General features: G+C 37.2%; 4 protein-coding genes across 4 annotated transcripts; 2 read left to right on the top strand and 2 right to left on the bottom strand.

Annotated features, from left to right (window-relative positions):
- Window positions 1-7,941: 7,941 nt before the first annotated feature.
- LOC140159344 (G kinase-anchoring protein 1-A-like) lies at window positions 7,942-28,121 on the bottom strand. Its single transcript, XM_072182792.1, has 8 exons — window positions 27,853-28,121; window positions 21,175-21,396; window positions 19,614-19,691; window positions 17,055-17,444; window positions 15,751-15,963; window positions 14,277-14,340; window positions 12,036-12,106; window positions 7,942-9,731 (listed from the first exon to the last, which is right to left on the bottom strand). The coding sequence occupies exons 1-8, from the start codon at window positions 28,063-28,065 to the stop codon at window positions 9,639-9,641; spliced, it is 1,344 nt and encodes a 447-aa protein (XP_072038893.1). The 5' UTR covers window positions 28,066-28,121; the 3' UTR covers window positions 7,942-9,638.
- Window positions 28,122-36,050: 7,929 nt separating this feature from the next.
- Window positions 36,051-50,378, bottom strand: LOC140159343 (uncharacterized). The gene is made up of 6 exons (XM_072182791.1): window positions 50,203-50,378; window positions 45,429-45,510; window positions 41,715-41,885; window positions 40,776-40,869; window positions 39,218-39,824; window positions 36,051-37,745 (listed from the first exon to the last, which is right to left on the bottom strand). The coding sequence occupies exons 1-6, from the start codon at window positions 50,264-50,266 to the stop codon at window positions 36,991-36,993; spliced, it is 1,773 nt and encodes a 590-aa protein (XP_072038892.1). The 5' UTR covers window positions 50,267-50,378; the 3' UTR covers window positions 36,051-36,990.
- Window positions 50,379-53,683: 3,305 nt separating this feature from the next.
- Window positions 53,684-117,213, top strand: LOC140159342 (WASH complex subunit 4-like). The gene is made up of 37 exons (XM_072182789.1): window positions 53,684-53,771; window positions 56,085-56,224; window positions 59,161-59,214; window positions 62,460-62,525; window positions 63,920-63,965; window positions 65,461-65,528; window positions 67,612-67,694; window positions 68,578-68,620; window positions 70,017-70,120; window positions 71,924-72,044; window positions 73,816-73,933; window positions 74,936-75,063; window positions 76,556-76,719; window positions 79,676-79,793; window positions 81,435-81,560; window positions 83,069-83,176; window positions 83,984-84,025; window positions 84,448-84,496; window positions 86,192-86,247; window positions 87,219-87,298; window positions 88,402-88,507; window positions 89,804-89,920; window positions 91,012-91,180; window positions 93,861-94,015; window positions 94,566-94,640; window positions 96,891-97,085; window positions 97,791-97,944; window positions 98,874-98,940; window positions 99,832-99,918; window positions 101,233-101,296; window positions 101,995-102,078; window positions 103,341-103,437; window positions 105,247-105,341; window positions 109,158-109,244; window positions 110,506-110,602; window positions 112,731-112,823; window positions 113,354-117,213. The coding sequence occupies exons 1-37, from the start codon at window positions 53,711-53,713 to the stop codon at window positions 113,407-113,409; spliced, it is 3,573 nt and encodes a 1,190-aa protein (XP_072038890.1). The 5' UTR covers window positions 53,684-53,710; the 3' UTR covers window positions 113,410-117,213.
- Window positions 117,214-125,536: 8,323 nt separating this feature from the next.
- LOC140159657 (laminin subunit alpha-1-like) lies at window positions 125,537-286,174 on the top strand. Its single transcript, XM_072183152.1, has 53 exons — window positions 125,537-125,839; window positions 131,793-131,999; window positions 139,584-139,814; window positions 143,251-143,364; window positions 148,686-148,899; window positions 165,253-165,384; window positions 167,812-167,993; window positions 169,733-169,838; window positions 170,805-171,066; window positions 171,725-171,863; window positions 173,322-173,606; window positions 174,798-174,907; window positions 177,608-177,828; window positions 179,249-179,385; window positions 181,020-181,235; window positions 183,241-183,381; window positions 184,448-184,720; window positions 185,669-185,874; window positions 186,514-186,634; window positions 187,482-187,546; window positions 188,172-188,298; window positions 189,731-189,872; window positions 190,867-191,044; window positions 193,067-193,260; window positions 197,486-197,770; window positions 199,736-199,888; window positions 202,711-202,967; window positions 204,080-204,202; window positions 209,269-209,589; window positions 210,978-211,127; window positions 211,426-211,612; window positions 221,568-221,712; window positions 225,297-225,541; window positions 225,839-225,964; window positions 228,789-228,977; window positions 231,085-231,520; window positions 232,435-232,588; window positions 242,686-242,877; window positions 243,867-244,085; window positions 255,750-255,803; window positions 256,959-257,158; window positions 259,864-260,011; window positions 260,661-260,810; window positions 262,895-263,043; window positions 263,747-263,944; window positions 265,757-266,014; window positions 268,558-268,756; window positions 274,251-274,412; window positions 275,370-275,452; window positions 276,868-276,962; window positions 281,188-281,321; window positions 284,494-284,713; window positions 285,617-286,174. Exons 1-53 carry the CDS (start codon window positions 125,612-125,614, stop codon window positions 285,763-285,765), a joined length of 9,612 nt encoding a protein of 3,203 aa, XP_072039253.1. The 5' UTR covers window positions 125,537-125,611; the 3' UTR covers window positions 285,766-286,174.
- The last annotated feature ends 2,184 nt before the right edge of the window (window positions 286,175-288,358 follow it).

Here is a 288,358-nt window from a genome sequence, read left to right as displayed (position 1 = left end):
CGTAAAACCCACTTTTATAAGCGCAAAATAAGTCTCGTCATTTGAGACGTGAACACGATATAATGTGTTATCATTTTAAAATCTGTTTTGTTTCATTTGGCTGTGTTTGTTTGATTGTTTGTTTGTTTGTTTTCAATGCGTAATCTTCATTTTCTGTTTTATCTGGGTTTTATATGGAAACTACTTAAGATCTTTTCTGAGGATTCGATGAACAGTTGTACGCGATACGTTGTTCTCCATTGAAAGTCGACGTACTGATCGCCTTGGGCTTTTCGCCACCGCTCTTCGTATGACATCAATGTTTGTAGCCGATCTTCCTGTTCTTCCATGCCCTGCCCGAAGTAGATCATGAACAGATCCAGTTGATAGGAATTTCAGCACTAGTTGCTGGATTGTATTTCGGCTGGGTAGTGCATAATTTACATTAAACTGTTCCTTAAACATTGCTTCAGTGAGTTTGTCCGAGACTTTGTCTCGCAAAGAACCATCGACCTGAATCCGTTGATCTATAGGAAATTCATCTTCACTTCAACTGTTTTAAAGTAAAGTTTAATATTGTCAATATATCCTAATTATAATCTAAAACAGCAGTCACGCTTACGCTAAGCCATGTAATCCATGAATGTTCATACCTAAATGTAGCTAGCGTGCGCAGTGAGTGAACCAACTCTATTGTTCAGGGAAGCACATCATTCATGATCTTGAACAAAGAACACCTGGGCTTGCTTTTGTGGGTTTGATACACACATATGTACAGTCGCACAGTAAGGTCAAAGGGTCATCAATAATTCTTTTTGGTATCAGAATAATTCTAAAAGATCAATCTATATGAATATGTTCTCCATTTTGGTACGAAGTAGGAAATATTTGAGATATGGCCAATTCACAATGTTAAGTTACTTTTGGGACACGCTGTACAATCATAGGCATATATAATACAATTTTGATAACAAAATTGAGGCAATCAAACATGTGAATAAGGTTGATGGTAGGAATGTGGCTGTTCTCGGATTGTGTCCTGTACGCTATTTTTAGTTTGTCAAGCTGCCATTCACGACAGAGGAGTCAGTTAATTAAAGTAACCATATTGTGGTTCAGGCATGGCCTCCAGTTAGTGAACCCTATTTTAGAATTTTAAAGGAGGATTTCGTGATCCTAGCATCCTCTATTTATGACATTTTTCAGTAGATATCCACGAAAAAAGCTTATTTCCAAAATTTCAGTTGATTCCGATTTTGCGTTATGCGAGTTATGCATGATTATGTGTATTACACTGCTCCATAGAAAATGTGTGTTGTAATATTTCGTTCTGGTGCACCAGAACGAAATTCAAATTTGGCGATATTTTTGCTAAACGAATTAATCTGCAAGAAATATTTGGTACATAAACATTATGTAGCCAGAGGTATCCAGTGGTGTAAAAATCTCAACTTTTTTGGGAAAAGTGGGGGATGAGGCTGTGGATCACGAAATGCCCCTTTAAGTCATACCTTCATAATATCAGGTTTGCTGGTGATCAATGCTGGTGAGCCTTCACTGAAGAGTGGCTCAAGGAGCTATCGGAAGACTTCCATTTTTTTGACATAGGTTTCAAGAAAAATTGCGATGGGTACATTAAAGGAGTATTTCGTGATCCTAGCATCCTCTATTTATGTCATTTTTCATTAGATATCCACGAAAAAAACCTATTCCCAAAATTTCAGTTGCTTCCGATTTTGCGTTCGCGAGTTATGCATGAATCAGCATGATTATGTGTATTACACTGCTCCATAGACAATGCGTTGTAATTTCGTTCTGGTGCACCAGAACGAAATTCAAATTTCACGATATCTTTGCTAAACGAATTAATCTGCAAGAAATATTTTGTACAGAACATTATGTAGCCAGAGGTTTCCAGTGATATAAAAATCTCAACTTTTTTTTTTTTTTTTTGGGGGGATGAGGCTGTGGATCACGAAATGCCCCTTTAAGGTATGTAGTGACCATGCTCAAGAGAGAGATAGAAAGAATTTGGCTAGTACTCTTTCAAGTACCTAGACTATGCCATAGTCGATTTTTGATAAATGAAAATATGTTATTAATCATGATGAACGCATTCAGTTGAACTCGAAATTATACTTATATCTATGACATCAAAATACTAATAAATGGTTATGAAGAAGTTTATTATAATTATATTAGTGCAATAACAGTAAACAATACGTAGGAATATATTATTAAATGCAGCATATTATAATGGCATAATTATAATGGCACTTCAATACTGAACAATTCTAATTTTAGAATCTACCAGGTTATTCGAGCCGGAGTTAAAAATCGACTATGGACATTGCCTTTTTAACAGGACTTTGACCGGGACTTAGTCCCTAACACACACTGTCAATCATACTTGTTTATCAATCCAATTTAACCGCATAAGCATAAAGCTGTATGTACAAGACGCAGCTCATGCACCTAGTACACAAAGCGCCGCATAGTTGTGTATGATGTTGTTATCAATGGTAATGGCACGTGCTCTGGGGATTTAAATCATAACGAGATCTGGGCGACCAATCACAAGCCAGATCCATTTAAAGATGCATTACATCATGGCCAATTTTAGTAGGCCAGAAATCCGACATTCTCATCCATAGACAACCGTGTTAAACATGTTAACCGCAATCCAAAGTCAGTAGTCCACTTGGAAAGCCAACAAACAGAGGGAGTACGGTGACTAAAAAAATCAGATGTGAAAATCTATCAATTGTGCACAAATTAATTAATTCAGAGTTTTAAGCTTTTATTCAATAGCCAGAGTATGCACAATGAGTAAGTGGACTACGGAGAAGTCTATCAAGTACCTTGTTCTACGAACTTATTGACCGCCCCTCGTAGCTACCTACTGCTGATATTGATGTTGATGAATAAGGTTTCAATTGTTCAGTGGCTCTAATGTAGCCATCTACTGCGGATATTGGTCTTGAAGAAGTAGCTTCATATTGCCGATTGCTGCTGGGTTAGCTATCTACTGCTGATATTGGTGTTGATGAAGTAGCTTCCAATTGCTGAGTGTTGTAGCTTTCAGCCTTATTGTTCATTGGCTCTAAGCTAGCTATCTACTGCTGATATTGGTGTTGATATTGCCGATTGTTGCTAATGTAGCTATCCAGTATTGATATTGGTGTTGATGAAGAGCTTCCAATTGCTGATTGTTGCTAAGCTAGCTTTCAACTGCTGATATCTGTGTTGATGAAGACCTATTGCTGATTCGTGCTGGGTTAGCCATCTATCATTGCCTACTGGTGTCAATGGCATTTATGAAGTAGCTCCCTATTGTTGACTACTGCCTATTGGTAGGTTTGAAAGAGATGAAGTTTTTACGACAGATATGACACGTATGGGATGGTAATGTTCTTCAGCGCAACAGGGGAGGCGGCCTGCGTCACAATTTGGCGGGGGCCTACAATTCCGTTATCAAGAACATTCCAAAGAAGTTTGGCTCTAAATCTACCGCTTCTGGCAGTGGCAACACCATCTCGCCACTGGTCAGTGAGCAATTGCCCACAGACCAACAGAAGGCCTGAAGATGCACCTATTGTAAAATCCTATAAGGGGTTAAAGGATCTTTATTTCACCTACACGAATTTGGCAAGTTGCCACATACGTGTCCCAACCTGTTAACCATTAAAAGTATTACGAGTAGAACCCCCGGTGTTTTTTTTTTAATTGTATTTCTTTCTTTTTTTCTCTTTCATTTGACACCACTCGAGGGTTATAGCTTTGTGGCATTTCGAGATATGCCCATTTAAGACCAAATGGTTAGTCAGTTAGTAAGCTAGTAACATTCACTAAATATAGGGTGTTCCCGCTATGCAGTCCACCAAAAATTGGAATTGAGACTGATCTGTTGTATCTTTTAAACAAATTTTATTCACTTATCGCTGGCTTCAGAAACAGGTAAGTTTAAGGTTTTAAAAAAGAAATCTCTATTTACATATACTACAACATTTAAAAAACAAAATCATGGAATGAAAGGAAAGGTTAAAAAAAAAGTTGTACTCATGGTCTAGGTGGCCGTATTTACTTCCTAGTCAACATTTGCATTGGGACCACATAATCAAGAGGGAAAAAAGTTCATTCTTGATTGCAGATTAGGCCAAAAAAAAAAAGGTTTGTCTCAAAGCTCACAAGAAATTTAAAAACAAATGCGAAATGCGATTTAAAAAAAAAAATTTTTATTCCTGACTTTTTTTCATGGTATTTTGAGAAAAAAGTCTGATTTTCGCCAATTTTTTCTGGAAAAAACTATAAAAACAACAACTTTTGAAATAAAAAAAATATCCGCATTTGTTTTTGTCAAATCGTGGGATTTTACAAACGCGCGCGCAAGCTTTGAGACGTTTTTTGGTTTTTTTTGCCTTATATAGAGGTATACTGTGTATGCACTTTATTCTGTATTCAATAAGTATATGATGAATAACCAACTTGTGTAGCATAGTGGTACATAATCTGCACTGTTTAGGAGTAGATATTGGGCTCAATTCTTAATTCTGTAATTACTCAAATTTGAAAAAAAGAGAATTAATCCCCATGGGTACTACCACCTTTCTAACAGAGACCCTGATTGGTTGATTACATGATTTAATCATCAGAGTAACCCAATCAAAATAGAGCTTTTAGATCTCTCTGTAATTTTAAGCTTACTCCCCTACTAACTATTCTTACCATAGCTCTGATTGACTCAATACATGATATACCGCTATTTGTAACTTATCAAAATGGTTGTTGGGAGGCCGGCTGGTAGTGCCCATGGAGTTAATAGCGACAAAATTAACATTATTGACACCCTGGGTTGACAGACACCGTGGCATCTAGCTTCATGTGTGATGATACAAATGTTGACAAGGAAACAAATACTGCATCCAGACGATGTGTTGACGATTGTCCAATCCCAATCATAACAAAGTAATAGTTAACATAATGTTCAGTTAAATGGGCTATGCCAGTTGAAATCCATACACCACCCTATGGAAGACAATGACCTTAATCTCCCACACAGGGAGGGTGAATTTCAAATGGGGTTATCTGAATGGATGGCTGCATTTGAAATCTACACCCTCTGTAGGGGGCGTATGGATTTTAACTGGAATAGCCCAATTGTAATTTCTCACCTGTTCCCATAAAACCTGGAACATGTCAACAAACCTAATAAGGCCTTCATTCCTCAATAGACTTTGTGCAACTGTACCCCATGAGAACTACCTGCCGATTGGCCAAAAAGAAGTTTTCATTATCAATTGGCCCAATCAGCAACATTGTTAGAATAATTTCACCACACAAACAAATTGGGGTGAATTATTTGCAAAGCTCCATTCTGATTGGTGATTAAAGTGAAAATATCATGTAATTGACCAATCAGAGGCAGTGTTAGATCAGGAGGTTAAAAGAATATTGGTTGTCACCCCATCTAATCCTAACCCTAAACTTAACACTAACTCTAATCTTAACACTAAATCTAACCCAAATCCTACTCCTAATATCTTGGGATAGCGGCAGTTATTCTTAAGCTCACCAAAATCCAAACTATAAAATAAAAATTGTCAAATTAAATTTTGACTGTTTTTATGTGTTAATACTTTGACTTATAATAATTGGCCAAAATTATTAGGTTTTTGCTACTGCATGCATCAATAGAGTCCCAACTTAGGTACAACATCTTTGTTGGTCCTATAGTGCTATCGGTGACCGAAGAGGTACCAATGGCACTTTTTATGGTACCCTGTACAGTACATTCGTTTTTTATTTAGATGAAAAACTATAACACTATGCAACTGTTAATTATTATGCTTGCTACAATGTATTACATCGCCAGGGAGTGATGTTAAGAGTAATCGGTACCTAACCAGGCACCGATAGTTCTATAGGACCAAATTGGATGTGGTGCCTTACGCTTGTGTAAATCGACTTAAGCACCATTCACACGTTACGCAACACTCAACTAGAATAAAGCTGTGCCTAACTGTGCAATACACACCATTCTAATGATTCTATATCAATGCATGATGTTTATAAGTCTGTCAAACAAAGTATAGGGGTGGTAGTTGTGGTACCTGTACTTCAAATGAAAGTATTTCAGAACAAAAAATAAATAAATAAAGATTAACCAACAACTGCCTCCTGGATTTTGTTTTCCCAGTATTGTTTACATCCAAAGAACTTTGGTTAATTATATCACATCTTTTAAGATTAATATTAAAACTTTAATTTTACAAAAACAAACTTGGATATTGTTTAAATCTTATTTACTAAATGTATTTAAAATCATTATCAGCCAAGGTGGAATACTCAGTACACTTGTAGCTCCACGATAAACACAGTTCAAAAGATGGCATGTACATGCTTTATACTGCATGCACACTTACATGGACACAGGTTTGTCAAAAACTACTTAAAATATCTGTAATCTTTACAGTTATGTCAAAATATCAAAAAGCCATGTTCCTGGTTTTGTGGGATTGGGTCACATCAGACAAGATATCCTACACTTCCCATAATGCATTTCTTCCCTGTACATGAGTTGATTAAAAAATACCCCAATTGCAAGATCTGGATGAGCTCTAATAATCGGAGTATTTTTGTCACTATCAACCCATGTTGCACTGAATAGCTAATAAGTACAGGTATGCATTGTAGGAAGTGTATCTTCTCTGCAGTCACATTTGTGCATCACTGATAAATACAAACATGGGACAGCTAATAAAACTGCAATACCATTGGTGGATATAATGAAATTTAACAAAACAAAACATGATGTCATTTGGCAATTTTTGAAAATAAAACTGAAGGAATAAAAATATTTCATCATTAAAACGTGTGAACTAAAACCTTTCATTTGACCCAAATAAACCAGTGTGCGATATTCCAACGTCAGTTGTATGAAATCGACTATAAACAACAGTTAACAATAAAGTTTTTTCAAAACTTTATTCAGAATCAGACTTTTGAAAAGAATGTAATTTCAAGCATGAGCATATTATCAAAATTGGGCAATTTCTTTCATTTTGCAAAATAACATGTTTGCCTATAGTTTTTAAAAAACTTAGTTTAAAAGCAAAATAATGATGTTGGATATTAATTTATTCCATTAAAAAGATATCAAATGGCTTCATCAGAAATTGTAAGTATTCAATTCATTCTGTTAACAACAAGATTCCTGAAAGGAGCAAAGAACTTCTTTTCTTCTAACTTCATTTACAATAAATTATCTTATTTGGAAAGAATTGTTTTAAGGGCTGTGCAATAATGGGTACCCCCCCCCCCCTCTTTTTGACCTGCCAAAAAAGTTTTGCCTCTCCGCTATAATTTCCACCTGGGGTGCACATAATTATTGCACCACCCCTAAACAATCAACATCAGATTAAGACACACCTTCTGTTGAAAAGCAGAGCTGGGGAAAAAGTTTTATATTCAGGATGATGTTAAATTTCACTCCAGAATAGCAACATTTTCCAAAATTTCTCATTTATTTCTTACATAGGGCAACAAAATTTCTCTCTAAATTCCAAAATGTTCATTTCCAAATTCAAAAATTTTTGTTCCAAATTCCAAAAAATGCCCTCCAAATTTCCAATATGTATCTCCCAATTTCTCTCCAAATTCAAACAAACAAAAAACCCTCCAAATGCCCTGCTTGGGAATTATTAGCTTCCTGAATTCCATAATTGTTTCCAGGCTGGCTGGACACTCAGGCTCTCAGCATTCTTCACAATGTTGTAATTGACCTTTTCGGTAAATCCCATAAGCCTTTGCGAGTACACCTAAGAACTTCGTCATTCTGCGTCACACGCTCCGCGCCGAACATCGAACATCGTTACTGCGCATTGCAAGTCGGCGTGACGTCAAATGACGAGTTCTCAGGTGTACTCGCAAAGGGTTATGGGATTTACCGAAAAGGTGAATTATAATCTACTGGACTTCACAAAGTTCTTTGAAGGCTAAACATTTCAGATATTACCAATACTTTTTATAACATCCTAAAATCAAACATTTACCACATACTTTAAGTCACAGGGCTGTGGCTGCCGATTTTAGGTCATTTCACTTCCACAGGGCTTCTCTTCACTGCCGTATAATGTCAACACAACGTTTCTCCAATTACTGTGCAATCTGCCAAACATATATCTTTAGAATACCATACTCCCACAATTTCTTACTGGCCCTTACCAACTGAAAGTTACCTTATAATTTCTCCTTTGTTTGCACCACCTGGTTGTGCATGCTGTTTTATAACGCTATCATTTCATTAAAATATTCCCCCATACTGCATACGCTGTTATTTTTTAGTGCAGAATTTTTTCGTGATTTTAAGATTTTTTGGAAATTGTTAGAGTTGTTTATTTTGCTGAATTTCTGTAAGTTTAAGGGGGTTCTACACCCCTGCAAAATTTTGTGCCTATTTTTGCATTTTTCACAAAAGTTATAGCGCATTGGTGACAAGTAAGGTATGTATAGTATAGGGGCAAGGACTACAACTACTGCACTGGAAATTTTATTTCAGCACAGACAACAGTTGCGGAGTTACAGTCAAAAATGAGGGAAAACCAATATTTGATCAATAAATCAATAACTACTTCCCTTGAGTTGCTGAATTTTCAGTGCAGTAGTTGTAGTCCTTGCCCCTATAATATAAATATCTTACTTGTCACCAATGCGCTATAATTTTTGAGAAAAATGCAAAATTAGGCACAAAACTGGCCATGGGTGTAGTACCCCCTTAAAGAAACATTGTGTCAAAATTGTAACTTAGCATGTTGTTATTTTCACAAAAATAAAACCCTCGCAAAAATAACAGCATTTACAGTACGAGGCAAGCCAGGGAGTTGAGTTACACAATGTCTGATATCAAAACCGGAATAATTAATTATGTCGGAGAGGATTTTGGAAGTTACAAAAACCACTCAAGCTTTGTTCGTCTGCAACTGTGTTTCTTCTCCGTTTATTCATATAGATTGTGCATGTGCACATACACACAATTTAAGTTCATACACACAATCTAATGCTGGTTTCATACTTTCCTACCATGGCAACTCTGACAACAATTTTGCTTCACTGCGCAGTCGCACCAGAAACGATAGCATTGGCCAGCGATAAGCCGATATATCGATCATTCCACCGCTTTGCTCAATAGATCGCTAGGAGTTGAATTCAAGTCAACTCAAGTCAACAGGAAACCGAAAGTGGCAACATTGGCTTTCATAGTCATGTTGCTGCCGCTCAATGGCGTCACATTGGCGTGCCGCTCTGCTTCACGCCACTCAAGCAGCAGAAAGTATGAAACCAGCATAAGTTGGCGACTTAGCAATAAGACTTTTCTTTGCAGAAAATTATGAACAAACCTTGAATGATTCTGGACTACCTGTCTTCAGCCATACTTAGACGTCAGTCAAGAGTTGATAAATACTATATCATGTCAGTCTGCTGCAAACATTACGTGGCAGATAAAAAATACTGCTCTTTTTTATGCCTCCACATTACAAATTTGTTTCCAAGTTTGAGATTATACACAAGTCACATGTTAATATTTTGGATGGTGAGAAACATTAACTAGAAGAAGCAACACACAGGCCTGCTCTAACAAACCCTGTGATGACAACAAAGCATCATTTCTTGCGATCTTGTAGTTTCTGTAGCTCGGATTTTAATGAATGGACTTTTGACCTTTCTTGTTCTAGTGATCCATGTAGTTCTGCAACCTGAAGAGAGAAAAACACAAGGAATGTAATAAAAAAACATAGTTTGACTATATACAATGGGCTGTACCAGTTGAAATCCACACTACCCCTGTGGAAGATTTTGGAAATATCTTCCACAGAGGGAGTATGTTTTTCAAATGTAATTGGTCAGGGTTAATCATTATGAAACCCATACTCCCCCTGTATTATGGCTTTACCTACCGTATTGTTTGTAATAAACGCTCCCCCTCTAATAAACGCCCCCTCCAATTTTTCTGTGAAAAGTTGACAAAAATGCAAACATTTCCATGCCATATCGTGTAGGTAAGCTTAAAACTTGCATCAGTCATGTCAGTCACGATCGCTATATTGAATGGACAAAACATATTATGACTCAACTCCCATCCATTTCATTGCCTAATTATGGTAGAATTTCACTAATTCCATGCATTTACAGGAGTAATTTTGTTGTATTTCCCACGAAAATAAGCTACAGAAGAATCATATATTGTCCTTTTTATATATTTATTTGTAACTCAGAAAGGCAGCATCTTGAAGCTGTAATAAGTGGTTTGGAAGTGCCGTAGCACCGCCATACAATAAAGTAGTGCAAGGACTACGCATAATAAAGTAGTACAATAATATCACATCCCCCTTTTTCTAATAAAAGGATTTAGAGACACATGCATGAAACACTTGCAATTGTGTTGGCAGCACCTATTACTTTTGATAATCCAAAATAGAATTGTTTTCCAAAAACCACAAGAGAGAACTATGAGCAGGGCACTATTTTAAAAAGTAGCAGGCAATTGCTTCACTTTTCCACTGCAGCACAAAAAGAGAAATCACAAGCACAGCTTGTGTTTTGACAATAACTTCAACAGGAATAGTAGTGAATCCCTCCTTTTAATAGGAGCACCATCGGGAAATTGAACCCAATTTTTAAGCTTTTTCACTGACAATTCACTTCCAATAAACGCCCCCCTTTTGGAAAAATGCAACGCCCCCAGGGCGTTTATTACAAACAATACGGTATATCTTCCACAACTGGAGTGAGTATTTCTAATGGAAGTTACCCAACAGTCTATTCTATTTGAAACTCATACTCCCTCTGTGGAAGACTTTAGCTAAATCATCCACAGGGTAGTGTGGATATCAAATGGAATAGCCCAATATGAACAGTCATCAGCTGGGGCAAGTTTCTGCAATTGGTTGACAAAGATGTGCGGTTGCATTTTCAATCCCTTTCACCCAATGAGCCCATTTCAGTTTAACTGTTGCCCAATGACCACCTTTTAAAAATATTTCTGAATAACCAGATAGTATGTGGTGCCATGGTTTGGGATTCTACTTTCCTACATTAGTGGACCCAATATTTTTTGGCATCCTTAAACCTGAAATGATAAACATTTGATTGGTTCCATTTTTCCTATGCCTTTGTGGTTCCCGCCATGAGGGGTCGACGGTCATGAGCCAAAACTTAAAAAAGTATTCCCATCATGTTGTAATGTATCTCAAATTGTTCCTCTCATCAGAAGGAATAAAAAAGTCAAGTGTCACATTTTTTCTATAGTGCTTTAATAGTTCAGGACTTATATAGGTCGATTGTCGAAAATTCCTACATAGAGGTCAATTTAAAAATGGTCCGATTTCATCAAAACTGGTCTCAAATTACTCCCTTAAACATAATTAAGAAATCTCAAACATATACTTAATTTACAATTTTACTGCATTTTTGTATTGGCATAGCCCCCTTCAAGGTTCATGCAGCCAAAGTCCAATAGAAATATGTACAAGCATAACATTTGACCTTTGATTTCATCAATGAACAGATCCAGGGGGTGCTTTGGTGGCTGTATACAAATATTGACTGCTATGAGGGGCATGGTTAAAACTATAGGCCCAAGGTGATCTCAAAACCATGCTATGACCTGAGGCGCAGCTGCGGGTCATAGCATGGTTTTGAGATCACCGCGGGCCTATAATTTTAACCATGTCCTGAATATACAGCAGTCAATATTTGTTTTATACCGATGGATGTACGTGGATGTTGCGATTGCATAGTGTGATCGGGACGCACATGACATGTCACTAGTTTGTTTCATGACCGGTCAATAGTTCATTTTGATGAAATTCTCTCAAATACAGGGCATAGTTAAAACAATGCCTGCACTTAAAACCAATCAGTTGACAGGATTCTACATATGAGGTATATAATGTTTGCTACAACAAACACAACCCAAGTGCAGTTTTTGGATCCGATCCAACAAACTTTGTTTACTGTGTTAATGATGTTGTTTTTGTTAGTAGTATTTGACGACATACCTCTATAGTGAGTTCATCTTTGACAGATGTCAGATCTTCAACTTGTTTTAAAACATCAGCTTTATCTTTCACTGTAAACATCAAACAAAAATACAACAATGAATCTCTGGTTTTTATTACCAGGGCATAGAAAATAGGTCGTCTGAAGATAGGGGTGGTGAACACCATGCATAGTAAATATTCATGTGACCTTTAACCACAGAATGTGAACTTCAACACTACCATAACATGAAAGCTCCCATAATGCAGCTTTGGCTCAAGTTTGATATAAAATTGGATGGTTTTAATCCAATACTACAAATTTATTGGTATGAGTTGTAAAATATAGGACGAGATGTAAAAACTCACAGCGAGACCAATAATTGGGTAAAAAAATCTAATTTTATCATTATTATGTTTTCAGAATCTGATATAAATTTTTGAATTTTCTTTTCTTTTTTAATTTTTTTTTTTTTTTTTTTTTTTTTGAAATCAATTTTTTAGTCAAAATCAAGTATCTTACGAGTACAGTGAACAAAAAAATTAGGGCCTACGTTTCCGGAACGGATTTTATTTTTGCCCCATTTCCAGAATTGCAGAAATTTCCGTAACATTGATCAGAATTGTAACAACTCTATTCGAATGTCATTTACATCCAGGGGTTCGTTCATTCACCAATATTTACGACACTTCGTAGCTCTTCATATCCATCGTAACATTCGCTGCATTAATTGTCACATACATTTAGTAAAGTAAAATGATTTACGATCGCTAGGTCTGCCTTCACAACTTTTAAGTTAAAACCAGGACCCTCTGTAAAGTTATGACTAAATGTACCCCGGATATAAAACCAACTAAAGTGCAGACTTCAACATGTTCAACTTTCAAGTAAAAGGGTTCCTGATAATAATAATTTGGACCAACCATATCACCATGTCAAGACCATGTCCATGACATGCTGTAACCATGTCAAGAATGTAAGCTTACAATATCTTCCATTATACACCTATAATTTGGTTCATCTCAAGTTTGGTGGTGACGTATGTGCGTATTTCCCGTGCTGCAGTATCAAATCGCAGGAGTAAATTTAAACGCCCTTGTGTACACGCACGCGTACATGGGCGTTTTGTTGGCACGATTGCGAAGCTGCGAAGAAGCATTGACGTGACGTCTAAACTTGAGGTGAACCAAATTATATGTCCAAGCCCTACATGCCAATGTAAAAGCAACAGCCTAGCTGATGAATGATTTTATATTCAAGAATTGCTCCGCACACATAGTCATAGACCTGGCAGTCACAGCCATAGGCTTTGATGCCATAGACTAGCAGGTATAGCAAGCACCAGCAGAGATGGCTGATGAAGGCCTAGCTAGGCTAAGCCTTGAGGCTGAGGCTGAGGCTAAGCTTTGTGATTTGTTTTGAAAGAAATAGAATAAACCTACCTTTCTAGCTACACAAAATGCAAATTGCAAACACATGAGCAGAAAATTTGTTAAGTTTTGAAGCTAGGAAAGGAAAGATTCAACCCCTGAGGAACCAAGCACACCATCGGTAACCGCTATCCACAGGTGTTCCTCTGGCCTGGCCAACATAATCGCATATGACCTAGTGATTACATCATCGCATCACCTGGGATACATGCATGCATGCTTACAAGATTTTACTGCATTAGGGTTAATTTATTCGTTCATTTTTTTTTCAAACATAACTATAAGGTCCATCACATCAAAAAACATGCCATATGTACATCCAATGAAATGAACTTCCAGATTTCTGAAACAAGATTTCTTTGACCCCTTACATGTTGCTAAGATGTAAAATAATAACAAATATAGTACACATTCCATATTCTTATATTTTTCATTTACACAGGCCTGAGAGTGTGTCTTTGAAAAAATATCTGGAAACAGATAAATATCTGGTCTCTCACACCCCTGTTTACATATTTTTGATTAAGGCCACCAAATATATTACAAATGATGTGTCTCAGTCATATCGAGGGTTGAGAGCCAGAAAGCCTGAACTCATGAAGCACCTGTTCCCACAAAGTGAGCATAAAGTCGCCAGGACACTATAGAACTACAGTCCATTAATCATGACAAAATTCAATAGAAAACAAGAAGACATTGTGAAGGAAATATTGATTTTTGAAAACCAAAGCAAGGAGCCAACTTTATGCTCATTTTGTGAGAGCTGATCACAGGGAGTTACGGCTTTCTGGTTCTGAACCCTCGATATGGTTTATCTTGGATTTCACTTACTTTCTCCTTGAGCTAGAATGAAGCATAGTTGTTTATTTCTTTTCTTAACTTGAGCTAGTTCTTTCTGTGTGTGAGGAAAAGAAGAGAAAAAATGGAACAATGATGTCAATCTATATATCATGATATGTAACATGATCTGATCCACTCACGACCAAAGTCCCTGGTATGCTTGGTTGCACAAGTTACCAACGCTCTGCCCATTTGCCCCTTATTTTTGCCTATGTCTGAATTCCAACATATTGCTAACAGAGTATTCTTGTGATGAGTTTATAAGAATCGCTCTAGGAACTTTAGAGTTTAACTGATACTATGAGGTTTATTTACATATTTCCATGCTATTATTCAGTACTTAACTGCAAACTGAAACTTTATAAACCTCTACCTGTTTAAGTATGTCTGTGTAATGAAATACATCCGATCGCATGCCGAGGCGTAAAAGGCAGGACAGATAAAATCTGAAGATATGACCAAATTGATGGCTGAAGGCGGAAAAATCCGGCAAAAGGCGGAAGATGCCATATGCATGCATGTGTGCATTGTACTGGCATACACCCTAGAAAACTTCAAAAATTCTCAACAAAACCCTGGAAATACAAAATGTCATCATCATATTGGCATTTGATGAAAATTTTATCAAAATAGCTCTGCGGAAATTGCTTGAATCTATTCAAATATCAACCCATTTATTTTCTACAATACAGTATGACTGTATTCTTGGGAATATGTGATGTGAGTCGGATGTCGGTAATATTGATTTTGAGATATAGCCATAGTATTCAACTTCCTTTGTATTTTATTGTTCGGAGGAACACTAAAATAGCCATATCTCTGGAACTGCAAGTCTAATTTTGATGGGGTTTTCAGCAAAATAAAGCTTTACAAATGGCTCATGTAATGAAATTAAAAACCGAATTCTGATTTTGATCAACTTCAGACTCATTTAGCTTGATCGCATCACATATGAGAGTTGCGAAATGATCTTCTACGTGCCGGTTTTTGTTTTGAAATTAGTGGTACGGATAGTTTTTCATAGTTCAGTTGCTCGGGGTGTTTCGGAAACGCCTCAAACATATCCGTATATCAAGAGATGCCGCTATTTTTTGGATAGGGAAATATCGCTTAATCCCCTGAGCACTACCTGCCAATCTTACATTGCCTCTGATTGGTCAATTACGTGATATCTCCACTTTAATCACCAATCAGAATGGCGCTTTGCAAACAAATTCACCCCAATTTTTTTGGGTGGTGAAATTATTCTAACAATGTTGCTGATTGGTCCAATTGATAATGAAAAACTTCTTTTTGACCAATCGGCAGGTAGTTCTCATGGCATTAAGTAGGAAGGATCCTGTGTCATGACTTACAGTAAAGAGTCTGTACATCACACAACCATGTTTGAAATACATGTAAGATGGAGCAATATACTAATAACACATCAGCTGAACATGTTGTCTACCTTTGTTTACGGTCTTACCTTCACTTTTTCTATGACTTCTTTAAGCCCTGATATAACTTTGTCTTTTTGCTCTAGTTGGTCTTCGTATTGCACCCGTCTGGCATGCTCGGCTACAAACTTTTCATTTTGTTTGCGAGCCTTCTTGATTTGGTCTTTGCTCAGGATGCTGGCTACATCTTGGTCTATTTTGTCAAAGAAGTGCTTGTCTTCCTCGGAACCGCTTGGCGATTTCTAAATGAACAACAACAACAAAAGTTGATTGTGAAAAACTTGAAAAACCTGATTTTTGGCATATTTGTAGTAATGTTTAGTTGTTTAATACTTGTTTACTCATGTCCCAACTTACACTTTTAAAATTAGAATCGGCCAAATTCAGCTAACAGAAAATTTTGAATTTAATTAAAAGGCATTAAATCCCCCATAGAACACCACAATTAAGAGGCCAAGATATTGGAATAGCCACCCGATACCCCATTCTCTGTACTACCAGAGAAGATGTAACAAAAGGAGCGAGAACAAAATTATATCCTTCAAATAATTCCATAGGTTATCCTGTCGCCTCTATTCATAGTCCTTTATTCTGTAGTAGTTAGACATTTATTTGAAATATCCTGTGATGTTATGTGTGTGACTGTCGGCCGCCCACGGTTAACCGATTTCCACTCCAGAATTGGAAATATAAACATTTTAAATATATAAATTGGAAATTTCCAATGTTTCTATACAGAATTTGTAGAAAAGTATGAAATGCATGTGTCAAGGATCTGCTGCTTGGATGGCATACCACAAGTGGATAATACAAGAAAGTGTTGTAAACTTTCCCTCAAAATCCGCCCTTTTTGGAATTTCTCAAGAAGAAATTTTAAAGATTTTTTAGAAGTGATGATTGTTGATCGATCATTTCTGTTTTATTTTTTATGTATTTTCCTTTCATTTCCTGAGACCTAATAAAGATATTCTGATAACTGAAAATCTTCTCTATCATAAATAATAGAGGCTGAAAGTGACAACAAGTGGCAAAAATTGTAATTTGCCATGGAACTTCAGTCATATTTTATCTGAAATCTGACTGGATGACAGGGCCTGCATGTATGGTATGCATGGCATAATAAAATACAAGCACTGATCTATCTCTAAAAGTAGTTATCTGTAACTTGTGTATCACACACGTCCCGGGTTCAAACCCCATTGTGGTATATTCTATTGTTAAGCAGCTAAATAGGGTGATTCATCATTAACTTCAACTGGGCGGTCTCACACATATTTTTTTAGGATACCTGGGTCAACGTCCTCTTTGTTACATATTCTCTGGTACTACTCACCTTAGGTAGATTAACTGAATCACCACCCGATACCCCATTCTCTGCACTACTCCCCGCAGTCTGAAACTCTTGTAGTGACATGGCGTGCTGTTTACTCTTGCCCTGTTTCTTCTTCTCCTTCTTGCTTCCAGTAGCAGCACCAGGTGGACTTTCGACCGAAGACGGCGATGGTTCGGGTTCTACATGTAGGGTGTCAAAGTCTTCCAGCTGGTCCATTCTCTGGTATAACGACTTGGGTTTGTGACCTGGTTGGAGTTGCGAGTGTGGTGGGAGTAGCGGTTGCTGGGGCTGTAACAAGGGAGGCTGTTTGTGTGGACTCGATGGCTCCTGCGGTGATACATGTAGTGTCTCGGGTTTAATACTACTACCTTGCCTAATTTCGTCGTAGAACTGAAAGCAAAAGAACAGTTAACTAATTATCTGGGTTTTTTTTTCATTTTATGTTGAATTGAAGTTCAAAATTAAAAGGGCACATGTGATAGTGAAAACTAATATTGTGTGATAAAAAATATGAAGACAAATACAGGGTGTCCCAGAAAAAATTACCGAGCGAATAAAATTAAATGTAAGTCGAGAAATAGACATCAGAATCAAAAAATTTAAAATGTAGCGCATAGCTTATTTTGTTGTGCATCACATACGAAAATTTTATTTAATTTGTTTGACTGGTTGCGAAGAAATGAACGATAACATAATGCGTGCATCAATGCAGTTCATTCCAAGTTTGATCAAAAGGCGCTTTTGTCATACTCGCTCACCGCTTCCTAAAGTTTGTCCACATTATCTATTTTATAATTCGACGGTGTTATGTCATTCATGCTTTTACTGAAGATGAATAACAGTTTGTCCAAGAAAACTTTGATTTCTGCAATTGGAAGCTTTCCAACTTAAATTCTTTATGTTGTGCAAATATGTTGTATTTCAACTTTCCAAAGAACATTTGAGCCAAGAATGACAATGATCAAGTGCTTACAGCTTTACGTGTGATTTTTGATACCATGCAACAATAATGTTGAAGTTTTAAAAGATTTAAACTTTGCATTACAATTTCTTGGAAATATTCCAAAAACATTAAGGGCTGGGGTATCGAGCGTTTGGACAGTATTTATTTTGGGACATCAGAGCACATCAGACATATCGAATTGCATTCTGAATCGAAGAATGTCATTCTGATATCAAATAATTTTGATTTTTGAAATTCGCAATTTAATACACATTTTATGGCAAATCATTAAAATTGATATTTTTGATATTTAACAGTACTTGAAGTAAACTTTATAAATCTGATGATTTATACTTAAAGTGTATGTAGGTGGGATGAAAAGCCGACGATCAATTGAAAATTTTGACCTTTTCATTATTGAAGATATGGATTTTTCCCCAAAACACCAAAAAAATTAGGTCTTTTTGGGAAAAAAATCCATATCTTCAATATGAAAGGACAAAATTTTCAATTGACCGTCAGCTTTTCCTCCCTGCTACATACACTTTAAGAATATATCATTAGATTTATATAATTTACTTCGAGGACTGTTATATATCAAAAATTTGAAAAATATCAAATTTTTATAATTTGTCATAAAATTTGTATTATATTGTGATTTTCAAAAAATGAAAATTATTTGATATCAGAAAGACATGCTTCGTATTCAGAATGCAATTCGATAGGTCCGAGGTGCTCTCATGTCCCACAAAAAATACTGTCGAAACGCAATAAACGCCATTTTAGATCCCTTAATGTGTGTGAGAAATTTTTTAAGCCAGCTGGAATTCTTTATACAATAATTCTTTATGCAACATTTATATCAACATTAACGAAAAAATATATTTACAAGTACCGAGCATCATCTTATGTATGCAAGCTTTCATTTTCAATATCGTGCAGGTTTTCAAATTTGAACAAAACCTAATTAAAGGTTTTGGAAGAAACAGATTGTTTAAAAAGAATGAAAAGGATTTCACAGAACAAAATATGAAGCCCATTGACAGTTAACCACTAGTGCGCATTGTGTTGAATGATCTTTCTTTCAAACTTGGAACGAAGTGAATTGACGCATGCGTTATGTAATCGCTCATTTCTTCACAATTATTCAACCGATTCAAGTAAATTTGTCATATATATATAAGATGCAAAATAAAATGAGCTACACACTGATGTTTAGTTTGTTGGATTCTTTTTCTGGGACACCCTGTATACAAAAATCTGGCAATAATGCTGTTACGTATATGATATGAAGAAACGGATAAACAGTACATTTGCTCAATCTTCTGTATACAAATAAAACGTGTTGGAATTAGCAATTTTTTATGCATAGCAAAATTTGCTTTCATTACTTTTCTCTTGGTACATTCACCAGTGTGTAAGTCTATGGCATAAAAATGCTACTCAACTCCAAAATTGTGTAGCAAATTGATAAAATTGTGTAGCATTTTGCTACGCGATACCGGCTATTTCCAACGCTGATACAAAATGTATTACATGTTATTCCATATACTTCTGTTTAATACCTGGGTGAAGCATGTACATCCTCACCAAGACCAAAGTACTACAAAACTTACCAACTTCTGTTGTTCAAACTCCAGTTTGCTTTGTAGAATGGCTTTTTGTAGATCCGTTTCGTACTGATTCTCAACGTACTATTACAATAAAATAGACAAGTCAACATATAATTATTACATAGAGATAAGAATTTAGATTTACAGTTCCACAGATTCACTTGCAGATTCACTGCACAGCAGACAACTCACAACAACAAAGAATAGTTAACCTTCTTCTAGGCTGTTGTCGAGCAGAATTTTCATTGTCGACAATTGTCAAATCTCAAGATCCGATGTCGGCAAGTTGTTGACAAAGCAATACATCACCAAAGTCCAAATATTATTAGGTTCAGAGACTACATTATGAGTTGTTTATTTAGATCAAAATATTACTGTCAATTACACGTAATTATATCTGTAACTTACAATGAAGTGATTAATCCACCATATCACTGCCATCTTGTGCTCAATTATTACTTCTTTTTATTTCAAGGTAAGCAGTTGTGATCTTTTAAAAGCTTATCTCTATTATTTTTAATGACTACATGTAGTCTTTGTCGACAATTAGTCCATGCTTGTCGAAAATCAGGAAAATTGCTTTGTCGACAATATTGCGACAAAACAGCCCTGCTTTCTTCAAATTAATCTTTCTCAGCTTTTCCTCCGTGTATTATTTTAAAATCTTATAAGCTAACTAATAAAAGACGGAAATGAAAAACTAGATCGCGCCTAACGATTCTGTCAATCAAAACTCCAGCACAGCCCGTTATTGGTTAGTATCGCAAAACTAGGGCGATACCTTACCTATTTTTGCCATGCTATTAACTAATCACGGGTCATGGTGAGTTTGATTGACAGGCTAGGATTGCCAACTATCTTTAAATGAAGGTTACCATTTTTGTCCACCATGTGTGACAACTCAATATGGAATTACACATGGGTCTACACAGATTGTCACTTTCAAAACTATGAAATTGCTATTCAATATTTTGCAACATTATGCCCAGGTAACAAGTATATGCTACTTGCATGAATTTGCGAACTGTAGACATCATCTTGTTGGCTTTCCTCAACAAAAACTTGTAAACTAGGGTTTATTGACTTTATTTTCATAGGTGACTGTACACCCAGCAATCTTTGTGTACTCATCTCCTTCAATCCACTCAAACTGTTGTCCAATGTTATTATCTACTTCAGATACTTGATTGAAGTATCAAGTGACGTATCATCCCGTAAATATGGCGGACTACTCAAATGCATTCAACAAAAGCATGATTGCAATCTACCGTGACAGTTCGTCCCACACACATAACCCTGCACTACGATCAAATAGGTTTATTACAACATTTGATTGAATGGACTGCACTCCGCCATAACTACGGTGATGGACACTGGTATAAATCCTTTGTTTGGAGCCAATCGATAATTTGATGCAGGGCCTCTATAACACTCAACCGTTGCTCAACGGTTTCCCTCATTTGGAGCCATTTGAGGGATTCTATTCTACACATTTGCATTGGCTCAGGCCTACATGTATGATGGTAATACTCAAAAAACAGTTCTTGGAACCCTTTTAGCTTACCCCTTGATCTTGAACCTTCCACTGCTCCCATTGCTCTGGTGGCTTGTTGTATTTCCTAATGTTAGCGCCCCCTACTTCTGTCGGTTTAGGAGGAGAAGGAGCCATTCGTTGCTCGTCGGGTGAGATGTTAGACAAACCACCGACACTACCCCCTTCAGAACTATTACTCTGTGTCCGAGCCCTTGGTACTGTGGCAATCTTGGAAAATGCCATGTTGCGCAACTGCGAATAAAGAAAAATAACAAATGTTAAGGGGGTACTACATCCATTGCAATTTTTTGTGTGTTTTTTTGCATTTTGTGAAGAAATGAAAAAAAAAAATTGGACAAAGTGGTATGCAAAATGAAGGGGCAAATCTTCTTGTTCTATTGGTGGCATCGGTATCAATGTAGCTTACATGCTTTTAAAGGTAAAAGCCAAAAAGTGGTATATCTACAATGTACCACTTTTTGGCTTCTACTTTTTTGGCCTACCAGGGTTCCAATAACTTGGGGCCCCAAAATTGCCCTGTGCATGTTAATTTTTAGCCCCATAAAACACCATGTTTTGAACCAAGATATATGGTAAAATTGCAAAATTTTGCACGCTTCGCGCGCACTGGCTCTTTACATCTAGCAAAATTTACAGGCATTTGAGCTAAAATTGTCTGAAATATAAAAATTTACAGGCATTTAAGCATTGAAATAGCAACTTTATCAATTTTTTGTGCGTTTTTCCTGGTAAAGGAATTCTAGGGACAGCTTGAAAAAACTTGGGTTACAGTTGTGGGGAGGGGTGTCTTCTATCCGAATGTCAGACGACTCGAACTCCGGACTACCGGTACTCGACTTCTGACAACTCGACCTCCGTGACAGCTCGACCACGGACAAGTCGACGTTCCTGAAAACTCGAGCTTTATATTCACCATGCATTCATCGCCAATGGATGACTTGCTGATCGTGCATTTCATTTTACATCATGTGACCATGGTTTTATTTCCTATGGTTTTATTGTCAATTATTTTAGTGATACTAGTATTATATCCAAACTGCACAGTGTAGAACTTTATTAGTTTCTTTGCTTATTTTCATCTTTCTTGCTGTTATTTATGTATTTTTTATGCATTACATGTAGGCCTATGTATTTATTATGCCATGTTTTACTATTATTATGTTTGTTTATTTAGTATTGCAATTTTATTTATTTATTTCGTTTATTTGATTAGCAATTAATTAATTTTTATTATTATTTACTTAGTGGTTTATCTAACATTTAGTATATTTCAACATTGCGTGAGGAATTATTTATGGCATATTGACGATAGGTTATAATAATAAAATACGCGGTCTGATCATGATTTTGTATCCGATTTTTCTAGTGATATTTACTCTCCACGAAAACTACTAGTTTCCTTTTATCTGACTCTTTATTAAGGTTTTACCGTCATCACCCGATTCGACTTGACTATTATAGCCTGTTTTCAACGCTATATGCGTACTCGCGTTATGTTGCAGACATCGCAGAGAACGATGCGTGTTAATGCGTGTCAATGCTATTTTTACGCACCGGCGATAACTAGGGCCACAAAATAAAGAAAACAATGTTTGCTGAGCGCAAAAAAAAGTGGCCGCTTCTAATATATTAAATGTACACACAAATGCCAGCGTGCTTCCACTGATCATGCTGATAACGGACCTGGACCCCATCCCCAAAGTAGGCCTACGACAGTAGGGTCCAATAGATGGTATGACGTTATAGACTACCCACACAGAATCAGGGTATTTTGTTTTTAACATTAGGCCTAAACAAGTGTTGGTTAAATTGGTTAATTCGTTTTAATAATATTTTGGCCTAAATGTTGGGTAAGCACTATATTATAGGCCTATTAAATGTTACGTTTGAAGAACGTTTCATAATGAAACACACCACAACTAAATTAAAAACATGTTGTGAAAATGTTATTGCAGACATATATTATTTTGGCAACATTGTCCCAAATTAGAATATGTTTTGCAGCATGTGTTCAATGTTTTTGATTGTTATTTTAAAAATGTTTTAAGCATTTTGTGTTATTGGGTCAAGACCTACCACGTGCACTGAATTCATAATGCATGCGATATAGACAACACCATCAAAACTATTCCGTTTAAAAAAAGGGTCATACATTAAATTATGATATCATAATTAGCCAAACGTTTTTCTACACCAAAAAAGTTTTCCTCTCGGTAAACGGTTCTAAGCATGCTAAGTAGGCCTATGCCTATAATAATTGTAGGCCTATTATAGTCAAACACTTCCGCCATGGTGTCAAACGCTTCGCTTTAACATGTTTAATAAAATAATCCTCTTTTTGGTCATTCGAGTCAGGAGAACATAAAGCTGAAAATTCCTCAATTTGTGTAACTTAATAACATCTTTGCAGGATGGCTGTCTTTCTTACACCTGTTTGTGACCAAAATACACCAAATTAGAATTAGGCTAAGAATGTTAAGGCTTGATTTATAAGTCTTTTAGTCGACATCATCATATTGTTCCTATATATTTAATATGGACACTTCTTAGCCTAAGAAGTATCTTAGGTAACTTTTTTTACAGTGAAAACTTTCCTGCGTAAACAGACAATTCCTTTTTTGTGGCCATATGCGTAAACTAACGCTGATCCGCATCAGATCGCGCTTGTATACCAACGCTTGGTACGCACCAAAATATCCATGTACGCAATTAACTACGCATGGTGTCGCTGAAAAAATGCTTTTTGACCTATTTTGGTCAATTTACGCTGAAAACAAGGTCCGGTACCCCAATTTTTTTTGGCGCGATTTTAAAGAGCTTTTTGTTTTTCAGAACATATATAAAATTAAAAAAATTTTGTCTCGACAATTTTTTTATACAACGCAAAATGTGGTATATTTTGGGCAAATTGCTGATTTTGCCATTGAAGTGTACAGAGATTTTTGGAAATGTACACCTCTTTTAAAACGGCTGTAGCTCAAAAGTGAGGTCCGCACCCCTGTTTTTTTCCTGATTTATTATCTACACATATTAATGTACAAAATATGTCAATTTAAAAAAATTTGGTCGATAGGTTTAGTAACGACGGTAAAACCTTAAATGATAGATTCCATTGATCATGTTCATTGATAACAAATACCTGACAGTCATTGATTTTATATAATACCAAAGAATTTAACCTACTGCGCCATTCTGCTATTGTAGGTAAGTGACAATGCGCTAATCACCTTATCAAGTGGTCAATACAAAAATATTGCCATATGCAGAGTTCTTTATGATCTTGATAATCATGTCTTGTTATATGAATATTAATTCATATTACGATATTATTTCACACAAAACATTTAAATGTAGGCCTCCTAATTATGTTAGCTACTCAACAAAGTACTAATGATAAATAACAACAACAACAACTTTGTGCATCATGCATTTATCACTATTGGTGATGAATGCACCAAGTGCACGGCGATTCTGGAGGTCGACTTGTCAGGGAGGTCGACTTGTCAGGGAGGTCGAGTTGTCCGTGGTCGAGTAGTCTGTGGTCGAGTAGTCCGGAGATCGAGTCGTCCTGATACCTTCTAATCCGATGAGCCAGGGGTGGCAATCATATTGCCGTGCACACTGCACAGCAAAAGGTAAACCAAGCCATACCAGCAAAATTTATTTCTCGACACCCCCGTGAGAAAATGGTCTGTTTGTACCAGGCATTTTTCGACACAGAGACTTCTACAAATTCGTCCAAAGGTAAAGAAAAGGGTTGGGGATCACATTTTTAACTATCGCTAAAATATTTCGGGAGTTGAGCTAAAAGTAGGCCCTACCCCAACCCTAAACTCCGTAAATGAGGACTGGCCTCAAGTCTAGCTAGTTGCACCCTATTCAGTAATTGTACCGAAAACTGACTACATCCCCTGGTGAATTATAGCGACGCTGTTGTAGATAGCCGTTCCAGGAAGAACGGCTGTACAATTATAAGTACTGAAGTAGACATATTAACCCGGCCCGGTTGGAAATTAGTAATAATCTTTTGGATTTCTATTTGATTTCATCCCTTTTTTAATTATGAAGTTGTGCAGCTCTATCTTAAATATTAAGGGGGTACTACACCCTTGGCCAAATTTGTGCCTATTTTTGCATTTTTCTCAAAAATTATAGCGCATTGGTGACAGGTAAGATATATATTATAGGGGCAAAGACTACAACTACTGCACTGAAAATTCAGCAACTCAAGGCAAGTAGTTATTGATTTATTGATCAAATATTGGTTTTCCCTGATTTTTGACTGTAATTCCACAACAGTTGTCTGTGCTGAAATAAAATTTCCAGTGCAGTAGTTGTAGTCCTTGCCCCTATAATAGAATACCCTATAATATACATATCTTACTTGTCACTGGTCAATGAGCTATAATTTTTGAGAAAAATGCAAAAATAGGCACAAAATTGGGCAAGGTGTAGTACCCCCTTAAACAAATGAGAGCAATTCTTTATATCCGTAGTTTTTGCATTAGATGGGTCGTATGCTTGTGTGTGCAGAAAATTTTTGATAGAGAAGAACTGCACTTGTTTACATTTTGAGAGCGTGCAGAGCATAAACACAGAAGTGGGGTTCTGATTGGCTGAATGAATCGTCTGACAATCAAATCAACAGACCCATAATCTGATTGGCCGATTGTGCGTCAAATCGTCGGGCGGCGCAGATCGGCGCCCTTGAAGTGAACACCAAGTTCCCCATATATTGCTCATTAACAGGGCCCTCACGTCAATTTGAGCAAGGGACTGCCTTTCTTCTATGAAACCCAGTGTAGAAAACGGGGCGATGTACGCGGTGTGTGGACGCCCTATCGACTACAGCTGTCATGCCACTCGGGCCTGGCTGTTGAAACTGATGATAGCCATGTTCATTCAATTAGGTTCCCTTCCCAGGAGGGCCACTCATATATAAAAGTTGTAAGCATGCGTGTGAATGCACTTCAGAAAAGCACCCTTAACAAGGACAACCATTGTCTTCAAAATGACCCTTAACAAGGATAATGGTTTGTTAACCATACCCTTAACAAGGACAAAGTTACAAGTGGATTAAATACCCTTAGCAAGGATGCATGATCAATTTTTAAGAAAAAAGTAAAAGACATCAACTTTCAAGGTTTCTTATTTCTTTTATTATTATACTCTAATTGGATACTTCCTAACTGGATTTGGTAGGCTTAGCCTTAGGCCTACTCAGTTATCATTATTCAACATAATTATCGCCTGCATTATTAGGGCAGTATATTTTATTATGACGATTGCAGGGGTATAGGAATGTGATTAGATTTAACTACCCTTAGCACGGATACATGGTGTCAAAAAATGACACCCTTATTTGCTATAATCAATGATTTTAAGATTTAACACGGGCCCGTCAAGGGCCCGTGTTGCAGTAGAAAAAAAACACCCATATTCCGCATTTTTGTTCACACGCATGCTTACAACTTTTTTATATGAGTGGCCCCCCTGGGGTTCCCTTCAGTAGTACATGTAAAATATTCTAATCTACAATCTACATTTTAAAAGGGCAGTTCGTGATCCACAGCCTCATCCCCCCACTTTTTTTTACCAGGCAATGGAAACCTCTGGCTACATAATGTTTATGTACCAAATATTTCTTGCAGATTAATTCGTTTAGCCAAAATATCGCCAAATTTGAATTTCATTCCAGATGGTATACCAGAACGAAATTACAACAGGGGTGAACAGTGGCCTTTATATACCTCATATATAGATTCCTCTCATCCGATTGGTTAAAAGTGGAGTCATTAAAATAGCTGTGCCCCCTTTTTCTATCAAGATGACGTCATACCACAACTGTGCCCCCGGCACAGTTGATTCTATGCCCGGAAAATAATTGGATATTCGCAACCCGAATACACAGATCGCTCAGTATACATTGCGCACCCACTATACGGCCGGCGTTGATTACGAGTGTTGAGACTATCGCGGTCACAGTTCGCAATGAATTTGACCTCTCCTTGACGACGATCTTTCACCAGCCGCCGTGAGTGCAGTGATTGTTTACATTCTGTTACATGTCAAGGATTTATACCTGCCAAATGTCACTTTTTAGACAAATTACTACGACCTGGAGACTCGGCATTGTGTGATGTTAGCACAGAAACGGTAGGGTTGTTTTAGATATGAAATCGGTAGATATCGGTCCAAATTCTGCACCCCTTGCTCTTGCATGCATGTGCATTTAAGCCTAAGGCCTATGCAGTTACAAAGCTTGTAGGCCTCTCAGTCAGGAAATCTTTTAACCAATCAAATGAGAAGAATCTATATTATTCGGTATATAAAACAAATATTGACTGCTTAATATTCGGCGCACAGTTTAAAATTATAGGCCCTCGGTGATGTCAAAACCATGACTATGCCCTCAGCTTCGCTTCGGGCATAGTCATGATTTGGGCCTATAATTTTAACTGTGCCCCTCATAGCAGTCAATATTTGTATAATGGAGCAGTGTAAAACACATAAATCATGCATAACTCGCAAATGCAAAATCGGAATTAACTGAAATTTTGGGAATAATCTTTTTTCGTGACGGTGGACATCTACTGAAAAATGTCATAAAAAGACGAGGCTAGGATCACGAAATCCTCCTTTAAACTAATAACTATATAATATATAAAACAGCAATGCAATGCAAACCTCAGCACTTTCTTGTTGTTGTTTTGCCTTCTTCTTCTTGGCCCTCTTCTTGGCGCTGGCACTTTGCCCACTGCCGGATTTTTCACCTTTCTGTTTTGGTTGAGGCTTTTTATTAGCTTCATCTCCGGAGCCCCCTGAGTCAAGTTCATCAACGAACCCAAGGATATCAAAACGACCAAAAGTTTGAACGTTTGGGACGGTTTTATTCGACATGATTGCAGTGTCAACTGGTACTTTTTGCAGGCAAAACGAAATGTTGTTTTTCTGGAAACGCATGTAAGCAAAGTTCAAAGGTCACATTGCGTGTTTTGGTGTTTCCAAAAAATTATTTGAGAAAAACATTTTATTCTGATTTGACAACAGAAATCCAGTTTTCTACATCAATACAAATTAGGTACTTTTAAACTTTTTCAATAGAAAAATATTTCTTTCTTAGAGATGTTCTGATCAGCTAATGATATTAAATATTTAAAGCCAATTTCTTTAATAAACACCATAAAGTGCATTGTACTCTTTAAACTTATTAGCATAAAATACACAGAAGTTTTCCTCTTGGTTCTCTATACTCGGGTCCACTTTACACCCGGGACTTTACAGAACTGATGATGAAGATACCAGGTGATTATGATATGTTCATCATGATGATGGGGTAGGGGTGGAAGAGGCAAGCGATTTTTGGCAAGCCGTTTGGAAATTTTACCCCCCGGTGTCCCCCGAAGGGAGAACTCATAATATTACACACCCCCACCCTTTAGGGGGGTTGGCATGTCAAAAGAGGTGCAAAGGTTTTTGGCACTGATTGCTGCTCAACTTGGAGCAACTTGGTGGGGGAGGGCAAGCAATTATTGGTAGACAATTTTGAGAATACACCACCCGGCGGTAGACCTACACACAAATATTGCACAGCCCCTAAAATAACGCTGGCAAAGGGCTCATGATTTTCGGCCTATAGACGCTATTTATTTGGGATCCCCAAAGAAAATGACAGCCCTAAGGGGCTGTGCAATAAATAAAATTTCCAAACAGCCCGCCAAATATCGCTCCCCCTCTCGGCCTGCCAAAAATCGCTTCCCAACTCTCAACCCACCAAAAATCTTTCCCCCCTTTACACTTGCCAAATTTTTGGGATCCTAATTTGCAATAAATGGTCCTGATATATGTTGCGAGCGCAGCGAGTTTCAGGAAAATTTGCATATTAAAGCGTTTCCTTTGGCCTGTTTAGAGCCTAAGACGCCCCATGAATGTGTGCCAAAAATCAGTTTTTTATTTTTTTGAAATTTGACCAACTTCACAAAAAATATTTGAAATTTGGGCAAAAATCAGGTTTTTAAATGATTTTTTTGAAAATTGAACATTTTTTGACCATTTTTGGTGCCAATTTCTCAAAGTTGATCAAAATTTTAAAAAATTAAAAAAAAAAAAAACAGTTCCTAGATATTTTATCTAGTTTTTGAAAATTGATCAAAAAAATAATTTTTTTGTTACCTTGAATGAAAAAGAAGTGGGCCAAAAAACCTGTTTTGGGATTTGGGGCCAAAATGAGCATTTTGGCCTAAATTTGACCTCACAGATGAATTTATCAAGTCTTTGCCATTCTAAATAATTATGTATACTTTTATATACTTTAGACCAACAATTTAGCAGTTATGAGGCTCAAAAGTTTCCATAATTCCAGGGCGTTGCTTTAATTGTTTCCCCAGCATAATACAAGTAAAGTCGGTAATGGGGTTATAATTGTTGTCTTGTTTTTAAAATTATAATTTTTTGTCTTGTTTAATTGTAACACTTGGTAAACTGTTCTTTCTTTCTTATTAATTATTTCCTCTCGTAGCGAACAATCATACTCCATTGCGTTTATTTGTTCTTGTGCAGGATGCGTAACCCATTACCTACTTTACTCACCCAACTATAGAGGCCCTGCATGAAATTATCGATTGGCTCCGGACAAAGGATTTGAACCGGTGTCCTTCACCGTAGTTATAGCGGAGTGCAGTCCATTCAATCAAATGTTGTCATCAACCTATTTGATCGTAGTGCAGGGTTATGTGTGTGAGACGAACTATCACGGTAGATTGCAATCATGCTTTTATTGAATGCATTTGAGTAGTCCGCCATATTTACGGGATGATACGTCACATGCAAGGCCTCTATGCTGCATAAGAAGCAGGCTTTTATTAAAATTCAAAAACAATTATGTGCCAATAATTTTAATACATCATGCACATCATAATACCAGAAATAAACACATTAAAATTTCATGTAGTTCTTGCAATCATTTTTATTCAACCACAACAAATTAAAAATACAATTAACATAGATTATAATTACATAAATAACAACAGCTCTTGGAATCCAAAATTCATTTGACACAATTTACCAGATTTTTGCTTTGTAGAGTAATATACCCTATGCTAAATCTTGGCTGATCTACTCATGGTAAAGCAATACTAGAATGTGTTGTTCATAAAATATGGTTGAATTAAAGTATACAACTCTAATTTGAATTTTTCTATAACTTTCAGACCGTCAATGAGGTAATGAAAGATCATAATTCTGCAAAATATCTAAATCCAAATAAGTCAAATTATATCTATACAATTAAAATTTCAAAAAAATGGAAAAAAAAGAGAAAATATTCAATATATTCTAACAGAATTTTGTTTAAACCTAGATCTATTATCTCACTGCACACAATATTATGTGATTGTACACCTCATATTCACTTATTTCATTGAGTAAAAAATTGTGTTTTACACTAAATGTGTGCCATCACTAGATTAAGTGGCTCAAGGTAGTCTACTCAGCTCACAATATTTTTACTTTTGTTATTACAAAATATTTATTGTATCAGTCAGTGACCATTTGAAAATCTTCAGTAACAATTTGTTTCTTTTTTGTTTTTCTATAATTTATGAAAAATTCAAATCGACTCAAAGAGACTACAGCAGGAGAGTTCTTATTCTGTATAGCCCTGTGTGAAATGCAATAAGAATATCAGCCATATTGAATAGTCATACATGGGGGACAAAAAAATCAAAATACCTTTCTTCCAGGATTTTTTATATGAAGGCCTGAAATCCACAGAATTTACCAGTATGAAAGTATCTTTGATTTCAAGGATGTAGGCATTCATAAAACAGGGATGCAAGTAGGACTGAAGAAAAATTCCTACAAATCTGGAAAAAAATCCTGAAAAGTGTGTGAATTTGGGATAAAAAGCCCCGAAACGGGCTGATAATAAATAAAAGTGTGGAAATTTGGACACACAAAAATCCTACATTCAGGATTAATCCTACAAACTTACATCCCTGATAAAAGTGTTGCATGTGTTATATTTAGGGCACTTAATTGGGACATTGCAATATGCAGATTTAGGGTTTATCTACCAGAAATCAATTTGTGCCAAAATTCCTTCCAACAATGCGATAGGTGTATTGCATAAAACGGAGATGGATTAACCCCGAGCACTACCTATCGATCTAACATTGCCTCTGATTGGTCAATTACATGATATCTTCACTTTAATCACTAATCAGAATGGAGCTTTGTAAATAATTCACCCCAATTTTTTTGCATGGTGAAATTATTCTAACAATGTTCCTAATTGGTCCAATTGATAATGAAAACTTCTTTTTGGCCAAGCGGCAAGTAGTTCTCAAGGGGTTAACCATTGTAACCTTCAAACTGTCTATTGTTATGTAATACACCTATCGCATTGTCGGAAGAAATTTTGGCATAAATTGACTTCTGGTAGAAAAAGCCTTAATCTGTGCATACGTGCATGTCATGAGCATGCATGCACTTCAAATTATTAATTTAAATTGTGAAAGTCTGGCAGGTATGTCAAATAGTTCCCTCTCCAAGAGTGACAAGTAAATATGGTGCAGTGTATGCTCTCCTCCTCTAGCCTCTTTTGAGTACAGCTTATCTGATATAAAATACTAATCTAGCATCTACCTGCAGCAGGGTTGGAACTAGATTTTATCTCCTTATAAAAATTGAACAATACATCACATGTAGCAACAAATTACAATTCAATATCACTGGGCGGGAAAAACCTTGTATGTACTTTTGACCCTTGAACATGGATAAAGCCTTGCAGGTGTAGACTTTATATTGGAGAGGTTGCTTCATCCATGTTCAATGGCTAAAAGTACATGCAGGAAACACCTCATATTTACTTTTGGCCCTTGAAAATGGATAAAGCCTTGTAGGTGTAGACTTTATATTGAATGATTTGCTTCATGCATGTTCAATGGCAAAAAGTACACGGGGGTTTTTCCCGCCCAGTGACGATATTCAGGTTGGCAAGTGGCTGAAAGAGTGAATGCATTCGAAATGGAATAATGTATACAGTCCCCTGAATACAGTCACTTTTACCCTGCCATGATGTGACAAAGCATAAAAATCTGGATGAGTGAATAGTATGTAGTTCTACATCAAATGGGCCATTCCATTTAGAATACAAACTACCCCTGTGGAAGATTGAGGAAATGTCTTCTACAGGGGGAGTATGAATTTCAAATGGAATGAACCCATTAGGCAGCTCCATTTGAATTTCATACACCCTCTGAGAAAGATTCAACATGAATCTTCCACAGAGGGAGGGTGAGTTTCATATTGAGCTATCTGATGTGTTCATTCCATTTAACATTCATACTCCCCATGAAGAAGGTATTTCCAAAATCTTCCACAGGGGTAGTGTGGATTTTAAATGGAATAGCTCAGATCAGAGCAGATATCTTCCCACAATGCATTTCATGCACCTCAATTATAATTCGAGACTGAATTAAAAAGACTAGTTTGCATCTCACGTCACTGTCAATCAAACTCCCCACGACCCTTGATTGGTTAGTAGCGCTTAACAGGAATGTTGATTCATCTGGTGCCTTCTGCGGAGGAAATGAGTAGCAGAAAATGGCAAATAATTACAGTACTTTTACAAGGCTAGAAGCAACTTTTCTAGGCATTGTTGCCATGGTGCCTTCAGAAAGAAAGTTTCCTATTACTAAGACCTAACTTTTGAGATGGTTTGTATGTTTTAAGGTGCAAAATTAACCATAAAGAACACTTGTTTTACCGCTGCATTCAGAAACTCAAGCATCACAACAACTCGTAAATAAATCATTTCTGACTCCAATTATAACAAAGCTCATTTGTCACTATCGACCCATGTTACACTGAATAGCAAATCAGTACGGGGAAGAAATGCATTATGGGAAGTGTAAGATACATGTATCTTCACTACGATGATTTCAAATTTAAGGGAAGTTGTGTCAGCATTCTCAAAAATAACTGTGGCCTTTAGCTGAAAATAAACAAGGATTTATTAGCAATATAATTTTGTTTGAGAATTCTGAAGTTCAAAGCAGTTCTGCATTTTGTTCTATTGATTTCAAAGACAGAGATTATGCCCTATGGTTTGTATGCACAAAAGAGTTAGACCGAGTCTAAAGTTGGACCTGGTCTAAGTGAATTTAATCCCAGGAGAAGGGACATTTTCCTATACATTAAGTTATTTTGTATTATTTTTAACATTGCATTTTAATCTTTGCCAGCTGGAACTAAATTCCACTTAGACCAGGTCTAACTTTAGACCAGGTCTAACTTTAGACCCGGTCTAACTCTTTTGTGCATACGTTCCTATGGGTTCAAAATAAACTCCTCAACAAAAGTTCTTTAATCCACTGATGCATAAAAGGATACAAAATGGTCTGAAATAAAAGAATATTAAATAGAATGTCAGCTATGTTAAGTGTCAAGTCGGCAAACTCAATGGGAATGTTTGATAAATTTGTAGCATGACTTGTGTGCAGAATAATGCAGCCATTTGCAAATCGAAAATGTTCAAATGCTTGAGAATGTGTTAAGTCACTTCTATTTATGATACATATACGGTGCGCATTTTCAACTTAAAAATGGGCAAACAACATTCATCAAACCCCCTGAGCACTACCTGCCGATCTAACATTGCCTCTGATTGGCCAATTACATGATATATTCACTTTTATCACCAATCAGAATGGAGCTTTGCAAATAATTCACCCCATTTTTTTTGTGTGGTGAAATTATTCTAACAATGTTGCTGATTGGTCCAATTGATAGTGAAAACTTCCTTTTGGCCAATCGGCAGGTAGTTCTCATAGGGTTAATCAACAATAACACAAGAGTGTGTGCTGGTAAATTTTGAAAACAATCCTGATTCTCAATTAATTGCATGAATCAAACAATTATAGCTACAATCTTGTTTGAGAAAAATTTTTGAGCTACAAAAATAAAATTCCAGCACAAATGAAGGGTCATTCATACATATTTTCTTTGTCGTCTTTAGAGTAATACCGGTGTGCCAACAATGGAACAATGCATAATGAACTAGAAAGCATGATTCTTTAACAAAAGTTACATACATGTACTTTGGCGCTTAATTATCAAGTGCTGCCGATTCGCTGCTTACACAATCTGCCTGCAGTTGTTAACATTATTAAGGGGGTACTACACCCCTGGTCAATTTTGTGCCTTATTTTTGCATTTTTCTCAAAAATTATAGCGCATTGGTGACAGGTAAGATATGTATATTATTTAGGGGCAAAGACTACAACTACTGCACTGAAAATTCAGCAACTCAAGGCAAGTAGTTATTGAATTATTGATCAAATATTGGTTTTCCCTCATTTTTGACTGTAACTCCACAACTGTTGTCTGTGCTGAAATAAATTTTCCAGTACAGTAGTTGTAGTCCTTGCCCCTATAATATACATCTTACTTGTCACCAATGCGCTATAATTTTTGAGAAAAATGCAAAAATAGGCACAAAATTGGGCAAGAGGAATCCTGGTTCCTTCAAAAATTTTGGACAGGGATGTACCACAGACTTTCGGATGCTGACTTTCTCTTTGCCTACATTTTGCTAACCATCAATATACAAATTTTTCACAAAAACACCCATAAAGCACCCAAATTAGCCCTAATTGGTGCTTTTAGGGGCACTTTTGACGAAATGTGGGTCTCCAATGAACCCACCCATTAATATACCGACATCTAGCTGAAAGGGTACCCGAAACTATGGCACATCCCTGTATACCTTCAACTAGGAAGACCCCCTCCCCTGGAATCCTGCTGCATAGTTTAACATCATGATAAATGTTATTTATCAGCTATGCTTAAAATGACATGGTGATGATACACTGGGGAAGACACTCTAGGTAACCATTACACTGTTGCAACTCTCTAGTACTAACGCTGAGACATGTACCATATTTCCTCGAATAGTCGCCCCCCCTCAAATAAACGCCCCCCACCACTTTTTTCAACCAAGATTTTTCAAAAATGCTGATATTTCCATGCTGTCTTGTGTAGTAAGCTTACCAAGTTGCCCACATGGTCGATAATAGTGTCAATAACTGGCTAAAATCTGGATCGGAAACCCGGAAGTGAACCAGAAGTCAGTGTTTCTACATGTAGTTCATACTTCGTCATTTTAGCTTCGTCATTTTAAGCTTACCTAATAATTTTAACAGGAATTATCGTTCTATAAATGACCTTAAATGATCTTAACGCCCCGTTTGGAAAATGCAACGCCCCGGGGTGTTTATTTGAGGAAATACAGTATGTATCCTCGAAGGTTGCTACACTGCTGTAATAATAATAGTCATTTACAAACTTTCTCTTCAGTTTAATTCGATGCTCTACTCGCTTCATCTAGTTTGTCTGCCGGTTGGTATACAAATGATGCACAAATGTTGACATGTATAAAGATAATGGTTGAATAATATTAAAATTCCAACACAAAACAAATGTAGTACACATTTGTTTTTAAGCCTAATGCTACACATGGAGCAACTGTTAGTCACATAACATCATGATCATAAAGTTCAAAAACCCTACTACCCGAGTTGCATAATTTGAAGAAAGATTCTGCGAAAAAAAATTTTTTTCAGCCTCATTTCTCAGTGATCGTAGCATTTCTGTTGAGTGAAATTACCATGTATGTATTTTACTGCCCCTCCATGAAAAAGGGCATACATAACTGACACTTTCAATAACATTGAGATATTACCAGATGGGTATATGATTAGGCCAAAAAAATATATTGTTGTGTTGCCCTCAATTGGAAAAATGGGAAATTTGGGTAGGACGGTCGGATTTTTTTTTTTCCTTTTAAACCTTCAGTTTTAAAAATCCCCACAAATATTAAATAATGCTTGTTCAATTAGGGGAACATTTGTCAATTTTTAATTCTGGATACCTGTTAGACAACAATTAAAGACTAGTCTTACAATAAAATATTAATTTTAAGTGAAAAACATTGAGTTTTTGAACAAATCTGTAAAAATCATCATTCAAAAAAAAAAAAAAAATTGCGACCCTGATTTTTCAGGATTTAGGGTAGGACGGTTGAGGGCAACACAACAATATTTTTTTTTTGGCCTTATAAAAGTTAGTGATACAGAAACTAGTTTCTTTGAGGGACGGAAGGGAAGGCCTAAGGTATATTGCTGATCGAGATCGATGAGCAAACATGATGCATGCTGGGAATGAAAAGGGCTCCAAAGCTAAAAGATTTGTCACCCGAGATCACAAATTTGAGCCCTTCTCCTTCCCAGCATGCATCACTTTTGCCTATCGATCTCGATCAGCAATATACCTTATGCCTTCCCTCCCCTCCCTCAAAGAAATATGACCCATCTATACCAGTACTGTCAGATGATGTCAGATGGAAATAAGTTCCTTTATCATTAACTTTTATAATAGACAGGCAACTCTAAATCATAGCAAAATCCTTGTTTACTTTCCGTGGGTATATAGCCCAATCATGATTCTTTATCGCAGCAATAATTACATTACACAACTATCAGTTTTTAAATCAGTTAAAACTCTATGGTCATGATGTTACAAAACTAAAATACAATTTGAAAATATTAAACACATGGTGTACCATCTGAAACACTGTTGAGTGTTTAAACTACCTATGTCCAGCTTACATTTGACATGCTAATCTTTCATTGGAAGGAGGGTACTGCATGAATTATATAATGGAACATTCCGCTACAACAAAAAATAAACATAGGAATCATTCAATCAGGAAGGTAATTTGTCAGATTTAACAAACTCAAGTAATTCAGCCCAGCCAATTGCAAATTAATTTTGATCCATGGCCTCTTCTGTGCTACTCGCATTTTCCGTCTCCTTACTTGAATGCTCGTCCACAGTTGGCACTACATTTTGAACTTCTGATGTATTTTGTGATTCTTCTTCCTTAGCACTCTGGTCATCTTTGGCTTGCTGTTGCGGCTGCGATGACGACGACGACGATGACACACTATTTACTTCCATTTCGTCCGTTTCTTTCACCTTGCCATCGCTTGGCTGCATACTCGACTCTGAATCAGCCTCCGAGGTTTGCTTGGCTGAATTCTCACTCGTTGCAGTAGTATTAAGCTGTGCATCACCACTCTCAGTTACTGATGTTGTCTTTTGTGTGTCTGAGGATTCTTCCGCATCATCTTCCCCTTGTGATGAGTCCACTTTCTCTGCTATTGTCTGTTCTAGTGAAGTTTCTGAGCTCACCGCTTGTGTCTCCTGCTTCTGATTAACTTCACCTGATTCTGAAGTGGGTTCTTTCTGCTCAGATGGAGCAGACGACTCTGCGGATTCTTGTTGAGCACCTACAGTCTGTTCATCATTGCATGTCTTTGGCGGCGCTGACGAATCCTTGTCGGAATTGTCATCACTGTGACTGGTGTTCTCTGCATCCGATATAGTTCCGTTGGAGGTATCTTGTGATTGTGATGATTCTTCAACTGCATTATCTTCTGAATTTGACTTTACGGAGGTGGTTTCTGACTGGGAAAGTACAGAGTCACTACCTGAACTGTTGGTGTCTTCGGGCGCATCTGGAAATGTAAACAGAATTTTTTGAAAAAAAAAGCTACATTAATTTGAAAAAAAAATTAAAAATGTTACATATACTTGTAGGCAACACTATACCTGACATGTGCAAAAGAAAGGATTATTAACAGGGTTGCAGCTACGATGGGCGGCAAGGGACAAACTCTGGCCGCATGACACACACACAAAAAAAAAAAATTCATTTTTTTTTAAATAAATGAATTTTTCCATCATAAGAAGAGCAAAAACAATATTCTTTTTGGGGGGGGGGGGAATGATCAATGATGTATTTTTTAAACCACTGAATATGCAAGAAATTAAAGGTTAATTATCTAAACACAGCCAAATTAAAAAGTCTCCACTAGTTCCATCCCCATTTAATCAGAGTCTGATGAGTTTATGGTGAAATATTTATATAATAATTTTCTGTACACTTTCCTTCGAAGGTTGATACCAAATTTGATATCAAAAGTTTATTCATCGTGAGCATAGGAGCCGTTGTTTGGAAATTTGTGCAATTTTAAAAATGACAAATTACGAATTGACCACGCAAAAGCCAATACATGGTATCAGCTTATTATGTGGCCTGAAGCAACCCGTACAGGAATCATTGTACACTTGCCTGCGCACAATTGAAAGAGCGGGGTATTTGATTTGCATTTTGACATGCATGGGTAAACCTTTAAACTGCCGGCCTATTCACTTCTCAACCTTGCAAACCCAATACATTTTTGAGTGCTAAATATTTTAGGATCCTGGCTTCCGACAGACTGACTAAAATAGAGCCAAACAAAAACATTTTTAGCTTCTAATATATGTTCTTTTGATAGAATTTTTCTAGTTCCATTAATATATGACATATATGAGCTGCAGGACACTATATTAACTCCCAGTTTTTTTTAATGTAACTTATTTTTCATAGAATGCTTATTCATTACAATTGATGGGCATTGTGTGTGTGTTTGATCCTTAGATACATGTCCCTTTACTAATGTAAGTAAATAATTAGCCAACCGTGAACCGACTGACTGTTCCTTGCAGAACGTGTTACCAGAAACACACAACACATTTTTGTTCAGCCTTGGTCAAGTCACAACTCTCATTAAAATTTCCAGGTGGTTTTGACACATCTTGAATGGAAGTAAAAATAGTTATAATTAGCCAACCGACCGACTGTCCCTGGAAGAACGTGTTACCGGAAACGCATAAACAATTTTGTTCAGCCTTGGTTGAGTCACAACTTTCATCAAAATTGGAATTTTGCCAGAATACATTTTAAAGGAACACATACGATTTCCAGGTGGTTTGGACACATCTTGAATGGAAGTAAAAATAGTTATAATTAGCCAACCAACTGACTGTTCCTTGAAGAATGTGCTACCAGAAACACACAACACATTTTTGTTCAGCCTTGGTCAAGTCACAACTTTCATCAAAATCGGAATTTTGCCAGAACACATTTTAAAGGAACACTTACGATTTCCAGGTGGTGGTTTTGACACATCTTGAATACTTGAACTGCCATCCGCCTCCTCTGAAACCAGGCTTTCAGTCTTATTTTCAACAGGAGGTCTTTGCTCCCCTAAATGCACACCTTCTGCATCGGTACTACTAGTCACAGACTCGTCCTTTGTTTCACTAGTTCTTTCATTGTCTGTAACAATACTTTCGTGCTTCACGGACGAGTCTAATGTTTCTGATGAATCGGACACAATATTCTCTGTCCTACTCTCACTTTTCGCGCCATCTTCCGTTTTACTATCTGCTGCAATGTCATCACCCGATACTGGCAATTTTGAAACATCTTTCTTGTCAGTTTGTTCTACACCTTTATTTCCCTCTGAAGGGTCTGTGTCCATTGCCTCTATGTCTGATGAGGCAGCACTGTGTGCAGGGATGGTAGGGTGGTGTTCCTCCTTATTAACGGTGGCAATGTTGTCAAACTTGTCTTCGTCGTCGTGGTGACCGTTGCTGTCCGTCATGATGCCGTTGACCATAGCACTGGATGCGCTTGTCTGCATATGGGAAACGCTGGTATAAATCCTCTTGCCTCCGGATGTAACGGTGCTTACTACCTGGACATTCTGTGGAGTAAATGGAATGGTTTTAAAAACGACTTTGATACAGTTGAAGCACACATGCAGAGCAAGCTAATTTCATTCCCCTTCTGCAAAATACTGTGGGCAATGTATACATAATGGGGGGGGGGGGACTTTCTAAACTTTATTTTCTGCATCTCAAAAGCACCTGGCAAGACCTGGTAAATGATTACAATTTTTTGAGTCAAAAAGTTATAACTTCAATACATCCATTGTCCACTATGAACACATGATATAAGTACTGTTATACTGCAAATTTCTTCAAACAATACTTTTTACATCTGAGTTATGAAAGGTCAACCACTCACACATGGACTGCTGCACCAGTACTGTGATAAGCAACAACATACTATAGAAAAATTATTGAATTTGTGCACATTGTGGACCATTCAACGACGCTTGTTACTCCGCGACTATCCATGCTAATACATGCGTGTGCAACGCTACTCTACGCGTCCATATTAGCGAGGCTATCTGCGTACAAATGTTTACTACGCACAGCCACGCAAAGAATATGTTCCACAATGTACACAAATTAATAAATTTTATAGTAGAAATACTATTTCAAAATAAAAAAAACTTTTAGCAACCGCCCGACCCATCTATGCAAAGTGTTCTACGGAGAAGCAAACAATTTTTTTTTTGGGGGGGGGGCTTAATTATTCTATGTAATTCAAAATTGAATCAAGACTTTCAACTTTTGAAGTTAACTCCCTGAGCACTACCTGCCAATCTGACATTGCCTCTGATTGGTCAATTACGTTGATATCTTCACTTTAATCACCAATCAGAATGGAGCTATGCAAATAATTCACCCCAATTTTTTTGCATCAAGGGGAAATTATTCTAACAATGTTGTTGATTGGTCCAATTGATAATGAAAACTTCTTTTTGACCAATAGGCAGGTAGTTCTCATGACGTTAAGAGATACTTACCTTCTCAATGCCTCGCATGAATTTATCACTTCGCTGGTAGTACCTTCTTGGCTCTGTGAGTAATTCGCACAGCCTTTGAATTGTAAAAGGAGCACTGGGAATCAAAATAAGTCAAATATTATGTCAGCATCAAGGTATATTACATAATGATAATATAATTTGCTTCTTGAACCACGAGTCTTGTCTGGTTTTATTTCAGACATATTTTTCTTCATTTTCAGCCTTTGATCTCAGTGTGTGACCTTGAACACCACCAGGGCTTGATTTCTGGGAGACCACCAAGGCCTGCCCTTTTCAAGTTTTGGGCTTGGTGCCCCAGATCTTTGTCAACTTCAAGACATTCTTCATCACTTGTTGGCCTTGGTGCCCTTTTTTGTCTTTGCCCAATGTCTTTGAAAATGTGTGCCCCCCAAAAAGTAAAATTCAAGGCCTGAACACCACCATTACATAAAAGTTACCATAGTGCAGCTATGACCCAAGCTTGGTTGCAATTGGATTTGAACTGTTCACAGGAGACCAGATTGTTCATTTTCAGCCTATTTAACAAGTTGACCTCAAATGACCTTTGACCTCAATGTGTGACCTTTAACAACACCATTACACTAGAGTTCCCATAGTGCAGCTACATGTATGGCCCAAGTTTGGTGGCAATAGGTTTAGAACTGTTCATATGAGACCACATTTTTTCATTTCCAGCCAACTTTACAGGTTGACCTCAAATGACCTTTGACCTCCATATGTGACCTTTGATACCGCTAGTACATGAATGTACCCATAGTTATGACCCAAGTTTGGTTGCAATAGCATTTGAACTGTTCACTTGAGAGCATTTAATCAAATCTTTAACCAAAACATTAACAGAATTCATCACATACATATACAGCCACACATACAGCAACTACAGATTTGAAACAAGCCCCTTTATAATTATATTCTTACTTTGTAAAAGCATTTATGGCTTGTAGTAATCTCTCCCTCATGTCCTTAAATTCAACATTTTCCACGTTGGGTAGAATTTCCATTGTCTCGTCCGGATTAGTCTCCACGTAGTCCTGAATAACATTCTCGAGTTTACAAATCACCAGTGGCTTTAATTTGTTCCAAGAAAACCTGCAATTACAAAACACAACAGATCAGAACCAGCACTAGCCTGTGAAACTTGAGGGAGTCCAGGCCAAAAATTCTGGAATAGACTGACCTTCAACCCTCTCCGCACAGGTGTCGACTGCAGACGACAAGCTTCAAATTTTTTATTCAAACATTTCAGAACTTTACATTTTATGACCAAATTTGGAATCAGCATGAAAAATGCATCAAAATGAGTACAAACAAGCCTAGTACTGGTTCAGCAGTTTTTGAGATAACTCTTGATATTTTAAGGGGGTACTACACCCCTGCCCAATTTTATGCCTATTTTTGCATTTTTCTGAAAAATTATAGTGCATTGGTGACAAGTAAGATATGTATATTATAGGGGCAGGGACTACAACTACATGTACTGCACTGGAAATTTTATTTCAGCACATAAAACAGTTGTGGAGTTACAGTCAAAAATGAGGGAAAACCAATATTTGATCAATAAATCAATAACTACTTGCCTTGAGTAGCTGAAATTTCAGTGCAGTAGTTGTAGTCCTTGCCCTTATAATATACATATCTTACTTGTCACCAATGCGCTATAATCTTTGAGAAAAATGCCAAAATAGGCTCAAAATTGGCCAGGGGTGTAGTACCCCCTTAAGAAAATATCTCTTTTTATGTTGAAGCCTATGGCTAGCATGCAGAGCATTAATTGACAAAATACTAACTGAAATATTCCAGATTTAAATATGACGTAAAACCATACCAAAATATGTTACTGTTATTCACTTCCTTCACGCAGTCAAAGCTCAATCGATAAGACGTTTGACTACCATACTGGGCAGCAGGGTTCCCGTTAAGGATTTAAAAATGTGCGTCATGTGTGACGCAAGTTTGCTGACAAGGTTGAAAAAACTTGCGTCCAGACATATTTTTGTGCGTCCATCTGAAATTCACAATCAATCATACTGGGAAACGCCATGGCGAATTTCATGGTCAGAACGGCAGCCCTTGTTGCTAAAACACGCCCTGTACTCGGGTCTACACTTCATCAAATGTTGATTGTTAAAATAAAATAAAAGTGCATTTTGCCATGATATTCCATCTCCAGTCGCTATGATAATTTTTCTCATTTCTGTGTCAGTTTTGGTCGGAAGCGTGGTCAGAAACAGCTGCAAAAACATTCGCAAATTTTCGTACTTTTACTTCCGGGTTTCTTTAATTTTAAAACGTGTTGTTGATGATATAAAAGCTAAAACACACGCTACCACAAATAATACAAAAAAAGATTATCATTTGGATTTTGTCTTTAAAATTGCTTTTATTCATCGTAACAATAATACTAATAAAGGAAACATAGATTATTTATGAGAAAATAAACTTAAAACATTAAAAACTGAATATTGTCAGCTTGTGATAAATAATTAAATAAACAGCAACTGCACGGTAGCCACATGTCATCACTCCAGCAAGCTTTGTAAACAAAGCATCAATGGGGAGTGGGGACTTTCCCATCAAACAACGATCGTACGGAAAGCTTGCAAAAAGTGCACGATTTCCTGACGTTGCATTTACAAATATTGCAGAATTTACTACAATTCTAAGCAGGTGGGTCAAAATTTTGGGGCTTTTATTTATCTTAAAAATATAAAAGAATAAAAATGTCTTATTTTTATCATCAATTAATGATTAAATTTGAAGTTTTGTCTCGTCCACATGGACGCAAAATACTGATTAGCCATGTGAATTTGCGTCCAAATTTGTAAAATACGCGTCTGGACGCAATGACGCACACTAACGGGAAGCCTGCTGGGCAGTGGGGTTTGACTCCCATCCTTTTTATTTTACCCCCACCCTTTTTATTGAGGCACCCTTTATACTGAAAATTCCTGACCCCCACACTTTTTACTGAGGCACCCTTTATACTGAAAATTCTTGACCCCCACCACTTTTTGCTTTTTCCGCTATTTGTAAACATTGACGAAGTCACACACGTAAATCAAGTACGCCGAATTCTGCACCTACATGTATTTCACATGTGCGAGTCTGATGTTTTTCTCTCCATTAAGTTGATACATTACGTGAACAATGTAAATTGTATGTGAAAAACTACTAACTGTACTGTATAATAAGCATTTTAATGAATAACTGTACTTTTATGGCGTTCAAATGTTGTTCTTGTCATGAACCCTGACGTTCGCTGTGTTCAGCCAACTTCAGCGACTATATCCTACTTCTTCCGTGCTGCTTCACTCAATCAATTATGCATGATTAATGACGTCACACATATATACGATCAATGTAAAGAAAAATAACACATCATGGAAAATCGGACATTTGCATATATGACGTATGTGTTTTGGCAGGGCTTCCGGGGAGGATATAGTGTACGTTGCGCTGGACACTCGTACTGCATCAAATGGAATTTTATCTTGCGACATGGTGTGCGAGTTTTGGTGATTTTTCTTGGAACTATGATTATTTTATCATTCAATAAAAATATACTGTAAGTTGGAAGAAGCCCCACGCTTTTTATTTTAATCCCACGCTTTATATCATTCCACGCTTTTTACCCAAAAAGTTTAAACCCCCACGCTTTCACCAATTTTCAGAATTTCGAACCGGCACACATTAAAAAGCGTGGACTGCCGAGTGTGACTACATGGTGCAACATGTTGTGTGTTCGAACCCTGGCAGTGGTTTGTGCCACCTTGTTCTGGGGCGGACATTTTAAAAATGAATTTAGAAGAGCAGCAACAACATCACTTGCATTACATTCCAGATGTTAAATCTACATCATATGCAAAATTTGAGGACATTCGCACGAGTCCATTTTATTTTAGGGCCATTTGTCTATAACTGGTCTTGACATGTAGCCCTATGGAGAGAGTGCCCGTTGAGGGCGCTATAACCCCCATTTTAGGAACAAAAATGTGATTTTCAGAGTATGTAGTACACATGTAATAGAAATATAATCAAGTAGTTGCCCTACCTGCTCTTCTACGAAAAAATAAAAAGTCCTATACCTCAATGATAATGAAACCTAGGTGATGCTCTCGTGGAAAAATTGAGTTAGCTTGAAATTCCCCTGGACAAGGAACTTACTGCCAATTGTCTCGTTGTAACCCTTATGAAACTCGGGTAACTGATCCTGGCTGCGAAGGTCAATTGTGGAAAGCCTAGGGTGTGCGCTTCTATAATTTGGTTCACCTCAAGTTCGGTAGTGACGTCAATGCTTTTTTTCGCAATTACTCCGCAAGGGTGCCGACAAACTGCCCCTGTATGCGTGCGTGTACACACAGCGCGTTGAACATTTTACTTGCGCGATTCGATACTGCGGCGAGCGAAATAAACATGTACATCAATACCGAACTTGAGGTGAACCAAATTATAAGCAGCAAAGTCTCTGAGCTGTTGTTACATGGCTTATGGTATGATGTGGGACCATATTGGTCAGCGATAACTTGTAAAGTGTGCCGAGGCTTGTGGATCAACGTCTATGCGTTGGTGCCAATTTAGATGAAAATGACGGACACTTGTGAAATCCTGGGCTGATAAGACCCTGATACTTACAATGGTTCCCCAGTCTGTGCAATTTGACAAAGCAGCTTTTCTAACTCTTCTGGAATTTCTTTTCCTTGCTTTCTTTGAAAATCTGTAAAAAAATTATAGAAAAATATTTTTGGGTTAGCATTCTGTCATGTGGTAATGTTATCAATGCGCGATTAATTGCAATATGCGCTCAAACTAGTACGCGGCGTGGCGCGCTATGTCCGCAGATTTGCGTAGCGCCATGATTGCGAATGTATTTTATTATTGTAATTCACTTTTGAATGTAATGTCCGACCGTGATGTCGTAAAACTATGGAATTGGAAAAAAAGAGGAGGGAGGAATAAAAGGACTCTAACTAGTCTAAGAATTATGGTAAAACTTCGCCTGATGGTGTGATTTCATAGTTTTATTAAGAAGATAAGCCGGCAGTGAATGTAACATGGTGGCAGCGGATAAGCCGACAAGCACGTAACATGGTGGCAGCGGAAAAAGTAAATCTACAGGTACGCCATTTCCAAGAAATAGCCTAAGAAAGACTCAAAGAAATCACCAAGAAAACATCAACGAAGTTTTAGAAGAAAGAAACTGGAAAATTACCAAAGAAAACATCAACAAAGTTTTCAAGAACGATACTTGAAAATCGACAAAAGAAGGTATCAAAGTCGATAAAGAAGCTTAAAGACTAGTTCAGCTTTGAAGAAGAAACCTTCAGTGAGCTAGCCATAAGAAGAAAGAAGAGGACGCAGAACTGATTAACTGTTGTATTGGAAGCCATGGATTGGAAGAAAGAAGAGAGCGTCACAGATAGCTTCGCTACAGAAGAAAGAAGAGAAGAAAACAGAGTAGCTTCGTGACTGTATCATCATCAATTCCGTTCAAATACCAGAACTGTGAGATTTGAATTTTGATGAACATTAATACATTTTCATCGTTGGAATATATTGCTGATTTGTGTTCTTCTGGAAAAAGACAGGTGAATCGTGTTTTCATCAGTGGCAGTGTCGTCTACATGATCTACGCATCGGTGTGGCAGAGTGATGTGGAAAATGGATTACGAGAGGCTGTCTTCAGGTTCTAGCCTGCTTGGATTCCTTGCTAAATGACCAGACATTTGGTATGATATTTTGACTGTTGGCCTTTTTACTTGAAGACAATCAAGAGATGTTCATATTTTCACAGATGAAAATGATCAGTAATATATTATAAAATTTAAATGAGGATTGTGCGATAGTGAAGCAAGTATTATAAATATTGCAAATGTACGTGCACAAATGAAAGGTATGCATACAACGAAATGTGTATGCACATATCAAAATTAAATGTTGTATACATCATGTTTAGTAGAGATGTAGGCCTAAGCTTACATAATGCACGCAATCTTTGTGGCATTCAAAAATGTTTTGTTGTGTAAAGCATAATTGCGTTTAAAAACAAAGATAAACAGCAATGAAACATTATATTGTTTTAATTTAGTATTATCATGCACATGGACAAATGTGTGCATTGTTTCACATGCAAAAAACTTCGAGCCAGAGTACAAAAATGTGTGTAAGATTTTTTATTGGATTGTTGTAATAAGCGATTTAGCGTTTGGGATTGCAGCAGTAGTGCATAAGTCAATCGAGTCGACATTTCTTTAAAAATTGAAATGAAGGGATAAAGTAATATAATATGGTCGTCAAAAACCTGTTGTGTTTAAAATAAGATTTTATCACAAAATGTGCGTATTGATCAGGATTTCATGATGAATTTAAATTTCTGGACAAGCGTTTGGTATTGCAGCTATAGTGCTTAATTAGTCAAGCGACATTTCCATATAAACATGGACATGTATAACTTAATTCATTATGTTCTGGAGAAATGGAAACTAGTGTGAGATTATCATTGGAGAAGAAATTTATCACATAAATTTTATTTGTATTTATGGCAAATATATACGTTTGGAGAATATTTTATAAAATGAATTAAAACGTGCATTAAAAACAAATGTATGCATGAAATTATATTTATGCACACAAAAAGATGTAAATTTAACGCGATTTAAATGTGCATTTTTGAGATGATTGACACAATCATATAGGAGTTCGGGGAGTGTCATGTGGTAATGTTATCAATGCGAGATTAATTGCAATATGCGCTCAAACTAGTACGCGGCGTGGCGCCGCTATGTCCGCAGATTTGCGTGGCGCCATGATTGCGAATGTATTTCAGTATTGTAATTCACTTTTGAATGTAATGTCCGACCGCGATGTCGTAAAACTATGGAATTGGAAAAACAGAGGAGGGAGGAATAAAAGGACTCTAACTAGTCTAAGAATTATGGTAAAACTTCGCCTGATGGTGTGATTTCATAGTTTTATTAAGAAGATAAGCCGGCAGTGAACGTAACACATTCTTAGCAAGATCACTATGCTCAATATTTCTTCAAATACTTTCATGGACAGGGGTCGCATTTAAGGAGTTTGCACGTCCAGGGACTCCTTATTTTTTTATTTTTCCCATTTTAGACTCCTTAAATCTCAAGTTGAAAGTGACCAAAGGGTCTGATAAAAACTGTATGGACTCCTTAATTTCACGATGCACGGAGGCATAAATCATCAATTAAAAATAAAAAAATAAAAAGATCAGTAAATCTTTTGAATCACCTCAGGCCAACAACACTAATAATTTCACTGGAATATTTGAGTTTAGAATTTCGGACAGGTGGACTCCTTAAATTCTCATCGGACCCCTTAAATGTTGGTTTTGCAGGTACCAAAGGGTCCAGAAAAATTAAATTGGACCCCTTGATTTTTTTGTGCTCGCGCTACCCCTGTTCATGATTGCAGCTAGACTCAGTTCTCAGACCTATCATATTTACTCTATTAGTCGCTCCCCTTCTATTAAAAGCCCCCAGCATTTTTTTTAACAAAGATGTATAAACTAGAATTATACAGTTCGTAATTAAGATGTGTAAATAACAAAGCCTTTCAAGGTTTGTAAATGGCCGTGAGTCATAAATTGGGGGCCAAACATGTTCAAAATTAGAAAAACAATCACGCTTTCACACAAAAATGATTGAAATTCATCTCATGTTTGTCAGAAACCTACAATTTTTATATCATCATAAAGCTGGTAAGTGTAAGGAAGTTGCCACAAATACCATATAGGGTGGAAAAGTTATATTTTGGTTCAAAAAGTATTAATTTTTGTTTATTTTTATATCTTACTTACTATGATAAATACCTGTTCTGCTAAAACCTATTTAGATGTGCTAATAACATTGTAGGCTCTCAAAAAAAAAAAGAAGCAAACTTGTAATGGTGAGTTATGTTGCCTAACTGAGATACAGGGTGTTCGAATGTCGTATTTAAAACCAATGACATATTTGAATTCCTCATCAAATTTCCTTCAAAAAATGGGTAACTTCTTCAAGAAATATGACATTTGGAACATTTCGGAACATAACGTGTACAGGAAAATCCTAGAAAATGGTTGACCCCTCATTTTTTAAGTTAAATAATCACCTTTTTAAACAAAATAATTTCCATGTGAAAAAACCTACTTGAAAATTTTGTGAATGTGCTTGGGGGTTCATTCATATTTTCATGATTAAACGGTTGTTTATGCCTGAGGCCAGGGGCTGCTTGCAGCACGAGGGCGGAGGGCATATAAACAACCGTTTAGTCATGAAAATATATGAATGAACCCCGTTCATACATACCAGAACATTTTGTGATTCTTACATCAAAATAATTACAAAAAATTACATGAAGTAACATTATCAAAAAACATGATTTTCGTTCATTTTCCCTACCCGGCGATCTCACATCCGGGACACCAGGCATAAACGCTGTTTATGCCCGGCTCTCGACCAATCATGCGCATCGTTACATAGCGTGTATGTATAAACTACGACTACAAGTATGCAATATTATACAAATAAGCTCAAAATAATACGGAGTCCGTTTTCTTCTTATCGACTACTAAGTATGTACCGTATCATCGTATGTGAATGCACATTTAATTTAAACACATACACAGCACTTGGAACTCCCGGTCGGTGCCGGGAGTTTCATTATTGGAACTGAGCTCGGGTGGTCTAATTAAACTAAAAAGCAAAAGGAAAAGAAAAAAGATAGAGAGCGGTTACAATTGAATTCTGTCGGTCGGACATCCGGGCTATCTCTAGTCTCGGGCCCAAACTGCATGTGGCTCACGGTTTGTTGTGAACGACAGAAACCGGCTGTGAAGGAGGCTACATAGCGATGTTGCTGGAGTGGCATTCAATTTCGGAAAAAAACAAAACTCGACCATGGAATTTAATTTTAAGTTTGTCAGTATATAAACGGTAAATCAAGTAAGTTTCTTTCACTCTGAAGACTTAGAAACGGTTGTTTGATTCCACTGACTATTTGCGATCGAAATTTACATAACACCAATGACAGAAATCATCAACAAAAATCAAATTCGGGACTTGTTTTCACTCGAACATCATCAACCGGAAGTGACGTGACACGGACCGACAGAATAGTCAATACATATTTTAATTTTTCATGTTTTTTGTAAATTGTATTGAGATCAAGACAAAAGTTTAAATCTTTCTACATACTAGCTAATAAGTAATATATTCACCTTGCAATCATCTCCAACTCTCGACAAATATTGTTAACTTAAAATATACATGTCAGCATACAAATAATAGGAACAAAATTCGACACCCTTGCATTGCATAATAAGACTCGCAAAATCATTGAATTGAAAGCATCGCCATCGCGATCGCGAACACACCACATAAGCTTGAGAAGATCTTACCATTTAAAGCGTCCAAATAATCCTCGTTATTTTCTGCCATCGCAGTAGATGTTTGAACAACCATCACACCACACAACTACAATATCTGTCACACTATTTAGACACTGTTTCTCGGGAAATTTATCGTCAAAATATTGGACTCATTATCCAGATCTGTACACAATATGGTGCGTCGAAGCCGATTTTGTTGTACGCTAAATTGGAGACGTTAAGGGTGATTGATTGCACACCACCAGTTGTATAAAGTTGTTCTAGTTCGTAGCGTAATTTGCACCGGGAATTTGCAATGGACTACATTTGGGCCCCGGCTTGGGCGTAATATAGTCTAGCTGATTTCAAGGAATTGTTTTGGCAAACTCATTAGATGGTGTGAATTGATAGTTGATTGATTGCTGTAGACTTGTTCAAAACTGCGGGACAGTTCTCCCAAAGGGTTTTCATGATCCGGGAGTATGATTGGTTTTAGGCCCGGGCTTAGGGGTAGTGCAATAATTTATTATGTGCAGCGTTCGAAATAGGGCCGGTCAGCCGGCCATTGGCCTGTAACTTTTTGGCCTGGCCGGTAACTTTTCTGACTGGCATCTAGTTGCCGGCCCGGCTGGCCGGTAATTTTTTAAGGTCAAGCGCGGCTGGCCTGTAACTTTTTGAGGAATATTTCGAACACTGATTAATATGTGCACCCCCCGGGGTGGTGAATTATAAGGGGGGGGCAAAGATTTTTTGCCATTAGGTTGAATCCACCGCCACGCATGGCCATTTTTGTTCCGACCTGTTTAATAGTTTTGAGACGCATAATGGGCGAAGGACATCTGACAAAGGCTAGTGACAATTGCCCGGTGACTGACCTCGCTGTGTATGAGTCGAGCATGGTACGCCATAAGCTGCCATAGGTCATATGCTTTTAGACTACCCACGATTAGCCTATACACTGCGCTATATAATTCGGCACATACGGTATAAAATCAGAATTATTGTCAGTTTTTGAGTTCAAGACGCAAGCTTCTCTCTCAAGACGCAAGATAACGACTATCATATCTGTTCAACACATATATTGAAGTGCAAGGAAGTTTGAAGGAACCACATCTGGTTTCTTTAGACAAAATCATTTACGGGAGATCATCATTTTCTACCTCGGTATCCAAAGATTTTCGTCTGAATATCAAAATCGTGCATAGCACATCCACGTGTATCGATCCCGGGTATTGATCTCTGGTGGTGTACCAAGTAATTATTTTTGGTACAGATATTTTTGGGCACGATTCTATATTACGACCTAAAAAGGTAGTCCTTCGAGAAAGACCTCGGCTATGTGGGGGGGGGGGGCTCGGCAAAGCCGAGCATGTTCGGCGAAGCCGAACAACGAGGCCGAAGGCCGAGAAGCGAGTTCGCCTCGCTATTAATAGATTTTAACCTAAGCCGATAGTCATTCTTGAAGGACTAGGTGTCATTGGGTGAGAACATGACCTTTTTTTTTAATGAAACCTTTGGGTGAGAGCCGAAACAGCGCCATACAGAAACCTCAATCATTGAATTTCTAGTTCTAAATGGCTTCAAATTTCTTTGTTTTTTCAAAATCAGTGATAAATGAAATTTGCTGTTCAAATTGAAAAATCATATAGGCCTAGGCCTAAAGGGTCTTTGGGTGACAGATCAAATGGAAAAATAAGGGGTCTTCGACACTTTCGACAGAGCATCATTTGAAAAAAAAAATATGGGGTTTTGGGTGACAGCGAAGCTGAAAAAGGGGGTCTTAACAGCCCTACATACGCGTCACCTGGGAGTGCCCCCCCCCCCGGTTTCCAACACGGTGCTCGACGAGGAAAAGGAGCAAGGACAGGATGCTGCACATTTGTAAAAGTCTAGGAAATCATACTATACAATCATACTATAACGTCTCCAAATAAGTAAAGAGTGTCTTACAACTTTTGCTGGAATACTAAAATTTTTATGAATGAACATTCAGTAGGAAGAACCATTGTCAATCGGGATCCTACGGAAAATAAAATAAGACATGTAAAGCGGGTCACAGACACAACTTTATTAAAAGGTTTAACAGCTTGCATGCTTGTGCACACCCCGGGTGCATACACATTTTTCTTGCAATTTTTTCGCAGTTTGCGTATGAGAAGCACTTTGAAACAAATTGCATTGATTTAATAAAAAAAACAAAAAACAAAAAAAACAACGCAGTGATTTATAGACCTAGGCCTACTAGTGCGCTACGCACAGGCACAACGCCTAGACGTTGATCCACAAGCCTCAGCACACTTTACAGGTTGTCACTGACCACTACGTCCCCACATCATTCCATAAACCATTTAACAACAAATCAACAGCAATGTTAGGGAATATGGGCCAAAAAACATTCAATTTATGCATGTTTTCTTCCAATTGTAGTTACAAAATTCTAAAATTTTGAGTATAGGCTAAGAGTTAGCTCGTAATTTAAGGCCTAGTGTTGTGTTATTTTTGATTATTGGTAATGAAAAAGGTTACCCGGTATGTTTTCTAAAAATAGTTAGAATGCTTAACCTGATTAGTCTTAGTCTTTGGGCTTGATTGCATACGAATAACACCCTAAAACGCATGTTTTTGGCCCTTAGGCCCTATTTCCAAAAATTGGCCAAATATGAAAAATTGACTTTTATTGCCAGTTAGAACCCTATGTTCTTCGTTTGGTATGGTCGTTACTTTTTCTTCACTTTCACTTTTTTGCATTTTGCCTGTTGACATCACAATGTGCACTATCCTATACTCCCATAGGCCTATAGAATAAAAAAATATGATCTTGTTTTGCCAAATGAAACATAGCTAAATCCTAATCATTTAGTTAGTCCTAACTGGCAATAAAAGTTAAAATTCACTATTTGGCCAAATTTTTTAATTAAGGGCCATTTTAGTTTTTTTTTCACGCGCTGTGACCATGGAGGTATATAAATAATTTATTTGTATACCTCCATGCTGTGACAATCAAGTCTAAAGACTTGTACTAAGTCTAATTTCAATTTACGTATTCTAATAGGCCCTAATTATTTGGAAAAGACATGTTTCATTCTTATAACCAATCATTTAATTACAAAAGTGACAATTTGAGCAAAATTTTATCTTATAGGCCTACTCAAGATTTTGAATGCGTAGACTTGTTCTAAGTCTTTTACTTTTGTGTCAGAAAACATGCCGAAAATGCATGTCAGAAGTTGATATAAATAATTCAATGGGGGTTTCTTCAAAATGTAACTTTCCAAATGCTTGGTACCGTACATTACAAGTAGAAAAATTGAAATTCAATGTGCTCGACTTAAGATTGAGTTTGCTTGATCACACCACATAATGTGAAGTTTCCAAAGTTGAAGTATTAAAATTTTCAAACTTCATTTCGCAATAACTGACTCCGAGGTCTCTACTCGGTACACCATGAAAGACTATCAGGAGTTTTGCTGTGTAGAGTTCACGTGACAGGAAGTGAATTGACTCCCAAGTTCACAGTGAATGTACCAAACCTGGAAAAATGGCAGGGGCCGGGGAGAAAATTGGCTGGGAATTTGACAAATTTGACGATGGGTCCCTCAGTAAGTACCGTTTAATTCAGATCAATGTGTTTAACATCATAACCAAGTGTATAGTGTGTAGCTGTTATAAATTACCAGATACAGATGCAGAAATCTGCAGGTGTCGTGGGAGTTCAGTGAGTAAGCTTACATGTTACATGTATGTACTTGTAGGCTAGCTCAGTTGCAGTTCCAATAATTGAAACTCCCGGCTCCGACCGGGAGTTCCAACAGGTACTGTGTATGTGTTTGAGGACTTGTTCTCAAGTTGTAGCAAGTGCAATAGGGAGGGTGTCTCCAGTGTTAATTGTTTTCATTATGCAAAATATTAATTGACAACAATTATCATGATTATTAACAACCTGTTTGTAAAAAAAGGAATAGCAAAAGTAGAAAAGGAATAGCAGAAAATGGCGAAAAATTACGTACTTTTACAAGGCAAAAAGCAACTTTTCTCTGCATTGTTGACATCAAGGTGCCTTCGCGAAAGAAAGTTTCCTACTAAAGCACTAACTTTTGAGATGGTTTGTATGTTTGAAGGTGCAAAATTAACAATAAGGCACCAGGTTATACCGCTGCGTTCAACAAGTCATCATCACGACACTTGTAAACAAACATGCTCGAGTTTGATTGACAGATGACGTCAGACGCGATAAATTCTTTTTATCTCTATCTTTCATTGTAGCCAATGTGAATTAGGGGTTCATTCATATATTTTCATGACTAAACGGTTGTTTATGCCCGAACATTTTGTGATTCTTATTTCATCGAAATAATAACAAAATATTATAAGTAACATTATTAAAAAACATGATTTTTGACTCACATCCAGGACACCGGGCATAAACGCTGTTTATGCCCGGCTCTCGACCAATCACGCGCGCTGTTACATAGCGTGTATGTATTTGTATGAACATGGGGTCATCGGCAGAAATATATTCATATCATACTGGACAAAGACTTTAGGTATGGTATTTCACAATATAACAGTATAAATGGAAAGGAAAGTGCAAACGTTCGTTCGTCGAATGTTTGACGAAGTGACCAGCTCTAATGATGTCACTATGTTACAAACAATGTTGAGGTATTAATAATTAATTAGGTAATACCAAATATGGAGGTATCCAAAAGTATGCTAATTAGAAGTTCAACAAATCAGAATACGATCTTGGTATCCAATTCTATGCAAATAATTTGAAGGCGGTTATGTGAACATGTTCAGTACGGTACTTCCTGTCTAGCTTATAAAGGAACTCTGTGAACTAAACTTAGGTCATCTACATGTATTGGTGGTGTTCAAGGTCATATACTGAGGTCAAAGGTCATTTGAGGTCAACTTGTTAAATACTGTTGTTTAAGACTTGGTTAAAAATTTGAACAGTTTAAATCCAAATGCAACCAAACTTGTTACATATGGGTACCTTAAAATATTGGTGGTATCCAAGTTCACATGGAGGTCAAAGGTCATTTGAGGTTTAAAATATTTGTTAGTTTACCACTCATATAGTTTGACATTTAGCTGATAATACCTGGTTGTCTTTCCAAATTTAAATCACTCCATGGTGGAGGCATCCTAATCGACACAAACCACATCATTTCTAGTTGTGAAATTGATTGTGGTATGTTGTATGAGGGTTGAGGTTCAATGTTGAATAGAATTGAGGGCATGAATTTTGTGTCTGACATACATATGTGCATTTTTTGTACAAGCAGCTATTATCGACTGTATGAAAACTTCCATCGCTTTACACACGATAATATTAAAATAAAACCTCTGAGCTCTTTTTAGCCGTACTTGATGTATTCTCTGCCTCTATGCGTGTGCATGCATGAACTGTTCTAAAATACACCGGTTTAACAATTTATCACAGGTTTTTAAGCCCAAACAAAAACCTCTGTGATTCAGAATTATAAACTTCACCCAATTGATATGAATTTTTACCCCCCTGGCTTTAGACATGAATGTAAGGGTGTATACACAATGTAGCTACATGTATGTTCCATTTTGGTTAGGTTTGTGTTTTTTCCTGACAGTTTTCTCGCACATTTATGGGTCCTATAGAAACTTGGTATAACTTAAGTTAACATTATGTACCATACAATTTGAAGGTAATTTCAAGGTCATCAGAGTAATCTGAGGTAAAATTAGTAAAGGTCAAGGGTCATTAGCTGGAATAGAGAACACAAAAGCAGGAGACACTTGTAATCCAAGGATTTTTTTGTTTTTACATGAATGCTTGTTAGGGATGAAATTTGATGTACAATATATATATGTAATAATTTTAAGACAATTCATCCTAAATGTTGTACTTTTGTACTTTTTTGATTCTATAGAAATTGTTGGTGAAGTGCAGCTGCGGAGGTACGGCAAATTTCTGGAGGAATACGCAACTCAGTTGAAAGGAATAGAAGATGCATTGGGCGACTCTATTGGCGATGTGTGGGACTTCACCCTGGATCCTATCACCCTACAGGTAAGACTCTATTGGCGATGTGTGGGACTTCACCCTGGATCCTATCACCCTACAGGTAAGACTCTATTGGCGTGTGTGGACTTCACCCTGGATCCTATCACCCTACAGGTTAGACTCTATTGGCGATGTGTGGGACTTCACCCTGGATCCTATCACCCTACAGGTAAGACTCTATTGGCGATGTGTGGGACTTCACCCTGGATCCTATCACCCTACAGGTAAGACTCTATTGGCGATGTGTGGGACTTCACCCTGGATCCTATCACCCTACAGGTAAGACTCTATTAGCGATGTATGGGACTTCACCCTGGATCCTATCACCCTACAGGTAAGACTCTATTGGCGTGTATGGGACTTCACCCTGGATCCTATCACCCTACAGGTAAGACTCTATTAGCGATGTGTGGGACTTCACCCTGGATCCTATCACCCTACAGGTAAGACTCTATTAGCGATGTATCATGGGACTTCACCCTGGATCCTATCACCCTACAGGTAAGACTCTATTGGCGATGTGTGGGACTTCACCCTGGATCCTATCACCCTACAGGTAAGACTCTATTGGCGATGTGTGGGACTTCACCCTGGATCCTATCACTCTACAGGTAAGACTCTATTGGCGATGTGTGGGACTTTATCCTGGATCCTATCACCCTACAGGTAAGACTCTATTGGCGACGTATGGGACGTTGCGGGGAGGAGATAAGTTTAAGTGACTGCTTATAGGTTCGAATTTCAACCAGCCTAATCACGAAGCACCCATTGTTAAGGCATAGGTCTTGTAAACCTGAGGTCCGGGGTTCGATTCCCAGGCGGGAACACTTTTTCTGCTTATCTCCTTTATTATTTGCGACGGCAAACCAAGTGAAAAATTATTTTTAATTCCCGTCGATCTTGCCAATGTTTTTCAATCTTTATGATTGGTTTAGTCTATAAAATACAATCTTTTACATACTATTACTAAACTACCTGTTTACATATCGAACAAAAAAAGTTTGTTTCCTGTAGCGCGCATTATGTTTTTTTTGGCGGCTTATTTTATGCATTAGATTTTTTTTCACTTACAAAGAAAAAACCCACAAAAACAGGGAAAAATCGCAAAAAATAATATAAAACACTACTTGAGTAAACATGTATACATCACACAACAAACGAACGTAGTGAAAAACTACTGAAGAAAATATCACACATTTTTTTAATTACCTTTTGTAATCTGCAGGTTGAAAGGGGATCATAAATATTCTTGAATATGAAGAAATATGATTTTTTTTGTGTGTTGGAGAGACCCACTGTAAATTTCCATTCCAATTTGCAGCAAAAAAGGTTTTCGTTTTTTTTTTCATTTGAAGACATGGATTATAAAAAAATAAATAAAAAATAAAAAACTGCATTTCGCATTTGACTTAAAATTGACCTGCTACAGGAAACAAACATGTTTTTTTTAGCCTTATGTAACTCATATTTTATCTGGAATTTTTTATTCCATTAAACTTCAGGGTCACACTGTACAATGAGTTAAAATGTGTATAGTTAACTTGTTTATGTCTTCAGCTTTCAAAAATTGTATGCTAGTTTAGGGTTGATAATTGTGGAGATATTGTAATTTGAAACTCGATTGGTGTAAAAGTTCACTATATTAAAACTGAAAATACTATTGTAAAAATGTATGTCTTTTAAAAAACAATAAGATTCTTTTAAGATTTTGACCCCCAAATTTCAGACTCAGAAGGGGGTACCATCCTGTCTGGCTTCCCCTGGAATGGCCAATAGATTACATTTGCAGGATCTGGAAAACATTTGAATGATTAGCTGGCCATATTCCTTAACGATGAGATCCTAGTGAAACATGATTGACTGCAGGTTTAAATTTAACCTTACAATGTACTAGTAAAATGTCGGATTAGGCTATGAAATGAAATGATTAGTTTCCATTATTTACCACATCCTCTACCCCTACAACTAAGAAAAACTGCTGATTATGATCAGCAGGGGATGTCAGACATTTTGAGAGCTTCAATTTGATTATTTCTATCTCAATCTTCAGATACGGTAATTAACTTTTTATGAAAATAATGAAAGTTTTGGTCAGATTGAAAAGGTGATGCGGGCGGGTGACAGGAAACTAATAATTTCATTACATAGGCCTTATGATGTGTACAAATGTAGTATTTCTTAACGTTGGTCTAACCCTGGAATTATAGAAACTTTTGGGCCTTATAACTGCTAGATTGTTGGTCTAAAGTATAAAAATGTATTTAGAATAGTACTAATGAACCCATCTCTGAGGTCATATATGGGCAAAAATGCTCTGTTTTCAAAAAATCCCCAAAACCTTTTTTTTGACCCAAATTTTTTGGGCAACATAACAATTTTTTTCTTCTTTTTAGTATGTTTAAAAATGAGATATAAATATCTAGGACCGTTTAAAAAAATATTTGTTTGCATTTTGACCAGCTTTGAGAAATTTTCACCAAAAATGTTTGAAAATCCTCAATTTTGCAAAAAAATGAAAATTAAAAAAAAAAACCACATGATTTTTGCCCAAATTTCAAAGTTTATCAATATTTTTTTAAATTTAAAGATGGTCCTAGATGTTTATATGTAGTTTTAGAATTTAATAAGAATTTTTTTTTACTGAAGAATTTTTTGTTATGTTGCCCCAAAAAAATTTGGGTTAATTTAATTTTCTCCAAAACTGAGCATTTTTGCCCCAATTTGACCCCGCATATGGATTTGTCAAGGCTTTGCCATTCTAAATATGTATACTTTTACACACTTTAGACAACAATTTATGAGGCCCAAAAGTTGCTATAATTCCAGGGTTAAGACCAACCTTAAGTCATAATTGAATCATTCTTAATCATTATTATATGCTATAGTTTTTCTTTATATTTCTGTTATATGACATACTAATTGTCACCACTTTTTCCCTACAGTATTTACCATATGAACAGACAACTCTTCTGGAGCTTATCAAGACAGATAACAAGGTAACCATGGTAACAATTAAAAATAGTTGACTTGCCCTTTAGTTCCCAACACCTGGGTCAGTCGGTCGATATATATTTAAATTTTTTTTTTGTAATTTAAGCAAATACGATGTGACGCTTAATACTTTGCATAGAGAATTTTAGAGAAATAGAGAAAGTATGTGCTTTACAAATTATGACCACATCTTCAGGTGCGTAAAATACTAAGGAAAATGTGATTCGAATCAATGCAGGAAATGCAACTGAACACAATTTTTCAGATTTTTGGGTCGGTCGATAAGGGCAAGTCAACATTTTTTTAAAGCCTAATAGTGATTAGAACCCGGGGGAGGCACTCCCTATCTGAAATGGCAGGGATGTGCCTCGGCCATGTTAAAAGTAGGGGGCATTCAGGTTACAAAAATATGGGGTCATTCAGTACACAACCTGAATAAAAATGGGGTCATTCGGTAATGAAACTTTGAAAAAAGGATGGTCATTGGGGTAACAAAAAGTAAAATGGGAGTAATTGAGTACAGGATTGCCAAAAGAGTATCATTAAGTACACATAAATAAGTGCCAAACTGCGTAAAAACAACTTGGCCACCTTGGAAATGTGAAAAATCTCATTATTTCTGGAGGAGAACACAAATACCACCTAAATTTGGGAATTAAAAGGGGGGTCATTGGGTATAGCAGGAAATAGAAAAAGGGGTCATTGAGTACATGAATTTTTAAAGGGGTCATTGGGTAATAGGTAGGACCATAACACAAAAAAGGGGGTCATTGGGTACAAGCCGGTTTGAAAAAGGGGGTCTATCCCGAGGCACATATGATGCATATGGTCATGTTTTTTATACTGGGACCCTAAAAAAGGTGGTGCTGTCACATTTTGCTAAATCATTTTGTCTACTTATTCCTATATTTTTGATAAAATTCATCATGAACAAATGGTTTTGGTCTTATTTTGAAGATAAATTATTAATCTAATGAATTAATAACAAATACAATTAAACAAATGTATTAATTAATTACAACAGCTTAATTAAGTTAATTAGTCAGGGGTGGTGCGGAAGTGGAGGAGCCGGAAGCGGAGGAGCTCTGTGTAATTCCAATGGGAAGTTGATGTTCATTAATAAAATTTATGCACTTTGTTGCCTAGTAGAAGTAAAAATGCATTTTGCATAATGTTAATCTTATTTTTAACTTTCTATAACTATAATTGCCTAGTTAATCTTAATGAACTTAGTAATTAAGGATTTAACAAGCTTTTAATTAATGCAGTGGAATGTGGGTCATACAATACAATGGGCTGTAATTTTGCATGCATGCATATGAAATAAATTTCAATATTGTTTTATCTTTGAAATATGAAATAAATCTTCTAAAAGGAGATTATTACAGTCAAAGGATTTAATCTGATGACATATTGATCTCTGGTTATTGTTAAATAGTTTATTGATGTAGGCTAATTGTACATGTATTGTACATGTACCTTTGTACCTTTGTTACTAATTATTCACTGAATATTGATTTTTGGAACACCCTATATAGGAATTGGATATTTAAATTTGATATTATAGCAATTCTGTAAACTATTTTGAATATCTGAATTTAATGGCACCAAATTTAATGGCACTTAGGGAAATTTTACATAAATTAAAAAAATTAATTAACTTTTTCACACCCTGTATAACACAATGGGCTTAACAAATATAGTGCAAACTATACATTTAATGAAAGGACTAACTGTGTACATTCCAAATATCAAGTTCATTTTCCAATTTAATATACAATGTAGAAATATTGGGGCGGTAAAGAAATTTAATTTTTTCGGTATTTTTCAATGGAATCACCCTGTATATTTTTTGGTACACCCTGTATATCCATTCAAACTTTACAGATTTGCAATCATGACAATATATGCTTTCTAAAAATGTATACTTTTACTAGTTTGGGTGAAAACTTTTTGAAATATAATCAGAAATACAAAAAAGGAGTTGATTTTTGACAAATTTCAAGATGTGACACAATTGGGTCCCACCTCAAAAAACATGACCATATCTGTCATGGAAGTGCCCCCGGGATTAGAACCTAGCCAGCGTTGAAATAGCTGGTATCGCGTAACAAAATGCTACACAATTTTATCAATTTGCTACACAATTTTGGGGTTGAGTAGCATTTTTAAGCCATAGACTTACACACTGGTGAATGTACCAAGAGAAAAGTAATGAAAGCAAATTTTGCTACGCATAAAAAAATGCTTAATTCCAACACTGATTTTACCTAGCAATATGATATTATACAGGGAAGCAAGTTTACCCAGTACAGTCAAAGGTCATTCTGTCAAGTACAGTTTATATTGGGTTATATAACTGTGTAGTAACAGATGAGGATGCTTGAGATATGGACCTGTTTGAATCTGGCATCACTATGGACTACAATGGCCTTATCCCAATAGCATAGTTCAATAACCTCAATTAAACACTCAGTCATACATTGTAGTGCAAAATTTGACCTCAAGTTGCAGAGTATGAGTTTTTGTACCCAAATTTTCTAAGGTCATTCAATGAATGTACAAATGTATTGGGGTTAAAGAACTGTGCCCTGATAGATGAACATGTTGTGGATCCTAGTGTGTGTGTATCTCCTTTCTGGATGAATTCCCCTCCTGGGGGATATTATGGCGTAAGTAGCATGTTGTAAGCGTAGTGCGTAGTAAGCAACGCACTACAAGCAACTGAGTTAAAAAAAAGGTTCATTTTAGAATAAGGGGAGTTTTCATGACCATAAGTTTTGGTAAGTTATTTTTCCTAAATAAAACTAGTTTTACCTATATCAAAATAATAATTACCTGACTAAGAATGAGAATAAGTGATAGGAATTTTTGTTTTTACTGTCCTCTACCATGTGATAGATGACAGGCAGGTCCAATATTTTTATCGTAGTCTATCGGTTATTCTCTAATTATGACATACCTGATAAATCTGATCAAAAAAATTGAGGCCCAATCAAACATAGAAATGTGTATATAAATATAAGGCATTTAAAAAAAAAGTTTCATGTGGTTCCCTTGCATCTCATTTTGGAAGCAAATTTTACTCCCATTTTTATTTTATTTTGATAAATTAATACTGAAAATATGATGATAATCCAATGATTTGTTTTTACAAACTCTTTGCATAGAGAATGTTTACAAATATCAAACAAGATGAAATCAAGCAAGCTTTTGATTTTAAGTGCATTTATTTTCTTCCTCATTCCAGATTTTTAATAAAGTCATCACTGTATTTGCATCATTGTGCTGTGAAATGGACTCACTGCAATATGAGGTATGTTCATACATGTACTTGTATATGGCCAATTCCACCGTTACGGACGTTACAGATACATGCAACTTTTAAGTGAATAGCACACATGTTTGCTGTTAGGATAACACTTTATTTCTTAGTATGCTACTAGTGCACACTCTAATGTTCATTATAATGAAGCAATTTTGTTTTGGCTTTCTTAGTTAATTAGCTACAGAAATTAGAAACGAGCGTTCACGGACGTTCGCGAAAGTGCCTGCCTTTTGACAGATGGTACATATATCCTTAAATCTCCATTCAGTTCTGTGTTTAATTTTTTTCTGTTAACTATATTGAGCAAGCCCTGACTCCATTCTATGTAAACATGAAAAGCAAGTTTGAAATTAATACTCCTGTATCGTCCTACACTGTTGATTTAGTGTTACGGACGTTACATTTGATCTCAAATGTAACGTCCGTAGCGTTTTTCATGATGAAAAAAACTGTCAAGGTGCTTCCTTAGATTTTTTCTTTACTATCTTGAAGTAGGTGTGACATTAATCTATGGAGGCATGATTAGCAAGTTATGTTCCAAAATTTTGTTACGGACATTACAAAGGCACTTTTGGCATGGAATTGGCCATATGTAGACAATAGGTTGTCTAGATAGATGGCGCGTTATAAATGCATTATTATTATATTATTATTGTAAACTAAAGCCATAATTTTTTCACAGACTGAGAAAAATAAAGAAGGGGAGCAAAGGAAATTTGGCGGAAGCTGGATTCAAACTGGTAACCTCTGAGACCAGTGCTCTATCATATGAGATATTCAGCTCTGTGTTGGATGGTGATCGCAATTATCAACATCTTTGCTCGGACGCTGGTCTCACGACATGAAACCATGCCGTGTGGCCGGGGATCTTACCCACATTACGATACAACCTGGGCAGCGACAATAGAGGGGATCATCAAAGATGCAGCTTTTAAATACTTATAGTAAACAATAAACATAGAGAAACTGAACAGGCAATAATACAAGTGCTCTACTATCTGATCAATTGAAGTTGTTTTGAATATTGTGTGCATGATATGCTCTGATCCCTTTTACTGCCATGTGTCACTACTGTCTTTCTTATAGTGCCCCTGATTGGCTAATTACAGGACACAATAATCTGAGTAACCAATCCAAATAGAGCTTTTAGATCTCTTAGCAATTTAAGCTTAATCTACTTCAGCCCAACTGCCTATTCTTACCATATTTCTGATTGGCTCAAAACATGATATAGCCCTCTTTGTAACCAATCAAAATAGTCCTTAGACGCTGATAATTTAGCCAGGAATGCCCATGGGTTAAACAACCTCATCACTTACTATTACACATTTTGCAATGCGTTCGACTAAATTGAAGTAATAATCTTTTATCTTACTTGATAGGCTGAACAAAAGTTCTACCCAGGACTCATGTACTATGGCGAAGGAGGTAGGTTTGTTGTTATTGTTGGCCCCTACTGTACAGCGGGATATTTTAAGCAGGGTTGTCAAAAATTTCAGCCCGAATCGTGGGTCAAATAATTGAAAAGTTGCCCTTATTTTTCTCTTAACCATTGGTTTCTATGGGACAGGAAACTATCAGAAGTTGCAGGAGCCAATGTTGAAAAGTCACCCATTTTTTTTTGTTTAATCTGTTTAAAACATGCTTAGAGCACTTCTATGCTTCCAATACCAAGTTGTTCATTTTACACAAACTTTTATAAGGCCTCAGATAGCTACGTTTGCACAGGACCAGATAGCTCATCAGACACACCAAATTGCATTCTGTATTCAAGGAATATCCTTCTGATATCAAATTATTTTGAAATTTGCGATATAATATAAATTTTATGACAAATTATTAAAAAATTATATTTTTGACATTGGAAGTAAACTTTATAAACCTAATCATATGTACTTAAGGGATCTAAAATGAGCGTTTATTATGCGTTTTAGACAGTATTTTTGTGGCACATGAGAGAGCACCTCAGACCTATCGAATTGCATTCTGAATACGAAGCATGTCTTTCTGATATCAAATAATTTTCATTTTTGAAAATCACAATATAATACACATTTTATGACAAATTATAAAAATTTGATATTTTTCAATTTTTGATATATCACAGTCCTCGAAGTAAATTATATAAATCTAATGATATATTCTTAAAGTATATGTAGCAGGGAGGAAAAGCCGATGATCAATTGAAAATGTTGACCTTTCATATTGAAGATATGGATTTTTTCCCAAAAACACCTAATTTTTTTGGTGTTTTGGGAAAAAAATCCATATCTTCAATACTGAAAGGTCAAAATTTTCAATTGATCGTCGGCTTTTAACCCACCTACATACACTTTAAGTATAAATCATCAGATTTATAAAGTTTACTTCAAGTACTGTTAAATATCAAAAATATCAATTTTTAATGATTTCCCATAAAATGTGTATTAAATTGCGAATTTCAAAAATTCAAAATTATTTGATATCAGAATGACATTCTTCGTATTCAGAATGCAATCGATATGTCTGATGTGCTCTAATGTCCCAAAATAAATACTGTCCAAACGTTCATACCCCAGCCCTTAAAGGTATTCATCTGGGATGATTTGATATTAGAAGGACATTTCTCGTATTCAGAATGCAATTTGGCGTGTCTGATGTGCTCTCAAGCTCCACAAAAAATATTGTGCAAAGGTGGGTGACGGATCCCATACAGGAAATTAGCTATAAATTTATCTCGTTAAGGACCAGTTATGGACAGCCTAGCCATTTTTTCAGGCTGTCCAAGTTCATGATTGCCAATCCAAAATAAGGGTGGACAGGTCACCGACTAAGCACCTGAACTGATTTTGGCCTGACATACTTACTCATTCTGTTGGGTTTTTTTTGGGTTTTTTTTAATGGGAACCATGTTTAAATTATTGTGTGTACGTGCATATTTCAGAACCAGAAGCAGGACTGGAAGAAGGAGAAGCTCAAGTACAAATGGGGCGTATGATGCCTTTCATGCAGGTATGTGACTAAAACGCCTTGGGCTAAAAATAAAAATTATTATGTCTCAAAGGCCATGCACGGCTTTTTGCGCGTGTTTGTTTTTTCTTAGCACGTCCATGTCTGCTGAAATGGCATACTCATTTTTTATTTCCTCTTTTTTTTTAGTTTTCTCATGAAATTCTGAGACAAATTTGGAAGAAAAGTTACTTGATTCGATACTTGCATTGTTTAGGTATGAACAATTGATACTTGTACTTCAGTTGTGTAAATCAACCACAATTTTGTACTTCAGTTGTGTAAATCAACCACAATTTTATCCTGTGTTCTTTTTAACACTAAAAAATTACATCTTAATTCAAAATTTAGTTTTAAAAAAATCTTTAAAAAAAATAAAAATCTTAAAAAAAATCCCTCATTCTGCATTGGTTTTTTAAACTGCCATGGGCTCCTGAGACAACAGTGTTTTTAGCCTTATTAAAAGTATTAAAGGTGGATGCCTGATTTCATCACATGCTAAACCTCTCAAAAAAAGTAATTACCCCCTTTAAATAATGGCCATTATTCAAAAACAGGCTATTGAATTACAAATCTGTCAAATGCGTTGGAAGCAGAATTTATATCTGCACATTTTGACACCTCATTTGTAGCAATTGCCTAAATATTGACGTCACAGCGTACATTAAATCAGTGTAACACAAGTGCAGTCAATTCTATTGATTTGTATTCAGTATATTGGAAGGAAATCGTGTGTAATGATATCTGAGTGTTTTTGTATTGTTGTAATAGCAACTTTCAAATCTGGACCTCAAAAGGGGGGTAATTACTTTTTTTGAGATGTTTATATCCATCATGGTCGAATGACCTCTACTCTTCACCTGTGAAGTCTCATGCCAGTATTCCAATTCATTGTCATACCAGAGCCAAAAATTGTGAATTTAGAGAAAGACACATTTAAGCTTCAAAACATCTTTCAGCCCTAATATTTCATAGGGTCTCTTAGAAAATTATGCCCTGTGTACTGGTTCTAAAACTTTCAGTTTTGATACAGTAAAATTGAGGATGAAGCTGTTGATCGGACCATTAAATTATATCTTTTTAATAAAAATATGCACAATTTCAACCATTTATGCAGGTTACAATGTTCCCAATATCATTTCACAAAATGTGATGATTTCTATTCTAGTCAATAATAATAGCAAGCTTCTCCAATGTGGATCATTTTTTGTCAGTTAAACTGTCTCAGAAAACATGAACTGCTGTTGGGATGTTCTAGACTAATTGAATCATTTCCCCTTGCTTGCTGTGTTTCAATGTTTCATCACCAAATCAATCCAAAAGTGTTTCTTTCCCTTCCTTTTTGCTAGTTGCCTTTTAACCCCATGAGAACTACCTGCCGATTGGCCAAAAAGAAATTTTCTTTATCAATTGGACCAATCAGCAACATTGATAGAATAATTTCACCACACAAAAAAATGGGGTGAATTATTTGCAAAGCTCCATTCTGATTGGTGATTAAAATGAAAATATCATGTAATTGACCAATCAGAGATAATGTTAGATCGGCAGGTATGAGGTAGTACTCAGGGGGTTAATCAGGGTTTAGTTGATCTGATGTCATTCTGATGTCATATTATGTAGCTGTATGGTTTGTGTTACAAAGATTAGTCTCTGAGTTTGTATTGCTGTTGTTTACAAAATGGCTGACCATTTTAAAAGGACTTCTTAACTGAAGGAATCAAACCCAAGTGATATGATGGACCAGTTTGGACTATTCCATTTCAAATCCACATTCCCCCATGGAAGATTTTGAAAATGTCTTCCATAAGGGGAGTATGGATTTCAAAAGGAATGAACACATTAGTCTGCTTTATTTGCATATCATACTTTGAAAAAGATTCAACCTGAATTTTCCACAGAGGGAGGTTGAGTTTCAAACAGAGTTGTTAATATGCTAATTCCATTTACAATCCATACTCCTTCTGTGGAAGATATATCCAAAATGTGCCACAGGATTATTAATGGATTAATGTATAGTTGTATTCCTTTTCAGGTGTAAGATGCATGTTAACCAATTGTTTTGTTTCTTTTATTCATTTGTCAGGAATTGTCCTGTTTTGTTTCGAGATGTTATGAGGTAGTGAGGAATGTGATTCAACAGCTTTCATCTCTCTACAACAATGTCAAGTAAGAAGTTCAAAATTATTTTATCACGATTTCTAAGATGCAATCTGAGGTAGAATTATCTAAAAGTCCTGCTTTACCTATAAATTTTACTAACTTTTAAATAATACTGAGAGCAAAGCTAAAGAAGACTTCTGTACTAAAGTTTGTTCTGCTTATAAAAGTTATATGGGTGTGCTGTAGGCATCAATTAAGTCGCAACTTACACTCGTGTAAATTTGTATAAAGCAGTCACATATTACGCAACTAGCATAAGTGCTGCTCCCAACTGCGTGCGCACAATTCTACGAGGGTCGGTCAAAAAGTTCTACTTCCATCATCGCATCTCTGTTATCTAACGTGCTAGGATATGAAATTACCCATGCTTATTCTCTTATATCGAAGCTACAAAATAAAAGTTATTTGATGAAAATGTGATTTTTGGTTCTTTAGATATGTCGGTTAACGCAAATATGGATTTAGTATGTTGGAAACTGAAGCCAGCAGTTTAGTAAGCATCATGCTGTAGCTTTGGATAAGCTACATAAAATTGTTTTTAAGATGTAGTTGTCCTTCCTGCTTACTCAGGAAGCTCCCTGACATGCTTTGGGACTTAAAAATAAAATAAAACATGCTTTAGATGAAAAGAAATCATCGAAGGGTTCAACAGACACACAAATGTTAGTGACATTTGCCACATTTCGACTAAACCATGTATAAGAGTACCTAATTAGTAATTATGTCCTTATTTTAAACATTTGAACCATAACCTTTGAACCCTAGTCCCATACCTCCAACCCTGGTTACTAGAGGGGATCAAGAATCAAGCATTCATTCATTATAAAGACATTTTACAATTGGCGATAGATATTGACTTTGCATAAATTTCTTTTTGTTTTTCTTTCAGAGGATCTCCGAAAATCATTGATGTTACCCATGTACATTTCCAGGTAGGCCATGTTGCAGCCCTGGGTAGAAAAAAAATTAATTGATGACTTTAGCAGAGCATTATTTCAGAATTAATATTTATTTAAGGTGGTACTACACCCCCTTATAAATTTTGTGACTAATTTTGCATTTTTCTCAAAAATAGCTACACACTGGTAACAAAAGTTATGTATATTATAGGGGCAAGGAATCCAATTACTTCACTGAAATTTCAGAGATTCAAGACAAGTAGTTCATTATATAATTATGTTAAGAAATGAGGTACATTCTAGGGGTACCTCTTTTCTTATCATAAATAACGTACCGCTTGTCTTGAGTCACTGAAATTCCAGTGTAGTATTTGGATTCCTTGCACCTATAATATACATAACTTTTGTTACCAGTTTGTTATTATTTTTTGAGAAGAATGCAAAAATAGTCACAAATTTATCAAGGGGTGTAGTACCACCTTAAAGCCATGGCTATTTTTTTTTCAAACCCAATTTTTTGGCATATTTGTAACGTTTCAACATATCCTAACTTACATCTTATTGGAATCATTTAATGCTTGTAGGACAACAGAACAAATTTGAATTAATGTCTTAACCCCATGAGAACTACCTGCCGATTGGCCAAAAAGAAGTTTTCATTATCAATCGGACCAATCAGCAACATTGTTAGAAAAAAATCACAACACAAAAAAATGGGGTGAATTATTTGCAAAACTCCATTCTGATTGGTGATTAAAGTGAAGATATCACATAATTGACCAATCAGAGGCAATGTTAGATCAGCAGGTAGTGCTCAGGGGGTTAATAAGACATTAAATCCTCCATACAACACAACAGTTAAGCAACCAAGATGATGAATGGGGTGTCTCATTATTGTTTGACCAGAAAAGCTTCAAGTAAAGGTGAGGTGACAGATGACGAAACTACTCCACACACTTGTGGACTCTCAGAAAAAACTTTAGTAAGATGTGACCCATTTGGCAGCTAATTTTATCACATATTTTGCTAATTAAGACTTTTGAAATCTGTGTATCCACCCAAAAAAGTTTGATGTAGAAGATGTGAAACTGAGACTGTTGAACCCCCTGAGCACTACCTGCTGATCTAACATTGCCTCTGATTGGTCAATTACATAATATTTTCACTTTAATCACCAATCAGAATGGAGCTTTGCAAATAATTCACCCCAACTTTTTTGCGTGGTGAAATTATTCTAACAATGTTTCGGCCAATTCATAATGAAAACTTCTTTTTGGCCAATCGGCAGGTAGTTCTTAGGGGTTAATAACAGTTACTCATTTTGGATACATGAGTAATTTCATTATTATTGTTTCAATTAATTAGCCATCACAGTTTTATACTAGATTCTCATAATGCATTTTCGTGCTTTGTCCATTATTTTGTGCAGTCTGTTTACGAACATTTAGGTGATACATTACGTGTGCTGATTACTCTGGATGAGATTGTGGCCAATCAAGCTACTCTCAGGGACCACTGGACTCTCTATAAAAGGTAAATACAATAGGTTAATATCAGTATCATAATTACTTACAAAGGTCCGGTATGTGCTTAGTCTTGATTCAAGCCCGTATCCACCGGGGCCACATACTGTATGTTACACGTGTAAGTAACAGCCAACGACGGTGATCGATTCTCTAGCGATGGGTGCTCAAATATACGGTCTTGATCAACTTGTATTAAATCTCAGAGATTCCAGATTTTATGTAGACTACTAAATATAGAAAATAATGAGATGCAGCTGAATATTCATGAATTTAGCCATCCAATCATGTACCGAGATCTTGTTTGTCATTTATTGTTTGAAACATAAACACTCGCGCGCGTGGTGCATGCACGTAAATGTGCAGCACAGCTGTTTAAACCGCAAGATTGACAACAAATGGGCGGTCTGGTCATCGTACAACCACCACTAAAAACAGCGTATTTCGTCAGTGCATTGGGTCATTTACATATAAACATTAATAAACTGAACAAGTTGTACAAGACGGTTGATCGCGGTTAGTAAAATCATGAAGATAAAACTGACAGCGTGATCGCTTCGCTTGCCAATATAAATGATCAGTGCAGAAATTTAGTTGATTTTATTGGCCGTATAAAGCAGCCGGTGCTTGAGGAAATTAGCTGGCCATAGTATATTGAGGAGACCATCTTGAACAAGACTAGTACGTGCTGTGATCACAAATGTGCATCGAGTGTGGTGTACATGAGCACCACAGCCATACATGATTCATACAAACTACTTTTGTACATGCAAAAGGTCAGAAGGTGACGTACGATCACACACTTGCATGCTACGCTCCATGCACAGGAAATTACTCTGTACAATTATGATAATAATTCAAAATAATTGCTTCTGAAGTAAAAACAGACACACATCCCAACCCTCCTATAGTTTGATCAGCTCGTAATCGGAGGGCCTTATGCATCGCGGATTAATATCAATACTGTCTCACCAGGAACTGTCTCACCAGAAGCATTACAAATTATTAATTCAAGTCCTATATTTTGTCTACTTTCTTTAACATGCACAATATAGACCAGGCAGGTCAACTATATCACTCTTTCCATGGGTCTACTTTTCGGCGTAGTGTTAAAAGCCTAACAATTCCCACCAATTACGAGCTGATCAAACTATACTCATTTTCGCCCACAACCGAGGACCCCTGTTTCTGCAAAGTGAGGACATACATATTGTGACATTTCAATGTTGAAAGCTTTGACTTGTATACAAAATCTGACAATTAATTGCCATACTGTGGACCTGACATTACACCTGTATAGGAGGGGGGGGCAATAGATTGGCTGAATCATTTTGAGGCTGTTTGGCACCCTATGGTTCTTACAACTGTGGACATCCACAGTTTCTCTGTTTCTGCCTTGTATGATTGTAAATTCATGTGAAGGGCCATAAATTGTTAAAGAATATTGGTGAAAGTAGATGCATACATCCCCCACACACATATACTCCCAGAAAAAACTTTAAAAAGATGTGTGCCATTTGTCAGCTAATAATATCACATATGTGACATGATCAAGGGGAATTAGTCACATATCGGCAATTTTCAATTAGAAGTTTTTAACATCATTTTCTGGCAGTTTACAAATGCTACATTTTGATGTAAACCCCACCAAAATCGGACATCTGGTTACCAAGTTATGAGCAGTTTATCAATGGCTGAAAACAGTATAAAACAAAAGAATGTGAATACTGTTTTTGCCAATATCTCAAAAACAATATTAGTGACATCCGACTCATTGCCCTTGATCATGTCACATATTTCATTGCTATTTCAGAATGCTGAAATCTGTGCATCACAACCCAACAAGGTTTGGTGTAGAAGATGTGAAGCTGAGGCCATTTGAGAAACTCTTAATGGGTCTCCAAGGACAACTGCTCGACGGCATGATCTTTCAGGTTTGTGAAGCATCAACTTTCTGTTAAAAATTGTAGTTTCAGATTACTTGTTGCTCAGGGAATTTTACAAATCACAGTGGTGTGAAATCTCTGTGTTAACGTGGAAATCTGCGTTTTTAATAGTCCCAAATCCACGTATATCTTTTTTCCGATTTCTCAAATCCGCGATTTTGGCAATTGCTTGCCGTATTCCTTTTTATAGGAATTCTTTTTCTCAACATCCTCAACTCCAGTAAAGAAAGAAACCCATTGCTCTATGTATAACACACTATACAAACACGTATTATGACGCTAGAGATGAGAGTAGGAAACATGTGGTACATATCCCACATATTGTTGCGAAGTTCAATTATTCTTTGAATCCTTGTGCTTGAACTGTGCCAATCGGAATGATATTAAAATGGCGGCGACCAGTTTCCCTGTGTAGCGAATTGAGCTGAAACTAAACTGATATTTTTAATCCAATCCATCCATCTAGTGTGACGACATGTTTACTAAAAATCACAGGGAATTAAGAGAGGATATATCATGGCTACCAGGATTATAATTTTGTCGCACAATACTCACATTTGTGCAATGAAATATTCTTTTAATATTTGTGATGAAATACACAGAAATACGCAGGGGTTTTTTCCGCGTTTTTTGGAAAGCTCCACTCACACCCCTGAAATCAGTGCACTTGTTAATATCTGTCCAACATGTATTAGCATTATGTGCATTGATTGTCATCAATTTCCTTCTCGTACACATTTTTAACTAGTCAGTTGTGTACTTTTGTTGTGGTAAGGCAGCATAGAGCAGAGTGACTCAACAGTCCTAAGACTTCGACTCCTTATTACGAGGTATACGGGTTGTAGGTTCAAATCCCAGCACCATTAATGTGTTGTGCACTTAGGCAAGGCTCTTCACCCCTATCGCCTCTCCCCACCCAGGTGTACAAATGGCTGCCGGCTTTATTCAGTTAACAGACTTGCTGTGGAGGAGCGATCCCCCAGCAACATTACCAACATTACAAGGAGCAGCCTCTCCCACTTCGAAAGAGAGAAATGGGCAATGGGCATTCGGCCTGTTAACAGGTTCATTCCCATTTTAGGGCTGCATAGACCACAGGTATAATTTTCATCGGAATCAGGGCCGGATTAACCTTTATGGGGGCCCTGGGCCAGGCCAAACTTTGGAGGCCCCAAACTCACTCAAGTGCCCAGTTTTGGTTTAGGTATAAGATCGATAGTGGCGGCGGGGAGATGAGCATAGGTTTTACTTGGAAATTTGTGTGCGAAAATGATTTAATTCAGACAAATATAGCCCCATATGAAGGTGAATTTTGGTAGGCCTACGCAAAGGGCAAGTGCGCGCAAATTTGCAATTTTACCCTATTTTGGCCAAAAACAGGGTGTTTTCGGGCTAAAAAGGAATATGCTCAAGGCCATTTTGGGGGCCCTGAGCCCGGGCCCATCTGGCCCAATGGTAAATCTGGCCCTGATCGGAATACTTAATTTCTAGACTTGAAACAATAAAACAGGTGACAGTATACAGTGACTGCCTTAAATCACTCTCCTTAAATCTGATATAGGAGAGTGATTTTTAGCTCTCCTTAGTTGACCAATCTCTCCTTTTATTCTATTGTAAGTGCTCTAAACAGCTCTCCTTGAAGGCTCCAGAAGAGCCATTTAATGCTCTCCTGCAAATTCCAAAAGACAATCCCTGAGTATACAGATCATCCTCACCGCCTAAATAAAATTGAATGTTTCCATCTCTTTGCTCCAAACAGAATTGCGTCGAGCAAGCATTTGATGAAGGCAGCATGGGAGTGTCCAAGAATTCTTATTTCAATGAAGAATTTGCTTTCAACATCAGAACAGTATTTGCACAGACTGAACCAAGGATAGGTAAGTTTATCGACTCTTAAAAACATTTTTGCTCCGTACAGGTCATAATTTTCGGTGAGATGCATGCACTCATGTAAGTTCTTAGAACTTGGGGTGCACTTCATCAAAATTCCATGCACTGTTTTGAATGATCATGGAAATGATGTTTATTGTATTATATGAAGAGCTTTGTTTCAAAACCCCTTACATCAACTTGCCCATTTTTGAGAACACATCAAAAAATCTTCAAAAAAATCACTGATATATGGGGTTTGCAACAAAAGCAGTTTTTGACGAGATGCTTGGGTAGGATGAGCATCCTGCCAAAAACCGCTTTTGTTGAAAAACACCTTGGTGATTATTTGATGATTTGTTGATGTGTTCTCAAAATTGGGCAAGTGGATGTACATGTAAGGGGTTTTGAAACAAAGCTCTTCATATATGGATAAGCAGGGTCTACAACAAAGGTTTCCCCTCCCCATCTTCCCAACAATCAATGTTTGGAAAATGGCTGAAGACATTGCTATTCCTCAACAGTGCACAGGGGAGAGAGGGTACCAGGTGCATAGTGGGTAAAATATTGGAAATTTTTATACTTTTTTTACCAGTTGTTGGGTCTGAGTGTTTTGATTTTTCTTCTTTTTTGATTGCCTTACTGTATCCTGTGTCACGTCTGATATTTTTACCCATAATGCACTCATTATCGAAATTGTTTATTACATGTATGTGCAAACTGTCATTTGATGTCATACTGTATAAGTGATAATTTTCGCGTACAGTTATTTTCGCGATTTGGAGTTACAGAGACATTTTTGCAATTGTTATTTTCGCAATTTCCTAGTCTTGCCCTATTATTGTAATACATTATTACATATATTCGCGAGGTGTTAATTTCGCGGATGGACCTCCATTTGCGAAACCCGCGAAAATAAAATATAAAGCCTCGCGAAAGTTACCACCTGTACAGTAGTTGATTAAATCTATCAATGTGTTTTGCTTGTTTGCTTCCTCTCTTGTATTCAGGTGAAGTGAATGAGACTAATCAGAGACTAACCTATGTTGGTATATGTGGCATGTATGTGCTTCAGTACCAGATATTTAGAGTCATAGACAAGAAAGTTTTCAGAGCCCTATGGGACGTATACAAGAAGGTAGGAGCTACTTTGCCAAAAGTTTGTCATGCTAAAAACTTCTCCGTTAGGATATTCCAGTTGAAATCCATACACCTCATATGGAATACACAACCTTAAATCTTACACACAGGGAGTGTAAGTTTCAAATGGCATCACCCACTCAGGTAACCCCATTTGAAATTTGCGCTCTCTATGTGGAAGATTCAACTGAATAGCCTGATTCAAATGAAAACTTGCCCTCCATACATGGCGCAGATCAAAAGCATTAGATGTGCTTTTGCGGTTCTTGGACACCATATAGGCCTATGTTATAGACATTCCGATAAAAGCATGAAAGTACCTCTTCAGCATCATGTACATTGCAAAGTTCCAATGTGTAATAGGCATCATAACCTACGATGAACTTTTGACGGTCAATTATGGATGAGAGAGGTACTTTTGCCAAAGATACGCAATGTGCAATCAAGCGTGTGGTGGTATGTCTTGTGAAGAGACTGACTTGTGGAAGAGGTGATGCATCAAAACAAACGTTCTGAAAAAAAAATTACGAACATTTGATCATTTCTTTCCATTAGTATCTTATTGTGAAAAATCAAGTAGCTGATGTGTTAGCTCAATATGCTAGGAAAATATTTAATCCGATGACCCCATGATCATATTGGCTTAATAAGCTGTATTTTCGTGCAAAAGGGTACCATATTTCATGACATTTCTTCTCCCAAAGGTTTGAGTACAATTTGACCCCCTAGCTTACTGAATAAATAGCACAGTTTTCCGAACTTTTCCGATCTTGATATGAAATGGTCTATTACTTTTTAAGTTATGTTGGACCAGGGTAGTATTGAGACTTGCAAAGTAAGGAGTATTTGGTGAGAAAAAATTTTTAACAAATGTAGCATTTAGCAAAAGATGGACTTTTGAATCTATATTTTATGAGGTAATTGGTTGAGAACATAATTTGTACAACAAACAGGTTCTTGGGTGAACTGTCACAACAAAAAACCAGACCACAGAGCCTCAAAGGTGAGAACATACCCATTTTTGGTGAGAAATGGTGAGGCTAGGAGAGAAAGAGCGAGGAAAGGCGAGGTAGCCTATTATAAAAGGCGAGAAATGGTGAGGCTGAGATAACTAATTTAAGTCTCAGATCCTGGGCAAGTTTGGCGAGGAAAGGCAAGGAATGGCGAGGAAAGGCGAGGTACATCCAGCACATCCAGACCTGCCACAGACATTTTGTCTGGAATATAAGTAGCACCCAATTAACACCAATTCTTATCATGTTGACTCAATTGGTCATAACCTTCCTGGGCTCTCTGGCTGAGTGTACTAAAATTGGTTATGACGTAACTGGCATAGCCCATGACTTTGTTCTTTAAGAAGGGAGTAAAAAGGCGATGACAATGATACTGAAATGGAAGCCTTAACAATAACAGCAATTTCTGCTATCCACTTTCAGAGGTCATCGGTTAATATCTTTGAACAATCCATTTCACCTTTGTATCTTCTTCAGATTCCGGCCATCACCCTTACAGGCAATATAGTGTGGTCAGCCAATCAGTTTTTACTCAAGAGTCTCTCTCCTCACATCTCCCGTCTGCTGGACAAGAAATCACAGCAAGCAGTGGTGCATACATCGCAGATGTACTTGCAGATGAAGAGCCAAAATCTTATCAAGTGAGTAACATGTTAGTAACCAAAGTTTGTAGTATCTGATTCAAGTAAATGCACTTACTGTGTACGTTTCAGCAATCACTGTTGCCTTTGTCAACACTTGATGAGGAGTGACTGCAAATTACTGACAACCAACGCTAGAGGGATTTCCAGCGTGAAATCCATCTAGCGTGAAATGTCCCCTTTATTTTTGAACTGAACAATTGAGGTTATGAACATTGTGTACGCGCTTGATTAATATTTCCATTGTAATAAACGACGGTTCCTGCACTTTATTCAAAATCTCGGATTTTTACAAAACTACAGCACCTAAAGTCTTGATTTTTGCAGGGTATGTTAGTTTAATACAGTACATTACAATTGTGTAAAAACAGAATTTTGAAAAATGTTGAGGGCATTATCCTCAGCAAATGTTACAATATGGCTTTAAGGGAAGGGGTATGAACGTTTGGACAGTATTTATTGTGGGACATTCATTCATTCATTTCATTTCATTCGGCTGCGAAGCAGGCGACTACAAAGTTTCTCCATGTACTACGATCTGAAGCCAAAGTGGCAATGGCATCTGGTAGTAGAAAGTTGTCGAAATCCCCCCCCAACAGTTTTTGCACATAAGACAAGTAGGATGTTCTTTGCCTTCCAGGTCTTCTTTTACCATGTAATGGGGTGTAGAGAGCATATCTTCTGCATGGTTCATCTTCCTGCATCCTCAGGATATGTCCCAGGAATCGTAGTTGTCGTGATCTGACAGAGTTGATAAGAGGCACAGTGTTGGTGATGGCATAGACCCTTTCATTTCTAACATGGTCGGTGCGCTTGATGTTCAGCATTATCCTGTAACATGATGTACCAAAAGCGTTGATCTTATTTGCCATATCAGTAGATATCACCCAGGACTCACAGCCATAGAGCAATACTGTAACACAAGTGGTGTTAAACAGCTTGACTTTTGTTGCAACAGTGATTGTTGGACTTCTCCACAGATGCTCCAGTTTCCAAAATGCATACCAAGCAAGCGCCTTCCGTCCGGAGAGGTCACTGGTGCTAGAGCCCATCATGGAACCAAGATATTTAAAATCAGTGACATACTTGATGGGTTCTCCGTATACTTGGAGTGGTGGCTGAGGATTGCAGTTGATGGTCATGTACTCAGTTTTGGGAACACTGATGATGAGACCCAGGCTTTCTGCTGCAGCCGCTGTTCTGGTCAGCTGTGCCTGTGCCCAAGCCCGGATGGAAGATTCAAGCAAGGCAATATCATCAGCGAAATCCAAGTCGTTCAAAACCTTGGCAGGATAACGCATGGAGCGACGCGGGTGTGTTTCAACACCGCTGTTATTCCCCTCGGTAGCCATCGTCATCAAATAATCGATGAGAACAATGAATAGGAACATTAGGACATTAGAGCACATCAGACATATCGAATTGCATTCTGAATACGAAGAATGTCCTTCTGATATCAAATAATTTTGATTGTTTGAAATTACAATGTAATACACATTTTATGGCAAATCATTAAAATTGATATTTTTGATATTTAACAGTACTTGAAGTAAACTTTATAAATCTGATGATTTATACTTAAAGTGTATGTAGGTGGGATGAAAAGCAGACGATCAATTGAAAATTTTGACCTTTCGTATTGAAGATATGAATTTTTTTCCCAAAAAAAAAAAAAAAAAGGTCTTTTTGGGAAAAAATCCATGTCTTCAATATAAAAGGTCAAAATTTCAATTGATCTTCCGCCTTTCCTCCCAGCTACATACACTTTAAGAATATATCATTAGATTTATAAAATTTATTTCGAGGACTGTTATATATCAAAAATTTGAAAAATATCAAATTTTAATAATTTGTCATAAGATTTGTATTATATCGTGAATTTCAAGAAATGAAAATTATTTGATATCAGGAAGACATGTTTCGTATTCAGAATGCAATTTGATACGTCTGAGGTGCTCTTATGTCCCACAAAAAATACTGTTGAAACACCATTAACGCTCATTCTAGATCCCTTAAGCAAAGTACTTGATATTGTACTTTTTTTCTTTGTCACCCATACAAGAACTCTGGGAGCTGAATCTGACTGTGATGGCATATTGTAGTATATGTTGTCTCTAGGTGGGAAAAACCTCATATGTTCTTTTTGCCCTTGAACATGGATGAAGCAAACCATTCAATATAAAGTCCACACCTACAAGGCTTTATCCATTTTCAAGGGCCAAAAGTAAATATGAGGTGTTTCCTGCATGTACTTTTAACCCTTGAACATGGATGAAGCAACCTTGTCAATATAAAGTCTACACCTACAAGGCTTTATCCATGTTCAAGGGCCAAAAGTACATACAAAGTTTTTCCCGCCCAGTGACGATGTATGGAATGTGTGCTTCTTTAGCTGTTGCTAAATGGATTATATGGTGTGTTTGGGGTCACAGTGGTCTGCAAATTCATGTCAAGTGCGCTGAGGCTTGTGTTTTTATGACCATGCATAACACACTATAAATCACTTTGCTGTTTTTTATGCATGTCTAAATATGTTCATATTATTGGGCTATTCCATGTGAAATCCACACTACCCCTGTGGAAGATTTTGGAAATATCTTCCACAGGGGGAGTATGTTTTTCAAATGGAATTGGTCAGGGTTATTCATTTTGAAACCCATACTCCCCATGTGTTATGACCATGTGTACTCCCCATGTGTTATGACCATGTGTACCTATATCTTCCACAACTGGAGTGAGTATTTCAAATAGAAGTTACCCAATTATCTGTTGTATTCTAAACTCATACTCCCTCTGTGGAAGACTTTAGCTAAATCTTCCACAGGGGTAGTGTGAATTTTAAATGGAATAGCCCATTGTATCTCATGACCCTTGAATCCAATTACAATAATCCGAACCCTACACATTAATATGATTTTCTTTTAAATCAATTAATGTGTGTTGCTGTTTTTTACAGGGACGTTCAAGTATATTACATGCAGGTGTCGTCGTGGATGATACGAATGGAATCTAGCCTGACCCAAGCTAACACAGTTATAGAAGACTTAACCGCCAAGTGCACTCTGTTTATACATGTGAGTTAACTGGACTGGGATCGATTAATGCAATTAAAGGGCATTTTGGAAGTTTCTATAAATAATCTGAATTCAAATTGGTGAAAATTGTTCTATCTTTAGTCCATTGAAAAAAAAGAAAAGAAAACACTAGGTATATACTGTATTTATTCCATTAATTGCCCGTGTCACTTTAAGCGCTTACCCAGTGCCTTTACTAGGCAGGCTCACATCACACACTATTGGTGGCGCAATTCGTCCATAGGGAAGTGGAATGTGCATGTACGGTCCAAAAATTGCTTTTACTGCGGGACTTTAATGGGAAAAATCCACTAAAAATTAATTTTGACAACCAAAACCTAAGTGATGTTGACTTTTTTGGTACTGGCATAATTCTGGATTCATAAACTATCACATAGTGCAATCTATGTTCCACCAAGTCGACACTCTTTAAAGCGCAAACGTAATTTGTGCGTAAATCAAGACCATCCAAAACAGATTTCTTACAGTAAAGAATAGGAGGTCATCTGGGGTCACATACAGTATAGTGTACATTGTACATGTGCCTGCTGTCACAACTTCACACACAGAATTTTGGCCAATTTGGTGACAACTTCAAAAGTGTGTGCACTAGACCCATGAATGACCCCTTTTTGTTTAGATAATTTGATTCTCTTTCAAATGAAAGAACTTTCAGCTAAAAATATTAAACTTCAAAATTTTATGAACATCCCTACTTCAAACAAACTGTGATATTAGTTAATTAATTGTCCATGCAAATCTGAATCATGGTCTGAAACACATGACACACTGATGATGATAGATGAATATTTGGGCCTTTTTTACGTATTGTTGGCCTAAATGTAAAAAATAAGTGCACACCCAAATTGACTGTTAAGCGCCCTAGGTGGTTAATGGAACGAATACTGTACATCTTTTTTTTATCATTATATAAGGCTGTTATCCACAACTTTGTTGATTGTACACTTTTCATGCCTTGTCCACATGACCCTTGATGGCAAAAGTTTAATAATGAACTATTTTTGCTGATACTCAACTGCAACTTACAAAATGTTATGGACAGAAAATTTGAAGTTTGAATTATTTTCACTTTTATGCTTAACCCCTGAGCACTACCTGCTGAGCTAACATTGCCTCTGATTGGTCAATTCGTCGGTCGCAACACATAGTGGCGTAGAGTGATTTTTCAAGCTTTCCGTTTCACATAGTGGCGTACAGGTTTAGAGCTAGCTATTATCCTATAATAGTTATTTATTGTTTACTATTAACGATACAGTGTTATAGTTTGAACCTTAAACTTTAATTTCTATGGAATCGGGCCACTGAGAGATAACAGTGGATGAGTATCGACTCAGTTACTAGTAGCATATCCTGCAAAAACGTTTTGCTCGGAGACGTATTTTGTCCTTCACGTACGCCACTATATGTTGCGACCAACGAATTACATGATATCTTCACTTTAATCACCAATCAGAATGGAGCTTTGTAAATAATTCACCCAAATTTTTTGTGTGGTGAAATTATTCTAACATTGTTGCTGATTGGGCTAATTGATAATGAAAACGTCTTTTTGACCAATCGGCATGTAGTTCTCATGGGGTTAGCTATTCACATGATTGACATGTTGTGTTTTTTCTGTAGGGGCTAATCTTCGCCTACAACATCAGCAATTTAATACGGACTATCATGAATCTCCATGCTCATATGAACAAGCCTATGACCAAAACAGCTGTGCTAGCTCTCTGTAGACTAATAGAAATGTTAAAGGTAAAACAACTAATCCATGTAAAGTCCACACTCCCCCCATTGAAGATTTTGGAAATATCTTCCACAAAGGGGAGTATGAATTTCAAATGGAATGAACACATTAGACAGCTCTATTTGAAACTCACCTTTCTTCTGTGGAAGATTTCAGATTGAATCTTTCTCAGAGGGTGTATGTAATTCAAGTGGAATGGGTTATTCCATTTAAAGTCCAAACTACCCTGTGGAAGATTTAGCTAAAGTCTTCCACGGAGGGAGTTTGAGTTTTGAATAGAATAGACAATTTGGGTAACTTCTATTTGCAATACTCACTCCAGGTGTGGAAGATATAGGTAAAGCCATGATACAGGGGGCGTATGAGTTTCAAAATGATTAACTCTGAAATTACATTTGATAAACATACTCCCCCTATGGAACATATTTCCAAAATCTTCCACAGGGGTAGTGTGGATTTCACCTGAATAGCCCAATGTGTTGAGGTTTTTGCCCTTTTTCTCCAAAAAGTTGCCAAAACATCAAATTGTTTATTGCCACTTAGATCCAACTGAGATCTTAGATCCATTTGTCAAAACAGGATAATATCTTTTAATCGAAAATAATTAGTGCTGTTTTTTCCTGGAATCGGAAGTAGTCCACACTGTATAGCCAATGAATTTATTTTGACATGTAATGAAATTGGATATAACCATTATAGTCATTACATAGATCAATATTACACCAGCATAAAACAACTACTCCCCATTCCAGAAAAATACAGCACTCATTTTTTGTGATTAAAAAATTATTATCAAGTTCTGCCAAATGAAACATAGCTCAATCCTAATCATTCATTTAGTCCTAACTGGAGATAAAGAAAAGGTTCACTATTTTACTAATTTCTTGAAAAAAGAACCAAAACATGCATTTTCAGCATGTTTTCTGACAATCTAGTCACAAAAATCACAGACTTGTGTTACTTTAATAAATAATTGGTTATAAGAATGAAACATGTCTTTTCCAAAAATTAGAATGCATGAACTGAAATTAGTCTTAGTACAAGTCTTTGGGCTTGATTGTCACAGCATACAAAAAACACCCTAAAAATGCATGTTTTTGGCCCATATTTCCAAAAATTGAAATTTGACTTTTATCGCTAGTTAGGACTAACTAAAGGATTAGGATTTAGCTATGTTTCATGTGGCAAAACAAGATTTTTTTTAATTCAAAAAATGAATTCTATATTTTTCTGGAATAAGGAATAGTTGAAATTATATATACAAAAACAATTTTAAAAGTGTACAATGGTGAATGAAGCCTCTGGAAGATTCAAGCTCCCCAAATATCTAGGAGTAGTTTCCAAAATGACCTTGCAATTTGGGCTTAAAATTGTTAATATAATAACCATTCAGGAGGTAATTGATTCCACCTTTTGGGGGCAATTTTGTGAATATTTCTTGCTTAAAGCAAGATGAAGAAGAGAAGATCTTGGAATTGAAGATAATCATGTTTCTATATGATATTATGTGTAACAGTCTATAGAGCATACATTCCATCGTCGGACCATGCTGATAGCAGAGTCCATCACTCACATCATCCAGCATCTGCAATTCATGGCCTTAGCATCAGTCAACACAGCAAAGGTAAGAAAACAAAAGGTTTTAACCCCCTGAGCACTACCTGCTGATCTAACATTGCCTCTGATTGGTCAATTACATGATATTTTCACTTTAATCACCAATCAGAATGGAGCTTTGCAAATAATTCACCCCAATTTTTTTGCGTGGTGAAATTATTCTATCAGTGTTGCTGATTGGTCCAATTGATAATGAAAACTTCTTTTTGCATATCGGCAGGTAGTTCTCATGGAGTTAATTTATGTTGAAGGTTCAGGGATTAGTTATATGATTAGGGTTAGGATTTGTGGTCGAGGCACTATTCCAATGATGTTACAAAGATGGCTACATTATAATACCAACTATTGTGCCTGAACAGCCTATTTTTTAAATGCTTATGCACTGTTTACTTGTACAGAAAATTCCTTTCATGCCAAGTTTGTTTGTAAAGTTACAAAAGATATTGAAATGAACTCCATGTATTCAGGCTTATTAGGGGCCTATCATTTTCTTCGAGGGGGGGGTCCCAAATATACAGGGGTTGGGGGGGTTAAAAATTTTGGAAAGAAAAACAGGGGGTCATAAAATTTTTGATTGACTGATTTCAATACTATTTTAGCCTGTTTAGTGGGTAAGGTGTATGTGTGTGTGTGGGGGGGGTGGTGGTTCATAAAGTAGGCCAACCCATTATCCTGGGCAAGGTTCATGGTTCAATTTGTTTGACTTGTCTTAATTTTTAGTAGTACTGGAAAATGTCAAGCCTAAATTAAAAAATTCATGGTAGTGAAGTAATAATGTCACATTTTACCATTACTCTTAATTTCTTATCCACAGAAAAGAATCATATCTGACAAGAAGTACAGTGAGAAACGACTAGTAAGTCTTCTATTTCTTATTACTATTTGAATGGTTTTCGGGTATATACGAGTACTAAAAGACGATATTAGACATTGATATTAGACAGCGCACGCGTCATCACAGAACATGCTTATGTTGAGATTTGATGGTCATAGCGTGTTGTATACATCTGGGTCCGTAATACGTATACATGCAATGCATGCATGCAAGCGAAAATTCTAAACAAGTTTGTGATGGCTTCATTCATTTAAGATTGTAATGCTAACTTATTTTTTTTCTTGAACAATGCTACTACTGTATGCCATAATTTGCAGGATTTAAGAGGTGAGCCAAATCAAACCTTATTTTTAAACTAATTGTTGAAGGTTAAAGATAATAATATTCTACAACTTTGTGCAAAGTGTTCATTATGTAATTACAACTTTTTTCCTTCATTTCAGGATGCGTTATCGGCATTGGTACTGGTTGAAAATGCCCTCAATGGTCCATGTAAGTCCCAATTTGAATATTTCTAAGATTATGAAGGACGATATAACATTATGTTTATATTAAATAAATTGCAGCAAAGTCATATTTGCAATACTACCTTTTGTAACTAACACAGTATTGCATTACATTGTTTATAACAGTTTCTATTGCTGAGGCTTTTATAGGTAGTAAATCTGAACAAAGAGTCCAGACTCTGTCATGTTGCCCATTGAAGGGAAAATATTGGGCTATTCGAGTTGAAATCTATTCGAGTTGAAATCTATTCGAGTTGAAATCTATTCGAGTTGAAATCTATTCGAGTTGAAATCTATTCGAGTTGAAATCTATTCGAGTTGAAATCTATTCGAGTTGAAATCTATTCGAGTTGAAATCTATTCACCTTAATCTCCCACGTAGGGAGTGTGAATTATAAAATGTTACCTAAATATATATGTGACTCTATTTGTGACACGATCTGGTCCATGGGGGCCAAAGGAGGCATTTTTGACAATTGAGTTACTATAACTTGTACCAACATTAAGCTATCATATCGTCACCCCCATAACAAAACTGCCTAAGTCATTATTACATGCAAATTTCCCGCCGCATTCTTCATTAACTTGTGGAATACATCTCTTTTTATGCATTCCACAAGTTAATGAAGAATGCCGTTGGAAATTTGATTGATTACACTGCCCAACACAGTTTTTGGTGACTTTGGTTTGAGAGTTGTTTTTAGGTAATTTTGGGTCGCCGATTTCAAATATAGCATTAGTTTTTGCATATCACGTCAAATTTTCACTCTATGACTATAAATCATGTAGAAATATACAAGATTCCATGTGTTTCAGAGCTCCATTATGTGGTGCAAAGCATCATGGGAAGGTATGATTGTCTGCTATTTTAAAAGCTTAAAAGCTGTATTTATCAGTCATCATGTATCATGTACAATATTTTAAGACAAACATGGCAAAGGCAAAAAGTATAACTCATCCTGTCCTTGCTTATTAAACATATGTGTTCTAAATAGTAATTCATGAAATTTCACCATTTGTCATAGAAAAAACTTGACCTGATAGGGAAAAACTGATGCCATATTTGAAATCAGCGACCCCAAATTAGTTAAAAACAACTCTTAAATCCAAGTCACCAGAAAAAAAGTTAAATTTTGTTGGCCAGTGTTATTGGTTTATTACTCAGAAAATCAAAATTGCAAATGAGAAACATGTAATAATTACTCCACTATGTGTTGCGACCAACAAGATGATTTGCTTCATTAAAGGGGCATTTCGTGATCCACAGCCTCATCCCCCCAAAAAAAAAAAAAAAAAGTTGAGATTTTTACACCACTGGATACCTCTGGCTACATAATGTTTATGTACTAAATATTTCTTGCAGATTAATTCGTTTAGCAAAAATATCGCCAATTTGAATTTCGTTCTGGTGCACCAGAACGAAATTACAACACATTGTCTATGGAGCAGTGTAATACACATAATCATGCATAACTCGCAAACGCAAAAATCGGAATCAACTGAAATTTTGGAAATAAGCTTTTTCGTGGATATCTACTGAAAAATGCCATAAAAAGAGGATGCTAGGATCACGAAATCCTCCTTTAAGATTAAGTACACCATACCAATGCCATTTCAAGCTGTGACTTGATCAGCATACATTAAAGAAGTTTTTTTTATTATTATTATTATTTTGATACAGCCACAAAAGAAAGACGACTAGTGGCAAGCTTGGCTCTTTCTGTTGGCACCCAAATGGTAAGTGCGATAGTATCACTAGTAATCCCACCCAAGGTGCCTGCCTGCCATTATCATGTCAGGGGCATCAGTAGCCAGATTTTTTGGTCTGGGGGCAAAGCCAAAAAATACCCGGTTGCATCATTTTGTTTTGACTTGGTATTATTTGTGGGATATATACTTATACCAAGTTTTTTTAGAGAGACTTTTAGCTTCCAAAAAAGGACTTTATTGGGACAATATTCATGTGTATTGTGCAAAAGTTTGGTATTTTACACTATATTGGCCCATGATTGTGGTGAACTTAGGTGGTGAACAGGCTTCTTGCCCCGTTTCTTTTCCTTTGCCTTCCTAATTTTCTCTTTCAGTTTTCTCTGCTCCCACTGGCTACCAGGCTTTGAGTTTAAAAAGCCTGGTAGCCAGGTAGTATAATTGAGGAGTGTGATAAATAGCACTCCTCAAACTTGTGAGTGAGTGCTATTTTGTGAATGAGGAGTGTGATTATGCTTAAATGTGATGTACGCTTAAAGATCAAGGAGTGTGATAAATCACACTCCTTATGATCATTTAAGGAGTGCAGAGGAGTGTGATCGCACTCCTCAAAACTGAAAGTCTGGGCTACGCAACTGCATTATGTGGAATTCAGTCAATTCTTCAATAAAAAATAGCTCATCTCTTGTCACATCAAGTCGAATCTACACATTAGTTCACCTCAAGTTCAGAAGCGACGGCAATCCTTTTTTGCGATTACGCCTCAAGCATGCTGACAAATGGCCCTTAATTTCAATTATGTGCGCAGTATGTGAAACGGCGTCCACATTTGGAGGCGATTACACATGGGAGTGTGTATGTATGCATTAATGGGGACCAACAGAGAAACATCTCTGACTTCATTAACCTTTGTGCATCCACACCATTTCCAAATATTTGACCACTTAGAAATGACTGGCTCATAATCTTTATTTCCATCCTAATTATTTATTCTCATACAGAAAGCTTTCAAGGATGACGAGTTACTCTCCTTCAAAGCAGTGATGAACAAACTCACTCTTATTAGTGACCTTAGAGAACAGTAAGTGATTAGGGTATCAGGGGAATAAAAGACAAATTGGCTATGAAGTTGGGTATTAAAAAATGCCATAAGGCGACAAAAAACACACCACTCTGTTGTACGAGCGGATGGACTTGCCAAGTTGGTCAGGATTTTTTTAAAGTGAGCCCAGGTATGTGAATACTACCGGAATATTGCATGATGGGATACAGGGAAAAGGTCTATAATTATATGAATTGGAGGATATTGTTATTTGACTTTGAGGGTGGCAGAAAAGACAGGGCAAAAGAGAGAATGTACAAACACTCTGGGCCACAATGGCCTCATCCCTATGGCATAGTTCAATAACCTCAATTAAACAATCATAGTGCAAAATTTGACCTCAAGTTGGAAATAGTACCCACATTTTCAAAGGTCATTCAATGAATGTACAAATGTATTGCGGTTACAGAACTGTGCCCCTGATAGATAAGCATGTTGTGAATCCTAGTGAAACAGTAATATGAAGAGCAATGCAGGCATAGAGAAAGATGGGGAGATGAAGACAAACAAAGAATGAAGGAGCTACGGAAGATGGATGTAGTTATGAGTTTACCTTATTAAAGCCATAATGTGTGATTTGCTTCACAGCGACGCCCTCAATTTTACTCGGATTTCTACTTTTTGCATAATTATAATGCCCAGTGGTGTACTAAAATACCACGTAAAAGACTAAGCCTGAATGAAGTGCTTTAATAACAGAAAAATTTAACTCTTTATATTATAACCAGGGAGACCCGGTTTTATTCAGAGTTCACCGATCGAATGCTTGCTAACATGTCCCATGGATGTCAGCTTATGTGTACACATGTCGAGCGCGATGCTCAGTGCAGTATTACATATAATAATACAATCGGCGAGCGTAGTACACACATTGTAGGTGCTGGAATGAAATCGCAATTTTCTTTGTAATACTAATACCTCATTTGTTTGGCTCGAAATTAAAATGGGATAAAGTGATCAGTGAAAACAAACATTTGAATAGGAATCTATTCTTTATGCAAATCACACATTATTGCTAGTGACCATGAAGTGTAGACCATCAATGAATAAATGGTACACTTTTGTTTTTCCATTTCATACAGATTACGTGCAGCATGCAACTGTAGCTTCTTGTACTGGCATCGTGTTGTATTCCCACTCTACTTAGCTGATAGGTTTGAAAATGCTGTGGATGCACACAGGCTTCATGTAAGTATCCCATACACACAGGCTGCCTGTAAGTATCCCATGCACACAGGCTGCCTGTAAGTGTAAGTGACACAGGTATGTAGGAGTGTATGGATTTCGTTTGGAATAGCCCTATGTATAATCTTGCAAGGGCGTATTTTAAGCGTACATTGGCACAATGCACATTTACTTGTCTCTGATTAGCTGCGGAGGCGATCCACTTGGTGCTGCAAATCAAAACAGTTCTGTAAGGTGTTCTGTCAATTACTGCAAAGAAAGCATTTTGACTAAATATCTCATACTTTTTAATCTAGTGGCATTTTTCAAATTGTTTACTTTATTTTGATACACCCTGTAGTGTGGTAAGTGTCTGTTTATAGGCAATGGAGCCACATACGTCTGTTAAATGTGATAACCCTTCATTATGATTTTACCATTTATTTGGAGTTATTAGTTGATAGTTCATCAATAACAAGTATACGCTGGCGAAGTTACGTAATTAATCGGATTAACTACCATAGCAATAGGTACAAACAATTTTGAATATACCGCGCTGCACTACAAGCAGGTTGCACTCATCACCTGTCGTCAATCATATAATAGATTGAATACAATACCGCTCTTTTCAAAGAGACTAATCTTACAGGTGTAAGTGATTAGCATTTCTTTGACATCTATGGTTCAATGCAGAGGTACCGTAACGTAGTAGTGCAGCGCGATATAATCAAAAAATGTTTGTACCTATTGCTATGGTAGTTAATCCGATTATTACGTAACTTCGCCAGCGTATTGAAGCAACATCAATGGTCGATGCAGATGGAACAAATTATTGGTGTGGTGCCTTACAGAACTTAGGCCAAAAAATTGTTTGCTTGCCCTCGAATGAATTTTAAAAATTGGGTTGGTCAGGATTTCTTCTTTTTTTTTAATTTCTAGCTAACTCTACTGTTTGTATTAATTAAGGCTCAAAATATGTAAAATCAGGCAATTTTGGTGTCAAAATGAATAACCAACATTACAAAACATTGAATAACTGACATTACAAAACAACTTAAATGTTGAACACAAGCTCTAAAATACATTTTTTTTACATCTTCAGAATGCAAAAATTTGAAAAGAAAAAAAAGCTTTTTCAGAAATTTCCAAAAATTGGGTCGGTATTCTTTTGTACGTAAATAGAGAAAAAAAACTTGTTTCTGATTTCCAAAATTAGGGTTGGTCGGTTGATGGCAAGCAAACATTTTTTTTTAGGCCTTACCTTGATTCTTAAGGATTGTACTGTTATTATTATGTATAGTAATTTTGGTATTTTTGTAGTATATGTTTGGGGCCCTCGCTGACTGCGCCATGCCAATCAAAATGAGTCAACACATGGATTCCCCAGCAGACGTCCTGCAAGCATTTGATAAGGAAATCAATCAACAATTCAAAGAGGTGAGTGAGTTGCCATGGAAACGGGTCATTATTATCAACTAGTGTATGGGGTTTTATGTCCCTATGTTATAATCTGGACTGTTCATTGTCTGGAAGGCAGCATCTCAGGCCTCATCAATTTGTAATAATTTCAGTGACCCAGGGGTTCTCAAAATTTGATTTAAAAAAAGTATAAAAAATAAGTAAAAAATCATAATAATAAGCCTAATGTTTGCAAATATGGAACAGAAAGATCAGGTCTTACTGAAACATGTTGAATTTTTATATTGATTGGTTGCACCATGTGTTAAAGTTATTGGAGTTTTAAACTTTTTGGTGGATTTCAGAAGGTTGTGCGTCCTGTAAATATCATTTCTTATGGCTTCCTTATTCAATCTAAATGTTGTTAAAAGCCCAGAACTTCATCCCCTAGACCCCACACATTATTTTGATTTGATTGACCCCCAAAATTATCAATGTTTTCAGATTTGGCCCTAGTAAAAATATTGAGAACCGCCACACCAGCCCAGTTCATAAACCTTCAATTCAATTATAATACCTCATAATTTGACCTCAAGTTAAGGAGTATGAGTATGTTTAACCCCATGAGAACTACCTGCCTAATGTTCAAAAAGAAGTTTTCATTATTAGTTGGACCAATCAGCAACATTGTTAGAATAATTTCACCTCACAAACAAATTGGGGTGAATTATTTGCAAAGCTCCATTCTGATTGGTGATTAAAGTGAAGGTATCACGTAATTGACCAATCACAGGCAGTGTTAGATCGGCAGGTAGTGCTCAGGGGGTTAATGAATGTACAAGCATATTGTGGTTGATGAACTGCCCTGACAGATGAGTCCACATGGCATCTAATGGGATGACATTTTACTAGCACTCAGTTTCAATTTTCAAATGCCCCTACGACATAACACCACTGTTAGCCCTACTCATGTTATGTAACTAATTGGTGTCGTAAATCTACTAACCCATTAGGCTGTCATGTCAGTGTTTTTCTTAGTGTGAATAGTTAAACTCTGCATATGTGAATGATATATATATTTCTGTGCACTGACATCCATATGACATGTATTTTTTTAATGTTCACCACAGCATCTATTGGACCCACTTTGCAGAGGAGTAGAAACGGATCTGCGTCTTTCCATCCACACCCATCTCAAGCTGGACGAGCGTAATCCGTTCAAAGTCCCTCTACAGGACATCTCCCATTTCCTGAAGATGAAACCCATCCGCTTCTTTAGCTATTTCCTCGATATTAAAGGTAACTTCAGTTTTCTTTATAAATCGTATATGTGACCCATTCTGTCAAAACCAGGAACAAGTCGCATTTTTGACATTTCATGATTTGAATAGAAATATAAGCACTAGCCAATAAGCGTTAAAATGATACCAAAATTATGTAAATAGCATCAATACTTTTCAAGATATGGATAATTTTGTAAATGGTACCTTGATATTTTTCCAATGGGCCAATTAGTTTTCTGCCTTATACAGGACTGAATAGGGATTATCGAAGTTCTAATGTTATTTATTGATAAATAAACCTCTTTTTAATAAGTACTTTAAAGGATTGGAAAGTCCCACTTAGTCCCACAGTCAAATACCATGAAATTAAGAATTCCAAACATTTTTTTATTGGATTATGGGAATGTAATCTTTAAAGGCCTATAACTCAAAAACATGTCTGGCGACTTGTTCCAGGTCACATATTTCTCTGAGAGTTGTAGGCCATACTATGTCCACACTTATTTACACATAATCAGCAGAATAAATAAGTTAGCAGTTCATAAATCATAACCTTATACAGTCCAACCTCTGTTATCCGAACTGCTTTTATACGGATCTCTCTCCGAAAAATGTTTTTGAATGCTTTGAGAGATTGATTTCCTGCACTTAAAGAACTATGGCATAAAGCACTCATATACCAGCTTTCAGTGTTATTACCTCATTTTGAGTAACATTTTGCTGTCTCAATGTTAGCAGTTCAGACAATCAATGCAAAATTAATGCAAAATTACATTTAAATTAACCCCATGAGAACTACCTGCCGATTGGTCAAAATGAATAGTGTGTCCAATTTTGAACCAATCAAGGAGGGTATTAGTAAGGTCATCTGCAAATGCAAGTTTGACCATAAATAGTTTAAAGCCTAGTTATAATTGGCTCATTAATTGAAATGAGCATTTCAAATTATCAACCAATCAGAAAGACTGTTAGATGACCAGTAGTGTCCAGGGGATTAACTTACCCGGATTTTTCACTTATCCAGCCAATACTACAATCAACGAAAAAATTCTTGGAACGCTTGCGTGTAAATAACAGAAAACTGTCACCCCTCTCCCCCATGCAATGTTAAGAAATACCAAAGTCTTCAGCGGTTTCCCAATGTGTTCCAACATTGATTGATGGGGAGAGGGGAAAGGTATAACATTGTTGACAGTCATGCTTGTTCCTAGGCAAAATATACATCATTTCCATGATCATATGAAATTCTGCACGGAATTTTGACAGAGTGTACCAAGCGTTCCAAGGACTTTTTTCGTAGATTGTAGGTCTCATCATGGCCGGATAAAATAGGTTGGACTGTAGTCCAAAGTTAGGGTTGATTTGGAAAATGAAGGTGACTATAATAACCACAAGGTTGTTTCCTTTATGGATATTCCGTAACAAACCTGTTTAGTCTGTTGATAAATATGACATATGGAATAGACCTACCATGATTAATAAGGCTAATTTTAACACATTAAGGTGGTACTACACCCCTGATAAATTTTGTGACTAAATTTGCATTTTTCTCAAAAAATAACTACATACTGGTAACAAAAGTTATGTATATTTTTGGGTCAAGGAATCCAATTACTTCGCTGAAATTTCAGTGATTCAACACAAGTGGTTCATTATATATGTTAAGAAATGAGGTACATTCTAGCGGTACCTCTTTTCTTATCATAAATAATGTACCACTTGTCTTGAGTCACTGAAATTCCAGTGTAGTAACTGGATTCCTTGTCCCTATAATATACATAACTTTTGTTACCAGTGTGTTATTATTTTTTGAGAAAAATGCAAAAATAGTCACAAACTTATCAATTGTAGATAATCTAAAAACTGTTTATAATAATTCATGGTTAAATTTTATTAAAAAAAACATCAGACTAAACTTTGAACTTACTGTCAATTCAAATTATGTTACATATTAAAATGTGAGCATAGATCTACTTTTTGTAAATTAAGAATTATTGTCATAAATTAAGGATTGAAATGGATAGATATGTTTGACCAAAATTGCCTACAGAACGGATAATCTGCCAATATTGTGATCTCAATGAAATTGAGGACAAATTTCACTTCACTATGAAATGTTCCTTATATAACGATATCCGTAATAGATTTGTGACCATCCACCACAACTGAGCCCAGATGTCACCAGTGCCACTATTGAGATATGCTCCATTAAACTTAACAATAAACAATAGGAAGGAAACAAAGGATTTATTGACTATTTTATTGATTTTTCACTACTTAAATGTCAAGTACTATAGACATGATATACATCATTTTAAAGCTAATTTCAAGCAGAATAATTTGGTTGAATATCTCAAAAATGATGATTGGCGACTTCAGGGCTCAGTTGTGCTGGATGGTCACATTTATGACGTTAATAGATGATATTTTTGATACAAACAATTCAAATAATGTGTGCCAATGATTTTGACACCACCAATGCAGTTGCCAATTTCATATATACTGATAATAGGCCTATGCCTAGTTATTATATTCTTTATAGTTGTAAATTTTTATTGTTCTTGTACTTTGTTTGTATACTTATTTTTATCCGTTGTTTGACCATATCTTGTTGTAAGATGAATGTCAATGAAATCTGAATCTAATCTAATCTGTTGACAGCATATCAAATTGTACTGTTTTTTCCCCCAACACAGAGTATGTAACTCATTATCTAGACAAGACCTTCTACAACTTGAACACAGTAGCCCTTCACGATTGGAAGACGTATGCAGAGATGAGGAACTTAGCCGCACAGAAATATGGACTCCAGATGACCGAAGCTCATCTTCCTACTCAAACGCTAGAGCAGGTATTGGGTTATTCTATTTGAAATCCATGCTACATCTGTTTGGAAGATATCTTCCACAGAGGGAGTATGAATTTCAAATGGAATTAACACATTAGACAGGTCCCTTTGGATTTCATACACCCTCCAGAGATGCCGATTTTTTACAAATTTGGGGGAAAAATCGGCAAAAAAATTTTGTATTTAAAAGGACCCTGGCTGCGGGCGCTGCGCTCCCAGTCGCTATGCTTTCTATGGCTTGCAATTGTCTGTATTATTTTCAGAATTGGCAAGTCATTTGCATCTCTGACCCTCTTAGAAAAATTCAACCTAAATCATCCACAGAGGGAAAGCAAGTTAAATGGAATAACCCAATATGCACAAACCAGGTTAGCTCAGCCATAAAAAGCTGCATTGGTTTAATCCGGTTTGTTCAGTGGTTACACCCGCCCACATCTTGTATTTTGAAACATGATCATGGTAGGATTGTGGACAGCTGTTGGTTGCTATGTTCATTCCAATGAAATTTTTACAATATGAGTCAATGATGAATGTCCTTAATGCTTAATTTCAGGGTCTGGACGTACTTGAGATCATGCGCAATATTCACATCTTCGTATCCAAGTATCTCTACAACCTCAACAATCAGGTATGATAAACTCTCTATTTCATATTCTCTACTTGTATAATAAATTCTTTTACTTTGTTTCATATACAGGTCATAAGCAAGATTAGACCTACCAATTGCATTGTGTACCCACCACTGATCTTTTAATTGGTAGAATTCAGTCTAAACTATTATTAACATCATTCTAATTGTTTCTTTTTATGAATAAGGTATTAAGGTATATATTTCAGCCAAAAAAACCAAAATAAAGTTCTTAATTAACTGCTTATTTAGCACTTAATTTCTTAACGAGGCATTTATATTGGCCTGTAATGCGTAACAATCGAGCTCATGTAGCCTCACTTATTTTTAATTTTCTAAGAGAATTTGAAAATAATTCCTAACAAATAGGGTATCATATAAAAGCTAAGATTCTCAGCAATATCCCTGAGGCAAAGATTAAGTTGTGTAAGGATCTATTTTTTGTGAATGAAGTTTTTGATATTGAGTAATGTTATGTAATGGTTTCCTAAGAAAGTGAATGAAAGTTTGTTAAACTCACCCCTGGATGTGAAAAGTGTAAAAAATTCGGCCAAAACTCTATGATATGAAATGAACAAATGATATAGTTCAAAATAATCATCTTTAGGATGACAAAAAAATGCACAAGGAGCTCAAAGGAGATGATTTCCATGATCATTCCACTTTTTAAGATTGACTTTAACAGTGATTACAAGCTTGGGTTCTGCTTAAATTAACCCCTGTAGTAGCAGTATTTTTCTAATGTTGTTCTTCAAACTTTTACATACTAATGAACTTGTGATTGGCAGTAAGTACTGAAAAAACAAAGTAGATAGCTCTTTCCAATAATTTTTGACACCATTTTTACAAAGATCAGTCCATTTTTAAAGATGCTTGTTCAGAGATATTTAACAATGGACCAATTGACAAAGCATGTAATATGCCCTTTGATTTCTAAAGTCAACATGGTTAACATGTAGTATTGTAGGCCTACATTATATTTCATTATATTTCTTAGGTTAAATGCTGTCATTATGATTTTTTTAAATGACATTTAAACTTCAATATCAATTCTAGGGTTTCATGTTAGCAAAAACATAGATTTCTTCATATAGATAGTGGTGGAAAAGCTAAAATTGCAGTGTGTATCTGCATACAAGGTCACGCTTGCACAATCACAATAGGCATATACAAAAGAATTTGACCATTTCTTTTGTGCTTACCTACACACAAGCAGTGTGTGCAATTTCTTCTTACTGCTGGTTGTTACACATTTGGTAGGTCTGATCTTGCTTATGACCTACAGGGAGAGGTCTTTTTTGATGTATTATATAAAAGAATTTTGACTTTTTTTAATGAAAAGAAATAAAAAGAATTTTGTACTGAGTTGTTTAATTACAAGTCATAAAAAAAAGAAATTCTCAAAATTTATTTTTACGTCGCCTAAAGAATTCAGGGAAGCACTAACCAGGGAAGCATGCCATACACATTTTTATTGTTTTGCATTTTTGTTTTGTTTTGGGCGCATGGGAAGTTCAGAGATCCTGTGCACCCAACACAGACTTTAGGACTGTAATTAATTAGTATTTATGAGTACTAATTGATTGGGCACAAAATAAGTTACAATCATTTCAGAGAAGATGTCAAAAATAAATAGTTAGGTCAAAAACCTCAATTCCGTGACCATTGTCTGGCTAGTAAGGTTTGACGATTGATTTGACTTCTATGGACTATTTAGAAAAAAAATTAGCCCCCATGTCCCACGCAAAAATCCCGGCATTTTTCGCTAAAGGCCAAAATTCAAAATGGCCGCCGCCGTCATTTTGAAAAATTAAGTTGTGAACCAGAGCACCTATAATCATGTACAAAGACACTTTTTCGGGTATGTCGAGCACAAGGATTCCGATTCTGACATTGGTTTAACATTACGGCATCATTTTCACCCAGAAATCCAAGATGGCCGCCGGCGCCATCTTGAAAAAAAATTGTTTTGAACCAGAGCACCTAAAATTGTGTACAAAGACACTTTTTCGGATAAGTCAACCACAAGGATTTCAAATCTGACTGTTAAACTATTAAGAGGAATTAAAATAAAATTAATTTTATCCTAAGATGAATCATATGTCTGGACTTAAGATGAATTGTATAGGAATCCTTCTTAAATAAGTTAAGATGAATACTTAAAATTAATCTTAAATAGAAGCTTTATGAAATAGGACCCAGGTTATATTAAAATTTCATACATTGTAGTGTATTGGTTTCCGCTTTCAGATTTTTGTTGAGAGTGCCAGTAACAACAAGCATCTGAACACCATCAATATCCGTCACATTTCCAACTCCATCCGTACGCACGGCACCGGTATCATGAATACCACTGTGAACTTCACCTACCAGTTTCTCAGGAAAAAATTCTTCATCTTCTCACAGTTTATGTATGATGAACACATCAAGTCCAGGCTTATTAAGGTATGTAGGATGCAGTCAATAGTGTCTTAAAGTGGGAATTTATTCTACGAATAAAAAAATATGCACTTTGTGCATAACCCCCTGAGCACTACCTGCCGATCTAACATTGCCTCTTATTGGTCAGTTACATGATATCTTCATTTTAATAACCAATCAGAATGGAGCTTTGCAAATAATTCACCCAAATTTGTTTGCGTGGTGAAATTATTCTAACAATATTGCTGATTGGTCCAATTGATAATGAAAACTTCTTTTTGGCCAATCGGCAGGTAGTTCTCATGGGGTTAAAGTGATTTGTAGGGTGCCCACTCCGATGTTGTTATCTACTTGCTGAGCACTACCTGCCGATGTAACATTGCCTCTGATTGGTCAGTTACATGATATCTTCATTTTAATCACCAATCAGAATGGAGCTTTGCAAATAATCCACCCCAATTTTTTTCTTGGTGAAATTATTCTAACAATATTGCTGATTGGTCCAATTGATAATGAAAACTTCTTTTTGGTTAAAGGGATTTGTAGGGTGCCCACTCCGATGTTGTTATCTACTTGCTGGAGATCATCAACTTTATCTTTGCAGTAGCGTATACTGTCAATGAGAAACGGACATTCCGAATGAGTTGTCAGTCATGACAGGAACGCACACACCAACCTTCGCAAAATATAAATTTTAAACAAATCTGCCATTTTTACTCCCTCCCGTAGGACATAAGGTATTTCAAGGACAACAAGCAAGACATCAATCAGATGTATCCATTTGAGAGAGCAGACAAATTCAACAAAGGCATCCGTAAACTGGGACTCACTCCGGATGGAGACAGCTACCTAGACCAGTTCCGTAATCTCATCAGTCAAATCGGTACGTTGATTTGACTAAACAGACTGGGTTTTGTTGTTGTTGTTGTTGTTGTTGTTGTTGTTGTTGTTGTTGTTGTTGTTGTTGTTGTTGTTGTTGTTGTTGTACATTGTTTCATATGTTTCCTTCTTCCCTTGGTTTCCTTAGGATTCTTGCTTGATATTATCAAATGTAATGAAATGAAATATCATAATTGTTTTTGAAGCCAGAACATCTTCATCAATCAAGGAAGAGTAAATTATCTGAAAAAAAAATTAGAACCTTGTGAAAAGTACTTTTCCTAACTGTAGAACACCTGCTAATTAGGTAAATAATATATTGAATAAGGCTAAAGGAAAGAAATGAATGACACCTTGTCAAGCCCACCCGTACTCAAAAAGGCATGATGGATGGAATTTTGAATAGTTTAGTTTTGAATGAAGGAGGAGAGCAAAGAAAATTTGACTGAAGTGGGATTTGCTACCTGCACTATCCACCCCCCCCCTTTTTTTTTCTACCAACCTGCTCATAGCAACTTAGTTTTCTTGTCAGTCATTTTTTAATATTGTTTCAAGTCCAGTCAAGTCTAATTCTTAATGTTTTAAATAATATATGTTTCTCACTTAATGCAATTTTTAATCAGGGGTGTGAGAGTTCCTCTTTTCAGCTGATTTCCTCTTTTTTGTTGCCAAAATTTACGCATTTTTTAACATTTTCAGCTCATATTTGGCTTTTTTACCCCAATTTTACACCGTTTTTTCAGCTTCTTTTAGTAATTTTCCTCGTTTTTGGTCTGTGGCCTCTCACACCCCTGTTTAATGTAAATGGCATGCAATTCAGATGTTGACTGCTATTTGATTTTTAATCAATATACGACATATAGTGATGCATTGTGATCCCAATTATGCCCAGGCACTAGTAATTAACCATTTGCCTGTGGATATCTTTTGCAGGTAATGCCATGGGCTACATCAGGATGATCAGGTCAGGAGGACTCCGATGTTGCAGTAATGCTATCAGGTAAACTACTTAATACTTTCTGCAATGGGCTATTCCATTTAAAATCCACACTACCCCTGTGGAAGATTTTGGAAATATCTTCCATAGGGGGAGTATGAATTTCAAATGGAATGAACACATTAGGCATCTCCATTTGAATTTCATTCACCCTCTGAGAAAGATTCAACCTGAATCTTCCACTGAGGGAGGATGTGTTTCAAATTAAGCTGCTAATGTGTTCATTCCATTTGGAATTCATACTCCCCTGTGACAGATATTTCTAAAATCTTCCACAGGGGTAGTGTGGATTGTACATGGAATAGCCCAATTCTTATAAAGATGAAAGGTAAAGGTTAAAAGGTTAACGCCTTGTTAACACACTTAAGGAGCTCATCTCTCTTTCAAAATGTTAGGACCAGATAAATTATCAGTTCATTATGCTGTTGGATTTTGCCATTCCACCATTATAGTGAGTCTGTGTACCTTCTCAGTACTCTTGCACCTGCTTGGAGAGACATGAACATAAATTACCACTTTGCATATTAAAAACACAAACAACTTATTTTTTGTAAGTCAACCATGAATTATCCTAGCATTTAGCTCTAGGTCCAGGGACACTCCAAAACCTTAAAAATAATTAACTTAAAAAAAAATAATTCGAGTATAGTCTCACTGAGTTTAGTCCCCTCTAAACAAACAACCCCCTAATGTTTAGAATCAAGGGTTCCAAAAGCCAGGAAATTTGGTATTTTCACTGTCAAAATTACAAAACTTTTCTGCAGGGGCCGCTGCGCACCCTGGACCCCTGCAGAACTCCTCACACTCGGCACTTGCGCAAGCCCTCGGACTTGCATCCCTGGATTTTTTTTCAAATCCCCAATGACATCCCTGTTTGAACCTTTTTACCTACAGATTTGTACCTGATTTGGAGGATATAGTGAATTTTGAGGAGCTAGTAACAGAGGAAACATTATCTGATGAAGCAAAGGAAGCAGCCAAGTGAGTTGAAATCATATTGGGCTATTCCATACACCCCTATGCATGTATGCAACACATGACTTTAATAATAAAACAAAATTACCACAAAAAAACTTTGATCCACCCAATTGGGGAGTCACAACACCAGTTTGGTGCAAATGGGACCCAGTAATGGCAGAATGATCAAATTCTGACCTTCACTTGGCTCGATTGATTCATCTATAATATATGTTTACTTCTACACAGTATTTCCAGTTATATATTTTTTTAAGGGAACTGGAATGAGTGTTTTGAGCGTTTCGACAGCATTTTTTGTGGGAAATGAGAACACATCAGACCTATCGAATTGCATTCTGAATACGAAGAATGTCTTTCTGAAATCAAATAATTTTCATTTTATGAAATTCATGATACAATACAAATTTTATGACAAATTATTGAAATTTGATATTTTTCACATTTTGGAGATATAACAGTCCTCGAAGTAAATTTTATAAATGTAATGATAATAGTCTTAAAGTGTATGTAGCTGGGAGGGAAAGTCGACGATCAATTGAAAATTTTGACCTTTCATATTGAAGATATGGATTTTTTTCCCAAAAAGACCTAATTTTTTTGGGTGTTTTGGGAAAAAAATCCATATCTTCAATACTGAAAGGTCAAAATTTTCAATTGATCGTCGGGCTTTTCATCCCACCTACATACACTTTAGGTAGAAATCATCAGATTTATAAAGTTTACTTGAGTACTGTTAAATATCAAAAATATCAATTTTAATGATTTGCCATAAAATGTGTATTACATTGCAAATTTCAAAAAATCAAAATTATTTGATATCAGAAGGCCATTCTTCGTATTCAGAATGCAATTCGATATGTCTGATGTGCTCTAATGTCCCACAATAAATACTGTCCAAACGTTCATACCCCTTCCCTTAATATTATTTAGGCATTTTTTGTTATGCAGTACCAGTTTTCAGATTTCCCAAATTAAAAACATGAAATGCAGCAAAATTGCTCCCCAGAACAGTAAATAAATTTGTGTTTGTTGTGGGAATTGTAGATGTGCCTTGGGCTATTCCTGTTGAAATCCATACACCCCCTATCAAAGACATGGTCTTAATATTCCACACAGGGAGTGTGAATCTCAAATGCGGTTACCTGAATGGGAGACTCCATTTTTTATCTACACTCCCTTTGTGGGAGATTGAGGTCATATCTTCCATAGAGGGTGTATGGATTTCAACTGAAATCTAGCCCGTCACAGTATGGTGTTATTCGTTATGATTATAGTTTTTCTAGTGGTTCTATAAACTTGTCATTTTGTTTACTTTAGGAATCTTGATAGTGTGATCGGTAATCTAACAAAGAACTTTGCTGAAGGAACAGAATATTTCAAGGTAAAGTACCGTAATCACCCGATTATAGCCTCAAGTCTATAATACTACAGGTATCAAAAAGTACCGTAATCACCCAATTATAGTCCCATGTCCATAAAGTTTTGGATGTTTTGTTACATGGTTAACATCACAAAATAGGTCAAGCGCTCAATAGAATTTGATCTTCTTTACCACGGTAACAAACCACCTGAGATATGGCAAACTATTCTTTTTTTTTTGATGTTTCTGCAAGCAGAGCAATATGAAATCAGAGCATTTTTCAATTTGTTTCCCCCTGTGGAATCCAAATTTTGTATATTTGACCTTTTCCCCCATAACTAAAAAAATGTATATCGGAGATAGGTCAAACTATACTTTTTCTGCATCCTTATGACGGAAGGAATACGTATGGGTTTTAACAACAATTGACCAAATTTGAAATTTCTCCCCTGCATAAGTGGCCATTTTGGATTTATGAAAATTAGGCACTGTTCCACTACTTGGACTTTTGGGGACTTTTGACATGTTCTTTAATATACTTTTCTGACATGAATGGTGATTAAATGGTTTCTGTTACAATAAGTGGTAGGTGATGTTTTAATTTGATTGGCTTATCACTTGACAAATGGTTTTTTGAACATGAAAGTCCCCCATTCCCCAGAAAAATATTCTAGAATTGATCACCACAAGATAAATTTGTTTCTTTTGTTTCCATCTAGATGTTAGTTGATGTGTTCTCCCCGGAATTCCGCAACCAAAAGAATTTGCATCTCCGCAATTTCTATGTTATTCTCCCACCATTGGTGAGTAATATACTGTCCATATGCACACAGAAAGTGATTTATTCATTTATTCATTAAGTACCTAATTTGCATAATTTATGCGTAACAAGCAAAATACCTTGTGAACAGATTATCTGGAGATCCTTATGGGGTACAGTGACGTAACTTGGTGGGGAGTAGCGAGGGAATTTTATGTCATATCGCGATAAAATTTTCAACAAATTGTAGTATAAGCTTAAAATTATGCTGTATAATCTTAAACAACGTTTCAATTACATCATTTTCAATCTTCTTTCCCTCCTCATTCCCCTCTATTCACTTGAATTGTACGGATATGTCAGATATCTTTGCGATTACACCATCATTATGCTTCATTATATTTTGAAAGGTGACTACAAACTTGGAATATTATTGCCAAATTGGCTACTTTATTCAGCTTTTGTTTGGGAGTTGTTGAGTCTATAGTTTATCGTATGGTCATTGATGAAGCAGTGAGAATTAGCACATCATGATAATTAATATTTTCTCACTAAATTGTCACCTAGCGTGATATTGCACACCCTTATCCCCTTATAAATTCTGAATGGCACATACTTGGCCAAACTGAAATAGAGTACCCCCTGGATTCAGACAAAAGGAGGCAATGTTGAAAAGTAATATCATCATGACCTGCTTAACTAAATAGGCTATTGATCAAATCCCAACATTTCTAGCATAAGTATGAGCTACATGAGGTGAATTTTTCGTATGTATTTTATTGTTATTTGCACTCGATGTTGGCCTGCCTTTATCTCAATTTCACAATGGACCCTTCCAGTTCAATTCCTTACACCCCCTATCGAAGATGTGACCTATAATCTTCCACATAGGGAGTGTGAATTTCAAATTGGATTACCTGCATTGGTGATCCATTTGAAATCTTCATCCCCTGTGTGGGAGATTAAGTTTATGTCTATTATATGCCTATAATCGGGGGTGTATGGATTTCAACTGGAATAACCCACTTGTAGTCTTTGGTCTGATTCAATCAGATTTCATTAGTCGTCGTTGGGCAGGAAAAACCTCCTATGTGCTTGTGGCCCTTGAACATGTTTAAAACTGAACTGCCAACAGGTTAAATAGGAAGTTTTGCTTTAAACATGTTCAGGGGCCAATGACACATAGGAGGTTTTTCCTGCGCAATGACGTAGTTCTTATGGTACTGAACTTGAAAGTGGGCCAGAGTTATATATCTTGTAAGCCTTTTATTATCTTACCAACATCGGATTTATCCTTTGTTTCAGACGCTGAATTTTGTTGAGCATTCCATCAATGCCAAAGACAAACTAAGCAAGAAAAACAAAGTAGGAGCCTCATTCACTGATGATGGCTTTGCAATGGGTAAGTTATATATGTGACATGATTAAAGCCATATTATAACATTTGCTGAGGAGAACGCCCTCAAAAAAATTTTAAATTCTGGTTTTACACGATTGTAATGTACTTTAGTCAATAAAGATACTCTGCAAAAATCAAGACTTTAGGTGCTGTAGTTTTGTCAAAATCCGAGATTTTGAATAAAACGATGGAACCGGCGTTTTATTATTACGATGGAAATATTAGTCGAACACATATGCACAGTACGTATTACGGCGTATGGGATACATATATACCCCCCGAGGATTGTACCGCATTACAACCGCAGGAGTAACATGCAAGGGCGCCAGTAGTAAATTCCAATTTTCTATGTTTTACCTCATTTGTTCGGCTCAAAATTAAAAGGGACATATCTGACAGTAAAAGCTAACATTTTATGGAAAATAAATACTAATCTATTTTACAGAAATGTTATAATATGGCTTTAAGGAAATTAGTCGGATGTCGCTAATACAGTGATTTTGAGATATTGGCAAAAAAGTGTTAAAATTCTTTTGTTTTATATTGTTTTCAGCGAATGGTAAATTGACGTAACTTCACAAAGAAAAGCCGTATCAACATGGGGTTTTCTGTTTCTGAAAGCTCTGAATGTCATCTTTAGAAAAATATGTAAAATTCATTTTCGATCAGGGTCGACATGTGACTCATTCCCCTTGATCATGTCACATATGTGACACGATCAAGCGGAATGAGTCGCATGTTGGCAATTTTCAATTAGAAGTTTTTTACATCATTTTCTGGCAGTTTACGAATGCTATATTTTGATGCAAAGCCCATCAAAATCAGACATCTATTTACCGAGTTATGAGCAATTTATCAATGGCTAAAAACAATGTAAAACAAAAGAATTTGAACACTTGTTTTTGCCAATATCTCAAAAACAAAATTAGCGACATCCGACTCATTCCCCTTGATCATGTCACATATGTGTTATACCTACCGTGGATGTTAAACTTGAGTCTTGTATGTTGCTGGGGAGTCAAACTTGTACATATGCAAAAGTTGATTCTGAAAAAAGAGTATATAGGGTTCATCCTGTTATCAATTAATTGGCTCATAACCATAAAAAGTATAGTTGATTTCTATATCTAAAAAGTAAACCACTAATTGCCTTATTATCGATAATTGCCCATTGGTCCCAGCAGGGAAGACCGTTATCCAAACTCATATGAAACTGTCAACAGTGCTTTTATAATGCTTATATCATGAATTACCATGTGGGTGGGTATCAGTAGGTTTGGAGAGAAAACGCAATCTCGCTTTTCACACGGTGAATATCACTTTTTAGTGCTTTTCTCCCTTTTAAAAGATTCATTTCTGTCACACAAAAAATGTTTCTGTACTGGATGTATGCAGAATTCAACAACCATTACAACTGAATAATAAGCTTTAATTTGACTTGATTTTCCAGCCTGAGTTTGCAAAAGCAGTCCATTTTCAAGTGATGTACTTTATTTACTACACAAATCATTCAGTATAGAGACCATCAGCCTTTTCCGCGGGATCCGCCATCTTGTGGCTACTGCCATTTTGCGTGTTAGAGTGTTAGACATTACGCCCCTGATTACAACGAAGTCGCAGCGTGTGACGCACCTCTTCAGTCAAGCGTCAACGCGGTGATCTTAGCAACAAGGCACTCCGTACCACAAGATGGTGGCGTTGACGTCACAATGACTACCTCTATTGACCTGTAAACTTCCTATTGGCCAATCGGCAGGTAGCTCTCATAGGGTAATGTAAAGTCTCATTCAATTTGATGTGTTCTCATGACAGGTGTTGCATACATCTTGAAGCTACTGGACCAGTACCAGGAGTTTGACTCCCTCCATTGGTTTCATTCTGTACGCTACAAATACAAGACGGAAAAGGTCAGTAATACTTTCACCCAAATACTGTATAGTTTTTGCCATAAAATTTGTATTATATCGCAAATTTAAAAAAAAAAAAATATGATATCAGAAGGACATTCTTCGTATTCAGAATGCAATTCGATATGTCTCATGTGCCCTCATGTCCCACAAAAAATACTGTGTAAAGGTTGGTGACCTATTTTATAAATCTCAAGGGTTCACAAGTTCCATATCCCCCTAAGACCTTTTAATATAACTTGGAAAAGTTTTTTATGAAATTAAAAAATGATAAAACTAATTGATAGCACGTTCTGTTTTACATTACTGGTCCAACTTACAATATATAAAAATGGGGAAAATCTGTTGCAACTGACCAGCATGAGAACCAGAGGATGGATCCAGAAGAATACAACAATTGGGCGAAGTTTTGACAATTTCCTGTCCCATAGAAACCAATGGTTGAGAACAAATTTGGGCGACTTTTCAATATTGGCTCCCGCGACTTCCGATAGTTTCCTGCCCCATAGATACCAATGGTAAAGAGAAAAATTGGGTGACTTTTCGATTATTTGACTTGCGATTTGGGCTGAAATCTTTTGGCAACCCTGAGTATTCAGGAGGCCTCGTACAAACTGGATGTGCTCTTTTTCATGTGAGACATGTCTTGGTTTATGAAGCCTAACAGTACTGTGACTACATAGTCTGGTTTGCTGTACATACCAAATGGTAATACAATGTACAGGATACTTCATATTGTAGCTACAACTTTAAACAGATTGACATTTTTAAATGGATTAACTATAAAATTATTAATGTGATTCATGCCCACTTTCTACGATTATTTTCATCAAGTTCAACGCTATAGAAGTCACATCCGTGCATGAATTTGGGAATCCATTGAGTCTTGCACACACAAAAGCAAAATGCAGTTCATTACACACCCAGACGTTATTGTCTTGTAGAAAATGGACAAGAACCAACAAAATTATAGGAAATGCAAGAAATGTTTAAGAATTTGCAACGTGAGAAAGAAAGAAGACAAAAACTGTTTATGTGTGAGTGTAAAAACTTAGTATATATATGACAATTTTAGCACAAATTAGTTTTTACAGATTGTAAGAAAGATAGTCATTAAGCATTTTAAGTTTATTTTGAAGTGTATAAACTTGATTCATACACTCTTAGATAGCGAGAACCAATCAGAGTAAGCATTAGAAAAATCCAAACCATGCATTGATTGTGTATATATGCACGGGCGTGTACTCTGCGCAGTGCTTTCGGACCAGTTCATTTTTTTGCGGGTTGATGCATTTATATTTGCTTGTATTTTCCAACACTTTTACTGACAATTTTGTTATAAAAATAGCAAAAGTCATGGAATTTTTTTCACAGGTTAATAAATGCGTATCACAAACTCAAGAAATTGTACAAAGTAATGCACTTGTACTGAGATGTTGATGCATCTAATGCACTCCCCCTTCGGGGCGATTGCATTAAACGTATCAACATCTCAGTACGCGTGCATTATTTTGTACAATTTCACTACCAACAAGTGATGCACATTTATTAACCTATAAGTAATTACTTTTAAAGTAAGTAAAATAGATGGAAATTATAAGTGCAGGTTCTTGTAAAGGTTCTTGTGAACCAGAAGTCAAGTTTTTGTAGGCGCAAGAACTTCCTATGCACACATAGGGTACTATTGCAAAACTAGGTTTATCACCACATGCACACACAATATTTTGTTTTTCATTTTATTTGACTATAAATTAATTTTGGCACTGGAATTACAGTTTTGGACAATTATTACAGCCTTAAGTTAAATTTCTTATGCAATGTGCAAATTAATCATGGTACTTGTTTTTGTCTAAAATGCTCATGGGATATTCTTGTGTAAATCACAAAATGTTTTTACAAGAATATCTTATGTGGTACTTAAGGCAGCTGTGACTCAAGACATTGTTTCTTTCGCAAAATTGAGTTTTTTTGATATGTTTGTACTTTGTTATGTTTTTTATAAATACAAGGAATGAAAATCCAGATTTGTAAACTCCAACTGCAATATTTTAAGGATTTTATTTCACTATTCCACTCGTGTTTGAAATTGAAAAGAAAAGAAAATCTTTGTTGTACCAGCAGCGTACACGCGCGCAACAACGCGTTACATATCGCGCAATTTGTTAACGCACAAATACGCTACACATACGCGACGCTTATCTGCATGCGCGGCGCATCTTATGGAAACACCGCGGAAGCACAAAAATCTAGTGGTCAAATGGCTCCGTTTTAGCTGATAAAATGTGGGTTTTTTCAAATTCTTTCCCCCATTTTAAATATCAAGTTATGAATGGATTTCGCTCAAACTTCTCAAGGGGCCGTGGATTTACCCGATGTTTATGTAATGTAAGGTACAAAAATAAAAACTGCCGCATTCTCCTGCGAGATTCGATGAAAGTGCAAAATGTGACACTTTAAACTTCAACGCCATTAATTCAATGTTCTTTTTCTCGGTAAAATGACGATTTAGGTACACGATAACTCAATAAATACTATAGGTCTAGCAAATATGATCATCGTAAAAAGCATAATCGACTCAAAAAACAGTTTTCTCATTTTTTTTATATTTTGGTCTATTTCCGATTTTAGGCATCATTTTGTGCAAATAGGCGTTTGTGAATTTTAATTTGATGCCTTATATGGTCAATATCTCAAAAAATAAGGCCAATATCAAAAAAATTAAAAAAACGTTTTTGGAATGGAGCCTCAAGATTGAGCTAAAAACAAAATAAAATATTTTGGAAAGAGTGTTTTTTGTTATGATGTACCTAACAAATATTGCCAAAAACTCACTTTTTTGTGATTTTCTTCATAATTGTTGTTTTTACCCCAAATCTGTATTTATTTTAAGATTTATTGATGTCTTGCCTTCATAAAAATGTATACTTTTATATGTCTTGCACGAATAATTACAAAGTTATTGCACTTTTACTACATGCATGTCTGAGAGTACACAGCCTCCTTAAGGCGACTGATGATGACTTAGAGTATTTCAACACCAGTACCATAAATATATACTGAGCTCAAAAAGAAACTTATAATATTTCACAAGGTCATATCTTGAAATCCTGTCCATCAAATTGAACCAAAATTACACACAGATTTGCTTCAATACTCTACTCTTAACACATGTCAGTAACCAAGCAGTTATCCAACTGACACAACAGCAAAATGCACTGACATGGGACAGCTTCCTGGACCACATTCACAGCCCAGCCCTGTTTCATGAAAAAGTGTATGAAAAGCAGAAAGCAGCACCGTTTTATCATCTGTGCAAGGATCTTGTGTGCATTCTCACAGATTTTTTGTCCTGGGTGCCAAATGTTGGGCTGTGAAAGTGAAGGAAGTCCAGGAAGCTGTCCCATGACAGTGCATTTTGCTGTTGTGTCAGTTGGACAACTACTTGGTTACTGACATGTGTTTTGAGTAGAGTATTAAGGTAATCCTGTGTGTAATTTTGGTTCATTTTGATTGACAGTATTTTAAGATATGACCTTGTGATTCACAAGTTGTAAAAAATTATAAGTTTCTTTTTGAGCTCAGTTTATATAATTGCATGTTTTTAATGTATTTCTTATTTATATGTTTTTAAATCTGATTTATTACTTGAAACAATCTTACTGTTGAATATTGAAAAATAGAAATGCCCATTTGATTGATACCGAATTCAATGTTCTACTTTAATTAAGTGCTTTGAAAAACACAATATTCTTGCACTTACAGGGTGTGTTGTACATAAAATGTGATAATATCATCAAATTTCTCTGTTTATTCCAGGACCATGTGCGTAAAACTGCCAGAGCTGATGAGAAGTTGTCGCAGACATCAAGTTTGACAGTCAAGAGATTAGACTCATACCAGAGGGTAAGTTACTGTGTTTACAGATTAAGTCCCACCAGAGCAGTTTTTCTGGGGTGAACCAAACCTGCCTCATTATCAAATTAATCAGTGATAAGGTTATCTCTGGATTTGACAGGTGCTAATTCATATTTTAATGTTATTGCATCAATTAGCACCAGTCAAATTTAGAGATAACCTTGTCAGTGATTAATTTGATAAGCAGGCAGGTTTGGTTCATCCCAGAAGAACTTCTCTGGCGTGGCTTCCTCTTTAATTGTTTTAACACCATGATAACTACCTGCCGATTGGCCAAAATGAATATTGTGTCCAATTTTGAACCAATCAAGGAGGGTATTAATAAGATTATCTGCAAATGCAAGTTTGACCATAAATAGTTTAAAGCCTAGTCATAATTGGCAATTGAAATGGGCATTTCAAGTTAGCAGCCAATCAGAAATGCTGTTAGATGACCAGTAGTGTCCAGGGAGTTCAACAAATGATATTATTATTGCCTTGCAGTTCATTTATCTTATAAAGAGTATGATAATTTGTCAGCCATTTTCTCTTATGAAGAACAGGCTATGCCAGCTGAAATCCATACACCCCAATGGAAGATATATCCTTAATCTGCCACACAGGGGATGTAGATTGCAAATGGAGTCACTCATTTTAAGGTAACCCCATTTGAGATTCACACTCCCTATGCTTTGACAGCAGATTTGAATTCATTTATACAATTCGTCGGGTGCACTACATAGTGACGGATCTGCACTTTACGGTAAAATCCATAGCGACGGATGTTGAGCTCTCAAGATAATTGCGTAAGACATAGTGACAGATAATTTTGGCAATCTATTACATATTATGTGAGATGTACGATATTACTAAATTTTAACGGTTTGAAAATATCTTTCAAGGGTCTGCTTTTAATAGACACATGAATTGCTAAACATTAAGGTGGTACTACACCACGTGATAAATTTTGTGGCTAATTTTGCATTAAAATTTTAAATTGTTTTAAACAAATGATATTATTATTTATCAAGGGGTGTAGTACCACCTTAATGGCAAGTTTATGATCTATATCCAATACTGGCATAGCCTGTTCTTCATATCCAATACAATTTACCTACTCAACATTTTCCCGATGCCAATATTTTGATAAATTTGCAATCAACATCCGTCACTATGTAATACACCCTGGGTTTGACATCCGTCACTATGTAATGCACCCGACAAATTTATTGTTATTCCTAAACTGATCCAATTTGCCCATCCCATCCAGGAATTTGACCTACTGTACTACAGCCTGAGTAGTGCCCGCATCTTCTTCCGAGCAGACAAGACTGCAGCTGAGGAACAAGAAGACAAGGATAAGGATGGTAAGAAATGAGGCATATGGAATTGTTTATAGCTTAACCCCATGAGAATTACCTGCTGTTATGGAGGTGCATTTAATGATAAAATCTCATTTTTGAAACATTGCAACTTCTGGATACTGCAAAAGATGATGCACGCCCTCTGTTGTTGATTGATTACAATGTTGACCCCAGGGTTGAACTCAAGGAGAGCGTGGAGAGAAAAATGGCGACGTACAGCAGATGAGATGTTTCTCGAACTCGTCCGAACTATTGTGTAATGTTTGATCCTGAAATAAAGGGGATCTTGTTCGGCGTTGGTATGAAGATCTATTGGATAAGCTCCAGTAGGTGCTACATCTGCAGTTAATTGGCTTGGACACACATCGGCTGTTTTGTGAGTTGATTTGGGAAAGCTTCGCACTCACTATAAAAATAGTTTGGGCTAGCCCTTGCAACACGGTTTACAATCATGATCAGACACCCGAACTATCATTATGCTGAACGCCTTGTGCAGTGTGTAATTTTGTCATCTTAAACCGCAACTAAGTTCACCAGCAGTAAGCTTACTAGTAAGATCATCCAGTCTTCAACTTCATTGTGAAAGGACTTTAGAATCAGATATTGAATGGGCCCTAGGCTAATCTTAAATCTAGGATTTAAGTTCATATCATGATATTGCATCATACTTGTAGTAACAGATCTGAAGAGTGAATATGTTTATTCTTGTACCACACTTGACTTACCATACTAATGTTGTTTATTGATTAAAACCCTAGACAGTTTGAAAGTTTCTTTGTTGTGAAAAACCTTCCTTTTATTTGAAGTTAAGGTAAGGTACCGAATCTGGGTAAAGGGTTATTTCTGACCCTGTGTCGTGTAGACACGCAACACTGCTGATTGGTCAAAATGAATATTGTGTCCAATTTTGAACCAATCAAGGAGGGTATTAATAAGATCATCTGTGAATGCAAGTTTGACCATAAGTAGTTTAAAGCCCGGTCATAATTGGCAACCAATCAGATATGCTGTTAGATGACGTGTCCAGGGGGTTAATAAATGCATATCACTTGTTGGCAGTGACATTGCACAAACTAATGCACACATACTGAGATGTTGATGCCAGGGTTAGCGTTACCTGAAAAAAGTACGTGGTCCAAAGACTCCAAATGCACCACTTAACCCCCTTTCAGTCTGAAATCAAGGGGTCCAAATCAGATTGTCAGGGGTCCAATTACCACGGCCCATACTTTGTGTAAATATATAGACAAAGATTACATGTCCTATGGTGGGGGAAGTGGTTTTATTTCTTTTTTCACTGTGTAGTCCTGCAAGGGGGTAGTCCCACCAGGCAAATTTCTTTTACTGTGTAGACTACGGTGAAGGAAGGAGTCATTTTGTCAGTATTTCTTTTACTGTCAGTGTAGTCCTACATTGGAATTCTGTTACTGTGTAGTCCTATTTGGGAGAAGATTCAACAGTAGGCCTATTTTTTAGTGACTATGTGTCACTATGTGGTTGTACGGGGGACTTTTATTCTTTGGGGGGACTTAATCCCCTGACACCTTCAGCAACTTAATCCTTCAATGGTCACAACATGCATTGATTTCATGTAACACTTGCAAGCAATCAAATCCAAAATCTATGAATTTACGAACCGCGAAAGACAGGTGATCTCCTAGTCCTTTTAATAAGACCCGGTCCACATAAGTGTGTTTTCCCGTCGATTACGACCGTGTCATAATCATATCATGATATTAGTACCATGTGTCTGCTCAATGTCGTCGGCATACTACAATCGTGTCATCATTCGTGAATGATGAAAATTTCCATCATTGGGCCGGTTTCTAGCATGATCGAGTCGTAATTGCCGATGAAAATTACCTGTGTGTACGCATTTTGTTGTTGTATTAATGTTTGCTCAATGGGCTTCGTAATTACCATAGCGTGAATTTGTTACGACACGATGACGAGGTGTTGACCGTGTGGATGATCTCATCATTCATGTATCATAATCTGGTAATTACGATACGATGGCGAAAATATACTAGTGTGGACTGGGTCTAAGGGACCCATGTTACTTTTAAGAATACTAAGATCTTCAATTATAATCCCTTTAATAAGTGACCCATGTTTTTTGTGTTCAATACAGAAACAGCAAGTACAGGTAGCAGTGGCGGTGATTCGGCATCAGCAAAGAATGTCCCTGCTCTACCTCCTCCAGAATCAACTGCTTCAAATCTTCGTAAGTAGCATAATAATGCGTCGGTCGCAACACATAATGGCGTAGAGTGATTTTCCAAATTTTGCGTTTCACATAGTGGCGTATAGGTTTAGAGCTAGCTATTAATCCTATAATAGTTATTAGTTGTTAATCATTAAGGATATAGTTTAATAGGATGAACCTTAAACTTTAATTTCAAATTGAATCGGACCACTAAGAGATAATAGTGGAGGAGTATCGACTCCGTTACTAGTAGCATATCCTTCAAAAACATTTTGCTCGGAAACATATTTTGTCCTTCACGTACGCCACGATGTGTTACGACCGACGAATTCAACTGAATTCTGGACAGAGGTCAAAACTCAAAATTTATCAAATATTGGTAAATACATTAGCAAGTTTATTCATCTGGTAACTAAAAAAGTTGGTTTGGTTTGGTCCTGTGTCGGTGCAAAGCAAGTGGTCTTGGCTCCCCGAGTATTCCTTGTTCTAATTAGAGTAATATACTTTTGATAGATTCTGAAGTTTTACAACTTACTCTTTCTCCACAGCTGCTGTAACAGCACCTCCATCCACTGCATCTATTCCAGCAATCATGGCCAGTTAGTATGGATACTCCTAATGCAGTTTTGTAATTCAGAGCTGAAATGGATATTTATATCTCCAATAGAGGTTGCCAGAGTGACATCATGAGTTGGACATTCCTGCAGGTTGCGCCTGTATCCACCACTCTTTACCTCTTTCATCTGGACAATGTGCCATCTACATCACACAGGTGTATGAACTTTTACCATCAAGGTTGCCAAATATTTTTCAGTCCAAATTTGCTGAATTTTTCTCTTAATCACATGGTAAATGAAATGTTAAAAATGGCAATGAGAATCTTCAAAACTGACAGTTCGGCAACTCCGCAGACCACTTTGTTATATCTCAAAATCTATTGCAAATGTCACCGAAACATCGTCATCAACACATGTGCGCATTCTCGACACTATCGTGCATGTTCAAATGCACATAGAGGCCAGGTTGTGCCCACTTTACGCGATGCAGATTCAGGAGTATGCAGTAGTGTGAACATGCATATGGATATGACTGAAGTGGTGTTTTTGTCTGGTATTGCAACCGATTCATCACAAGGATGACCTGGCAACAGACTGGCAACCTCTATGAGAATCAATTAGAAGGCTGAAAACCATGAAATATGTGAGTGATGGAGGAGTGATTTCAGACTGACATGCCAGGGAATTAATCTTGCCAATCATAGATATAATCATGTTTTTTATTGGATGTGCATGTGCTGGTTGTCGTAAAGCTGTGGTTAGCTGATTATTGCATGGCTTTTTTGATGTACCAGGTGTGAGTTAATTAATCACTTTGTTTTGAAATATTACAAATTGAAGGGGAAATCTTTTTGAATTTTGTGATCATATGTGATGTGATCAAGCAAAATCAGTCGGAAGTCGGAAATATTGATTTACAGATACAGCCAAACAAAGGAAATAATTTCTTTTGCTGTCTTTTGTTTTGGAAACACTTCAACTGTGCATATCTTTGGAACTAAATGTTCAATTTATACAAATACAGCTTTGCAAATGCCTTATACAATCATGTAGAAAGCTAACAAACAAATATGCCCGACTTCAGATTGATTTTGCTTGCTCACACCATATTTGAAGAGTGGAGGTGCAAATGTGATAGAGCCACTGCTGTGCTGCTGTATACTGTGTTCTTAATCAATATTGTTATTGAAAGTGTTATTTTATAGTGTTCATTTTTTCGTCTTATAATCATAAACTTCCAATAGCATACTCCCACTACTCCCCATTCCATAAAAATACAGCACTAATTTTTTTAGATTAAAAAGATATTATCAACTGCTGCCAAATAAAACACAGCTCAATCCTAATTATTCATTTAGTACTAACTGGCAATAAAAGTTCAATTTTCATCCTTGGCCAAATTTATGAAAAACATGCATTTTTAGGGTGTTTTTCATATGATGCGACAATCCAGTCTAAAGACTTATACAAAGTCTAATTTCAATTTATTCATTCTAATTTTTGGAAAAGACATGTTTATTCTTATAAGCAATCATTTAATTAAAGTAACACAAAAAATTTAAAATTAAAGCAAAATTTTGGCATTAACTCAAGACTTTGAATGCTTAGACTTGTTCTATGTCTTTGATTTTTGTGACTTGATTGTCAGAAAACACGCTGAAAATGCATGTTTTCGGCTCTTATTTCAAGAAATCAGTAAAATAGTGAACTTTTTCTTTTATCTCCAGTTAGTACTAAATGAATGATTAGCTCACTATGTTTCATTTGGTAGAACTTGATAATATTTTTTTAATCCCAAAAAATTAGTGCTGTATTTTTCTGGAATGAGAAATACTGTGTAATTTCACTAATTATTGCTCATAATTATCACTAAGTATCTCATTGCATAAAATAACAATGGGCTATTCCATTTAAAATCCAAACTACCACTGTGGTCGATTTAGCTCAAGTCTTCCACAGAGGGAGTGTGAGTTTTGAATAGAATAGACAATTGGGTAACTCCCATTTGAAATACTCACTCCAGTTGTGGAAGATAGGTAAAGGCATGATACAGAGGGAGTGTGGGTTTAAAAATAATTAACACTGACCAATTACAATTGAAAAACATATGGAAGATATTTCCAAAATCTTCCACAGGGCTAGTGTGGATTTTAAATGGAATAGCCCAATATTAATAAGAATAACACACCTGCCAGGCAGGCAGCTGCAGTGTGGTGTATCACAATTTGCATGTGCACTCTTCATATAGACCTATCTTCATGCTTGCCAGCTTCTTATTTATCTAATCACTGAAAATTAATTTAACTCTCTCCACACGGATGTCGACTGCAGACGACAAATTTCAAATTTGTCAAAAATTTCAGAATTGTAAATGTTCATGACCTTATTTGGAATAAGCATAAAAAATGCATTAAAATGAGTACAAACAAGCCTAGTATTGATTCAGTGGTTCTTAAGATAGCTTTTGATATTTTGAGAAAATACCTGAAAACTTGGGACTTTTTATGTTGAAGCATATGGCTAGCATGCAGAGCACTAAGGGAGATTGTTGCTCACTGTACGACTGTTTCAACAAATTGGGTTTTTATAGTGCAAGTTACTTAACCCCATGAGAAGTACCTGCCGATTGGCCAAAAAGAAGTTTTCATTATCAGTTGGCCCAATCAGCAACATTATTAGAATAATTTCACCATACAAAAAAATTGTGATGAATTATTTGCAAAGCTCCATTCTGATTGGTGATTAAAATGAAAATACCATGGTTTTGACCGGTCAGAGGCAATGTTATATCGACAGGTAGTGCTCAGGGGTTTAATTAAATAATTATCAAAAGCATACTTGGAGAAAGTCACTGGTGATCAAATAGGGTTGCCAAACAGTTTCAGTCCCAAGTTGTGGATCGAATCATAGAAAAGTCACCCATTGGTTTGTATGGGACATGAAACCACAAAGTTGCGGGTGCCAATGTTGAAAAGTTATCAAATTTTATTGGTAGCCATTGCTTTCTATGAGACAAGAAAGACATTCGGTTGGGCTGCCAAATCAATGGGTTAGGCAACCCTGGTGATGAAATCCTGATTGTGCAAAATATAACTAGTGATTTGGCACAAAATGGGGGGGCTAAGAAGGTAGGTGCACAATTTAGGGGGCCTGGGCCCATCTGGCCCAATGGTAAATCCAGCCCTAGATGTACTGCAAGCCATGTAACACATATCATACTTAAACTCAAGTCCAAATATGATGGAGGATAAGTGAAAAAAATGCTTTGTACATTTAAAAAAAAATGTGTAAGAACCTACATATTGCGCCCATAAAATATATTCCTGTCACAGTTGGTTTATATTAGAGCCCAATTTCACAAAATTGAATCCCCAACTTGCAAAGAAGAGGCATTTTATTGCCTTTGGGTTTAGCTTGTGCTAAGGTACATTGCACAGCAAAGTCTGTATGTGCTTGTGAAACTGGACTCTTAAACCATGGTTAAAAAAACTCAAGTTATATCAAGGACTTGATAATATTTGTGTACGACATCATACAGAATATGCCTTAATTATCTTTCATCATAAAATACACTTTATATAAGAGACTTGTATTTTGTTATTCATTTTTGCTACACGTTTATTATATGGCTGTATAATTTTGTAGTCCTGTAGGTTGCGGAGTATCCTTTCAAATTATAACACCCAACAATAGGTATGCTAAAAAGTGTATTCCTCAGTAATTTGCAAAAATTATATTTATTATCAACTCAGCAGTTTATCTTTCAAAATTGAGTAAAACTCTATGAACCGTTTCCATAATGTCCCCTCATTGTGCCATCATGTATGTCATTTAATCTTATATTGAGCTACTGTAAAGTCGTATACAGACTCCGAGTATTAGGCGTACAATATTGTATGTACAATATATATACGTTATTTAATCTATTGCCATTCTATTTCAGTAATGTTTAAGTTCTAACGAATGTTTGATGACGAAAAATCGATAATATGTTACATACAATATCTAGCAGAAATATATTATCGATTTTACGTCATCAAATATTCGTTAGAACTTAAATATTACTGGAAATAGAATGGCAATAGATTAAATAACGTACATATTGTACATACAATATTGTACGTACAATAAAAAGTCTGTATACTGCTTTAAAGTAGAAAATTTCGCGAAAATAAAAACTTGTGAAAATAGCCTTTTGCATTAGGTTTCTATTGTATCAATATCAAACTGCAAAATTTAATTCTCGCGCAATTGACAAAATCTCGAAAATATCTTCTCGCGAAAATATTGACTTTTACAGTATATACAAAGTGGCAAACATTTTAAAATTGATATTATTTTAATTAGTGAAATCACACACCCATGTATTGTAAATGACACCATGTCATACCTCAATGAGAACTGCATTGTGGGAAGATTGGAAAAAATGGGTTGTAAGCCAAACTGGTTGACACTATTCCCAACCTGTTTTGAAATGCAATCCCATGTCAACAATAACATTATTCCTGCTCAGTCTCACAAGCCCACATGTTGATATTATAACCCCTGATACGACCCACTGTGACAGTGGTTGGGAATCTGTGATTATTCCCTAGTCTTGATTCTAAAGTCAGATTACTCACGACCCTATGTCAAAATTCTGTCACACCATATACCTGAGTAGTCTCACAATGCCACGTTTTGAGCTTACGACCCGAAAATGACATTCTTCTTGCATACTGTGCCATACTTAAAATTAAGAATTATAATACGGTTGCCTCAGTGTGACCCTCTTGCACATACATATGTACCCCATCCTTTTCCCCACCAATCAATGTTGAGAGAACATTATGGTGATAACCCAGCAAACAAAAAATATTTTAGCCGTATTATGTTTTGGGTTTGGTAAAAACGTTATAATAACATTAAATGTCAGGTTTCATAAAGAACCTGAAAATGTTTTATTGTGTTTTGTATGAGAACACACTGCAACAAGATTTTTAAAATGTTGTCAGAATGTTATTGTAAAATTATTTTTGCAAACATTTTTGCCAAATATTTTTTCAAGGCTTGAATAACCTAAAATGTTTTTGATTATTACTGTAACATTTCCTGAGGAGGATGCCCTCAGTGTTTTTCAAAATTCTGATTTTTATATGATTGTAATGTAAGTAAACAAACATACCTTGCAAAAATCAAGGCTTTAGGTGCTGTTGTTGTGATAAAAGCTGAGATTTTGAATAAAACGACTGAGTATGTCATTTAAGGGTATACGATGTATTGTTGGTCGAAGCAGCAAAAAAATGTAATTCACAGCATCTTGCTAATGGTAGTGAGCTTTAGCAAAAATTGCATTGCTCAATTCATAGCGAGCGTGTAGAATTCAAATATCACAGATATACTTTTGTAGGTCCTGTGGTTCTTGAGTTATGTTGTAAAGAGGGCTGGAACAACAACACTTTTGTAAAACGTACATAACTCATTTACAACAATAAATTAAGCAAGTTTTCAAAGTATATGATTTGTAGAATGAACTTCTGCAAAACACCAAAGTGTTATTTTTCAATAATATATTGATTCAGAAAATGAAAATCTATTTTTTTTGTTGCTTCGACCAACAATACCTTGTATAACCTTAATTACCATGATCACAATAATAGTTGAATGCATACATGATATTCATAACACTTTACATACATGGCAGGCAGGAAGGTCATAACACAGCATAAGGACCAACATTGGGCATGATCAACAGAGCTGACACACATCTATTGGCAACATTAAGCGCTGGAATTAAATATTGGTTTTCTTTGCTTTGCCTTATCTGTTCGGGTCAAAATTCAAAAGGGACATATCTGACACACACCGACATTGCCCGGTTAATGATTACATTATACAGCAGAAACACTGAAATGAATACCCGGGATCGATACACGTGAATGTGCTATGCAGGATTTGATATTCAGACGATAATCTTTGGATACCGGGGTAGAAAATGATGAATATCTCCCATAATTTATTTAGTCTAAAGAAGCCAGATTTTGTTCCTTGCACTTGAATATATGTGTTGAATGGATATGATAGTCGTTAGCTTGCGTCTTGAGAAAGAACCGTGCGTCTTGAACTCAAAAACTGACAAAAATTCTGATTTTATATGTGTTGAACTATAGCGCAGCGTAGGCTAGCTGCACTCACTCGTGGAGGCTGTGTAAAAGCAGATGACCATTGACCTCATCATGGCGTATACATGCTCACCCCTACACAGAGAGGTCAATTACCAGGCTATTGTCAGTAGCCTTAGTCGGATGTCCCGCTCATTATGCATCTCAAAGGTCGGAACAAAATGGCCATGCGTGGCTGTGGAATCAACCTACCATGGCGATTTCTGCCATGAACATATCGGGGCGATGACACTGTGTGACATTGAAACTAACCTTTTGTTGTGGAAAAGTTACAATATGGCTTAAAGAAACTGAACTGTAATTTTAACTAAACAATGGGAATGAAAAATCAATATCGGAAACCTTGAGCAATGTCATCATTATTCTAGCATGTTAAAGAGGTGGGTAGTCCAATGAGTAGGACCTGTTTTTTTCTTAGTATACCAACTACACACTGACTCTGATCGCTCAAGAAAGATTAACCACAAAAATCGACTAACCGGGAGTAACCGCCCCTCGCGATTCTTCTTTCTTGCGCCATGTGAGGTAGTGATCATAGTCTGAACTGAGTATAGTCTGGTAACTTAGAAAAAAGGTCCTACTCGTCGGACTAGAGGTTGGTAGGGAACATGGTGTTATATGAAGTGGTGTAATCATTCAATTACAGCTTATTTGTTACATTGAGATGATGAAAAACTGCAGAAATCTGACAGTGATTTTAATACACATTCCAGTAATTTTTATTAAGTGTAATTATGTTTAATTTGCTGTATTGATTTTTTAAATGTGCTAATAATGCAAAACCTTTTGATTCATCAACTTGTATTAAATTCTGGTATTTTGTAGTAAACACCTTTTTTTCAATAATTAAAAAATCTTCTCAGGATCACTGTGAGAAAATAAATTAACAACATATAAAATATTAGCATGATACAAATTGAACAATACTGGGCGCTATGGGGTGATATTTGAGTTTGTCTTGCTACATTAGTTGAACCAATGATTTTTGTCATCCTTACACCTCAAATGAGAAAACTAGAATTGGTTCCATTTTTTTCTATGCCTCCTATGCCTCTCACGAGGGTCGAAGGTCATAATGGCGGCCAAAATATAAAATTTGTTCTATCATGTTGTAATCTCTCATTGCTAGGAATATAAAAGTCAATTGTTATATTGCGCTAGGGTGCTTGGTTCATGAGTAAATTGGGTCAAATGTCAAGTATCTCATGCATAGTGGCCAAATTTTCAAAATGCACCGATTCAATCGCGTCTTGTCTCAAATTACTCCTCTCAGCAAACAAATTGGGAAAATAATTTGTTTGATAAATGTGTAACCTTGGAATTGGATGAAATCATGGGTCAAAGGTTATGCATTTCATATACATATTCCTATTGAACTTGGCTGCATTACCTCTGCAGGGGACATGACAATACAAATTGCACAAAATTTGTGAAATAAGTATATGTTTGAGATTTCTTATGTTAAGGGCAGTAATTTGACACAGGTTTCGACTCCTGGTGGGAACCACATGGGGCATAGAAAAAAATGGAACTAATCAAATTTTTATCCTTTCAGGTTTAAAGATGCCAAAAAACATTGGTTCCACTAATGTAGAAAATACCCAACCCATATCGTCCTGTACTATACAATTAAATGTATAAAATCTTTATGTATAAAGAATTATTGTAAACAGATTATATTAGAAAATAAGAGAAACACTTTATACCTATATGATGTGTCCTGTGTATTCATTGAAAGTAATGATATACAGTGGAGTCTAATGAGTGTTCAATTAGCTATAAGGCCAGGGATGACCAGTTTACGTGTGCCAAATACCGCACTCAACAATGTCCAATATGACCAGCAAAACCTTAAACATTTGGCGAGGAAAAAACCCTGTTCTATGGGCGGGTGGACTTATTGCATAGGCCTATGGGACAGTTCTAAGATGACAGAGGAACAGGTGTGTAGTTCGATTCGAAAACCATTAATACCTATCACCTCGTTTTGCCTGTATTTTGCAAATTGGCCTGTGCTACCTTTCGGATGTCGAAATTTTATTTAAATGAACATGATGAGGATGACTCTGTCATGCAGTGGCATAGCTGCTGGGGGGCGGGGGGCCCCCTCTGGCAAAAATTGCCTATTTGGGCCCCCGCCCCCTAGCGCAAGGAAAAAGGAGGAGAGAGAGAGAGGAAAAAAGGGAGGAGAGAGGGAGAGGAAGGGCAAAAATGTAACTACAGGGTGTCCCATAAAAAAGAGGCCCCTCATAGCGCCCTCTTTTTCTCCTATTTTTGAAAAGTTCATCAAATATATTTTTTTTATGTAAAGATACCTTGAGTCGTTAGCTTTAATAAACCAAAACATTTATATCAATCGGCTCACAACTTTTGAAGATATGCTCTTTTAAAGAAATGTACCCGTTTTTCACTCTGTCCACGGAGAAGGTTTGGCTACTTCAAAGATTGAAAAGGAGTACACATCCCATGCATGAATATCAAACGTTCCTCAATGATAACTTTATAAAATGACTTTTTTTTTATGGAATGGGCTTTATCGGTGGGTTTATGGGCAATGGATATCGTTAATAGTGTCATTAATTTGTGGGTAAAATGGATGCCGAATGGGACTTCTTTTGCTTTACTTGCAATATTTATTTTTTCTTGGTTATTTATGCCTTTTTGTTTTATTATGTTTCTTACTTTCTTACTTTGTTGTTTCTTGCTTTTTTTATTTACAACATAAGTCATTTATCTTTTTAGGATAAAAGGTAGCCCTAAAAGGCTGTTTGGTTTGTCTTTGGTTCTTCTGAAGTGACTTTACTGTGCTGCTCTGCCCTCTACCTGGTTGCCTCCTTGGCGAATACAGGTTTCAGCCCTGGTCCCCCCGGGCCTGGTCCTCATTGCATGAATTGTGTTGCGGACCATCCTTGTGCGCCGGATAATTGCGAATGCATTCAGTAATACTGCGAAGATTTTGGATTTTGCCACAAAGGAAAAAAATCAAGTGGTGTGAGGTCTGGTGATTGTGCAGGCCACTCCACAGCATGAGCCATCCCAACCACTTTGTTTGCTATCGTGGACAGAGTGAAAAACGGGTACTTTTATTCAAAAGGGCATATCTTCAAAAGTTGTGAGCCGATTGAAATAATTGTTTTGGTTTATTAAAGCTAATGATTAAAGGTTTCTTTACATACCAAAATATATTTTATCAACTTTTCAGAAATAGGAGAAAAAGAGGGCGCAATGAGGGGCCTCTTTTTTTGGGACACCCTGTATATATCAAAATGTGTTGCTTTTAGGGCGCTAGCGCTTATAATCTTTTTTTTTTTTTTTTTTGCTCTTCACTTTTTCAAACCACCGAAAAAAAATTGGTCAACCTTTTCGGGCTGTTGAGGAAGGGCGGCAAAATTTTTGTTTGGTAGATTTGGGCCCCGCCCCATACAGGCTTGCCCCCCCCCCCCCTGGAAAAATGCCAGCTACGCCACTGCTGTCATGAGTGACATTGTATTGCATACCCCCACCCACCAAAGTATTTATGAACACTCCCTAAGACCAATTGTAGGATGAATTTGGGTCTGTGGTTTGGTCAGTTTTCTAAAACTTGTGAGCGCACTATTTTTGGTTCTTCATGTATGTAATCATAGATTTTAATATGGAAAGTGGTGCCAGGTGCAACATGGGATCCATTAGGGAGCGATCATTATTTACGGCAGGGGGTATGGGCATTTTGAGGGGGGAACCTGAATTTTTTTTGAGATCTTCAGAGGGGAATCTGAACTTTTTATTTGAACCATGAGGGGGGAGTTAAATGATTAATGGTGGGAACCCAAAAAGGGGGGATCCCAAAAATGTTGAGCAGACGCGAGGGGGGAACACGGATTTGTTTGTTGATTTTTGCTTCGAAAGTCCCATTCCCCCTGCCGTAAATAACAATCGCTCCCTTATATGCTAGCCATTAAAGAAACCACCATGAGTTATCCCCGGAAGTTATCAGCACATTTATATTTATTGCAGGCAGGATTTGACCAGGACTATGAGACAACACGATGAGGGGGGGGGGGGTGGACATAAAAAGCAATTGTTGAATAGGCCTATATTACCAATAAAAAAAACCAATTTAATAGGTGGATAGGTAGGTATGGATTTTTTTTATAAGGGACTGTTCACAAACACTTGTTAAGGGGGCCTGATGCAAAATGGGTGGCCCTTAAAAGTTTTGAGGTGGGCCCTGAAAAAATTGACCTCAAATTTTCCCAGGAAAATTGAGTTTATATGCTTTTCTATGGGGTTGACCCATAATTTTCTTATTAATAGGGGGGGGGCTGAAAAGGGGGCCCCGAAAAATTTTCACGATTAATTTTTTTGTTTCAGGCCCCCCCCCAACAAGTGTTTGTGAACGGTCCCTAAAGCTGCAAATTGCGTTTGATAAAGGCCTTGGGAACTTTTTTTCTTCCTTTAAAAAAAAAATTAAATATCGTTTTTATTCATTTATTTATTTATGTATTTATTCATTCATTCATTTCTTTCTTTCTTTCTTTCTTTCTTTCTTTCTTTCTTTCTTTCTTTCTTTATTTATTTATTTATTTATTTATTTATTTATTATTTATTTATTTATTTATTTATTTATTTATTTATTTATTTATTTATTTATTTATTTATTTATTTATTTATTTATTTATTTATTTATTTATTTGTTATTTATCTATTTATTTAATTATTTAATTATTTATTTATTTTGGTTGTTTGTTTATTTATTATTTATTTATTTATTTATTTATTTATATATTTATTTATCTATTTATTTAATTATTTAATTATTTATTTATTTATTTATTTATTTTGTTTGTTTCTTTATTTATTATTTATTTATTTATTTATTTATTTATTTATTTATTATTTATTTATTTATTTATTTATTTATTTATTTATTTATTTATTTATTTATTTATTTATTTATTTATTTATTTATTATTTATTTATTTATTTATTTATTTATTTATTTATTTATTTATTTATTATTTATCTATTTATTTAATTATTTAAAGGAGTGTTTCGTGATCCTAGCATCCTCTTTTTATGACATTTTTCTTTATATATCCACAAAAAAAGCCATTCCCAAAATTTCAGTTGATTCCGAGTTTGCGTTTGCGAGTTATGCATGATTATGTGTATTACACTGCTCCATAGACAATGAGTTGTAATTTCGCGATATCTTTGCAAAACGAATTTTCTGCAAGAAATATTTTGTACATAAACATTATGTAGCCAGAGGTTTCCAGTGATATAAAAATCTCAACTTTTTTTGAGAAAAGTGGGGGGATGAGGCTGTGGATCACGAAATGCACCTTTAATTATTTATTTATTTATTTATTTTGTTTGTTTGTTTATTTATTATTTATTTATTTATTTATTTATTTATTTATTTATTTATTTATTATTTATTTATTTATTTATTTATTTATTTATTTATTTATTATTTATCTATTTATTTATTTATTTATTTATTTTGTTTGTTTGTTTGTTTATTATTTATTTATTTATTTATTTATTTATTTATTTATTTATTTATTTATTTATTTATTTATTTATTTATTTATTTATTTATTTATTTATTTATTTATTTATTTATTTATTTATTTATTTATTTATTTATTTATTTATTTATTTATTTATTTATTTTGCAAAAACAAAACAAAACAATTCTAGGTCGGGCCTAATTTTAGTGTAGGTCGGGCTACGCCAATCAAACCATATTTTTAGATGAGTGCAACAGGTGGTTTCGCCAGTTTCATTTTTATAATTAGATTCCCAATTATTAATCTTCTCAATTCATTACTGCGCAGTCTGCGCTGTGAAGGGAAATCAGCAAGATACCTCATCGACTGCGCTGCCCACCACCGCAGAGTGAAAGAGCTTATAAAGTGATAGTCGGCTTATTCCAATTTTCAATAAGTGGCGGCTTGCTATAGTTATTTTATACAGTTTATGCGTTATCTGATAATATAATTCGCCAAAGACCAGACCTGCCAAAGACCCATGAGATCGTTAAATTTACGAGTTCGCTATTAAAAAGGTGGAGAGAAGCGAAAGTTCAGTAGCACAAGCCATGCCGGCCAGCAGCGTCCATCGCAACCGATTGCCAGCGGACATCATGCGGATCATTGTACGGAAAGTGCCGGGGATGCTCCTCCTGATGTTAACGCTATCAGAGATGGGTAATTCCGAAACTACTGCAGTGAATGTTGCCTTGAATAAACCTATTACTGCAGTGCTAACATGTGGCACACCATCTGAAACCTTCATGGAACACCGACAAATAAATCTACCTGCAGAAGTAAGATGATTTTTGAATTTTCAAACCCATGAAACGTCCTTTATTTTTATAATGCTAGTTCTTTAATTATAGGGCCTATAGTATAGGGGTCATTCTTTGGTAAGGTGCCTATTTGAAGGTTTGGAAAATAGACATTTCAAAACGATTTTTCTGTTAATTGTTTTACAGATTAAGTAAGAGATATGTCTCCAGTGTAGTAAAAACTAAAAAGTGTTTGGCTCAATCTCAAAGTTTATTAGCAGCTTGATGTATTTTTTTGGCTTTTTCTGCAGCTAATGTCATCTCTGTCACAATTGCAATGAAGTTCAACTGATACCAAAAATGTGTCGCACATTGAACATTTGTTTTTCACCTACAGAGGAAGGGAGTATAAGTATAACCAAGATCATGCAACATATCATTTATACATTTCCATTTGACCAGTTTTAAGGTCAAAGCAGGGCATTATCTGTAGAGTGATGGAGATGATGTCAATGAATGGAAATTCTGCTGTATCATCTCTGTCACGTGACGGAAATGATTCTCTCATAGTAAAATCATCTCCGAACGTCATATCCGTCACAAAATTGTGACGGATATGACGTGATGGTATATTACGAAATGAACAAACTTGCGACCCTACAGTAGTGGTAAAACTATAACATACACATGGTCAATAAAGGAGGTGAATAGAAATAAACGTACAACTGCTGTAATTTTGAAAAAAGTAAAATAAATAATGCGAACATTTTAGGTATTAGAAGCGTTCCAAGATGATGATTAATAAAGGTACCCACCCGTATGAGTGAAGAAATGGTTAGAGTTTTGATGAATTTATTGCGCCAACATGAGGGGAAAATGTCTAAATGAATTATATTGACTTGTGCTCTCTGGGTCAAATATATGACCTTACAAAATTAGTCTTTTTCTCCAGGCGCTTCTAAATTTTCGTGATTGTAGATCGGGACAGGAAATTTTAGAAGACATGGTGAAATTATTTTTACTCCTGGCTATGAAAGATGTGTTACAATAACTTTTTCTATAACTTGTCATTCCCGGTGTTTTTACGATGCTGAATAGTTATCCACTAAAAGATATCAGCATCAACAGTTTTGATGACCCCAATCTGTACATGGGGTTTTGGGGGTTGTAACACCATGTATAAGCAATTTTCTCAAAAATAAGAACTTGACCCATAGGTAGGCTATACCTGAACGAAATTCAAATTTGACGATATTTTTGCTATTAACGATTAATCTGCAAGAAATTTTTGGAATATCAACATTATGTAGCCAGAGGTTTGCAGTGGTATAAAAATCTCAACTTTTTTTGAGAAAAGAGGGAGGATGAGGCTGTGGATCACAAAATCACGCCTTTTTAACAAAAAAGTAAATTAATAAATAGGGAAATAAATAAACAACTAAGTAGGCCTAAATTTATAACTAAATAAGTAAATATATTTATAAGTAAACAACTAAATCTGTAAGTAAATAAATCAGTACCGGGTAAATAACTAAAGCAAATAATGAGTTAATTAATCAATATAAAATAGGCCTACATGATCCGGGGGAGGGGGGTACTTAGTACAAATGACCATATACGGGGACGTGCTGATGTGATGCGATCAAGCAAAATCATTCGGAACTCGGCAATAATAAATTTTCAGTTTCTTACAGGATAGTAAAAACATTTACAAAGCTGGATTTTGCAGAAAACCCCATTGAAATTGAACAACCAGTTCCAAAGATATGAGCAATTAAAGAGTTTCCAAAACAAGAAGAAACAAAAGGAAATATTTCCTTTATTTGGCTATATCTCAAAATCAATATTTCCGAGTTCCGACTGATTTTGCTTGATCGCATCACATATGGGTACCTTTATCGGCCTTTTGGTATATCAATAACCTCTTTTTCTAAGACTAAGCCAATTTTGGTACATATGAATGGGTAGCCCAATTTTGCCTCAATTTAGCCAAAATTTCAAAATTGTCCAAAAAAAAAAAAGGAAAATTTGTAAAAACTAAGAGAATATGGGTTAAACTTGGCAGAAAATTTTGAATTTTGGTATATCAATGGGTCCAAATTTCTTGACAATTTGGTATATTTTTCACTTTCAAATTCTCAGCGGCACACCCCTACCAAAATCACACTTGAGTACTCCCCGGTACATGATGTAATCTTTTCTAGACATTTCTGAAAAACAATAAACTTACTAAAGAATTAATTAAATTAGCTAAAAATTAAAAACTAGAACAACCAAGCTGATCAACCAGCTAAGCATAGTAAGCAATCAGCTAACTAACCAACCAAACAAACATTATTTAACCATTAGGCCCTTCGCACTTGATTATTAATTTCCTGTTAAAGATTTTGAAAAAGGGACGAGGTGAGTTTTAATTATTAATTATCTTTTATTTTCTTTATTTAGTTTGAACTATTACAAGCTAATATTGACTCGTTTTGACTAGAGCAGGCATTTAATTATTTCAAAACAATATTTGATTTTATAAATAAGTGAAGGTAGAGTTGTACTCTTTGTTCATGCATCATTATTGCTGATATTATTAAAGACAGAAAATGGCAAGTAGAAGTAGTTGAAAGTTGTTTTAAAGGAGAAAATTAGAAACAAAAATAAAGTAATTAATTATTTTGAGATTTTCAATTTTGAACGCAGGCGGTAAAAGGAAACTAATAATTAAGTGCGAAGGGCCTTATACAAAAATCAAAACACAATAAATAATAGGCCTAAATCTGCAGGTTTATAGGAACAAGGCAAATTTGAAACAGAAAAATCTTTACATAAACATATTCTAAAATAACATTTTTAAAATTATTATTTTAAACATTGAAAATAACAATGATGATGGTATAAATCTTGGTATTTAAAACAAGTTAAAGAGTTATTTTCATAATGGAACACAATTTTAAGAAAACAACATAAAAACAAGGGATTAAAACTTGTCGCAGGTGTACGGAAAAACTGCATTGTGCAACAAGCAATTGCATCCATCATAACAAATTAATAATTCCATTTGAATGTGTTTGTGTGCAAGCCTTGTTCAATGCGTAATCAACAAATTTTGCACAAAATTGCTGCAAATAGTGGAAATTTACGTTATTTTGGGGTTTTGGGCTCAAACGTGGGGCCCTTTGCCACCCCCTAGCGTTGGACCTCTGTCTTATTTTTCCTAAGGCCAAATTTAAAAAAGGCGTTTTTATTTTTTTAATTATTTTTTTCCAAAGATTCTTTCAAATGTGATTGTGAAAAAACCTCAAGTCCTATTCTACTGTATGAAGTGTTGTATTGAACAATAAAGTGATGCTGCTATTGTATTGAAGTGAAGTAATCTAAGAGCAGGGGGTCTAAAATTGTCAAAACATTTCGATCGTATGTTTTACACTTTTTCTGAAAAAAGAAAAGGAGAAATTTTTCTTTTTTACTAATGCGGGTGAATGAACTAATCAGTGTTGTAGTCCTCGAGTACAGTCCTCGGCCTCAAGGACTCCTCGAGGACAGGTTTTGAAGTCCTTGGTCCTCGGACATGTAGTCCTTGGCCTCGGACGTGTAGTCCTTGGCCTTGGCCTTGGCCTCGGACCCCAAAGTCCTTGGTCCTCGACAACAAGGACCCGACAAGGACAGGCAAAATCATCAAAAATGCAGGCAAATGTTTAAAGAGTGAAAGAGAACAATCTGCTGTTTTTGCTTATAAATTAAAACTTTTTAGAGAAACATGACAAGGGTAGCTTTTTATTGTACCTGATTGAAATACAAAACAGTTTGTCAATATTTTGGTGCACTCTTAACTATCATCTTTGCTCTTTGCAAAACATGCACATGGAGGCCAAATATGTGGTTTTATATTAAAATTCCACTCAGCCAATATGATTCCTAAAATAAGAATATCGAATAGACACAAGAGGTTCTTTAGATATTTTAAGAAACTCATTGGACGGCTGGACGCTACATGTTTCGATTACCGGGTAGGCCTAACTGTGATAGAATGAATTGTATCTATTTTGGTTAATCTCGTCAGCTACATTTTGCTGCATTTGATCTTTAGATAGATTGTCCATTTTAGACTGCTTTGTCGCACATTATTATATACCACATAACTGTCTAGCTTTTGACATCAAAATGGTAGGTATGCGGATCATACACATAAGTGTGTTGTATTGTAATCTTCACTACTTGTCTAGATAAGGGAACAGCCCAAAAGTTAAAGTCTTATTTACGAAAGTCCTTCCGTTATGCTGCGATCACATAGAAGTATTCGCTATATGAAATACGCTCATTCGATCAGGCTGAGTTCACATAGTATACTCCTATATGAACTCAGCCTGATCGAACGAGCGTATTTCATATAGCGAATACCGTATATAGTATATTTCTATGTGATCGTAGCCTTAGGGAGGGAGGGGGTCGAAAAGTCAGATTACGTTTGTAAAAAAAGTCGTTAAAACATCGGTCAAAGTTGATCTTTTTTAAGGATTTAATATAACATTTCAGTATTTTCTGAAGTAGGCCTACGATATTGAAATTTTACAGTGGTTGCTTTAAAATGTTTTTAAATCTATATAGTGTACAGTACTCGCAACCTGCAACTTGTAAGTTAATTTGGTAAGAAGCTGATTATTTTTTATTTGAAAATCCAGCAATTCCTAATTATTTTTTTTTCGTGCTAAAAAGGTACGAAGAAAATATCTTAAAATAAAATAGAATATATTTTGTTTCTTCCATAAACATGATCACTAGTATCCTAGCATTATCGCACACCAATCCACTATAGCGACGGCACTGTATCCTATGAATACAGGTTGGGAGTTTTCGATATTTGACACTTGTGTTAGAGGGGAGGATGGAGGGGTTAGCGTTCTTATACTTATACGTTTATAGGATAGGACTTCATCAAACTTTTGGGTTGTTCCCTAAGACTAAGAAACAAATCGATATAATGAACAAGTTGGGTTTTGTTGGTTGAAACTAGGATAAAGAGTCCATTTTAGGCATGTTTATTTTATAAAGTTCTATAAATAGGCTTACTGTGCAGCGTTATTTAAAGTGCATATAAAATTGCCTTATGTTGATGACAATATGACACCCGATCGGGCGTGGTTTAGTATGGTTCATTATTATGAAAGTCCTTGGTCCTTGGCCTTGGCCTCGGAGACAAAAGTCCTTGGCCTCGGAGGGTTGTCCTTGGCCTCGGACTCCATGTCCTTGGCCTTGGCCTTGGCCTCGGACACCAAGTCCTTGGCCTTGGCCTCGGACATGAGGTCCTCGACTACAACACTGGAACTAATGCACGCGACACACCGACATCGCCAGGTTAATAATTACATTATACAGCAGAGACACTGAAATGAATACCCGGGATCGATACATGTGAATGTGCTATGCACGATTTGATATTCAGACGATAAATCTTTGGATACCGGGTAGAAAATGATGAATATCTCCCGTAATTGATTTAGTCTAAAGAAGCCAGATTTGGTTCCTTGCACTTGAATATATCTGTTCAACGGATATGATAGTTGTTAGCTAGCGTCTTGAGAAAGAAGCATGTGTCTTGAACTCAAAAACTGACCAAAATATTCTGATTTTATATGTGCCGAACTATAGCGTAGCGTAGGCTAGCTGCACTCACTCCCGTGGAGGCAGTATAAAAGTCAATGACCATTGACCTCAATTGCGATGCTCACTCACACACAGAGAGGTCAATTACCAGGCTATTGTCAGTAGCCTTAGTCGGATGTCCCTCGGCTCATGCATCTCAAAGGACGGAACAAAATGGCCATGCGTGGCTGTGGATTCAACCTACCGTGGCGATTTCTGCCATGAAGATATGGGGGCGATGACACTGCAGTGCGCGGGAGCTTTGAGACTTAATCTTTTCTTTAATTTGGCCTAATGTATGTACGGTATTTATTTAGTTTTAAATTGTTATATTTCCGTTTTTGTTTCTATATATCTGTAGGATCGGATACTATCTACTTGTGATGCCAACAATGACACTTTGGCCCATCCAGCAGACTTAATGGTTGATGCAGATGTTACAAGTGATGTCGGTAATGGCTACACCTATTGGCAAAGTGCATCTCTCAATAGAATAAGGAATGGTAACAGTCCTCAACTTGATGTAGCTAATGGATTGGATACAATTATTTCCATTGATTTGGGGGATGTAAGTAACTACAGTGACTTGGGTGGGGTGGGCATGGGCAGGGGGGCAGATTTTTCATTTTCCCCCAAAAGATTAACGTAATTATTGCCCAAAATGGTGCTGCTCAAATAAGGTATGTAAGATATTGCACAATTGTGACCAGCTCCAACAAAACCAGGAACAAGCCTTTAAAGATGACATTCCCATAAAGAAAATTAAATTTTGGAATTCTTAATTTCATGGTATTTGACTGTGGGACTAAAGTGCATGGACTTTCAAATCCTTGAAAGTACTTATGAAAAAGAGGTTTAATGACTTGTTCCTGGTTTTGTTAGAGTGGGTCACAATTTTGCATGCTTTGCACTAGACCCTCCCTCGGGTCCATGGAGAACGACTGGTAATGTAGATTACATAGCATTAAAAATCAACCCAATACATGGACCCTCCCAGTCTGTAAGCAATTTGCCTTCAAATTCCCACAAAATGCTGGGAGTTCACTTTTACGGATTTGGAGTCACGCAATCTTTCTATATACCACATCCATGTTTTCACTACATTAACGTTTGTGTAAGCGACTAAAACAACGATATTGTATCCGACCAATCAACGCAGCTTGGCAGTGCGGGGATATTTGAAAAGGCTTCCCTAGCTAAATAATGTGCAAACATTTGCAAACCGCCGCGATAATATACATAATATGGACAATAGGCCTAAGTCCGAGTCGAGTGGTTGCCTTTTATTATTGCGCATACCATGGGTCTATCAGACGCGTGCCACTTGAGCTCAATACCTCCCAGTTGTTGACAAGTGTCCCATCCGATCTTGCGTCACATCCCACGGCATAGCTTTGTGCTACCATATTTGAATTGAAACTGGGGCGGGCTTTCGTAAGTGACATCGAAACAACGTGCTTCGTTGAACGAATATTTGGAAGGAGATCTCTAACAGATTGGACCAGTCTCGGAATCAGCGCTCAATGGACTTTCGCGTTCACTTATAATCTGAGTATATTTCTATATTGCTGCATGGTTGACTGTGGTGGGTGTAATTAGTGGCGTCGATTTGTGGATGAAGAGGAATGGGTTTTTGGCATTGAAGAAAATAAGGGGGGGGGTTACAGGACTTTTCATATTTTTTTCATAGGGCATTATGTAATTATTTATTGTTACATTATCCAGAGATGGAACCGAACCGAGACTGGGGGCCAGTCTAGCTTTGCACAGGCTTCTCATTAAAGACTATAATTCATATTTATTTTCGGCTAAAATAGTCTGCAAATAAAATTTTTGTGCGTGAAAAATATATGAAAATATGCTCATCCCCCCCTAAATTATAATGCTACCATCCGAAGAGCAGTGGCAGATCCAGGAATTTTTTTTTGGGGGGTAAAATCAACAAATTTTTCGTAAAATTGCCACAAAAAATGTAAGTAATTTGGGGGTTTTGCCTCAAAAGTGGGGGGGGGGGGTGGAATTCCCCCCGTAGCGCCGTCACTGCCGCCAAATAAATGTAAGGGGTGGTGGAATTCCCCCGTAGCGCCGCCACTGCCGACAAGTAAATGAAAGGGGGGTGGAATTCCCCCCATAGCGCCGCCTGCCGACAAATAAATGAAAGAAAAAATTAAAAACCCACGCACCACTCCCTTTAGGAACAACCCAAAAGTTCGATGAAGCCCTATAAAGTCCTTTCGTTAGTGGGGGAGGGGGTCAGAAAGTCCGATTACATTTGTAAAAAAGTAGTTAAAACATCGGTCAAAGTTGATCTTTTTAACTGTTTAAGGATTTAATATATCATTTTCAAATTTGAGTATTTGAGTATTTTCCGAAGTACGATATTGACATTTTACAGTGGTTTCTTCAAAATAATTTCAAATCAATGGAGTGCAGTACTCGCAACCTACAACGTCATGTAAGTTCATTTTTAAAGCAGCTGTTCCAGCAAACACAAAAAAAAAGTTATATTTTTGGGTTTTGGTTTTGGTAAAAACATTTTAATAACATTAAAATGTCGGGTTATATCAGGGAACTTCGATATCTGGGAATTTCGATTGAAAAAGGTCACGATTCATACAAGTGGTATATCATCTCTACGAACTGAATTGACATAGCTCAGTTTATTTCCAGGCATTTGGTCACATTTAATCAATATGATAAAATAGTTTAATATATTTTATGGTATAAGAACTATTCTATAGTAAATCAGTTATACCAAGTAACTGATGAGGCATAATATACAGGATACTGGATATTATTCATCTTGCTATGGCGTGGCTTTTTACTTCCGCAAATGGGCGCAGTGGTATATCATCTCTTCAAATTGTGAGGTCCCGACATTTAATCTGACTCGAGCAGTATCATCCCCCTGGTTATATAAAGGTCATGAAAACGTTTTAAAACGTTATGTATGTCAACACACTACAAAACTATTTCTAAAATGTTTTCAAAATGTTATTGTAAAATATTTTTTAAAGAACATATATGTTAGAATATTTGCAGGAGGTTATCAAAAATGTTTTTAAATGTTTAATATGAAAACGTTTTTTACCCTTTAGATACCCTTTATGTAACCCGACATTTAACGTTTTCTGGCAACCTTTTCTAACCTTTGGCGAATGATGTCGAAAACGTTTTGTGTTTGATACTACATTCTTTTTTATTTGAAAACCCAGCAAGTCCTATATTTTTTTCCGTGCCAAAAAAAGATAATGAAGAAAAATATTTTAAAATAGAATGCAATATTCGTTTCTTCCATAAACGTGATCAATATCCTAGCATTGTCACACCCCTCCGCAACCCCATGCACCATAGCGATGACCCCTGTAGCCTATATGCATGAATATGGGTTGGAATTTGCGATATTTGTCACTTACGTTAGAGGGGAGGGGGTTAGCCTTCTAACGAAAGGACTTTCGTTTATAGGGCTTCATCGAACTTTTGGGTTGTTCCCTTATGAAAGATGAGAGTAAATGGCATTGTCCCATTTTGTTTTTTACCATATCTCTTATTACTGTCATGATATACTTTTGGGTGGGGTATTTTAGAACATCACATCCTAATTATCAATACCATAGAAACCTATGATGTTGGCCAGATGCTGGTTATGGTTGCCATATCTTGTAATTGTTTAAAAGTATGGTTTTAAGCCTCCACCGGATTATGCCTCCACTGGAGGTATTATGCTGATTGTTTGTCATTCTGTCCGTCCATCTGGCTGAGGTTGCGAGTGCAATTTTTTTCTTATATGTGTTTTTTTTTTGTAAAATATAAAAATTTCTAAAATGACTTAAAATTTGTAGGTCTTTTTATGAATCTTCATGTGTATCTTCAATACGAAAGGACATATGATGGTTGGGGTTTTTTTTGGTCGGCTTTTCCTCCCAACTACATTGTACATACACTTTAAGTACATATAGTAGATACATGTAGTACATATTAGATTTATTAAATGTTAATGTCAAACATGTATATTTTTAATAATTTGGCATAAAAATTGTATTATATCGCAAATTTCTAAAAATCATAATTATTTGATATCAGAAGGACATATAAACTCGTATTCAAAATGAATTTGATGTGTCATGATGTACACAAATAAAAAAAAATCAAAATTTTATCAACTGAATTGCTAAGTATAAATTTCCTTAAGGTTGGTCTGAACCCTGGAATTATGTAAACTTTCGGGCCTAGATAAAAATATCTAGGAGCCGTTTTTTCATTTTTTATTAATTTTGACCAACTTCGAAAAATTTGCACCAAAAATAGTCAAAAAATGCTGAATTTTCAAAAATATCATAAAAAAGCCTGATTTTCGCCCCAAATTTCAAATATTTTTGGTGAAGTTGGTCAAAATTCCAAAAAATAAAAAAACGGCTCCTAGATATTTTTATCTAGTTTTTAAAAATGAGTAAAAAAACATTTTTGGCCCAAGAATTTTTTATTACGTTGTGGGCCAAAATACCGTTTTGGGGGATTTGGGGCCAAAAATGAGCATTTTGGCCCAAATTTGACCTCACAGATGAACTTATCAAGTCTTTGCCATTCTAAATATGTATACTATTATATACTTTACACCAACAATTTAGCAGTTATGAGGCCCGGAAGTTTACATAATTCCAGGGTTCAGACCAACCTTAAAGTAAAAATGTTGTAACGTGTGCAGTATTCAATTGTGTGCATGAGGCATAAATAGATCAATACTATTTGATTGTATTATACTGCAATGCAGCTGTTGCTCATTGGTAATTACTATAGTATGAGTGTACATGACACACCCTTATCAATGCACTCCAGGGGACTTTATACATATGAATCCATCCATTGGAAAACACCCTACATTTATCTACTATTTCCATGGTTTCAGGCACTGTCACAAATTTTAATGTAAATGTGAAAAAATTAAATCTTAAGGTGGATCAAATGACATTACCTTGAAGGAAATTATGTACTTGTTTTTAATTTATTAATTTAAGGTTTAGCTGAATAATAAACATTTAGCTGAATAAAATACGCATGTGGGCAATATGGTACAAATGTAAACATCACTATCAGAAGCATATTTTTAATATGGAAGTGCTCTATTCACGTTTTAAACAAAATGGAGTAGGGCTGCGAATACTGATCAACATGCCTTTTATTTGAAGATAATCAGACGGACGGTTTTCATAATACAAACATTTTGAATTTATTTTTATTGTATTGTTATCAATAATCAATATAGTTTGTGAGATAATATGACTTGAAAGTGCTTTTTGATATGTAATTTTTACCAATATTTTGCTAAAAAACAATGCTTATAAATGTTCATAACATTTTTTAACAGAATATTGGCTTAAACTTGTTCAAAGTGTTCCTGATGACTTCCAGATAATTTATACAAATGTACATAATTAGAAATTGTTATTGACTTGTTCCTTATTAAATTCTGCATAAAATGAGTGGTATTGAAGCTTCTAGGCCCTTTCAATGGAATGATATCATGGTTTAAAGTTCTATTTTTATCCAAAGCGCCAATTCTTTTGCATACAATTTAGCATTGCTTTACCATTTATCATTACTTTACCATTTAGCATTACTTTACCATTTAGCATTACGTTACCATTTAGCATTACTTTACCATTTAGCATTACTTTACCATTTAGCATTACTTTACCATTTAGCATTACTTTACCATTTATCATTACTTTACCATTTATCATTACTTTACCATTTAGCATTACTTTACCATTTAGCATTACTTTACCATTTAGCATTACTTTACCATTTAATATTACTTTACCATTTAGCATTACTTTACCATTTATCATTACTTTACCATTTAGCATTACTTTACCATTTAGCATTACTTTACCATTTAGCATTACTTTACCATTTAGCATTACTTTACCATTTATCATTACTTTACCATTTATCATTACTTTACCATTTATCATTACTTTACCATTTAGCATTACTTTACCATTTATCATTACTTTACCATTTAGCATTACTTTACCATTTACCATTACTTTACCATTTAGCATTACTTTACCATTTATCATTACTTTACCATTTAGCATTACGTTACCATTTAGCATTACTTTACCATTTAGCATTACTTTACCATTTAGCATTACTTTACCATTTAGCATTACTTTACCATTTATCATTACTTTACCATTTATCATTACTTTACCATTTATCATTACTTTACCATTTAGCATTACTTTACCATTTAGCATTACTTTACCATTTAGCATTACTTTACCATTTAGCATTACTTTACCATTTAATATTACTTTACCATTTAGCATTACTTTACCATTTATCATTACTTTACCATTTAGCATTACTTTACCATTTATCATTACTTTACCATTTATCATTACTTTACCATTTAATATTACTTTACCATTTAATATTACTTTACCATTTAGCATTACTTTACCATTTAGCATTGCTTTACCATTTAGCATTACTTTACCATTTAGCATTACTTTACCATTTATCATTACTTTACCATTTAGCATTACTTTACCATTTATCATTACTTTACCATTTATCATTACTTTACCATTTAGCATTACTTTACCATTTATCATTACTTTACCATTTAGCATTACTTTACCATTTATCATTACTTTACCATTTAGCATTACTTTACCATTTATCATTACTTTACCATTTAGCATTACTTTACCATTTATCATTACTTTACCATTTAGCATTACTTTACCATTTATCATTACTTTACCATTTATCATTACTTTACCATTTATCATTACTTTACCATTTAATATTACTTTACCATTTAGCATTGCTTTACCATTTAGCATTACTTTACCATTTAGCATTACTTTACCATTTATCATTACTTTACCATTTATCATTACTTTACCATTTAGCATTACTTTACCATTTATCATTACTTTACCATTTATCATTACTTTACCATTTAATATTACTTTACCATTTATCATTACTTTACCATTTATCATTACTTTACCATTTAGCATTACTTTACCATTTATCATTACTTTACCATTTATCATTACTTTACCATTTAGCATTACTTTACCATTTATCATTACTTTACCATTTAATATTACTTTACCATTTAGCATTACTTTACCATTTATCATTACTTTACCATTTAGCATTACTTTACCATTTATCATTACTTTACCATTTATCATTACTTTACCATTTAGCATTACTTTACCATTTATCATTACTTTACCATTTAATATTACTTTACCATTTAGCATTACTTTACCATTTATCATTACTTTACCATTTAGCATTACTTTACCATTTATCATTACTTTACCATTTATCATTACTTTACCATTTAGCATTACTTTACCATTTAGCATTACTTTACCATTTAGCATTACTTTACCATTTAGCATTACTTTACCATTTATCATTACTTTACCATTTAATATTACTTTACCATTTAGCATTACTTTACCATTTATCATTACTTTACCATTTAGCATTACTTTACCATTTAGCATTACTTAACCATTTAGCATTACTTTACCATCTAGCATTACTTTAGCATTACTTTACCATTTATCATTACTTTACCATTTAGCATAACTTTACGATAAGCATAGGGAAAATGTGCTATTTTTGAGAGTAGATTCCGTGCGCCAGTTTTTGAAAATACGCAATTTGCACATTTTTTACCAAAATATGTGATGTTTCTCTCCAAAAAATTAAAATATATGTAAGATTAAAAATTTTTACTGTTTTTCTTCTATATTTTCTTGCAAATTTTTGCGATGGCCTATTTTCTTAAGTTTTTTTAAACATAGATTGCGTTGTAAATCATTATGGATTCTTTGATTTTAGTGATAACTTCAGGTATTTGGAAAATGAGTACTTGAAAATGGTTATTTTGGGCAAATCTTAAAATTTGCAGTTGGACCTAAAATGCGCGATTGTACTCAAACAGCATTTTTTGCGCATTGCGCATTTTCCTGTCCTTACTTTACGATTACTTTACCGTTTAGCATTACGTTACCATTGCTTTACCATTTAGCATACTTTATTTATCATTAGTTTACTATTTAGCATTAACTTAACTATTAATTTTGATGAATTTTTATTATAATTTTTACAGCTCCACTATGTGGAATCTGTCAGCATCCAAATGGGCGATTCAGTCAGGCCAACACAAATGGGCATCCAGAAATCTCTGGATGGTCAAACCTTCACCAACTGGGCCTACAAAGTCACCAGGATTGGGAAATGTCAGAGTGATTTCAACGTTAGATCTAGTACCGCCATAACTGATGTGAATGGTATCCTTTGTACTACATATTCGAGATCGCAACTACCTAGGTTTGAAGTGGTAGGTAGAATTATCTTGCCTTTAGCTAGGCTTTAAGAAATTTTGGCATCAACACTGCCAACCCTGGATAACTCATACTATAGTGCATCATGCTCTTTGGTTTCCTTGCCATTCACACACAATTTTTACTTGGTGTTTATCAAACAATGTTGAGTATGTATAATTTCGGTAAATGTATTTAATGAGTTTGCATTTTAGAGTTTGATTTAGTGCTTAAAAGCCTGGTGGATAGTCACAGCGTTTTTCTTGCAGCGGTAAATCACCACAATTTCTAGCCAATGTGTGTGTTTCGGCAAAAGTTCACGACTTATGACGCTGTCAATTGCGAGAAAAAATTATAGGCTGGCATTGCCAGTCTATTATGGTGACATATGCTGCCTAAATAATAGCTGCTTGTCCGTTTTATGCATTTTATAACAGTGTCATGAAGTATAGTGCATGATAGGATACCAGTTATTTTTGAAGGACAATTTCAGATTTTCTTTCTCTCTGTTGCTCTCTCTCTAGTCTCGTGAGCTTTGAATATTTACTACGAAATAGATTACATGCAAGAAAATAATAGTCTTGAGTGTTGCACACTGTACTGGTCAACACTCTGGTCGGGCTAAAAAACCGTATAACTATAGTAAAACCAAATTTATTAATGATAATTCTACAGCGGTAATGATAGCCCTATACCACTGAGGATCATGAAAGTAGCCAAGATCACCGCACATCACCATGCACAATATTGCACATACAGATCTATTAAATGATTGTGCTCAAAACATAAAGATCTAGGCCTACACCTTCAATATTGAACGCAGAAGCAATGGATTGCCAGGAATTCTTTTTCTTTGGTCATCACGATAATCACCCCGACTTAAAATATAAATTCGTCGGTCAAGTTCACCATGATATCTTTGATTTCTTCATTCTTACTTGGGGCAATATTATTTCCAGGTAAAGTGATCATGTGGTGAAATAACACGACCTGATTGGACTAGCACAGAAAATTGCCAGCTAAAATCGTTTCCAGTAGAAATTTATCGCAACTCTGTCGTCGGCAAAAAATGGACTCGTTAGCGTTTTCTGCTGAACAAGTGCGACAAATTCGCTGTTCGTCAGCGAGAAAAATATTGCAGCGATTTGCCGCTGCGAGAAAAATGCTGGCTTTAGAGTTACAAGTTGGTGGTAGAACTTAAAACTCATAAAAAATAAACATTCAGTGTGTACTGTTTGAACTCTTCTTGAAGACATTATTCCTTCCCACCCCACCAACCAATGTTGATGAGCCATACAAAAAGAAGGCTTACAATATGGCTCCCAGATCAATAGTCCTATTTTGGGTCCATTTCATATATATCGAAATGATAAGAAGGTATGACCCCTGGGTGATGTCAAATGAATTTGAAAAATGTAACGAATATAATGAATATATATTCTCCACCGGGAGTGACACTACTCATGTCTGAAACATGTAACAGTGGTATACTACAATATACTGCCAAAGCTCCATGGTTCAGCTATGGTGTGGTAACCGCTCTAGTTTGAACATGTAGGTGCAACAAGAATGCATATATTTTTGATATAAACTGGGCTCAATTATAATTTTTCATATCTTAAAATTCTGTCCATATAAATGAACCAAGATTTCACGTCTTCACTATTATCTTGGCATTCAAGATCTTGCCCTGGACTGGTGTAAATCATACCTTACAAATAGGCCGCAATATGTTCGCATTGGCAATGCTACTTCTCATTCTACCATTCTTGATTATTCTGTGCCTCAAGGCTCTGTACTTGGACCTCAGTGGTTTACCATTTACACCTACCCTGTAACGAATATCATTCTTCGCCATCAATTGAATTATCATGTTTATGCGGACGACGACCGCGCAACTTTATTTATCATTTGAATCTTCTCAACATAGTGCTAATTCTGCAATTGCTTCTCTTGAAATTTGTATCAGTGAAATCCGTAATTGGATGAAATCAAACTTCTTGAAATTAAATGATGATAAAACAGAATTTCTTCTGTTTGGATCCCACCAACAGCTCTCTAAAATCAACATTGAAAATGTTTGCATCGGTGACTCTGCAATTGCCTTATCTTCCAAAGCACGCAATTTAGGTGCATTTTTGACACTCACATGACCATGCAACCTCATATCTCTAATGTCATTCGTTGTTCAGCGCTTCAACTTCACGTAACATCAGCGGATCCGCAAATACCTAAGTCGCGATGCTACTGAACAAATTATTCACTCATTCATCTCTTCTCGTTTGGATAACAACAATGCACTTCTTTATGGATTACCAGCAAACCAACTCTATCGCCTTCAGAAAATTCAAAACACTGCCGTTTCAATTCTTACTTTCACCAGAAAATATTGCCATATCACGCCAATCCTAAAGGAACTGCATTGGCTTCCTGTCACACAAAAGAATTGTTTTTAAACTTATGTTGATTGTATATAAATGTATTAATGATATTGCTCCGTTATATTTATCTGAACTCCTTTTACATTATGTTCCCACCCGTGCGCTTCGATCTGGAAACATGCAACTTCTTCAAGAAAGAAAATCCAACCGCACATGGGGTGACAGATCATTTGCAACCGCAGCTCCACGTCTATGGAATGAACTGCCTATTTATATCAGAACTGCTAAAAATGTAACTGTGTTTAAAAAGTTGTTAAAAACTCATCTTATGTCAGAGACATTCTGTAATTCTTAAGTTATGTTTCTTAATTTAGTTCCAGTTTTCTTTGTCTTGTTAGTTTTTGTTTGTTTGTTTTGTTTTAGTGCCTTGAGCGCTCTTAATTGAGTGGATATGTGCCTTGTCGCTATTATTATTATTATTATTATTAAGATTACACACAGGATTACTTCAATACTCAACTCTAAACACATATCAGTAACCAAGCAGTTGTCCAACTGACACAACAGCAAAATGTACTTACACAGAACAGCTTCCTGGACCACATTCACAGGTGAATAAAAACAATCTGTGAAAATGCGTACAAGATCCTTACACAAGTGATAATTTCCAAAGAGTAAGTGGAATAGTATGAACGGGGCTGCTTCTGCTTTTCACACTCTTTCTTCACGAAGCAGTCTTGTTCCACACTATTCCACTTACTCACAGATTTCTTGTGTTGGGTGCCAATTATTGGGCTGTGAATGTGGTCCAGGAAGCTGTTCCATGTCAGTGCATTTTGCAGTTGTGTCAGTTGGACAACTGTTTGGTTTACTGATCAATGTTTAGAGTAGAGCATTGAAGTAATCCTGTGTGCAATTTTGGTTCATTTTTATGGACAGGATTTTAAGATATCATATGACCTTGTGAAAAATTATAAGTTTCTTTTTGATGTATCATGGGCTAGCTTGGTTAGGGACCCAAAATTAGAATATGTTTTGATTTGATATAGTTTTTCTTACTTTTTTTTCCCAGATCACTTTTGAGTTGATTCAAGCGCCCGAGTTGAAGCAGTGGCAGCAAACGAGATATGTGAGATTTCAATTCTTCGACATGCCACAAGAGTTTGGGCTATTTGCTAACCAGTTTGTAAGTTTACTTTAATACAATGTAGTTAATGTCATAATGCACAACCTTAAATTCTTAGTCAGTGGCTGTGGCTTAGCTTCTAAGCGCTGGATTTCATTGGTTTCTGCATGCCGTCACACGGTAGATGGTAGCAACCGTGTCGTCACAGAAGGCGCTTGTCGAAGATGAAGTGCAAGTATGTAGCGCGTTCTATAATAATACGCGATTGAGATCACGTACGTTCAAATGGTAAACAAGTTTAGTTCATTTCAGAAAAAGGAGTGTTTTCATGACGGTTACCGTACTTATTTCTTACTAAATAAAACAGTGTTTAGTTATTAAAACAATATTTAAGTGACATATTTTCTAAGCACAATGTGGCCTGTACACAAAGCTGAAAGATGAAGGTCAGCCAAATCCAATGGTATTTGGTACTTAGTCTAGTTAGGTCAGATGGTTCACAACTATGATAGTAAAAAATCAGGTGACCCCCTGGGGAAATTCCATGACCCCCTAAAATTGGCCCTCTTTTGACTTGCCTCAGAATTGATATGGCTTAAAAATGCCCAACATTTGAACTCATGAAAATGTACTTTGAAATAACCTGGGTCTGACAGAAAGTTGAACATATTGAAATTGAACCATGCTTTATAAGATGACCTATTCAGAAAAAATTAATTCTTTTGATATAATTACGTAAAATCATGGTGGAATTTGGGCAAAAAACAGGATTTTTCATAATTGTGAAAAAAACAAAAAAAAGAACATTTTCAAATCACATTTTCTGCTATATTCAGGCTAACATTGGATCAAACCGTTTGGATAATATAACCAACATATTGTACTTCTGAAATATGTTTAAATTAGCGTGGTACTTTTTTCCTATACTGCAGGGGAGTTTGTTGATTTTGGTGGATTTTCCGTTTTTTGCTTGTTTTTTTGTAGACTTAATTAACGTTTTTGATTGTATAAACATACTAATTATTTTACATTCACAATACGGCTTCAATTCTCAACCAAGGTTATTGTTGATTTGAGTTTGATAAGTATTTTCAAGTGGATTGTGCTCGCTTTATTATAGTGGAATTTGTTAATTTTTATGGAATTTGCATATGAATCTCCCTGCAAACTAATGATATGAAACTTGGGTTTCCTAGATTGATATGATAATTAATTATTTCAATTGCTGATTTTAGAAACATGTTTCCAATAACAGAATGTGTTTGTTTTGTGTTAATGGAATTTGTTTTTTCCAAGGAATTTGTGTCTTTTAACATATTTTCGAAAGTGGAATTTGCAACAAACATTACACTGTTTAGGTAATAAATCATATTTTTAATAAAATAGACTAATCTGTAGTTGAAAAAACATTTATAACAAAACAAAACAAACACCACACCATACATCATATTATCTACTAGGCCTACCAATGCAATGGAATTTTCATTTCTTTTCAAAGGCAAATTTACCAAATAACATGTACAGGTACTTTAAGCATGGTCTAAAATTGAATCTGAATATGTACATGTAATGATGTACGTTTACAATATCTCAATATCTCATTGAGTGTATAACTCACGCATTCAGGGACTTTATCAGGTATCAAGTCTATTGCCATTTGGTCTAATACCATTTGGTCTAATACCCATTTTATCTACAGACTTGACATTTAGTATGGAATATTTTCTCACAAAATTCAAGAACTGGGCTGGAATTTCGGACTTTATGCAACATTGTTTTCTTATTGTCCAATGAACTCACGCTGCTTCTTTGTGTACAGTAAGATTATAACATTTCATCTGGCCCCAGGGGGGCATTCAAACTTTCTGGGTGCGTACCACTTTTAAGAGCCATATTTTTAAAGCTACTTCCACTTTCAAAACGGGTAAATTACAAGTGCATTTCAGTTCTAATGAACACTTATTGGTATTAAGGTTCAGTAAACATCACCTTAAACCTCATTAAATTTGACAATAATGTTGCTCAAATTCAGAAATTTTACCCCCACAAAAATCCAATTCAGTCTCCTTAAAACCGCCATTTTAGACTAATTCACTACATTATGAGCGCCATAATGTAAACTAATGGAATTTGGAAAGCACATTTTCTGTCAAAAATTATGTTACACCATCTCCCGACACACCCTGATTAATATTTAGTCTGTGCGGTCTATGCAGACACCTTCCAGACCAGTCTTGGCATTTTGCAAAAAATATTCCATACTAAATATCAAGTCTGTATATACAAAAGGTCTAGTACCAGAAAGGCTAATTACCACGTCTAATAATCATATAGTCTATAATCATTTAGTTAATATTGTTTGGTCCAATAACCAGTATGTCTACTGACCATATAGACTAATAACCATTTGGTCTAATATTTTATTATGAACAATTTGGCCTAATTACCTTCTGACCTAATAACTGTTTGGTCTATTAACCGTATGGTCTAATAACCAGTTTAGTCTAGTACTATGTCGTATTTGCCAAAAAATTCGTCTACAACTGGTTACGGGCTGTACATATATGTAAATGAGACGAGCATGTGTATAAACATACTACCCCGCATACTACATTCATCAAAACTTATGCATTATTCCTCGAATTCTCAGAATTAATATTGTTTATTATTGTTTATAATGTACCAAAAAATTAAGAAGAAGACATGTGGCCTGCATGTATTGAAAGTGACATTTTGCCGGGCTATTTGTGCTTCTTTTCTGGTCTTTACAAGGTATAAATAATATAACCGACACTGGACTCATCATGCATCACCGGGGGTGCCACAGGCATGGGACATGGGCCAGTACGAGTTACCTGCAACTCCAAATAGGTTTGCCTGTTTACGTCATTTGCATAGAGTTGGAATACTACATGTATTATAGGCCTGTTTATATAATCCCTGTTTATGAAACAAGCAAAGGCATCCTGCTTTTTATACGACCACGGTAACCCCGGCCTATAACCTCATCATATGTAGCAGCATCATTGCGCCTACATAGCCTCACACGTGCTATTAGACCAATCGGTTAGTAGACCAATTAATTAGTAGACTAAATGCTTGTTAGACCAAATGGTTTGTATACCAAAAGGGTAATATTAGACCAAATGGCTATTAGACTTAATGGTTATAGATCAGATGGGTATTAGACCAAATGGTTCATTGGAATAAATGGTTTTAGACTTTTTGGTTATTAGGGACCGTTCACAAACACTTGTTGGGAGGGTGGGCTGATGCAAAGAGGTGGGGGCCTGAAAAATTTTGATCCTCCTGGGGGAGCCTTGAAAAAAATGGCCACAAATTTTCCCGGGAAAATTGAATTTATATGCTTTTCTATGGGGTTGACCCATAATTTTCATGTCAAAAGCGGGGAAGGGGGGGCCTGAAATTTTTGAGGTCTGTAAAGGCGGGCCCGAAAAATTTTCGTGTTTGTGAACGGTCCCTTAGACTATTGGGTTTTGGTCGAAATGGTACATAGAAGCAAATGGTTATTGTACCAAATGATAATGGGACCAAGTGGATGTAGTAAAATCTAACAAATTCTCACACATCAAATTTAATTTATTAGGGATTCATTCATGAAAACCACACTTATACCAGAACATTTTGTGATATTATACTATTTCTTCATCATATACCATTATTTCTCCAACTGAAATTTTTACGTGAATCAGCCGGTCCTAAACGCTGGGCTATATTGCTGTTGTTTAGTCTCAAACAATCAAGCGCGCCGTTAGGTGGCACGTATGTATATAGGCATATATATGAATGTAAATTATTGACCAAATACAGCCAAAAATGGGATATTTGGACATTAAAAAGTCACTTCTAGGTAAAAACTTGTACTCAGTTGTTATTAATAATCTACATACTGATGTTATATAATATTTTCTTTCTGAATAATACAGATTATAAATAGTATTAGACAACATTTTGATTTTGTTGATTTACGAACTAATGCAAAATGCAATATTTTAAAGACCCCTTAAAAAAATTGGAAAAAGGTACCACAATAGAGAAAGCATTTTTCTATAGGCAAAGGATGGGAAATGTTTATCTAAAAAGGTTATATCAAACTCAGCCTGAATAAAGGCAATAATTAAGTTAGAAATTAGGTAAAATTTGCATTTTTTCTCATTTTCGACATTTTGAAAATATGGCTATATTGAGTTTATGAAAAATCCACCCTAATGAAATTGCTGGCTTCTGCAAATTTGTGAGGAGATTCACCAATATATGTATTTTCAATACCAATTTGTTTGGGACCTGTTGAATTATGGAGTTTCCTACAATATTTCCTGGAAATGCGATGAAAAACTGCTTTTAAAAACATATTTTAGGTGATATTGGAGCGATTTTTAGGGGGTGGTCATATTTTTTAACGGGGGGCTCCAGAGAATTTTTTAGTGTCGTGATTGAAAAGTGTTATCAAAACCTATCAATGTCCCAAAATATTATTGATGGCGGCCGACCTTCATCTTTCACGTCTGCAGGAAATTAGAAAATATGCCACTTAACTGACCAAGAATGAGAAGAAACGATTTGAACTGAATACCGGGTGTGTCCCCCCATAGAACTCCAAGAGGCCAAAATAGCCAGTGGGTTTCTTTTACTTAAAGTTGTTGTTTCTGCTTAAAATGACAGAATCCTTTCCCAACAGTTCATCGGCCACATAGTGGTGTAAGTGAAGGACAAATTACTCTTCCGAGACAAACATGTTTGAAGGATATGTTACTTAATAATGGAGGCGTTACTCCTCCATTATCTCTCAGTGGCCCGATTCTATTTGAAATTGAATTTTAAGGTTTAAACTATTATACTGTATCTTTAATACTTACAAAGGAATTACTATTTAAATATAGGATATAGCTACAATCATAGAATTTAGTCTTGGGACAGTTTAGGACCATGTTCTCAAATTGATCCCCATTCCCCCCCGTAATAATGTTGATTGGGGTCTTATCATCAGGCTCCACGTTGGACTCTGCAACATTGATTGGTGGGGGAAGGGGAGGGATATAGCTTATAGGAGCTTGTGTGGATTGAAATGTTGTATCTTGAAAATTACGGATGTATGCTCTGTGCATTTGTAGCAGGTTTGTTCAAGTACCAAGTACACTGATCAAAATGCTTTTAAGAAATTTGTTCATGTATTTCTATTTCACAGTAAATTGCCAACAAAACATTCAGGCTTGGTCAGAATGTATTCCTTTACATGCTAAGTTTTCATTCAGTGTTAAGATTTTAGTGATCTAAATTGTGGCGGGAAAATGTATTTGGGAATTCCAGGGTTGGTATTGAAGCCTCAAAGTTCATCTGTTCTTGTTTTATTTTATCAACAGCATCACTACACAGTGCGTGATATAAAAGTGATGGCCCGCTGCCAGTGCAATGACCATGCTACCGACTGCATCCTGATGGCATCGCCTCCTGAGACCAAGATGATGTATCAGTGTGTATGCGGGGGTAATACGCAAGGGATGACCTGCCATGAATGTATGCCGTTCTTTAATCAATACCCATATGAACCGGGGACCAATGGATATCAATGTGGTGGTATGTTAGGATTAACTGTTCGTTTGTTTGTTTCATAATAATGCAGTACTTCACGGAAATTGAAATTTTCATGAATAAGTCTTTTATATATTCTGCTGACCATGTCCAACATTTTGATTGATTAATTGATTTTATTTCATTCTTATTAACAATTATGTGAATTGATTTAGAAGCAATTTATTGCTTGTCAGCATGGAAGAAAGATATAAGTTGCAAGTTGGGATAAGCCATGTGCGTGAAATTATTGATTGGCTCCAAACAAAGGATTTGAACCGGTGTCCTTCACCATAATCATGGCGTAGTGCAGTCCATTCAATCAAATGTTGTCATCAACCTATTTGATCGTAGTGCATTTGTTATGTGTTAGATTGTTAGATTACAATCATGCTTTTGTTGAATGCATTTGAGTAGTCTGCCATATTTACGGAATGATACGTCATATGCACAACCTCTATAAAGATTCAATCAAAGACCCTGTTTACACAGAGCCTGAAGTCGACTTTAGTCAAATTTGTGTGTAAACAGGGTTGGCGCATTTTGAACTTGACTCAAAAGTCGACTTCCAATGACGTTCTCATGTAAACACTCGGTCAACAAATAATTTATGCTAATTCTTAGTCGCAATCTGAATTCAATGTCGAAATTGAAGTTGACATCTCTCTGTGTAAACGAGGTCTAAAAAACTATATCAACGTCCAAAACTATCAATCTCAATATTTGAATAGATTATTTCAATTGATCAACTTGACTTTAATTTTCAAATATGGTTACATGTTAGTTTTAGGATTTCTTAAAGCCATATTATAACATTTTCAAACAAAATAGATTAGCATTTCTTTGCCATAAAATGTTAGCTTTTACTGTCAGATATCCCTTTTTGTCTCGCCTGAACTTTGTTCCGGATGGGACTTAGTAATCACTATTTCTGTCTGTCAGTCCGTCCGTCCGTGTGGATGTGTGTAGGGGGGTGGGTGTGGATGTATGTGTGTCTGTCGGGCGCAGTACCTGGGGAACCGTAAGACTTGCGGCGACGCTACTTGGTGGGTGGAAGGGTATCCAAGTTTGCTCCGAACCGTATGTTTTGGTGAAAATATGCAAATTAACATAGCTAATTTGCATAATTTATCTTAAAATCAGCGCAAATTGATAGCGGAGTTTGTGGACAGACTATCTCAAGATCCGTCAGGCGCATGGTAACGAAACCTGGTGGCAGCTATGATACACATCTGCTGATCACCTGATTAGTTTTTCGGCGAAAAGTATGCGCATTTAGTTGTTAATTTGCATAATTTATGCGGAACGATTCTACAAATATGGTTGGAAATCTGAAGAAATCCGCCTTGTGGAGCTGTATCTGGGGATCCGTAAGATCCCTAAGCCCTATGATGATGAAACGTGGTAGGGGGTAGTATGACCAGAAGATCTCAACCCGATTTGATTTTCAGCGCAAAATATGGTAATTAAGTACCTAATTTGCATAATTTATGCATAAAATGCAAAAACCTATTTTCTCGGAGACTAGGGGTCGCACGTTCTGCAAACTCGGTGGGTGGGTGCATCTTCACCCCAGACAGAACAAGTTTGTATTGGTTAGTGCGTCAAGGTCACCCGAGGTCATCCAGGGGTCATCTGAGGTCAAATGACTAAAAACTGTCGTATGGGCACGAAACTTGGTGGGTACGGTCAACATAACGTGGTAGGGGTAGTATGACCAGAGGATCTCAACCCGATTTGATTTTCAGCGCAAAATATGGTAATTAAGTACCTAAGTTGCATAATTTATGCGTATTTGATGCGTATCAAGCAAAAACCCTTGTGAACAGCTTATCTGGAGATCCGTATGGGGTACAGTGACGTAACTTGGTGAGGAGTAGTGGGGCCAGAGGTTCTTGACCTGATTAGTTTTTGAGCGTAAAATATGGTAATTAAGTACCTAATTTGCATAATATATGCGTAATAAGCAAAATACCTTATGAACAGATTATCTGGAGATCCGTATGGGGTACAGTGACGTAACTTGGTGGGGAGTTGCGTGGCCAGTGGTACTCGACCTGATTAGATTTTCAGCGCAACATACTTTATCCAATTTCGTGAGGTCAAAGGTCACATACAAGGTCAAAGGTCAACTGAGGTCACCAAATCTTTTAATAAGTAATTTTCAACTGTGCATCACATATCCAACTAACAGCTTGATCGATCATGTAATTAAGGAAATATGACGACTTTAAGATAGTCGCTTTCCACTTTCAATGAGTGATAACTCGTAAAGGAAGCATCTTTCTGTTTTGATTTATTTGATGAAATAGTTCTTTGGTATTGCCAAATTTGATTTTTCAGAGCAACATACTTTTTCCAATTTCGTGAGGTCAAAGGTCACATACAAGGTCAAAGGTCAACTGAGGTCACCAAATCTTTTAATAATTAATTTTTAACTGTGTATCACATATCCAAATAACAGCTTGATCGGTCATGTAATTAACGAAATATGACGACTTTAAGATAGTCGCTTTGCATGTAAACTATAGCAAAGTAGCACTTTCAATGAGTGATAACTTTCGTAAAGGAAGCATCTTTCTGTTTTGATTTATTACTTGATAAAATAGTTGTTTGGTTTTGGAAGGTCATTACGGGTCATCCGAGGTCACTCAGGGGTCATCTGAGGTCAAGTTATTAAAACTGTCGTATGGGCATGAAACTTGATGGGTACAGTCAACATTTCAAGCCAAATTTTGGAAGTTCATTTTGGGGTCACCAGGGGTCATCTGAGGTCAAATTAGTAAAAACTGTCGTATGGGCATGAAACTTGGTGGGTACAGTCAACATTTAAAGCCAAATTTTTGGAAGGTCATTTTGGGGTCACCAGGGGTCAAATTAGTGAAAACTGTTGTATGGGCATGAAACTTGGTGGGTACAGTCAACATTTAAAGCCAAATTTTTGGAAGGTCATTTTGAGGTTACTAGGGGTCATCTGAGGTCAAATTAGTAAAAACTGTCGGATGGGCATTAAACTTAGTGGGTACACAGTCAACATTTTTGGAAGGTCATTTTGGGGTCACCAGGGGTCATCTGAGGTCAAATTAGTAAAAACTGTCGTATGGGCATGAAACTTGGTGGGTACAGTCAATATTTAAAACCAAATATTTGGAAGGTAATTTCGAGTCACCAGGGGTCAACTGAGGTCAAATTAGTAAAAACTGTCGTATGGGCATGAAACTTGATGGGTACAGTCAACATTTCAAGCCAAATTTTGGAAGTTCATTTTGGGGTCACCAGGGTCATCTGAGGTCAAATTAGTAAAAACTGTCGTATGGGCATGAAACTTGGTGGGTACAGTCAACATTTAAAGCCAAATTTTTGGAAGGTCATTTTGGGGTCACCAGGGGTCATCTGAGGTCAAATTAGTGAAAACTGTTGTATGGGCATGAAACTTGGTGGGTACAGTCAACATTTAAAGCCAAATTTTTGGAAGGTCATTTTGAGGTTACTAGGGGTCATCTGAGGTCAAATTAGTAAAAACTGTCGGATGGGCATTAAACTTAGTGGGTACACAGTCAACATTTTTGGAAGGTCATTTTGGGGTCATTTTGGGGTCACCAGGGGTCATCTGAGGTCAAATTAGTAAAAACTGTCGTATGGGCATGAAACTTGATGGGTACAGTCAACATTTAAAACCAAATATTTGGAAGGTAATTTCGGAGTCACCAGGGGTCAACTGAGGTCAAATTAGTAAAAACTGTCGTATGGGCATGAAACTTGATGGGTACAGTCAACATTTATAGCCAAATTTTTGGAAGGTCATTTCAAGACCACCAGGGGTCATCTGAGGTCAAATTAGTAAAAACTCGTATGGGCATGAAACTTAGCACGAGTGGGTACAGTCAACATTTAGAGCCGAAATTTTAGGTCATTTCAGGGCCACCTGGGGTCATCTGAGGTCATATTAGTAAAAACTGTTGCATGGGCATGAAACTTGGTGGGTACATTACAGTTACAAATGTACCATCAGCCAGATAATCGTGCCCAGCCGATAACCGCCAAATTCATTTACCTCTCTACCAACAGTTATCGCAAAAGCAGGCGGTCACAAAAGCAGGCGGTCACAAAAGCAGGCGAGACTCGTGGTTCGAGAACCGCCTTGTCATCTGAGGTCAAATGACTAAAAACTGTCGTATGGGCACGAAACTTGGTGGGTACGGTCAACATAACGTGGTAGGGGGTAGTATGACCAGAGGATCTCAACCCGATTTGATTTTCAGCGCAAAATATGGTAATTAAGTACCTAAGTTGCATAATTTATGCGTATTTGATGCGTATCAAGCAAAAAACCCTTGTGAACAGCTTATCTGGAGATCCGTATGGGGTACAGTGACGTAACTTGGTGAGGAGTAGTGTGGCCAGAGGTTCTTGACCTGATTAGTTTTTGAGCGTAAAATATGGTAATTAAGTACCTAATTTGCATAATATATGCGTAATAAGCAAAATACCTTATGAACAGATTATCTGGAGATCCGTATGGGGTACAGTGCCGTTACTTGGTGGGGAGTTGCGTGGCCAGTGGTACTCGACCTGATTAGATTTTCAGCGCAACATACTTTATCCAATTTCGTGAGGTCAAAGGTCACATACAAGGTCAAAGGTCAACTGAGGTCACCAAATCTTTTAATAAGTAATTTTCAACTGTGCATCACATATCCAACTAACAGCTTGATCGATCATGTAATTAAGGAAATATGACGACTTTAAGATAGTCGCTTTCCATGTAAAGTATAGCAAAGTAGCACTTTCAATGAGTGATAACTCGTAAAGGAAGCATCTTTCTGTTTTGATTTATTTGATGAAATAGTTCTTTGGTATTGCCAAATTTGATTTTTCAGAGCAACATACTTTATCCAATTTCGTGAGGTCAAAGGTCACATACAAGGTCAAAGGTCAACTGAGGTCACCAAATCTTTTAATAATTAATTTTCAACTGTGTATCACATATCCAAATAACAGCTTGATCGGTCATGTAATTAACGAAATATGACGACTTTAAGATAGTCGCTTTGCATGTAAACTATAGCAAAGTAGCACTTTCAATGAGTGATAACTCGTAAAGGAAGCATCTTTCTGTTTTGATTTATTACTTCGATAAAATAGTTGTTTGGTTTTGGAAGGTCATTACGGGGTCATCCGAGGTCACTCAGGGGTCATCTGAGGTCAAGTTATTAAAAACTGTCGTATGGGCATGAAACTTGATGGGTACAGTCAACATTTCAAGCCAAATTTTTGGAAGTTCATTTTGGGTCACCAGGGGTCATCTGAGGTCAAATTAGTAAAACTGTCGTATGGGCATGAAACTTGGTGGGTACAGTCAACATTTAAAGCCAAATTTTTGGAAGGTCATTTTGGGGTCACCAGGGGTCATCTGAGGTCAAATTAGTGAAAACTGTTGTATGGGCATGAAACTTGGTGGGTACAGTCAACATTTAAAGCCAAATTTTTGGAAGGTCATTTTGAGGTTACTAGGGGTCATCTGAGGTCAAATTAGTAAAAACTGTCGGATGGGCATTAAACTTAGTGGGTACACAGTCAACATTTTTGGAAGGTCATTTTGGGGTCATTTTGGGGTCACCAGGGGTCATCTGAGGTCAAATTAGTAAAACTGTCGTATGGGCATGAAACTTGGTGGGTACAGTCAATATTTAAAACCAAATATTTGGAAGGTAATTTCGGAGTCACCAGGGGTCAACTGAGGTCAAATTAGTAAAAAACTGTCGTATGGGCATGAAACTTGATGGGTACAGTCAACATTTATAGCCAAATTTTTGGAAGGTCATTTCAAGACCACCAGGGGTCATCTGAGGTCAAATTAGTAAAAACTCGTATGGGCATGAAACTTAGCACAAGGGGTACAGTCAACATTTAGAGCCGAAATTTTAGGTCATTTCAGGGCCACCTGGGGTCATCTGAGGTCATATTAGTAAAAACTGTTGCATGGGCATGAAACTTGGTGGGTACATTACAGTTACAAATGTACCATCAGCCAGATAATCGTGCCCAGCCGATAACCGCCAAATTCATTTACCTCTCTACCAACAGTTATCGCAAAAGCAGGCGGTCACAAAAGCAGGCGGTCACAAAAGCAGGCGAGACTCGTGGTTCGAGAACCGCCTTGTAATTTGGAGCCGAACAACTACGGCAAAGCAAAGAAAATTGGAATTTACTACCAGCGCACATATCGCCAATACGTACCACTCCTTCGGTCATGTTGTGGTACGACCCTTTGCTGTGTATATCACCGTCCCGCACGCCATACGTACTGTGTGTTATGAACATTGTGTATGCGTTCGACTAATAATTCCATCGTAATAATAAAGCGCGGATTCCGGCATTTTATTCAAAATCTCGGATTTTGACAAAACTACAGCACCTAGAGTCTTGATTTTTGCAGGGTATATTGGTTTAATAAAGTACAATTTAATCGTGTAAAAAAGAATTTTAAAAATTCAGTGAGGCGTCTTCCTCAGCAAATGTTATAATATGGCTTTAAGGCACGGTAAATAGTATCATTTCAGTAGATATATTGATTTTGATGTCAAAAATGACTTTGAATCTTTAGCTTATAATGTTATTAGAATATAAACATAATATATAAATATAATGGGCTATTCCAGTTGAAATCTATATACCCCCTGTGGAAGATATGACCTTAATCTCATAGGGTGTAGATTTTGAGCTATTCCAGTCGAAATCTATGCACCCCCTGTGGAAGTATATGACCTTTAAAATCTCTTGCGTAGGGTATAGATTTCTAATGTACACCAGGCGCAAAAAGAAACTCGTCAGTTATATTCATCCTTGCTGTTCAATAACTTGATAATTTTGGATTATTCTGAAATATACATTTTGTTAATTGGACTTTTCTTTCTCATTTGACACCCTGTTCGTGAACATTGAGCAAGAATTGGCCAAGATATGCACATCCAAACTCTCAAATCCCAAAATGAAAAGTTGCAATTTTAACGATTCAATTGTGCCTGTTACACTGTGTGCTTTATTGATTCACCCGTGGTGCTTGTGTGCAATACAACGATGCGTTCCCGTTGAAAATCATTGAAAATGCAACTTTTGATTTTGGGGTTTGAGGCTTTGGAGGCGCATATCTTGGTCAATTCTTGTTCGTTTTTCACGAACAGGGTGTCAAAGGAGAAAGTAAAGTCCAATTAACAAAATGTATATTTCAGAATAATCCAAAATTATCAAGTTATTGAACAGCAAGGATGAATATAACTGACGAGTTTCTTTTTGTGCCTGGTGTAGTCACTCATTCAGGTAACCCTTTCTGAAATTAACACTCCCTGTGTAGAAGCTTAAGGTCATGTCATCTTTAGGAGGTGTATGGATTTCAACTGGAATAGCCCAAGGCTCGCGCTAGCCTTCAAAAACTCTGCGTCCAATCGGACGCACAACTATAAAACCTGGTCGAGAAATGCGCGTCACACAAAGTTTTTGTGCGTCCGTACATGTTGACGTGTTGGGCAACAGGGAATACAATTTTAACTAGACTAAGCTGTGGTCTAACCCACGAACACAGCCGTGTTGTTACCCCTAATGACCTTTGACCCCAAAATATATGAAAACGGCCATAGACATTGGCTAATGTCTATGCATGGGTGCATGTGGCACCACTTTGCTATGTTACTTGTGGCAGAAGGGCATTTTGAAGGTTTTTCGTCTCAGACCGGAAGTGACCCCTTAATGACATTTGACCCCAAATAAAAAATACCACATATGAATTGGGTACCCACAATTCATGTGTGAACATACCGATTACTGTCCTATGTTTTTCTTAGCAAATAAAAAATTTTGACGGTTTTTCGTTTTATACCGGAAGTGACCCCTTAATGACATTTGACCCCAAATAAAAAAATACCACATATGAATTGGGTACCCACAATTCATGTGTGAACATACTCATACTGTCCTATGTTTTTCTTAGCAAATAAAAAACATTGAAGGTTTTTCGTTTTATACGGAAGTGACCCTTAATGACCTTTGACCCCAAATCTGTGAGGACCCCATAGACACTGGGTAATAACAATGCATGTATGCAAGTGGTGTTACTGTCCTACGTAATTTGTGGGAGAAGAAGCATTTTAAAGGTATTTCGTTTTGTACCGGAAGGGGCCCCTTAATGACCTTTGACCCTTAATAAAAAAAATACCACATATACACAGGGTAACCACAATTTATGTGTGAACATACCGTTACTGTCCTATGTTTTTCTTAGCAAATAAAATTTTTTGAAGGTTTTTCGTTTTATACCGGAAGTGACCCCTTAATGACCTTTGACCCCAAATCTGTGAGGACCCCATAGACACTGGGTAATAACAATGCATGTGTGCAAGTGGTGTCACTGTTTTACGTAATCTGTGAGAGAAGAAGCATTTTGAGTTGAAATCACGTTTTTGACCCTATGACCCCTGCGTGACCTTTGACCCCACGAGTTTCATATGACATGTAGGGGCATGGTCAATGATGGTTGTGACAAAATCGGTGTAAGCATGTAAGTGCTAGAGCAAATGTAGTGGTCGGCAGAAAGAAAGAAAAAAGAAATTAGGCGGATGATTGTGACGATCTGATGAAGCAGCAATACTGTGCTGGATAAGATAAGGATCATTGCCTTTAAATTTCAGCTCAATTGAAGCATTTTGAAAACTCGACCTTTGACCCCTTAAATGCCTCCTAATGACCTTAAATGAATCTTAAAATGTTTTTAAAATGTTCAGAACATCATAAGGATCATTGCATATAAATTTCAGCTCAATTGGAGCATTTTGAAAAACTTGACCTTTGACCCCTTTATTACCTCTTAATGACCTTAATTGAATTTTAAAATATTTTTTAAATGTTTAGAATGTCATAAGGATCATTGCATTTACATTTCAGCTCATTTGGAGCATTTTGAAAAACTTGACCTTTGACCCCTTTATGGCCCCTTAATGACCTTAAATGAACATCAAAATATTTTTAACATGTTTAGAAAGTCATAAGCATCATTGTATTTAAATTTCAGCTCAATTGGAGCATTTTTCGGTTAAATGACCTTTTTTGACCTCTGTGACCCCTGGATGACCTTGGACGTTGAAAAACCCCATAACTTTTGTAGCTATCCACCCAATACTGCTTGTGACTGAGTTTGGTCGAAATCCGATCAAGGATGTGGCAGAAGAAGCAAATTGTGAGAAAGAAAGAAAGAAGAAACTAGATATATTGCATCCTTAGTAAGGCTGCGAAGTCTAGCCGTGACCTTGAAATGACATCTGATGACCTTGAAATGACCTTCACCACATTTTGCATCATATCCACATAACATATACTAATTTTTATTCAAATTGAATAAACTTTGTAATTTGACCCCTTATGACCTTTAGTTGACCTCTGGTGACCTTGAAATGACCTCCAATATATTTTGAATCATATCAAGATCACATATACTAATTTTCATCTAAATTGGACAAATATTAGAATTTGACCCTTTTGACCTTTCGTTGACCTCTGGTGACCTTGAAATGACCTCCAATATATTTTGAATCATATCAAGATCACATATACTAATTTTCATTTAAATTGGACAAACTTTAGAATTTTACCCCCTTTGACCCCAAAACAGACCCCTCCTCCATGTTTAAGCCAAATCTGATTACAATCGTACATGAACATAATGCTAGAGCCCTTTTGGCATTATTCTGATGATCACAACACGTAATATGCAGAAAATATTGAATTTTAAAGTGATTTTCAGTAATCAACCATTTTTGTCCCCTGTTTGACCTTGAACTCAAAATCTGTGAGGACCCCATAGACACCAACTAATGTCAATGCATATGTGTCAGTCGCATCTCTGTACCATAGAATCTGTAGGAAAAGAAGCATTTTGAAGGTATTTGGTTATGTGCTGGAAATACCACCTTAATGACCTTTGACCCCAAATCTGTGAGGACCCCATAGGCCCGGCTATAGCCAAGGTCAATGTATAAATCTCATTACTGTACCATGTAATCTGTAGGAGAAGAAGCATTTTGGTAAAAATCACATTTTACCCAAAATTACTCATGCATGACGTTTGACCCCAAATGGGTCATGTCAAATGTAAAGGCTGGGGTAGTGGAGCTTGTGCCCAAGTTTGGTCATAATCGGTCAAATAATAAAGGAGCTAGAGCAAATTATGTTAAATGTTGACAGAAGAAGAAGAATAACTAGATATATTGCATCCTTAGTAAGGCTGCGAAGTCTAGCCGTGACCTTGAAATGACCTCTGATGACCTGGAAATGACCTTCACCACATATTTTGCATCATATCCACATAACATATACAAATTTTTATTCAAATTGAATAAACTTTGTAATTTGACCCCTTTTGACCTTTAGTTGACCTCTGGTGACCTTGAAATGACCTCCAATATATTTTGAATCATATCAAGATCACATATACTAATTTTCATCTAAATTGGACAAATATTAGAATTTGACCCCTTTTGACCTTTCGTTGACCTCTGGTGACCTTGAAATGACCTCCAATATATTTTGAATCATATCAAGATCACATATACTAATTTTCATTTAAATTGGACAAACTTTAGAATTTTACCCCTTTTGACCCCAAAACAGACCCCTCCTCCATGTTTAAGCCAAATCTGATTACAATCGTATATGAACATAATGCTAGAGCCCTTTTGGCATTATTCTGATGATCACAGCACGTAATATGCAGAAAATATTGAATTTTAAAGTGATTTTCAGTAATCAACCATTTTTGTCCCCTGTTTGACCTTGAACTCAAAATCTGTGAGGACCCCATAGACACCAACTAATGTCAATGCATATGTGTCAGTCGCATCTCTGTACCATAGAATCTGTAGGAAAAGAAGCATTTTGAAGGTATTTGGTTATGTGCGGAAATACCCCTTAATGACCTTTTGACCCCAAATCTGTGAGGACCCCATAGGCCCCTGCTATAGCCAAGGTAAATGTCCAAATCTCGATACTCTACCATGTAATCTGTAGGAGAAGAAGCATTTTTGGTAAAAATCACATTTTTAGCCAAAATTACTCATGCGTGACGTTTGACCCCAAATGGGTCATGTCATATGTAAAGGCTGGGGTAGTTGAGCTTGTGCGCAAGTTTGGTCATAATCGGTCAAATAATGAAGGAGCTATAGCAAATTATATCAAATGTTGACAGAAAGAAGAAGAAGAAGAAGAAGAAGAAAAAACTACTGGGATTCAAGAGTCTAGCCATTTCGCTAGACTAAGAAGAAGAAAGAAATCGCCCAGAAACAGGAGTCTAGCCGCCGCTCGGCTAGACTAAGAAATGCAAAGAAAGAAATAAGTTAGGCTGCACGCCTAACTTAACTAGATATATTGCATCCTTAGTAAGGCTGCGAAGTCTAGCCGTGACCTTGAAATGACATCTGATGACCTTGAAATGACCTTCACCACATTTTGCATCATATCCACATAACATATACTAATTTTCATTCAAATTGAATAAGCTTTGTAATTTGACCCCTTTTGACCTTTAGTTGACCTCTGGTGACCTTGAAATGACCTCCAATATATTTTGAATCATATCAAGATCACATATACTAATTTTCATCTAAATTGGACAAATATTAGAATTTGACCCCTTTTTTTTTTTTTTTTTTTTTTTTTTATTTTTAATTTATTTCTAATATTTTTTGTATTATATCAATTTTTCATTTACTAATTTTTATTTAAATTGCACAAACTTTAGAATTTTACCCCTTTTGACCCCAAAACAGACCCTCCTCCATGTTTAAGCCAAATCTGATTACAATCAGTATATGAACATAATGCTAGAGCCCTTTTGGCATTATTCTGATGATCACAGCACGTAATATGCAGAAAATATTGAATTTTAAAGTGATTTTCAGTAATCAACCATTTTTGTCCCCTGTATGACCTTGAACTCAAAATCTGTGAGGACCCCATAGACACCAACTAATGTCAATGCATATGTGTCAGTCGCATATGTGTCAGTCGCATCTCTGTACCATAGAATCTGTAGGAAAAGAAGCATTTTGAAGGTATTTGGTTATGTGCTGGAAATACCACCTTAATGACCTTTGACCCCAAATCTGTGAGGACCCCATAGGCCCCGGCTATAGCCAAGGTCAATGTATAAATCTCATTACTGTACCATGTAATCTGTAGGAGAAGAAGCATTTTTGGTAAAAATCACATTTTTACCCAAAATTACTCATGCATGACGCTTGACCCCAAATGGGTCATGTCAAATGTAAAGGCTGGGGTAGTGGAGCTTGTGCCCAAGTTTGGTCATAATCGGTCAAATAATAAAGGAGCTAGAGCAAATTATGTTAAATGTTGACAGAAGAAGAAGAAGAAGAAGAAGAAGAAAGAAATCGCCCAGAAACAGGAGTCTAGCCACTCCGCTAGACTAAGAAGAAAGAACCTGTAAGAAAAAAGACACAGCCGTGACTAACGTCACGGCTGTGTAAAAAGCCCCCAAATTGCCGGTATTTCATTGCATTACATCACAGTTTGATGCAAATATTTGACTATTTCTTTCCATTTTCCTGATGAGATTTTAAAGACGCAAGGCATTGATGCAGCTTGTTTAACAGTGCGTCCAGCAATACAATTTTGCGTCTGGATGCAACAATTTGCATCCAGCAGGAAGGAGCCTTGGAATAGCCCATAATTATACATGCATTGGGAGCTCAGTTTGAAAGAATGGTAGTCTAGAAACCCATATACTTTCATCAGCTCGTAATCGGCAGACCTTATAATAGATATCAAAATATTTTATTTTAAGAATTTTCTTGTGAAATCTCGCAAGAAGCATCACAAATTATTAATTCAAGTCCTTTACTTTGTCTACTTTCTTTAACACACAAAATAAAGACCAGACAGGTCAACTATAGTAGCACTCTTAAAGCCATAATGTACGATCTTATAATATATGAAATTGGGTTAATTTTTTTCAAACCTGATTGTTTGGCATATTTGTAATGTTCACACATGTCCCAACTTGCACCTAAATGGAATCCGCCAAGTTTGTTGTGTTTGTAGGTCAACAGAGAATTATGACTTTTTGTCCTCCTATAGAACTGCATATTAAATGGCCAAAATAACCAGTAGGGTTACTTTCACTTAACCTTGTTATTTTAGCTCAAAATAAACAGAAACCCTTTCTGATAATTATTACTAATATTATTTCAGCATTTTGAGTATAATAACAAATTTAAAATTTGAAGGAAATTGTACATCAAGGCTTTAACGTGGGTCTACTTTTCTGCGTAGCGATAAAAGCCTAACATTTCCCACGTATTATGAGCTGATCAAACCATAGGATGATTTGTTTATAATTCCTTAGCCAACATTTTACCATGTAGTGATTAATATATCACCATATGGTGCTTAAATGCATTCTTTTTGATAACGTGCAATTAATTTTCCACAACAGGTGCATGTGGTTTGAATCTACAGTGTGGGTGTGAGTGTATATGCAATTGTGCATGTAGAAAGTGTTCTATTATCACAATACTTCACAATATTTTTAAAAGGGTGTTGTCAAATATACTTTGATCATGCTCTTAATCGACGGGAATTATTACGCTTTTATCGCTACGCCGAAAAGTAAACCCAGAGTTGATCTACCTGGTCTATATTTTGCTTGTTAAAGAAAGAAGGCAAAGTATAGGACTTCAATTAAAAATTTGTAATACTTCTGGTGAGATGTCGCAAGACAATTCTGCAAATAAAATATATTGATATTAATACACAATGTTTAAGGCCCGCCGCTTGCGAGCTGATCAAACTATAGATGCTTCTATGCATTCATACAAAGTCAAATAAATGTTTAGAAAATATATGCAGCATAATGTAACTGTTTACAACCAACTCACAATACAGATTACATGTAGATATGTATGTCCGGGATGTATGTTAAAAGTAAAATACCGTAAACGTTCACCTAATGGCGGTATGGATTTCATAGAAATGAGAGAGCGCCCTCCTTGTAAAATCTCAACACCATTAAGGATACGTGTATGTTAAAGTGTGCAACCTCGACATAATGCCAAAGAAAAAATATCTTGACATGGCCAAACACTTAGGTCACTCGGTTAGCTATTAGACCAGCACATGTTTTAGTGGATTTTTCCAGGTATTCTTTCTCAAAGTGCCATCGGCCTTAGTTTGTAAATCGATTCATGCATATACCTAACTCATTTTAGTAAATTTTTCTAACATTTTAATTTCTTCCTATTTTGTGAATATTCTTCAGTTCAAAATTACACCTTTTTGCTGCCTGACCTGTTAGCTCAGTCGGCAGAGCGTGCGCTTTAAATGACGAAGGGTACTGGTTCAAATCTTGATTACTGCCCCAATTTTATTGAAGAAGCGTCAAGAAATGTTTTGTGGGTTTTGTCCCCATTTTTGGCCTGAATATTGTGATTTTTTTAAATTTAATTTTGATTTTCACATTTTTTTTTTTTATTAAAAGGATCGAACCAAAGGAGATCAGACCATTGATCATATAACCATAGATCACAAAGTGGTTACGTAACTCAGAGGTATCAGAATTAAGCACTCTTTGTATGGCGATTATTACGATCCTGATTGATCCAGGTTCAGAACTCAATGCACATAATATTCGCAACACTCAGTATTCAATGATAGTCAGTCATTTATCTATTGGTCGTTGTATGACTTTATATCATTTGAAGACTGAACCTATTCGCCAGTGAAGTGGTTACGTAACTCCCTGGTAACTGGATCACGCACCTTTTGGAATTGATATTACATGCCATAGACTTTGTGTTGTGATCATTTCGATCGTGGTGTAGAACTCAAAAGCTTGATCCAGTTGACATGGTGATAATCGGATTACATGTAACACTTCGCTGGCGAATTATGATACATCCTCCATGTAACAATTTCAGACAATAGCTTGGGATTATTGGGTAGAGGTTATCTTTTGAATCCTCTTATTATGACCACTGAAGCATAGGCAAGGACACTCGCGTGAATTGAAAGACAAAAGGAATCTGGCTGTGAACATGAATAGAGAAGTCGGTAGGCCTACTAAAAACGGACAAACTTTACCCCGGCATAAAGCTACTACTGCAAGAGAAGCAATGAAAAATGAAAAGAAAAACGATAAAACCAATAGAGAAACAAAGAATCATGAAAAAAAAGACACATAAAAGATAAAATAAAAAATACATAAAAAGATGAAATGAAGAAAATAGTGAAAAAAGTACCTAAACAAATTTAAAAAAATAATAATAATAAAACAAAACGAGATGCCATTTCCCAAAATCTTGACAAAAGCCACAAATCTGTCAGAAATTTCTGCTTGAGAGTCGAACCATCAATCTTCTCCACAAGTTCTCTTTATCCTCACACTATAGTCTAATGCTCTACTCACTGGGCCACCGCATTATCATGAATAAGGTTGTTTCATCTCAATATGTCGATAGGTTTCACCCTTTAACAACATATATCCTTAATGATCAGTGATGATAGTCGGCTTTTACAGGGATGGCGTTCTCTCTGTTCTATGAAATCCATAGCGCCATTAGGCATCTAATCCTTACCTTGCTGGATAAAACCATAGGGTGAATCTTGACCCAGTGCATCTTCAATCAAACAAATAGTTGCAAAGGTGAATCTTTGACTAATCTTTGCCCTCGTGTAGATTGTTTACATAGAACCAGCAGTCCAGCACTCACAGATCAGGTGAATCTTGACCTAATATTTTTTTCTTATGGTGAATCTTGAATTAATATTTTTTAATGACTGATGTATTAATATGCGTATGTATATCATTTGTACTGTGGTATGGAGTATCAAATCCCACCCGGTATAGTCATTTGTACTGTGGTATACAGGGTTGTCACCAGGACCAAAAAATATTGAAGGTGAAGCGTAGAGAGGGAAGCTCTCACGCCTTGCACTATCTTTTTAGTGAACGTTAGGGATCAGGGAATAGGCTTTGAGGGTACCACCCCCTATTATGATGAAATATCATCATCCACTTCCGGAAATGTTAACAAAAAAAAAAAAATTTATGGGGTATCACATCCCTCCCGGTATAGTCATTTGTGCTGCGGTATGTGGTATCACATCCCGCATGATATAGTCATTTGTACTGTGGCCGGGTTATCACATCCCTCCCGGTATAGTCATTTGTACTGTGGTACGGGGTATCACATCCCTCAATGTATGGATATCAATATCTTAATGTCCAAATTTCTAACATTCCTCGGATACACGTTTGACAAATATTTAAAAAATGCAATTGTGTATTTCTTGTTTCAGAATGTAACTGCTTTAATCACAGTGATGAATGCTCCTATGACATTAATGTTGGCAACCTGAATAAAAGTATAAATGCTGATGGTCAGCTGCATGGTGGAGGTGTGTGTACAGGCTGTCAAAATAATACAGCAGGTCAGTCTTCTCTTCCTTTTTTGCATTTGCTTCATTATAGACGAATCCAATTTCATGCATTCCTGCTCCTCAATGGCAGCCATTAGCCGCGACAGGTACCCAACTATCCCACCTAAAATGTGGGATGATGCGGCCTTGAAGGGTATTATAAACTGCATTCTATCACCCGTGTAACACGTAGACAAAAGAATGATGACAGTTTACAACACAAAAGAATCTAACATCGAATTTTAACCAGGTTTAATCCACCCAATTGGGTACTCACAACACCTGTTTGGTGCAAGCGGGTACCCAAATATGGCTGACCAAATCCTGACCATGACTTGGCTCGTTGGATTCGTCTATATGATCTAATTTTGTTTCTTCTATTTTTGTGCATTTCATTTCTCCTTTTTTTTTCTCTTTTTTTCTAGTTTTGTTTTCATTGTTGCTCCCTTAATTCCCTTCCCTTTTTTAAATTATGCACTGCAGGTAGGCTAACTTGTTATATGTGACACGATCAAGGGAAATGAGTCGGATGTCGCTAATATTGATTTTGAGATATTGTATGGCAAAGAAAATGTTCAAAATTCTTTTGTTTTATATTGTTTTCAGCAATTTATAAATTAACAAAGCTTTGCAAAGAACAGTTGTATCAACATGGGGTTTTCAGTTTCTGAAAGCTCTAAATGTCTTCTTTAAAAACATATGTGTAAATCTCATTTTCGACCAGGGTCGACGTGCGACTCATTCCCCTTGATCATGTCACATATGTTCTTGCCATTTCCTTCTTTGTAAGGTTGTATAACTTTGTTTTATTAAAAGGGCATTTTGTGATCCACAGCCTCATCCCCCCCACTTTTTTTTTTAAGTTGAGATTTTTATACCACTTGAAACCTCTGGCTATGTACCAAAACTTTCTTGCAGATTAATTCCTTTAGCAAAAATATTGTCAAATTTGAATTTCGTTTAATACACATAATCAGACATAACTTAATTGCAAACGCAAAATCAGAATCAAATGAAATTTTGGGAATAAGCTTTTTTGTGGATATCTACTGAAAATTACTAGGATCACAAAATTCTCTGAAATGCTATGTCTGATTTTGATCAAACCTGGCCACAAGAACCATCGTTAATTGGGTATTCCCAGTTTGAGGTTGTAGGGTCAGCATAGGTTTATTGGTGGTGCAGCCCCTGAAAGACTGTATGACTACTAGCCAATCAAATGTTGAGATATTTGTGATTAGCATGAAGAATCCGTAGGTTTTAATCGGAATTACCGTTGTAAAAAGTACTATATTACTATATAGAGTGAGCAAAAGAATCAAGGTACTAGTTACGTTCCCCCCTACATATCCGAAACAAAGACAAACATGTCCAAATTAAAACAAGCAGACAGTATCTGTACCATTTAGCTGTGATTTAACATCTCATTTGTTGACATTAGTTGAGAATTAAAGAAAAGGTGATCTAAATCCTAAGGAAGAAGAAACAAAGTCAAAAACTGCACTTTTATGTTCTATATAATCACTTAAAGCAGGATGCTGGTTTTAATGTGCTAATCAATGGAAAGCATTCCTCTAGTTCTCTTGTTGGAGAATGCATTGTGTACAAATGAATAGGGCATGCAATGGATCAAACTGCAACTTCCTTGAGTTTTTAGATCAAATGAGGTCTTAAATCTGATGTAGCTATTGACTGCTGGTTCCAATTATCTCATATCTGTCTTTGTTTAGTATATTTAGGGGTGAACATAACTGGTGCCTTAATTATTTTGCAAACTGTATAGAGTGCATTACAGCAAATACAGTGACACATAAATTACGTATCAAGTAATTACTAATTCTTAGTCAGTGGGAGTGGTCTAGTCCGTAGACACATTTCTGATTGGACAATCGCATGATTTTGGGTGCCGCTATCAGACCGTAGACGCACCCCACGCCATCATGCGCTTGATAATGCGTAACACGCGTGTAGAGATGCGCGTATGTACCGCGCTGGATGCGTAGACTAGTGCGAATACGCGAACGCTTAGCAGTACGCCAGCAACAGAATACGCTAAGTTTTAAACAAGTTTCGTTCATTTTATAATGAGGGAGTTTTATTACGGTAACTTAGTTTTTACTTTAAAAAATTGTTTACAGTTATTAAAATAATATTTAACTGACTATAAGAATGAGAATAAACGATAGAAATTTGTATTTTGCCTATCCTCTACCTATGATAGACGACAGGCAGGACCAATATTTTTATCGTAGTGGATACCTGCTACGCCGGCATCCACTACTCAAAATATTGGACCTGCCTGTCGTCTATCACACGGTAGAGGATAGGCAAAATAAAAATTCCTATCGCTTATTCTCTAATTATTTACTTGTTTTCTCCTCTCTCTTTGTTGTTTTTTTAAAAATGAAAATGACGAGTTCAATATATTTGTTATTCAAGGTATCAACTGCAATGAATGCAAGACATTCTACTACCGTCCAGTTGATAGGCAACAAGAAGACGAAGATGCTTGTCAGCCTTGTGATTGTCATATTCCAGGAACCAGAGAAAATACTAATTTAGAAATAGTGATGAAAGGAGAATGTGTGGCTAATAATGATCGCATGTTGCCTCCTGGAAAGGTTAGTAGTCAGGAGCACGGTGGCCGAGCGGAACGGGCTCCGACTCATAATCGGAGGTTGCGAGTTCGAGCCCTGGCGACACCATCGTGTTGTGCCCTTTAGTAAGGCACTTAATCTCAATTACTCCTCCCCACCCAGGGGTATAAATGGTACCGGCATTCTTAAATGTTGGGAAGGTAACAGACTCGCTGTGGAAGAGGTGTAGCGATCCCCCTATAGCAACATTACATGGAGGAGTCTGCCCAATCGCCAATGAAAGAGAGATGGGCACTCCGATCACTGTTTATACAGGATCGTCTTCTTTACCTTTACCTTTCCAGTGTATGAAGCTGTTATTTTGTGATATTTCTTCCTATAGCTATTTCAAAATCTATTTGGTAATTTGTTAAAAGCTCCACAATGTCAGTCAGGCACCAGTTGTGGGTTTTAAAAAGGCTGCTGAAACTCATAATGTTATGTGGTGCAAGATGCTTTTGCCAATTTTGACCAAATTTCAGCACAAGAAGCACTGACCCATGCTTAATAAACTGAACCCAGAAAGTATCGAAATGATTATAGATGGTCAGATATATCGGGAACTGAAATATATAGCAAAAACTTATTTAATTTATATAAAGCGCAGGTTTCTCCTGCGCATTTTGATACCTCTTTTGTTGCTCTACGATATCATTTGGTCGAGTTATGGGCGCTTGAGTGGCTTCAAGTCGGAGGTTGTACACAGATAAAGGTCAAAGGTCATGAAGGGGTTGTTAGAGGTCATTTTGTGAAAAACTTTTTGAAAAAAATTTTGTGAATTTTTTTTTGTGAATTGCTATTCCTACTCGAACTTCTATTACCAAACTTGGTCAAAAGAACCACTAATCCAAGCTCAATATAAGTTTTACCCAGCTTGGGGTCAAAGATTATGTAGCGGTCAGTAGCAAGAATGTAACCAAACAACACTAAGACTAACAAAATCATCACTTTGTCAGATTAGCTCCATTTATGATAATACATAACAAATCAAGCCAAGGTCATCTGAGGTTAAAGGTCATATGTTGTCAAACCTCAAACTGGCTGATTAGTCTTAAATTTAGTGCAAATCATCAGAGATGTTAACGGAACATGAAAAAATCAATCTGAGGTCATCTGTGGCCGCGATTATGCTTAAACTTGGTGAATATAATCCTTAATATGAGTGCAATCATGGAAAAGCAAAAAATGGAACTGAGGTCATGCATCTGAGGTCAAAGGTCAGTTACAGGTTAAATGTTAAAATTTCCCTGTTGTGACCATAAAAGACAAACACATAATTGAGAGCAATACATTGTTTGTAATGGTTGGGGTCAAATATCATGCAGAGGTCATCAAAATCAGAAGCCACCCTAACATTTGTATCTCTAAAGCCACAGCAGCTCTAGATTTAATTGTCATGCTAAAATAAAATGAAATTGAATACAAATAATATGGGAAAAATGCAATACTTCAAACTTGGTATGGTGATAGGATATGGTGGTCTGATGTGCTGAATAGTTTTGTGTCATTTTATTTGGATATTCATGAATATTAATGAGCTCATTTGCATATTTTGCCTACATTTCCATTAATCCATTATCCAGCTTAGACGCAATCACCGATCAACTTCAAACTTGGTATTGTGATAGTATATGGTGGCCTCATGTGGTGTATAGTTTTGTGGGGGGCCAGCTTAATTACGGACCGCGTAATTTATCACATTTTTGCTGGTGTTAATTTTTTAGGTACCTGGAGATTGCTTTTGTAAACCAAATGTTCAAGGCCAGAAATGTGATGAATGCAAGGACGGATACTATGATCTTACTGACGCTAACCCAAATGGATGCCTAAGTAAGTGACCCATGGAAGTAATCTTGTATTTTCATTGATTGATTTGAAACATTTTTTGTTTAATCACATGTACTGTCCAAAAGTATGTTCAATGTAGTATTTCCCCTGTTTGCACCACCTGCCAAATAAAATTAAGAACTATTTTGATTGGTTAGAAAGAGGGCTGTATCATATATTTGGCCAATCAGAGTTATGGAAACAATGGCCAGTAGGGCTGAAGGGGATTAGGCATGGACGAAAAAAGGTAACAGATTGCGTACAAGCAGTCAAAGGCTCAGCATCACCCAATGACAAGGGCCGGTTATTCCATGAAATGTGACAGGCAAAACTGCTATGCATTTACCGCATATTTTTAAGATCTATCGCGGTTATCACAAAGGCACGCAACGCTCTAATGTGTATACGCGTGGACACGCAACGCTGGTGTGATTATTGGACATGGCACAATCGAACAATCGGCTCTCACGAATATGCAAGAATTCATAGCAGGGCTGATGAAGTCAGAGCCACATCTAACGAAAGCTTGACCAATTTCACACAGTGACTGGCTGCACCAGTACTGTAGTTTTCACACATTGACCGGCTGCACCGGTAATGTGATATCCGATGGCGCACCCGAATAAAAACCAATTGTTATGGAATCCCGTCGTGGAAACCCTATCCACTTACTAATCAAAATTTAACTTTTATTGCTAGTTCTGTATTTTTCTGGAATACTAGGGAGTAGTACAAGTTCAATAGAAGCAAATTTAGTATGCTAATTATAATCTGCATAATTAATTAATTGACCTGATACTCCCAATATCCTGTAATTCATGTCACAAAATCTTTGCTGTGCATTGAAAGTTTCTTACCTGTTCTCAGATATGTAAATTAGTAATTTATTATATTCAAAGAAATTTGTTGACCATATCCTCTTTCAATATTAGCTCCCAATAATAATTTCAAATATTCTCTTTGTACAAGGTTGCAACTGCTTTACTTCAGGAACTATCAATGGATCCAACACCTGTAACAAAACCTCCAATGGTCAGTGTCCTTGTAAGGCCAACATCTTTGACCGTAGGTGTGACCAATGTCAAGATGGCTTCTTTGGGTTATCAGCAGACAACCCAGATGGGTGTGCAGCTTGTGACTGTGATGTTGGGGGAGCAGTGACTCCAGCTTGTAATAAGATTGCTGGCCAGTGTACATGCAGGCCTAATATACAGGGACGTTCATGTAGCAGGTATGAATAGGATTATGAGTTGCCTCAATATTTTTATATGACCAGACAATATAGGAACTGTGTTTCCAGCAACTACAAACATTTTACAAAAAAAGGTTTAAATATTTTGATAATGTTCAAAAACAACTTTAAAACATACTTCAAAACGTTCTAACATAATATTTCAGTGTTGACAAAATATTTTCCAAATTTGACATCATTTTTCAAAATAATATTGTTGTAGTTTTTTTTCCATAAAATTAAAAGTTTTAAAAAATGTTTTCATTTCCTTCATATAACCCGACATTTAAATATTAAAAACTATTTTACCAAAACAAAAACGTCCAAGTTTGTAACATTTTGAAATAATTTTTGTGTTTGCTGGGTGGTGTGTGTTTGCTAGAATTTCATAATATGATATGTCCCCTGCATGGCATGGGAACAACATGAAGCAGATACCGGTAAAGACAAAACGCTTACTACGATATCTTATCTTCCGATAATCATGCCAAATATTTATTTTTTTCATTTAGAGATATTTGAATCTCAGTGAAATTGTACTCAGGCAAATTGCCTTTACAGCCAAATAAAAGAGGTTGATTTTCTTTTATAGTGTTTCAGAGATGGCCTATTATGGCACCCTACATGACATCAGTTCAGAGTTTGATTTCTTTTATAGTGTTTCAGAGATGGCCTATTATGGCACCCTACATGACATCAGTTCAGAGTTTGAATACGTTGGTCATGAGAATTTTGAGAGCGATGAACAGAACCTTCCCAACTTCAGAGGAGATGGATATGTGACACTGTCTGGATCGGTAAGTTTATCTAGTGGCAGCACCAGTAATTTTTTTTTTTTTTTTTGGGGACAAAGTGAATTTCAGGAGGGGCAGAATCGATAAATTTTAAGCAAAATTGCCTCTAAAAGTGAAATTTACGTAATTTTGGGTTTTTTGCCTGAAAAGTAGGGGAGGGGCAAGAAAAATATTGGGGGGGGGGCAAATGCATGTTTACAAGTGATTGATAGCAGCATCAATGCCACATTGATCAAGGTCTACAGAAATATATATCTATGTATCGTCCGTATAGCAATGGTAATCAAGGTCATGGCTGACTCGGTATTGATTCTGCCATGTATGTGCATGGAGGCAAAATAGTGTACCTGTGTATTTTTTTTGTTATGTGTAACTCTCCTGCGAAGTCACCATGCACAGCGTCATCAACCCTATATCTTCATGTAAAAAATTGCTGTGGTAGTACGGCAAATCCACTCGTTCTTCAACAGCTACGCATGGCGATTTTGTTTGAGATAGGCCGAGCGACTCAGGCTAAGCATATCACTTACACGATATGAGATACCGCAGTGTTTCCATTCATGTTTTTATAATATGCGCTTGCTCAGTACCCCATATGATATTGCCATTTACAAGAAAATTTGATTTGTTGTCAGGTAAAACTCAGGTTTTGTTTTCAATACACTAACTGGAAGTTCAATACACTCAGCTGCGATTGCTGTTTTCTTTCAACACATATATCTCTGCATTTTCACCGAAATGTTTTTGAATTGTACGATAATAATGTGATATATATATTCAACTGTTTGAGAATATAATCCTTATGAAAAGAACAAGCATAGCCCATTCAGCTCAGTCTATAATACAATGCAGCACATCAGTGAAACGCTATACAACTTTCTTTATCTGCGTCAATAATAGAATATTGATCGAGTTTGATTGATAGATGATGTCAGACGAAACTAGTCTTTTTTATCTCTGTCTACAAGTATAATATAGTGCTGTAAGTCTAGTATTTTATTCTCAATACTACCATCCTTAAGGGTGCCCGGGAAGGGTGCACACCGGTAAATAGCTCCCATTGACTTTCTGTACAAACAGGGTCCGAGAAAACATCATTTACTTGACCTGAGAGCGAATTGGCTCTTCAAAACTTATACTTTCAGCAAGTTGCAGGTCAGATAAAGACAGCCAGTCCAGTGTCTTTTCTAATGTATTACTTTAAGTGCAAAGCCACTTTCTCACTTTTCGAATCACTGATTTTTCCTCCAAGAGTATAGGAGATTTCTATTTACTGGTGTGCAATCTAAACATAGTCATACTCAGTATATGGTTAAGAAATGATTTTGAAGTCCCGACTTTCATTTTGACCAGGGCATTAAGAAATAATTTTAAAGTCCCAACTGTCATTTTGACTAGGGCATTTTTTATTTAAAATTTTTTTTTTAAATGTACTTTTTTTAACAACTTCCAAATCTACAGGTTAGCACAGATGCATCATTTACAGTTCCTACCTCTCAGCTGAGTGGAATATTCCAGCTTGTATTGCGTGTTGCAAATGATGGTCCTACCCAGGTGGACGTAGCCATTTCTCCTGTAGGTAACACAGAAGGTACCCCTCAGCAAGGAGCTGCTGTGTTGCCTTTGTGTTCTAACTGGTGTTCACAGGCAGTAACCTTTGGTAATAGTGAGGATGTTACGTTAGGACCAGGTTCTTGGTTTGTGGAAGCTACAGTAAACACGCAAGGTGGAGCGAAGGTGTATTTGGTAAGCATACTTTACATATGTTGACACTAGGAAAAAATTCAATTTTGACATCCAATTCAATTGCAGGGCATTGCCATAAATTCATAACCTCATAACAATAGGTGCTATAAGCTTGATCCAATCTAAGCATATGTGACATGATCAAGGGGAATGAGTCGGATGTTGCTAATATTGTTTCTGAGATATTGGCAAAAACAGTGTTCAAATTCTTTTGTTTTATATTGTTTTCAGCCATTGATAAATTGCTCATAACTCAGTAACCAGATGTCCGGTTTTGATGGGGTTTGCATCAAAATGTAGCATTTGTAAACTGCCAGAAAATGATGTAAAAACTTCAAATTGAAAATTGCCGAGATGTGACTCATTCCCCTTGATCATGTCACATATTATTTTTTCAATTTACACTTGTTCCAATCTTGTATATAAATAATCTGTGTTTGTGTATCATCTCTTAACATGCAAACAAGTACAAGCATCACATATTAAATGCAAATTAAATAGTGAACGAAATCTAAAGTAGGTAATGGGGATATGCATCCTGCACAAGAACGATTGCTTGCTACAAGAGGACACCGATTATAATTAATAAGAATGAAAGAACAGTTTACCAACCCAAAGTGTTACAATTAAACAAGACAACAAATAAACACAAATCCCAACCGGCACACAACCCAACTTGAAAAAAAAACGCCAAGGGATTGTGCCGGTATGGGATTCAAAACCATGACCTTCCGATCTCTGGACGGATGCCCTATCTATTAGGCTACCAGCTCCCACTGATAAACAGTGGTTAAAACTGGGTTTAATGTGAGCAGTCGATATACAATACACACAAACAAATGTATGCAAGTACAGGAGATCATTACCGATGCTTAATCGTTTCCCCAGCATTATGCAATTAAAGTAGGTAATGGGGATACGCATTCTGGACAAGAACAAATAAACACAACAGGGAACGATTGTGTGGGGATTTATACAGTAGTTGGTTTTTGCGTAGGGTTGCAAGTCAAAATGTGTGTGGAGGATTTGGATTTTAAAATGTGCCAGGGGTTGTAAGGCTATCCAAGAGTAAGGTGGGATGTTTGGGCACATGAGTGGTCTGACTTTCAAGAAATGGGGTCATGTCCACAAAACGGTTGAAGCCACTGTTTATAAAAACATTGTAAATTCTGTATGGTTTTATATTTGTAGGATTATGCAGTAGCTATTCCGGTGGAGTTTTCTGATCCAAGTGGGTTACTGGGAGCAGCAAGAGCTACAGAATTCACAACTACATGTAATGTGCTTACTAATGATATGAAGTAAGTTAATTGGTATGATCAGAGTGGAAAACAATAGGAAAATGTAGTAGATATGCAGCTACTCCCATTTTTGTCTCGCCTGATAAGGCAGGAGACTATATAATCACTTTTCCGTATGTAGGGGTGTGTGTGTGTGGGGGGGGGGGGTTGTGTGTGTGTGACAAATTTGATTAAAGTTTTGGTTTTCGCCTATTTTCTCGGAGACTAGAGTCGTACGTTTCTCAAACTTGGTGGGTGGGTGCATCTTGACCCGAGACAAAACCGGTTTGTATTGGTTAGTGGGTCAAGGTCACTGAGGTCCTCTAGAGGTCATCTGAGGTCAAATTAGTAAAAACTGTCGTATGGGCATGAAACTTGGTAGGTACAGTCAACATTTCAAGCCAAATTTTTAGAAGGTCATTTCAAGGTCACCAGGGGTCATCTGAGGTCAAATTAGTAAAAACTGTTGGATGGGCATGAAACTTGGTGGGTACAGTCAACATTTAAAGCCAAATTTTTGGAAGGTCATTTTGGGGTCACCAGGGGTCATCTGAGGTCAAATTAGTAAAAACTATCCGATGTGCATGAAACTTGGTGGGTACAGTCAACATTTAAAGCCAAATTTTTGGAAGGTCATTTCAAGGTCACCAGGGGTCATCTGAGGTCAAATTAGTAAAAACTGTTGGATGGGCATGAAACTTGGTGTGGTACAGTCAACATTTAAAGCCAAATTTTTGGAAGGTCATTTCGAGGTCACCAGGGGTCATCTGAGGTCAAATTAGTAAAAACTGTCGATGGGCATGAAACTTGGTGGGTACAGTCAACATTTAAAGCCAAATTTTTGGAAGATCATTTCGAGGCCACCAGGGGTCATCTGAGGTCAAATTAGTAAAAACTGTCGTGTGGGTATGAAACTTAGTGGATACAGTCAACATTTAGAGCCAAAGTTTTGGAAGGTCATTTCAGGGTCACCAGGGGTCAAATTAGTATACACTGTTGCATGGGCATGAAACTTGGTGGGCACAGTCACCATCAGCCAGATAATCGTGCCTAGCCGATAACTGCCAAATTCATTTACCTCTACCAAAAGTAATCACAAAAGCAAGCGGTTGCGAAAGCAGGCGAGACTCGTGGTTCGAGAACCGCCTTGTTCCTTAAGGGGGTACTACACCCCTGGCCAATTTTGTGCCTATTTTTGCATTTTTATCAAAAATTATAGCGCATTAGTGACAAGTAAGATATGTATATTATAGGGGCAAGGACTACAACTACTGCACTGGAAATTTTATTTCAAAACAGACAACAGTTGTAGAGTTACAGTCAAAAATGAGGGAAAACCAATATTTGATCAATAAATCAATAACTACTTGTCTTGAGTTGCTGAATTTTTAGTGCAGTAGTTGTAGTCCTTGCCCCTGTAATATACATATCTTACTTGTCACCAATGCGCTATAATTTTTGAGGAAAATGCAAAAAATAGGCACAAAATTGGCCAGGGGTGTAGTACCCCCTTATATTGCAAAATTATTACAATTTTACTTTTATTACCAGTTAGTTTGAACTAAAAGATAAGGATTTAGCTAAATTTCATTTGGCAAAACAGGATATATATTTTTTTAATCCTGGAATCATGAGTAGAGTTTGAACTCAGATAAAATTAACAAGAAATGATCAACTTTTAAGCAATATTATAACATTTGCTGATAAGGACGCCCTCAATATTTTTCAAAATTCTGTTTTTTATGTGATTGTTATGTACTTTAGTAAACTAACATACCCTGCAAAAATCAAGAATTGAAGTGCTGTAGCTTTGTCAAAATCCGAGATTTTGAATAAACTACAGGAACCATCGTTTTATTTTTACGATGGAAATAGTAGTCGAACGCCTACACAATGTGCATAACACAGCACATACAGGGCGGTTGTGACATATCAAAAGAACCCACACGACTCGCGTTTTAATGAGTGGCTCGCATTGGCGACATATGCGCTGGTATTAAATTACGATTTTCTTTGAATTGCCTCATCTGTTTGCACCTAAAAAAAGAAGACATTTCTGACAGTGAAAACTAACATTTTATACAAAAAAAGACAATTCTATTTCTTCACCAACATCGGACATCAATTCATCCAAGCAATCAATCAATCATTTCCCAAGACCCATGTGCTGCATAAGATCTTGAACAGAAACACACTGAAGCTAAGCTATTCTTGCATGCCTAACTTAAAATCGGTCATTGATATGCACAACAAATCAACACTTGCAAAAGCACAGCCCACAGATACCACACCAAAGTCAAGCAACTGTAATTACCAATTTTCCAAAAAAATATGACCCATTTTTATATCCAAGGCCTAGATTTTTGGTTGTGCAGAATTCTGCAAAAACTTTCATAAATTTAAAAACAACAAAATTGAAATTGGGGCACCAGGTAATTTAAATTGGGATAGTGTTTTCGAAAAATTTGAGAAAATGAGTAATTTTCACACATTTTTTTATACCAATATTGACATGGAAAATATGGCCATTCTTACAGCTGAGGCCTGAAAATGAGACCCTACCAAACTCAAAGTTCTTTGAACTGAGCCTCCCCCACCTTACCAGGCAAATGAACCAATGAGAATTTTATCTTGACACTCAATATGACTAAATAAAGTACAAGAGTGATAAATTTGGTTTAAAGATGTTCTTTTTGAAATCGATGTTATTTATGTGAATAGAGTAAACACCACAGCGGAAGCAATATGTCTACCTGCCGTCTTCTCCTTGACCACTTACTACTTTGACGGAGCCAAAACATGTAGCTGTGATCTAACTGGTAGCTATGACAACAACTGTGACCTGTATACTGGGCAGTGTAATTGTAAACCAGGGGTAGGAGGACGTCAGTGTGCGCAGTGCTTACCGCAGTATTACAACTTTAGAAGTACTGGATGTACACGTAAGTGTAAATTGTTTTTTGAAAGGCAACAAGAAATTATTTATATATTTATGTTTTAGATGATTTTTTTTTGTTTTGCTCTTTGATGGTTTATGTAGTTGTGCATGTTTGAAGTCTATTTAGTTTGTGAATGGGGTTGTGTGGGGTGTATGTGTGAGGTTTTTTTTTGTGAGGTGTGTGCGTCTTTTATGTTGCTGAATGAGGGATGAGGGAGTGTATGTTTGGGGTGGTGTCCAAAAGGATTGAGGGAGTGATGTTTGGGTCATCTGTCTGCAGGGGTGGGTTGGTCATGGGCTGGTGTATGGGGGTGAGGGGCTTGTAAATACAGATGACTGGGGACATTTTCTAGTCTAAAACCCACCAAACGGGGACATATGACTACTGGGGACATTCCCAGTTGTAGCTATTCCTCCCCCTGCACCCCTATGGCAGAAAGTGCCAAAAATGGCATTAAGATGTACCCAGTTGCCAGGGAGTATAGGACATGTACCCGATTGTAGGTTTTAGACAATTGTCACCAATTGACACAAACAAATGTCCCCAATTGACACACAAATGTCTCCAATTGGTGGGTTTTAGGCTAGAATTGTGGCGGTTTTAGGCAAATATCCCCAATCGATACATGGTACAAGAGGGATGTGCATTGGTATGTTCGCGTATGAAATCATTGTTTTGGTTGAATCTTCTAAGATTGTTTTGCAAATGTGTTTGATATATGTACTTGTTTACTCATGTTTTTAATTTTTATATTGTACTTGTGCTATAATTTAACCTCTGGGCTACAATGCATTTGTTTATAAACTAATAATGAAATCAATAATGAAAAGTAGAGCTACTGCTATTTCTTCCGTTGTTTAGCAACTGCAGGATTCAAGCCGTAGCTTATTGTTGATGTGTTCATTTTTCCATTTATGTTTTTCATACTCTTGTTTTTGCTGGCATCTTTTCTCTTGTATGGTTCTATTGTGTGAAATCTTCTCCATCTGCTGCTCCATATTCAGGCCAGTTGCAAAATTGTTTTTTCAGGGGTGCAGAATTTCCAAAATGTAAACTTTTTTCCACAAAAACAATTGCTTGCATGCAATGGGCTTCACCCCTCCCCCCATATGGCCCTTTGTTGTCTATTTTGAAAACTTTATCATTAAAAAATAGTCCCTTTGTTAATTGTTTTTTCTAATTTGGACATTTGTACCCTGTCCTTAACTTGAAAAGTGGACTTTATTGGGGAAGGGGGGTAGCTGCACCCTGTTTCCACCATTTCAGGATAATTGTGCAATCATTTGAGTATTTAAAGTCTTTGTTGTAAGATTATTATGGCACATATAATATTCTAGTACTAATACATGCCGACAACATGACATCACCAGCACATATCATCTTTGTATAATATTCATATTCTGCAATTTTTTCCCTTTTACAGCTTGTGAATGTTTCACTTCAAACAAAGTTTGTGACCGAACCACTGGTCAGTGTGTATGTCCAACCTTGACTGCAGGACGGAGATGTGATCGCTGTGTTACATTTGCATGGGGTCTGAATGGCGACGATGGTTGTCAGGTATTGATCAAGTATTCTTGCCAGAGCTCGAATCAACCGAAGGCCACCAAAGCCATGGCCTCCGGTGCCCAAATTAGACTTGCCATTTTCAAGTTCAAGTTTCAAAGCATTCTTCAGCACTAAATGGCATTGGTGCCTTTGTAAAGGATTTGTTGATTGCCTTAAAATGGGTGCCCTTCAACATTCCTAATTTGAGCCCTGATTCTTGTTTTTCTTTTGGAGCAACAGGGCCTTTGCGTAACTCATTTCTATCTTGACTGAAGGTCAATGTCGTGCCGGGGGGGGGGGGGAACACGGGGGGAAATAGGGGGGGGGGCACAGAGTGTCAAACTTTGGGAACTGAGAACTGTTCTTGAGGCAAAATAAGGGCTTCTAAACCGAAATTTCAACACATTTTTGGGGGTCTAGTGAACTAAAATTGGGCCAAATTAAAGGCAGGGGTGCTATGAAATTTTAAATTTGAGCTAAAGCGCAACAATTGTCAGAGTAGAGGTTTGAGGCTAAAGAATTGGGGCATGATCACCAAATGTGGTTCTACCGAACTGCCGCATGCTGGAGGACCTGAAAAAGGGATCATTGACAACTTCGCATACCTGTACCACCTTTGCATGTTAGTACCTCTCCAGGCAAAGATGAAAAATTATGAAAATGGTTTCTGGTGAGCTTCATATTGACCTGACCTGATATACTCGTTGGTGTATACATATCTAACAAAAAAAAAGTTTCAAAATGTAAAAAGGGGCGAAAGTTTAAAAAAAACTTTCCTGTGTGGCTTTTCACCCTTTTTTTAATTTGGTCCCATTTAGTAAGGTCATAAGCAATTACCGTATTGGTCCGAGTATAGTCCCACCCGTTTTTTAGGTGAAAAATTTTCACAATTGGGGGATGGGTTTATACTCGAATTTCAAAAACAAACAAAAAAAAAAATTTAAGTTTTTTTGGTTTTGTAGTAATCCCTGGACCTAGACCTAGATGCTAGGATCATTCATGGTTGACCTAAAAAAAAAAAAAAAAAATGAAGATGTTTTGTATGAAAATTGATACTTTGTATTCATGTCATACTCTATTAATGATTTCAAAATGCATTCAAATTCAATGCATTTTGAAATCATTAATAGAGTATGACATGAATGCAAATTATCAATTTTCATATTAAAAATACAAAACATCTTGAAATTAAAAAAAAAAAATTTTTTTAGGTCAACCATGAATGATCCTAGCATCTAGGTCTAGACTCTAGGTCCAGGGACACTCCAAAACCGAAAAAAAAAAGACGAGGAGGATTAATAGTTCCAAAAATGCACAATGAATTTTGATTAATTTTAGGCAAAATGTCAATCCATTTTTCATCAAGTGTCAGTTATTTTGTAATCCATTCATTTTACATCAAGTGTCAGCTATTTTGTAATTCATCCATTTTGCATCAATTATGATAACGTCACTGGGCAGGAAAAACCTCATGAGTACTTTTGGCCCTTTAACATGGATAAAGCCTTGTAGGTGTAGACTTTATATTGAAGAGGTTGCTTCATCCATGTTCAAAGGCAAAAAGTACACATGAGGTTTTACCCGACCAGTGACGATATATAGGATGTATCATACAGTGCACTCAATTAATATTGTTATTATAATAGCGCTGTGATTGCGACCTTCAAGGATCTATAAGTCAGCAATGTGACCTTGTGAGTGGGGAGTGTGACTGCTATCCAGGTGTTGGTACTCCAACATGCTCAGAATGTGAAGATGGATTCAAGATCCTGACCAATTCAGGATGTCAGCCTTGTGGGTGCTCACCAGATGGTAGTCTTGGTAGCGTATGTAATAAAACAGATGGCCAGTGTTCATGCAAGGTAAGCTATAATTAAAGACAGAGATAAAAAGAATTTATCGCGTCTGACGTCATCTGTGAATCAAACACGAGCACGGCTTGTTTACAAGTGCCGTGATGATGACTTGCTGAACACGGATTTATAACCGGGCGCCTTATTGTTAATTTTGCACCTTTTGACATGCAAACCATCTCAAAAGTTAGGTCTTTACAGTAGGAAACTTTCTTTGACGAAGGCACCATGTCCACAATGCCTAGAAAATAACCATTTGCTGCTATTCTTTTTCTCCGATCAGCACCAGATAGATCGGTCTTCCTTTTACGCACTGATTAACCTGTGTAAACCAAGCTGCTGTAAAGTTTCATTGAATACAAGAGTAGATAAACTGGAATGATAGACCATATCAATATACTTTGTTTACTTACCGAACCCTCAGTAGACTGGAGAACAAAATGTATTCAAATGATGATGAATCGTCAATTTCAAGTTGAGGCTGACCAATCATTCATTAAGATACGGATAGAGTAGAGTCTGAGCGGGTCTATGCTAAATGAAAATCACCTTTAAAGGGCATATCTATTGCAAAAACAAGTTTATCTCCATTCAAAGAGAATAATTATTACATTACAAGTTGACACGTGTTGCAATTTTTTTATTTGTATTTCTCCTGAAAAAAAGAGAAATTGTGTTGGTAAAATGAAATCGTACGGTCTTTCCCCCGTTAGAAGCGAAATTGATTATGATTGATCGAAACTGATGATGCAAAGAGCTTACAAGACTACAACGCCTACAGAATAATGCTGCGAGACTGGTTTTTGCAGTTGGTCGTAGAACTGACGCTTCCAATCTCCTAGAGACCTTGCACTGGCTTCCAGTTCGCCAACGAGTACTGTTTAAAATCCTTCTGTATGTATATAAGTCCATGCAACAACTGAGTCCCAACTACATTTCAGACTACTTTACCGTTTATGTTCCTCCTCGTGCGTTATGATCGTCTTCTGACACTAACCGGCTTGCTATTCCAAGACGCAGCCACAGAATGACTGGCGAAAACAGATTTCACATTGCAGCCGCTACCGCATGGAATTCACTACCCGTGGACATAAAATCTGCTGCGACCACATCCGCGTTCAAGTCTATGCTAAAGACTCATTTGTTTTCTTGAACTGTTCTCTTGTTATTTGACTTTTTGTGTATATTTTTTGTAAGCGCCATGGTATCTTTGTGAATGGCACCATAAATGCCTGTAAATGTAAATGTAAATGATGTCACAGTAAATGAAGAGTAAATGTTCACAAAGAGTTACATACACATGAGCCCTTGATATAAGCTCTTTTGATATTCAGTCATGTGTATAATGTGTGACATTGTACCACAAGAAATCGGGAAGGTTCAACAAAAGGCCATTGAAATTGTTTATTTGCATAATAAATACAATATGGATATACATCATGCTCATATTCTAAGCTCGCACGGTAACATTAATCTAAAATATTTTTAGTTCAAATATTTCTAATCAAGTATGCATATGAATTGCAATATCACAATATATAATAAAGCAGCGGCCTGATTTTATCCATATGTGTTAAAACCATTAAATTTGTAATACTTGATTCAGAGTTTTTTTCTGATAACAAAAACAGTATATGTTATGTGCATTGAGTGTGTTGACAGTCCATTCTCTCAAAGCTGGCACACTTTATTTCATAACATAACACTTAAGTTTCTAGGTCAAATCTGTCTCGTTTGAAGGATTTCACCACTTACAGTTGGTTTTTGCGGAAAATCAATTTTAAACGACTTATTTTCTCAAAAAAGGAGTCATTTTCATTGTCCTCATAATATTAGCTTGCCAATGATATGATGTTGTCTGAGTAATATATATGCCCTTTAATGAAAGTAGATCACCATTCTTTTCTAACACATATATGTTTGTTTGCTATTGAGATATTCACTAGGTGTACATTGTGTCTACCATGTTTAGTCAACTCATCCTCCTATAATAATGTTTCCTCTATTATCATAGGAAAACACTGGTGGTTTGACATGCCATGACTGCGCTGCAGGGACATTCTACAATTCAGCTACTCAGATACAAGGCTGTCTGCAATGTATCTGTATGGGCATCACTACAGATTGCACAAGTTCATCCGATAGGAGCATTGAAGTAAGTAAACATTCAATGAATGCAAGCTGTAAAATGGGACATTCCTGTTGAAATCCATACACCCCCCTATGAAAGACATGACCTTTAATCTCACACACAGGGGGTGTAGATATCAAATGGAGTCACCCATTCAGGTAACCCCATTAGACATCTATACTTCCTGCATGGGAGATAAGAAAATGTCTCCCACGGGTGGCTTGTGGATTTCAACTGGCATAGTCCAATGGATCATCAAACATGAGGGTATTTGAAAACATTCATTATCAGTCCCTCATAACCATGTATCATCACCTAGCTATCTTTATTCTGGTAAGCTCTTTAAATACATAAGTACTGATTTCTTCATACAGGCCAGCATGCTTGTATAAATTTTAAGCCTGGCTTAAACATTTTGCTTGAGTCTGGTCCCATCAGGATCCAAGTGTGTGTCTGCCCGACTGATAAATACAATGTACTTGACCATTCACACATGGATTGGCTGCACCTACAACATACTCATTGAAGTAAACCCATTGAAAATGTATGATGATTACAGATTGCTCATAAGTGCAGTTTTTAAAAGATTAAGAAACGATGAGCTTGCGCCTCTGTTGCATGAGGTCCTGGGTTTGATTCCCGGAGGTGGAAAACTTGGGATATTGACCTAGCAAATGAAGTCTGAATTTAATGGCAAAATCTGTAGATTAAATTCAGACATTTGCTCTCCCTGTGGTGCAGTTAGAGTTGGGTAAATAAACCATGAGAATTCTGTCCTTTGGAGGGGATGATAAGCTGACAGTCCCATGTATATAGAGCCACAGTCAGTTTTGAGAAGAGTAGGGTGTTAACCACTGACTGTTCCCAACCTGTCTCAAATGGACCCCAATGGAAATAAGCTTCGTTATTCTTGAGTTGTCAAACTCAAACAAATTCAATCAAAATCAATACTTATAGTAATTCTGCACAAAGTTTCTGCATCTTTTTGGTACAAAGATTGATATGCGAAGTTTCTTCGCTGCAATGAAGTTAAATTAAAATGTTATTTGACATGTAGAGAAAATAAATCTTAAAACATATTTTGTTACAGTATGCCATTCCAACCAATGCTGGATCCACAGCTGACTGGGAACTATACAATGGAGAAACGCCATCTAATATTGTACCAACATCTTCCATTATCAATGGTGTAAGCTTTGTTACAGCCTCTGTCCCAGTAGGGCAATCGCTGAGCTGGATGGTTCCACAATTATCTGGTAATCTACTTGGTGTGTATGGAACAACGCTGACATTTTCCTTGTTTTATGAATTAGATGTTAATGCCATCAATCCACAAGAGCTGGAAATAAGAGTAATGATGCAGGTGAGTTTAAAGACGATCATTAACCCCCTGAGCACTACCTGCCGATCTAACATTGCCTCTGATTGGTCAACTGCGGGATATCTTCACTTTAATCACCAGTCAGAATGGAGCTTTGAAAATAATTCATCCCAATTTTTTTTGTGTTAAAATTATTCTAACAATGTTGCTGATTGGTCCATTTGATAATGAAAACTTCTTTTTGACCAATAGGCAGGTAGTTCTCATATCATTAACCAAGAAAATGTTAAAACTTTCAACAGAAACTGAAGGCAAATAAATAAATACTTGCCTGCTAATATTTTTCAGTAACTAGTTACTATCCTCAGGCAGTAATGACCGATTGACTGTCTTCTTCACACTTGGATGATTCACACTTAGATGATAATTTTTGGTCCTTCAAACCAGTTAATATATCAATGTTTTGCTTGTTTTTCTGTCAACAAAGACAGTGGCAATTTTAGGGACCGTTCACAAACACTTGCTAGGGGGGCCTGATGCAAAAAGGGGGCCTTAATAGTTTTGACCCTCCTAATGGGGGGACCTGAAAAAATTGACCACAATTATAACACTTTGTGAGGATTAGCACTTTCTTCTTTATCGTGGGGTGGGGGGGGGATTATAACACTTTGAGTATGGCAGTGATGCTTTTATCCTTCCCATATGTGATGTTTGAAACAAATCTTGCTGTTCTTTTTTGCACTTTTTGTAACCAATCAAAATAGTTGTTGGAGAACGATAATCAGCTGGTAGTGCGTCGGAGCTAACTAACAAATAGGAACATGTGGAAGTACAAACACAAATACAAACATTGATGAGCAACATACAAACTATCTAGCTCTGCGCATCAGTCACATTTATTATTTTGTTCTGATTTAAATAGCACTTTATTTTGAAAGATGGTAACTTTTACCTGTTTTTGCAATCTGTTGAATTTTCTCTTTCCAACAGGGCATGGGTAATCGATATGTCCGTATACTAGGTGCAAACTCTGACAACACTTCAACTGAATTCACAATCAGTATGATAGAGAGTGAATGGCGAGTTGACAACGCACAGTTTACTGCTGTGTCTCGTGGAGAATTCTTGCAAACTCTAGTTGCTGTAGACAGGGTGCTGATAGGTGCTCAGATGAACAGTGCACTACATCAGTCAAGGTATGTAACAAACTCTTGTTGCTGTAGACAGGGTGCTGATAGGTGCTCAGATGAACAGTGCACTACATCAGTCAAGGTATGTAACAAACTCTTGTTGCTGTAGACAGGGTGCTGATAGGTGCTCAGATGAACAGTGCACTACATCAGTCAAGGTATGTAACAAACTCTTGTTTCTGTAGACAGGGTGCTGATAGGTGCTCAGATGAACAGTGCACTACATCAGTCAAGGTATGTAACAAACTCTAGTTGCTGTAGACAGGGTGCTGATAGGTGCTCAGATGAACAGTGCACTACATCAGTCAAGGTATGTAACAAACTCTTGTTGCTGTAGACAGGGTGCTGATAGGTGCTCAATTGAACAGTGCACTACATCAGTCAAGGTATGTAACAAACCCTTGTTGCTGTAGACAGGGTGCTGATAGGTGCTCAGATGAACAGTGCACTACATCAGTCAAGGTATGTAACAAACTCTTGTTGCTGTAGACAGGGTGCTGATAGGTGCTCATATGAACAGTGCACTACATCAGTCAAGGTATGTAACAAACTCTTGTTGGTGTAGACAGGGTGCTGATAGGTGCTCAGATGAACAGTGCACTACATCAGTCAAGGTATGTAACAAACTCTTGTTGCTGTAGACAGGGTGCTGATAGGTGCTCAGATGAACAATGCACTACATCAGTCAAGGTATGTAACAAACTCTAGTTGCTGTAGACAGGGTGCTGATAGGTGCTCAGATGAACAGTGCACTACATCAGTCAAGGTATGTAACAAACTCTTGTTGCTGTAGACAGGGTGCTGATAGGTGCTCAGATGAACAGTGCACTACATCAGTCAAGGTATGTAACAAACTCTAGTTGCTGTAGACGGGGTGCTGATAGGTGCTCAGTTGAACAGTGCTCTACATCAGTCAAGGTATGTAACAAACTCTTGTTGCTATAGACAGGGTGCTGATAGGTGCTCAGATGAACAGTGCACTACATCAGTCAAGGTATGTAACAAACTCTAGTTGCTGTAGACAGGGTGCTGATAGGTGCTCAGATGAACAGTGCACTACATCAGTCAAGGTATGTAACAAACTCTAGTTGCTGTAGACAGGGTGCTGATAGGTGCTCAAATGAACAGTGTTCCATATCAGTCAAGGTATGTAACAAACTCTAGTTGCTGTAGACAGGGTGCTGATAGGTGCTCAGATGAACAGTGCGCTACATCAGTCAAGGTATGTAACAAACTCTTGTTGCTGTAGACAGGGTGCTGATAGGTGCTCAGATGAACAGTGCACTACATCAGTCAAGGTATGTAACAAACTCTTGTTGCTGTAGACAGGGTGCTGATAGGTGCTCAGTTGAACAGTGCTCTACATCAGTCAAGGTATGTAACAAACTCTTGTTGCTATAGACAGGGTGCTGATAGGTGCTCAGATGAACAGTGCACTACATCAGTCAAGGTATGTAACAAACTCTAGTTGCTGTAGACAGGGTGCTGATAGGTGCTCAGTTGAACAGTGCTCTACATCAGTCAAGGTATGTAACAAACTCTTGTTGCTATAGACAGGGTGCTGATAGGTGCTCAGATGAACAGTGCACTACATCAGTCAAGGTATGTAACAAACTCTAGTTGCTGTAGACAGGGTGCTGATAGGTGCTCAGATGAACAGTGCACTACATCAGTCAAGGTATGTAACAAACTCTAGTTGCTGTAGACAGGGTGCTGATAGGTGCTCAAATGAACAGTGTTCCACATCAGTCAAGGTATGTAACAAACTCTAGTTGCTGTAGACAGGGTGCTGATAGGTGCTGAAATGAACAGTGCTCTACATCAGTCAAGGTATGTAACGAACTCTAGTTGCTGTAGACAGGGTGCTGGTGCTCAGATGAATTGCAGTGCTCTACATCAGTCAAGGTATGTACAAACTGCATAATATTTGTTTGACTGCGTCTGAATATGAAGGATAGATGTAACCCCTGTTTAATGGAACAATGTCTATATACATTAGTCAATAACAGGAGAGGTATACTAAATTAATGGACTAAACATAGGTTTACCTCAAGTTTGGTAGTGACGCAGGTGCATATTTTGCTGGGTGCAGTGTTGAATTGCTCGCATCAAGTTAGTCACCCAGAGAAAAGACGCACGCATACAAGGGTGGTTTGTCAACACACTTGCAGCACAATCGCGAAAGTCATTAACATCACTACCGAACTTGGGGTGAACCACTTTTGCATGTCGATCTTTATGATGAAACAATACCTAATTCTTAAGTATTATAATTGTGTAATGTGAACCATTTTGTGTTACAGTATTGGAGGTGTGTCCTATTACATGGCAACCAGTCCTTCATCACCAGTATACAATCCTGCTGCATCTTATGCATTTACTGTGGAAAACTGTAACTGTGGACCTGGATACAATGGCCTGTCATGCGAGGTAAGCTTACATTGGTGGCAGGAGGGTTTGCAGCATAGATCCCAGGAATTTATAGCCCCCTCCTACCTGGGTTGGTCTTTGCAATCATTCCCTTCAATGTTACACAACTGCTTATGTTTTTTGACCAAATTAACCTCAAATAGCTTTAAAAATTGCAAATTTGTATGTGCTTCACATGCATTTATTCCGGTATAAAGCCATATATTATAATATTTCTGTAAAAATAGATTAGTATTTATTTTCCATAAAATGTTAGCTTTTACTGTCAGATATGTCCCCTTTTAATTTTGAGCCGAACAAGTGAGGCAAAGCATAGAAAATTGGAATTTACTACTAGCGCCCATGCATGGTACTTCCGCGGTTGTAATACGGTACGATCCTCGGGGTGTGTGTGTATGTGCATCCCGCACGCCATGTACGTACTGTGCAATCAATCAAATACAACAAATTTAACATGATTTGCACAATTGTTACAGGAATTTATTGGACTAAGAATTTAAGCATTATGTCAAAAGTCTTAATTTCCTCCCAGAAGCAAACTGCCTGTCCAAAATGACAGGTAGCTATATAGCTAACACCCTGTTCCAGTTGAAATCCATACACCCCCTATGGAAGACATGACTTTAATCTTCCACACAGGGAGTGTGAATTTCAAATGGAGTTACTTGAATTGGTGACTACATTTGAAATCTACCCCCTGTGTGGAAGATTTGGGTCATATCTCCATAGGGTGTATGGATTTTGACTGGAATAGCACTTTTGAATTGAATACATGAATACAAAAAGCCACCTAAGTCCATGCGAAGTTATTTTGAGAGAAAAACCTGTGTATCATTTTAATTCCTTCAGTTAGATTTACCTGGTCAATATGGTAAGTTTTACGTGCAAATGAGTGGATTAACCTGTATTAGGTATGACGATTAGCATTTCAGGGACTTAGTGGGGTTCATTTTAAATTTTGGACTTAGGTGGTTTTTTGAATCATATACAAAGACAACAATGTTAGAATGAGATTACCACTAGTAAGATAATACAAAATAAAGCACACAGGTATGTATAATGTTGATAAGCATTCTGCCATGTAATATAAACCACACACTTTCCTTTATTAAACCCATTTTTTGTTCAAAAGTCATTCTCTAGCAATGAATGTGTTACAAGTGGACTTTTATACATACTGGATTTCAATCAATGTGTTACAAGACTCAAATCATGGAATTGGGTGATTCTTTCATACATGCTATTTTTCACATGCCCAATAGACACAGAGAATGAATTTGAGTTGTTCTTTCATGCATATGACAGGCCTATGTATAGCAACAATTTCCCATGCTTAACTCAATTTGGCCAAAGTATGGACTTAGGTGATGGCTTTTGTATTCATATACGGTATTCAATTGTTTGAACATCATGATTTGTTGTATGTTTTCAGGAATGTGCCATAGGATATTACCGTAGCAATGCAGATAATCACCCCTACTTTGGTACCTGTATTCCATGTGAATGCAATGGACACAGTCCTGGGTGTGATCAAGCTACTGGGCAATGCTTGGAATGTCTGCATAACACACAAGGTATGTGTATCAAATGGGCTATTCCAGTTGAAATCCACACTACCCCTGTGGAAGATTTTGGAATTATCTGAAACAGAGGGAGTATGTTTTTCAAATGTAATTGGTCAGGGATTATCATTTTGAAACCCATATTCCCCCTGTAGTATGGCTTTACCTTTATCTTCCACAATTAGAGTGAGTATTTTAAATGGAAGTTACCCAAATGTTTATTCTATTCGAAATTCATACTCCCACTGTGGAAGACTTAAGCTTAATCTTCCACAGGGGTAGTGTGGATTTAAATGGAATAGCCCAATCTAACGGACAGGTCCAATATTTTGAATAATAGATGCTGGTGTATAGCATGGTTTCCATTACAATTAAATATTGTATCTGTTTGTCGTCTGCCACATGGCAGAGGATTATAGTAGAAACAAAAAATATTTATACCATTTATTCTCATTCTTAGTCAGTTAAATATTATTTTAATAACTATAAACCATTTTATTGAGCAAAAATTATGTTACTGTCATAAAATTCGCCTTATTCTTTAATGAACGAAATTATTTTACAACTTTACCTCTTCAGTTGCATGTGTGCAAGCATGTGCGAGTATTATGCCCTAAGTCTACGCATAAGACGCGCTACATACGCCCACCTCTACAAGTGCGCTACATACAAACACCTGTACAAGTGTGTTACATGTTATCAGTACTCATGATGACATAGGGTTATCTACGGCCTGACACCCAAACTAGACAACTCACACTGAATAAGAATAGTAATTGAAAAAAGGCCAAACTCTGAAATTCTATACACTTTTGTGTATGGTACTTCAAATATATGACCCACTGGGCTAAATCTCTGCAAAAGAGGCAAGGTCCAATTTTCAGATAGATATATTTAAATAGATGGCGTGGAATGAGTTTCCACAAAATTTCAATTTCCAGATGTTCCTTCCAAATGGTTGCAGTACTTCTAACAAACCACAACATGTTATAATTGTTTAATACAGGTTTTAACTGCGATGAATGTGCTGTTGGATACTATGGTAATGCCACTGCAGGTACGCCATCAGACTGCACGCGATGCCCTTGTAGTCCTCCCAAAACACTCTCCACATCTTGTGCGCTGGTAGATGGTGCTGTCACCTGTGAGTGTGCACCAGGACACCTGGACCCATTGTGTAATAGGTGAGTGCTTCCATGTTCAACTAGGCCTCTTAAGGTGGCATATGCAGCCTGCAAGTTAATCTATTTATTGTATTGGGTCACAACATGCATTGCTTGTCCTCTGAACACATTGTTTGATTGATTAGAATGTCTTAATTGTCTTTCCAAGAGACTGCGATTTGCAATTTAATATGTGAATTTATGATGTGTGCTTTAATCTTAAAGCCTGTATCATGCAAGGATCATAGGTTTTTTTTATAACTTAACTGTGTTTTTTGGAAAAGTGGTTGCAGATATATTGAGAGTATGCCCCAACATTGAATCACAACTAGTTGACTTAATCACTATCTATGACTGAATACTGGTTCAAGGCAAAAAAAAAAAAAAAAAAGTTGTTTGCTTGCCCTCGTCCGACCGACCGTCTCGGCAGTCCCGACCGTAGACCTTTTTTTTTTGCGATTTTCCCAAAATGGCATGTATTTTTCGTCTGAAAAACCGATGATTTAAAAGAAACGTTGTAAAATACCATATCCTGCATGTTTACGTGCTGACTGTCGGGTTCCGCAATTTCGTATACCACCTCAGCGTCTAAGCTCTAATACAATTTGCTATCCACCTGCACATTTCGGACGGCACATCTAGGGATGAGTTTAATTACAGGCAAAATATAACCGTGCATATCGTGTAAGAATGGATACAATATAGCAGATGTTAAAATATGGTAAAAGTAGATAAAATTTGAAAACAGTTGTACCAAATATTCATTTCTTGTTTATAAATATTTAGATTCATGATATTTGTTCGTATCGACTAGGAAGTAACATTGCACTATTTTTTTCAACATGTTTGTTGAGGCTACTTTTATTAAGAGCACAAAGCACTCGATATAAATATGATTTCACTTTAAACATGGCGAACACAACACGAGTAGCGCTAGCTGTACAGGTGAAGCAAGGGACCGAACACGCTGATTAATATGATAGTTTTGAAAAGCAGAAAACACTACATGTAGGAGAATTGTACACTTCATTAAATGTAGGCCTACATGTAGAAGAGCTACAATTGTTTAAGGTGCAAGTGGCGAGCACAGATGCTGGACCATGGCGTGATGTTGCTGCTACGGAAATGCTTGAACCATTAATTGCATTTGCCGATTCGGTATTCGCCATGTCTGTTTCTGGGAAGCGGAAAAAAAAAAAAAAACTTTTCCCGACCGACCGACCCAATTTTTAAAATCCATTCGAGGGCAAGCAAACAATTTTTTTTTGGGCCTAGCGGTTGTGCAAATGCTACTAGCATTTGATCAGCGAAGAATTTTTAGATGCATGCTGCAAACGCTTGTATGGGCATAAGTTGCAAGTCAATCTCTACCACACCTGAATGCATTGGGCTATTCCAGTTCAAATCCACACTACCCCTGTGGAAGATTTTGGAAATATCTTCTACAGGGGGAGTATGTTTTTCAAATATAATTGGTCAGGGTTAATCATTTTGTAACCCATAGTTCTATACTCCCCCTGTATTATGACTTCACCAATATCTTCCACAGCTAAAGTGAGTATTTCAAATGGAAGTTGCCCAACTGCCTATTCTATTCTAAACTCATACTCCCTCTGTGGAAGACTTTAGCTAAATCTTCCACAGTGGTAGTTTGGATTTCAACTGGAACAGCCCACTGTGTGTTTGGTTAGTGAGTACTTTAGAGACTGAAAGTAGCAAATTGATTGGTGCATTTGTAAGTTGTACCATTATTTGCAAAGTATTTGGGGCCTTCAGGTACGTGGCCTCTAACTTGCTTGAGGTCCAAATTTAGCTAAAATTCTTGTGAATTGAGAATGAAAATTTTCTCAAGAAACTGCATAAATATGGTATATATAGGGTATTAAAACTAAAGCCAACTGAAATATGCAGTCTTAAGTGTGGCAGCTAGAGGAGCTAGCCTAATAGGGGTCATCAAAGCTGCGACTGCTCCGCCTGCCCTTGGGCTTGTGGTTAAGCTTGATGTCATGTAAATCTTTCTTTCACAATATCTTTACTCCATAGATGTGCTGATTTCCATTTTGGTCAGCCTGAGTTAGCTCAAGGATTCTGTACACCATGTGATTGTACTGGTAACTCTGAAACCTGTGACCCCATTACTGGGGTATGCCTTAACTGTCGTGATGGGACTACTGGGGATAATTGTGAACGTTGCCTTAATATGACGTATGGAGATGCTTCGCAGCAGAATTGTCAACGTAAGTGTTTAGAACAGGGGCGGCGGAACGATTTTTAAAGTGTGGGGGCCAGTCAGGGTGATGTAAAAAATTGAAATAATGGCCGCAAAGCGAACATCGCGTCACGCTTGTGCGACGCAGGGGGGTGTCTGAGGGGGGATGTGCCCCCGTCAGAAGTGAGAAACTTTTGCAAACTGAAGGCCCAATTGAAGCCATTTGGTGGACCATTCTGGCACTATTATTGTGTACAATTTTAGTTTGAAAAATCCGAAAATGGGTTAAATGGAGGCCCAAATTGAAGCCATTCGTGGAAAGTTTTCACTATTATTGTATAAATTATTGCTTTTAGTGTTGGGTGTCCAAAGCAGAAGCGAAAAGGGAAATTTGTTTATCCATAGGCCTACACACTGTGTATTAACACAGGTGAGTTGGAAAATTTTGCAAAATGAAGGTCCAATTGAAGCCATTTCATGCATCATTGTTGAGATTTGATTATTTATGTTCACCCGCCGCCCTTGCTTTAGAATATGGATGCTTCTGATGTATTTTATTGTATTCCTGTGAGGTAAGGAAGAAGGTTTTACCAAATGTGATTTTAGAAACAGAAGTGCTGCATTCACCATAACATAAAATTCATCAGAAGTGTATGCATAATTAATAATGACCATATGTGACCGTCCACGTTGAAACGCTCGTAAAGTCGGCCTCCGGTCAATTTTAAACAAAATGAGAAACATGTCCCGCCAACTTGAGGTACATATGAATATAACCTTTATGCACATTTTGCGCTGTAGCTCAGAATACAATAATTACGAGTGGTTTGTGGTAGACGGTCACATATGTGACATGATCTGATCTGCTCCATGGAGGCCAAAGGAGGCATTTTTGAAAATTGAGTTACTATAATTATAACCTTATACAAACATTATAGGCTATCATATAATGAAAACACCAAAAGTCTAGCGTACTTGGTTATAAAGTTCTGAGGGTTTGTGATGTGTATTTTATTGTTTTTTACTCCATATTTTTGCTTTATCTAAATTTCAAATTTGCCGCCTTTGGACCACATCTTGTCACATATTTTCTTATTTTGTTCTGAAAAAATTTGACGAGTTGTATTTGCCTAAATCTGAAAGCAAGAACAATGTATTACCATATTTCGTCAAATAGTCGCCCCCCCTCAAATAAACGCCCCCCACCACTTTTTTCAACCAAGATGTTTCAAAAATGCCGATATTTCCATGCCATCTTGTGTAGTAAGCAGGGCCGGATTTACCATAGGGCCAGATGGGCCCGGGCCCAGGGCCCCAAATTTGGGGGGCCTCCAAAATTACCCTGTGCAGTGTGCATCTTCCATTTTAGCCGAAAACACTGTTTTGGACCAAAATAGGGAACAGAAATTGCACAATTTTGCGCGCTTCGCGCGCACTAGCCTGTTATATGACAAAATTCAGCTTCAATTCCGGCTAAAATAGTCTAAATTTGAAATTTTTTCGCGCACTACGCGCGCAAATGTCATAGTAAAATCAAAAAACTTTGCTACTAGAGGGCACATGCCATCAACATGGTGCGTTGGGGGCCTCCAAATTTTGGCCTGGCCCAGGGCCCCCAAAAGGTAAATCCGGCCCTGGTAGTAAGCTTACCAAGTTCGCCACATGGTCGATAATAGCGTCAATAATTGGCGAAAATCTGGATTGGAAACCCGGAAGTGAGCCAGAAGTAAGTGTTTCTAGTTCATATTTCATCATTTTAGTGTTTTTTATCGTTCTAAAATTGACCCTGAATAAACGCCCCCCTTGGGAAAATGTAATGCCCCCGGGGGCGTTTTTTTGACGAAATACGGTATATTGCTTTTTGCATCTATACTATTACAATGTAACTTGGCAAAGTTCAAAGCGGGACACTAATTAGGGATGGGACACGAAGTAGCCTGAATGCAATACTAGAATCAATAGTTTTAGGATAAGTAAATATATTCAATGTTTAAATGTTTATGGTGGATCTGTAAAATAAATATAGGCCTATGTTAATGATACACATAAGTTAATGCAAAGTATTAATGTTACAATGTCATTATAGCAGGATTGTTATGCTCCACAGGCTAATATTTAGCCATTTTATGACTATTATCAATGAATTACAAGTTTTGATAATCTGTTACTATTTTGTTATTAACAGCCTGTAACTGTGACAATAGGCAGCACACCACTAAATCCTTCCGCATTTGGTGTAACCCTTGATAGTCCCGGTAAACATAGGTCGGTAATGCAAACAAGTGGGTGTCCCTTGGGAGCAAGATGAGTAGCCATGATTGTTTATTATAATTAAATTAAAAGATATGCAATTGGTAAATGTTCAGAATATCACAAAATGGTGCATCTTGATCTGGTCAAAAAGTTTGGCTCCCAAAACTAATCCGCGTACGGACATGGTAAGGAGGCATTCGTGCAAGCTGAAAATAAGGGATGGCGCTGTTCAAATCCCCGTAGCTTAAAAGTTAGTCTCAACTTGTGTCAAAAAACCCATTTTAAATTAAATTTCAATCTTTATTTAAGACATTGGTGCTACCAAAATATGAAAAATGGTTTTACATGGGGTAGAAAAACAAACTTACTTTCATGTATATTTACACGTATTTCAATGGGAGTTTATTTAGTGGTGTGCGCCCTTCGAAGACTCATTTTTTTAGGCTATGGGCATGATTGATACCTGATTTTAAGTGCCAAAAAGTTGAGATTTTTACCTGAAACTTTTCTATTTGCAAAGAAAAAATGTCTGTTTTCTGTTACCGTCTACAAATACGCGATTGCATTCTTAAACGCACACAAAATTGTCTTCAAAACACAAGTTCCCATCGAATTGACAATTTAAGACCGTGCTATAGAAATGAGCTATTTTGGCCTTAACATCATAGGAGTGGTCACTTTTGATTATCCCGCGCAGAAAAAGTGAAACATCTTTGAAATTATTTTGATGCAAAATGTAATTATAAGAACAAAACTCGTATATTAACGTTTTTAAAATAATCACTGACCATTTAATTGGGTCGCAATAGACTTGGAAAGTCAATGCATGCTTTTTTCGTAATACACGGCCCAAAATGCCGGTATTTTTAAGATATTATCAAATATTCAATTCCCAAGAGAGAAATATATCAAACAATTTGAATAATGGGTTTTCTTAATTTTAGATCTTGCCTCAATAATACACACAACTTGGAAAATGAATATTTTAAAGTGCCAAAATGACGTTCCATCTACCCATACCCCCAAACTTTAGAACATAGGCCTTTGGCATATCCGTATATACTGCATGATAAAGAGCGGGGCGGAATGCTCACATACTGTTTGTCCACCATGTCATATTTATGATTGTGAATATTTTTGAAAGAAATCAATCACTTTTCTGATATCAATGGGAATATACAGTTTAACATGGCCTACTATGTTGCTCTGGCCCTAGAATTCTCAAAAGGGCAAAAAGTAGCACATTTTTCACTAGGTGCGAACTTGTTTGAAGCACTGTTTTAAAACTTTGGAGCGACTAGCAATAAAAAGAAATGACACTTTTTTAAGATGTTTAACACTGATTCCAAAAATAAAGAAAAACAAAAATATTTTGTTCTTAGAAGGCAGCACACCACTAAATCCTTCCGCATTTGGTGTAACCCTTGATAGTCCCGGTAAACATAGGTCGGAAGTGCAAACAAGTGGGTGTCCCTTGGGAGCAAGATGAGTAGCCATGATTGTTTATTATAATTAAATTAAAAGATATGCAATTGGTAAATGTTCAGAATATCACAAAATGGTGCATCTTGATCTGGTCAAAAGTTTGGCTCCCAAAACTAATCCAGCGTCTGGGACATGGTAAGGAGGCATTCGTGCAAGCTGAAAATAAGGGTGGCGCTGTTCAAGTCCCGTAGCTTAAAAGTTAGTCTCAACTTGTGTCAAAAACCCATTTTAAATTAGATTTTAATCTTTATTTAAGACATTGGTGCTACCAAAATATGAAAAATGGTTTTACATGGGGTAGAAAAACAAACTTACTTTCATGTATATTTACACATATTTCAATGGGAGTTTATTTAGTGGTGTGCGCCCAATACTGGTGCTATAAACAACCTGTGTGACCAGTTTTGATAATCTTACTATTTTGTTATTAACAGCCTGTAACTGTGACAATACTGGTGCTATAAACAACCTGTGTGACCAGTTTTGATAATCTGTTACTATTTTGTTATTAACAGCCTGTAACTGTGACACTACTGGTGCTATAAACAACCTGTGTGACCATGAGACAGGACAGTGCATATGCAAGCCAGGTATTGGCAACCGCAACTGTGCTGCTTGTCTGGCGAATCATTATCGCTTCAGTACCGACGGTTGCACGGATTGCGCCTGCAATGAGTTTGGATCAATTAGTATGCAGTGTAATGCCGGTGGAGCATGCTTGTGTTTAGCTGGTGTCACAGGGATTAAATGTGATCAGTGTGAGCCACTGACGTATGGTCTTCCACTACAAGCATGTGATAGTAAGTGTACCTTATTTGTTTAATAATTTTGATTTAATTAAAGCTTTCAATTAGACATTAGATTGAAAAAGAAAGACACAATTAGGCCACATTGAGAGAATGGAGTATTAAGATGCTATCTCAATTTCTACACTGGAGTATCAACCTATATGTGACGTGTCATGTCAAAAGGAGACACTTTTGGGCAGGATTGTAAATTGAGAAATAGCCAAAAATCTGCCCGGGTGATTTTTTTACAATTTGGGTTTGTTGCAAATTTGTGATGTTATTAATGTTTAAAATATTGTCTGATAGTTTCAGACCGGAATATAACTGGCATCTTGTAGTTTTTGAGACATTTTTCAAGGTAATTCCTACTCTCAACATTGTCAATAATATTTCTAAAGGCCGATATCTTAATTTCCAATTTTATAATACCATAACTTACGAACTCAATATCTTCACTTAGAAATGTCCGATTTTATTGAGGAAAATGGCATTGTGGAGCAAAATATCTCTTTATAATTAAGAAATGTAAAAACCTCCAAATTGATAACCTGTCCAAAAGTGTCTCCTTTTGACATGACATGTCACATTATCACATATATACAAGACATTCACAGTATGATACAACAATAAAATTGGATTTGAATTTTTTTTAAAGCCATTGCACAAAACAAATTAAAAAGGAAAATTGGATTTAAAAATGTTAAAACCATAGAGGCCTTGCATTCTTTTATCGATTGGCTCCAAACAAAGGATTTGAACCGGTGTCCTTCACCGTAGTTATGGCGGAGTGCAGTCCGTTCAATCAAATGTTGTCATCAACCTATTCGATCGTAGTGCAGGATTATATGAGCGAGACGAACTGTCACGGTAGATTGCAATCATGCTTTTGTTGAATGCATTTGAGTAGTCCGCCATATTTACGGGATGATACGTCACATGCAAGGCCTCTATTGCACTAAAACATTAAGAAAACATAACAGCAAGCAAGCAAGCAGACAGGCAAAAAAACAAACAAACAAACAAAAAGTCTTTGGCAGAGTCATTTTGCACTTGCCAATGTACTTTGTTTATTGCTGAAAAGAATCTGGTCACTTCTGGTCACATAATGTGAATTTGCCTTATCAACAAATGAAATGCTGAAATTGCATGATTCATTTCCAGGGTCAGAATTTTGTTTTACATTGCGCGAATCAATCTTGTTTCTTGCAGAATAAATTTGCGGGAATCATTTGATTCTCGCAAATCAACATCTGTGTAAACTACAAACGTTTGCGGGAATCAACTTTGATTCACGCTAATCTGTTTATGAGAATCCTTGCGGGAATCGATTCTCTGATTCACACCGAAATTCTGACCCTGATTTCATTTAGCCAATATGAGAAATCCACCTGTTAATTTCCACAGTTCATGCTCAGCATTAGCTAAAAAGTTCACACAGAACTCTGAAGAAAGACATACTAATCGCCATCTTTCTTCAAATACATACCAAACTTATTTGATAATTTACAAACACATCTTTAATTGCTCCTAAAAGTGCACAAAAATGTTTGCTTACCTTAACAAGCCAAATGGGGTATTCCATTGAAATTTCACACTCCCCTGTGGATGATTTAGCTTAAGTCTTCCACAGAGGGAGTACAAGTTTTGAATACAATAGACAATTGGGTAACTTTCCAGTTGTGGAAGATATAGGTAAAGCCGTATTGCACAGGGAGTATAGGTTTCAAAATGGCTAATTACATTTGAAAATTAAAACATACTCCCCCTGTGGAAGATATTTCCAAAATCCTTTACAAGGGTAGTGTGGATTTTAAATGGAGTAGCCCAATTACAGTCAGGTGGAGGTAAAGTAGTTTTTGGAAATAAACTTTTAGGCTGGCAGGCTGTTATAGGGTTGGTTGGGTTACAGCAAACAAACAAATTTCCCTTAATCATTTGATGAATAATAATTTATGTCACTTTTTTTAATTTTCACAGATTGTGCCTGCAATGCTATTGGTGCAGTAGGTGGCTCAGTAACTGTGTGCCACTCCTTGACTGGCCAGTGTCCATGTAAATCAGGGGTAGGAGGACTACGATGCGATATGTGTGAATTGGGTTATGTGGAATTTGGTCTTAACGGGTGTACAAGTAAGTATAAAAAGTTACAGAAAGGCTAGTGATTAATAGGGTTGCCAAAAGCTTTCAGCCCCAATCGCGGGTCAAATAATCGAAAAATCACCCAATTTTTCTCTTTACCATTGGTGTCTATGGGGCAGGAAACTATCGGAAGTCGCTGGAGCCAATGTTGAAAAGTCGCCCAAATTTTTTCATAACCATTGGTTTATATGGGACAGGAAATTGTCAAAAGTCGCGGGAAAAATCAAAAGTTGCCCAATTGGGTTACCGAATCGCGGGTTTGGCAACCCTGGTGATTAATAGAAAGTAGGCAATGTTGAGTCTTACAAACAAGGACAAAAAAACACATAAATCAATAATCAATAAATGATAATAGGATATGTGAAATATGCCAAGAACTGTAGCTCACTATTCGTAACAGTGATGCCAACGCCGCGCCTAAAACACAATTGGGCTACTTGGCGATCACTTGCCGCTACTCAAAAAATCCGTGCCGCGACTTGCCTCAAATTGGGCTACTTTGCAAAAGTCAAGTTGCGGCAGTAATTTCATGTATTTTCCTTTCAATTTAGCCGATTTATAAAGGTTTTGAGTCTCTGAAGCTCCCAATTGCAATAACAAAGGGTTTTGTGACCATAATATTGATCGGTTCGTAACTTCTATTAAGTATCGGAAGTTTTGAAGTCAAGTGTTTTTTTCGCCCAATTGGGTGATTTGGGCTCTAAATTTGAGTAAATCTGCCCAAATATCCAATATTGCGCTTTTTTTGGAGGCTTAAAAATTAGGCTACTTAAGACTCCTTTGCCACATGGTGAGCCAATGTGCTGTGCCTTAGTGCTAAAAAGTTTTGGTAACACTGATAGTACCAGTGTTGCCAAACCCGCGAGTTGGGCGCCCAATTGGGCGATTTTCGACTTCCCTCCCGTGACAAAGAAAGTGCTCCCGCGATTTCGCGACATTTGGGGTACTTTGCAAATCTCACCCGCGAAATGTATTAAATGTTGGGCGATTTGTGACAAAGCCGACTTCAAAACTCATTTTTTGATCATGATTGCCATTCAACAAAATGGTCATTCAACAAAAGCACCAAACAACTAATTCAATAAACAAAAGTTACAAAACACTCTGCGATAAGTGCATGTGCTTCCCATGACAATGACACGCACATGGAGGTGTCTGGTTAATTGCACCTCATGTTGTTGCTAAAGACCACTTGAGCTGGAGGATTATCCTTCGAATATTCCCATCTAAATACTCACAAGTGGCTTAAGACGACTTCTTAGTGTCAGCGCTGCGGGGTGCCAAGTTTCTACTTAAGTTTTTGTTTTTTTCTGTTGTCAGTTCTTTTTAAATAAAAATGTGCCAACACCTACCGCACATTTTCTTTTGAAACGGCATGATGATGATCAAAAGCGAAGACAATATAACTGTAGTTACTGTACAAATCATGCCGGACCCGGCCGTTTCGGGTTTGATTAAAAATTGCATTTTTTTAAAAATAATTTTTGTTACTTTGTTTACAATTTGTTTCAGCATTTCCCAAAAATTAAAAAGGCAGTGCAGAATCCTGTCAAAAGTCAACTTTTTTTATTTTCCTTGCAGTTTATTTTTTTTCTTTAATTTTTGAAAATGTTAGTTAGTTTTTCATTATTTCAGCAATTCCCCAAAATGTCACAAAAGGGTGTGCTTTCTTGCAGTTTAAACATTTTTTTTTTCAATTTTGTTAGTTTATAATTTATTTCAATATTTCCACAAAAAATCACAAATAAATTTTTCTTACAGTAGGCCTATAACAAAAAATCAGTTTTTGTTAGTTTTTTATAATTTACCGTATTTCAGCATTAAAAAAAAAATATAAAGAAAGGGGTGTAGACCCCCCGAGCCGTGTTTTAATTTTTCTTTTTTTTTAAAACTTTTTTCAGTTTTTGTTGTTTTTTTAAAATTGATTTCAGCATTTTCCAAAAATTTCAAAATAAAACGTGGGTGTAGAACCCCCCTAAATTGACTTTAAAATTTTGGGCAATTTTTTGGCTATTTGGGCGACATTTCACGGCTAATACCCGCGACTTGGGCTAAAAAGTTTTGGCAACCCTGGATAGTGCATTGTATCAACTCGACACAGCCTCTACACAATATACAGTGGTCTATTAGTAGACACATAATCTGATTGGACAATCGCATGATTTTGGGTGTCATCTATCAGGCCGTAGACGACCCCACGTCATCACGAGTGTTGATAACGCGTAACTGCGCTCATAGAGCTGCGATTATGTATTGCGTTGTATCGTGAGCGCAGTCGGAATACTTTCGCACGCGCTAGCAGTAAGCGCAACAAAAGATGTGAAGTTGTAAACAAGTTTCGTTCATTTTAGAAAAAGGGGAGTTTTTATGACGGTAACTTAATTTTTGCTTTAAAAAATAGTTTACAGTTATTAAAATAATAATTTAACTGACTAAGAATGAGAATAAGCGATGCTTGGCATCCACTACTCAAAATATTGGACCTGCCTGTAGTCTATCACACGGTAGAGGATAGGCAAAATAAAAATTCCTATCGTTTATTCTCTAAGTAAATTCCTTGGTCTAAGTAAAGCATCACCACTAGGGCACTCCCATCATCAAGCATCACCATCAGCACCTTTTTTTTTTTTTTTGATTTTGCTAACTTGACATTCTAAATGGCCAGTTGTCATTGTCCATGTAAAAAATGGGGAGAGGGAGCATGTGAGTGGATCAAAAACTAATTAGGATATTGGGTCTTGTGGCATGTTCAAGTTAGGTACTAATGCATATTCAATATGAGTTGTAAATAATTTGCATATTTACTTTGACAGAATGTGACAAGTGCGTGGAAACACTGTTAAATTCTACGTACAACTTGGAAGTTATCTGGGCTGGATTATGGGCAGATGCTTCCTTAACTGGGCAACTTCAGGAGAGGGATGTAGAGTTGGTGGCTCTAGAACCAGAGGCCAATCAGACCATACAGGAGCTGACAGCTACCATGAATAGCTATTCGGATTTAAGAACCGAGATACAGCAGATTAATCAACAACAATATTATACCGATGTTAATAACTTGTTCAATAGGGTAAGGTAGATTTGTATGGAGGATTGTGGTCATTTCAAGTCTCATTGATATTCACAGAGTGATGCATAATAGTTTAGTTTAGAGTCCGATGTTTTCCGTTTTACAAAAAACAGAAAAAATCACGGAATCGGAGATACAACACGGAATATGACATTTTTGTACGATGTGACAAAAATTGTCAAAAAGATATTAAACACAGATTTTACAAATTTTACATGAAGGATTACAACACGGAAAATGGATTTTAGAAAACGGTAAACTTCGGACTCTAGTTTAGTTATCCATTCCCTTTGTAGAAGCCTTTCACCAATAAGAGCAGCAAATTAAAAGCTTTTAAAAGCTATAGTCAGTAGGGATTCCCAACTAGTGGGTCATGACCATTGACCCCGTTTGGGGTCACAAGCTCAAAACTTGGGGTTGTTAGACTACCCAGAGGAATAGAGCGGGATGTTGATATGGGGCTACGAGTGGTTTGACTTTTAAGAAATTTGGTCATTGCTTGAAGAAATTTAAAGGTTGGGAATGCCTGTGCTTTACATGCAATAATAATAAACAAGAATTTATATAGTATATTAAGCATGGCATCAATGCGCTTTACACATACAAATCTAGAGTACATTAACAACATCTTCAAATACAATTTTTTATTTTATTTTTATAATTCTTGGAATATGTTTGTGCCAATTGTCACTAACATTATTTATTGAGGGGGTAGAAAGCATTGCTTTGATGAGACATGTGCCGTGCAATCAATTTCAAATAACTGTGTTTTCTACTCAGCAGACAGCAAGATACCAGTTATGTTCACCCCTGTATATCCTAAACAAAGACAAATATATCAAAATTAATACCAGCAGGAAATTTCCTGATTTCAGGAAATTTAACTCGGATGATCCTGTACAAATGTATAGGCAAAGTATATTTTTCAGGAAATTTTTGCCATTTCAGGATTTTTTTGACAACACTGACTGGCATCACACTGACTGGCATCTCTGGGGGTGTGGGTGTATGTGTCTGGTGGGCATGTCGTCTGCCAATACATGTATCTGTGTCTGTAAACATAAAGGTTGTTTAGTAACATTATAAGCTGTGATTGTTTGTGTTTCTCGTAGGCGCTTAGAGATATCTTATTACTTCTACATTTATGGAGTACATCCGACACCCCTCCGGACGTTCCATTGATGCCAACTAATTGCCCTCTCTCAGAAAATTACTATGAGTGCATTATCACACAGGTTGGCTACAATTTTATTAACAAAACCCATTTTTGTTTTGGAAAGTTGTCATACACATTAGCATGTTTGAAAAGGTAGCACATATTACACTACATGTAATTTTTTTAATATGATATGAAATTTTACTTATTCTTTGGTGATGGGAACTGATCCACATACAAATATGTAAAAAAACGTACCAACCCACCCACAAAAATTGCACTGGAGGGCAAGCAAACATAGGAAAGAGAACATGTCATTATATTGACTAGGATTTGAATTAGGAGGTCATGTGTTCAATCCACTGCACCACCATATATCCTTAAACCAGTTAGCACCACATGTTTTAACCAGGATTTGAATTATGAGGTCATGGGTTCAATCCACTGCACCACCATATGTGCCCATCCACCACAAACTGGTCGTAAAGTCAGCATTTTCCATTTTGAGATACAATCAAAAACAGTATGGATTTCTATGTAAAATATATTAGGAATTTGACCTTTGATGAACCATAACTTCACTAGCTTCCAGATGTCTGATGAATACGGTCGAGGTGTCATTTTAAAGCTGAAAGTGCAATCTTTCAAAATCTGCAATAAACAGAAAATGACCTAGGGCCAACTTTACTACCACTTCGTGGTGGATGGTCACATATGTCCTTAAACCAGTTAGTGCCACATGTTTTAACCAGGATTTGAATTAGGAAGTCATGGGTTCAATCCACTGCACCACCATATGTGACCGTACACCACGAATGAGCCGTAAATGTCCTCAACTGTATTCTGAGTGACAGTGTAAAATGGGCATGAAGGTCATATTCATAGGTATTTCAATTTGGTGCTATGTGTATCTCATTAAATGAGGTACACATAGCACCAAATTGAGTACCTATGAATACGACCTTCATGCCCATTTTACACTGTAACTCAGAATACAATTGAGGACATTTACGGCTCATTCGTGGTGTACGGTCACATATGTCCTTAAACCAGTTAGTGCCACATGTTTTAACCAGGATTTGAATTAGGAAGTCATGGGTTCAATCCACTGCACCACCATATGTCCTTAAACCAGTTAGTGCCACATGTTTTAACCAGGATTTGAATTAGGAAGTCATGGGTTCAATCCACTGCACCACCATATGTCCTTAAACCAGTTAGTGCCACATGTTTAATCAGGATTTGAATTAGGAGGTCATGGGTTCAATCCACTGATTCAATCCACTGCACCACCATATTGTCATTGGGCAGGAAAAACCTATGGGTTTTGGGCCCCCGAACATGTTTAAAATAAAACTTCCAACAGGTTACATTTTTTTTTGTTTTAAACATGTTCAGGGGCTAATGACACATAAGAGGTTTTTCCTGCTGATATGTCCTTAAACCAATTTATCACCCACCAGAGATCCCCGGCTCAGAAGATCTGTATGAGACCTTGTTGTTGTGATACAGAGATACAACCTTGTCAGCCATCACATATCTTGATTGCCATCTATAGCCTGCATATGGAATGTTCTTCCTTCACATATGTCCTTGCTATCAGACCACAGGCTCGCTTCAAGCAAGGGGTTAATAGCTATTTGAGTAATCCCTTGACAGCAGCTTCTATTAAGATGATAGATACTTGCTGTTAATATCTAGATATGCTCAGTAAGCGGCGCCAGGAATTTTTTTGGGGGGGCATGGAGGGGGCAGAGTGAATTTGGGGTGGGAAAATTGCATAAAAAGTGGAAATTTACGTGATTTTGGGGGTTTTGCCTCAAAAGTTGGGGGGGCAAGAAAAATATGCCCCCTGCCCCCCGTAAGCGCCGCCACTGGATATGCTTTGTCATTTAAAAAAACACACAAGTAATCAAATAAATAACCATTTGTTTTCTTAACAACGTGATAGCTTATTCGCCCATTTCACGGTTCCCCCATATATGAGAAGAGCAGGGATCTGGCAGAATACATGAATGGGAATTGAACCAGTCAAAAAACATTGTGTCGAAATAATAGAAAATACCATGTATAGACTCTGAATCATGTTGACCATATATTTGACCAAGATGTCTGTTGCTGTTTGTTTGCACGTTCTACTGCATTTTGTACATTTTGTTTATTCTGTGCACTATGTTTTGTAATGATTTACCCATTGCACAAGCCATTTGCATTTTCACACACCCAGTTAATCACTGCACAATTTTGTTATTTTTTTTCTTATCATTTATGATTTTTCCTTCCTCCCACACCACAATCAGGTGACAGCATTTACTAGTGGCACGGCAGGACCGGTATATAACCCATTTCATTGCATTTGTTGCATGTAAACTGGCCTCAAAAAGAAACTTATAATTTTTCACAAGGTCATATCTTAAAATCCTCTCCATAAAAATGTACTAACATTGCACACAGGATTACTTCAATACTCTACTCTAAACACTGGTCAGTAACCAAACAGTTGTCCAACTGACACAACAGCAAAATGCACTGACATGGAACACCTTCCTGGACCACATTCACAGCCCAACAGATTTCTTTTGCTGGGTTCCAATTATTCGCCTGTACATAACAAAAATTACACACAGGATTACTTCAATACTCTACTCTAAACACATGTCAGTAACCAAGCAGTTGTCCAACTGACACAACAGTAAAATACACTGACACGGAACAGCTTCCTGGACCACATTCACAGTGCCTTTTGCTGTTGTGTCAGTTGGACAACTGCTTGGTTACTGACATGTGTTTAGAGGAGAGTATTAAAGTAATCCTGTGTGTAATTTTTGTTCATTTTATAGACAGGATTTTAAGATATGACCTTGTGAAAAAATATAAGTTTCTTTTTGAGGCCAGTTTATATAGAACATACAATGTACAACATGCATGTATTATAACAGTCATAGATTTGAAAGTTTTAGTGGAATGTTAGATTTTATCATGTTGATATAGTGTTCGTAAAGGGCTATTACATTTAAAATCAACACGACCCCTGTGGAAGATATTGAAAATATATTTGACAGGGGGAGTATAGATTTCAAATGGAATGAATACATTAGGGCAACTCCATTTGAATTTCATACACCCTCTGAAAAAATATTGAGCCGGACTCTTCCACAGAGAGCGGGTGAGTTTCAAATAGAGTTGGTTACTATGCTAATTCAACTTGAAATTCATACTCACCTTGTGATAGACTTTTGTTAACCCCCTCAGCACTACCTGCCGATCTAATATAGCCTCTGATTGGTTAATTACATGATATTTTCACTTAAATCACCAATTAGAATGGAGGTTTGCAAATAATTCATCCCAATTTTATGTGTGATGAAATTATTCTAACAATGTTGCTGATTGGGCCAATTGATAATGAAAACTTCATTTTGGCCAATCGGCAGGAAGTTCTCATGGGGTTAAATCTTCTACAGGGATATGAGCAATTTCAAATGAAATAAGCCAAATAAATACCAAAGCTTTGCATGTTTCAAAACTTGTTAAATATTTGGTAAAGGATTGGTATACATTAAGGTGGTACTACACCCCTTGATAAATTTGTGACTAATTTTGCGTTTTTCTCAAAAAAATAATAACACACTGGTAACAAAAGTTATGTATATTATAGGGGCAAGAAATCCAGTTACTGCACTGGAATTTCAGTGACTCAAGACAAGGGGTATGCTATTTATGATAAGAAAAGAGATTCCGCTAGAATGTACCTCATTTCTTAACATATATAATGAACCACTTGTCTTGAATCACTGAAATTGGATTCCTTGCCCCTATAATATACATAACTTTTGTTACCAGTGTGTAGTTATTTTTTGAGAAAAATGCAAAATTAGTCACAAAATTTATCAGGGGATGTAGTACCACCTTTAGAGTCATAAATTCTGCTTCCAACACATTTTACAGATTTGTAATACAATAGCCCGTTTTTGAATAATGGCCATTATTTAAGGGGGGTTAGTCACTTAGATGTTTAGTACTTTGGTAATAGTTGGTATAGTAGCAGAAACTATAGTAATATGGTAGATAAAATATTGCATGCAGTTCTAGAAAATGAAGGAGGGGGGAAAGGAAATTTCATTTATGTTTTTATATTTCCTAGGATCTCAGATCTATTCATATGTCAGCACACAATTCTTTAACAGCAAAAAAGGGTTCACACTTTCCCCCAAGACTTCTTAAAATAGATCAAAACATTTTTCTTACAAAATAAAAAAAAGTTATTGTTAGCCCAGTTTTGTTTTACACACCGGGTGCAATTCATAATGTCACACATCGTTGTTTTGGCTAATTTAATACTTTCACAAAGTAGGTCAGGCTTACTGCATTTTTTAAAACTAGAATGGACCAGTTCAAACCGCATCTTTTCTTACATAATGAGCCGTTGTGACTGAACGCAACAATTATAGGTTAATGAACACGTATTACTTACTGGGAGAGAAATTAGACAAAATAATGCATGCTGATGTTGATATGTCTAATGCACAAGCCCAGAAGGGGGAGTGCATTAAAAGCATCAACATCAGCGCAAGTGCATTATTTTGTCTTAATTTCTCGAGCAAAAAGTAAAATGCGTTCATTAACCTATTTCATACACAAGAAGAAAACATGTGATTTTTGCTGTTTATATAACAAAATTATCATTAAAAAAATGTTGGAAGCAAATATAAATGCATCAATTCGCAAGAAAAATGAATGCGTCCGAAAGCACTGCGCGTAGTATTTGGAGTGCGTGCCCGTGCATATGTACACAATCAATGCATGGTTTGGATTTTTCTAACGCTTGCTCTGATTGGTTCTTGCTATCTAAGAGTGTATGAATGTGTGACATTGTAAATTGGACCAGGTGTGTAAAACAAAATAGACTACTAATAATTCAATTTAATTTTGTAAAAAAGAAACCTTTTTTTTTTGAACCTGTGAACCCTTTATTTGTACATGGAATAATCTTTGAACATGTTCAATACAAGAACTCCTACATCTTGAGGTGAGAGTTATGCTTGTGTAATGGAGGGGGTTAAAGAACTGTGCCACTGACTATGAGGCCATTTTGGCACAAAGTGATTGTATCTCAAACAGAACACACTGCATTTTTATTTGCAGGCTGGAGCTACTCTTAACAGAACCTTGGAATTGCTTCAAGACACTGAAACCCATATTGAGCGTATTACCGTGTTACAAATAGAAGCACAGGGAATTTACGAGGGCGCTATAGCTGCTAACACCACCATCCTTCAGCGCATAGATGTAGTACAGCAATGGCTGAACATTGCCCGTGATCTGTATGCTAGTGCAGAACCACGAGTTGAGGCAATTCTACAGTTGTCGTTTATAGATCAGCAGGGGGTTATTCAGGCAGAACTGAGTCGCAGTCAGAATGTTTCCAGTCAGGCGCAGGCATTGCATGACAGTATTATGGAACAAGTAAGAATGCATCCCCTAAGACATGCCCATAATCTCCCACACAGGGGTGTAGATTTCAAATTGAGTCACCAATTCAGGTAACCCCATTTGAAATTTGCACCTCCTGTGTGGAGGATTAAGGTCATGTCTTTCATAGGGGTGTATGAGTATCAACTGGAATAGCCCAATTTGTGATAGTTATTGGGTTATGGGACACCACCTCCAATTAAGAAATAAAGGGTAATGCATGATCCTTTTACCTCGGCAGTAAAATGTTTAAATAATGGGTTCGGCTCGCCTCACCCATTATTTACGTTTTACTGCCTCTGACTTATTATTTGCGTGTAAAGGATAATGCTGCACCCTTTATTTCTATTCTATTACCACAAAATAGTGTGATTTAAAGAGAAAATATCAATTTTTTTGCCAAAATATTTCAAGTTGTTTACCTCAAGGTGGAGCGCATACGCGTAGCCAAAGCGTATGCACATTTCAATAACACAACCTAACATTCCATTCTCCCCTATACGCAGGTATGCACATACAATAACACACCCCTGACATTCCATTATCCCCTACATAAAAACAGGTGTGCTGTGCACTCTGCTGTGCGATGATAGAAGAACATAAAGTTTGTTGCCCTTGACACTTTATCGCTAATTAATGGTCTGTCACGTGACGCGTTTCAACAAATCACAGTGCGGGATTTTGAATAATGGGTCGTGGGGGTAATAGAATCCTTTATCATGGACACTTCAAATATGCCCCTCATTCTCACTGATCAATGTTGGCAGTCGTTTTTTGGTCATGCACCCTAAAGAGTAAAGACATCCAACATTGATCGGTGGGGCAAGAGGATGGTTGTAGTACACAGCTGGATTTTGAAAGAAAATTCTTAAACACTTGAGAACGTTCCTGCAATCTCATTGGTTCTTACCCAGCTTTACCTGTGTGATATGACACGATATCACATGGGACAGCGCATGTGCGACAACACAATATGCATACTCGCTATATGGACCAATTGGAGGTGCACAGCATGCAACGGGACTGATCGATTTTAAGCCCTAGGTAATTCCTTGCAAAATGTAGGATTTAATTTGATTAAAATTTGTGTGATATTTTTATTTGAATTGAAGTGTTTAAGAATGAGAATAAAGGTATTGTTTTTAGCCGCTGTCGTACATCTATCGTCTCATATAACACGGGCGACATCATTATTTTTGGCATAAAATTACTTAATATAATGATGTCGCCTGTGTTATATGAGACGATAGATGCACTCCAGGGGCTAAAAACAATACCTTTATTCTCTAAGTATAATTGCCCTTGGGGTTAACAAGTGACTGTTTTGTAATTCAATAGCCTTAATTCTAATTGTGTTAGTCTTATTCCACTTCCTATGCCAGGCTTTAGAATGTAATCGACTGGTTGGTCTGGTCAACAATGCTGAAACAACTCTGAATGATATTGAGCAACAGGAACTGGATGTCAAGCAAGGATTGAGTGAAATTGATGCATGTGTAGAAGAGATTGATGTGTTACTCAATGATACTAGGGTGAGTACTACTCAGTGATCATCTGTAAGTATGAGTATTACTCACTAAGAAGTTAGATCTGCCCTTAGGTTTTATAACTGAATTTGTTTGATCTTTCAATCGACCATCGATGCTTGGTTTAACCTTGCTATTTTTTTTAATCAATAAATTGACAAATAATTGTGATAATATTGACCAATTACTCAGCAAGTAATGAGTATCAGCAAGCAAGGATTGCTGCGGAATTTAAAAAGCATGAGGGAAAAATTGATTCATCAAAGAAAGGATCACATATATAAAGTGAGCTTTGTTGTTGCAGGACCTGCTATCGTATTCTACCACACTGGTATCAGAGGCCCTTGATGGTCTACAAACCATAGGCAGTATCTTAGGAATGGCACAGAGTGATATCCTGGATGGTAATGATGCCTTTGAAGATGCAGAAATCATCCGAGTTGGTAGTCAGGATGGGAATCCTCCCCCAGGGCTTGTTCCAAATCCCTTTGGTAAGTTTACTTGGGTGTAATGTACCTTGGTATATATTATCATGTCTTTGTTACATCAATGAAAACATTAATCACTTCATGTATGGTATACAGATGAAATCTTTGATAAAGATTATAGTGGCTTTCTTCTTATAAGTCCAAGATCCGGGGGCACTTGACATTGAATAGGGGTATCACCCTTGAACACACCCTCTTGTAAATGCTGCCAAGTGTGGAGGTGTGTGTATTTGAACTAGGGAGATTCACACACCCACATTACAACAAATCTGAAAGCAACCGCCATACTGTGGAGGTCATCAAATCAGAAAATGGTAGATGGTATACCCCCCCTCTGGTGGTACGATATCATTATCTCCAACTGTGGCACTCCACATATGCTATAATGAAAGACAGAGATAAAAAGAATTTATCGCGTCTGATGTCACTGTCAATTACGATCCTTGATTGGTTAACACAGGTTTTATAGCGTGTAAAAGGAAGACCGATCTATCTGGTGCTGATCGGAGAAAAGGATCAGCAGCAAATGGCGAATAATTACGTACTTTTACAAGGCAAAAAGCAGCTTTTCTAGGCATTGTTGACATGGTGCCTTACCAAGAAAGTTTCCTACTATAAAGACCTAACTTTTGAGATGATTTGTATGTTTGAAGGTGCAAAATTAACAATAAAGGCGCCCGATTATACCGCCACGTTGAGCAAGTCATCATCACAACATTTGTAAACAAACTGTGCTTGAGTTTGATTGACAGATGACGTCAGACGCGATAAATTCTTTTTATCTCTGTCTTTAATTATAGCAGGCTCCACAGTTGGTATGTGGTAGAACATATGCACCTCCACAGCTTGAATGTGGTACGTTACAAATGCACCCCTACACACCCTGCCCCTAGTAAATGCTGGATACACACACCCTTGTCCCAATTAAATGCTGGATACACACCCTTGTCCCCATTAAATGCTGGATACACACACCCTTGTCCCCATTAAATGCTTGATACACACACCCATGTCCCCATTAAATGCTGGATACACACACCCCTGTCCCATTAAATGCTGGATACACACACCCCTGTCACATTAAATGCTGGATACACACACATTTGTTCCCATTAAATGCTAGATACACACACCCCTGTCCCCATTAAATGCTGGATACACACACCCTTGTCCCCATTAAATGCTGGATACACACACCCTGTCACATTAAATGCTGGATACACACACCTTTGTTCCCATTAAATGCTAGATACACACACCCCTGTCCCCATTAAATGCTGGATACACACACCCTTGTCCCCATTAAATGCTGGATATGCACACCCTTGTCCCCATTAAATGCTTGATACACACACCCATGTCCCCATTAAATGCTGGATACACACACCCTTGTCCCCATTAAATGCTGGATACACACACCCCTGTCCCATTAAATGCTGGATACACACACCCCTGTCCCATTAAATGCTGGATACACACCCCTGTCCCATTAAATGCTGGATACACACACCCTGTCCCATTAAATGCTGGATACACACACCCCTGTCCCATTAAATGCTGGATACACACACCCCTGTCCCATTAAATGCTGGATACACACACCCCTGTCCCATTAAATGCTGGATACACACACCCTGTCCCATTAAATGCTGGATACACACACCCTTACGGGCGGGTAACCGAGTAGGCCTACCCGAAAAAGAAAAAAAAATAAAAAAATTTAGTGTCGGTGGACCTAGACCTAAATGCTAGGATCATTCATGGTTGACCTAATAAAAAAAAAAAAATATATATATATTTTTTAATATGAAAATTGATAATTTGTATTCATGTCATACTCTATTAATGATTTCAAAATGCATTTTTTTTAAATGCTGAATCACGCACACCCTTGTCCCCATTAAATGCTAGATACACAAACCCTTGTCCCCATTAAATGCTGGATACGCACACCCCTGTCCACATCTGCAAACATATTGCCATGCTATGCTAATTAAATGCTTGATATGCACAACCCTGTCCCCATCTGTAAACATATTGCCATGCTATGCTAATTAAAGCCATAATGTGTGATTTGCTTCACAGCGACGCCCTCAATTTTACTCGGATTTCTACTTTTTGCATAATTATAATGCCCAGTGGTGTACTAAAATACCACGTAAAAGACTAAGCCTGAAGTGCTTTAATAACCGTAAAATTTAACTTTTTATATTAAAACCGGGTCTACCCGGTTTTATTCAGAGTCATCCATCGACTGCTTGCTAACATCTCCCGTGAATGTCAGCTTATGTTACACACGTCAAGCGCGATGCTCCGTGCAGTATTACATGTTACGATCGGCGAGCGTAGTACACTCATATATAGGCGCTGGAATGAAATCGCAATTTTCTTCGTTATACCTCATTTGTTTACATGTAGCTCGAAATTAAAAGAGGATAATCATAATGTGATCAGTGAAAACAAACATTTAAATAGGAATCTATTCTTTATGCAAATCACACATTATTGCTTTAAATGCTGGATGCGCACAACCCTGTCCCCATCTGCAAACATATTGCCATGCTATGCTATGCTCTAAGGCCTATTCATACTCCACTTTGCGCACACAAATTTTTGTGGTGAAGTAAATTTTCTTTATACTCTTCAAGTCGCCATGGTGGTCAATGAGGTGTCAATGATTACAGCTCATATATGATGGTTTGGCCATTTTCCTTAGTAGGTTACAACTTTCTGCAAAATGGTCATTGCCTCAACCTTGCCTGGAATCAGCCAATCAGAAACTTTTATTGCAGGTAAATATTCCCTTGAGCTGAAAAATCCAACACGAAGGGTTTTTTATCGTGCAGATCGTAAAATTCTACCTCAAGGATTATCACGGCGAAAAATTTGTGTGCACGAAGTGGAGTATGAACCAGGCACTACTGGTATAAATCGTTGGCCGTATCACATACTGACGTATTCAACATTTTTAACATTTTTGAGAAAATTGGTATGTTAGTTTGTTATGTTCTACTCCAAAAATTAGTAAGATATTAATTAATTTAATTATGTCGTATTTACAAAACCTTAAAATGTCTGCATCACTTGTATATCGCATCTGCAATTTGAAGAATTTGCCGTTTCACATACTGACGTATTTGCGCAACGTATTTGTGTGACTCTGTCAATGCTGTCAAAATTGCTGTTTTGTCCTTTTCACATACTGACGTATTTGCGCAACTGTTTCACATACTGACATATTTGCACGACGTATTTGTCATTTGAATGGCGACATTGACATTAGTCCTTTTCACATCTGACATATTTTATTTAATATTGATTTTTTGCAGAATAAGTTATGCTCTGATAGTGATAAGTGAATTATATGGTATATTTGTATTACTGTTAAACTGGTTTTAATCGACAATAATATTTTAATCAAGATTATGCAGCAAATGAAAATTGTGAGATTTTCAAGTTTGATTTTCTCGAAATGCGTATTTTGCAAATACGTCAGTATGTGATACGGCCGACGAAATGTGACTTACTCTACAAGTATCAAAGATACTCATTTTGTAAAAATATCCCTGTATATTTTTAAAAGTATTGAAGAGTCAAATTTTAAATATTGATTCCACGTACATGCTTGTATTTCATTTTTGCATACCACATTGTGTATTGCAGCGGGTCTGTATTAAATGTATTAATGTTATTTGTTTATGTCGGTACAAGTACATTTGTAGTGTGCGTTAATCTCGTCTTATGTTGAATTACTGAACTGTTGCTAGCATCAGTCAGCATCATGGTATCATGTAGCACATGCAACGCAGATGATGTTCAATTTTATCTTGTCCTCGATCCAAACATTCATTGTTGGATGGCACTAAACGTCTCAAACTGAACGATTTAAAAACAAAATATCTCATTGCAGCATGATGACCACCACATGACTTGTCTGTCAAGCACTACTTTGTACATATTTGTGATGTGTCATGTGAAAAGGAGACACTTTTGGGCAGGATCGTAAATGGAGAAATAGCCCAAAATCTGCCCGGTGGTGATTTTTTCACAATTTGGGTTTGTTGCGAATTTGTGATGTTATTAATGTTAAAAATATTGTCTGATAGTTTCAGACCGGAATATAACTGGTATCTTGTATTTTTTGAAACATTTTTCAAGGTAATTCCTATTCTCAACATAGTCAATAATATTTTTAAAGGCCGATATCTCAATTTCAAATTTTATAATACCATCACTTACAAACTCAATATCTTCGCTTAGGAATGTCCGATTTCATTGGGGAAAAGCGGCGTTGTGGAGCAAAATATCTCTATATTTAAGATATGTAAAAACCTCAAAATTGATAACCTACCCAAAAGTGTCTCCTTTTGACATGACACGTCACATTTGTGCTCCTTTGTGCTCCTATATAGGAGCCATTGAAATTGTTCTATCTTCATCCATCAGAAATCTGGGCGTATCATTTGACAATTCATAGTTTATCTCATATAACAGCCTTTTCCAAGTCTTGTTTTGTGGCATGAGCTTTGTTTTGTGGAATGTATCTTGCATACATTGTTACATCGTCCAAGGATGCTTGTAGCAGTTCATTGAGAGTACTTTTACGCCTCAAACATTTGCAAAACAAAGCAGTTCGCATAGTTTTCCAACTTCCATATCACCACACGGTTTCAATCTTACCATAGGAAAGTTGCTAATTTTGTGTTATGGCGCAGCTGCAACATTTTCAGAACTAACCAATTCACATTTGTGCAATAGCACGCGTTCACATCTGCATCCTACGCTCTGTACGCAGTGGGAAAGTTCTACAATGAACACAAGTTATTTAATTTTCCTATAAACACATTTCACTGGTTGCCATCTGAAAAACAAATCATGTCAAAGTTCTTCTGTATGTTTTTAAGACTGCATAATCTGGCTCCGGACTACATGAAAAATATCATCACATTTCACAAACCATTAAGACGAGGTCACCGCTCAGCTCTGGATATAAATCAGGACTTGATAAATCAACTTGAGGTTGAGTGATGGAGCATTCATTATCAGTGATCACCACCTACTTGTACTTACTGTTGTTCATTGTATGTTGGGCTATTCCAGCTGATATCCATACACCCCTATGGAAGACATGACCTTAGTCTTCCACACAGGGGGTGTGAATTTCAAATGGAGTTACCTAAATGGTTGACTCCATTTACACCTTCTGTGGGGAATATTAAGGCTGTGTCTAAGGGGGTGTAAGTATTTCAACAGGAATAACCCATTGTTTCTCTATTGCTGTGGTCATTTATCTTCATAATTATTTTTTGTTGCTTAATTTTCGATATATTAAAGCATTGTTTGTATGCATGTTTTGCTCTGAATAATTTTTAGTTTATTTTTCATTTTTATGTTATTAGTTTGAGACCTGTTTTCAAATTGTGATGAAAATTATAAAAAATAGATGCAAAATTTCAGTACATATTCCAGGCCCATAGCCAGGGGGCTCAAGGAACTTGTTAGGATCCCCTAAATGATCAATGTCTTTAAAAAAACAAGGTAAAAAAGAGGTAGGTAGAGAGAGAGAGGAAGAAAATGGGGAAATAATAATAATTATATTCATAATTCAAACAATGGAAGGAAGTAGACCCATTGGATTGAAAGAGCATGAAGAGTGTGCATCGCATATGCCCTTAATATCATTCTATTTCTACTCTATTTTGAAACATTTCTTCACTTCTGAGGAGGGAGGCACCTGTGATGACTGGTACTTAGGTGCCAATTATCTAAGCATCAGTATCCACCCACCTGCCAGCCGGGGGTACTCAGTACAAATGACCATACGGGGCGTGCACGCAAACATGGGTAGCATGTTCAGCCTTCTGGTATATCAATGACCCCTTTTTCAAAGCCTATTTTGGTATATGAATGGGGCCTTTTTTCAAAATTTTCTCAATTTTTTCGGAAAACAGCCCAATTTTTCCTTAATCTAGCCAAAATTTTCAAAATTTTCCCAAAATTTTCCCAAAATTTGTAAAAACTAAGACAATTTTGGGTAAATTCGGCCGAAAATTTTGACTTTTGGTATATCAATATACCAGCTGCTACTGTCTGCTTGTGTCCCCCTACCTGCAAAGCCTGACTGGGTATTTGGACCCACAGTTTCCAATCCATATGGAACATGAGACCTTAATGTTCCACACAGGGAGAGTAGATTCCTATTCAGCAACCCTATTTGAAATTCATGCTCCCTGTATGGAAAATTAAGGTCATGCCTTTCATAGGGGGTGTATGTATTTTGATTGTAATTGCCCATTCCTTCCCATGCTTGGATTTTACACTTGCCCCATTTAGGTCTTGTAGTGTTAATGTTCATTGTTGGTAATTTATGTATGCTTGAGTGCAATCATGTTATTGCCATGGATGTTGTGATTTTTAATGTTGGTCAAAGTTTATAAGTATAAAAGTTATTTTGTGTTGTAGACTTCATAATCTGGTATTAATTTTTATGATGTTTGACTTCAATACAAAATATTTAGATGTATCAGTTGACCTTGTACGCAGTTGTGTGTTGCTTGTACTGTTTACCAGGGTTGTAGCCACGGTGGTCGGCGCTGGTCGGCAGTAACCAGTACTCAGTCTGACCGACCGGCACTCAAGGGAATTATTGGTCTTGCCGACCAGCACTAAAATGACAAATTGTCCTCAAAACAGCTGTCAAGAAATTGGCATTCTGATTCAATTTTCTCTTGAATTTTAGCCAACACTAAAATTTAGCTAGCTACAAGGTGCTGTTTACCAGACTTGAGCCCTGTTTATCTATTACCATCTGTGTAGCTCAGTGGTTATTAGAGTGTTCACCCGACAAGTAAAAGGCCTGGGGTTCAAGTCCAAGTTCATGTTAAATTGTGCTAGTGTGAAATGGTGGTTCTGCTTCCCCCTGTATATCTACACCAGTTGTAGCAAATTCTTTGTCCTGTGTTTATGTCAGTACCACCAAAACTAGGAATTAACATTTAAAAAAAATGGTTCCCTAACTTAAGCTTTCTTTTTTGTGGTCAAGTCAATCCTCCCATTTTCATTTTACATGTACCTGGACTGCCTGGTGCTATCAAGTATTTCCATTTACTATTCATATTATGTATTTAGGTGGGACTTACCAGAATGGTATAGAGTCCAGTGATTATCAAAAGGTCGAAGGCAACGTCCTGGGCGATATCAGGTCCGTATTATGATAAGTAGGGATGGGCGTATTCCCAATATACTACAATTCACAATTATTGCGGTAGGCAAACTGAAAGCCTAAAGATTGTCTGTCTTGATTAACCAATTTTGTATGCAGCATGTGGCAACCTAACATTCGTATTGAGGGCCAATTAAAACCACACACCGTTTCACCATTTCAATTGAGAGCCAATTATGCATGCCAGGTGACCTTTTTGGTAAATCCCATAAGCCTTTGGAAATACACCTGAGATGTCGTCATTTGACGTTACGCAATGCGTAGTAACCATGTTCGATGAATGTGTGCATCGGCGCAGATCAGCGTGACATCAAATGATGACATCTCAGGTCTACTCGCAAAGGCTTATGGGATTTACCGAAAAGGTCAATCACCCTGCACCCCCTGCAAGTTTCATTAAAAGCCAATTTAAGCAACATCATGTCATATGTGTGTAGCAATATCATTGACTATCTAGCATCAAGGATGTAGTGCACAATCACGATCAGCTACGATCGGGTTCTTAGGCATGACAGGCAGCAGTTTCTTACACAGTTCCCCATTTCCTCTGTGCAGTATTGTGAAAAGATGTAAAAAATGTGTCACGACGCGAAAGACAATGTTTAGAGGTCCATAAATGTATAAAGGGAAAACACATTTTTTATGCTGAACCCCCCCTAAATTTCAAATTGCTGCCACAGGGAAACTAAATGGAGTATGAAGCTCAAATTTTCAGCATTTTACTTTCTCAATAATATCTACCACTACACAGAAAAAGAAGAAAAAAATTAAGAGGTGCTGCCGTCCCTGGAGTTGACATGGATTGGCAGGTGGTAAAATTGGTCAATTTTGGACAATAAAAGTCACCATTATTATTATTATTATTTATTCTTTCTTTATTGAGGGTAATACTGCTTCAGTGACAAGCACTGCTTTTCAAGCAGGCCCTCATTGTATACATGTTATAGCAACAAAATATATTACGATACACAATATTTACAAAAATAGCATACATAATATACTAGTATTACAAATAAGTATAATGGTATCATCAAATACAAGAAAATTATAAATACCATGATTCAAAATACAGAAATACAATAATTATATTTATACAAAAAATAAGCAAGCAAATGAACAAAATGTAGATAAAGACAGGCCTAAATTTCTTTATTTTTGACTGAAATTGGCCTAAAGTCATATTTTCCATCTGCGCTCTTACTGTCGGTGGCAAAGAATTCCACGCATAGGCTGCCCTGACGTGAAAAGTATGTTGACCTGAATTTGATTTAAATTTTGGAACAATCAATGTATTAGAAGTATGATTTCTAGTTATATGATTATGGTTATCATGAACAAATTGAGAAGATAAGTATGATGGATATTCGTTCTTTAAACATTTGAAAACAGTCATTAATAGAGTATTATGCCATCTTTGATCAAGTTTAACCCACTGCAATGTATTCATTAAATCATTAGTTGGTGTCCTTATATCTGCTGAGAGAATTATTCTAGCTAAATTATTATGAAGTACCTGAAGCCTATTATGGTACTCTACACTCAAATTTGACCAGACCATGCTGCCATAATCAAAGTGGGGAATAACAAGAGCATTTGATAACATTACAGTGGTTTTATATGGAAGGAAATATTTTATACGTTTTATTATACCAGTTCTTTTGGAAATAGTTTTACTAACATTATCAACGTGAGCTGACCAAGACATCTTGCTATCAAATTTTACACCTAGATATTTAAACTCATCTACTCTTTCAATATCATTGTTGTTATATAATAAATGTACATTGTTGAACTTTTCAAGCATTTTGTTTGTACCAAAGATCATAAACTTAGTCTTTTCAACATTTAAAGTGAGTTTGTTTATTTTGAACCATTCAGCTACCCTACTTAGACATGACTCCATTTGAATTTTAAGATCAGATTCATTTTTAGCTTTACACATTAAAGAGGTATCATCAGCATACATTACAGTTTTACATTCAGACACAGCATTAGGTAAACAGTTAACAAAAATGATAAACAGTAAAGGACCTAAAATTGAGCCCTGAGGAATACCAATATCAATTGGCCTAAAGTCAGAAAGAGTTGAGTTAACATTAACAGTTTGTTCTCTGTTGTTTAAGTATGATTTAAACCATAATAATTCATCCCCATATACCCCATATTGTTTAAGTTTCCTAATCAGAATATCATGATTTACAGTATCAAATGCTTTCTTTAAGTCTATAAATAAAACGCCTGTAGCATAACCTGTATCCATATTCTTTAAAATGTAATCTTGCACATCTAGAAGGGTTGTTGTTGTGGAATGATTCGGACGAAATCCTGATTGAGCATTTGATAACAGTCCTACATTACTCATATATTCATATAATTGATCATGGACAGCTCTTTCAATGAGAGCTCTTTCCATGGGTCCATGGTGAAGCCACAGCAAGGAATACTATCAGTACCATAAAAAGCAATCATTTTGAAAATAATGTCATGATGTATAGGCCTATACATAATGGTCCGTAAATTACCGAAACATTGTTTCTTTCAACCAATCTGCAAAATGCAATTTGTTGGAAATGTCATTTCAGCCATCTCAAAAAGCTTGCCCTACAGTTTTATGTATTATGCACGACCCTAGGATTGACTGTGTACAGCACCAAAAGATTTTATTGTAAAGTGATTCTTGTGATATTCTAATTATTTAACTAATTACTCCATATTCTTATTGTTCTCTTGTTTTAGGTATCAATGGATGGGTCCATGGTGAAGCCACAGCAAGGAATACTATCAGTACCATAGAAGCCAATATGGCAACAGCTGCTGCAAGAGTTGGAGAAGCTGAGTCAACAGCTACTGTCCTGGAGGGGCAAGCACAGCAAATAGAAACGTAAGTTGAAATAGGTCTAGCTGAGTCACAGCTACCCTCCTTGAGGGGCAGGCACAGCAAATAGAAACATAAGTTGAAATAGGTCTATCTGAGTCACAGCTACCCTCCTTGAGGGCAGGCACAGCAAACAGAAACGTAAGTTGAAATAGGTCTAGCTGAGTCACAGCTACCCTCCTTGAGGGGCAGGCACAGCAAATAGAAACGTAAGTTGAAATATGTCTAGCTGAGTCACAGCTACCCTCCTTGAGGGGCAGGCACAGCAAACAGAAACGTAAGTTGAAATAGGTCTAGCTGAGTCACAGCTACCCCCCTTGAGGGGCAGGCACAGCAAATAGAAGCGTAAGTTGAAATAGGTCTAGCTGAGTCACAGCTACCCTCCTTGAGGGGCAGGCACAGCAAATAGAAACGTAAGTTGAAATAGGTCTAGCTGAGTCACCGCTACCCTCCTTGAGGGGCAGGCACAGCAAATAGAAATGTAAATTGAAATAGGTCTAGCTGAGTCACTGCTACCCTCTTGAGGGGCAGGCAGAGCAAATAGAAATAGTTGAAATAGGTCTAGCTGAGTCACAGCTACCCTCCTTGAGGGGCAGGCACAGCAAATAGAAACGTAAGTTGAAATAGGTCTAGCTGAGTCACAGCTACCCTCTTTGAGGGGCAAGCACAGCAAACAGAAACGTAAGTTGAAATAGGTCTATCTGAGTCACAGTTACCCTCCTGGAGGGGCAGGCACAGCAAATAGAAACGTAAGTTGAAATAGGTCTATCTGAGTCACAGCTACCCTCCTTGAGGGGCAGGCACAGCAAATAGAAATGTAAGTTGAAATAGGTCTATCTGAGTCAACAGCTACCGTCCTTGAGGGGCAGGCACAGCAAATAGAAACACAAGTTGAAATAGGTCTTGCTGAGTCACAGCTACCCTCCTTGAGGGGCAGGCACAGCAAATAGAAAAGTAAGTTGAAATAGGTCTAGCTGAGTCACAGCTACCCTCCTTGAGGGCAGGCACAGCAAATAGAAATGTAAGTTGAAATAGGTCTAGCTGAGTCACAGCTACCCTCTTTGAGGGGCAGGCACAGCAAATAGAAATGTAAGTTGAAATAGGTCTAGCTGAGTCACAGCTACCCTCTTTGAGGGGCAGGCACAGCAAATAGAAACGTAAGTTGAAATAGGTCTAGCTGAGTCACAGCTACCCTCCTTGAGGGGTAGGCACAGCAAATAGAAATATAAATTGAAATATGTCTAGCTGAGTCACAGCTACCCTCCTGGAGGGGCAGGCACAGCAAATAGAAACGTAAGTTGAAATAGGTCTAGCTGAGTCACAGCTACCCTCCTTTAGGGGCAGGCACAGCAAATAGAAACATAAATTGAAATATGCCTAGCTGAGTCACAGCTACCCTCCTGGAGGGGCAGGCACAGCAAATAGAAGCGTAAGTTGAAATAGGTCTAGCTGAATCACAGCTACCCTCCTTGAGGGCAGGCACAGTAAATAGAAGCGTAAGTTGAAATAGGTCTAGCTGAGTCACAGCTACCCTCCTTGAGGGGCAGGCACAGCAAATAGAAACGTAAGTTGAAATAGGTCTATCTGAGTCACAGCTACCCTCCTTGAGGGGCAGGCACAGCAAATAGAAGCGTAAGTTGAAATAGGTCTTGCTGAGTCACAGCTACCCTCCTTGAGGGGCAGGCACAGCAAATAGCAATCGTAAGTTGAAATAGGTCTAGCTGAGTCACAGCTACCCTCCTTGAGGGGCAGGCACAGCAAATAGAAATGTAAGTTGAAATAGGTCTAGCTGAGTCACAGCTACCCTCTTTGAGGGGCAGGCACAGCAAATAGAAATGTAAGTTGAAATAGGTCTAGCTGAGTCACAGCTACCCTCTTTGAGGGGCAGGCACAGCAAATAGAAACGTAAGTTGAAATAGGTCTAGCTGAGTCACAGCTACCCTCCTTGAGGGGTAGGCACAGCAAATAGAAATATAAATTGAAATATGTCTAGCTGAGTCACAGCTACCCTCCTGGAGGGGCAGGCACAGCAAATAGAAACGTAAGTTGAAATAGGTCTATCTGAGTCACAGGTACCCTCTTTGAGGGGCAGGCACAGCAAATAGAAATGTAAGTTGAAATAGGTCTAGCTGAGTCACAGGTACCCTCCTTGAGGGGTAGGCACAGCAAATAGAAATATAAATTGAAATATGTCTAGCTGAGTCACAGCTACCCTCTTTGAGGGGCAGGCACAGCAAATAGAAACGTAAGTTGAAATAGGTCTTGCTGAGTCACAGCTACCCTCCTTTAGGGGCAGGCACAGCAAATAGAAACATAAATTGAAATATGTCTAGCTGAGTCACAGCTACCCTCCTGGAGGGGCAGGCACAGTAAATAGAAACGTAAGTTGAAATAGGTCTAGCTGAGTCACAGCTACCCTCCTTGAGGGGCAAGCACAGCAAACAGAAACATAAATTGAAATATGTCTAGCTGAGTCACAGCTACCCTCCTGAAGGGGCAGGCACAGCAAATAGAAACGTAAGTTGAAATAGGTCTTGCTGAGTCACAGCTACCCTCCTTTAGGGGCAGGCACAGCAAATAGAAACATAAATTGAAATATGTCTAGCTGAGTCACAGCTACCCTCCTGGAGGGGCAGGCACAGTAAATAGAAACGTAAGTTGAAATAGGTCTAGCTGAGTCACAGCTACCCTCCTTGAGGGGCAAGCACAGCAAACAGAAACATAAATTGAAATATGTCTAGCTGAGTCACAGCTACCCTCCTGGAGGGGCAGGCACAGCAAATAGAAACGTAAGTTGAAATAGGTCTAGCTGAGTCACAGCTACCCTCCTTGAGGGGCAGGCACAGCAAATAGAAACATAAGTCGAAATAGGTCTAGCTGAGTCACAGCTACCCTCCTTGAGGGGCAGGCACAGCAAATAGAAATGTAAGTTGAAATATGTCTAGCTAAGTTAACAGCTACTCTCTTCGAAGGTCGAAAACAGCAAATAAGACTTAGTTCTATTATTATTTTTTTTCTTTCCTGCAAACATCTGTGACCTCCTGATGAAGTGCTCACAAACCACTTTAGGTCTTAATTTAACCCACTGTTATATTAGGGAAGCCATGGTTTATGACCATAGATTTTAATATAAGTTTTGCAACCCAAACAACTATAATAGAAGACAGAGATAAAAAAAATATTTTGCATCGGACGTCACTGCCAATCAAATTTCCTACGACCCTTGATTGGGTACTAGTGTGCCGTAAAAAGGAAGGTCGATTTATCTGGTGCCGATCGGAGAAAAGGAATAGCAAAAAATGGCGAAAAATTAGGTATTTTACAAGGCAAAAAGCAACTTTTCTAGGCATTGTTGACATAGTGCCTTAGGGAAAAATGTTTCCTACTATAAAAACTTTTGAGATGTTTTGTGTGTTTGAAGGTGGAAAAATAACAATAAGGCACCTGGTTTTACCGCCACCTTCAGCAACTCATCATCAATACACTTGTTAACAAACCGTGATTGACGGATGACGTCAGACGCAAACTAGTCTTTTTATCTCTGTTTTCAATTATGCATATACTCTGCCTACTATGTTTAATTTGACCAGGATATTCCAAGGTGCTCAAGCTGAGGGACAGACAGCTGTCCAAGCTATTGAGATGTATCAAGAAACCTTAGTCGTCATGTCAGAAGCTACATCTACTTCACAAACGGCTACAGCAACTTTGGCAGCAACTCAGACTTCCCTTGCACAACGTCCTGTAGAAACTATACAACAAGAGGCTGCAGCGTCAAGGCAATCAAGCATTGACCTTAGGACACAGGTCACATCCAGGTCAACTAATTTAGGAGGTAGGTTTTAAAGGTTTGTGATTTTGTGTATTTAGTTTGTAAGTAATTCTATGAACTGCAGAAACTATAGTGTACATAAAAAAACTTAAATTTTACTGTAATTAAAGCACTTCAGACTACCACTGGGCCTTTAAGTTACAATCATGCAAGGAGTAGAAATTCAAGACAAATTGAGGGCGTTGCTGTACATCAAATCACACAGTATGGCTTTAATATAATTATGCTAACTAAACTTAAACACCCAAGACTCTCTTATTTGATCAAACAAGTGACGATTTCCCAAATATTTGTTTTCAGAACTAGATGATGCATTGACAACTGCCAATCAAACTCTCCTGCAAGCAGAGACCTTGTGGACTGGGATAGCAAAGGAACGAGATGCTCTAATAATGCAAGGACTTGAACTCAATCAGTTGGCTACAAGTAAGGGTATAGGCTATTTCAAAGGGGAAAGCATAATGATCAGGCCTCAAAATAAGGCGGGTTCTTGGGTTACATACCTCCAAAAGTAGACAAGGAGCCATGGTTTTCCAACCATACGGTCCAAAATAGCACAAGCACAGTGTAGAGAAAAACATTGTGTTGATAAAGCTTCCGAAATCAGCAGTCAATGCATTACTCGTGCATCCATGCTGGGGATGACAAATTCATTTATTTGCTTTTTCACCCTTTATTTTGAGGATTTATAACCCCGATTTATGATCAAATTAGCAACAGTAAAAGTGGCTTAAACTGGTTTTCAAATAAAGTTGCTATTTCACTTCCTTGTTTGCGATCTCTCTAGTCCGAAACCCGGGGTCCACACCTGGTGGTCTAGAGATTAACAACAGTGGGGCACTTGAATATGAAAGTGACGTACCTGTGCCTATTGGAGTATGGCACTAGTGTTCTATCAGTGGAGTTTTTGTCGAACAAAGCGGTCATTCAGTGGCGAGTCCAAGAAAATGGGGGTCATGTGTGAAAACGCTAAAAATTTGGTGTCGTTGACCGTGAAAAATAATTTTCTGGACAAAATGTGCAAAATTTTGCAACAATCTGCCATTTTGAAGCTAAAATTGCTACAAAAATGTAAAATTTGTACATTTGATGTAAATATCTAAAGAAAAGGGTGTCATTGGGTGTAAGCTGATGAAAAAAGGGGGTAATTGGGTGGCAGATTTGCTGAAAAAAGGGGGTCAATTGACAGGCACATAACGCATGCCAATATGTGACCGTCCACAGCGAATGAGCCGTAAATTCCTCCCCGGTCAATTTTGTTTTATTTCGTGTTTAAAAATAAACATCATAAACTTAAAATGGTATATCATTTGACTTCAAACGATATCCAGAAGCGGGGTTATGGTTTGTTAAACTTTGCTCCTTCAACAAAATTATAGCTTTTACGTTTTTACATGTGTCTCTTTTTCCACATTGTTGGCAATAAATATCAAACAGTCATAATTGGCGGTCATTTCAAATTATCCCCAAGTCAATGAGGTTTAAGAAAGTTCTCTCATTGTTAATTGTTGGTTATGCATACCTGTACAAAATACAATGCCTGGTAACCCACCACTTGAACAGGATTTAGCAATATAAGCAAACAAAGACCAGAGCTATTAAAAGTTCTATAGCCATCTAAGGTAGAAGCTTATTATCCACTTCAACAATTGGATTATTGATTAGATTTTGACTATCGAAATGAGACGGATGTCGGGCCAGCTTAAGTTACCGATGAATATGACCTTCGTACACATTTTACACGTAACTCAGAATACAATTTAGGGAATTTACGGCTCATTTGTGCTGCCGGGTCACATATATGCGGGACCACCCAATGCATTTTCATCTCCCTGTGGAAACTCAGTCTGCAACACCATGGGTTGTTTGCATAGAATACTTTTTTTCTAATGGTTAATTTCCCAGCATTTAGTTTATAAACCTTTTGCAACTTGCATGCTTGTGTCCTGCATGCATGCTGCACATGCTGATGTGATGCATGAGATAGACATGCTGTTTGTCTTCAATGATTTTCAATATTTGTAATGGTTTGTGGTTCTGAAACATTAATGCAACTTGTACACTGTAGTCCATGTGGCTTCCCAGAGAAAGTATGTGTTAAGGGCATAGCAATAAATTGCACATATTGACTCAAAAAACTGGCATATTAGATTATGTTTTCACTCTCATAGCTACTATGCTAGTGTTTTCCAAATGGTCTTCTATATTGAATGTAAGCTCTGTTGGAGATCACTGGGGCAAGCTATATCTGCTTTACTTGACACTATGTTAGTCCAGCAAAATACCACAGTTAGTTGATGGAGATATTTCAGTCTGACACTTCTTTGAGTCGACAAGACAATCAAGCACTATTGGCTTCACTACCGCTATTGGTGTATTTCCTTCTCTCCAACACACAAGAACCATGAACTGAAGTTTGAAGACTTCACACAATTATGGTAACTTTTGTACCACCACTGGCTAACATATATTTCCCTGTTATAACCCTTTTATATAACACTGGTGCTGCTGTTTAATTATCTCCAGGCCTTATATATGACATTGCCCGGTAAGAGGTGATATAAATTGCATAATTGGTTGCTTTAGCTAGTAATTGTGGGGCAGTGCATACTGAGTGTTACATAATTATGCAAACCTTATTTACACTTAAAGATGCCAATAATGGTTTCATTTTGATCTTTTGTTGAAATAAATGCTATACTTTGATCAGCTCGGAATCGGCAGGCCTTATAACATCGCGGATTAATATCAAAATATTTTATTTTAAGAATTTTCTTGTGATATCTCACCAGAAGCATCCTGAATTATTAATTCAAGTCCTATAATTTGTCTACTTTCTTTAACACACAAAATATAGACCAGACAGGTCAGCTAATAGCACTCTTAACGTGGGTCTACTTTTCAGCGTACTGGTAAAAGCCTAACATTTCCTGCCTGTTACGAGCTGATCAAACTATAGAAGTATGCTGTTTTGGTCCTCTTGCATGAATATCTGAGAGTACATATTACAAGAGACGATACGGAGGACAGTTTGTTCTGTGAGTAGTACAAAAAAGTGATGTTCAGGAATTATTATGAAGAGGGTGCCATATAGAATACACAGTTCACTTGACTGGTCCCCGGGACTGGTCTTTCAGAAGTCACAATCCTATTTCATTGTTGACCTGGTCTAATCTTTTTAAGACTGAATAACAATGAAAGTACGTATAATATATCAGTCTATATCTAATTCTTATCATTTCTATCTTAGATCCTGGGATACAACCAGCTATTAATCAGGGTACTGCAGATGGCAATACAGCTATAAGCCTCAGTGGTCAGATCATATCAGGCTCGAATATGTTAGATACCAGAATAGTGGCAAATCAGCAGGACATAGATCTGACAAAAGAGATCATTGTCAATGCATCAAGGCTGAATGCCGAGTTACCAGTCACAGGTAAGGGGTCAGATCAGATCAGTTGGATGGTGGGGTAGCAATAAATGCCAATGCATCAAGGCTGAATACTGAGTTACCAGTCACAGGTAAGGGGTCAGATCAGATCAGTTGGATGGTGGGGTAGCAATAAATGCCAATGCATCAAGGCTGAATACTGAGTTACCAGTCACAGGTAAGGGGTCAGATCAGATCAGTTGGATGGTGGGTAGCAATAAATGTCAATGCATCAAGGCTGAATACTGAGTTACCAGTCACAGGTAAGGGGTCAGATCAGATCAGTTGGATGGTGGGGTAGCAATAAATGCCAATGCATCAAGGCTGAATACTGAGTTACCAGTCACAGGTAAGGGGTCAGATCAGATCAGTTGGATGGTGGGGTAGCAATAAATGCCAATGCATCAAGGCTGAATACTGAGTTACCAGTCACAGGTAAGGGGTCAGATCAGATCAGTTGGATGGTGGGGTAGCAATAAATGCCAATGCATCAAGGCTGAATACTGAGTTACCAGTCACAGGTAAGGGGTCAGATCAGATCAGTTGGATGGTGGGGTAGCAATAAATGCCAATGCATCAAGGCTGAATACTGAGTTACCAGTCACAGGTAAGGGGTCAGATCAGATCAGTTGGATGGTGGGGTAGCAATAAATGCCAATGCATCAAGGCTGAATACTGAGTTACCAGTCACAGGTAAGGGGTCAGATCAGATCAGTTGGATGGTGGGGTAGCAATAAATGCCAATGCATCAAGGCTGAATACTGAGTTACCAGTCACAGGTAAGGGGTCAGATCAGATCAGTTGGATGGTGGGGTAGCAATAAATGTCAATGCATCAAGGCTGAATACTGAGTTACCAGTCACAGGTAAGGGGTCAGATCAGATCAGTTGGATGGTGGGGTAGCAATAAATGTCAATGCATCAAGGCTGAATACTGAGTTACCAGTCACAGGTAAGGGGTCAGATCAGATCAGTTGGATGGTGGGGTAGCAATAAATGCCAATGCATCAAGGCTGAATACTGAGTTACCCGTCACAGGTAAGGAGTCAGATCAGATCAGTTGGATGGTGGGTAGCAATAAATGTCAATGCATCAAGGCTGAATACTGAGTTACCAGTCACAGGTAAGGGTCAGATCAGATCAGTTGGATGGTGGGGTAGCAATAAATGCCAATGCATCAAGGCTGAATACTGAGTTACCAGTCACAGGTAAGGGGTCAGATCAGATCAGTTGGATGGTGGGTAGCAATAAATGTCAATGCATCAAGGCTGAATACTGAGTTACCAGTCACAGGTAAGGGGTCGGATCAGATCAGTTGGATGGTGGGTAGCAATAAATGTCAATGCATCAAGGCTGAATACTGAGTTACCAGTCACAGGTAAGGGGTCAGATCAGATCAGTTGGATGGTGGGGTAGCAATAAATGCCAATGCATCAAGGCTGAATACTGAGTTACCAGTCACAGGTAAGGAGTCAGATCAGATCAGTTGGATGGTGGGTAGCAATAAATGTCAATGCATCAAGGCTGAATACTGAGTTACCAGTCACAGGTAAGGAGTCAGATCAGATCAGTTGGATGGTGGGGTAGCAATAAATGTCAATGCATCAAGGCTGAATACTGAGTTACCAGTCACAGGTAAGGGGTCAGATCAGATCAGTTGGATGGTGGGGTAGCAATAAATGCCAATGCATCAAGGCTGAATACTGAGTTACCAGTCACAGGTAAGGGGTCGGATCAGATCAGTTGGATGGTGGGTAGCAATAAATGTCAATGCATCAAGGCTGAATACTGAGTTACCAGTCACAGGTAAGATCAGGTCAAATAATTTAGATCTAATCAGATACAAGACAAATAAATAAGCTTGAAATTTGCCCTTGTTAATAATGATCCATCAATATAATAATACATTTTAAACCAGTCAGCCTGGCTAATGTCTGTACCTTTTCTTGACTTATAAGCCTTGCACAAGTATACCTTTCTTTGTTTACAGAACAATACTTTGACCTGTGAAATTATGTTCTTGGTATATGTATAGCTACCCCCATCTTAAAGCCACTTATTTATGTTTATAAAAAATCAATAACATTAGCAACCTGTTTTGTGTAATCTTTCAGTAACCAAAACAGAGACAGATTTAAATGAATTAGACGAGGAAGTGACCAGTCTCCAAACAGTCCAAACTGAAACAGCACAAATCCGTGGCAACATCACATCCAAAATGGCCATCCTCAGAGAAAAGCTTAGACAAGCCCAAGAGAGAATCGCCAACACCAAACAACCAGTGCGTTTCACTGGTCAAAGTTCAATCAGTGTCAATCACGTAGGTGAAGACACGTCACTCTTCAATGAGCTGCAGTTGGAGTTCAAAGCCGACCAACGAGATGGATTGTTGTTCTTTGCTGAGAATGCAAACACAAATGCCTTCATCAGTTTGGAGATTGTGACTAGCCAGTTGATCTTTAAGTTTAATGTGCGTGCTGATGTAGTAGCTATTCCGAGTCCAATTCAGGTATGCTGCGATGGAGATTGGTATAGAGTTCTTGCTACAAGGTAGGTATTCCACAAGTAGAAAGTTCTGCCACCCGTGGCAGTGGCGTACTGTGGCCGCTTCTCCCGGGAGCTGAAGAAAAGAAAAATTTTGCCACCCCCTTCATCAACAGCCCGAAAAGGTTGACCCAATTTTTTTCGCTGATTTGAAAAAGTGAAAAGCAAAAAAAAAAAAAAGAAAGGTTTATAGGTGCAGAGTCCCATTTTTTTTGAAAATTTTTATACTTTTTTCAAAATTATTCTGCCCTTTTTCTGTAATAAAATCTTTTTGCCGCCCCTTCTTTTTTTTTGCCCCCTGGGGGGCTCCTGCCTGCCCCCTGGGGGGCTCCTGCCTCCAAAGTCACCCCAAAATATGCCACCCGTGGAACACACAGTATCTATGTAATGTAGAATAAAAGTATTGTTTTGAGACCCAGCCATGTCTCTATTGCCTATAACACAGCTAGGGGATAGCATGCAAAAATAATGCCATCTCCTTTGACTATCAGGCAATACTTGTATTCTTATTCTTAAACAGAGCACCTGTAAAATCATGTTTGCATGTCATATATGACCACACTTTATGGTCATTTTTTATCAAGTTCGACCAGTCACCTCTGTGCATGATGCAAAATAATGCACTGCACCAACACACAAGATCACTGCAGGCATACCATGTTACGAGAAAAAATGACAGCAGTTTAAGAATTGTGGATACTGCAATGGTCTATGGGAGGTAGAGTTAATAAACACAGCCAATTAAAACAGTCGCCACTAGTTCCATCCCCATTTAATCAGAGTCTGATAAGTTTATGGCAAAATAATTTATTTAATAATTTTCTAACAAGGTCCAATTTGCCCTAAAAAATTGCTGTGTTAATTGCTTAATTGAAGGGCTACAAATAGTGAATGGTATCAACTTGTATTTTACATTTCAGATATGAAGACGAAGGTCAGTTAACAGTTGTCAAGCTGTCAACTATGGGTGCGTCTGTCAACCACAACAGCAGTGTCAATACGTATGATAAGTATTTCACATTTGCTGAAGGTACTACACCTTTATTCGTTGGTGGATTGCCACAAAGCTACAGAGTGAGTAGATAAGCTCTCAGAGCAGAAAATTATTAAATACTTAGCTGTTATTTTGTTTGTTGTCAATTTTAAGATTGAATACTTACAATCTTTAAGATAAAAAAAGAAATTTTCTTGTTAGTATTCCAAAAAATAGATTGATCACCAGAAGCATGTTGTTCACAATGGATTTTTGAAAGGTTAAACAAGTGTGACACGACCTGGTCAATGGGGGCCAAAGGAGGCATTTTTGAAAATTGAGTTACTGTAATTATTACATTATACATAAAAGTGGCTATCATTTACTGAAAACACCAAAGGTTTAGCGTACTGGTTCTAAAGTTATGACATTTTGTGATGTGTATTTTCTTATGTATTTTATTGTTTTTCACTCCATATTTTTACCTTTATCTCAGTTTCAAATTTGCCGCCTTTGGCCCCCATGGACCAGATTGTGTCACAATTAAGTTTTGAAACACTTGTGTAATGTGCTATTGAAGTTGATATCCATACACCCCCTATGGAAGACATTACCTTCCACACAGGGGGTGAATTTCAAATTGGAGTTACCTGACTGGGTGGCTTTATTTGCAATCTACACCCTCTGTGTGGGAGATTTTAATCTCCCACACAGGGGTGTCTTCCATAAGCAGAGCTGCCAGCCCTTCTTGATCCTGCAGAAGACTTCCTCATTTGCTGATAATCTTCTGTCTTCTGCAAAACATGTTTTAATCTTCTGCATTAGCAGCCATCTGGCTAAATCTTCTGCATTTACAGCCATCTGGCTAAAAAAATCAAAACAACATTAATTATACACCCACTTGTCTGTCCTTTTGCAAAAAAAAAGGTGGAATAGCCTTGGAAAGGGATTTTTAAGGGTCTCAAAAAAGCTATCTTCCCGGCGCCTTCGGGGGCTGATCCCATGCAAGGGCTGCTGCCCTTGGCGTGAGATCGCCACATCCTAAGCCTTTTTTTACACTTCACAGAAATCTTCTGCATTTACATATTCCAATGTTAGCAGCTCTGCATAGGGGGTGTATGGATTTCAACTGGCAATTTTTTACTATGGAATTCAACTTACTAATCTAGGGATATGTCTTTTGTGATGTTATGCTTTACTGTGTAAATGAAGTTGTCTTAAAGAGAGTGAGGTATTACAGGCCTTTGTAACTTGTTTCTTGTTGTTGTGATTTGGAAAATAAAGTTGCTTTGATTTGATTCGATTTTAGTTGAACCTAACCAGCCATTCTAATGGACAGGTAAAAAAAATCAATTTTTTACACATGTAGCAGTAAATGTAAATAGAAAGCAAAATTATACTTCTACGCTACTCAAATTTGGTACACTCACTGGAGCGCTTTCACCGGGTGAACCGGCATCTTCTGCGGATGTTATTGCTCTGAAGATTTGTTTTTGCTAGTGATGTTGTAGGAACACCTCCGATAATGTCTCAGATGTTGATGACATCAAACAGGAAGATGTTGTGGCGCCCCTTGGTTTCGGGGGTGTCAGGAGGTTGTCCCAGACAGGGTTAATGTCCAACCCTTTGTCATGGGAGAACGTAAAAGTGTTAGAGAGGGAGTCCAACAAAGGGTTAGACATTGACCCTGTCTGGGACAACCTTCTGACCCTGGAATTTGTGATTCATTTTCAGTCATTTAGTTTAGATTCAGGCTGGATTTTGATTTATTGATGGCTCTTATTTTCATGAAAATGTGGTTTCACATTTCTTAACAAAATCTGTAGAAACAATGAATCCAGAATTTAACAAATTTACCTTATTATTACAACACTATATGGCGTCTTACCTTACTTATCAACAGAAAATTCCTGAAAATTGGTGTAAATTGACTAAATTCTCTTTTGTCAAACATGGGGGTTTAAATTCTGGGTAAGTTTTTTGAGACCCAACTGCACATCAACACCAAAACAAAATTTGAGCCCCTCACCAGGTTAATGATGCAAAGAAGGGTGTACACCTTGGATTTCAGATATTGTGTTTGATAAGTAATGTTACTTTTTATGTTTTCTTATGGAAATCTCATAGTCTGAGAAAGAACTGGTATGCATGCCATTAGGAATGAATGGTGCTTAATATTATTTTGTCCAAAAGTTTATTGGGAAGAAAAGGAGACCTTCCTAAGTTCCTATCACTCTTACAGTTTTCATATAGCACCAAATCCAAAGTGGCATCATATACACCTTCACTAAGGGTATCCATAGAGTATTTTGGCATCTATTTATCAGTAGTACTCATGGCAAATCATTTGCCTAAGGGGGGGGGGGGGTAAAAAGTTATACACGTTTTGTGCACAAGTGAAAATTATGGACGGCCCCTTACGCAAATATATTCCGCACATGAAAAATTTTGTATATGAGCCAAGTGGCAGAAGTTTCCAATTTGTTTTAAGTACAATTATGCAGCAAGTATGTTGTATGCAAAATTTGGCAACTTATGGCATTTTTGTTTACTTTTTTTTAAAAATATTTGGGTCAGCATCTGCTGGGAAAGCACAAAGCATTATTTAAGCCCCCCAAAAAAACTTGTTTTGTTGCTCTTTCATGAAAGTTTTTGGATAGTGCTGTTTTTTTAAAACTTTAACCCTAACCCGCCAGGGGCTTTTTGGGGACGGGAAGGGAAAAAAGGAAGGACTAAAGAGAGAAAACAAAGAAAGATGTTGTTTGGTGTGGATGGGATTCGAGCCCGAGACCCCTCGCATGCCAAGCACTGGGTCAGCAACACTTTGCCACAGGTCTTGGGCTTTGCTGGCCAGCGAAACCGTGCCTATATATCACTTTGGGCGATTGTGTCATCACACCACGTGGGACGCAGGCAGAAACAGCGCATATATCAAGTAGTATTTTGTAGTATATGAGCGTGTTAGGGTTAAGAGAGCCTATACTGAGTTTTGATAGTGGTCACCTAACCCTAACCCGCCAGGGGCTTTTTGGCAACAGGATGGGAAAGAAGGAAGGTATAAAGAGAGAAAACAAAGAAAAAAGTTGTTTGCTGTGGGTGGGATTTGAACCCAAGACCCCTCTCATGCCAAGCACTGGGTCGGCGACACTTTGCCACAGGTCTTGGGCTTCGCTGGCCAGCGAAACCGTGCCTATATATCACTTATGGCGATTGCGTCATCACATCACGTGGGACACACGCACGAACAGCGCATATCAAGTAGTATTTTGTAGTATACAGGCGTGTTAGGAAAGCACATTGTTGACTGTATTTTCTATTCAGGCTGCTTTCAGCAACAAATCTCATTAAACATTTCATCAAATTCTGGCATTTTAACCAATTTTTTCCCCAAATGTTTTAAATTATTTTTTTTTATATGCCAATTCCTGATTTTTGGTTTTGTCAGGTAAGGGCAACACAACAGATTTTTTTGTCCTAATTACTATCCCAAATTAAAAAATCCAATTATGCAGAAAGTCAATTGTATATAGTATTTTATGTAGTATGGCATTTTTATTTACTTATTTTGCATAAATTAGTTCTGTTTTCTACAGAGGGAATGGCATTTATATAATGTCTGGCTGATGTCCTGCTAAGACACAGCAGATAGGCCAACCCTCTCTTTATAGCATTTTTATAATAATCGCTATCCCCATATTATTGCATGTTGCTCACAACTTCATGTATATGAATATGCAAGTTTGTAATGTAGTTATTATCTGTTCTGATGTTTATTTGATCACAGGTGGAGTTACTGAATAGGGTCAACCAGGTAGCCATTAGCTTAGTTATATGACAGTATATAGTTTGACGTTTTGTGTGTGTTTTGCAGTTGTAACAAAATTGGGCTATTCCAGTTGTGAAATCTGTATACCCTTATGAAAGACAAGACCTTAAACTTCCACACAGGGAGTTCAAATGGAGTCACCCATTCAGGTAACCCCATTTGAAATTCACACTACCTGTGTATTGGAGATTGGATCATGTCTTCCATAAGGGGTATGGATTTCAACTGGAATAGCCAAGTGCAGCAGTAATTTTGCCAAAGCATTTTTCTGCCACAGTCAAATTGTGTCCCAGCAATAAATGTCACAAACAACAGAGCTATAGTTTGATCAGATCATAATGGATGGGAATTGCTTGGCTTTTACAACTACTGCTGAAAAGTAGCCCCAGGTTATGAGTGATATAATTGACCTATCTGGTCTATATTGTGTGTGTTAAAGAAAATAGACAACATATAGGACTTGAATGAATAATTTGTGATGCTTCTGGCAAGATGTTACAAGACAATTCTCTAAATAAATTCTATAGATATTAATCTGCCGATTACGAGCTGATCAAACTAACCATTGAGTGGACAATTGCAGCAAGCAAACGCTGCAAAGGAAAACAGAAAATGCACCATTTGTTGCTATTGAAAAGCACAGATATCAGACTATATACTGGCTGTATGGGGATGCAGGAGAGATTTATGGCAAGAATTATTTTAACTTAATTTTCACCATATCTTGTATGAAGTAAGAAAAACATATTGTCTTTTTTATCCTAAATGTTTGACCCCCCCCCCCCCACCCATTATTTAAAGCCAACACTTATACGATAAAAGTAGAGACAAAATTCTAGTGACTACTCTCAAAAATTTGAAATTATAAGTATGTTGAGAATCATTTTTAAATTAGACTTCAACACTACTTGTTTATTTCTCTTACTTTGAGGAACTTTCTTGTCGTTAGCTAACATTGCTAGCTCTGACAAATTTGGATGAAAAATCCACATTAGGCCTAGGTGTGATTTTTTTTTGTTTACAAAAAATGACTTTTATTATCTGGGTTCTTGTGCCATCCTTTTCCAAAGATTACTACTAGTTATGTCACTTGTAATGATATGGTGAACATTAAATTAAAAATCCAAGATACTAAATCGTCCTGCATTCTAGGTGCCAAGGTGTAGCTAATAATATTGTTTGTCTAACTCCTCCAATAATTGAAAAATGGGTGGGATATTCCATTTGAAGCTCACACTCCCCTGTGGAATATTTAGCTTAAGTCTTCCACAGAGGGAGTATGGGTTTCAAAAAGAATAGACAATTGGGCAACTTTCATTTGAAATACTCTCTCCAGCAGTGGAAGATAGGTGAAGCCATATTGCTGAGGGAGGATGCGTTTCAAAATAATTAACCTCGGCCAATTCCATTTGAAAAACCTACTCCCTCTATGGAATACTTTTTTAAAATCTTCCACAGGGGTGTGACAGATTTCACATGGAATAGCCCAATGAGCACAAATAAAATCAATTGTTCTCTTATTTGCAAAGTAAATTAATTACAACGAATAATAATGATATTGTCATTTTCCTCCATATCATAACATAATGTAGAAGTTGTCTATTAACATCTTGTCCTTTTATGACACTTTTTAACCTGTATTTCACATTTGTTTTCTTAACACATTAAAGGTCTCTTAACTGCACTCAGTCAACCGATTCATGTAAAATTATCGTATAAGATTCAAAATAAGCAAAATGTTTTTTAAAGTTTTAGATTCTGATGCCTATTTCTCAACTTATGTCCAAAATCATTCACCTGGTAATTTTTTCTGGGACACCATGTACATGTACATGTACCATTTATCTTAATTATATTGGGATATTTCCAGATGCAGTATAACTGAATTATATTAGGCAAGTGAAAGTTGATGTTGAGTTTCCCGTTGCATGTTTTTGCCGAATGATGAGGTGACTCTCATTATTCATTATTTTTTGAACATTCATTATTTAACAGGTCAGGCTTCTATCAAATTAATAAATAATAAGAAGCCATCGTCTGCTTCATGTTGCAAGAAAAATGACAGGTCAGTTATATAATAGCTTAGAATATTGACCTCTTTGTCAAAAGTAGAAAAAAAATAATATCAAAATGAATTATTTCTGCAAAATGACATTCTGATGCAGCATAAAAAAGGTGATGCTGGCGGCGGACGTGAAACTCAATATCAACGTTCAATAGCCTTATAGATTTCATTAGGAACAAGTTAAATGATATAAGATGATGTGTTTTCAGTTGCACCCATGCGCTGATTTAGAGGGGGCACAGCCGCCTGCCCCCCCTTTGGCGGATCCCAAAAAGAAAAAAGAAAAAAGAAAAGAAAGAGAAGGGAAGGAGGGAAAGAAAAGAGGAAAAGAAAAGAAAGGGAAAAAAGAAAAGAAAAGAAAAAAGAAAACGGAACAACGTAAAAAAAAGAAAGAAAATCTTCGGACCTGTAGCCTAATAAATCTGTAGTGAGTATCATACACCGGGTGGCACTCCAGGCACGGATTCAGGGGCGGCGCCTTTCCTCCCCTCCCAAAAAAAAAAGAGAAAAGAGGAAAAGAAGTATCAGAAGTAGGCCCTATAGTACTTGTTGATTTCTTCTGGCCCGCCGATGATGCAGGGCCCGTCACATTTTGTCACCAAAGTCAGTATTAATACGGACTCCATGCTGGCTTCGATCCATGCATGCTTTAAATTGCGAATCTCCGAGTCTAAGGCCTATTAAAGTGTCAGTGTAACATTTTACAAATTGAGTTCGGGCCCTGTTTTGTTTTAAAAAGCAATGATATACTCTCGTATAGTGTAAAACAGATGCACCAAAAGGCTTCAATTGAACTTTCATTTTTCCAAATTTCGGAGGGGGAACATCAGACAACCCCTGCCTATATAAACAACTGCCCGTTTTAAGCTTCTGTATTTCACACCCAGCACTCTGAATTTATACAATAACAGTGAAAACAGGTGGCTTCAATTGGCCTGTCATTTTGCAAATTTCATATTTTCGGCTTTTTCAAACTCATATTTTACACCATAATAGTGCCAAAATGGTCCACCAAATGGCTTCAATTAGGTTTTTATTTTGCAAATGTTTCTCATTTCTGAGGGGGCATCCCCCTCAGACACCTCCCCCATTTCGCGCAACGTTATGGGTACATATAAAGCAATAATTTTACAAGAGGTCAAAACTTGTCCATGAATGGCTTCAATTGGGCAGTCTTTTTGCAAATTTTACGCTTTTTTTTTTTAAAATTTTACACAATAATGTTGACAAAATGGTCCACCAAATGGCTTCACTTGGGTCTTCATTTTCCAAAAGTTTCTCACTTCTGAGGGGGCACATCCCCTCAGACACTCCCCTGCGTCAGCAAGAAGCACTCATGATGACGCTTCATGCCATTTCATACATTTTTTTTAATTTTCAGGAGTGTGCCCCCCTTTCTCGAAATCCTGTATCCGCCCCTGGTTGCACCAATCATGGTGGGCATTGTACAGGTGACACAACTTCGAAGTTGACATTTCTAAACTTGTAGGACGGGGAAGCCTATAAAAAACTTACTAATTGTTATGAACACCTGTCGTAAAAACTTGTTAGCTCTCTCTAACAGATGTTTGAATAAATCAATATATTTTTAACCAGTACCAATGTTGTGCATCTTCAGTGTTAAAATCGTGCAAATTCTTTAATGCTATCACAAGTTACAAGCAGTTGAACAAAATTTGACCATGTTTTAAAAGTTGCAGTACATGCTCTTTTAAAACTGAGAAATCATTTGCTGTTTTCCTGGATTTTTAAAATTCAAAAACCTAGTTGTAGAATGACCTGTAATGGACATTCAGTGAGTGTTAAAATCATACAAATCTATTGATGCTATCATCACATGTTATGAGCAGTTACCATCTTTCACAAGTTACAAAGTAAGGGCTGGGGTATGAACGTTTGGACAGTATTTATTTTGGGACATTAGAGCACATCAGACATATCGAATTGCATTCTGAATACGAAGAATGTCATTCTGATATCAAATAATTTCGATTTTTTGAAATTAGCAATTTAATACACATTTTATGGCAAATCATTAAAATTGATATTTTTGATATTTAACAGTACTTGAAGTAAACTTTATAAATCTGATGATTTATACTTAAAGTGTATGTAGGTGGGATGAAAAGCCGACGATCAATTGAAAATTTTGACCTTTCAGTATTGAAGATATGGATTTTTTTCCCAAAACACCAAAAAAATTTTGGGAAAAAAATCCATATCTTCAATATGAAAGGTCAAAATTTTCAATTGACCGTCGGCTTTTCCTTCCTGCTACATATACTTTAAGAATATATCATTAGATTTATATAATTTACTTCGAGGACTGTTATATATCAAAATTTGAAAAATATCAAATTTTTATAATTTGTCATAAAATTTGTATTATATTGTGATTTTCAAAAAATGAAAATTATTTGATATCAGAAAGACATGCTTCAGATTCAGAATGCAATTCGATAGGTCTGAGGTGCTCTCATGTCCCACAAAAAATACTGTCGAAACGCAATAAACGCCATTTTAGATCCCTTAATGGTAATTTTCAATCAAGGTATTGATCTAAAAAGAAATCTAAAATTTGTTAATACAAAACATTAACACTTTGGCACACGCTTTGAACAATGTTGAAACATAATTATTTTAGTCCCACCTTTCATGTCCAACAAAATAGATCAGGCAATCAGTCAGGCTGATAACCCCATTTCTCTTTTCACAAATGTTCTGTTTGCCTACTAATGCAGAAATTTAGTTAGCATCCATGTTGGAAGTAGGCATATCATTCAAAAAAGATGAATTTTGGTATTCATTAATCATCATCATCATCATCATCATCATCATCATCATCATCATCATCATCATCATCATAATAATAACATGCACAATTTTCGCTCTGAAGATGCACAACTTCTCTTAAATGTTGAAAAGTTATTGATTTATTATTCAAACAGATGGATAACTTTTGAGCATTAAACATGTTAAAAGATGTTTTACTCTAACTTTTAAAACATGATTAAATTTTGTTTAATGGCGATACTTGTGATAGATAGCATTGATGAATTCACACAATTTTAACGCTGAAGATGCCCAACATGCCATTCTATAACTACATGTTTAAGATTTTTCATCTGATGAAAAAATATTGATTTATTCAAACATTTATCGGGGAAGTTGTGTTACCTGTATATTGGATTGTGGTGGTTGATGTTTTGTGCAATCTGCTTTGTTGTGTGTATACTTTACAGGCTTTGAGTTTCAGGCATGCGAGTGCACAGGAGTGTGATTCGTAGCACGCCTACAAACTCAAAGCCTGACTTTAACAGCTTTGTAACAATGAAACAGCTGTAGAGAATCATGTCAACACAGCCAGATTCCTATCAGTTATATCAACTAGCTAAGTGCTTCTCTCTTGTAACCCTGGGGTACCTCTATTCATTTTGCTGACAGTTATGGGTCCTAGCTGGGTCACACAGATTCAAACTGATTCAATCAGCCAATTTGGATGTCCTTTGTCTTAATTGTGCTCTCATAGCATACAAATACAATAGAATTGCGATAGGGCCTCTGAATGCAGTGTGTACTTCTTGAGTAGCTACGGTGTATCTCTAGTACCCCACAGTGTAGGCATACTCTGCTAAAATACTCATGATGTATCAGTTGATGTGTACATTGTAGGTGACAGATTTCACCTGCTAGGGGGTTGGTTCCATAATAATATGCAATGTAGGGGTGGGAACAAAGATTTGTTGTCATAACATTTTGAGAATTCCGCAGGGTGCACAAAATGATTGCACAGCTTTGCAGTAGATGATGAGTAGGGGTTAACAAGGCTAGTTATACTCAAAACTTGCATTATTTTGATGATGCAGTGTGAGTAATTACTGCTTTGTTGAATCAGATGAGATTAAATCCAGGCCTGTAATGCAATTTTCAAATGTGACCTTTTCCTCTTAAAATCACTTGCATGCAAAAAGTGGACAATTCTTTTTAATTTGGACTCGCTTGGACATTTCTGCACTGTTTTACCCTGAAAAGTGGACTTTTTGGAGGAACTTTTGGGAGGGGGGGGGGGTGCAGCTTGCCTCTTGCTACACCCCCATACTTGAGTGATTACATCCCATGTATTATCTGTATCTGTAAAAAAGCAATAATGTGAAATAAACATAATAGAAAAGTACAAATGAAGTCACTAGATTGTTAAATACACTTGTAGGCTCTGGCTGTGTATATTTGATTCGCTATGCTGGTTTATTTGATGTACTTCTTATTCATCTATATTTCAATGCTTGAAATGTTGTTTTGAATTTCAGACCACCAAAGCATTGAGTACAGACTTTGAAGGCTGCATTGCTAATGTGATGTTTGGCAACCAAGAGTTTGACCTGTGGCGACCTGATAGTTTGGAAGGATCCACTTCATGTTGTGAGGGACCCAGTTTACCTGAAGAACCACAGCCTGACATTATTCCTGGGCTCGGATTTGCTGGATTTGGTTATTTGCAGGTATGATTTTTTTAAGTTGCAAATAAGCATATCAAAACCTTTCTATGTGAAAAGTAACATGTTTTTTACCCAAAATAATTAATATTCACTGCACAATGAAAAGCGAGCTTGGCCTTGATCAATGCGAACTCTGTGTGAGTCATGCTAAAAATAAATCGTAAAAAACATAGTCTACGCAAAGACTACGCTTGGTCGCATTTCACTGTAATGCGAATTATGCTGTGGCATATTGGCTGTGACTAAGACTAGCGGACCCAGCCACGACCCGGCCAGTTATCGAAGGGACTGGAATTGACTTCTGATTAGGGGGTACCCATAGTTTTTTGTATGCGACGGGACCAAATTCTGGTCTATCATAACAATTTTTAGATAACCATTAGGGAAAATGTCTATACAGTCGATAAACCCGAGGACATTTTTAATAGCATAGCGCTATTTCGTAGAGTGACTGTGGGAACAGGGCAGGTTTGACAGCAAAACCCAGAAAAACTTGATTGCACGCAGGAAGGGAACCAAATATAGTGAAAATACGGAATAAATAAAAATTCACCACAGGTTCGTGGAAGCACATACAGCTTCAAACAATTAATTTTAGGGATAAGGAATATCTCACGGTCATAAAGACTTGGGCATAAAATTCTGAGTTCACTACTTAGAAATTGACGGCGATTTAAAGAAAAATTGGGCCATTTTAAACCAGTTTTCTGTTGCGTTTTGAATGGCACAAGTCTGCCGTGGATTCACTGATTCTGAAATGTTACTAAAGGTTTTGATATGAGTTCTAGAATATCTAGGACCGTTGTGACTTTATCATTGGGCTCTATAAGTAGGATGCATTCAAACATACAAGCATATCTAGGGTTGAGTGCTTAAATATTTGTGTATCCACACATACAATGAGTGTAATGGGTATGTAATGCTTTTATCATGAGTAAATATTTCCAAGAAGCTTTCAACAATACATACTAATGCATGTGATATTGTTACAGGTGAATCAGGACACTTTTGATGTTTACAACCAAGCAGCTGTGTCCTTTGAATTCCGCACCTTCCTGCAGGATGCCGTCCTCTTCCTAGTCTCCAGAGTGGATCTCATCTCTTACATTGGTGTCTATGTAAACGAAGGCAAAGTAGTGTATCAGATGACAACATCAGGAAATGCCAAGTATACCATAGCTAGCCTGGGGAATTATAATGATGCTAATTGGTATAAGGTAGGTACTGGGCCTGGCCAGTAGGGTTGCAGGAAATGCCAAGTATACCATAGCTAGCCTGGGGAATTATAATGATGCTAATTGGTATAAGGTAGGTACTGGGCCTGGCCAGTAGGGTTGCAGGAAATGCCAAGTATACCATAGCTAGCCTGGGGAATTATAATGATGCTAATTGGTATAAGGTAGGTACTGGCCTGGCCAGTAGGGTTGCAGGAAATGCCAAGTATACCATAGCTAGCCTGGGGAATTATAATGATGCTAATTGGTATAAGGTAGGTACTGGGCCTGGTCAGTTGGGTTGCAGGAAATGCCAAGTATACCATAGCTAGCCTGGAGAATTATAATGATGCTAATTGGTATAAGGTGGGTACTGGGCCTGGCCAGTAGGGTTGCAGGAAATGCCAAGTATACCATAGCTAGCCTAGAGAATTAGAATGATGCTAATTGGTATAAGGTGGGTACTGGGCCTGGCCAGTAGGGTTGCAGGAAATGCCAAGTATACCATACCTAGCTTAGAGAATTATAATGATGCTAATTGGTATAAGGTGGGTACTGAGCCTGGCCAGTAGGGTTGCAGGAAATGCCAAGTATACCATAGCTAGCCTAGAGAATTATAATGATGCTAATTGGTATAAGGTGGGTACTGAGCCTGGCCAGTAGGGTTGCAGGAAATGCCAAGTATACCATACCTAGCCTAGAGAATTATAATGATGCTAATTGGTATAAGGTGGGTACTGAGCCTGGCCAGTAGGGTTGCAGGAAATGCCAAGTATACCATACCTAGCCTAGAGAATTATAATGATGCTAATTGGTATAAGGTGGGTACTGAGCCTGGCCAGTAGGGTTGCAGGAAATGCCAAGTATACCATACCTAGCCTAGAGAATTATAATGATGCTAATTGGTATAAGGTGGGTACTGGGCCTGGCCAGTAGGGTTGCAGGAAATGCCAAGTATACCATAGCTAGCCTGGAGAATTATAATGATGCTAATTGGTATAAGGTGGGTACTGAGCCTGGCCAGTAGGGTTGCAGGAAATGCCAAGTATACCATAGCTAGCCTGGGGAATTATAATGATGCTAATTGGTATAAGGTGGGTACTGGGCCTGGCCAGTAGGGTTGCAGGAAATGCCAAGTATACCATACCTAGCCTAGAGAATTATAATGATGCTAATTGGTATAAGGTGGGTACTGGGCCTGGCCAGTAGGGTTGCAGGAAATGCCAAGTATACCATAGCTAGCCTGGAGAATTATAATGATGCTAATTGGTATAAGGTGGGTACTGAGCCTGGCCAGTAGGGTTGCAGGAAATGCCAAGTATACCATAGCTAGCCTGGAGAATTATAATGATGCTAATTGGTATAAGGTGGGTACTGGGCCTGGCCAGTAGGGTTGCAGGAAATGCCAAGTATACCATACCTAGCCTGGGGAATTATAATGATGCTAATTGGTATAAGGTGGGTACTGGGCCTGGCCAGTAGGGTTGCAGGAAATGCCAAGTATACCATACCTAGCCTGGAGAATTATAATGATGCTAATTGGTATAATGTGGGTACTGGGCCTGGCCAGTAGGGTTGCAGGAAATGCCAAGTATACCATACCTAGCCTGGAGAATTATAATGATGCTAATTGGTATAAGGTAGGTACTGGGCCTGGTCAGTTCGGTTGCAGGAAATGCCAAGTATACCATAGCTAGCCTGGAGAATTATAATGATGCTAATTGGTATAAGGTAGGTACTGGGCCTGGCCAGTAGGGTTGCAGGAAATGCCAAGTATACCATAGCTAGCCTGGGGAATTATAATGATGCTAATTGGTATAAGGTGGGTACTGGGCCTGACCAGTAGGGTTGCAGGAAATGCCAAGTATACCATACCTAGCCTGGAGAATTATAATGATGCTAATTGGTATAAGGTGGGTACTGGGCCTGGCCAGTAGGGTTGCAGGAAATGCCAAGTATACCATAGCTAGCCTAGAGAATTATAATGATGCTAATTGGTATAAGGTGGGTACTGGGCCTGGCCAGTAGGGTTGCAGGAAATGCCAAGTATACCATACCTAGCCTAGAGAATTATAATGATGCTAATTGGTATAAGGTGGGTACTGAGCCTGGCCAGTAGGGTTGCAGGAAATGCCAAGTATACCATACCTAGCCTAGAGAATTATAATGATGCTAATTGGTATAAGGTGGGTACTGGGCCTGGCCAGTAGGGTTGCAGGAAATGCCAAGTATACCATAGCTAGCCTGAGGAATTATAATGATGCTAATTGGTATAAGGTGGGTACTGGGCCTGGCCAGTAGGGTTGCAGGAAATGCAATGTATACCATACCTAGCCTAGAGAATTATAATGATGCTAATTGGTATAAGGTAGGTACTGGGCCTGGTCAGTTGGGTTGCAGGAAATGCCAAGTATACCATACCTAGCCTAGAGAATTATAATGATGCTAATTGGTATAAGGTGGGTACTGGGCCTGGCCAGTAGGGTTGCAGGAAATGCCAAGTATACCATAGCTAGCCTGAGGAATTATAATGATGCTAATTGGTATAAGGTGGGTACTGGGCCTGGCCAGTAGGGTTGCAGGAAATGCCAAGTATACCATAGCTAGCCTGGGGAATTATAATGATGCTAATTGGTATAAGGTGGGTACTGGGCCTGGCCAGTAGGGTTGCAGGAAATGCCAAGTATACCATAGCTAGCCTGGGGAATTATAATGATGCTAATTGGTATAAGGTGGGTACTGAGCCTGGCCAGTAGGGTTGCAGGAAATGCCAAGTATACCATACCTAGCCTGGGGAATTATAATGATGCTAATTGGTATAAGGTGGGTACTGGGCCTGGCCAGTAGGGTTGCAGGAAATGCCAAGTATACCATAGCTAGCCTAGAGAATTATAATGATGCTAATTGGTATAAGGTGGGTACTGGGCCTGGCCAGTAGGGTTGCAGGAAATGCCAAGTATACCATAGCTAGCCTGAGGAATTATAATGATGCTAATTGGTATAATGTGGGTACTGGCCTGGCCAGTAGGGTTGCAGGAAATGCAATGTATACCATACCTAGCCTAGAGAATTATAATGATGCTAATTGGTATAAGGTAGGTACTGGGCCTGGTCAGTTGGGTTGCAGGAAATGCCAAGTATACCATACCTAGCCTAGAGAATTATAATGATGCTAATTGGTATAAGGTGGGTACTGGGCCTGGCCAGTAGGGTTGCAGGAAATGCCAAGTATACCATAGCTAGCCTGAGGAATTATAATGATGCTAATTGGTATAAGGTGGGTACTGGGCCTGGCCAGTAGGGTTGCAGGAAATGCCAAGTATACCATACCTAGCCTAGAGAATTATAATGATGCTAATTGGTATAAGGTGGGTACTGGGCCTGGCCAGTAGGGTTGCAGGAAATGCCAAGTATACCATACCTAGCCTAGAGAATTATAATGATGCTAATTGGTATAAGGTGGGTACTGGGCCTGGCCAGTAGGGTTGCAGGAAATGCCAAGTATACCATAGCTAGCCTGGGGAATTATAATGATGCTAATTGGTATAAGGTGGGTACTTGGCCTGGCCAGTAGGGTTGCAGGAAATGCCAAGTATACCATAGCTAGCCTGGGGAATTATAATGATGCTAATTGGTATAAGGTGGGTACTGAGCCTGGCCAGTAGGGTTGCAGGAAATGCCAAGTATACCATACCTAGCCTGGGGAATTATAATGATGCTAATTGGTATAAGGTGGGTACTGGGCCTGGCCAGTAGGGTTGCAGGAAATGCCAAGTATACCATAGCTAGCCTAGAGAATTATAATGATGCTAATTGGTATAAGGTGGGTACTGGGCCTGGCCAGTAGGGTTGCAGGAAATGCCAAGTATACCATAGCTAGCCTAGAGAATTATAATGATGCTAATTGGTATAAGGTGGGTACTGGGCCTGGCCAGTAGGGTTGCAGGAAATGCCAAGTATACCATACCTAGCCTAGAGAATTATAATGATGCTAATTGGTATAAGGTGGGTACTGAGCCTGGCCAGTAGGGTTGCAGGAAATGCCAAGTATACCATACCTAGCCTAGAGAATTATAATGATGCTAATTGGTATAAGGTGGGTACTGGGCCTGGCCAGTAGGGTTGCAGGAAATGCCAAGTATACCATAGCTAGCCTGAGGAATTATAATGATGCTAATTGGTATAAGGTGGGTACTGGGCCTGGCCAGTAGGGTTGCAGGAAATGCAATGTATACCATACCTAGCCTAGAGAATTATAATGATGCTAATTGGTATAAGGTAGGTACTGGGCCTGGTCAGTTGGGTTGCAGGAAATGCCAAGTATACCATACCTAGCCTAGAGAATTATAATGATGCTAATTGGTATAAGGTGGGTACTGGGCCTGGCCAGTAGGGTTGCAGGAAATGCCAAGTATACCATAGCTAGCCTGAGGAATTATAATGATGCTAATTGGTATAAGGTGGGTACTGGGCCTGGCCAGTAGGGTTGCAGGAAATGCCAAGTATACCATAGCTAGCCTGGGGAATTATAATGATGCTAATTGGTATAAGGTGGGTACTGGGCCTGGCCAGTAGGGTTGCAGGAAATGCCAAGTATACCATAGCTAGCCTGGGGAATTATAATGATGCTAATTGGTATAAGGTGGGTACTGAGCCTGGCCAGTAGGGTTGCAGGAAATGCCAAGTATACCATACCTAGCCTGGGGAATTATAATGATGCTAATTGGTATAAGGTGGGTACTGGGCCTGGCCAGTAGGGTTGCAGGAAATGCCAAGTATACCATAGCTAGCCTAGAGAATTATAATGATGCTAATTGGTATAAGGTGGGTACTGGCCTGGCCAGTAGGGTTGCAGGAAATGCCAAGTATACCATAGCTAGCCTGAGGAATTATAATGATGCTAATTGGTATAATGTGGGTACTGGGCCTGGCCAGTAGGGTTGCAGGAAATGCAATGTATACCATACCTAGCCTAGAGAATTATAATGATGCTAATTGGTATAAGGTAGGTACTGGGCCTGGTCAGTTGGGTTGCAGGAAATGCCAAGTATACCATACCTAGCCTAGAGAATTATAATGATGCTAATTGGTATAAGGTGGGTACTGGGCCTGGCCAGTAGGGTTGCAGGAAATGCCAAGTATACCATAGCTAGCCTGAGGAATTATAATGATGCTAATTGGTATAAGGTGGGTACTGGGCCTGGCCAGTAGGGTTGCAGGAAATGCCAAGTATACCATACCTAGCCTAGAGAATTATAATGATGCTAATTGGTATAAGGTGGGTACTGGGCCTGGCCAGTAGGGTTGCAGGAAATGCCAAGTATACCATACCTAGCCTAGAGAATTATAATGATGCTAATTGGTATAAGGTGGGTACTGGGCCTGGCCAGTAGGGTTGCAGGAAATGCCAAGTATACCATAGCTAGCCTGGGGAATTATAATGATGCTAATTGGTATAAGGTGGGTACTTGGCCTGGCCAGTAGGGTTGCAGGAAATGCCAAGTATACCATAGCTAGCCTGGGGAATTATAATGATGCTAATTGGTATAAGGTGGGTACTGAGCCTGGCCAGTAGGGTTGCAGGAAATGCCAAGTATACCATACCTAGCCTGGGGAATTATAATGATGCTAATTGGTATAAGGTGGGGTGGGTACTGGGCCTGGCCAGTAGGGTTGCAGGAAATGCCAAGTATACCATAGCTAGCCTAGAGAATTATAATGATGCTAATTGGTATAAGGTGGGTACTGGGCCTGGCCAGTAGGGTTGCAGGAAATGCCAAGTATACCATAGCTAGCCTGAGGAATTATAATGATGCTAATTGGTATAAGGTGGGTACTGGGCCTGGCCAGTAGGGTTGCAGGAAATGCAATGTATACCATACCTAGCCTAGAGAATTATAATGATGCTAATTGGTATAAGGTAGGTACTGGGCCTGGTCAGTTGGGTTGCAGGAAATGCCAAGTATACCATACCTAGCCTAGAGAATTATAATGATGCTAATTGGTATAAGGTGGGTACTGGGCCTGGCCAGTAGGGTTGCAGGAAATGCCAAGTATACCATAGCTAGCCTGAGGAATTATAATGATGCTAATTGGTATAAGGTGGGTACTGGGCCTGGCCAGTAGGGTTGCAGGAAATGCCAAGTATACCATACCTAGCCTAGAGAATTATAATGATGCTAATTGGTATAAGGTGGGTACTGGGCCTGGCCAGTAGGGTTGCAGGAAATGCCAAGTATACCATACCTAGCCTAGAGAATTATAATGATGCTAATTGGTATAAGGTGGGTACTGGGCCTGGCCAGTAGGGTTGCAGGAAATGCCAAGTATACCATAGCTAGCCTGAGGAATTATAATGATGCTAATTGGTATAAGGTGGGTACTGGGCCTGGCCAGTAGGGTTGCAGGAAATGCAATGTATACCATACCTAGCCTAGAGAATTATAATGATGCTAATTGGTATAAGGTAGGTACTGGGCCTGGTCAGTTGGGTTGCAGGAAATGCCAAGTATACCATACCTAGCCTAGAGAATTATAATGATGCTAATTGGTATAAGGTGGGTACTGGGCCTGGCCAGTAGGGTTGCAGAAAATGCCAAGTATACCATAGCTAGCCTGAGGAATTATAATGATGCTAATTGGTATAAGGTGGGTACTGGGCCTGGCCAGTAGGGTTGCAGGAAATGCCAAGTATACCATAGCTAGCCTGGGGAATTATAATGATGCTAATTGGTATAAGGTGGGTACTGGGCCTGGCCAGTAGGGTTGCAGGAAATGCCAAGTATACTATAGCTAGCCTGGGGAATTATAATGATGCTAATTGGTATAAGGTGGGTACTGAGCCTGGCCAGTAGGGTTGCAGGAAATGCCAAGTATACCATAGCTAGCCTGGGGAATTATAATGATGCTAATTGGTATAAGGTGGGTACTGGGCCTGGCCAGTAGGGTTGCAGGAAATGCCAAGTATACCATACCTAGCCTAGAGAATTATAATGATGCTAATTGGTATAAGGTGGGTACTGAGCCTGGCCAGTAGGGTTGCAGGAAATGCAATGTATACCATACCTAGCCTGGGGAATTATAATGATGCTAATTGGTATAAGGTAGGTACTGGGCCTGGCCAGTAGGGTTGCAGGAAATGCCAAGTATACCATAGCTAGCCTGGGGAATTATAATGATGCTAATTGGTATAAGGTGGGTACTGGGCCTGGCCAGTAGGGTTGCAGGAAATGCCAAGTATACCATACCCTAGAGAATTAGCCTAGAGAATTATAATGATGCTAATTGGTATAAGGTGGGTACTGAGCCTGGCCAGTAGGGTTGCAGGAAATGCCAAGTATACCATACCTAGCCTAGAGAATTATAATGATGCTAATTGGTATAAGGTGGGTACTGAGCCTGGCCAGTGGGGTTGCAGGAAATGCCCAGTATACCATACCTAGCCGAGAGAATTATAATGATGCTAATTGGGATAAGGTGGGTACTGGGCCTGGCCAGTAGGGTTGCAGGAAATGCCAAGTATACCATACCTAGCCTAGAGAATTATAATGATGCTAATTGGTATAAGGTGGGTACTGGGCCTGGCCAGTAGGGTTGCAGGAAATGCCAAGTATACCATAGCTAGCCTGAGAATTATAATGATGCTAATTGGTATAAGGTGGGTACTGGGCCTGGCCAGTAGGGTTGCAGGAAATGCCAAGTATACCATAGCTAGCCTGGGGAATTATAATGATGCTAATTGGTATAAGGTGGGTACTGGGCCTGGCCAGTAGGGTTGCAGGAAATGCCAAGTATACCATAGCTAGCCTGGGGAATTATAATGATGCTAATTAGTATAAGGTGGGTACTGGGCCTGGCCAGTAGGGTTGCAGGAAATGCCAAGTATACCATAGCTAGCCTGGGGAATTATAATGATGCTAATTGGTATAAGGTAGGTACTGAGCCTGGCCAGTAGGGTTGCAGGAAATGCCAAGTATACCATAGCTAGCCTGGGGAATTATAATGATGCTAATTGGTATAAGGTGGGTACTGAGCCTGGCCAGTAGGGTTGCAGGAAATGCCAAGTATACCATACCTAGCCTAGAGAATTATAATGATGCTAATTGGTATAAGGTGGGTACTGGGAGCTACTGGGCCTGGCCAGTAGGGTTGCAGGAAATGCCTAGTATACCATACCTAGCCTGGGGAATTATAATGATGCTAATTGGTATAAGGTGGGTACTGGTCCTGGCCAGTAGGGTTGCAGGAAATGCCAAGTATACCATAGCTAGCCTAGAGAATTAGAATGATGCTAATTGGTATAAGGTGGGTACTGGGCCTGGCCAGTAGGGTTGCAGGAAATGCCAAGTATACCATACCTAGCCTGGGGAATTATAATGATGCTAATTGGTATAAGGTGGGTACTGAGCCTGGCCAGTAGGGTTGCAGGAAATGCAATGTATACCATACCTAGCCTGGGGAATTATAATGATGCTAATTGGTATAAGGTGGGTACTGGGCCTGGCCAGTAGGGTTGCAGGAAATGCCAAGTATACCATAGCTAGCCTGGAGAATTATAATGATGCTAATTGGTATAAGGTGGGTACTGGGCCTGGCCAGTAGGGTTGCAGGAAATGCCAAGTATACCATACCTAGCCTGGGGAATTATAATGATGCTAATTGGTATAAGGTGGGTACTGGGCCTGGCCAGTAGGGTTGCAGGAAATGCCAAGTATACCATAGCTAGCCTGGGGAATTATAATGATGCTAATTGGTATAAGGTGGGTACTGAGCCTGGCCAGTAGGGTTGCAGGAAATGCCAAGTATACCATACCAGCCTGAGAATTATAATGATGCTAATTGGTATAAGGTGGGTACTGAGCCTGGCCAGTAGGGTTGCAGGAAATGCCAAGTATACCATACCTAGCCTAGAGAATTATAATGATGCTAATTGGTATAAGGTAGGTACTGGGCCTGGCCAGTAGGGTTGCAGGAAATGCCAAGTATACCATAGCTAGCCTGGAGAATTATAATGATGCTAATTGGTATAAGGTGGGTACTGGGCCTGGCCAGTAGGGTTGCAGGAGTAATGCCAAGTATACCATACTGCTAGCCTGGGTTGCAGGAAAAGAATTATAATGATGCTAATTGGTATAAGGTGGGTACTGGGCCTGGCCAGTAGGGTTGCAGGAAATGCCAAGTATACCATAGCTAGCCTGGGGAATTATAATGATGCTAATTGGTATAAGGTGGGTACTGAGCCTGGCCAGTAGGGTTGCAGGAAATGCCAAGTATACCATACCAAGCCTAGAGAATTATAATGATGCTAATTGGTATAAGGTGGGTACTGAGCCTGGCCAGTAGGGTTGCAGGAAATGCCAAGTATACCATACCTAGCCTAGAGAATTATAATGATGCTAATTGGTATAAGGTAGGTACTGGGCCTGGTCAGTTGGGTTGCAGGAAATGCCAAGTATACCATACCTAGCCTAGAGAATTATAATGATGCTAATTGGTATAAGGTGGGTACTGGGCCTGGCCAGTAGGGTTGCAGGAAATGCCAAGTATACCATAGCTAGCCTGAGGAATTATAATGATGCTAATTGGTATAAGGTGGGTACTGGGCCTGGCCAGTAGGGTTGCAGGAAATGCCAAGTATACCATAGCTAGCCTGGGGAATTATAATGATGCTAATTGGTATAAGGTGGGTACTGGGCCTGGCCAGTAGGGTTGCAGGAAATGCCAAGTATACCATAGCTAGCCTGAGGGAATTATAATGATGCTAATTATAAAAGGTGGGTACTGCCTGGCCAGTAGGGTTGCAGGAAATGCCAAGTATACCATAGCTAGCCTGGGGAATTATAATGATGCTAATTGGTATAAGGTGGGTACTGCCTGGCCAGTAGGGTTGCAGGAAATGCCAAGTATACCATAGCTAGCCTGGGGAATTATAATGATGCTAATTGGTATAAGGTGGGTACTGAGCCTGGCCAGTAGGGTTGCAGGAAATGCCAAGTATACCATACCTAGCCTAGAGAATTATAATGATGCTAATTGGTATAAGGTGGTGGGTACTGGGCCTGGCCAGTAGGGTTGCAGGCCTGGCCAGTAGGGTTGCAGGAAATGCCAAGTATACCATACTAGCCTGGGGAATTATAATGATGCTAATTGGTATAAGGTGGGTACTGGGCCTGGCCAGTAGGGTTGCAGGAAATGCCAAGTATACCATAGCTAGCCTAGAGAATTATAATGATGCTAATTGGTACTGGGCCTGGCCAGTAGGGTACTGGCCTGGGGAATTATGATGCCAATTGGTATAAGGTGGGGTAGGGTTGCAGGAAATGCCAAGTATACCATACCTAGCCTGGGAATTATAATGATGCTAATTGGTATAAGGTGGGTACTGGGCCTGGCCAGTAGGGTTGCAGGAAATGCCAAGTATACCATACCTAGCCTGGGGAATTATAATGATGCTAATTGGTATAAGGTGGGTACTGGGCCTGGCCAGTAGGGTTGCAGGAAATGCCAAGTATACCATAGCTAGCCTGGGGAATTATAATGATGCTAATTGGTATAAGGTGGGTACTGGGCCTGGCCAGTAGGGTTGCAGGAAATGCCAAGTATACCATACCTAGCCTGGGGAATTATAATGATGCTAATTGGTATAAGGTGGGTACTGGCCTGGCCAGTAGGGTTGCAGGAAATGCCAAGTATACCATAGCTAGCCGAGAGAAATATAATGATGCTAATTGGTATAAGGTGGGTACTGAGCCTGGCCAGTAGGGTTGCAGGAAATGCCAAGCTACCATACCTAGCCTGGGAATTATAATGATGCTAATTGGTATAAGGTGGGTACTGAGCCTGGCCAGTAGGGTTGCAGGAAATGCCAAGTATACCATACCTAGCCTGGGGAATTATAATGATGCTAATTGGTATAAGGTGGGTACTGAGCCTGGCCAGTAGGGTTGCAGGAAATGCCAAGTATACCATAGCTAGCCTGAGGAATTATAATGATGCTAATTGGTATAAGGTGGGTACTGGGCCTGGCCAGTAGGGTTGCAGGAAATGCCAAGTATACCATAGCTAGCCTGGGAATTATAATGATGCTAATTGGTATAAGGTGGGTACTGAGCCTGGCCAGTAGGGTTGCAGGAAATGCCAAGTATACCATAGCTAGCCTGGATGCTAATTGGTATAAGGTGGGTACTGAGCCTGGCCAGTAGGGTTGCAGGAAATGCCAAGTATACCATAGCTAGCCTGGGGAATTATAATGATGCTAATTGGTATGGTGGGTACTGAGCCTGGCCAGTAGGGTTGCAGGAAATGCCAGGTAGAATTATAATGATGCTAATTGGTATAAGGTGGGTACTGGCTACTGGCCTGGCCAGTAGGGTTGCAGGAAATGCCAAGTATACCATACCTAGCCTGGGAATTATAATGATGCTAATTGGTATAAGGTGGTACACTGAGCCTGGCCAGTATACCATAGGTTGATGAATTGGTATGCCTGAAGTATTGCACCATAGCTAGCCTGGGGAATTATAATGATGCTAATTGGTATACTGGGCCTGGCCAGTAGGGTTGCAGGAAATGCCAAGTATACCATACCTAGCCTAGAGAATTATAATGATGCTAATTGGTATAAGGTGGTCACTGAGCCTGGCCAGTAGGGTTGCAGGAAATGCCAAGTATACCATAGCTAGCCTGGGGAATTATAATGATGCTAATTGGTATAAGGTGGGTACTGAGCCTGGCCAGTAGGGTTGCAGGAAATGCAATGTATACCATACCTAGCCTAGAGAATTAGAATGATGCTAATTGGTATAAGGTGGGTACTGGGCCTGGCCAGCTTTTTTTATTAGTCGACTTGACGGCACGAATAGTCACAATGACTAAATGCATGTTAAAGTTTGAGCTCAAAGTAACTTAGTGCCTGAAATGTAAACATAGGGTATGGTTATTGGTACACAATGTTGCAAGTAATATTTTACAAACTCCCAAAACATAAAAATATTGTTTAATTTTGCTCACAAAAAAATTGTATTATAAACATGATATAGACCAGCTTCAATAACATTTACATGGCAAGTAGCTGCATTTTATGGAAAATACTTGATATTTATGCTTCCTATATTTGACTAAAACCGGGTATATGATACACTATTGACCTGTTGCATGTACCAGCCACTGGCTATGCATATTGATTGGCAAATGAGGTGCAGATGTGATGATGACGTGATTAAATTAGCCAATCAGATCCCACCTTTACGTTTACGTCGTAAACTCTGCCAAACCAGGCAATGCAAAAGGTCCTTTCCGAATACTGCTAAGAGTTGTGACTGACTATAGTCGACTTAGTTGTGCAATCCTAGGGGTCAGAATCCTCAGTATAATATGATGTTGGTGGAGGGAGCTAGTCCATTTACATTACCTGTATATGCAGTATTCATAAAAGGACCTTGTGCATAACATGATGGCACTACAAACCTGGTCAAACCAGTGTCCATTTGCCACTATATTTTACTATCTGGTAGGTTAGACATTTTTTATTTGAGGAAGTGTCATACCATTTCTCCAATTGTGATATTTATCAGGTTTGTGAAAATATTGTGCTTATGCAGGATTTTGCTCCCATTGTGTAATTTCAGCCATTGTTTCATTTCAGTCACCATTAATATCAGACTAACACTGACAATAACACTGATATCAAAACACACTAAAATAACACTGAAATGGTTATTTTGTTATTCAGGCATGCAAAGACCATTTATCCAAGAGCACTGAAAAATGGATGGAAATATCTGTATTAATTACACTAAAGAGCTGGCCAATGCGTCAATTATTATAGCTTGAACTGTAATACTTTTCTTCTGTTCTAATTTATTTTCTCAGGTTTACATATCCTTCAATGAATCTCAACACAATATGGACATCTACAATGTGAGTGATGGGGACAGTTTGTTGGAGAGTTTCTCTCAGAGAACACTAGCACCATTAAGATTCTCCAATTTGCAGTATTCACCCAAGATCCTATTAGGAGCACACATATCAGCGCTACCTCTCTTGCCAGGAACATCACCGACACAATTTACGTAAGTAGTATTTATTTAGAGGAGCTAGGGGGTTGAATGACCTCACCCCCACACTCTAAAGCATTTTCCACCCTGATGTGGCAGTGACGGCCATAAGCATTTCGTTGGGCTCGGCTACAAATCGCTAGTGTTCCCTGAAAGCGCGACGTACACACTAGGGTGGGCCAAAAAACACTTTTTTTCTCGGATCGACTTGGAACTGTCAGAGAATTTTACTGGGGTACAAAGTAGTATTGTGCTGAAATAGTAATATCGGAACATGTTTCGCCCAGGCAGTAGATTTTCACAAAATCCCTACTTTTTTGCTATTTCTTACTGTACAGGGTGTCCCATAAAAAATTACCGGGCGAATGAATTTGGACGTAAGTCAAGAAATAGACATCAGAATCCAAAAATATAAAAATCAGCGTGTAGCCCATCTTACCCTGCATCTTATACGCTAATTTTGTTCGAATCGGTTTACTGATTGCGAAGAAATCAGCGATTATATAACGCATGCGTCAATTCACTTCATTCCAAGTTTGAAAGAAAGATCATTCATCACAATGCGCACTAGTGGTTAATATTTGTCAATAGGCTTCATATTATGGTCGTTGAAATCCTTTTTGTTCTTTTTAAACAATCTGTTTCTTGTAAAACATTTAATTAGGTTTTGTTCAAATTTGAAAATATGCACGATATTGAAAATGAAAGCTTGCATTTAAGATGATGCTAGGTACTTGCAGATATGTTTTTTCGTTAATATTGATATAAATGTTGCAAGAATTCCAGCTGGCTTAAAAAAAATTCACACACATTAATGTTTTTGGAATATTTCCAAGAAATTGTAATGCAAAGTTTAAATCTTTTAAAACTTCAACATTAATGTTGCATGGTATCAAAAATCACACGTAAAGCTGTAAGCACTTGATAATTGTCATTCTTGGCTCAAATGTTCTTTGGAAAGTTAAAATGTAACATATTTGCACAACCTAAAGAATTAAAGTTGGACAGTTTCCAACCCGGGGTGTCCAATTGCAGATATCAAAGTTTTCTCGGACAAACTGTTATTCATCTTCAATGAAAGCATAAATAACATAACAACCCCGTTGGATTATAAAATAGATAATGTGGACTAAACTTTAGGAAGCGGTGAGCGAGTACGAAAAAAGTGCCTGTTAATCAAACTTGGAATGAACTCCATTGATGCGCGCATTATATAATCAGTTATTTCTTCACAACCAGTCAACCTAATCAAATAAAACTTTCGTATGTGATGCATAATAAAATAGGTTATGCGCTACATTTTAGATTTTGATGTCTATTTCCCGACTTACATCCAATTTTATTCGCTCAGTAATTTTTTCTGGGACACCCTGTATAACTCTATATAGAGAAATCAGTAGAAACATTCTGGGAAAATAGGCATTCAGATGCCATCCTAACCAATATTAAACACTTTGGGTAGTTTGTTTGGACCCTCTAGAACATCACCAAATAGCAAGCCGTCTCCAATTGGTTACCATTATTTTTGCTAAAGACACGCATGTAAGTCAAATATTAATGATATTTGAGTTGCTATATTAAGGAGTAGGAGTAGCATTATGGAGAATTTCCCCAGTTCTACTCAGTCAAATTTCCCAAATGCGGTATTGTTGCACAGATATGAACTGCAGCATTGCCAAAAATAAATGCTCTCTGATTTTTTGTTATCCATGTTTAGCCTTGAAAATTACTACAAATCAGGCGTCACATGACCCTGTAACCCCTGGTCATGTCAGAGCTGCTCTAAATTCATATCTCGAGTATTGTTTGTACTTTTGCAGTTCATATCTACCCAACAAGACCAAGATTGTGAAATTTGACTCAGTAGAACTGGGGAAATGCTCCATAATGCTACCCCTACCCCTTATTTTAGCAACTCAAATATCATCAATATTTAACTAAATACAGGTCTCTAGCAAAAAATAATGGTAACCAATTGGAGACTGCTTGCTATTTGGTGATGTTCTAGAGGGTCCAAACAAACTACCCAAATTGTTTAATATTGGCTATGATGTCATCTCAATGCCTACTTTGCCCAGGTTGTTTCTACTGATTTCTCTATATAGAGTTATACAGTAAGAAATGGCAAATAAGTAGGGATTTTGTGAAAATCTACTGCTTGGGCGAAACATGCTCCGAACTTACTGATATTTTAGCACAATAGTAGTATGTACCCTAGTAAAATTCTCCGAGAGTTCCAAGTCGATCCGAGAAAAAAGGTGTTTTTCGCCCCACCCTAGTACACACGCACATGCCTAAAGACGCCGCATAGATGCGTGCGTGAAAAGCTGTCTCAACGCTTTGACGTCACTGCCACACCAGGGTGCAAAATGCTTTAACTATGGAGTTTCACACCCGTAGTTCAATCCTCTTATGCAAAAGCCAAAAATGTGACCGTCCACCACAAACCGCTCGTAAAGTCGGCAAATTGTATTCTGAGTTACAGTGCAAAATATGTATCAAGGTTCAATTCATCTCTTTTGATCTATTCCACAAGTTAATGAAGAATGCGGCTGGACATTTTATTAATAATGGGTTTATTATATTTATTATAACATGTAATATGACTTAGGCAGTTTGGTTATGAGGGTGATGATAATATTGTGGACTTGGTCATTGCTAATGCTTTTATGAATTGTGAGTCATAAATTTCAATAGTTTTCTCTGACATTTTGTTTCAGACATGGTCCCAATGGCTTACCATTTGCAGGTGCTATAAATAATTTGATGATGTCTAATGGCTCATCATGGGATCTTGAATACAGAGTGTTAACCAATGACACTGTACAACAGTACCTGGGAGTCTCCTTTACTGGTGTTATAGCTCAGGTTGGTATATCACATTCAAACACAAAATAGTATAAGGGCTCTGTTTGTTTTCTTGATTCAGCAGAGGAAAAAGCAGAATACTTGACACTATTCCAATCCGTTTAAAACCATATTATAATATTTGCTGACGAAGACACCCTCAAGCATTCCTCGATGATAACTTTATAAAATAACAAACTTTATCTGGGGAATGGGCTTTACCAGATGGCCTATGGGCTATGGATTGTGTTAAGTGTCATTAACTTGTCGGCAAAATGGTTATGAGATGGGACTTCTCTTGCTATACTTGCAATTATTTTTTCTTAACAACTGATTGTTTATTCAGTGCAGTATTTTTGTGCAGCCGGTCAATGTGTGAAAACTACAGTACTGGTGCAGCCAGTCACTGTGTGAAAACTACAACAGTACTGGTGCAGCCAGTCAATGTGTGAAATGGTCTGAAATGAGGGGATTCGAAATAGGTTCAAAACTATACAAATAAAATATCATATGGTGAATTTTGAATAAGTGGTTTTATTGAACAGAGGGTGCGAAATATGAACCAGTGTCCCAGGGAAATTTGATTGAAGCCCCTGTTGGTATGCCACTGAGTTCAATCTACTTTATACTGTCATAATAACAAGTACATGTTTATTCTCTTTCTGTACAGGTGGCACCTGGTATAGCTTTTAAAGGAGCTTATGCCTATGCCAAACTAAAAGTTCCAGACCTCTTGAAGCTTACTCAGACAATTACCTTCTCTTTCAAAACATTTGATCCACATGGTATTCTGGCTTACAGTTATGATGGGCAGAGTTTTGTAAGTATCCACATGGTATTCTGGCTTACAGTTATGATGGGCAGAGTTTTGTAAGTATCCACATGGTATTCTGGCTTACAGTTATGATGGCCAGAGTTTTGTAAGTATCCACATGGTATTCTGGCTTGCAGTTATGATGGCCAGAGTTTTGTAAGTATCCACATGGTATTCTGGCTTACAGTTATGATGGGCAGAGTTTTGTAAGTATCTACATGGTATTCTGGCTTACAGTTATGATGGGCAGAGTTTTGTAAGTATCCACATGGTATTCTGGCTTACAGTTATGATGGGTAGAGTTTTGTAAGTATCCACATGGTATTCTGGCTTACAGTTATGATGGGCAGAGTTTTGTAAGTATCCACATGGTATGCTGGCTTACAGTTATGATGGGCAGAGTTTTGTAAGTATCCACATGGTATTCTGGCTTACAGTTATGATGGGCAGAGTTTTGTAAGTATCCACATGGTATTCTGGCTTACAGTTATGATGGGCAGAGTTTTGTAAGTATCCACATGGTATTCTGGCTTACAGTTATGATGGCCAGAGTTTTGTAAGTATCCACATGGTATTCTGGCTTACAGTTATGATGGCCAGAGTTTTGTAAGTATGCACATGGTATTCTGGCTTACAGTTATGATGGCCAGAGTTTTGTAAGTATCCACATGGTATTCTGGCTTACAGTTATGATGGCCAGAGTTTTGTAAGTATCCACATGGTATTCTGGCTTTCAGTTATGATGGCCAGAGTTTTGTAAGTATCCACATGGTATTCTGGCTTACAGTTATGATGGGCAGAGTTTTGTAAGTATTAAGGATTTAAATGGAAAGAGAGCGATCAAATCTAAACCATCGGGTGATGCTGGGACTGTTTGTGGTTAGTCTGTATAGTCCATGCTGTAAATACTGTCGATAATAATGGCCGCCCATCCACATGGATATCGTGAAACCAGCAATCGATGTTAAAAAATGTGGGTACTGTATGGTATATTGACAGCATTTATGGAATAGTTTGGTTGAAAAATGGTGGGGGCATTTATTAGAGGGAGCTTTATATACAAAGCATATTAAGGTATACTAAATTAAGAAATGCTTCACAATGGCAGGGAATAAGACCAAAAGAGACACAAATAATATGTGTGGAGATCACAGACTAATAATGTTTAAATAGGCTAAAATTGAGAAGAGACCCTATGGTGCAAAAGTACCGCACACCAGTCGTGCGTGTACTTTTAAAAAGTCACACCCCTAACAGCAAAAGTACATGCCATTGGCGTGCGGGCATGTGTAAAAGTCTATCCCTGGTCAGGGGGGAGCTTTGTGTTACCTGTAATCCTTGATGGGCATTGAACCAGCACACTTCCAATATCCAGTCTAGAACTCATCCAACTGCACTACAAACTGAAATAAAATCCCACTGAAACAAAGATTAACTGTTACAGCGAATAAGCGATGGGACGTTTTGTTGTTTTCACTATTACTCTCCCATGTGATAGACGACAGGCAGGTCCAATAATTTGAGTAGTGGATTCCAGGACAGCCAGTATACTATGATCAAATATTGGACCTGCCTGTTGTCTATCACATGGTCGAGTAATAGTAAAAACTTATTCATATCATTTCTTCTCATTCTATAGTCATGTAAATATTATTTTAATAACTATAAACTATTTTATTGAGCAAAAATGAAGTTACCATCATAAAGACTCCCCTTATTCTAAAATAAACAAAATCTTTTTCACCTTCTGTTGCGAGTACTGCAAGTACGTGTGGGTATTACACACTATAGGTCTACACATACAACATGCACCTTTACAAGCATGTTACATGTTTTCAATACTTGTGATACCGTAGGGTCTTCAACGGCTTGATAGAAGACACCCAAAATCATACGACTATCCAATCAGGTTATGTGTCCACGAACTCAACTAGACCATCAGCTCCCACTGAATAAGAATACACTTCCAACCATATCTCAAAATTAGTTTTACATTATACCAAGCATACATGATTAGCATCATCCATGCATCCATCACACATACCCCATGTAATTACATTTCAAGATAATATGTTGTGTCTTTCTTACAGAATAAAATATTCTATGTTGTGCTCTACCATGGTAATCTCTTCTTACAATACAACATTGGCAATGGCCAATCACAACCATTACAGACTAGGGGTCTAAGGCTTAATACGGGACAATGGCAGACTGTATCCATCGACTTCTCTGGCATATCGTAAGTGTGGATTTATACATGTATAGAGGCTATGCAATACGATGTTACTCATGACAGAGTCATCCTCATTCACTGGGAATTCCCCATGATAATACAATGAAACCGGTATTAATTATGAATGGTTGTGGAATCGAACTAGAGACCTGTCCCTCTGTCCTCCAACATCTGGCATTTCAATTATTATACCATTTGAGTCATGTGAGTTGCTTTATTACATAGCCTATTCGTCTATTTGGTATGATTAAGTTATAGATGTTGACCTCAGTTTTATTTCTCCATGATTGTCTGTGCCAAAGCTATTAACCTCATCTATGATGGCACTAGACCCCAGAGTGAATTAACCCCCTGGACACTACTAGTCATCTAACAGCATTTCTGATTGGTTGATAACTTGAAATGCTCATTTCAATTGCCAATTATGACTAGGCTTTAAACAATTTATGGTCAAACTTGCATTTGCAGATGATCTTTAATATTAATACCCTCCTCTATTGGTTCAAAATTTGACATAATATACATTATGGCCAATCGGCAGGTGGTTCTCATGGGGTTAAGCTGTTGAATTGCATTTATTGCAATGAAGTTGAAGAATACTGATAGAGCAGTTTAATTTTGGGATAACATAACATATGTGATTTTTTATCTGTGTTACCTAGCTGTTTAAATGTGTAACTAACAAGTGTCTACTAATGTGTGTTGACAGAGCATCTCTGACAGTGAATGACTTGCCAACCATATATGGTAATCGGCAGATAGTACCTAGAGGCATTCCAATCACAGCTACTAATAGTTATCTATACGTGGGAGGTGTACCTGAAACTACACCTGTTCTGCCTGGTGGACAATATCCTGTACGAAATTCCATCAACAGTGGCATTAAGGATTTTGCAATTAATGGAGTGTAAGTATCTCTGTCCTGTACATTTGTAATACAGTCTGCAAAACAATTAAGGTACCAGTTATTGTTACCCCTGTATATCCTAAACAAAGGCAGATATGTTATAATTAGAGCCAAAAACTAATAGCTGCATCTTTCAGCTTGGATTTAAGACACCATTCGTTAAAATCGGTTAAGAAATAAAGCCACAATAATCCAAAACCCAAGGAAGATGCAAATTCAAAAGTTGCAGTTTTGCTCCATTACATGCTCTATTGATTTGTACACAAAACATTCAAGAGAGCCCTGTGCTTCCATTGATTAGTACATTAAAACTAGTGCCGTGTTTTCCATTTATAAGAACATGAAAGTGAAACTTTTGATTTTGTTACTTCCTTGGGTTTTAGATCACAGGGTACAGGTATTGGCTGCTGGTTTTACTGTTGCCATATTTATCTTTGTGTAGGATATACAGGGGTGAACATAACTGGTACCTTAATTATTTGGCTTACTGTATTTGGAAATTGATAGGTAAGTTACTTTGTACATGCATCAATCATGGGCCATATGTTAAAAGTTCCTCACAGGACATATCATAATTAGAAATAAAACTTTTTTTTTACAAAATGTCAGGTTTTTAAATAATGAAGAATTAATCATGGGTCATGTTCTTTTAACCATACACACTTGTAGAGCAGTTTTGCACATCTGATTTCTGAATAGCTATACTAAGCTTCCAGAGAAGGTCGGATTAATGAGCACACCCTGTTAGTGAGCGACATAGACGTGGTTTTGTATTCCCTCTGCGATAAGTGTCAAATGTAGCTTTGATATGTAATGAGCCAAGCCAATCACCAGTGTGCTGAGATGATTGTAAGACAATCAGGATCCCACTATCCGTATTTACGCTGTCTGCGTGCTAAAAAGAGAAATAAATGAGTGAAAGATGAATTGTTCAATTTCACGTGCCAATATGGTTTGTGTCTTGATGTGGATCACATATTTTCTAGTAATTGGTCACCAACACCAGCCAAGGATGTGGAAGATCTGAAAAGAGCCGGCTCCCTGAATACAAAGTAGTGTAGTTATTATTTAGTGCTATGAATGCACAACATGTTGTGAATGTAAAATTTGTTTTTTGTGTTTACTACAGTTTATCACAGTTTACCATTGAATTTGTTATACAAGTAGAGGCCTTGATGTTTGTTAGAAAACCTACCACTAAATGCTTTAATGAAACCTCTTGAAATTACCACAATTTAAATTGGTTTTAGTTTTATAACCTAATAATAAAGGCAGATCTTTTTTTGTATTTTAATGTGCTAGGTTTGTTCATAATCACTATAAAATGATGATTACCAATAATTTTGATAGTCTGTAGGCCTACATATTGACCTCAGCCATTGAAACATGCAGAGAGTTCAGACTGTTTATCCTTCTTAGTATCATTACCTAAAATTGGATATTTGGGCTATTCCAGTTGAAATCCATACACCCCCTAAAGAAGACATGATCTTAATCTTCCACACAAGGGTGTTGGATTTCAAATGGGGTTATTTGAAATCTACACCCCCTGTGTGGGCGATTTAGATAATGTCTTTCCTAGGAGGTGTATGTCTTTCAACTGGCCCATTGTTGTCAGTGTTTCGGGGGGAGGGGGGCATTGGGGGGAAAAGTGAATTTCAGTGGGGGAAAAATTGACAAATTTTGTGCACAGTTGCTGCAAAACGTGAAAAGTTATGTAATTTGGGGGTTTTGCCTCAAAACTGGGGGGCAACAATTCCCCGGTAGCGCCATCACTGATTGTTGTAACCAACCATTGTCCATCATATTCAGGCTCATCAATTTCAATGATCCAGAAGTAGTTGTTGCTCAGCTTGGCATGGATCTCTCTGGGATAACTCCTGAGGTTGTCACCTTACCACCACTCCCATACCCAACTCAACCCCCACCAGATGATGAGACACCCCCTGCTATGTCTTGTGCTGCACCTTTCCCTGTTTCAACTAGCCAGGATGTGAGATTGGGGCGGGTACCACGTGGCTACTTGGCATATGACTTAACGGCAGCTGAAAGAGCCAATTTTCAAAATAGGTAAGTGAAATATATAGGCTGAAATGAAAGCCATGATTTTTGTTTCCTGTATAGGTGGAAACCAAGATGTCAGATGCATTTTTCCCTTTCTTTGTTATTCATTAAAGCAAAATGTGCGATTTGCATTAAAAACATATTTTTCCCCCACATATTGTTGGTTTTCGATATCAGAACATGTCCTCTTTTAATAAGGCCAAAAAAAAAAAAAAAGGTTTGTCTTAAAGCTCACGAATGGTTTGAAAACAAATGCGAAATGTCACAAACTTTTTTTTTTGGCCTAAGGTAAAACAGAGAAATCGCTGTTTCGGGAATTCATTAAAAATACGGGCGTATGTTTTTCCTATAACAAAAAAGGTTTTCATCAGTGACCAAAAAAAAAAATTCCTGTTTCAAAACGGCTGCATCCATCTGCGTTGTTGTATAAATGTATGAAAGAGACTAAATTGCAGTTGCATGCATTGTAGGTGTATATGAGACTATATAATACACGAATGCGGTAGCAGTCATCTTTACATGTGCGTGTGTATCTATGTTCACTGAAAGTTGCTGTGCGGGTGATGTTGATGGCAGCCATTGCTAGATATATTGTTAACATGGGCAATCTTTTTGAATCATTTTACAATCCAAGTCTTCCAATGTCTACAGAGAATTATGTTTCTTCCAAACATAAGTTATGTGGAAAAGGAAGGAATATGCCATCTACGGATCGTAATTTTATTGAGCGGTGGACAAAGATGGATTCAGAATCGCTCGTCTCGGAAAGGAGAAAATCATGCACGTTTGTAGTGTGGATTTTCAGCATCGCTCTCACACTTACAGTGGATTGTATATTGTACATAAGCTCGTCAATGCTTGATATTTTTGGAAAATAAGTATTTTTAATGAAAAATGCGACTTTGGGGGTTTCAGAATACAGCTTTCTGAACTCAAAGGTTGGCAGGTCTGACCTAATATCGTCCAATGTATGTATCAATGCATCAATGTTGATGGTGTAATTTTTGTGTGGGGCTTTATGACATAGATGGGTGGTCGTCTGCCCAGCTGTCTGCCTCCAAGGTCAAAGATCATCTAGATGTCAAATTGTAAATTGCTCCGATTTGACTGAAACTTGGTGGAAATACCCATGATGAGAACATATCACCTTATTGCCCTGGATCAGTGTCTGATATCAGTGACTTGGTAATGCAGACATGCTAATTAATACGCAAAATCATGTGCATATTTTTTTTGGGGGGCTTTTGGAGCGCAAGCCCCCACCCTCGGGTAAAAGCAGGGGGCGGTCGAAAAGAAAGGGAGATGGAAGATGAAGGGGCAGCAAGAAAAAAGGGCAGGACAGAAGGGGTTGCAAGAATTATCAATGAAAAAGGGCGGAAATTATGGAAAACTAATGTACCTTTTTGACCGGCAACAGCTCTAGACGGTGGTGGTAATCTGGGGGAGGGGGTGATAATCCTCTAATTCTTTAACCAAAAAATAAATAAATTGGTGAAAAATGTTTTACTTCTACCCCCCCCCCCCCTCTCCACTTTTTAGATTTTCAAGAGCCGGGCTGTTGCTGCAAGGGGCGGCAAAATTTACATTTTCTTTAGCCCCCAGGGTAGGAGTGGCCATGATATGCCACTGAAAATAATAATTACAACAAGGTTACTGTTTCCCCCAAAAAGAGCTGAGCCAAAAGAGTAATCAGTATGGAATTTGAGAATCTTGAACAAAATAATAATCTTTCAAGCCTCAAAATATATGGCTGCAGTTGTAAGCTATTGCGAATAATAAATAAATTTTACCAATCAACACGCTAGTCTTTTAAGAAGCGTGTTTAGCAGCGTTTAACACTACAATGGTTCTATACAGCTTTCAATCTTTCACCGCCATTTAAATACAGACTAAACAATTGAGAGGAACCTAGTGGAAAGTGTACCAGTATTTACGCTGCAAACAAAGCACAAACATGTGGTGTGGTTGATTTTCTGTTGGTTTGAGACTTGTGTGATCACTAAAAGATGGGAAGCCAAAATACAGTTTTGGTTTAAAACACATTTTTTTTTTTGTCTTCTGAAGGAAATTGGATTACAAAGTTGCCATGTCTGTTAATGCACTAATTGTTTTTATAGATCCCATTAGTGATAATCCAATATGGCAAAAATTCCTCAGCTATATCATGCAATATGTAGACATAGAGGCATGATATAAAACATTGACAATACTGGCACATCTGGCAGTGTAATAAAACCTCTATACATGCTTTATTTTAGATTCTGCTGTATTCACTAGTATCTAAAAATGTATGTATAGGTTTTATTAAGAAGATGTGCAAACTGAAATATATTGATGATACAAGAATGTGATCTACTGTTGATATTGTTCAAAAATCTCAAACTTTTTAATTGTCTCCCTTTTGAAAAAAGGAAATGGAAAAACAGAAAAGTGACACATACCCACAAAATTGTGCTCCCAAACCCACAAGTGTAAATTCATTTAAAAAAACCAGTAATTGGCAACAAATAGTGTGTAACAGTGGCATAATTTTGTTTCTTCTCTCATAGCTTTATAATCACTATGGCGTTCCGGACCGTATCTTCCAATGGAGTGCTGCTGTATGTAGTGGATTCAGCAACCAGTGTGGGCCAGTTTATGGCACTTGCAATGTTAGAAGGCAAATTGCAGTTTTCCATTAGGACAAGTACGCAGCAGATATACAATATTACCACAACAGATAGATATGATGATGGCTACTGGCATGAAGTAAGTAAAATATTGTAGTGGTATTCACAGAAATATTTGGGGATTGAATCTTTGTATGAGGGGTGCAAACCTGATTTTAAATATACCAGTAGGCAGCTCTTTAATCAAGAGATTACCGTACAGATCATAAACAAATTCTTAAAGTGGCACGCAGCATCACCTGACTCAAAGTCGGAAATTTAGACATTGTTTTATACGAGGGTCATTCAAAAGTTCTACCTCCATCGTTACATCTCTGTTATCTTATGTGCTAGGAAATAGAAATTACCCATGATTATTCTCTTAAATCTTAGCTACAAAATAAAATTTTATTTGATTAAAATTTGATTTTTGGTTGTTAAGAGTTGTTGGTTAAAACAAATACAGATTTAGTACATCAGAAATGGTCTGAACAGAAAGGCTAATTTTGATTAAATAGGTTGCCCACATCTATGTGGAAATTGTTACAGAATTATTTCTGAAAATGATTAAAATTTATTTTTTTATTCAAATAATTTAATCAATATTTAATGCTTCCAGATAGCACAGTTTTATTGGGTATAGTGTCTTTTGCATAATAACACCGATGCACGTTCCGAATAGCCTTCAAAGCCCTTCATATTTACCCTTTGATCATGTGTGCACTTGTTGGTTCAAGTCATTGGTTCATAAGTTAAACTCAAATAAGTTGTATGCACAGTTTTTGTATTTTGAAACTATGTATATACAAGGTTATTAACACACTGTTCATCTTATTTCCACGTCAAGATGCATCCATTGCTTAAAAGAAGTACATAATTACGAATTAGGCTTAAACAGCCATGTTGGCTTTCCTCAATGCAAACTTTTTAGAAGTTGTTCATATGACGTATCATCCCGTAAATATGGCTGACTACTCAAATGCATCCATCAAAAGCATGATTGCAATCTACCGCGACATTTCGTCTCACACATAACAAATGCACTCAAATCAATTAGGTTGATGACAACATTTGATTGAATGGACTGCACTAGGGGCTTTACCCCTGGACCCCAACAGGACCCTTAAGGCAGGCCCCTGGACCCCACCCATTCCGCTCATTAATTATCTTTCTTAAACACTTGAGAACAATCCTGCAATCTTATTGGTTCTTACCCATGTGATATGACACGATATCACACGGGTAAGCGCGTGTTCATCGACGCGATACACATACTCGCTATTTGAACCAATCGGAGGCACATAGCAACAACAGGACTGATCGAGTTTAAGCCCTAGGTATTTCCTTGCAAAATGTAGGATTTAATTTGATTAAAATTTGTAATACTTATGATATTTTTATTTGAATTGAAGTGTTTAAGAATGAGAATAAAGGTATTGTTTTTAGCCGGTGTCATGCATCTATCGTCTCATATAACACGGGCAACATCATTCTTTTTGGCATAAAACAACGCGTAAAATAATGATGTCGTCTGTGTTATATGAGACGATAGATGCACTCCAGCTGCTAAAAACAATATCTTTATTCTCTAAATACAATTCAGGGTGTCCCTATTTTCAGAATTCCAAGTAATTTGCTCTCAGGCCCCACAAAGAATAATGATATAATATTGGATGGCTGAGCATGATACCATAACATATCGGATGAGTCATAAAAATATCGGACTAGCCAACGGCGAGTTCGATATTTGTATGACGAATCCGATATGTTATGGTATCATGCGAAATAAGCCATCCAATATTATCATTATTAGGTTTTCTTAACTCCTAATAACCCTGAAAACATAATAATGATATAAAATTGGATTGATTGAGCCCTAAATCATTAATCCACTCTCCAGCTTAAACGCTATCACCGATCAACTTCATTATTATGTTTTCAGGGTTATTAGGAGTTAAGAAAACCTAATAATGATAATATTGATGGTTTATTGATGATACCATATATCGGATGAGTCATACAAATATCGAACTCGCCGCTGGCTCGTCCGATATTTTTATGACTCATCCGATATGTTATGGTATCATGTTCAGCCATCCAATATTATATCAAACTTGGTACGGAGATATGGTATGGTGGCCTCATGTGCTGTATAGTTTTGTGTTGCATTAATTGCATATTTATGAATATTAATGAGCTCATTAGCATATTTTGCCTACATTGTCCTTAATCCACTCTGCAGCACAAACGCAATCACAGATCAATTTCAAACCATAGTATATGGTTGCCTCATGTGCTATATACTTTTGTGTCGCATTATTTGCATATTTATGAATATTAATGAGCTCATTAGCATATTTTGCCTACATTGTCGTTAATCTACTCTGCAGCTTAAATGCAACCACCGATTAACTTCAAACTTGCTACGGTGATAGTCTATGGTGGCCGCACATGCTGTATACTTTTGTGTCATGTTATTTGCATATTTATGAATATTAATGAGCTTATTAACAGAATGTTCTTCTTGTCAAAACCAATTAATTTTACTGACCTGACAGTTTCGGCCATCTTGGTCGAAGGCCATCATCGGAGTGATGGTACTTGATCCTTCCTTCTGGTTGATTGGTCATCCAACAGAGGGCGCACTAGCGCCCAGAAGTGGATCGTATACGTGCCTGAGAAAATGGGCCCGCCTCATCTCTGTTCATGGTGTTTGGAGCTCTCTTTCTTATCCACATGGATTCTTTGATGCGGCGTGCCCCTAATCACATTCTTTGTCGAGGATTTTGGCGCCATTCCCCAGTTGATAACATGATTATGCTGAACTGCGTGGTCTCGCGATTGCTGATTTGGATTGTTCGCTTTGAGATTGTTTCCTGGTTTGTCTAGTAAAGATACCTTTACTTTTTGCTACTTTGTCCGATTCCTTCTTATGTTCACCCAATCTGGTTTCAAAACGATCGACCTGTCTCACCCACATAAGTAGTGTCACAATTGGCGCAAGGTATTTCATACACGCAATCGGTCGCATAAAGGGGGTCTCTTTTGTCCTTGGGGTGGACTAACAATTTCCTCAGGGTAGTATGAGGGCGTGCATCGCTGGTGGCGATGCCATGCTTTCTAAAAATGCGAGTGGTCGCTTTCAGACAATTTCTCAACATAAGGAATGATGACAAATCCTTTGTTTTTCTCTGTGGAGTCCTTGTTCTTGTTCGGTTTTGCCACCTGTTTATTGTCCATTTTGCGTTTTAGGGCGCGTTTGATTTTGTCCTCTTCCTGTTCTATATCCTTCTTTTCCGTAACAACACAGTTAATCCTATCCAACAGCGTGCGGACCACACCTAGCTTATGATGTATTGGGTGATGCGAAGCGAAGTTGAGGTACTGGTCTGTGTGCGTTGCTTTCCTGTAAACCAGCAGTTTTACGGTACCATCGGGTTTATGGACGATAAGTGTATCGAGAAACGGTATTGACCCATCATGTTCTTTCTCATATGTGAACTTAATATTGTCCGTAGGGTCGGTTTGATTCAGATGAGTGGTTAAATTATCAACCTGGTTTTCGCTTGACAATCTCCAAAATGTCATCGACATACCGCTTCCAGAGCCGTGGTTTACAGTCTAATGGGGCTGTCGCAATGGCTTGTTGCTCTAAAAACTCCATATACAAATTCGCAACCACCGGGGACACCGGGCTCCCCATCGCTGCACCAAATCTTTGTTTGTAGATTTTCCCTCGAAACAAGAAATAGGTGGTGGTGAGTACAAATCTCAGTCACGTATACGATCCACTTCTGGGCGCTAGTGCGCCCTCTGTTGGTGACCAATCAACCAGAAGGAAGGATCAAGTACCATCACTCCGATGATGGCCTTCGACCAAGATGGCCGAAACTGTCAGGTCAGTAAAATTAATTGGTTTTGACAAGAAGAACATTCTGTTAATTGTATCACACAAACCTGATGAATTTCTTCAAGAATTAATGAGCTTATTTGCATATTTGGCCTACATTGTCATTAATCCACTCTGCAGCTTTAACGCAATCACCGATCAACTTCATTATTATGTCTTCAGAATCTTGCATCCTATACCTTTGTACATAACCCAGCTGTCCGATAAATTTGTGTATCGGTCACCTGGAGCTACAGGGTTTTTTCATATCTGTAGCCTCTTCATAGAGTGCATAGTTCATATACTTTATGTGTAAAAGTCTCTTTTGGTGTGATTTTTTTTGTTAATGTGACAAGCCATGACCAAAAATCACATTTTTGACCCCAATCATATTTTTGAACCAAAAATCACATTTTGACCAAAAATCACATTTTTTACCAAAAACCATATTTTTTAATAAAAATCATGTTTTTGACCAAAAAAAGATTCTGAAGACATAATAATGATAAAATTGGATGGATAATTTCGCATGATACCTGAATTTATCAGTCTCGCTAGAGTTTTCAAATATCACGCTCGACTTTGTCTCGCATGATATTTGAAAACTCTAGCTCGATCGATAAATTCAGGTATCACACTCAATCCGGCCCAATTTTATATCAAACTTGGTACGGTGATAGGATATGGTGGCCTGATGTGCTGAATAGTTTTGTGTCATTTTATTTGCATATTTGAATATTAATGAGCTCATTTGCATATTTTGCCTTCATTTCCATTAATGCACTCTCCAGCTTAAACGCAATCACCGATCAACTTCAAACTTGGTATTGTGATAGTATATGGTAGCCTCATGTGGGGCCACCTTAATTACGAACCGGGTAATTCTAGTTTTAATCTTTCACAGAGCCAAAAGGCTCTGTCATTTATTGCATCAAGTCATACAAAGAAAATATATCACAATAAAAAATAAGAATGCAATATAACTGAAATAAGCACATGAACGACGAAACATCCGATTATATTTACACTAATCAATGGAAACCACTGCGGCACTAGTTCTCTTGTTCGAGAATGCTTTGTGTACAGTTCAGTATAGGGCATGCAATTGAGCAACTTTTGAATTTGCATCTTCCTTGGGTTTTTGGGTCAGCATGTCTTTATTACTTGAATGATTTCAACAAATTAGATCTTCTAAGATTAAAAATCTGAGCTAAAAGATGCAACTATTGGGATGCTGCTGGTTGGAGTTATGTCATATCTGCTCCATTCATACTAATGTCCTCTTTCAAATCTCCAATCCTTCATGATTTACATTGGCTACCTGTGAAATACTGCATTATATACAAAGTTCTCCTCCTCACTTAGACATCTTCAAGAACTCGTACAACATTATGATGTAGTCTTCGATCTTCAACACAATTTCGTCTAACTAGCTCATCATCTTTTACTCAGTATGGTCATTACTCATTTACTATTGCTGCCACTGAACTCTGGAACAGTTTACCATTACATGTGAAAAACTCTCAGACTGTTAATCAGTTTAAAACATCTCTGAAAAGTTATTTATTTGAAATTGCATAACAATGTTTTGTTATGTTTTTTGTCTATGTATAATTTGTTTAAGTACTTAGGGACTTTGGTGTAGCACGCTATATAAGCATGGTTTATTATTATTATATATCTCCATGTTGTTTTTATTTGACAGGTAGTAGTACTAAGAATCAATGATTTTGTAGCCATTTTGGTTCAATTGAATAGAGACTATGCCAATAATGCAATCTCTTCAAATACACCATCAACACTGACCCTGGGAAGCAGCTTCTATGTGGGAGGCATTGCTAATGGAGTTGACACTACAGATTTGCCGGTAAGAATAAACTTATTTGATATGTTAGGAAAATAGAAATATATACCACTACATAGGAATTGTATGCTTAACAGCTGAAACATACAGGGTGTCCCAGAAAAAAATATCGGGTGAGTGAATTTGGTCATGAAAATATTGTAACCAATGAGCTATTCCAATTTAAATTCATAACCCCCCCCCCCCCCTGTGGAAGACATGACCTTAATCTTCAACAGTGTGAATTTCAAATGTTGTTACCTGCATGAGTGATGCCATTTCAAATCTACACCCTCTGTGTGGGAGATTAAGGTCATATCTTCCATGGTGTATGGATGTCAACCGAAATAGCCCAATCAATATAAATGCTTGTAACATACTTGATGACACCTCTGCACTACAGGAACTTAATTCAGAATGTTTGGAAAGCAGTCTGTTGCTATTGTAAAGTGATATCCCCACTGCTTTCGCTATTCAGCTCACTTGGCAATCACTTACCGCTACTCAAAAAACCGTGCCGCAACTTGCCTAAAATTGGGCTACTTTGCAAAAGTCAGGTCACGGCAGTAGTTTGATGTATTTTCCTTTCAATTTAGCCGATTTATAAAGGTTTTGAGTCTCTGAGGCTCTGAATTTCAATTACAAAGGGTTTTGTGATTGATCGGTCCGTAATTTCCCATTAACTACATTTTAAGTCAAGTGCTTTTCTGCCTAATTGGGTGATTTACGTTCTATAAATTCGGGTAAACCACCCAAATATCCAGTATTGGAGTATTTTGGAAGCTTAAAAATTGGGCTACTTGAGACCCCTTTACCATGGCCTGGTGAGCCAATGTGCCGCGCCTTGGCGCTGAAAAGTTTTGGCAACACTATTGCTATTATGGAGTGTAGATTCTGCTTTACGCGAACTGTCATTTTACTGGGCCAGTTTTATATGTGATAAATTTATTCTGCATTGTCTATATTTTGTTATGCTAATAGGTTAGTGACACATTTGATGGCTGTATAAGAAAACTGGAAATAAGCTTCACAGACACTAGTCAAAGCTTGGATTTGAATTTAGGGTAAGTATTACTATAGACAGAACTACACAGTAAAACCATAAGGAAGGACAGGCGATTTGCGCGGAAAAAAATAGCAAATTGCGCGGAATTGCGCGGAACTCTTTTTTCAGTGCAAATCATGTATCCCTGCCCATAGGAAAAAAATAGCCAATTGCGCGGAATTGCGCGGAAAAAAGTTCCGCGCAAATCGCCTGTCCCTGACCATAAGGAAGCGAATGACAAATGAAATCGATATCCGAGCACACGACACAAAGATGTTTCAGAAAACTCTTGAAGATAACAAAAGCTACAAGAAAGCAATGCAAGGACTTGCCACTGGAAAATCTCAAATTAATAGCCCTGAAGGGGGAAGACGGAAACATAATCTCAGACAGCGAACTAGTCATCAAGTGGGTAGAAGAGTTCTACCAAGATCTCTACTCTAGCAAAGTCCAAATAACTCCACCACTTATAAGAAGAAAATATACCACCGATTGGAGAGGATGAAGTTGAAAAATTTCTCAATGACATGAAAAGAGGTGTGTTTACACGGTTGTGGACAAATGAGCTTTTATACGCGTGTGTACATGCCCCGCAAGATTAGGCTAGCGTGCAAAATCCAACATGGCATTACTTTCAACTTGAGACAAGACAGACTTTAGCCTATGTGATATTTTTTACCGTAAAAAATTATCTTGTGCTGGGTGCCAATTATTGGGCTGTGAATGTGGTCCAGGAAACTATTCCATGTCGGTACATTTTGCTATTGTGTCATTTGGATAACTGCTTGGTTACTGACACGTGTTTAGAGTAGAGTATTGAAGTAAAACCTGTGCCTAATTTTGGTTGATTTTGATGGACAGGATTTTAAGATAGGACCTTGTGAAAAGTTATAAGTTTCTTTTTGAGCTCAGTTTATGTTGGATACACATATCGTCACTGGGCGGGAAAAACCTCATAATACTTTTTGCCCTTGAACATGGATAAAGCAAACCATTCAATATAAAGTCTACACCTACAAGGCTTTATCCATTTTCAAGGGCCAAAAGTAAATATGAGGTGTTTCTTGCATGCACTTTTGGCCCTTGAACATGGATGAAGCAACCTCTTCAATATAAAGTCTACACCTACAAGGCTTTATCCATTTTCAAGGGCCAAAAGTAAATATGAGGTGTTTCCTGCATGTACTTTTGGCCCTTGAACATGGATGAAGCAACCTCTGCAATATAAAGTCTACACCTACAAGGCTTTATCCATGTTCAAGGGCCAAAAGTACATATAAGGTTTTTCCTGCCCAGTGACGATATGTCATGCTGCTTATTAATCAAGCAGGTGTTCACATGAAATAAATGAACAAAATAACTTAGTGGTATACTGTCGATGTTTCAGTGGTGTCATATCAACTTGGCCTAATATGTTTAATACATTTTTTTCAGGCACCCTACTGCCAGCAGAGGTGTACAGTCATGTATACAAAATGATATAGAGCCAGGGGCAAGTTTCAGTGGAGTGGGGTCATGGATTCAACTAGGTAATTAATTAGAGGTTAATAACTGCGCATCGGTTATTTGGAGGGCATTGTGAAAAATGCCCGACATATTACCGATGCAAAGTTATTAACCTCATTCATAACCGTCACTTTCATCTCTTCACTTTACAAAATAACACACAATTTTCCTCTAAAATAAACAATTTTTACGCTTTTGCCTTTCCAAAAATCTATCAGGCTAAAACAGGACGACCAATAACAGAAGTGCAAATCACAATCTGTGCAAATATGGTAGCGCGCAATCCAAATATGGCGACCGGTGCTCTCGCAATTTGTTCGACGCACAACACGTCGCGCATGGAGGTTACTAATATTTACGCTGATGGCGCGGAGGTCCACTCTTGAATATTAGTGACCGCGTTCAGCGTTTGCGTTTTGGCAAATAAATAAAAATGATTGGATCGCATGTATCGCATATATTAATGAGGTTATGAATTGATCATCATCATCGATCAATCGATCGATCGATCGCTCGATCAATTAATCAATCAATCAATATTTGTGAAGTTGTCTACTCATCCATCTGAGGCTAACTAAGAATATTTGATGTAAGATATCCACATTATTTAATCTATTCCCATTCTATTTCCAGTAATGTTTCTGTTTGATGACGTAAAATTGATTATATGTTAAGTAGAATATCTGGTAGAAATATGTCATCAAACATTTGTTAGAATTTAACATAGATACATGTATGTCACAATGAATATTCTACATGCACTAAAAAATGGGGGAGTAACACAAAATTTATAAACAGAGTTAAAAACCAGACGTTTCGAAAAGACAAAACTTTTCTTTTTCATTTCAAGGAGCAAAATAGGAGACCTGCTCTCAATATAGTGGAGACCAGCTCCACATTATTGAGTGGTCTCCACTAAATTGGGTCTCCTATTTTACTCCTTGAAATGAAAAAGAAAAGTTTTGTCTTTTCGAAACGTCTGGTTTTTAACTCTGTTTATATATTTTGTTTTACTACCCCATTGGATGTTGTGTCATATTTTCCTGTTTTCGCCAGCCCATAGGGCTGGTACCTGTTTCTGAGATGGGGTTTGTGTACACTAAAGATTAGCTAAGATTATAGCCTTCTTCTATTGGTATGAATTTTTTTTTTACTTCTCGTGGTGGAAATGTTTTTGATGTCTGCTAATTCGATTTGCAAGGAAAATAAGTACGTTTTGCCGTTTCTACGAACGAAAACGAGTATTCTCGAAGTTATGTTTGAATTAATTATGACTTAAAAACTTATCATAGGTTAGGCCTACACATATAAACATAAACTTGTTCAGCAATCAGCATATCAAAAAATGACATGGTCAAAGCGGGGGAATGATCACGAGGTCATATCAGTGGACTACTGAGCATAGCATGATGTTTGGTTGCCTGTGAGTGCATAATTGATATGTTGATAACAGATAATAATGTTGTAAAACAATCTTCATTATCTATCCTATCCTGTATCGTTTTATGGATAAAATTGACTCAAAATGTTATTGATGATATTATTGCTATCTTAAACATCAGTTTTGTCTTTTCAACGGGAAAAATCCGATTGAAAATAAAGTTTTTAGGGGCTAGCTATAATATTGAACAATATATCCCATATTTTGACATGCACTTATAGAAAATAAATAAATTATTGTCTTACTTTATAAATTATAAATACTGTAAAATGACACATAACTAAAGTGAGGCCAATTTCTATCTTTTTTATTTGATTCATAAAATTACATTCAACAAAATGATTGAAGACTGAGAAAACACACAATGCAGACTATTACAGAATGGAGTAGGTAAGATGCCATGTCCATAGCTTTGCAGGAGTTTCGGACTAACAGTCAACACATTCAAAAAATACAGTTTAAAAGTGAAGATTGTAGTGAATGATCAGTCCTTTATCATGTGCTTGCCACTATCTACTTTATAGTAAACTATACATTGCTAAATAATATAAAATCATTTTAAAATAAAATGTGCATGTAAGTTGAGTTTACATAGCTTAATTAACTAACAACTGCAGTGTATTTCTTGATTTTAATAACAAGCATGGGTAAAAAGCAGTAAAGACAAAATGCAGAACAATTTGGAGTAATGAGTTGACAGGAGTTATAGGAGTTAATGTTTTTTGCTGTTTCAGTGTGCATGTTCTCGCCATTGATGGTTTGGTGAACTGTCATGTATTCACATGGATGTAAGCGTGATCCTAAAAAATGCCTTTCACGGTGACCCAAACTATTTACAAGACCTCTTCTGCATTGAGGCTGGCCTTCCCTTTTAAAGGGAGTTTTTATTAATTTTATCCATTGCTAGTGTGACACTGTTAACGTTGTATCCTTTTGGATCCATCCTTTGGTTCCCTGCTGGTCAGTTGGAACAGATTTTCCCTGTTTTTATATCCACTAAAAAGTCACGGCACAGACCCTAGAAGAAAGGGTCTGTGGTCAGGGTCCTTAAGGCTTGATCCCATTGGGCTATTCCAATTGAAATCCTAACGCCCCCTATGGAGACATGACATTAATCTCCTATGCAGGGGTGTAGATTTCAGATGAAGTCACCCATTCATAATCTCATTTGAAATTCACACTCCTGTGTGGAAGGTTATGTGTTCCATAGGTGGTGTATGGAATGAGGGTTGCCAAACCAGCGATTTGGTAGCCCAATTGGGCGACTTTTGAAGATTTTTCCCAACTTTTGACAATTTCCTGTCCCATAGAAACCAATGGTTAAGAAAAAATGTGGGCGACTTTTCAACATTGGCTCCCGCGACTTTGGATAGTTTCCTGCCCCATAGAAACCAATGGTAAAGAGAAAAATTGGGCGACTTTTCGATTATTTGACCCGCGATTCGGGCTGAAATCTTTTGGCAACCCTGTATGGAATAGCCCACTCTATGGACAAGCTTATACATCTGCCAATAGCCAGGGTTTGTAAAATATTAAACAAATATCTTATTGGTTTTATAAAATATAAAACAAATATATGGGTGAATAATGTGAGGAACAGAGCATTAATTTCAAGGGTCATTAGTGTGAATAGGGTTAAGTCAGGGCATTTTATGTTAGGGTCAGGGATAAGGTTAGGGTTATTGTCTCGCCTGAACTATGTTAAGAGGGAGACTTAGTAATCACTATGGTGTGTGGGGGTGCATACGTGTTTGCCGACAAACGAGGACACACACAAGATTTTTCACCCTAAACTGTGGACCTACTTCCAACCGAGGACTGTCCTCTGTCTCAAACTGCTGCAAAAGACCTCAAATGCATGCTAGATGCTTTAAACGCTATTTGCCCGAAACCGAGGACCACACGTGTAAAAACTACCGTCCATCTGCAGGGTGATGGCTAAAATTCCGTTTCAGATTATACACAAAAAAATCCGCCATTTTAGCCCACGGTTAGGCGATGAAAACATCATGCACACGTCCTCGGTTAGATAGCAAAACACAATGTCCACGTTTGGAGGCAAACACAGACAGGGGTGTGTGTGTGTGTGTTTGGAAAAGCTTGTGAACATGGCATCTTAAGAACCGTACGTAAGTGCTATGATGTTGAAACTTGGTAGGAGTAACATGACCAGAAAGTCTCAACCTGATTAGATTATGTGTATTTTTTTCAAATCGGCAAATCTCGGGTTATGTCGTTTTGCCATAGCAGGGCCATAAACAGGGGGTGACAGGGCAGACTACCAGCTTTGGTAATGTTTTCAGATGAAATTGAGACAAAATCACAGAAAAAAATGAGAATTTTTGTGTCACATGTCCTCCACCTGGGTTATCTTTGTAACAAGAGGACTCGCACTCAGAGTCACAGGCAAATGTTTCTGTCATGTCTGTCACCATCCCCCACCCCTTCAGTTCCATTGCCGTGGACCTATACTGGCCAAAATTTCGGACATTTCAGAATGACTTGACTGGGACAAATGCATGTGATGCGCATGAATATATGCAATGTTAATGCTTAAATGGTCAAAATAAAAAAACAGGTCCTACATATTTTTATCTAGTTTTTAAAAATTAATTTAATTTTAATTTTAATTTTAATAAAAAATCTCCTATACCTTAGTAGTTATGAAACAAAGGTGCCCTATCGCCATCACCCAACAGACTATGCCACTATCTATTGAGTGCATGGATGCAGTTTGTCTTCTGTTTTGTGCAAAACATGTTTGCAATTTACACATTTTCTAATTCAATAATAAATGTTTCCCACAGAGAACGACTTTGAAGTTTCCGTAAACTTAGAGATTACAATCATGCTTCGGACGAGAGAGCGAGGCTCAGCACTCCTGCTGGCTGTCTCTGCCAGTGCGCGGAATTTCTTTGCTATAGACATCTTTGATGGCAGTGTGAGTATTACCCATTACCTTAGATGACTCTTCATACCTTTATTTAGACTTATACTTTGATCAGCTCGTAACCGGCGGGCCTTATAACATCGCGGATTAATATCAAAATAGTTTATTTTGAAAAAAAAAAAAAAAAAAAAAAAAAAAAAAAAAAAAAAAAAAAGTTTATTTTGAGAATGTTCTGGTGACATCTCGCCAGAAGCATCACGAATAATAATTCAAGTCCAAAATTTTGTCTGTTTTCTTTAACATCCATAATATAGACCAGACAGGTCAACTATAATAGCACTCTTCACATGGGTCTACTTTTCAGCGTAGTGGTAAAAGCCTAACATTTCCCGCCTATTACGAGCTGATCAAACTATAAATCCTTATTCCAGAAAAATACAGCACTAATATTTTTGTATTCAAAAAATATTATCCTGTTTTGCCAAATGAAACATATCTAAACCCTAATCCTTTAGTTAGTTCTAACTGGCAATGAAAGTCAATTTTTTATTTTTGGTCAATTTTTAGAAATGAGGGCCAAAAAACATGCATTTTTAGGGTATTTTTCATCTGCTGTGACAATCAAGCCCAAAGACTTGTACAAAGACTAATTTCAAGTTATACATTCTAAATTTTAGAAAACACATTTTCTAATCTTTTTCATAACCCAAAACATAAAATATTAACATTATGAGCTAACTCTTAGCCTATACTCAAGATTTTGCATGCTTAGACTTTATAGCCAAGTCAAAATTTACCTCAAAAATTTAATTTTTTTGGAATGGGGAGTAGAGTTACAGTATCTTGATTGCTTGGTGTTTATCACTGTACCCATAGACCCTGTAATTTTTTCTTAAGGAATTGTAGCTACTGCGAGAATGCTATTTCAATCTTAACTTTATTTCAAAGGAGAATTGGTACCATTTTTTTTATTATCAATTTTTATCATAAAAATTTAATATATAGAGGAGACAAAAGCTGATAAATGCCATTATGTTTCAAGTAAAGGCCACAAACATACACACTTATAATGCTAGCTTTGAATTCACACCCTATTTAAAAATTCTAAAAGTAGTACATAATTATTTTTTTTAATTTTTAATTTTTTATATTTCTATGAATTATATTAGAGTTTACATCTGGACTCTTCTTGTGCTATTTCTAATGTTTTTTGCTTTAAAATGTCTCTGATTAAAAAGTGTAACAACTTCAAATAACCTAAAAACATTTACTTTTGATACTTCACGATGGAAATGATTGGTTAATGCATTCACCTGTCAAGTGATATCGCTCTGAAGTTAAGATTTCTTCAACTCGCAAAAGCAACGTCGTTTTTGCCTCAGCGCATTGTATCAATTGATCAGCTTGACGCTCTGAAAACGGAAGTAAACATTGAGCCCCGGGGGGGGGGGGTACTCAGTACAAAAGGCCATACGGGACGTGCCGCAAACATGGGTCGCATTTTCGTCGCTTGGTATATCAATGACCCCTTATTTTTCCGCTTTTGTGGTATACGCATGGGTAGTAAGTTGAAATTGGTATTCAAATGGGGTCTAAATCAGATTTTGGTATATCAATGGGTCGAAAATCTTTAAACTCACTTGCATGAATGTCACAAAAATAATTGTCCAAATAAGGTACATCGCTATCCAAATAAGGCAAATCAGAATAATAAATTCAGAGCTGGGCAAATCAATTGATAGTCCAATTAGCAAAACGTTGAGTTGTCATTGCAAACAGATGGCGACACTCTTCCGGTGTAGTATATGCGAGCCCAGCACTACTTCTGTTTACCCCAGCCAATTTTGATAAATCACTGAAATAATATCGTTATCGAAGTTGCAACAGCAATTTTTGCATCGCTGTTTTTTAAGTTAGTTTTGCCTCTCAGAACTCGGGATCGCAAAACTAAAGTAAATTAACTGCCGATTTTTAAATGCATCGAATCATATAAATAGGTTTTTTCAACAATCGGGTAAGTTTTTAGTGAAAAGTTCAGTTTTATTTTTGGTGCCGAATTCAGCTGACATGACACGCGACAGCACTGCCAAGATCATACACGATCGATATGCATGGGTCAAATTGATGTTGTTTTGGTTCGATAATTCCATGATAATTGCAATTGCATTGAACAGAAATGCATGAATATTAAATTCGCTTAAAATTTCAATAAACCATGAGTAGAAAGAAAAAAGCTACCGCATAAAAAAAATATATTATAAAAATTCATGTTCAAAATTTCTATTAATTTTTAATTTTTTCTGTTCTTCCGTTCACCATGCAGGGTACAAATTTATGATTGCTCACCCAATTTTTTTCTCTGACATCTTTTGTTATTCGACTGCCTTGCATGAACCAAAGGCCATGATGAGCGGGGGGTTGCACTGGTTGCGCCACTGTTTTCGTGGTTTTTGTACATGTATGTTGTTAAATAAAACTTAAATATAAGTGCAAGAATCATCTTTCCCTACACAATACTTGTTACAAACTAGTGGCCCCTACAAGACAAACAAACATAAATTTGGAAATTGAGAAAACAAAACAACAATAAATATATTTTGGATTTGTATTCATTACAAAATAAGGGGTGGTGCAACGATTATGTGTACCCCGGAGACCGGGCACCCCTAACAAACAAAATAATAATAATTAATAAATGATAGACCCTTGATAGTTCTAATAAAAAAATACAAAATACAGTAAACAAGAAAATAATAAAAAATATGATCTGAATTTTTTTTACGGTATTCTAAACGTATAGTGGTATATGGATGGGTCTGTATATGGGGTTGGTATATCAATGGGTGGTATTTTTGTCTTTTCAACTGGTATAGTCATGGGTGTCTATTCTGTGTTGGTATATGCATCGGTAGTAAAAATCAGGTTTGAAGTGGTATAGACATGGGTCCTACTTCAAAATCTTCGAGGCACACCCCTACCCAAAAAAATTTGAGTACCCCCGGCATTGAGCATACGTGAGAATTGCTTTTTTGCAAATTCAGCTTCAGAAAGATGAGTAATACATAATTCTGTTACCTATTTGTGACCTTATCTGAATCTATTATAGGATTAAACACAAACAATATCATATTTTGAGTAATTCAACAACTTTTGATATGCATTTTTCCGACATTCAGAATAGATACAATTAAAATATATCACCCTTAACGTTGCTCTGAAACAGGTGCGTGTGGCTGTTGGTCACCAGACTGAGCCGGCTTACTTTGTACGTTCCAGCCAGATGTCCAGTCTGTATGACATATGTAATGGCAGGTCACATGAGATCACAGTGAAGTATACATCTAGTCAGCTACAACTTACGGTTGATGGCAAGATGGATACAACAACCTTAGCGGACACACCTGTGATCACTAGTAACCCATTGTTCATTGGAGGTGTACCAGGTAAGTTAACATACCAAGGGCTCAGTTCAACATTGCCAGCCAGTGGCATACCGTGGCCGCTCCTACCCCGGGGGGCTGAAGAAAATTCAATTTTGCCGCCCCTTCCTCAACAGCCCGGAAAAGGTTGACCCCCTTTTTTTGTGTGTGGTTTGAAAAAGTGAGCAAAAAAAAGGATTATAGGAGCTATTTCCCTAAAAGCAACACAATTTGAGGTATAGTACAATTTTTTCACAAATGTTTATACTTTTTCAATTTTTTTCTGCCCTTTTTTCTTTACTAATTCTTTTTGCAGCCCCTTCGCTTTTGCCAGCCTTCTTCTTCTTCCACCGCCCCATCATTTTGACCGCCCCCAAAGCCCCCCCCCCAAATACTCGCATGCCAGCCTGGTGAACTAGATTTTGGTACCAACTTTCATCAGGAAATAGTGGATTTTGTGTGCTAGCAAAGAGTTATGTCCAATTCTTTTAACCCCAATAAAACCACAGACCAGTAAAATATAGCCTTAGCTGCAACTGGCCCAAATTGCTATTGCAACACAGACCTGATGGGGGTTCTTTTAAGAGTTTGGTTTGTGTAGGAATGTGCCACAGATAATTTGAAAGAGAACCCATCCATGTACCAATTTTTCAAAACAATTGAACCCATCGCTATACCAACATTTAAATTTTTTGCAAATTTCAAAAATTTTGGCTACAGTTAGGCAGAATTGGGTTATTTTTTGTCAAATTTGGGATCATGTGATGAACGCCAGTCTGTAGTACATTGGTTGGCGGATGCTCCCGAATTGTAACCGTTCAGTCTTCATTTTCATTACTCATTTCCCAAGATGCCAAATCATAAAGACTCAGGGACAAATAAGAGAACAGCTTCAGAAATATTTCTCCTTTTCATTTTGTTTTACAGATCCTACCAGCATCTCCATTGGTGGTATGTCAACTAACCCCTTCCTTGGTTGCATCCAGGCTTTGATCATCAATGGTGTAAGTCGTGATTTGGGAAGGAATGTCAACAAGGCTGGTATTAGCACCGGTTGCCCTCTGCCACACATATAATGGGCTATTCCATCTCAAATCCACATTCCCTCTGTGGAAGATTAAGCCAAAAGTCTTCCACAGAGGGAGTATGAGTTTAAAATAGAATAGACAATTGGGTAACTTCCCTTTTCAAATATTCACTCCAGCTGTGGAAGATTATAAGGTAAAGCCATAGTACAGGGGGAGTATGGATTTCAAAATAATTAACCTCTCTAGCCAATTCCATTTGAAAAACATATTCCCTCTGTGAAATACTATTTTTTGAATCTTCCACATGGGTATGGTATTTTTTTCTTTAAATGAAAGCCCAATAGACCACCTCATCATTGTAAATTTATCTCTGTTTGTACACACCACTTGAAATTACTTCCTTTTTCCTAGGCACCAAGACACTTCAAATGTCTCAAAAGTTATAGATGCAAGTACTTGTTAGGTACTTAAACTTGTAGCTAGTGAACTGGACTTAGTGTATATGCCATATAATGGTTGTTGGAAAACTGAAATAATATAAAGAGAATGGTATACATGTTCTATATTTGATGCGATCAAGCAAAATCAGTCGGAACTCAGAAAAAGTAAATTTTCAGTTTCTTATAGGAGAGTAAAATTCATTACAGAGCTGTATTTTGCTGAAACCCTTATTGAAATTGAACAACTAGTTCCAAAGACATGAGCAATTAAAGAGTTTCCAAAACACATGAAACAAAAGGAAATATATTCTTTGTTTGGCTATATCTCAAAATCAATATTTTCGAGTTCCGACTGATTTTGCTTGATCGCATCACATAATGTTAAAGCCATAATGTACAATCTTATAATATGTGACACAATCTGCTCCATGGGGGCCAAAGAAGGTATTTTTAAAAATCGAGTTCCTAAAATTATTACCCTATACAAACATTAGGCTATCATATGCTGAAAACATTAAAAGGCTGGTTTACTTGATTCTAAAGTTTTGTGATGTCTATTTTCTTAAGTATTTTACTGGTTTTTTTATCCCATATTTTTACCTTGATCTCAATTTCAAATTTGCCACCTTTGGCCCACATAGACTAGATCTAATCACATAATTATGACATCATGCAATAGAACTTCATGTTGAACACCAAAATAGATTGGTTTCAATATACCTTGAAATGGATAGAAACCGTTCTTGGTTTAATAATTATTTCAACATTTTGAGTAAAAATTAACAAAATTAAAATTTGATGGAAATTGTACATTATGGCTGTACAGTTTAATTGGCTAGTATGAAAGGTCACTAAATCTGAAGATTGGCTGTTAATTAAGGTGACATAGTGCCTTAGTACCAAATTGGATTGTGGGTTCGAGTCACTACAACAGTGCTCCCACTAGCGCAGGCTTGTAAATATCACCAATACATTTTTACAGAAATATAGATGGTAGTTTTATGTTTCCTTTGGGTTTTGAAGTGTTTTCTTTTCTGCATTAGATTAAATTTCTTAGACAATTTTACTTTTCTATATTGAATTGAATTTCTTTAAATGTTTATTTCTTATCAAAGGAAATTCAAGTATTTCAAAACTGTTACATCATTTATAAGTGTGCTATTCTTATGTAAATGCAGATGTATTGAAAAAATATACAAGTATTGGTAGGGTAAATAGAATTAAGTAAAGATCACATGTTTGTACTTATATTGTTAAATCATTAGTTCAAAATATGTATTTATATTGAATTTTTAAAGTTTTATGCACAATTTTAAACTGACATTCCAAGTATTTTAAGATCAACATTCCAGTTATAAGCAATAATTTGTATACTGTATAATTTATTTACTTAAAAATCATTACCAAAGATGTCACAAATACGGTTTTACATGTATGTTACCAAATTTGATGTTATAAAAGCAATTTATTGAAGTGTTGTTATTTATATAAATATTCCAATTCAGAAAATATGTTATTGTATTTATATCATGTATTCAATCTCCTTTTTAAACATTTAAACATTTTTAAACATTTATGAAATGATGTTATTTTGCAGACTGTAAAACAATTAAGGTACCGTACCAGTTAATTTTTACCCCTGTATATCTTAAACAAAGACAGATATGTCATAATTAGAACCAGCAACAGACCAGCAGATGATCCAAAAACCCAAGGAAGATGCAAATTCAAAAGTTGCAGTTTGCTCCATTGCATGCCACAAAGCGTTCTTGAACAAGAGAACTAGCACCATGCTTTGCATCGGTGGTGTAGCCAGGTTTTCGAACCGGGGCGCACAAACTTGTTAATTTTATCGGAAGTTGTGAATTGTTGACTCCATTTTGCCTGGTGCACAGGCTCAAAAATCTATAAGTGTGAGGGGGGGGGCTCGGACCGAAATTTTCCAAAAATTTGCAATGCACATATGTGACCCGCTCTGACAAAACCAGGAACAAGTTGCATTTCATGATTTGAATAAAAATGTAAGCACTAGACAATAAGCTTTAAATGATACCAAAATTATATAAATAGCACCAATACTTTTCAAGATATATATTTTGTAAATGATATCTTGATATATTTGCTAAATTGCTATTCTGAGTAATGGGCCAATTAGTTTCCTACCTTACACAGGATTGAATAGGGATTATCATAGTTCAACT

The sequence above is a fragment of the Amphiura filiformis genome, chromosome 8 (genome assembly GCF_039555335.1).
Source record: "Amphiura filiformis chromosome 8, Afil_fr2py, whole genome shotgun sequence".
Taxonomy (NCBI): domain Eukaryota; kingdom Metazoa; phylum Echinodermata; class Ophiuroidea; order Amphilepidida; family Amphiuridae; genus Amphiura; species Amphiura filiformis.
The sequence above is the reverse complement of the archived record's forward strand: the minus strand, read 5'-3'. Positions and strand labels throughout refer to the sequence as shown.

Excerpts from the sequence above, each read along its gene's own strand:
- LOC140159344 (XM_072182792.1), bottom strand. The coding sequence starts at position 28,065 with ATGTCGAATAAAACCGTCCCAAACGTTCAAACTTTTGGTCGTTTTGAT. Across the intron at positions 15,964-17,054 it reads ATTCAGTTAATCTACCTAAG|AAATCGCCAAGCGGTTCCGA; the intron begins GTGAGTAGTACC and ends TTGTTCATTTAG. Across the intron at positions 14,341-15,750 it reads AAGTCATAGAAAAAGTGAAG|AAAGAACTAGCTCAAGTTAA; the intron begins GTAAGACCGTAA and ends CCTCACACACAG.
- LOC140159343 (XM_072182791.1), bottom strand. The coding sequence starts at position 50,266 with ATGGTTGTTCAAACATCTACTGCGATGGCAGAAAATAACGAGGATTAT. Across the intron at positions 45,511-50,202 it reads TTATTTGGACGCTTTAAATG|ATTTTCAAAGAAAGCAAGGA; the intron begins GTAAGATCTTCT and ends ATTTTTTTACAG. Across the intron at positions 40,870-41,714 it reads GCCATAAATGCTTTTACAAA|TGCTCCTTTTACAATTCAAA; the intron begins GTAAGAATATAA and ends TTTGATTCCCAG.
- LOC140159342 (XM_072182789.1), top strand. The coding sequence starts at position 53,711 with ATGGCAGGGGCCGGGGAGAAAATTGGCTGGGAATTTGACAAATTTGAC. Across the intron at positions 84,497-86,191 it reads AAATGCCCTCAATGGTCCAT|CCACAAAAGAAAGACGACTA; the intron begins GTAAGTCCCAAT and ends ATTTTGATACAG. Across the intron at positions 102,079-103,340 it reads ATGTTATTCTCCCACCATTG|ACGCTGAATTTTGTTGAGCA; the intron begins GTGAGTAATATA and ends CCTTTGTTTCAG.
- LOC140159657 (XM_072183152.1), top strand. The coding sequence starts at position 125,612 with ATGCCGGCCAGCAGCGTCCATCGCAACCGATTGCCAGCGGACATCATG. Across the intron at positions 171,067-171,724 it reads CAGGGACGTTCATGTAGCAG|TGTTTCAGAGATGGCCTATT; the intron begins GTATGAATAGGA and ends TTTCTTTTATAG. Across the intron at positions 284,714-285,616 it reads GTTCATTGGAGGTGTACCAG|ATCCTACCAGCATCTCCATT; the intron begins GTAAGTTAACAT and ends TTTGTTTTACAG.